The sequence below is a fragment of the Pelobates fuscus genome, chromosome 10 (genome assembly GCF_036172605.1).
Source record: "Pelobates fuscus isolate aPelFus1 chromosome 10, aPelFus1.pri, whole genome shotgun sequence".
NCBI classification, from domain to species: Eukaryota; Metazoa; Chordata; class Amphibia; order Anura; family Pelobatidae; genus Pelobates; species Pelobates fuscus.
The window spans coordinates 74,353,222-74,631,310 of record NC_086326.1 but is presented as its reverse complement, the minus strand read 5'-3'; the positions used below and the strand labels follow the sequence as shown (position 1 = coordinate 74,631,310).

At 41.9% G+C, this 278,089-nt stretch overlaps 1 protein-coding gene across 3 annotated transcripts; it reads right to left on the bottom strand.

Annotated features, from left to right (window-relative positions):
* Positions 1-72,956: 72,956 nt before the first annotated feature.
* On the bottom strand, positions 72,957-187,396 carry PIK3AP1 (phosphoinositide-3-kinase adaptor protein 1). Of its 3 annotated transcripts, none has more exons than XM_063435220.1 (18): positions 187,041-187,396; positions 160,061-160,468; positions 130,931-131,082; positions 127,771-127,915; positions 126,592-126,734; positions 126,207-126,339; positions 123,287-123,483; positions 122,217-122,409; positions 110,932-111,027; positions 109,520-109,579; positions 108,719-108,892; positions 107,565-107,639; positions 104,136-104,341; positions 102,975-103,047; positions 89,599-89,751; positions 79,891-79,955; positions 75,070-75,137; positions 72,957-73,558 (listed from the first exon to the last, which is right to left on the bottom strand). In XM_063435220.1, the coding sequence occupies exons 1-18, from the start codon at positions 187,051-187,053 to the stop codon at positions 73,501-73,503; spliced, it is 2,412 nt and encodes an 803-aa protein (XP_063291290.1). In that variant the 5' UTR covers positions 187,054-187,396; the 3' UTR covers positions 72,957-73,500. The 3 variants fall into 3 exon arrangements, with proteins under 3 accessions (XP_063291290.1, XP_063291291.1, XP_063291292.1); XM_063435221.1 differs by having other exon boundaries at positions 130,931-131,052; XM_063435222.1 differs by lacking the exon at positions 109,520-109,579.
* Positions 187,397-278,089: the final 90,693 nt, after the last annotated feature.

Here is a 278,089-nt window from a genome sequence, read left to right as displayed (position 1 = left end):
GCTTCAATAAGCAATAGACAACTTTGTATGGCAAGGGAAAAGACAACATTCGATATTGCCCTAAACTGGCAGGAGGACTCGGACTCCCCCACTTACACCACTATTTCCTCATGGGACAACTGGCGCAAATCACACTGTGGCACTCACCACCCAACGACCGTTGTTGGGTGGACTTAGAGGCTGCACTTATGGGAGCCGACCTCCCACAATTCCACATTTGGCTCTCCAGGGACCAAAGAGTGATTGTGAGAACCGACTGCCCAGCGATAATGTCCTCCCTCCGGGTCTTGGACAAATGTGCCCAGAAATACAAACTCATAACACCACAATCCCCAATGACGCCCATATGGCGTAAGAGCATTCCCACCTGGGATGAGAACTAGGGAATTTATGGGACTGGAGTATGCTGGACTCCAACGATATTACCAACTATAAACGGGAGACACCGTCCTCATGATGAACTCAAAACTAGAAAAAGCTTACAATCCTCTGACTTCTTTTGGTACCTGCAGGTCAGGTACTTTGCCCAAAAACCACACATCAAGAAAGCAGCCCAAACACAGCTAACATTCTTTGAAAAGATCTGCAATGTGGAAACATACCACAAAGGCCTCATCACCAGGCTTTACTCACACTTGTGCACCTACATACCTACTAAGGGGCCTTAAATACACAGACCAATGGGAAGCAAACCTGAGTGAGACCCTAGAGGGTACTGACTGGCAGGACATCTGGGAGGCAAATGGACGGACTTCGATATGTGTCACAATGCAAGAGCAATCATATAAAGCAATGCTCCGGTGGTATAGCACCCCAGTCAAACTCTAGCATATGCACAAAACCCGCACTGACCAGTGTTGGAGACTATGCGGACACAGAGGCACCTACAAACATGTGGTGGGACTGCCCCCAAGCGCGGCCGCTCTGGCAAAAGGTCTGTGAACTCGTAACGAACATACTCCATAGACCACTGATGCCCGACCCATGGGTACGCTTACTGTCTAGACCATTAGACGGATGGACTAGACTAGAGCAAAAACTAATTCACAAAATAGCCTTGGCGGCCAGAGGTCAATAGCTCAAACTTACCTAAGACAGGAGGTCCCATCCATAGATATGGTCATATTAAAACTAAAAGACACACACCTCATGAACAAACTGACCGCCCATGTCAGGGCTACACGTAAAACCTTTATCAAGGTCTGGGAACCATGGGAAACCTTCCTAGATGAATACCCCTAACCTAACCACCATTGCGGCACAGTGGGCCTTGGGTTAGGAGGGGGCGCCTAGGTGAAAACTCCGCGCCTATACGACCTTGGCGGGCCCCGCAACAGGTTGATCCTTACCCTTCTTTTTCTCTCTTACTCTCCTCATACCACCTATCTTCTTCATCTACTTCTACTCTTTCACATAGTCCAGATCTATTAGCCAATGACAGGGGAGTGGAATCTGGATAAACAAGTTATATTTATATGTTAACTACACGTACACCATAGCCAGCTATGGAGAGCATACATTAGTCAAACACAAATTACAGCAACTGTCACTCAAGCTAGGGCACAAATCTAAAAATCGATTGCTTCTTATGTAACTGAAAGACAGAGGTAGATTGTGCATTCTTTGAAGATAACACTATTCAGCGGATTAATTATTGATGTTCGCCTACATAAGAAGAGAGGGTTACTTTTATAAGAGGATAACAAAATCAGTTGTTCAAACCATATCAAAGCATTGACGGTGCTTAGAAGAAAGGTTTAATTTATTTTATCAATACATTTGCAACCATTCTGTATCAATAAAATAGATTGGAACAATATCATACATATCTGTATACGGAGCTCAAAGCACTGTCATTTGCTCAAGCATTAATTATCCAGTTCAACTGGTTATGTCTGACTATCTACAATGCCACCAATCAAGAACATTGAGGAAATAAAGGAAATATTACCATTCTGTGATGTGATCTAGAAAAGTACATTTGTTTGTGAATTATTTTAACACATGTAGACTAGTGGATAGATGAAGTAGAATCAGTTTATATAATGCTGCATTCCTTACAGTGGAGTTGTCAAGACCAGCCCCCTCCCCTAATATACTATAAATGTCAGGATTTAAGGATTTCGTTAACTAGCATGTAATTACTGAACTGAGGCTTAGTGCTACTCAAAACAATGTTGATCATCTGTATGTGATTAAAGAGATAAACAGATAAAAACTCTGTAATAGACAAGGGTTGGGTATTCCTTACAAGGATAAACTGACATTTATCAGATGACATTTAATGGAAATCTGTAAAAGTTTTTTTGTTTTTTTCAAAACTCCCTTTTGAGCTACACATTTCGAATTTTTTTATGAGTATGAAAAGGATTATATTAAAAATTATAATAGCACCTACCTGATGGTTGTGGTGCTCATTTAATCAAGGGACACTATAGTCACCTGAAAAAAAATAATTTGGGCGACAAAGGCAAAGATTAATTTTGCAATATTAATGTAGTTGTTCTGGTGTGTGTATAGCATACCTCTGCAGGCTTTTTAAAGTAAACCCTGACTTTGAGGGTGAGTTTTACACCTTTTTAACAGGGACAAGGGTGGGCTGGGAGCCAGGCGCATTTACAACTATAGTGTCACAAATACATGTTTACATTCCAGACACTATAGTGCTCCTTTAAGGAAATCATTACCAGCATGGGATATTATTAACATTCATCCCATTACATTATTATTATTGGGTGTATGAATATGGTGCTATTCTCCTGCCACCCATCTTAATATAAGGGTTTTGGTATTAGTGCACAGGTTATTTGCATAATTTTATTTAAAGAAAACTGTAACTGTAAACACTTTTTTTTTTATATATCAAACCAAACAATAGTTCAGCAAAGTCAAACAATGCATTTGATAGATACTGATCTTCCTAAATTGCGTACAACTGTGTTGTTAGATAATATGTGCAGTTTAAATAGCCGTGCCTTTTGCTCAATAGTGTTTGTCTTTTGCCATGGGAGATGTTTTAAACTAAACACAGGTGAATGTTAACAATGTTGTGTTTACTTAATCAAGCCTTATTCATCTTGTTAGAAGAAAAAAAAATCTCCATTGTCACACCCTGCATAAATTGAACTGGTTTATTCAAAGCTCCATACCTGTTTCACCTGACAAGGGTCAGTCCCTTGAGAAAGGTATACATCGTTTGCTGAAAACACTGGGGCAGCATAGAACACATTGATCTTTTATTTACTTGACTGCTGACACATTACTCCTTTTCCTGTTGCTTCCCAATAAGACACCACACCTTTTCTGTGGATAATCTGATGGCACTTTATAAATAATAAAATAATAATATTAAGCAGGGCATCAGCCATAGCTTTGTTAAATTTAAATCAATTTAAATAACCATAACCTGCCAGCTGTTGGTCAGTTAACCCAACAGACAGTTCTCCAACTTCTCCCCAATTCGACTCTGCGTCTTCCTCCTTTATTCTTAGTTGCGTTGTCCAGGAATCCTGCCAAGCTGTGACAAAACAAGAAACAGACAACCAAACCACCAACAACTTCCATAACCAGGGAGGGAGGGAGGGTCGGAAATTCAGTCAGGTTCCCTCTAATGCAGGGGTCTTCAAACTGTGGCCCTCCAGATGTTGCTGAACTACAACTCCCATGATTCTCTGGCTATCTTTGTAATTCAAAGAATCATGGGAGTTGTAGTTCAGCAACATCTGGAGGGCCACAGCTTGAGGACCCCTGCTCTAATGTCTCTGCTGACTGGTAAGTCTCCACCCCTCTTCTCTCCACAAAACCCCTTGCATTTGCAACAAATTATCCTTTTTTAAGACCAGCCCACCATGCATTGGCAACAGTCATGCTCCCCCTTCCCAAGTTGTCCAGGGTCAAACTTGACTGCTGACCCATTACTCCTTTTTCCGTTACCTCTTTTCACAAGAGCCTCAACAGCCAGTACTTGCCATCAGCCATTGTGCGGTCTGTCATTTCCCCAATTTGACTCTGCGTCTTCCTCCTTTATACCCAGTTGCACTGTACAGGGATCCCGCACCACACTCAAGTTGTCCGTGCGAACAATCACCTTCCGATTGGCAAACTCCTCAACCCAAAGCTCAACAGACACCACAACGCAAAAAAACTACAGGAATGTCAAATTACCCATGAGATCGCTGTCCCGCCAGCCCAGTGGCCAACGCTCTGCACACCAACGCCCCTGGACATATACGCCCCAAAGCCCACAGACCCCAAGCCATCAGTGAACAACTCCAAGTCCACGTTGGTAACCGCAGAACGCAACCAGCAGGACTGACCGTTGTATGTCCCCAGAAAGGAGATCCTCCCTGTGGCGCCCAGGGATCCGAATAAAATGAAATGGTTCGGTCACCCGACCGTTGCTAGAGACAACCTGCGACAAAACGCCCTGCCCATGGCCAGAACTCGACATGCGAAATTAAGGTGCCCCAACAAAACCCATAAGTGGCGCAGCTGCACCTTCTTAGTACCTTTCACCCGATTCACCTTTCTTGTGAATGGGTATAAGATTCGCTAATTTCCAATCTTCTGGGACTACTCCTGTTAACAATGATTGGTTAAATAAATCCATTAGTGGTTTTGCTAGTACACCACTAAGTTCTTTTAATAACTTTGGGTGTATTGCATCAGGCCCCATCAACTTATTTGTCTTTACTTTTGACAGTTGAAATAGAACCTCTTCCTCTGTAAACTCACATGTAACAAATGACTCATTTGTCCTTTTTCCTAACTTAGGCCCCTTTCCTTCATTTTCATCTGTAAATACTGAACAAAAATATTCATTGAGGCAATCAGTTAGACGTTTATCCTCTTCTACATACATTCCTTCTTTTGTTTTTTTTTTGTTGTTGTTTTTTTTGTAATTAAATTGTGTAATTTTATACTTCAAAATATACGACAACAAGAAAAGCCGAGACATTTTAAGGTCAGCTGTTAAAATTTTTTTTTTTTTTTTTTTTAAATAGTATGGCTGCTACCCACTTATTCTTCGGTTCAAGTCGTCAGACCCGATGAGTAAAACTGCCTGGAGTAAAATTAAGCTTTCTATAACCTTCAGCTGGACAGTGATTTTTAGGATAAGATCAGAACTGACACACCAGACTGAGAGGCTCCTGATGTAGCCTCTTCCTGGCGTGGGAGGGACTTACTTCTGCTGCCTTCTTGTGAATTATCAGCACTCTCTTTTTACTTATGCAGAATTTTCGTTAAATTTTTATATGCATTTGTTTTTTTTTCAATTTATATTTTATTGAGTTATCGTGAATAAAACATAACTTTTCATTTTATGTATATTTAACATGAGTAAAGCAGGCATAACTTTTGCGGCTTATATACCACGATTAACAGCGATGGTCTGCCTGTAATCGTTGGTCCCTGATGTTTCACAATTTATAATTGGATTACTGTCTATTGTGAGCTAGGTCTCGGTTCATAATGGGCTCTGGGCTCCTGGATTTGATTGGATGGGTCACTGCCTGGGGATGGGGGTATGAGGTGAAGTCTCTGACTCAGCGCCAAGAGGTAGTTCCCCCTAGTGGTCTGGCCCGTCTCGGAGCTGTGTTGGTGCCGGTCTCTTTTCTTCCGATTCGGTGCTGTTCGGAGGATGCGTCTGTCAGAGTTTGTGGGCGCATGTCCAGGTGCTTAAATAGCTCCTCGGGGTCGTCTGCTGATGTCAGCGTATGGGCTTTGTCCCCAGTTGTCACTTCCAGGGATCCCTCCACTCCCCAGCGGTATTTTATAGAGCAGTCTCTTAGTTTCTTTGCCACCGGTGCTAATTTGCGTTTTTCCATGAGCACAGGGAACGGGATGTCGCCGTATACAGCCACTGTATTGCCTTCAAAGGTTATGTTCCCCTGCGTTCTAGAGTAGGTCATGATCGCATTCTTGACAGCAACATCACGTGTTACCGCTATCACATCTCTGGCGGAGCCCTCAGGTGCTGCTGGGGACTTTCGGACCCTGAACACCGAGGTGATCAGTGGCGGGGCAGTCCCTCCCCTGATTCCTAGTGTGTCTATGAGGCTCTGTGTATATTGCAGCAGCTTCTCTGTGTCAATCATCTCTGGGATTCCCCTGAGACGTATGTTTCTACGTCTATGGCGCGTTTCCAGCATTGTTACCGTGCGGTTCAGCTTCTGCACTTGCGATGTCAGTCCCTCCATCTGCGTTCTAGCCTCCTGCATTTGGCTCTCTCTTTTTGCTTCTTTTGCCTCTATAGCTCTGACCTTGTTGTGGACTATCACCACCTCTGCCTGGACCTCTTGTAGGTCTTCCTTCCATACCTTTCTGAGGTCCAGTAGGAGCTTTTTAATGTCCCCTTTTGTTGCAGGGGCTGAGTCCTCGTCTGGTTCGGATGATTCGGATTCCCTGCCCGATTGCGGTGTAAGGGGTTCGTCCTCCTCTGGGGAGTCATCCGACATCTCCTGTTCTGTGCTGGCTTCCGGCGCCATCTTGGATATCGGCCGCGGCACGGGTCTTTCAAAGGAGAGTCGGATGTCTGGTAGGCGATGTGTCTCTGGGCGCTGAATTTTTCTTTTTTTTCGCCCCATTGTGTCCTGAAGTGGGGGTGAGGGTTTCGATCAGGTAAGTCTCGGTTTTTTTTCGGCCAAAGTCTAATTTCTGCTTGTTTTGCACGGAGCCTCGCACAGAGACGTCCGCTCAGTCTCTCAGTCGGCCACGCCCCATCCCTTCTTTTGTTTTTAATCTAACTAATCCTTGTTTTACTTTCCTTTTCTCATTTATGTATCTAAAAAATGTGTTGTCACCTTTTTTTACTGACTGTGCTTTGGAGGCTCTTATGACTTGCTTAGCCCCTTTCTGCCTAATCTTATAGATCTATACGAATAGAATAGGGGAAAATCTGCTAAATACAAATAAAATAAAGAAACATAGCGTATAACTGTGTGGGGACTGGCACTGATATGCAATTACAATTGGTCACAAACAAATTTGTAGAGTTAAAACAGCCTTGAGTGGTATCTTTTCTTTCAGTGTCCAATACGTTGTCCCTTCTCACATATTCATCAACGGATAGGTATATATGTATTCAAGTATAAAACAAACAGCATGTCACCATAAAGCGTCCTACGCGTTTCGTCCTTGGATTGGACTTCCTCAGGGACTTGGTGAAGTAAAGTGCAATAAAAATAATAACAACAAATCGTTGTTATTATTTTTATTGCACTTTACTTCACCAAGTCCAATCCAAGGACGAAACGCGTAGGACGCTTTATGGTGACATGCTGTTTGTTTTATACTTTAATACATATATACCTATCCATTGATGAAAATGTGAGAAGGGATTTTATTTGTATTTAGCAGATTTTCCCCTATTCTATTCGTATATACCTATTGAAGACAAGAGGAAGTCTTCAGGGATTTACCTGGATACTTCACCCAAATACAGGGGAAGTCCCGGTTTGCTTTGAACTATATATATATTTTTTCACTGGGGTTGTGTTCACATATATTGTTGTTTTAGTTTGCTAATCTTATAGATCTGTCTGTCTTCCTCCTTTTTTTTATAATTACTAAATGCTAACTTTTTGTTTTTTACTATTTTGCCCACATCTGCAGGGTACCACAGTGGTTTCTTACATTTTTTGCTTTTACTGACAAGCCTAATGCAATTTTCTGTTGTCTTCAGCAGTGCAACTTTTAAATAATCCCATTTCTCCTGGACTCCATTTAAACTGCTCCAATCTGACAAGGACCCCTTTACACATATTCTAATTTTATAAAAGTCTGTTTTTCTAAAGTCTAAAACTAGATAACACACGTGCTTATCACCAAGCCCGGTTCAACGTGGTGAGCGGGGGAGTCAGGAGATCGGAGGTGCAGGAGCTGCGGTGGTGGCATCCCCAGCGGTGGAAGCAGGTTGGCAAAGAAGATCTGGGCAGGTTAGTGCGGTGAGGACCCAAGATGGTGGAGGGCAAGATAGCGGAGGCATCACCGGAAGATTGCGCAGTCCGTGCGATTCTCTTCTGGCTCCAAGTAAAGTGACGTTGTTGCGCACACCATGTAGTGTGCGTGCAACGCGGGATGACATCATCACACACAGCGGGTATGTGACGTCACCACGTGGACGAGGGCTGATGTCACAGGCTGTGTGGCTGCAGGGAGAATTGGAGGTGGTGTGCACCAGAAGCAGGAGTGCAGGACCGCAGACGGGTCAGAAAGTACTGTCAAAAGTAAAGACAAAGTACTGTCAAAAGTGAAAGTACTGTCAAAAGTAAAGACAATTAAGTCGATGGGGCCTGATGCAATACACCCAAAGTTATTAAAATAACTTAGTGGTGATGTGGGATTATTTAAAAAACCTTATTGTACTTGTATTCAATAATTGCACTAACTCCATTTTAACTTCATACTGTGACAATCCTCCATTTTGTCCTCCTAACCTGACTTCTTCAATACTCCATTTTGTCCTCATAACCTAACTTGTTCATTTTAAAACTACCTTACATGACAGAATTTCCCAGCACATCTAATACAATAGAACAAAGACTGTATTTTCTATAAAGACATGATTAACACAGAAATTGCTGACTTTTCCTTAGATTTGCAACATAGTATAGTTTGAAGGCCATGAGAACACAGTAGTAATGAAATGTTCTATTCATAAGAGACCTTGCACCTGGCCACGAGGCCTGAGATCACCGACCGTGTAAAATGACGCTCAAGACCCCTTGTCCCCCACCCGTGTCCAGAACAATCCCACCTCTTGGTGGGTGGACACGGGACTAACCACTTAGTTTTTAAGCCAATTAATAATATTGATAGGTGGACATTAATCCCGACACTTAACAATTAATCCAATTAATGATGTTTATTTGCTGATATTCTAATAATCAATGATGACGTAAAATGTCTCTTAAAAGGACCTGCGCGTCCGCTTTTTAATCACTTGCCAATAAATTTTCTCGAAGTTATTTTAACCTGAACCTTGTGTGTCAGACTTAATTACTTCAGCGTATATACGCAATTTATTTTATTGATTTGGACAGGAACAGATAGACATTTAAACATTTTGGTTTACTGCTAAAAAGTACCATAACAACTTGGCGCCCAACGTGGGGCATCGGGCTATGTCCGGCCGGTGAGCCGTCCTAAGGAAGACAAGGGTGGACGGAGGAATCCAGGGGGAAGGAAAGGAGATTGATCACCTCCAGGTACACGGTAGAGACTTCTGCAGAGCCACCGGTATGTTCCGGCCCCTTTGATTGACCCGTCCACGTGTCTGTGACTGCTTCCCGGGAGGACATCAAAGACAGGTAATATCTTGCCCGGTGTCTCGTTACTCATTTGTTTACCTGCATTTTTGTCTATCTGTTGCCTGGGTGTGTTTGAATTGTTTGCCTGTTTCCCCATTTTGAGATAAAGGGGGGGTGGACCTGCAGGGGATTTGCCTGGGGTTCTGTCTTGCTTGTTTTCCCCTTTTTGGGATAAAGGGGGGTGGACCTGAGGGGACTTGCCTGGGTCTTCAGTATATCTGTCTATCTGTTTGTATTTTACCCCTTTTGGGATAAAGGGGGGTGGACCTGAGGGGATTTGCCTGGGTCTTCTGTTGCCTGTTTTACCCCTTTTAGGAACCACGGTGCTGTGGTTGTAGGGAAAAAGGGGGGTTGACCTGTGGATGTGTTCCTGGGGGTCATCTTTTCCTGTTTAACTCTTTTAGGAGCCTCGTGGCTGGGGCTGTAGGGAAAAAGAGGTGTGTTGGATCTGTGGAGATTGTGTAGACTCATAGTTTCCTGGGGATCCTTCTTGTGTCACTTTGATAGCCTAGCTAGCTTCTCTGTGCACGTTACTCTGCTTGCAGAGTGGTGGTACCCTCCAGCTTTGAGCGCTGAGCTGGAGCTATTCCAATTTTTATTTTTGTGGTGTGTGAATTCGGGCAGGCATTGCTGTCTTCATCACCACGGAGTAGTGGGACTTATAAAGTGGGTTTTTATAGGGGCACTACAGGGGTGAGGGTAGCGCAGACACTATTAGTGGGCTGCTGTGTCGAGGGAGGCATATGGATTTCGGACCGGTGTTAGCTGTTATCCTTGGCCGTTGGTAGTAAGATACTACGGGATTGAGGGAGGTGACTTTGGAGTAAGCACACGAGTAAAGGAAAGGAATTACTGTTGGTTTTATTTGAACTGTGATGCATGCACTGTATTTCAACTGTATTGTTGTCTTGTTTGTTTAATGAGGAGTCTCATGTACTCCTGTGTCTGTCTCTAAGGATTTTTCCTTGCCTTTCATCTTTCCTACACTTTCTATATTATTATACTATCCACTCCCATTCCTCTTAAAAGAGAAGTGATTGGTCACACACTTCTCACCTCGCTCCAATCCGTGTCTACCACCCCGGGTAGGCGGATTCAGTGACTAGTCTACGTTTTGGGAAGACGCACCTGGGAAAGTCCCACGGTTCTCAGGTGGCAGTCGAGCATTGTAGACGTTCCTGTTCAATTTTCCTTCTCTCTCTCTATATCTAGGACGCTGGTATAGGGGTAAAGGGACTATGGGACAGGATTTAGATAAGCCCAGTAAGGGCTGGTTAGCATGTGATTTAGTAGAGAACAGAGAGGGTGAAGAGATGGTTAAAGGTGTTGAAAAGATTGCAAAAGTATGTAAAATTGCTGTACCGACATGTGGAAGATTGCAACCAGAAAGTTGGCGCAAGTTACTAGCAGAAATGAAAGGCAAGCTTACAGATAATGATTTATTAAAGACTGCTGAAGCATGGTACAGAGTAGCGAAGGCTATTCAGTTAGAAGGTTGGGTTGAGGAAGAGATAAATCACAAAGGTGTGAAATTGTTTGTGTATCATAAAAATTGTGTTGCTGGGGTTTACCCTCAGCCAGCGCCCCAAAATGGCGCCCAGGGGATGTCCATCCCCAAGGTTCAGTCAGCCATAGGTGATAGCCAGCTGACCATGTTCCCCACTCCCAATCCTCCCGAATCCCATCCCATCACCTCCCCTGTCTGCCCGGTCCTGAATTCTGACGGATCTTTCTTTACCCCTTCTCTAACGGTCCCATCATCCTCAGCCATCCCCACGCTCCCTTCTATGCCTATTCCTAACATCTCATCTGCCACCTCCTCCCTGCAATCCCTCTCCATGGTTAATCCCCTTCCATCAGCACCCGCCCAACTAACTACCCCTCCTTCCCTTGCTGCTACTCCTCTTTCTGCATCCATCCCCACTAATCCCGTCCTGACTCCTCCCATAACCAGCTCCGCCCCAGTCCAATATCCTACCTCCTTAACCGTACCTGCCCACCCTACTCTTTTGCCCTCCCCTGCCTGGCCCTACCCCTTCCCATATCCCATGGCCCTGCCCTACCCTGGTTACCCTCCCTTTCCCCAAGCCACTCCCCAAGTTCCGGTCATGCCCAGTCCGGCTCAGTCTGCCCCGGAAGTGCCCATATCAAACATGGCCGCCGCTTCTTCCCTTAATCCTGAAGCAACTCCTTTCCCCGCCTCCAATATGGCGGCCCCCAGTTCAGCCCTGATGCCGGTAATCCCCGGTGACTACCTGTCCCCAGGTTATGACTCGCTAGCCACCCCTGCATCTGGGGCTCATTCCCAACCACCGATCCTTTCACCTCATGCGGGCCCTGCACCGCGCAGGAGAGCCAATATCATAGAATTCGATGATGACGAGATGGACAGGGTGTCCCATGTCTCATCGGAGCTTGCTGCAGGAGCCCCAACTCATCGTTCTATCGATGATCCCTTCGGCCACAAGGGTCGGGGAGAACGGGCCCCTCCTAAATATGTTGCTTTCAATCCCACTCAAGCTAGTGCTCTAATGAAATCACTCCCTGACCCAGAAAAACAGCCTATGCCCTTCTACCGAGGGATAGTTCAAATTCAAAAGACTTATTCAGCCGCATGGCGTGATCTACTGAGCATTTGTGCTATTAAAGCAGGGGATGCATATTGGCCAAGCATGGCCCGACACCTCAGTACAGATCTGCTCAGCAGCGATGTTGATTACCCCTCTGGAGTAACTTTTTGCACCCAATTGAGAGAATGGGCTAAGGACAAACTTGCAGATCAGGCTGCTGGCCTTACTGATGTTATTCAAGATAAAGGAGAACCAGTGGAAAGGTTTCATGCAAGACTGTATCAAATGTTTACAGATTTGGGGTTTGATCTTACTGACAAGATTCATTCACAAATGCTGTCAGGTGCGTTTGTCCAAGGTGTTAAAGACTCTATACGCAAGGGAATCATTGCTGCACGCCCTGAATATAAGGTTGTTCCCCTGGATACCCTACTTTTGGTTGCTAGGGGCTTAGAATCTGCCCAGACCCCCAGAAGGCCAAGCTCTGCCCCTCTTATGGTATCACGCAGTACCCCTGTCCCCAGGGGCACCAAACCAGAGGATGGTTTCTGCTTTAATTGTAAAGCCAAAGGACATTTTAAAAGTGACTGCCCAGAACCCAAGAGAGAGCCAAGAAAACCATCCAGGCCTGCCCCGGCCCCCAAAGCCGAGAAAGAGGTTCCGATAATTGAGGAACCCGATGATTAGGAAATTGGCAAGCCTGTGTCTGTAACCCCTGTAATGGCAGTGTCTACAGGGGATAAGGGGGGGCCACTTGCCACAGTGACTTTGCCCATTGAAGGCCACCCTACCACATTCCTAGTTGACACAGGTGCAGCCCGTAGTGTTCTGCGAGAGCAAGACCTGCCAGACCCATCCTTTTTGTCAAATATTGATGTCTCTTGTGTTGGAGTGGATGGCCAGCCGAGACATAGCCCTTTAACAACTCCACTCCGAGTTGGCTCCAGCCTGCTAGCTCGCTTTGTGGTATCCTCCACATGCCCAATTAACCTGTTAGGTGCTGATGTTCTCTCACGCCTGCAAGCATCTATCACCTTCACCCCGGATGGGCAAGTAGAAATGTCCACACCCCTATCTGAATCAGACACCTCAGCCTTGTGCTCCTTGCCTCTAATGCTGCATTTAGAAAAGCCCCGTGAGAAAGCAGCAGAATTAAGGTCCAATTTCCCAGAGGCATTAAAAACACAGGTGCCCGCCAAGTTATGGTCCTCAGGCCCAGAGGACATAGGTCACCTAAATGTTCCCCCTGTGGTGGTAAAGCTTATTCCAGGAGCTAAGTTACCAAGAAAACCACAATATCCATTAAAACCAGCACAGGCTGCTGCCATTTCTACCCACATCAAGGCACTCTTAGAAAAGGGTGCTCTAGTGAAATGTAAATCTGAATGCAACACCCCATTATTCCCTGTGAAAAAGAAAACTCCAAAAGGTGAGCCTGAGAAGTACAGGATGGTTCAGGATCTCCGTGCTGTTAATGAAGCTACCGTCCTGGACACCCCTCTTGTACCAAATCCCCATACTCTGCTCTCTGGAGTCCCACCATCCGCAAAATTTTTCACAGTCATTGACCTAGCAAATGCTTTTTTCAGTGTTCCACTGGACCCATCCTGCCAATACCTGTTTGCTTTCACCCATGAAATGCAACAATATACCTGGACTGTCATGCCCCAAGGGGCACAAAATTCACCAAGCCAATTTGCAAAGGCCATGGCCACCATCCTTGACCCATGGCAAGCTGAGCACCCAGAAGTTGTTCTGCTCCAGTACGTGGATGATCTGCTGCTCTGTGGAGATGATATACCCACTACTGAAAAGTGCTCAATTAGTCTGCTTTGTTATTTGGCAGAACAAGGATGCAAAGCTTCGCTCATCAAGCTACAGTTCTGCCAACCCTCAGTAATTTTCCTTGGACATTGCCTATCTCAAGGTACCAGACATCTTACCCGGGACCGGGTGAGAGCTGTACTGGATATTCCAACCCCAAGGACTTCAAAGTCTCTCCATGCCTTCCTAGGCCTCATTTCCTACTGCAGAGCATGGATCCCAGAAGCCTCCCTGCTCATGCAGCCTCTCTATGACGCACTTAAGTCTGACCCTTTCTGTTTGCCTAATGAAGCTCTGGACAATTTCAATGCTCTCAAACGTGCCATTGCTTCTGCTCCTGCCTTGGGCCTACCTGACTACTCAAAACCTTTCAAGTTATTTGTCTCTGAAAGACAAGGCCACGCAACAGGAGTTCTCACCCAAACTAATGACTTAAGAGGCCGCCAGAGGCCTATTGGATATTTCTCATGTCAACTGGACATTGTGGCCAGAGGGACTCCTTCCTGTCTCAGGGCTGTTTTTGCTGCAAGAGAGCTCATAGAAAGAACCTCAGACCTGGTCCTTGGCCACCCTCTGGTTGTTTTGGCTCCTCATGACATTTCTGCCATCATCAACCAAGTCCAGCTCAAGCACGTGTCTCCAGCCAGACACCTACGCCTCCAGTGCCATCTTCTTCTACCTGACAACATTTCCATCCAAAGATGTCAAGTTCTTAACCCATCCACTCTTCTTCCACTCCCTGAGGGGGGTACCTATTATGGATTTATCACAGATGAAACCTACATTTACCTACTTTGTGGATGTATCAAGAAAGTCATGCATCCACATTTAACATTTTATGAAGATGAGAAGCCTCTCTGTGAAGGCCCAGATTACGCCTTCTGTACCATGTGGTACAAACCAGACATTACTCCCGAACCTTGCTATGAAGATGAGCTTTACCACTGGACTGATGTGAAGCTCACTGCTCAAGATTTCTATTGTGACTCTGAAGGCAATAGCATGGTCTTGATCCAACTACCTCAACAACTTAACTACCTCTACCGCCATTGGGATACTGCTATCCCACATATTCCTGTTACCAAATTGAAGACAAGATCATGGAATGATCTTGGGCCCATGGCAAAGCTATGGGCCACCATGGATGAAGAACAGCTACAGGAGAATGGTATTGTCAAATACCCAACAACTGACCTTCTGGAAGCATGGCCACGCCACTTCCTAGAAAAGGAATTTCAAGATCTGGTCATAGTGAATGATTATGACCCCGAAACACCTCATGACTGTTTTGAACAGATGAAGATGGAGACAGTGCACCTACCAACTGTGCATGAGAATCCATTACAAGATCCAGATTTTACCCTGTTTGTGGACGGCTCAAGATATGCCGATGAAGAAGGAAGATATCATACAGGATATGCCGTAACCACAACAGACGAAGTTATCAAATCATCATCCTTACCGCCAGCAATGTCTGCGCAAGAAGCTGAATTACAGGCTCTGACCTCAGCATGCAAAATTTCCGAAGGAAAACGTGCCAACATCTATACAGATTCAAGATATGCTCTGGGTGTGGCACATGACTTCGGCCTAATTTGGAAGACAAGAGGATTTCTTACCACCGCCGGTACACCAGTCAAACATAGTACTGCAATCAAGGAGCTAATGGATGCCCTCCTACTCCCTGAAGAAGTGGCCGTTTTGAAGGTAAAGGCCCATGGGAAATTGGATACAGATGAAGCAAGGGGCAACCATTTGGCTGACCAGGCTGCTAAGCTAGCAGCCAGGGATCTGCAGGAAGTGGATGAAGAAGTGTCCGGACAAGAAGAAGAAGAAGTCCTGTAATGCTCAATTGTTGATAAGATGGAAACAACTGCAGATTTCTGAGCTTGATAATGTTTATTGCTTTTAAATAAAAAAGATAATCAATTTGAACTGTCTCTTTAATTCCTGGCAGGTTATAAACAGCAGCGGAGTTGAAGTTGTTTTAAGATAAGGTAAATTTAACACAACCAGCGAGAAGTTCCAAATTAGGATGCAGATGATTAATTAGTAGGTGTTGAAAACAAGGTTAGGAGTTTAGGTGGAGCAGATAGCGAACCACTTAGAATTAGGATGGTTATATATTAAGCTTGAGCCAATCTGGTTTACTTAACTTATGAAGGAGCGATAATCCAAATTGGTGATAGAGATTCCACAGAGAATCGAGGTTGCAGCAGGCAAGAGAATATCCAAAAACAGTCCGAGGTCGTAGGAGAGGAGAAGGAGGGTAAACGATTAAACAGTCCGGGTCCGATACACAGTAGAAGTAGTAAATATTCAGTTTGAAGTTCGCGGGAGCTTTCGAGTTGATCCAGCACTGTGGTGTTGACGCGGTCTCTCTATGAACCCTGGGAACGACCACGTCATAGGAGGGGGAGTGGCCGCGCTCCGAGAACCCGGAAGTCCACGGTTAGCGAATGCCGGAAGGTCTGACAAGTCCCTATCTTTGCTCTGCAAACTCTTCCTACTGACTTGCGAATTTTGCGAGAACAGCAAGCTGCCGTCACTCCTGAAGAAATCCAAAAATGGAAAACGAAAGGAGCCGTCCAAAAGGACGGAGTATATTACAACAACTTCAAATTTTGTCTTCCAAAAAATCTATACCCAGCAGTTGTCCAATGGGCACATGGGCCTGCACACCTGTCAAAGGAATTGATGGCCGCCCTCATACAGAAGTATTATGAAGCACCCGGAATCACAACATTGATTAGCAGCTTCTGTAAGGCCTGTGTCATTTGTGCAAAATGCAATCCAGGAAGACCAATCAAGGTGCCTGCAAAACACCTGGCAAAGCCCATGTACCCCTTCCAGCGAATTCAAATTGACCACATCCAAATGCCCAAGAGTGGGCCCCATGAATATGCACTAGTCATAGTGGACATGTTCTCAGGATGGCCAGAGGCCTACCCAGTGGCCAATATCACTGCAAAAACAACCGCAAAACGCCTACTTACAGAGATAGTATGTAGGTTTGGACTCCCAGAAGTCATTGAAAGTGATCAAGGCCCAGCCTTCACAGCAACAGTGACTAAAGAAATTTGGACTGCTCTAGGGGTGACCCTAGCCTTCCACACCCCTTACCACCCACAAAGTAGTGGTAAAGTAGAGCGCATGAATGGCACTCTAAAAGCCAGAATGTTAAAAATGTCACAAGAAACCAAGATGCCCTGGCCAGAAAGCCTGCCAATAGCTTTATTTAGTGTTAGGCACACACCTAGAGGGAAGCATTCACTGTCCCCATATGAAATTCTATTTGGGACAGCACCCAGACTAGGTTGTTATTATCCGCAACAGTTACAGCTCCAATCAGATGTTTTAGTAGATTATGTAACTGAACTTGCAAGTGCCTTAAACAAAATACATGCCCAAGTTTTCTCTTCAATTCCAGATCCCGAATTGGATACAGGTACCCATAACCTGCTTCCCGGAGATTGGGTTCTGGTCAAGAAGTTTGTGCGGAAAAATACCCTGGAACCAAGATTTGACGGTCCATTCCAAGTTCTCCTGATTACCGCAACCTCCGTCAAACTGGCCGGTAGGCCAAATTGGATCCACGCTTCCCACTGCAAGAAATCTCCAGCCCCTGAGGAAGCAGATACCGCACAAGCATGTACCTCTGGTACACCTTCTCCTTAATCAGCCTTATAAAGGCCCAACAAGTAGCCATCACCAAAGATATTCGTGGGTATACCTTCTGGTATAATTCATCATGCACCCATGTGGCTACTTACACCTTTGACTATTGTGATATTGTAGAATGCCCGTTCCCCACATCTCAAATCCAGAGTATTTACCGAGATATCCCTCATTCAAAAGATCCATATGTTTGTGTAGTTGACAAACAATGGGGGCACAATTGTAATCATTGGGGGGCGGCGGGATGGAATGCCGGGCCTGCCTGGGGTTACAAACCAAAAAGTGCCTTATCTAAAGTAGATGATCAAGGTAGATCCCTTCTCCAGAGAATGACTTTGAGAAAGCCTGGGGGGGGTACACCAATGAAATTAATCCTTAACATTGAGCATCCAAGCCCAACGGATGCAGACCAGTATGTGATGGGAATGTATTGGAAAAAGGGTTCCTACCGTAAATTAGGGCATTTCTTCTTAAAAGATATGTGCAACTCTTCTGAGTGGCAAGGGGCCACCCATATGGTCCCTAACCCATTAAAACCTCATATCCAGACCTTTCAAGACATGATGGCCATTGCAAACCCCACCTTTGAAGATACCATGGCCGCTGAAACAGGTTTTAATGATGTAAATTTATGGTTAGAATGGATGAAATATAATGCTAATAAGCATAATAAGACTGCATGCTATGTGTGTGGTGGTGCCCGGCCTCACCTGGGTACTGTACCTCTAATCCTGCCAGTAGATATAGAGGAATGTGTTTTAAGCCTTTTTGCCTATCACTATGATTTTAACAGGTCCATATGTATTGCATGGACAAAGGAGTATCCTCTCCTAACCAAGGATGTCAAACCCCCAGATGGTATTACCGTGTATAAAGGTAATTACACTTGTTATGCTAATTATGATGGAATTGGTAAATTCTTGGGTAACTTCTCTAAGGGGTATTGTGCTACCTACAGGAGTGTCTCTATGAACTTGTTGCAGTTTCACACCAGGTCATTAGGGGACATCTACTGGTTGTGTGGGGATTTACAGCTGAGATCCAGAATGGACAAGGAGTGGTGGGGGGAGTGTACTTTGGCTAAAGCTATTATGCCTATACATATCATCTCTGACACACACCTCGTCACCCATGAGTCCAGACACACTAAGGTTAAGCGTGACGCCCCAGTGAAAGGAAGTTTTGATCCTCATGTTTATATTGATGCTATTGGGGTGCCTAGGGGGGTACCCAATGAATTTAAAGCAAGAGATGAAGTTGCTGCAGGATTTGAATCACTTTTTGCCATAGTTACCACAAACAAGAATTTAAATTGGATAAATTACATTTATTATAATCAACAGCGTTTTGTTAATTATACCAGAGACGCCCTCCAGGGATTGGCCGAACAATTGCAGGCCACATCCCAAATGGCTTTCCAGAATAGAATGGCCCTAGATATGATCTTAGCCGAAAAAGGAGGGGTTTGTAAAATTTTGCCCGACACCTTGACATGTTGTACCTATATCCCAGAAAACACAGGCCCTAATGGTAAAGTTACATTAGCCATAGAGAAATTAAATGACCTGTCTATAGAGTTGAAAAGGAATTCTGGGATACAAGATCCCTGGGAAAGATGGTTTGGTTGGATGACAGGATGGCAAAAGGCTTTAATGCATATTGGTATGGCTATACTAATTTTTCTTTTTATCTTTGCTCTTCTCTTTTGTTGTATCCTCCCATGTCTGAGAAAATCCCTCATGAAGACTGTTGACCAAGCGGCACCCACTTTCACCCATCTCGAAGTTGATGACCAAGATTTCCAAGACATCAACTCACCCTGTCTGCCGTTGCAAACAATCCCTTTTGTTGATAAAGTGCAGGAATTCTAGGAAGGGACTAGCTCAGGGACAGCATCTGTCAGTGAATGGTAAAGGCCCCGTGTGGAGAAGTGGTGGGTTAGCTGCCATGGGATACCCGTGGGTGTGAAGTGTTCGAGAGCCATACTGACGGATGAGTTAGCCTATTAGGGTCAGATCTAGGGACAGTCTTGCACTTTGCATTAACACCAAGCTAGCGGCCACGGGGTTTCTGTGCCTTTGGGTTAACACGTCTTCCTGGTACTAACTTAATAAAGTTTTATCTCTTAGAATCTAACATTTCATAGGGGGGACTGATGTGGGATTATTTAAAAAACCTTATTGTACTTGTATTCAATAATTGCACTAACTCCATTTTAACTTCATACTGTGACAATCCTCCATTTTGTCCTCCTAACCTGACTTCTTCAATACTCCATTTTGTCCTCATAACCTAACTTGTTCATTTTAAAACTACCTTACATGACAGAATTTCCCAGCACATCTAATACAATAGAACAAAGACTGTATTTTCTATAAAGACATGATTAACACAGAAATTGCTGACTTTTCCTTAGATTTGCAACATAGTATAGTTTGAAGGCCATGAGAACACAGTAGTAATGAAATGTTCTATTCATAAGAGACCTTGCACCTGGCCACGAGGCCTGAGATCACCGACCGTGTAAAATGACGCTCAAGACCCCTTGTCCCCCACCCGTGTCCAGAACAATCCCACCTCTTGGTGGGTGGACACGGGACTAACCACTTAGTTTTTAAGCCAATTAATAATATTGATAGGTGGACATTAATCCCGACACTTAACAATTAATCCAATTAATGATGTTTATTTGCTGATATTCTAATAATCAATGATGACGTAAAATGTCTCTTAAAAGGACCTGCGCGTCCGCTTTTTAATCACTTGCCAATAAATTTTCTCGAAGTTATTTTAACCTGAACCTTGTGTGTCAGACTTAATTACTTCAGCGTATATACGCAATTTATTTTATTGATTTGGACAGGAACAGATAGACATTTAAACATTTTGGTTTACTGCTAAAAAGTACCATAACAGTGGTGTACTAGCAAAACCATTAACGGATTTATTTAACCAATCATTGTTAACAGGAGTAGTCCCAGAAGATTTGAAATTAGCGAATCTTGTACCCATTCACAAGAAAGGTAGTAGGGAGGAGTCGGGCAACTATAGGCCAGTAAGCCTTACTTCACTAGCTGGAAAAGTGATGGAAACCATGTTGAAGTATAGGATTGTTGAACACCTAAAATCACATGGAATTCAAGATCAGAGACAACATGGGTTTACTTCAGGGAGATCATGCCAAACTAATCTAATTGATTTTTTTGGTAGGGTAACTAAAATAATAGATCAGGGTGGTGCAGTAGACATTGCCTACCCAGATTTCAGGCTTTTGACACTATTTCACATAGAAGGCTCATCAATAAACTGCAATCTTTAAGTTTGGATTCCAATATTGTTAAATAGGTTAGGCAGTGGCTAAATGACAGGCAACAGAGGGTTGTAGTCAACGGAGTATATTCGAAGCAAGGTCTGGTTACCAGTGGGTACCTCAGGGATCTGTACTTGGACCCATTCTCTTTAATATTTTTATTAGTGATATTGCAGAAGGTCTTGATGGTAAGGTATGTCTTTTTGCTGATGATACTAAAATTTGCAACAGGGTTGATGTTCTAGGAGGGATAAGCAAAATGGAAAATTATTTAGAAAAATTAGAAAAATGGTCATAACTGTGGCAACTGGCATTTAATGTGGATAAGTGCAAGATAATGCACCTTGGACGTAAAAACCCAAGGGCAGAGTATAGGATATTTGATAGAGTCCTAACCACAACAAGAGGACATAGTCTTAAATTAGAGGGGCAAAGGTTTAAAAATAATTTCAGGAAGTATTACTTTACTGAGAGGGTAGTGGATACATAGAAAAGCCTTCCAGCTGAAGTGGTAGAGGTTAACACAGTGAGGGAGTTTAAGCATGCGTGGGATAGGCATAAGGCTATCCTAGACTTAAGATAAGGCCAGGGACTAATTATAAGTATTTTGAAATATTGGGCAGACTATATGGGCCAAATGGTTCTTATCTGCCGTCACATTCTATGTTTCTATGTTTCTATGGGGCAGTGAATAAAAAGCCATGTGTGGGCTAATAAAAATCAGTTGACTCCCAGAAGTGTGTTGTCTAGTTACTGGGGGAATGGGCTATATTCACTAACCAGTGCTTCCCTTCCAGCTGCAGAGGATTCCTGCGGAGCTTTTCATTCTCAGCATTGCAGCTCTGCTACATACAGTGATGGCTGCAGGGAATTGGCTCTATCTATAGAGGATCCCACAGTCTTGCAGGTTCCAGTATAGACCTCAATGCTGTACTCTTGTGAATTTGCAAGAGTTCAGCAGTGACATCAGCTCAGTGCCAGAAGCTGAAGAGAACCCGCAAGAAGGTTGGACCCACAAGAGACAGGTGTGCAGGTAAGTAGAACTCACCTTTACCTGCCCCCAGATCCCCAGCCGCGATGTCACTGCAAAGATTCAAGACTGTGACAGTGCCTCTTTATCGGATTTGCAACTATGAAGTATATTCCTCAGATATGCTGTTTATTGCAGTTGTTTATGTACTACACCTAATTCCTCCATGTCAGTGAGAGTGGACAAAGTATCTTTGGGTTAATGTATTAACAGCTGATTTTCATCCACTTTAAGAAAATTTAGATATTTTTTTAGTATTTGTAAAAGCTTGTATGGGAGGCTTCTATTCTCAACCTGATGAGACATTTCCTTTTTATTGTAATATATCCTGCCTTAGTTGTGTTTCCAAGGACATGACATTGCAAACACTGCTGTTCTCTCCCTGCAGGATTATACCATTGTGGTTTTCAGTCTCACAGCCATTAGTGCTGTTATGTCGAAAGTCAGTGTTTGACTTGTATATACTTTATTAATATCTTCCATTACAGAACTGGTTAAAAGTCTTTATTTGGGGGGCGGGGCCGGACCGCCAAGCTGGAGGGTCGCAAGTCAGAGCAGCTCCTGAAAAACGCTAAAGAATACCCTCTAAAAACATGTATTACCAACCAAAATCAGACCGTCAGCAATAGACCCAGACCCAGAGCCATAGGACTGCTGGACCCGGGGAGAGGCTGGCTCATTGAGCTTCAGTCCCCTGGGGGAGAAACACTCGTTGCCCCAACCCGGGCCTTCTCCGGCGGTGAGTGGGGCAACACAGAACCTGGCCAAAGGTACAGACCGGCGCAGATCTGGCTCCGTCCCCCCCCCCCCTTATGGACCTGGGGGGTGATCCTGGTCCTCACCCTGGGGCAATGATAGTGACTCCACAGTCAAGGCCTCCAAAATGGCGGGCGCCATGTGCACACAGACGGCGGGGCAAAGACCTCCTCCCTCCTCGCGCTCACAACGAATAAGATGGCTTCTGCCTTCCGATCCCGCCACACAGGGAAGAGGCAAAATCCAGATCACAAGCACCAACGGCTCCGACACCAACAATAGTCAGCTACACGCACGCACTCTCGCACCCTAACAGGCCACTTACCTTCTGAGACTCGCCACAGGACCTTAACCCCCGGCTCTGAGACTGGCCCGAAGCAGGCAGCGGAGAGAGAGGCACAGTGAGCCAGCATACGCCGAACGGCACAGACCATGGGATCATAACCTGCGATGCTCCACTCTCCAGACGCATTGAAACCCAGACCAATCGTGCCAGATGCCGCACTCTACTCCCGGTCTGCCGTACAGCACCTACCAACCGACCACACCAACGCGCAACACACGCGGTCAGCTGAACAGCAGCGGGAACACATTAAGCCCACAGAAGGCATAGGCTAACCAGTGCCACACGAGGACACTTTAACAACATGCCATACCGATGTAAATCTAGACACAAAATATAGGGCACAACTGAAATTTTCCCTGTCTCACTAAAACAGCCTTACCAACCTGTGTTATATACCTATGTGTAACCAAGCACAGTGTATTTAAAGTAAAGCTTAGAGTAAACGTGTTATATGTTTATATTACAGTGCTATAACTTGCAGCCATGTTAGCCAGAACCACTAAAATATTAATAATACCAAAAGAGCAGTCTTATTGAATCTGATTATTAAGCTCCAGTTATTATACCAAAAAATGTGCAGATTAACCCATTGCTCCTACTGTCACGCATGAAAATACGCTCGAGGAATGCTTTTGGGGCACCACGAGCCTGTATGTCTTTATCACAATGCACAATAAAAATAAAGAATTTAAAAAAAAAAAAGTCCTTATTTATTTGTAGTTATGTTGTGAATAGGGGAGGACTGGCAACACAGGACCCTGGTAAATAGTAGATCAAGGACCTCCTTCTGGTGCAAGACTTTTTGGCTACACAGACGAAGATAAATTTTGCAACTTCACACATCATACTCCCATATCTACATCCAGTTGCTATTAAAGGACCACTATAGTTCCAGGAAAAAACTTGTTTTCCTGGCACTATAGTGCCTAGAGTGTGCCCCCACCCTCATGGCCCTCTCCCACTCGGCTGAAGTTGGAGGAAGGGGTTAAACACTTACCTTTCACCAGCCCCGGGCTCCCTTGGCGCTGGGGACTCCCCTCCTCCTTTGGACGTCATCGGCTGAATGCTTACAGTTGCTTATATGTTTACAGCAGGCAGGGTTAACCCTAGAGGGACCTGGCACCCAGACCACTTCCTTGAGCTGAAGTGGTCTGGGTGCCTATAGTGGTCCTTTAATATGCACACACATTCAACATGCAAACAGCCCCATCCACACACACAACCCCACATCAGCCTTCCTCCCACATGCACAACGCATCAAGCTACCTTCTGCCCACACCTGCAACCACACACTTTAGCATGCAAGGTTTTTCTCTGTCCTCTCTGACCAGGTAGAGGAGCATTATGGAAGTGTTCCAGAACTTGTGGACAGATCGATTCAGGCAGAAATATTTTGCTTTGTGATGGGAGTATCCCTCAGTTTAGAGAGGAATTAAAGTGGAAGGATTTTTTTGGATCTCCTTTACACAATGGGTTGTTGCACATGATTGAATTTCTGCACCCAGAAAGTGATGGCTTTGTCGTATGGTGCTGCAGAAATTCAACCGCGCACATGATGGGTATGTCATCCAAGTACACGACCATACTATGTCAATATGTCATTTAGTAATGTTGGAATGATGCTGAGTCATTGCAGAGACTGTATTACTTGACCAAGTACCTGTAGTGGCCACAAGGAGAGCAGAATGTGGTCTTCCATTCGTCTCCTTTGTGGACCATATTAATTGCAGGTAACTCGAATTTGGAGTAAATAGTTGCATGTCAGAGCCGTTCAATCAGTTCTGGGATGAGGGAAAGAGGATAGTTGTTTGTTACGGTGATGTGCAGCTACACAGGGACATAGACTGCTGTCCTTCTTTCCAACGAAGAAGATCCATATTCCAGCTGGATCTGAATCTGTAATTCCATCTCTGTCATGGATATATTCTCCCATAAGAAGTAGGTGCTCCTGGTAAGAGATCTATGGGACAGTCATATTTCCTTCATAGAGGTAGTGTTTCTACTCCTTTTTTGTTGAAGACATCTCAGTAACTACTGTATGCATTGGGAAGCACAACCTACTCCCCAGTCTTCATATTTATATCCAAAATTGAGCATAAGAATCCTTTTTTTGAGAAAGGTCAGAGATGCACTGAGTGAAAAAAAATATTAGTGGAAAAGGTTATAGAACCAGTGGACCTGGTTATAGAACCAGTGGATGATAGAATCATGGGTACGTAACTAGTCTATACCCTATTACGCTGGTCATGGGTTTAGGTGTTACAGTCTTCTTCTGAGACGTCGGTCAAGTTGAATTGTTTGTTGCATGAATATGTTCAGAGATTCTGGTATTCCAAAATGAATGATATCGTATTTCAGTGGTTCAGATAACCCAGTATAAAAACAGGTTTATGAGATCTATTTTAATTGTCTGTAGCATACCTCTTGAGTTCCATGATATAATCCTCCACAGGCAAATGAGATATCATCCTCCACAGGTGGTTTGGGAGGTCTCCTGTCTGATTGGATCAACATACATAGAGGAAATGCTGACACAAATGCTTTGATTTGTTTTCCAGTCAGTGTTTTCCAGCACTAGTAGTGGAACTTTGGCTTAACCAAAACGAAATATAAGAAGTGAATAAGGTAAAGAAAGATGCTACATGTTATAGTGTGGATAGGTAGTAATAATCAATATTTGTCATTATTGCATAGAATGAGAAAAGTTACTAGATCACAAGGAAAGTTTATACATATTATTAGTGAATCTTTCATGTGTTACAAAAGTGTCCCAGGACAGAGTAGGATGTATTAAATAGATTTATCTACCGAAAGTACCTTATCCTAGGCTTTATTCAGCATTTCCTATTGGGAAAGTAGATAGCTAATATATAAATTTGGCACATACTCTGATGAACTGTTAATCCAATGTAATTCAGAGTAATTCTATTTTTTTTTTTTTAATTCAGTTCCACAAATGCAGGTATAGAGGTAGGTAAAGGAGGTGAAATTAAAGAACCCTTAAGTAGAAACACCAGAGCTGCACTACTGTCCCTATAGATCACTTATGGGCTAAATGTACAACCATTCAAACTTCTGGTAATCACCTACAGATGTTGGTATATCATGTCTTCCATTTAAGTACTTACTAGAAGGAGGAATGCAGAGATAAAGGAAGAACAGGAAAGGTAAGAACACAGTTTAGGGTAAAAAAAAAAAAAAAAAAAAAACAGGTTGCACTGCTATCCTCATGTATAATAGCTTCCTAAATCAATTCCAATGTGAATAGGGTAACTAGAGGACTAGACATACAAAGCCCACTGCCCTAACCGGTCCTATAGCACAACACTGGGTTCTCCGTGAAGTGCCAACTAGTGATCCGACATTTGTCAGTGGGCAGCTGTGGAAACACGCTGAAATAATAACTAATAGTGCAGCATCAAGCTCAAAGTGAACAAAATAAAAATTGAAACCGAGCACGCCCTTTGGTATTCAGAGAATAGCTGTATGGCTGAAGTCCATCAGATATTCATATGCATTTGAAAGCCCCGTTGCTACGTCCAAAAAAATTATAATTATTATGAATTATGTCTGGATTTTTGCCTCCAGAAATCCTAGTATTGTCCAGCATTATATTTGCTATGAGAGGTTGAGGACATTTCAAGTTTCGAGTGGAGACACTGCGACAAAAAGTAGACAAAAGCGGGGACAGCGAATTATATTAAGTGTCAAATATTATTAGATATGATATGGAGAAAAATGTGAAGTGGAATCAATACCTGGGTATCATGAAATATGTCTTGTCTATCATACACATAATAACGTACTGTAACAGGGTTATTCACTAAAATTCTAATTTTAAATTTAAGGTAAAAATGGCTGAACTGAAAACACTATCTAAGTCATTTATGCTTCCAATTCAGCAAAAAGGGCTATTTGAATTTCACCTTGAACTCCCATTTCAGCGTAAAACTCTATTAGAGACGAATGAAAAAACAGGAGTTTGATCATGGTGTTTTTGACCTTCTACGCATTTTGTTGCCGCCACAAGTAAAAAATAATTATACCTTACGGGAGCTCCGGCCAGTTTACTATATCTTAACCTGCACAAGAAGCATAGAATTTTTTTACAAATGCCATCATGATTACGAGTGTTCTTTAAAATGAAATATAATTGGTCTATAAGTATTTGCTCTATTTTAATTAATCATGTAACATATATTTAGGCTTTATATACTAACAATTATTTACTAACAAGTATATACTAACAATTATGTGTAGCGAAATGATAATCAAATAAAATCCCTCTCAACTTCTGTAAGGCTGCTAATGGCTACTGAAAGCTTAAACATCACATACTTGTGAAGAAGAATACTGAGGATTGAAGACTATGACTCCTGGAAATGGAGGACTACAACCTTGCATTTCTGACCTGGGTAGTAGATATGTTTTATCATGTGCTGAGGAAAACTGCTGTTGGTAACCAAGAGCTACAATCTTTCACTCCTACCCGAGTGCTACCATAGGTTACATTGGGCATTAAATACTATAATATAACATCCAATGGAAGACTGTACCAATTACAATACTGTTGTACAAAGTCTGTCTGGAAAGTATCCAGCTATTGTTAATATAACGAGAACGTTTTGCGTGACATCGATGTAACCTGCAGGCAATTAGACTGGACTGAAATGCCCATGCGTGAACAATGCCGACTTCACTATACTAGTCAGTGGGGGGTGCTAGACGGCTTTGAGTGAGCAAGTGTACTGTGTGGTCTTCGCATTCAAAATGACTGAGTAAGTAGAACAACGAATCTGCATTCAATTTTGCGTTAAACTTTAACATGCTAAACTTCATCTGCTAAATCTATTCGGATGATTCAGAAGGCTTTCTGGGATGATGCAGCGCAAATAAAAGTGTGGCACAAACGATTTGAAGATAATTGAATATCTGTTGAAAGATTTGTCGCCCTGCAAGTTCTGGCCTTTTCCAAAACTAAAATCACATTTGAAAGGGAAGATATTTCAGACCATCTATGAGGTCCAAATGTGCCTACTTGGAGGGGACTGAAGCATTATTGTCCTACATACAATTTTTCTTGTATCTTTAATCTTCTTCAATAAACGTCTCTATTTTTCATATTAAATGGCTGGATACTTTCTGGACCGATCTCATATGCTAGTTTTTGTCTTGGGCAATGGGGAGAAAGACGTCTGCTTAATTTCCTATCCATGAAGGACTCATGTTGAATGGCCTGACCCTGTCATTGTACTCTCTTCACCAGGCCTTTATAGACATTTTAGCAATCCTCTACCCTATAAAATCTAGATTGTCAAAACTGTCATAGGAGAGGACAAACCCCCATCCACTAAGAATTTGAGGTCTTATGTGGGATAGGTAGTGCAGGGTCTAGTAGGAGCATGGGTGGCCATGATAATTATTCTCTGGTGTCAATGCTGGTGGACTTAAAGGGATACTGTAGTGCCAGGAATAAAGAGCTGTATTCCTGGCATAACCGATCCCTCTGTCCCCCTCTCCCTTGCGCCCCCTCCTACCCGGTAAATAAAGGGTTAAAACCCCTTTATTTACTTACCTGAACCAAGCACCAATGTCCCTCGGCACTGGGTCGATGCTCCGTCCCCCCTCTGTCCACAGACGAGCGGGGTCTAATGCGTATGCACGGCAAATGCCACACGCACATGAGACCTCCCCATAGGAAAGCATTATTCAATGTTTTCCTATGGGGAAAAATCTGACACTGGAGGTCATCAGGCAGAGCATGAGGAGGTCCAGCGTTAGATAACAGACCAAAAGTCTGTTACGATTCCTGGAAGCCCTCTAGTGGCTGTCCAGGAGCAGCCACTGAGGGCAGACTTAGAGCTGCAATGTAAACCTTGCTATTCTTTTGATCTGCAATGTTTAACATTGCAGCACTAGGTGCAAAAGGAACACAGCACCCAGACTACTTCAATGAGCTGAAGTGGTCTGGGTGCCAACAGTGTCCCTTTAAGATGCACTGTAAGCATGATAAGAATAAATTAATTTCTTCTGGTGAAAGTCTCCCACCAGATCATTTCACAGATGATCAGTGGTGGTAGATGAAATATTCAAATAAATGGTGTGAGCGTGAAAGTGGCATTGTGGTTGATGGAAGATACATCAGCCCGGATTTGCTAAACTGCAACCTGAGAATTTTCAGTTAAATGCCCCAGGGAGATGTTAGTGTTTGCAATCTACATTGCTGAGGTTCTGCAAAACATGGTATGGGTCCCTGGGGCGGAGTATTTGGAGAGTAGGGTGGGCCAATGCTCCAACAGCATTAGTTGCTGTGTAACAAACCACAATTTAGATCAGACTTAAGAGTTAACTAAATTGACACTCACCTGTAGCTAGTCAATTAGTGGATAGGCCTTTAAATGAAGAGGGCAGCCTGCTGCAGAGTGAGGGAGGAAAAGACAGCTAGGAGAGTGAATGACAACTGTGTTTGTTGCAAAGACATTTCTTTTGTTTGGAAAATTGGTAAGTGGGAAAGCCACCCAATTGCAGATAGCAATTTCCTGTCTAGTAAGAGCTCTAGTAAGAGCAAGGATTTTGTTTGTTTTTGTTATTATTTGAAGCACCTGTTTTCTTATTGAATAAAAAAAGGAAAACCGAGCTGACTGTGTCCTGGACTTTATATACCCTAGAAGGCGGTGGTTACTGCAAGATCTGTGACAACCCTACCTGTAAAAGAGGTGGTTTGTTACAATGGGGAGAAGGCTCAACACCATGACACACTCCACAATTTAGAGAGTTTTAATTTCCCCAAACACACATATTCATGCCCAGACACAAACGCAGAAACACACCTCCAGACGTACACAAATACAAATTCTCAGTAACACATACGCATGTAAGTAAGCACAAACAGAAATTCCTCCAGTCTCTTCTGGAGACATAAAACAAAACTACTAGTTTCTACTTATTTTCAAAACAGGCACTGGGTGGCAGTATCGTATTGTTTAATGTGCATTCCAAAACAACGAATCAAGGATTACCTAGTAGAGATGCTGTATTTAAACTTTGAATTTCTCACTTTAGTAAATAACCCCAAACCCGCAATTCAGAAGAAAATGGTCAATGCCTATAGTGTCCCTTTATAATCCCACAATTGGGTAACAACCTTAGGGTGTTGTCTAGTAAAAAAAAGCTGAAAGACTAAGCTGGAGTTAATGCAATTTAATTTGTCTGAAATAGACAAAATTGGGTTTGAACTCTGAAAAAAGATTCTGGCAAACCAAATGTTCCTGTCGCACACAAGTCTATTATTGAATATTGCAATCCTAGGTGATAACCAGTCTATAGCATAAAAAAATACAGTTAATGGAAGCAGAGAATGTTATCCAAGTCGTCTAAATGTCCTGGATTTTGACAGTCACTTGTCCGGTAATATCATTGCACAGTTTAGCAAATAAATCATTGACGAATACAATTGCATGCAAACAACTGGTATCCCCATGACATATTCAAAGTCAAGCAATCCGTATAAAACAATTTATTGCATAAAAATGAAGCAATGGTTAGGTCACTGTGACTTTTCTCAAGCCATATTCACAACGCATTACAGGTTTCTAAAAGTATTTACTTTATTTTCACATGACTGATTATAGGTATCCATGATAAAAGTAGTAAATTAAATAACCCTTTAAATATTCTCCATATATTCTAGGGATTATTTTCCATGTGGTTATCCTAAAATCCTTGTAGGACCACTAAAGGCCCCCAAACCACTTTATCTCAATGAAGTGGTATGGGTGCAATGGCCCTGTCATTTTATCCCTGCAATATTAACAATATTGCCGTTTTGTAAACAAGGCAATGCTTCTTCCATTGCATCGTCAAACACGCCACTGAGATAGCTTGGTCATGGGCTGTCATGTGATGTTTGAAATCCACACTCATTGCATGAGGACATCAACTGTCATCAAATGCAGCTCATAAGGAAGTATTGGATTCAATGCTTTTCTATGAGAAGTACTTGGTGGGGTGCGAGAGTGGCGGCCACCACCTATGAGCATATTGTCCCTAAAGCTTCTCGTTGAGAAGCACTGGATTGGACGATCATTGAGAAAGCATCATCTCCAGGATGGTTTTGGAGGAGCAGGACGACGGAGCACCAAGTGAGTCTCAACACTGGAAAAAAAGTAAGTAAACAAATTATTTCACTATTTGTTACAGCTCAAAAGGGGGAGGGGGGGGCTGAATCTAAATTAGGACACTATAGCATTATCAATACATGGTTGTTTTCCTAATTCTGTAGTGTTTCTTTATGGACCAATGCTATGTTTTTATCCTAGAACCATAGCATTTCTATATCACGTTGTGATTATATATATTGAAGAGTCTGTTAAATTGAGATGGTGGGTCCAGGTATGATTAGGAAGCAGGCTCTACACTCTCCTCCAACAGGATTATTCACTAAAATAAGAACTGTCAGTAATTCAAAGTAACATCAAAGTGAATTTCAAATTTAAGGACAAAATATTGGAAGCATGGCCGACTTGGAAACCTATTTCATTTTGGCTATTTTAGCATTAAATTAGAAATTAATTTTGAATTCAGTTAACCAATTCTGTCTCTTTCTAACTGAGTGAGATCCCACTGAGTGAAAGGGAGGCTTGGATTGTGAAAAATTCTGAAATAGATAAGATGCTATGGAAGGGCTGATCATACTCGTGTATAAGTCGAGAAATTTTAGTCGTATACTTAATTTTAAAACTCAGAGTCGACTTATCCGCCGGTCAGTGCTAGTTTCGATAAGATTTCCACTCCTGAATGGCGTTCTCCTGCATATCTGAGCACCCCTTCTGTGGAAATAGCTCTCAACGCCATTGGGTATTGTTGAAATGCCACGGGGGTAAAGTTCTAGCCGGCCGCTAGTAAAGTTCTTGCCATATACAGTTGCAGGCGTTTGTGGCCATTTGCCAGTGATTTAGTGGAAGCTCTAGCTGCTCGAGGAAGAGAGCTCCCTCCTGCTTATAGGGAGTGATTGGCTGCCCTGAGGGGTAGGAACTTTCCTCCAAAAAGCACCTTCCTAGGCCATTGGGAAGTGGTGGAAAACCAGGAGACAAAAGGACAGGACAAGGCGCTAAACCTGGCGAAGCTGGAGTTCCACGACAAACATAGGCAGCTCCTGCTGCTTGTGTCTGGTTACGCTGGCTCTCTGTGGACGTTCTACAGGCAAGACAAAAGAGGTGCTGTGTGGCACACACACACAGAGGAGCAGAGAAAACAAGGGTAATGTAGTGAATGTAGTCTTTTGGGTCAGTTCTTTACAAATAAGATATAAGCAGCTTTACTATATTGACTAGAATAAACTCTTTAGTGAAAAAATTACTGAGTATTTTAACTGCCACAAACTCCTTAGTGAAAAAAATAGTTTCTCTTGAACTGCAATGTTTAACATTGCAGTACTAGGTGCAAAAGGAACACTGCACCAAGACCACTTAAATGAGCTGAAGTGGTCTGAGTTTACATTACAGCCAAAGACACCTCTAGTGGCCACTCCTCAGAAGGCCACTAGAGGTGCTTCCTGGGTCAGTGCTGCACATTCAGTGTCTCCACACTCTGCATTAAGACGCTGATCTTTCCCCATAGAGATGCATTGATTCAATGCTTCTCTATGAGGAGATGCTCAATGGCCAGGTTGACATTTGGCTTCGTCCACTCCCAGTCTCCTTGGCTGAGATAATCAGGATTGATAGTCTCAGCCAATCCAATGCGTTCCTATTGGATTGCTGAGATCATCAATTCTGATTATGTCAGCCAAGAAGGTGGATCAGGGGTGTGGCCAGACATGAGTAGTAAATCACCTTTCTAAATAAAGGCAAAGGGGGCCGGCCACCTAAACAGTTATTTTAGAACTATAATGTCAGGAATACACATTTGTGTTCCTGACACTGTAGGGCCCCTTTAATTTCGGGATAAAAATATAATTTTTGCCTCTTTATCACTGGTAAGAGCACACATTGAATATGCTGTTCAATATTGGGCACCTGTTCTAAAGAAATATATTATGGCACTAGAAAAAGTGCAGAGACGGGTTACAAAATTAGTAAAAGGAATAGAACCTTTTTGGTATGAAGAAAGGTTAACAAATTTAAATCTCTTTAATTTAGACGGTGCCTCAGAGGTGATATAAGAGCTTTATACAAATACATTTGGGGCCAAGCTGCTAGGCACAGCTTTTTCTTGACTTGCATACATATTCCTGGGGTCCTGAATATAGCTGCTGATCAGAGGCGGCTCTAGACTTTTTGAGGCCTTAGGCGAAAATCAAATATGAGGCCCCCCTTCCCTCCCCCCCCCCCCCGCTACGCGCGCTAAAAATTAAAAATAAGCAGCCGATATTAAAATTAACTGTATAAATTATATATTTTAAGGCAAACATTAATAAACCTCATAATCTCACTATTCAAACTTATTTTTGTTATTAAATTATTCTACAAAATACCTATACACAAACATTGGGTATAGATAAAAGGTTTGTGGCTGACTACTTAGTTATTCTTGTTGATGTCTCCTAAAACTGAAATAAAGTTGAAATAAAGTTCAACAGTGTATTAAAAGAACACTACAGTATCAGGAGCACAAATGTGTATTCCTGACCCTATCGTGTTTAACTATTTAGCCCCCCCCCCGCCCCCCCAATGTAGTAAAAATGTACCTAATTTCTAGAGCTGCACAAGTCCGCCAGCGCCGGATCCGCCCAATTGGCTAACATAATCTAAACTGATGATCTCAGTCAATCACAATGCTTTCCCATAGGAAAGCATCGGATTGGCTGAGATCTTCAATTTTGATGTCAGTCAAGTAGTCAATACTATACTATAATACTATACTGTGATTATAACATATTACATATTATCATAATATTATTGTTAATATTAACATATTAACAATTAATATATTTTTAAAGGGACACTCCAGGCACCCAGACCACTTCTGCTCATTGGAGTGGTCTGGGTGCCAACTCCCACTACTCTTAACCCTGCAAGTGTAATTATTGCAGTTTTTATAAACTGCAATAATTACCTTGCAGGGTTAGCTCCACCTCTAGTGGCTGTCTACTAGACAGCCACTAGAGGTCACTTCCTCCTTCATAGCACAGATTATCTGTGCTAGAGCGTCGCTGGACGTCCTCACGCTGTGTGAGGACCTCCAGCGTCGCTCATTTCCTCATAGGAAAGCATTGAAAATCTTTTTCAATGCTTTCCTATGGGGAGCGCTAATGCCGCGCATGCGCATTAGGTCTCCTCGGCCAGTGGGCGGGATTAGTCTAGCCCACCGGCCGACGGAGACAGTAGGAGGAGCGGCGCGGAGGAGGAGACAGCGACGAGGGACATCGTCACTGCCTCAGGTAAGTGACTGAAGGGGTTTTCACCCAGGGCCGGCCTTAGGGGTGTGCGAGCTGTGCGGCCGCACAGGGCGCCATGGAGCTTACCGTGCGGCGGGGGCGGAGCTAAAAGCGCCGGAAAACTGATGCAGGGGAAGCAGGAAAGAGTCCCTGCTTCCCCACCAAACAGTCACCAGGAGCTGCACTGCCTCCACAATGAACTCCACAGGTAACTGTGGGATTGTCAGGTGAGTGTGACTCTCTGCCTGTGTGTATTACTGTCTGTGTGTGTGTATGACTGTCTGCCTCTGTGTGTGTATTACTGTCTGTGTGTGTGTGTGTATGACTGTCTGCCTCTGTGTGTGTATTACTGTCTGTGTGTGTGTGTGTGTATGACTGTCTACCTCTTTGTGTCTGTGTGTATGACTGTCTGCCTGCATAGGCGTGTGCACGGGGTGTGCCGGGTGTGCCTGGGCACACCCTAATCCCCGCAGCACGCCTATGTATTGAGACCGGCAGGGGAGATCTCAGGATCTCCGCTGTCGGCTCATGCAGAGCCGGCGCTATCCGAGCGCCGTCTCTGCTCTCAGCCTCCCTCCCCACCGACCAACAGGCAGGGAGGGAGGCAAGAGAGGACCGGCGGAGCTCTTGCCAGCAGCTCCGCCGGGTTCCTCTCGCGAGATTTGAGCGTTGCCGCAGCAACGCTCAAATCTCGCGAGAGTGAACTCTAGCCCCGCAGGGTAGAATTCACTCTCCACTGGACCACCAGGGATGGTGGTAGCATGGTCCCCCCTCCCTACATAAGGTAACAAGGGAGGGGGGATATTAACTAAACGGCACCTCACCTCACCTCCACTGGACCACCAGGGAAGGCAGCAGGAACAAGAATCCCCCCTCCCTACATAAGGTAAGAAGGGAGGGGGGATATTGAGTCATGTACCCCCACCTCCACCCCCCACAATCACCCACACACATACAGCACACACACCCACACACACAGCACCTACACACATACAGCACCTTCACACATACAGCACCCTCACACAGCACACACACACATACAGCACCTTCACACATACAGCACCTTCACACATACAGCACACACATACAGCACCCACACACACAGCACCTACACACACACAGCACACACACATACAGCACACACACACAGGACCTACACACATGCAGCACTCACACATACAGCACCCACACACACATACAGCACCCACACACATACAGCACCCACACACATACAGCACCCTCACACAGTGCAAACACACACATACAGCACCCACACACACAGCACCTACACACATACAGCACCCTCACACAGCGCACACACACATACAGCACCTACACACATACAGCACACACACATACAGCACCCACACACACAGCACACATACAGCACACACACAGCACACACACCCACATACAGCACACACACACATACAGCACACACACAGCGCCCTCACACATACACACACACACAGCGCCCTTACACACACACACACACACACACACACAGCAGTGTGTGTGTGTGTGTAAATAAATATATATATATATATATATATATATATATATATACACACATACATATACACGCGGCGTGTGTTTGTGCTTTAGGGTGCACACCCTAATGCAATAGGCTGCGCACGCCTATGTCTGCCTGTGTGTGTGTGTCTGTGTGTATGACTGTCTGCGTGTGTGTGTGTATGACTGTCTGCCTCTGTGTGTGTCTGTGTGTATGACTGTGTGTGTGTATTACTGTCTGCCTCTGTGTGTGTCTGTGTGTATTACTGTCTGTATGACTGACTGCCTCTGTGTGTGTCTGTGTGTATTACTGTCTGTGTCTGTGTGTATGACTGACTGACTGTCTGCCTGTGTGTGTGTGTGTGTGTGAGACTGTCTGCCTTTGTGTGTCTGTGTGTGTGTGTGTGTGTGTGTATGACTGTCTGCCTGTGTGTGTGTGTGTATGGCCGTCTGACTCTGTGTGTGTGTGTGTGTGTGTGTGTGTGTCACATACAACCAATACACGCATATCACACACTGTTAATACACCCATTACAAATATCACACATAGCATACATATCACACACAGTCATCACACCTACTATCACATACACAGACAACACAAACATTACAGCATACATGGATGACGGGGGGGGGGTGGGGGCGCTGTGAAGATTTTTCGCACAGGGCGTCTAAATGCCTAAGGCCGGCCCTGTTTTCACCCCTTCAGTAACCGGGTATTGGGGGGTGGGAGGGAGAGGGTACCTCCAGTGCCAGGAAAACCGATTGTTTTCCTGGCACTGGAGTTTTCCTTTAATGATAATAATTAATATAATAATTATGATAATATATAATTATAGTAAATAATATAATTATTATATTAATATTTAATATTGTTAAGTAATATTGTCATGATATACCACCATTATTCTGTGGAAAGATGGGGGGTACAGCTCTCCTGCTTTTTTTCTCTCTTCTGCTCTGCTCTCCTTCCCTTTTCTTTATTTTCCTTTGCTCTCCTTCCCTTCCCCTTTAATTTATTTTCCATTTGTTCTCTTTCCCTTTCCCTTCAATTTATTTTCCATGTGCTCTCCTTCCCTTCCCCTTTAATTTATTTTCTTTTGCTCTCCTTCCCCTCCCCTTTAATTTATTTTCTTTTGCTCTCCTTCCCCTCCCCTTTAATTTATTTTCCTTTGCTCTCCTTCCCTTCCCCTTTAATTTATTTCCCTTTGCTCTCCTTCCCTTCCCCTTTAATTTATTTTAATTTGCTCTCCTTCCCTTCCCCTTTAATTTATTTTCTTTTGCTCTCCTTCCCCTCCCCTTTAATTTATTTTCTTTTGCTCTCCTTCCCTTCCCCTTTAATTTATTTCCCTTTGCTCTCCTTCCCTTCCCCTTTAACCCCTTAAGGACCAAACTTCTGGAATAAAAGGGAATCATGACATGTCACACATGTCATGTGTCCTTAAGGGGTTAATTTTTTTTTTTTTTTGCTCTCCTTCCCTTCCCCTTTAATTTATTTTTTTTGCTCTCCTTCCCTTCCCCTTTCATTTATTTTAATTTGCTCTCCTTCCCTTCCCCTTTAATTTATTTTCTTTTGCTCTCCTTCCCTTCCCCTTTAATTTATTTTTATTTGCTCTCCTTCCCTTCCCCTTTAATTTATTTTATTTTGCTATCCTTCCCTTCCCCTTTAATTTATTTTATTTTGCTCTCCTTCCCTTCCCCTTTAATTTATTTTCTTTGTCTCTCCTTCCCTTCCCCTTTAATTTATTTTCCTTTGCTCTCCTTCCTTTCCCCTTTAATTTATTTTAATTTGCTCTCCTTCCATTCCCCTTTAATTTGTTTTCTTTTGCTCTCCTTCCCCTCCCCTTTCATTTATTTTCTTTTGCTCTCCTTCCCTTCCCCTTTAATTTATTTTCCTTTGCTCTCCTTCCCCTTTAATTTATTTTCTTTTGCTCTCCTTCCCTTCCCCTTTCATTTATTTTAATTTGCTCTCCTTCCCTTCCCATTTATTTAATTTTGCTCTCCTTCCCTTCCCCTTTATTTTATTTTGCTCTCCTTCCCTTACCCTTTAATTTATTTTCTTTTGCTCTCCTTCCCTTCCCCTTTCATTTATTTTAATTTGCTCTCCTTCCCTTCCCATTTATTTAATTTTGCTCTCCTTCCCTTCCCCTTTATTTTATTTTGCTCTCCTTCCCTTACCCTTTAATTTATTTTATTTTGCTCTCCTTCCCTTACCCTTTAATTTATTTTATTTTGCTCTCCTTCCCTTCCCCATTATTTTATTTTGCTCTCCTTCCCTTACCCTTTATTTTATTTTGCTCTCCTTCCCTTACCCTTTAATTTATTTTCTTTGTCTCTCCTTCCCCTCCCCTTTAATGTATTTTATTTTGCTCTCCTTTAATTTATTTTCTTTGTCTCTCCTTCCCTTCCCCTTTCATTTATTTTCCTTTGCACTCCTTCCCTTCTCTTTAATGTATTTTCCTTTGCTCTCGTTACCTTTTTCTCTCTTCTCCTCTGCTCTCCTGAGTCCTTCCGTTATCTCCGTTTTCTCTCTTCTCCTCTGCTCTCTTTTCTTCATCTAAACAAAGAGAAAGAAAGGAATTTATTTCTCCCAATTATAACAACCCTTCCCCCAAAAAATCATATGCACAAGTGGCAAGCATTAGTTCAGAACAGTCAAACGAAAGAGAGAATCTTTTTTTAGAAGGGGAATCCCGTCACAAGGACGGAAGAATTACCCAATTTTTCAAACCCCGATACAATCGCCAAGAAACCCCACTAGATACGCACCTCACTCCCCCAAAGAGGAAAAGAACGGAGGAGAATCCTCGGAGAGAGGACTTCTTGAGAAAAAGATACTAGAAAAACAACACGGAGTGTATAACTTAACGAATATAGAACTTAGTGATATAGATTTGAAGGCTTTAAATAAAGGCTTAAAATTTGCCCCAAATCGAAAAATGAATTTTTTCAATACATACATTGACGTACAAAAATATATACGAAAAATGACACTCAAGAGGTTTTTTCTAAAAAGAGAGAGAGAAGATAATACATCTCTAAAAGATGTAAATGAAACAATGGATACTGAGAGGAATAAATTTAAAAGAAAGTCTCATTTTTATCCGGTGGGAGATAGAGGCCCTTTTCTGGAAACTTTCAACAACATGGTTTGTCATGATCTAGAAAAATTAGAAAAGGAAAAAAACCAACAGGGAAATAAATACAATATGAGTAAAGAGGAAGCAGCTAGCATCACCAAGCTTCAAAAAATGGATAATATAGTTTTAAAGGAAGCAGACAAAGGGGGGGCCATAGTCATTATGACAAAGGAATATTACATGCAGGAGGCCCATAGAATTCTGGGCGATATTAACACCTATATAAAACTCACAGGAGACCCCACGAAAAAATTCAACACCATATTGGGAATTTTATTAGATCAGGCATATAGGGAAGGCATAATTTCAAAGAATAACAAAGAATATCTCTATAATAGGTTTCCAATTATCCCTATTTTTTACTTCCTTCCGAAATTGCACAAAAATCCAATTACACCCCCAGGCAGGCCAATCATTAGTGGCATAAATTCTATATCTGCCCACTTATCGGAATTTGTGGACCACCACCTCCAAAAGTATGCACAGGAAGCCCCTTCCTATTTGAAAGATACAGCGCATATTTTAAGAATTATGGAACACATAACTTGGGAACCAGACTACATCTGGGTAACTATTGATGTTGCCTCATTGTATACTGTTATCAGGCATAATAAAGGCCTGATTGCAGTAGAACAAGTTATGAAGGGAGACGAAAATGTAGCACCAGATTTTCGAAACTTCATCCTGAAGAGTATTCATTATATTCTCAAACATAATTTTTTCTTTTTCGATGACTCATTTTACTTACAGACAACCGGTACGGCCATGGGGACCAGGTTCGCCCCCAGCTATGCAAACATATATATGCGGGATTGGGAATCCAACCACATATGGAGTGGGCATGGCTGGGCAGCGAACCTGGTCCGATGGAAACGTTTTATTGATGACATCATAATGATCTGGCGAGGTTCACGAGAGGAGCTATTATCCTTCTTGGACTATATTCACCACAATGAATATGGTCTAAAATTTACACACGAGATGGATGTGACCACTATTAATTTTTTGGATATATCCTTTTTCGTGGAGAACAACAAAATTGAATCAAAATGTTTTTTTAAAAAAACTGAGGGTAACAGCTATATACATAGAAAGAGTTGTCACCAGGAGAGATGGTTAGAAACAATCCCAAAAAGTCAACTAATACGAGTGAGGAGGAATTGTACAAGGAAATCAGACTATAGGGAGCAAGCCAGGCACCTAAAAAATAAATTTATAGCTAAGAAATACGAACCCACCTTGTTAGATAAAGAAATTGAGGAAATAGAAAAAAAGAATAGGAAAGATCTAATGATACCTAAACCTAAAAAAATTCCCAAAAAAGATTATAATTTCTCCTTCATCACACAATATAACACGCAACATTGGAAAATAAAAAAGATTTTCAATAAACATTGGAACATTTTATGTAGGGATCCCATATTGGGCAAAATACTACCAAAGAAAACACCAATGATCTTTAGGCGAACAAGAAATCTAAAAAACATATTGGCACCCAGTTATGCATTAAAAAGAGAACGAAAAGGTAGACCATTGAACATCAATGGCTTTAATCCTTGCAATACTTGTAAAGCATGCAAAAATCAAAAATTCATACAAAAGAGAGAATTTATTAGCTTCACAACAGGAGAAAAATTTAAAGTAAAATCTAACATAAACTGCAATACTAAAAACGTAGTGTACATGCTTCAATGCCCATGCGGGAAACAATATGTGGGAAGAACTTGCAGAAAACTCAAAGAAAGAATATTAGAACATCAAAATAATGTAAGAAAAAAATCAATTAAACATATAGTACCTCTGCATTGTAATTCTTGTAACCAATTTGGTGAGCAAAATTTTTCCTTTATGGGCATTGAGCGTGTAGATCCCTATTGGAGGGGAGGAGACCTGACCAAGAAACTCTCACAAAGAGAAACATTCTGGATAAATAAATTAAAAACACTCCAACCTTGGGGTCTTAATCTAGATATTGATTTGTGGAGTTTTTTTGAGGATTAACTGAGATTACATGCGAAATATTTTCATAGAAGTTGCACTTCTCCCTTTCTATTTCATCCTACCACTTTATATATTTTTTCATGTATATATATTTTTTATGCATTTTTTATGCTTTTTATGCATTTTTTGTCATATTTTGGATGGAGGTACCAATTGAGAGAGGCCATCAGAAAACTCTTATATAATACAACTCCCACCAAAACAGAAATAAATACCGATATTACCATCAAAAATTGGGGGCTTATATACGTACAAAAAAGTCTAAAAATAAATCAAAAGGAACTGCTTGAAAAGAGAATTCTATTGATGGAAGAAATTGAAATATTGTGGAGGGTGAGAAGAAAGGGGAGAAGTACTTGGTACATAAGGGTTTCCACCTCACCTAAATCACTTATATATTGTAAGGAAAGTAAGGCAACAACAGTTGTCAGTCGGATTTATATTTTTTCTGTACACATTCTTAGGATGGGGAACGAAACAATTGATATACATGAAGCATCATGTTCTTTAATTTAGATCTCCTTCCCCATCTGGAATGTATCTGTTTTATTGTACATATCTGTTGTATTGTATTTAATTTTACTTTGGGATCATACAAGTACGCATATGATTTATGTATGGTTCATTTATTCAGTTCATGGTTCATATAGTATATATGTACCCAATTATAATCGATTCATTCACTTTTGAGTAGTTTGGAGTAAGAGAAATAAGAGTAATACATTATAGAGCAATCCAGAGTTTTTTAATGCCTTTCCCCCTCATGTGCTCTTATTTGTTTCCATGCCTCCGAGAAAATACTGCATAATTGCCGATAGGCACCCACTTCCGGGTATGTGAAACGCACGCATGGAACGCAGAAGACGTGCGTGATGACAACATCCCGTCAAAACCGGAAGTGCCGCCTGAACAGCGAAAGAACACCGGCCGAGAATAATTGAATGATGAATGTCCGGAGGGGATATATAAGAACTCGGGGGGGGGGGGGGGGGAATGTTTTATATTTGTCTTTTTGCTGTCATTGATGCACCAAGTCCCTGAGGAAGTCCTATTTTAGGACGAAACGCGTAGGACGCCCAGTGGTGATATGCTGATTGTTTTAAACATACATGTAAGTTATTAAATCTTTTTTACTACACTCTGGAATTGCACCTTATTTTTCTATATATATTTTCTCTTTTGGAGCAAACATCTCCAAACTACTGATGGGAGTGTGAGGATGATCACAGAAAATCTGGAGGAAAAAGATTACACTCAAGGCTTTTTTACATCTGAAAATTTGTGAGTGGCCAATTGCTTATTACATGTCCTTATTTACTCCCACACAGTTAAACGCTATGTTTTTCCATTTTATCTGTGTTTAGCAGATAATCCCCTACTCTATTTTGTATGTATGCTGAAGACAAGAGGAAGTCTTTGGGGATCTTTTCCAGGAAACTTCACCTTATACAGGGAAGCCTCATTTTTTGTATATTATCACTGTTTTCACTGGGGTTGTGTTCACATATTTTGTTTGTATATAACTCTTTTCTTCAGCAGCAGCTACTCTTCTCTCTTCTTCTTGGTACCGCAGGCGGGGGAATGCAGGGAGGGGTTACGTCGTGACGTCGCCGCGTCGTGACGTCGCCGCGTCGTGACGTCATCGACATCGCGGATTGGCCGATTACCAGGAAGTGTGCAGGAGGAGGGGAGGGGACTCACTCCTGCACGGGGAAACCCATTTGAGAGGGTTTCATCTTTTAATAGCGCCGGCGCCGCGGCAATCTTGATGCGGCCGCCGACCGGCATTAAAGTATTTAATTTTTTAATTTTTTTTTTTTACTGGGAAAGAAAGCCCTGAAGCGGCTCTCTAATTACACGGTTTAGGCGGCCGCGAGGCCCCTTCTAGCGCGAGGCCTTAGGCGGCCGCCTATACTGCCTAATTAGAGAGCCGCCTCTGCTGCTGATCATTTATCCCGATCTCGATTTCAGGAGTTCCAGGCGGCACTACCAACAGCAGCCCTGATACCTACACTGGCATGTCCCTTATTCAAATTCAACAGGAATTCCCTTCACATGCGTAGATCAGAGGTGGAATGTGAATCTAGAGCAAGTAAGAGTAACCGGGATATGAAAGCCCGCCAGGTAATGGTCAATAGCTGAAAGGATGCGCTCAATCTTATCCGGGGGGAGGTTGGCTTGCATATGAACAGAGTCCAGCACCACCAGGGCTGGATTAACATAGGGGCTGATGGAGCTGCAGCTCCAGGTCCAGGCCCATTGAATAGGCCCTTTGTTTTTTACACACTACTTTTGGGTTTGCCACCTGACTGGTATTTTACCAGCACAGCCGATATTTAAGGCTGCCTGGCTGTGCCGGTATTGTAGTAATACCGGCAATATAAATGCAGATATTTTTCTCAGTATAAACAGAGATTACTCTGCAATACCAGCACTAGTCAGTAGGGGTCACTGCATGTGGTGTGGAGAGAGGCAGGGATAGGAAGTTACAGCATATCCCTCCCTGCCTCTCTCTACTCACTGATCTGCGGGGGAGCAGCTACGCAGCACAGAGAGTTCAGATAGCAGTTGCCAGTCTGCAGAGACAGAATACAGTTCAGGGAAGTGAAGGAAGGGCAGGGGGAGGGAGGGGGGAAGGCAGCAGGGGAATATGGGACACTGAGATGCTAGGGGACATATGGGGACACTGAGACACCAGGGGACACAGACACTAGGGAACACTGAGCCACTAGGGGACACTGTGAGACATGGGGATACTGAGACATGGGGATGCTGTGAGACATAGGGAAATTGGGAGACACATTGGGACATGGAGACACTAGGGACACAGTGTCTCCATGTCTAGCAGTGTCCCCATGTCTCCCAGCCAATGTCCCTAGTGTCTCAGTGTCCCCACGGCTCCCAGTGTCCCCTAGTCTCCCAGTGTCTTTGTCCCCGTGTCTCTCAGTGTCCCCAAATATCTGTCTCCCAGTGTCCACATGTCTCCCAGCCAGTGTCCCTAGTGTCTGTGTCCCCATGTCTCCCAGTGTTCCCAAATTTTTCACTGTCCCTATGTCTCCCAGCCAATGTCCCCCGTGTCTTAGTGTCCCCACAGCTCCCAGTGTCCCCTAGTCTCCCAGTGTCTGTGTCCCCATGTCTCTCAGTGTCCCTAGTGTCTGTGTTCCCATGTCTCCCAATGTCCCCAAATATCTGTCTCCCGGTGTCCACATGTCTCGCAGCCAGTGTCCCCATGTCTCCCAGTGTCCCCAAGTGTCTCAGTGTCCCCATGCCTCCCAGCCAGTGTCCCTAGTGTCTGTGTCCCCATGCCTCCCAGCCAGTGTTCCTAGTGTCTCAGTTTCCCCATGTCTCCCAGTGTCCCCATGTCTTCCAGTGTCTGTGTCCCCATGTTTCCCAGTGTCTGTATCCTCATGTCTCTGTGTCCCTAGTGCCTGTGTCCCCATGTCTCCAGGTGTCTCCATGTCTCACAGTGTCCCCATGTCTGTATCCACAAGTGCACCCATGTTTCCCAGTGTCCCCATGTCTCACTGTGTCCATATGTCTCTGTGTCCCCTAGTATCCTAGTGACACAGGAAACACTGAGACATGGGGAGAAATGAGGACACTAAGACACTAGGGGGCTGTGCGACATGGGGACACTGACACTGTGATACATAGGGACACTGATGCCAGGCTGGCCTTCCAATTTTTTGGACAGACATGCCCCCTTTTTGGGCATGTTCGCCCTTTTAGCAGTTGTGGTCACATGATTCCCGTCAGTGGCCCACACTTTTACCCTGCCCATTGACTTCACTGGACACTGCTGTTAGGGGGTATGGATTTACTTGAAAGATGAAAGCATAAATTAGAGAAAGATTAGCATAGAGTATGTGTTTTCTTATAGCTGCATCCTTTAAGTTTCCCTCCAACATCATCTCCATCAGATACATGACGCTTGGGAGGTATGACTGTTTTAGTGTTTTTGGTCGATAAGATTCTGTAATTAGGCCCCATCATAATTATCAGCACCAGGCCCACTGGGCTCTTAATCTGGCCCTGAGCACCACCCCCAGAAAATTGATGACTGTATCCGGACCTTCAGTTTTAGTGGGTGAAACAGGAACCCCCCAAGCGCCTAAACAATTGTGTTGTAGCATGGAGGCTACTGGGTAGAAACAAGTTACTCTCTACGGACAGAAAATCATCATGGTAATGGATAATGGTGGGGCATCTGCAGATGTTAAGCAGCATCCAACACAGCGTCTTGGCAAACATATCAAAGATTTCCGGGCTGCTCTTTGAAACAAACGTGAGTCGTGTGAAAAAATAATATGACCCTTGCCACTTAACACCATGTAGATGCCACAGGGACGGGTGGATAGGGAGGAGCTTGAATGCGTTTACTATGTCCGTTTTGCTAAGCCATGCACCAACCCCAGCTGACAGGATAGCATTAATGGTATTGTCCACAGTTGCGTATTGGAGTAAAAATTCCTCTGATGGAATGAGCGAGTTAAGACTAGGAGTAGTTGAAGCATGGGGAGCAGAGAGGTCAATAGTCAACCTTTGCTTATTGGAGGATTTACCCGTCACCAAACCTATGGGGTTAGTTCCAGGGATGTTTTAGCCGCGAGGCAAACAAGGCATTTGCCTTGGGCGGCATTTTCCAGGGGGCGGCAAAAAAACGCCGCCCCCAAATGCCCAGGGCAAATGCTTTGTTAGCCTTGTGGCTAACTGACATGCCGGTCGGGCGGGCGGTACTGGCGGGCGGCTGGCGAGGGAGCACTTCCTCTGAGCACTCTGCTCAGCTCCCTCGCGCGCCGTAGAGTGAAGCTGGGAGCCGGAAGAGGGGAAGTGCTCCCTCGCCAGCCGCCCGCCCAGCAACCAGCCCAACAGCCACTGGACCACCAGGGAGGAAGAGAACCCTCCCCCCCTCCCCAGCATTTCCAAAGGTAAGGAGGCTGGGGGGGTTACATTTAAAGAAATATATATGTGTTAAATATGTGAGTGAGTGTGTGTGTATGTCTGTTAGTGTGTGTGTGTGTATGTCTGTTAGTGTGTGTGTGTGTGTATGCTTGTTAGTGTGTTTGTGTGTGTGTGTATGTCTATAAGTGTGTGTGTGTGTGTCTGTTAGTGTGTGTGTATGTCTGTTAGTGTGTGTGTGTGTCTGTCTGTTAGTGTGTGTGTCTGTTAGTGTGTGTGTGTCTGTTAGTGTAAGTGTGCCTGTTAGTGTGAGTGTGTGTATCTGCTAGTGAGTGTGTGTCTGTTAGTGTGTGTCTGTTAGTGAGTGTGAGTGTGTGTGTGTTTCTGTTAGCTAGTGTATGCGTATCTGTCAGTGAATGTGTGTGTGTATTTAGAAGGCGGGGTGGGGGAAGGGTTGGATGGGGGTGGCGCGGGCGGGGGAAGGGTTGGGTGGGGGTGGTGCGGGCCGGAGGGGGGCGCCTGAGTTTTGTCCTGCGTAGGGCAGCACAAAACCAGGATACACCACTGGTTAGTTCTCAATACTGCAAAAGGCAGAGAGTCGAATTGGCCTAGTAAAAAACCCTGGTCTATTTCTTTCTGGAGCAGTATGTTAATAGTGTCAGGATCAGCCAGGGCCATCTGTAAGTTATTACATTCAACGACTCCTGCCTGCATATAAATGATTCCTGTGTGAAACCCTAACGTAAACCCTGACAACAAAAAATCTACGAGATGTTGAGAGGGGTGATTACAAAATAATTCTTTAAGCAGAGAGACATTGAGAGACGACAGGTACGGCTTAGGGTACAATTTATTCAGACACATTGTCTTAGAGTTAGCATGGAAACATTCAGAGCAGACATGAAGTAGTCTGCAGGCACTGTACCCGCAAGTGCCAGCGTTAAAGTTTTTGCAGACTTGTGATTTCCCCAAGAACACTATATTGCATCCCAACTTATCGTTAAGAACCTTGTCTGTTCTCCCTGTAGGCATCAGGTTGGTATGGGGCTAGAAAGTACTCACTGCAGGGGTGTTTGGGCATAAATTTGCTGTGTGTGAATTGGAAGAACAAATGGTACAAGCTGGTGTCTTTAGGCCCGCAAAGTTTCTAAAAGAGCTCACTATCAAGCATACTCCAGTCAGCTTGATAATTGAACTGTGTTAATGATGCAGAAGCCTTTGCGGAGAAAGCACGGTGGTAGTCGTAAAAAGACGTGCCACCGTACTTGTGCCCCAAATCCACCAGCTTGTGGAGGTAGAGATCAAATTCTTCCCTCCTATCGGGATACACTGAACATACCACATCCCTATAGATCCCAAAGGCCAGAACAAATTCAAGTATAGATAGTTTGCGATTCAGCCTGGGGTCCCTGGATTTTAACACAACAGACACGTCCCCATATGCATATGTTTTGTTTTCAAGGACATCTTGAGAGGCAATGAGAAGCGATATCAGATTTACCTTCTTCCCTTCCAAGATGTCCTTTTTAATGTTTGCTGGTACCATGTGTGCCGGGTTAATGATATGAGGGTCTATTTGACCAGTTGGGACACTACCGGGTTGGGAGCCAGGGAGAATTGCAGCGTCAGGATTAACCAGGGCCGCTGGAGAATTCAAGCTGAATTCAAGCTGCTAGAACTCCTTAGTTTGTTGGTAATACAACCTAAGGAGGCCAGAACTGAAGATAATACAGCTTGAAGATCAGAAGCCTGACCGCTACTAGACCCTTCTTCTGCCCCAGTGTAATCAGTCTCGGTATTTAGCAGTCTATATAATTTGGCTTTCCTGGCAGTAGCCGGGTATGCAATGTTCCTCTTGCGTAATTCGGCCGTGATAATTGGGATGGTCCAGGATCTGAGGGATGAAGGGCTTGCAGTGTCGCCACCCCGGGATGCAGTGACAGATCTGGCTGGTGTACTGGAAATTGACAGTTCGTCCCCGCATTCCGGTAGTTGTGACATGCTACAAATAAAATGGAAGGTTACCTGGGGTTCTTTTTGTACTGGCTGACTAGCTAATGCCAAGCGGCGAAAATATTAACTAGTCACGTGACCAGTGAAGCCCTGCTAATTGCCAAGCGGCTTGAGAGGCACTATGATTTGGCTCGAGTAGGGCCATACGTGGCCATTGACATTATGGCGGGATGATGGCCTCTCCGTGACTTGTAACAGCATAAGACAGAGTGGAAGTGACAAGTGAGGCCCTCTCTATGCAACTAACCGAGGCGACTAACTATATATTGGGCCGAGGGGTTGTCGAACCTCCGGGATGAGGAAGGCCCAGCCTTCCATATATATATCGATTATTAATATATATCTATGCAAATAGGTGGCCCGGGACTTACAGCAGGCAATTTGAATGCCCCATTTAAAGTGCCAGAGAAGACAGTGACCTTATGTCACTGCCAGTAATTAGAAGATGGCGGCTTCTGGAATGAGGATCCAGCAACATGAAGATTGCAAAATTCAAGGTACATGGGGGATGAATAGGGAGCAAATTAACACTGATTGGGGACACTGAGGAGTTAAGAAATTGGGGGGGGGGCACTTAAAAATATATTATCATGACAGAGCCACTTTTAACTCTGCCACTGCAGGACTAAACATTCAGGGTCATTCATGGTTTGGCTACATTTGCCTAAAATGTAAAATTCACTTTGAAGTCTCTTGAAATTTCCAACATTGCACACTTTAGTGAATAACCATATTTGAATTTGATGAACATGGAATATGACATGTTCTTCATTTATAGCTGTTATTTTTATTATGTGTTTATCTTTTTTTTTTTTTTTTTCTTTGCAACTGCCTGCCCTGTTCAGATCTATATGTATTTCTGTTTGCATTGTAAGGAGTGTCTGTGGTTATGGTAACAACAAAAAATGTGTTTCCTGGTTTTCTGTCTGTGTCTGAAATGTTGACTGATAACAGTAAATTCCTGAAACTCAGTATAATTTGCAGTTTGACGCAAGAACAAGTAATAAATTATGGTAATGACTGTGTCCTAAAAAAAGTTTAATTTGTAAGAAATGATCTAGAAATGTCATATCAGGCTGGTGAAATAGCTCAATGGGCTAATGCATCAGCAGAATCTGTTCTAACCCTTGGGTCTCAGGTTCAAATCCTGGCAGGGTTGACTCAGCCCTTCATCCTTCTGAGGTAGATAAAATGAGTACTATTAAATTGGGTGATAGGAACAACCCCTGGATGTTGGGCTAAGGTAACATATGTTTAACCTTTAATTTTCGGCACACATCAGTAGTTGTACAATGTGTTAGCCGGGCTAAAATAACAGTAATATAACAATATCAGAGATATTAACTAAGGTGTGAATTAGTGTGTAAAACATGTGTTTTGTTAGAATTATATGTTTATCTCATTTAAGCCAATCAGTAGCTCCCTATTCATAAAAAAAGGGCTCTAGAAAAATACATGCATTTCTCGGTTTTGTTTTTTTTTTTTTATGTAATTTCTTTTTATTTGGTTTTACAAATAAAGTATACATTTCACATTTCAATCTTGGTATGCATAGAAAGGTTTAGCAGTGTACAATCAAGATGCTTAGATGTAATAATAATACAAAAGTCTTTCAATATAAAATAATGGTGTTGTGAGACAATTCCCAACAGTTGTGGAGTAAACAAAGAAACAGAACTGTTACAGACAAAACAATGTAGTTCCTATCGACGTGTATATATATATGTATGGGCTCATGAGGGGGGGGGTGGAATTGAGCTTTTCTTGAACAATTGATACCCATCAATAAGTCTGTTGTCACTACTAGCTGCTGTCTTAGATTAAATTAAATTAAGTTAAATTAGCTAGGATTTCTTAGAAAGGAGTTCCATGGGTCCCATATTGTGTAATAGGTGAGGTATTTGTCTAGTGCTGACAATCTCAATTCCTCCATTTTATTAATGTGTTCAATTTTTTGAAACCACTCCCGTCTTGAGGGTCTAACATCAGTTTTCCATAGCCCTGCTACCACAAGTTTGGCCGCGGTTAAAAGATAGAGTATTATTGAGTTTTTGAATTGTTTCAAGGAGATTGGGATGTGGAAGAAAAGGAGTGCTTCTGGGGTTAGTAGTATTGGGACTTTGCTTATTAGCTCTGTGATTCTCTGTACTTCTTTCCAGAATCCCTTGATTCTGCTGCAATCCCACCATAGATGGCGGTAGTTGCCCAGCGCCTTCATGCATCTCCAGCAAATCGTTGGAGCATTTGAATCATATTTGTTGATGTCAATTGGAGTGGTGTACCATTGAGATAGAAATTTATAGTTTATTTCTTGGATTGTTACGCTAGAGTGGGCTTTTATCATTTTCATAAAAATCGCTCTCCAAGTTTTGTCCTCCACTGGGGAGGGGAACCAGGAATTGTTTTTGATTGTGTACCAGGGGAGTGAACCATTTGTGTTATCTTGTAGTATTTTGTAGCATATGGAAATAGTTTTAGTTTTTGGCGGGCATGTGCATAGCTCCTCAAATCTAGTGGCCTCTCTGGGTTGCCAGTGTAGCAGGCCTTCTTTGGATAGAAAGTGAGTAATTTGGTGATATTGAAACGATTGTGATAGCGTAGGCTGATTTAAACCTATAATGTCAGTCAGTGGAATGAGTCCTTCTGTTGTGACTAGATCTTGTAGCATAACTTCTCTGTTTGCAGGTCTAAGTTGAAGTTTAGATAATAGGGTATTATTCCTGCCTGGGGGGAATCTGGGATTGTGGGATATTGGGAAGTAGGGTGAAGGTGTCGGGACAAAGTCTTTGTACGTGCGTATGGTTTTCCATACTTGGAGGGTAGTTGCGATGGTCGGTAGGTCTTTAGTTAAGTTCTCATTGTCTATGGGCAGGGACCAGGGGAGTGATCTTAATGGAATTTGTATTTGTGCTTGTTCAATGTGCACCCACGCCTTCCTAGATTTCCCCTCCCGTGACCACTCTAGGATTCGTCCCAGGTGAATTGCTTTGTGGTATCTTTGTATATTGGGGCATCCCAGCCCCCCCCCCTCTTTAGGTTTGGTCAATAAATTGAAGGCAATCCTCGGACGTTTATGGGCCCATATGAATTTGGTGAGCAGCGATTGTATATTCCTGAAGAAAATCCCCGGGATATGTATAGGGATGGTGTTCAGGAGGTATAGAATGCGTGGTAGGACATTCATTGAAATGATGTTAATCCTACCCATCCATCTGAAATGTGGTTTGTCCCATCTATTTAAGTCCCTTTGGATTGCTGCTAATAGGTCCGGGAAGTTTTCTTTATATAGGGTTTTATGTGTATTGGTAACTTTGATCCCTAGGTATGTAATGGAGTGGTTGGCCCATTGGAAGGGGTATCTTTGTTTTAATTTCTTTACTTGATCTGGAGGTGTAGTGATATTGAGGATTTCGCACTTGTCTGCGTTAATTTTGAAATTTGAGTGTGTACTGTATTCGTCTATGGTTTGAATTAATTTGGGTAGGCTGAGAATGGGGTGTTCTATGGTGAAGAGTAAGTCATCTGCAAATGCAGATACTTTATATTCCGTTTGTTGGACTGTGATACCTTTAATGTCGGGGTGGTTTCTTACTGCTTGTAAAAGGGGTTCTAATGTTAGGATGAATAGTAGTGGGGATAACGGGCACCCCTGACGTGTGCCATTGCTTATCGTGAATGGTTTGGAAAGTTGGCCGTTTACTTTAAGTCTGGCTGTCGGGACGGAATAAATCGCCTTGATCCATTTTATCCATCTTTGCCCAAATCCCAGCATTTCTAGAGTATTGAACATGAAGGACCAATCGACTCTATCGAATGCTTTTTCAGCATCGATTGCTAGGAGCAGGGTTGGATTTTTGGTGTACTTCGTGTTATGTATTAAGTTTATAATTTTTGATGTATTGTCTTTTGCTTCTCTGGCTGGGACGAATCCTGTTTGGTCCGGGTGGATGAGGTTTTGTAGGAATGGTCTGAGTCTAGTTGCTAGCATTTTGGTGAAAATTTTTATATCTACGTTGATTAGGGATATTGGTCTATAGCTGGTGCATTTCTCAATGTCTTTCCCTGGTTTGGGTATGAGGGTTATTGTTGCCTCTAATGTCTGTTTTGGGATGTATTCTTTTTGTGGGATAGAGTTGATTGCCTCTAGTAGGTGTTGGGTTAGTTCTGTTTGGAATAATTTATAATATGAGGCTGAGAACCCATCGGGGCCTGGACTTTTATTATGTGGGGTCTGTTTTACAGCTGTGTTAATTTCGTCTATAGTGAATGGTTCTTCCAAGGACCTTGTAGCAGCTGCTGGGAGGATAGTGTCGAATTTGGTTTCTAGGTATGATTGAATTCCCTCTGTGTTGTTTTCCTTGTCTTTTAGGTTATATAGAGATGTATAGTAGGTATGAAAGGTGTCTGCTATTTCTTCCGTGGTGTGTGCGTAGGTCTCATCTGAGCGTTTGATTTTAGGTATGTATGTGAGCAGTTGTTTTTGTTTTAAGGCTTTTGCTAGAAATTTACCACTTCTGTCCCCGTGAGCGTAATGGAGCTGTTTTGTCCAGAGAATCGCTTTTTTCGCTTTATCTTGGAGGAGTGATTTTAAATCGGTTCTAAGGGCTAGGAGTTTGCAATAGGCCTTGTCTGTCATGTATAGTTTGTGTTCTTCCTCTAGTTTTGATATTTCTTTATGTAGGTCGTTGATTTTTTTGTTTTTCTCTCTTTTGAGTTGAGCGCCCCACTTGATCAGTTCCCCTCTAATTACTGCTTTGTGTGCTTCCCATTGTGTAAAAGCGGAGGTATCTGGGGTTTTATTTTCGTGGAAGTAATGTTTTATCGACTTTTCTATGGAGTCCTTCACTTTTGGTGTCTGTAACAAAAAGGGGTTTAATTTCCACGTTCCTTTGGGGCGTGGGAGTGAAGGGATAGATATTGTGAGATATATTGGCGAGTGGTCGGACCAGGTCATTGGGCCTATCGACGTGTCTGATATCAGACTTAAGTCTCTATGTTCTATGAGGAAAAAGTCTATTCTGGAGTATGATTTGTTCGGGATGGAGTAGTGGGTATAGTCTTTTGTCGTCGGGTGGAATACCCTCCAGCAGTCTGATAGTTGGTGGGTTTTGATGATGTGTTGCATTTGAAGTCTGGTGGTGTTAAGATGGGTACTATGTGTTGATGTGCTGTCTCTATTGGCATCGAGTGATATATTAAAGTCTCCTCCTATTATGAGGATGCCCTTAGTATTTTGCTTTATTTTTGCCATTATCTTCCTCATTGCCCCGCATTGATGTTTATTGGGTAGGTATATTGCCACAAGGGTTATAGGTTCCACCCCCACTGTGCCCTGTAGGATAATGAATCTACCTGATTCGTCCGTGATATGTGTTGAGTACGTGAATGGGACTTGTTTCCCAATTAATATTGCTACGCCTCGTGACTTACTCTGGTTGTAGTTATTGTAATACACATGGGGGAATTGATGATGCTTGAGTTTTGGGGCTTCTGCGCCTTTTAGGTGTGTTTCTTCCAAGAACACTATGTCTGCTTTGGTTTTTGCTACGTCTGTTAGGACCATCTTCCTCTTCTCTGGCGTGTTTAGCCCCCTAACATTAATGGAACATATTTTCAGTGAGCCCATTGTTGAGTGTTGTATTGGCGTTTTGTCTCTTCGATAGTTGGGATGACTGTATGGGAGTCTATTACTGTGTAAATGCGTTGGGTTTGGTCGATTGGTGGAGTAAATGTTCGGGAATGTTCGTGTGTGTGTAACACTGCTAGTATACAGGCAAACAAAATAAGTACATTAACGAATAAACAATATAACATCAACTATTTACAGGTATTTTTCAATGAGGTCGCGGGTATGAAGTACTACGAAGGGGAGTTCTGGAGGAACTTTGGACCCTTCGTGTGGTTATAGAGATCTACCTTTAGATGGGTTGTGGTAAAGTGAGAAGTTAGAATATAGGTAAACCTCTAAATAGGAGACGGTACTCTCTTCTGGGTTAGTCTAGCACTAGGTGCTAGCCCAGATGAATTTTAGAATTGTGGCTAGGTAGTGAAGTAAGTGTTGGTACCGCTCTTGGCCTTCAGGGCCGTGGGTTGTGTCCTAAGTGAACTGGAGCACTATATCACTGTGTACAGTGCTATTAATTCTTTGCCTCCGGTACTGAGTTAACTCTCCGGATGGCGGCCATTTTGACGCTTGTCGTCCTTAACTGGCTTTGAACAGGTGTAGTTTAGGCGGATGTTTTAGATAGGTATCAATGTGACAGGTACTAAAAATAATATGGTGTTTTGACCCTTTCGGTTGAAATTATATATCAAGTCAATTACTTAATAACAACATGTCAAATGCATACATTAAAATCCATATACATATGGGTCAGCAGCTAATTATTTTATCATAGTGCAGTAACAAATGTATTCTTAATTGGCTGGTTGGTATAGTTATGATTTACAGTTACGTATCACATTACTTATCGGCATTATCTGAGTATAATTACCCTTCCCTTAGTCGATGATTAGGTGGGTGGGCAAGTCCAATAATACTTTAGGCAATTATATGTCTCTTTTAACTTTAGGAGTTGTGTCCTTTTTGCTTCTAGGCCTTGTTTCAGTTTATTTTCCTAGGAGTCATTGGATTTTTCCTTGATCTTAGGAATGGTGAGGCTGGCGGGGTCTTCCATGAAGTTCTTCTCCGCGTGTCCAATACTTGTCCCGTCTGTCTTATGTTTTGCGGTTTGGTCTTTTCAGGTTCCGATATATCGTACCAGTCCGGTATCTCTATGTTAGGTATGTTTAGGCGTTGGGTGAAAGCTTCTACTTCTGCTGCTGAAGTTAGGGTGGCTTGAATTCCTTGGTGGGAGGCCGTGAGTGCAAAGGGGAATCCCCATCTATATTTTATATTAGCTTGTTGCAGAGCTAACGTTAATGGTCTCAGCGCTCGTCTGCCCCTTAGGGTTAGCCATGCCAGGTCAGGGAGAATCAGTATTTTCGCATTGTTAAACATTATGTCTGAAGATTCTCTGGCGTTTCTCATAATGTCCTCTTTTTCAGTGTAATAGTGGACTCTGCATATTATGTCCCTGGGGGAGTCTTGTGGTAAGCCTTTGGGTCTTAAGGCCCTGTGCGCTCTATCTAATAGAATTGGGGTATCTTCTGGCCTCTGTAGAATCTTGTTAAACAGAGATTGTAGTATATTATGTAGGTTTTCAGGGTTTTCCTGTGATTCTGGTAACCCTCTTATCCTAATATTGTTTCTTCTGCCTCTATTGTCGAGGTCTTCAGTGTTCCTCATAATGTATAGGGTTCTGGTGTCTCTGTTTTTTTGTTGATGTTCTAGGGTGAGGAGTCTGTCTAAAATTTGATCTCTGTCCTCTTCCAGGTCTCCCACCCTCGTGTTTACTTGCCTGATGTCTGCAGAAATGGCGGATACTTGATCTTGTACGGAGGATTCGAGCTTCGCTATCATGCTAGCCAGTTCCTCCCTGGAAGGTAGATGTGCGAGAGTTTCTCTAATGTTTGCTAGTCCATCTGCGATGCTGGTTGGTGGGGAGATCCCTTCTCCTGTCTCGCTGGGGTCAGGCGTTTTGCGCGGGCAAGATGGCGTCGCCATGTTGTCCGTTAGGCCTTCTCCTAGTACTTTTACTGTATCTCGGAAATACTTATCGAGACCGCTCGAGTTTCTTGGCGTGCCCGATTCTTGGGTGTATAAGGGCTGAGTCTGTTTCCTTTTGTTGCCCATTAAATAGATAATATCAGTTTTTTATGCCAGTATTGTTGCCGCCGGCCGGGAGCTCACAGCACTTGCGACCGTTCACATCGGATGTCAGGACACGCCCTTCTCGGTTTTGTTTTGTGAAGGGGAAACTACTGATTGGCTTAGAGCATCAGCTGACACTCTAAGCCAGTCCAAGGCTTCCTGTTTTAAGACTTGGGATGTAAAATCCACATAGGTTATGGTGGGGAAAAATTGTGAAAACCCCTTTCACCTGAAGGCTGTGAATAGTTAATACAATGTTAAACAAAAATCTGCACACCAGCCATAGGACTTGCTTTTCCCACAGACTGTCAGAGAAGTGGAAAGATTGGGGCACAGCTTTAGAGCACTTTGGAGTTAAACCATTTGTGAACAGTTTAACCCCTATAGGTAAGCCGGTGCCAAGGATCTCCTAGTTCCATAACAAATTCCTTCCAAATAAAATTGTTATGGTACCCTGAGGTTCCATTTAAAGTATATTATGAGAGGCAAAAGAGAACGACTGTATGGAGGAGTAGGGATGGAAAAAGAGAATAAGCGTGCTTAGGATTACGACTAGAGAGAGTTAGTATTGATTTCGGAATTAGTGAATACAGTAATAAAACCACATATTCTCTTAAGGATAAAGGATGAGAAACATTGGAGATAGCAAAATTTACTTTTAGACTGATATCAAATATATATTGATTGTTAAAATGCCTTTTACATTTTATTTCAATCCCCTTTTATATGTGTTATGATAATCATCTCCCCTTCACCTCATTCACATTGATACTTAGCACTGAAATCATAAGTGATGTCATGCTGTGATGTCATAAATATACATGTTGTTATAATTGCTTGAACATTCTATCTCCTGCCAGATGTGTCTGAGACTCTGACAGAGCTTCACCCTGTACCCACGGGTGCTGCACCTTGCTCAAGGCATAGATAATTGAGCTTAACTACCCTCACTTTGATCTGGAGATTCTAGCAGGAAAAATGTTTGTAATCAGGAAGGGGGGTAGTAGAATATAAAGAAACATGCCGAGTGTCTGTCTATGTCTGTCCCTCTGTTTTCCTACAAAACTGTCTGTTTTCCTTTCTGTCTGCCTAACTGCACTCTGTCTATTAGTTTGTCTGTATGTGTTAATTTAAATAACTTATACAAAGAGCAAACCCTGATTCTTTTAAACGTTATTCATGAGTCCATAGGTGTCTTGCATCATTGTCAAACAGGTGACCCAGGTGGAACAAACCACCAAAAGAGTACACTTAGTGGTGCGCTATAACAGAAATAAACTTACCCCTATACAATATGGGGAAGTATATCAGTACACTGTTCCCTGTACCTACAGATAAGGCACCTCTGGTTGGCCATTTAGTTGATGCTACATATGTAATTATCTATCATGTGGTTAACCAGGGGTTAATACATAGCTAACTATAATATTGGATATCATGCTCTGTAAATAGATTATTGCCTGACATATTATATTTGTATTTTGATTGAATACCCCCTTCTCTTCCCTTTTTCCTCTTTTTAATCTGATGCCGCGTGAGTTTGGAGTATTTCATTAACAACTCCAAATGACAGTTTGATGATTGCCAGTATCTGACATATAGAATAATCTCGTCCTTTTAAAGGAATTGCCCACATTGTTATTGGCCGCAAAAAAATTACAGACAACTCTATGCTGGAGACGGGCAGACCAGAAGTGACGTTGCGTCTGCGAGTACGACGATTGGTCATTGGAAAAGCAGGTAGACCAATCAGAAAATGACTCATATTCAAATACCGGAACTGAACAGAGAACAGACATCCCAACTGATAAAGCCGACAGGCGAAGCGCGTCTCGGAGGAGGACCACCTACATTTGTGGACTGATATCACTAAGCACTTTCTATATATATTTTTAATGTTTTGTTTTAATAAAGTGCATTTTAAGTGATCTTTGCACTCAGAGGTCCTCCATTGTTTTCTGTTCACATCACTCAAGAGGGGCAGTGCTCTTATGAGCACACATACTGGTATACAGAGAGCCTAGTATAATTGGCTCTGTAAAAGGTGAGCAACCATTTGTTATTCGTATGTTTGTTCACAGTAGTGATTTCTCAAATTCTGCACCAGAAGTTTTCGTTTCTCTCTTTTGTCTTCCCATTTTTAGGAAAACCTGACCAAGGATCCAGAGAGGGTTTGGTATTACCTAACATACCTTCGTGCAAGCGATCTGAGACTATCCATATGTGGCTCTGGACCATGTGAGCAGGGCCGTCTTTTATATGAATAGGACCCTGGGCAAATAATTTTGTTGGGCCCCCTAGGCCCTGCGACCCTCTCAATCCACCAAACCCCCAATTACGCCCAACCCCCAATCACACTGACATATTGACACATACACACACACAGACAGACATATTAAAACATTCACAGATACATACTGACACACACATACACTGACACACAAATATATACTGGCAGACATATTGACACACATTCAGACATACTGACACACACACACACACACAGACGCACATACATACACACACAGACACATACACTGACAGACGTATTGACACACACACAGACATGCTGATACACACACGCATACTGACATACACACAGACACAGTGACACACACAGGCATACTGACATACACACAGACATACTGACACACACAGACAGACATACTAACACACACACATACACAGACACATACACTGACAGAAATACTGACACACACACGCAGACATACTGACACACACAGACATACTGACACACACACACACAGACATACTGACACACACACAGACAGAAATGCTGACACACACACACACACAGACATGCTGACACACACTGACAGAAGTATTGACACACACACACACAGGCATGCTGACACACACAGGCATGCTGACACACACAGGCATACTGACACACACACAGACAGACATACTGACACACACACACACAGACATACTGACACACACACACACAGACAGACATACTGACACACACACAGACAGAAATACTGACACACACACACACACAGACATACTGACACACACACACACACAGACATACTGACACACACACACACACAGACATATTGACACACACACTGACAGAAGTATTCACACACACACACACACAGACACACACACACACACACACACACTGACAGAAGTATTGACACACACACAGACATAATGACACACACAGGCATACTGATATACACACACAGATACACTGAAACACAGACAGACATACACACACAAACATACTGACATACATTTAGCCACCCTCCAACCACCCTTACCTTTTCTGGAGGGTGGTTTCCCTGGGGAACAGTGGCAGGCTGAGGCAGTTGGGAGTTCTCCTCTTAAACTCCCCTCCTCCCTGCCTTTCTCCTCCTGTGCGGCTCTGATCTCCGGTGGGAGGAAGTGACGCGCGGCACTCACTTCCTCCCAGCCGGCTGACGAACAGGAAGGGGCCCGGTCGCGCTGTAAGCGTAACAGCGCCCGACCGGGCCCCTGCTGACACATGTCCACCGGGTGGCCCTTAGTGCATGGGCCACCCGGGGGCCCTCTTTAGCATGCGGGATGGTGCGGCTCTGTGCAGCCGCACCACCGGGTCCAAGGGGGGCTGCCCAAATCGCGGGGCCCACGGAGCAGCTGCTCTGGGCCCCCCAGGAGCAACTGGGCCCGGGGCAGCTGCCCCGTTTGCCCCGCGCTAAAGACGGCCCTGCATGTGAGTGTGGTTTATACTTTCTTTTAAGCACCTTGTGGGGCTCGATATACTTCACTATTGTATATATATATATATATATATTTTCCCTTGTAGGGAATATTGTATTGGGGTAAGTTTATTTCTGTTATAGCGCTCCATGTACGCTTTTGGTGGTTTGTTCCACCTGGGTCACCTGTTTGACAATACTATTTCTGTGTAACTGGGGTTATTTACACGTGTGTAGAGCTGCTGTTTATCCACTTACAGTTATTCTGTTAACCCACTAAGCGCCTTTTATACACAGAACACTCTTTCTATCTTACATCATGGCTGTTTTCTAGACACATTTGTAAGAATATCCAAGATATATTTTGGCCCTATCTCCTTATTAGATATTGGAAATGACAGTAATTAAAATATGAAATGTCTATGTAAAAATAGTGTAAAAACCTATACACGATAAATAAAATGTAAAACATCCATATATCATGTTGATTTTTGAACCTATATTCTGTCCCCTATGTCCCATTTCTCTCTGTTTGAGACTGTAAAGTAGCATTAGTAGCATTAATTAGTAGCATTAATTCTGTACAATATGCATAAAAAATGTAAAGATATAGTTGTGCTCAAAAGTTTGCATACCCTTGGAGAATTTGTAATATATGAGTGAGCAGGTAAAACACATTTCTTTTATTTCTTGTGGGATTCATGTTCAACTGTAGGTTATAACAGAATGGCACAATCATAAAACAAGGGTCAAGAGAGATGGTTCTTAAAAAGCAAGAACTATATTGAATATATGAACTGCAGACACTATACTCGAAAGATCTTAATGAGGAGAGATATTTTTCTCCATATTTATAATTAGGCTATTGCAATTTATGGTGACTTATCTGCCTGTGTTTAGTTTGTATTTATATTGTTTTTACTATTGTATTGTTTTAGGCTCTTTATGGTGCAGTAGGATATGTATCTGGAAGAGTGGATATGACATTCCAATCTCTAAAAGATTGATGGAGAGAGGAAGAGGAGAAACAATTAATGATATCTGCAACTCATTTTGTTTGTCTGCTGTTATTCATAAGATATATAAAAAATATTTACAGAAGTTGCTTAGCTAAAGAGACAGTTATAGATAACCTCTAGGACTGTATACCAACCTTATCTCAAAATACTTATAGTGGTGTGAGGGGCTCAGGTCAGTATCATAAATGGTCTGACCTCAACTAATTTACTTCCCCAAATGCTTGTATCTGTCATAAAATGGGTAGAGGTTAAATCCCTTCCTCTTTACAAATTCAGACAGAATCATTATTGTGGAAGGCAAAATAGAAATGATATGGATATGTGCTTTTTTATTTAAGGGGTTAGGCTAGACACCAAAACCACAAATGTGGGCCTCAGATATGAATTGAATGCTCCGAGCCAATTAATTCCATCCAAACATGGACCAAATTGATAAAACTAATTAAGAAAAGAAACGACTGCTTTTCTAAATTATTATTTATATAGTGCCAACAAATTCCACAGCACTTTACAGTGGGTGGACTAACAAACATGTCATTGTAACCAGACAAGTTGGACACACAGGAACAGAGGGCCCTGCTCAATGAGCTTACGTGCTAAAGGGAGTGGGGTATAGTGACACAAAAGGTAAGGGTAGGAGTAAAGAAGTAGGTTGATAGAATAGTATTCACTGAAGACTTAGTGTTTTGATGACAATTGCATGAGAGGAATCATCTCACATAAGTGGCCCAGGACCCAGCTAAGTGTCAACTCATTTAAAAACATTTTGACTCTTACCTGGTAGATGGTGCCAGTATGGGCCATGGTGCCTAGACTGATAATTTAATAATAAAATAATAATGCATGAAAGGCATGCAATTTAAATCAGAAATTATCAGTAAATACATCTTCGCTTACCATGATGTTCTGTCAGCCATAGGTATAGCAGCCAAGAACTTTGTTGTAGATTGCAAAGCATTATGGGATATCTTATTTAACAAAGAGCTGCATACCTCCCATGTTGATTTATAAATATATAGCTCGTTCTAGTTAGCTGTCAGTTTGTGTGGGGACGGATCTCGGAATGCAGAGCACAGTCCTTAACATGCAATGTTTACCAAGGATCAGGAAGTGTTAAACCACAAAATACCAAAGTGGGAGAAAGTACCCAAGTGAGGTACAGATAGGGGTAATCGAAAAAAAAAAAACAAGGTTAGGTAGACTTCTAATGTTCAGGGCATGCAGTACAGGTTCACAGTCCAGATAACAAGCCAAAAGGTCAACACAGGAGAAATCAACACAGTACAGAAGCTTTATAGGCTACTGGGGTTTATAGGGACAACTGACAGGGCCACAACCCCAGGTCTGTCCCAGAACCAGCCACCCACTGTATTAGCAAGTGTTGCCCTCCCATCCAGTCGTTATATCTGCATCCCAAAGACCCCACTACAACCTCATCTGCGGCAGCACTAGACTTTGTGAGGCGTTACGCAAACTCAAGCATGAGGCCCCCCACTAACACCCAAAGTGGAAAAAAAAATGGGGTTGCATAGTGTGTGTATAAGCAGCTATAGTTATTTTGAAAGGCATTCTTGCAGCACTGGATACAGAGAGCTAGTCTCTGTATTCATTATTCAGTGTCATGGCTCTCTGTGCCGCTGCATTGTGAGCTCAAAGGTAAAATGGCAAAATATATAATATACATGGGGCAACACTTGTTTTCAATAACCCCTTCACACCGGCACTTATGGATACACAACTACCAGGCTATGCAACTATACCCCGCACTCGTGTGTAAATGATTCACATAATTACATATCTTTATTGCAAATGTATTTAGTTTGCAAATTATGCCATAACTACAGCCAGAGAGCTCACAATATGTATATTATATATTTTGCCATTTTACCTTTGCATTGCCCATACCATCCCACCCTCACATTGCAGCCATAGACACAAACACACTATGCATACTCTGATATTTTCAAAATTGGTTAGTGTTCAAGTAGATGGCAATTAGTAGAGAAATGGTTTGAGGAAATAACACATTTGGTGGTACTGAAAAACAGCCAAAGGAGTCTGAGATCTGGACCAGTGGAAGTGTGTTATGGGCAGTATGCCAGTTTTGTGTATAGGTTGGAAAGTTTGATGTATGTCTCTATGTTTGGAGCCAGGTTGATAAGGCCATAATGACCAGGGTAAACAGAGTTCTGAGAAACTGGAAACAATATGAAGACAGGTGTTTCTATGTTATGTCTCCTCCAAATGGTTATGGTGGGTATTAAGACTGGGTGTGTAGTTGGGCAGATTACCATTGGGTAGTGTGGAGAGCGACCTCAATAAGGAGGCTTTTAAACTCTAATCATGGCTTGTGTATGGCCATTCTAGACCCCATGTAACAGATTTCTGCTATACGCACCAGACTATTTACTAAAGTGAGAGATACATTGCATTTCAATAAGGTTATAGTAACTGAATGGAAAGCACTGCTGATTTATTTACTTATCAGTTTGACATTTTTGACCTTTAATTTTAAATTCACTTTCAGGACTTTTCACTAAAGTGAGAATTTAAAGTGAATTCAAACTGAATTTCACATTTAAGACCAAAGTATCCAATCTGGAAGCGTAGCTGACTTGGTTTGCCATTTTTTTACCTTGACTTTGCAACTCACTTTGAATTCACTTCCAATTCTTACTTTAATAAAAAATAACCCTGACAATTTCTTTACAGCATGACTTTTGCACATTATGTTTAAAACCACAGGCAGTGAACTGTGCAATCAGTAATTTGCATATCACTGTCTTGTGACATCACATGTGAAGTCAGTGGGTGATGTCAATGACCACATGTCACAAATGTAAATGCTGCTGTGATGTCACAAATGTAAATCCTGATATAACTGCTTGAATATTCTATTTTATGCTAGATGTATCTTGGGTTGTGGCAGCATCCTGTTTTAATGCATGCCATACTATGTCCAAGGCATAGAAACTTATTCCACAATTGAATGTGTCTGGAGAAGTGGAGTTAGACTACCCTTACTTTGATCTCGAGCAATGTAGACTCTAGTCAGGGAGTATCATATTTTCCACTGCTACTAGTATAACATTATCAAATAGAGGAGATTCTTCAAAGGAAATGAACATCATTTTAGTATTTACACACAAAGCTTTAGGAATATTGCAATGAGGAATGGGGTTACGGTAGGTGAATTGTGCTGAGTGTCTATGTATGTATGTATTTGTTTGTCCAGGGCTGTCATCAGAAATTTTGGGGCCCTGACTAAGCTCAAGGTCTGGGCCCCCAGAGCCCACACATGAATCCGCCCACAGAACCTGTCCCTGAATTTGCCCACAAGGATGCAGTGTGTGTGTGTAGAGTGAATGCAGAGTCTGTCTGTGTAGTTAATGCACACTACAGCGTGTGTTTAGTGGATGCAGTGTGTGTAAAGTGACCAAAATGTAGATCCGCATCTGTTGTACAAGTCCCAAAATGCTTTGCTAGCCGGGTATCTAAATTTTGCCCATTCTTGCAGGGCTTGATTTAGCACTCAGCAGTGTATGTGTGTTTGAATGTAAGCATGTTTTTGTATGGAGTATGTGTGCATGTGAATGTTGGTGTTTGAATGCAGGCATGCGTTTGTGTGTAGTGTATACACATACAGATACACACATTTACATACATGCAAATAAACAGACACAGTTACGCACACACAGAAACACACATTGACACATACACACATGTACACTAAGGTGCACAATGACACAGATACAAACACACACACACACACACACACACACACTGACACTGATATACATATACGCACATACATATGAGATACAGACACACACTGACATAGATGCAAATATAAAGGCACAAAGTGACACCCAGATACAAACAGACACACACACACACACACACACAGAGAGAGAAACACACCCAGGTGCAAATGATACACATATACATTTAGACACACGCACACACTGACACTCTGATACAGATACGCACATAGGAGATATACAGACACACACTGACATACATGTAAATATACAGACACACAGTTACACACATACACTCACATGCACACTGACACCCAGATACAAATTGACACACAGATACACAAATTCACAGATACACTCAGGTGCACACTGACACAGATACGTACAGATACACACATAGATACACACATAGATACACAGACACACATAAAACCAAAATATAAGTAAAATATGTGTTAAAATGTAGAAAAACAATAAAATAATCAAGTATACACACCAGCTTCAGCTTCACACCAAATAAAATTAACTTTAGATGAGAATTTCTTACAACAAAGATAGTGTGAGCGCTCCAGCAATAAATAAAACATTTTTTTTTTAAACTTTCAAAAAACAAATGCAAAGGGCGGGGCCGGACCGCCAAGATGGACGGTCGCAGAAAAGAATGGCTCCTGCAACTCTCCACATATTAAACTTACAAACCAGATGGATACCAAATCTAAGACCCACAGCCGCGACCGCCAAGGACCACGAGCCACCGGACCCGAGGAGAGGCTTGCTCAGGGAGTTTTAGTCCCTCGGGGGAGAGATTACCGCTAACTCAGGACCCTATCCGGCGGTGAGTGGGGCAGACGGCCGCTGCCCCAATATCCTGCCCAACGTGACTCGAGAGGCACCTTAAACTGCGGCGGATCCGGTCCTATTCCCCCCCCTTGGACTGGGGGGGTTATCCCAGTCCCCACAGGCGACAGCCGCACAAACCGCAAGGCCCAAGCACCAGCCCAGCAGTGAAGTGCGGTATTAAGATGGCCGACAACACGCAGACACGTGCGTAATGGCGGGGCGAGACGACCACAACAGGGTGCCCGTGCCACAGACCCAGGTAACATCCCTGGATTCCCTCCAGGATAAACCAGCAGCCCCCATTCAACAGCTTCAGATGTGCTGAGCTACTTATGACACACTGAGACTTACCTGCCACCACTCAGCTCCGCATTTGGGAGAGCATGTCTGGCAACTACACAGGCGTAGCCATATCCGGCAAGAAGCAACACTGAGTAAATCTACAAACAACAGGCTTCTGGCACAACCACCCACACTGTATCATCAGAACGCAAGCCTCTGCCAGACGTGGGAACCGGCACCATGTACATCAGGCCCTGGAACCCGTGGAACACCACAGCCTCAAGACCAACACGACATAAGGCATATATGACTTTCTTGTATTATACAAAAAGCTGGCTGCCTAGCTTAGGAGAATCACTTGTAGTTGTAAAAGCTATATACTGCCTAACTTGACCCTTTGCGTGATACCCTGCACAATGTGAATTTTCTGCCACATTAGTCAGCTCAAGAAGAGCTTAATAACTAGCACACAAAACTTTAGCATCAGCAGTCAGCAAATACATGATATGAAAGGAAATGTCAAATTCAACGAGATAAACTATGCATACCCATTTAATGCAGCTACTGGTATATATCACAGCTTAAACAGTCTGTATACACGTAGGCTTCATTACAGCTTAGATATATCTCTCTGTTCAATCCAGTAATAACACTCAGTGAGTTCTCCTAGTTATAGATAGCCTGTATCTAAAGTCTTGAAACGTTTGCCTCGCATGACTCTCATATTTTAAAACTATGCTGACAGCCTGTCTTCTTTAAATCTTAGCATGTTACCTTTACTAATATAATCGGTGTAAATCTACTTAACCAAGCTTGTCTAAAATATAAAACTGTGCCTGTTACTTCTATGCCCCGCATGTTAAGCGAGGAATTGCCTGAGGATTGCTTTCGGGGCACCTCAGTACTACCTGTACCACTCTTGCACTGAAAAAATAAAAAAATAAAGAATTAAAAAAAAAAATGCAAAGGACAGAAAATGGGTCATGCACATAGTAAAATATCAGGCAGGCTGTGCAAGATAAAACGTTCACAACATGGACAGGACACTGATCATTGTTGCAGTCTGTATGTAACAATCAAAAAGCAGGGAGCACCAAATAAAAAAAAGATACACACTGCAACATAAACAATCTGATCAAAACAGTTAAATAGCCACAACTAAAACTAAAAAAATGGGGCATATCAACTAAGTAGTGAAAAGGATTGTGGACAAAAACTGTACATAAAAATCAAAAACACACTCACTAGAAAACCATAGACATAAAAGCTGCAGCACTGCTATAAAATAATCAAATTTAATAAAACAAAGGACTACAGGTCTGTATAAAAAACAAAAACATACACTCAGGTGTACACTGACACCCAGATACAAACAAACACACAGATACACGCAGTGATAGATACACAGACACAGAGATACACACATACACTCAAGTGCACACTGACACAAGATGCAAACAAACACACTGACATATACACACTTACACTCAGGTACACATAGATACATACACACTGACACACTCTTTTTTAAACCACCCTCCTGTTTCTTACCTTTTGGCTGCAGGAGGGTGGACTCTGCTGGCTGGGGCTGATGTGGGGCTGGCTCTCTCCTCCCCCCCCCCCCCGGCTTTCCCTGCCCAGTGCTTCCTTCTGCGCGGGTGTTAGCTGGGAGGAAGTCCTACGGGACATTACCACCATTGTCACTTACTTACTACTTCTCTATAAAACAGATGCACGGTTCGTGCATAGCCCATGTTTAACACCATGTCATAAATTCTGAGATTATGTTGTGAACAAGCAATTTCCAGATTATGACACAGATTTCACTAACGTGTTCAATTTAATTTTTGTTTTACTCTATTTTATACTTTGCTACACATTATCCGACAAAGCAGGTTGAGCAAATCTGTGTTTAACAATGTATTGAGTGTATATATATATATATACAGTGAGGGAAAAAAGTGTTCCCCTGCTGGTTTTGAACATTTGTCCACTGACAAAGAAATGATCAGTCTATTATTTTAATGGTATGCGTATTTTAACAGTGAGAGACAGAATAACAAAAAAGAAATCCAGTAAAAAGCATGTCAAAAAAGTTTTACATTGATTTGCATGCCAATGAGTGAAACAAGTATTTGATCCCCTATGAATCAGCAAGATTTCTGGCTCCCAGGTGTCTATTACACATGTAACAAGCTAAGATTGGGAGCACTCTCTTAAAGGGAGATCTCCTAATCTAAGTTCCTTACCTGTATAAAAGACACCTGTCAACAGAAGCAATCAATCAGTCAGATTCTAAACTCTCCACCATGGCCAAGACCAAAGAGCTGTCCAATGATGTCAGGGACAAGATTGTAGACCTACACAAGGCTGGAATGGGCTACAAGACTGTAGCGGGACCTGGGTAACCTGGCTGGTTATCCCCTTTGGTTAGAGTAGGTCAGACCCATTTCCCCAGTAGCAGGACTGGACACAGTTCCAGGATACAACGTTTGACAATGTTTATTGGGCACACAGCTTTCTATGCACAGACCCCCACAGGGGGTCTCCATCCAGCACAACACAAAACACATACAGGAGGGGGCTGGGGAACAGATAACCATCTCCCGCTCTGGGAGATACTAACAGGACACAGGGACATTCATGAGTACACGTCACATACAGGGGGATGAACTTTGGCGCTCAGCGCCCCGGGACAGGGAGGGGGTACAGGGATATATTTTATATTGGGGAATAGCCCTGGGTCCCATCTGGTTTTAAAACCTGTACACGGGGGGTACTGTTTTACTCGGAAGACTTCGCTGAACACAAATATTAGTGTTTCAAAATAGTAAAATGTATTACAACAACGTTATTGTCAGTGAAAGTGACATTTTTTGCATTTTTCAGACACAAATGGCACTTACACGGACGATATAATTGTTGTGATATGTTTTACTGTTTTGAAACACTAATATTTGTGTTCAGCAAAGTTGCCCGAGTATAACAGTACCCCTCATATACAGGTTTTAGTGTTTTTAAAAGTTACACAGTCAAATATAAGGCTTGCGTTTCAGTTTTTTCACAATTAAATTCGCCAGGTTGGTTATATTGCCTTTGAGACCGTACGGTAGCCCAGAAATGAAAATGACCCCCATGATGGCATACCATTTGCAACAGTAGATTACCCAAGGTATTGCAAATGGGGTATGCCCAGTCTTTTTTAGTAGCCACTAAGTCACAAACACTGGCCAAAATTGGTGTTCAAATTAGTTTTTTGCATTTTTCACACACAAACAAATATTAAAACTTACTTTGGCCAGTGTTTGTGACCAAGTGGCTACTAAAAAAAGACTGGACATACCCCATTTGCAATACCTTGGGCTGTCTACTTTTGCAATTGGTATGCCATCATGGGGGTAATTCTTATTCCTGGGCTACCATACGGTCTCAAAGGCAACATAACCAGTCTGGCAAATTTCAATGTGAAAAAAATGAAAAATGTAACATGCTATATTTAACCATGTAACTTCCCACAACACCATAAAACCTGTACATAGTGGGTACTGTTTTACACATGAGACATCGCTGAATACAAATATGTGTATTTTATTTCTCCATATGCCTTTTGTATTTTATTTTTTATTATTCTAAGCATTATTTTTGTGTTTTCTTATTGCATTAGACTTTATTATTCTTATTTTATTAGTTTGTTTGGGCTTTTTGCTTGCCCATCTATGCATTTTTTCATGTTGTTATTATATTTGCTCTTATCTCTGGTGTATAGATCTCGATCACTGGCTGGCTGATTTCCCTTACAGCCAGGAGACCTGGCTACAGCATTTCCTGATATGTTTTGTTTACTGTTGCCTAGCAACATGGCATGCTGGGAAATCTGGCAAGATGGCGGCCGGACCCAGGAGGACTCCTACTCAGCACTGATTACAGAGGGGGGTGGCTGTGGATCTTTGTTTATTGTATTTTCTGTAGACACATGACGGAAGTATTCCGTCATGATTCCTTTTTATTCCAGAAGTTGTGTCCTTAAGGGGTCAAAGGGTGAGTGTATCATGCAAATTTTTGTAGCACTTTGTTTGTGCACATAGCAACATTTTGCACAGCCTCTATTTGTTGGATTTGTACTGTAAACCTGTACATAGGGGGTACTGTTTTACACGTGAGACATCGCTGAATACAAATATGTGTATTTTATTGCAGTAAAAGCAAACAGTATTATGACACTCACAGTTAAATGTCACATAGAACTAAAACTATAAAATTATAGACTGATCATTTCTTCAAATACTATTTTCCCTCACTATATACATATTTATTTGAAAATCTCTACAAAGTCCTGGGAGTGCGGTCATTTCTGCTATGTCTACATAATCCTTGCCAGACCAGCACCGATCACCACAGGATTACACCAGGAGTGCAAGCCCTCACTATATATATATATACAGTCAGGGGAAAAAGAAAGTACACCCTCTTTGAATTATATGGTTTTACATACCAGGACATTACAGGACATAACAGTGATCTCTGCCTTAAAATTAGGTAAATACAACCTCATATGAACAACTTACACTGTGTCATGATTTTGTTAACAAAATTACAGCCAAAATGGAGAAGCCATGTGTGGAAAAACTAAGTACACGAAGAATGGAGATACCCTAACACGCAAACCTAGGAAACCGTAAAGGAGCACGTACCGGTCCTTAGAGTGGCCGGCTTGTGTCTGAGACAGATAAATGAAATGTCTGCAAGTAGACACAGAATAATTGAGAGACAGGCCAAGGTCCAGGATAACAGATATACAGAATCGATAGTCAGGTCAAGGTCAGGATAACAAGCAGAAAACAGGAAATCAAATACACAGTATAAACACACTCTCAGGTAACAAGAACCATAACTGGGCAAGGAAACAAAGACAACCATGAAGTAAATATAGACTATATTGGATTATATATGTTACAGAGGGCCATGAGGTCACAAGTGTGTATATGTCACCAAAAAGCGCCACATAGACTGACATTTAAAAAGGAGACCGGGGGGGCGTGGCTAACCGAGCAACAGAGTGGACGCAAATCTCTGGAGCTCCGAGGAAGAAACTTAAATATTGCGAATCCCCAGAAATATTGAAGCCCCACAAGCGACAAACTTACCCACCCTCCAACAGAGACTGCCATGGGACGAAAAAATAAAAAATACCAGCCTCCAGCGACACCGAAAATGCCAGACATCAGGCTCTCCTTTGAGAGACCTGCAGCCGCAACCGCGGCTCCCGCCAAAATGGCGCCCGCGGCCCGGGCAGAAATGGAGGCCTCAGACGCATCCCAAGAAGAGGGAGACACATCCTCTTCACCCGAACCAGGAGAAGATTACCCAGAAACGGATTCCGAGGAGGACTCATCCCCAATGACTAAGGGAGATATGAAACACCTCCTGCAAGAAATAAGGCAAGTCTGGAAATCGGACCTGAAAGAGGCCCAAGCAGACATAGGGGACCTCCGCAAGAGGATCTCCGAAATTGAAAACAAAGAGACAAAACGGGAACACCAGATGCAGGACACCCACAACCAAATGGAGGACCTAGCCTCCAAAGTGCAGAGACTTACCCGGTCGGTGACCGCACTGGAATCCCGCCACAGGCGCAAGAATGTCCGCATGCGGGGCATACCAGAAACGGTGAGCGACGATGCTCTGCTACCCTTCACACAGAGACTGGTGGCCTCGATGGGCCTAAAGAACAAAGATACCAAAGGGATGGTGGTCTCGGCGTTCCGAGTACGGAAAGCGGCAACAGCGCCCCAAGGGGCCCCGAGAGACACAATAGTTATCTCCAGAGACATAACAGTGAGAGCCGCTATCCTCAACAGGTCCAGGGAGATAAAGTCATTCCGGCTCGAGGGCTGCTGCGTGACAATCTATGGAGATCTTCCCTTCGAAGTACTAGCGGCAAGGAGACAACTGGCTCCAGTAGCCAAGAAACTGAGAGAGGCAGAGGTCCGGTACCGCTGGGGAGCAGACGGAACGCTGAATACCCAAAGAGGGAGCGAGACTCTTACACTATCGCCCGGAGAAGATCCCACGGCGTTCTGGAAGGCCATAAACCTACCGGGCGAAGAACCACAAAGCACTGGGGCCTGACCCTGAGAGTATCGACAAGGAGAGAATGAGAGCCTGCGAGCAGAGATGCCCTGAAACAAGGACTGACCCGCCACTTGACTGACCCCATATCAGGCAACACGACCTATAGACCACACAAGACTCACATAAAAAGGGAGGGAGACGGCCTCACACCGGGACGAATCGGCAAGTATCCCAGGCCACTTCGCCCCTAAGACATAACATAAGACACAATACGAGACACAGCACCACATAGACCAGACGCCTAGCACCATGACTACACGAGACTACACAACATAGATAACACAAAATAACCCACAAGAGACGAGGACACACACCAGACTATAACAAGACCCATCAGAAGGCAACCCATGTGTCATGTACGAATGTACAGCAGAACTTTAAAATGAATGACTTATAGACGAGGCACAGAATAACGCTTGCCTCCATGACATACTCTGCATTAGTTGTATTCTTTGATGCAAAACCTCAATAAAATACAAATTTAAAAAAAAAAAAAAAAAGGAGACCAATGGGAGGAATCCAAGTCATATGTGATGTCATAATGAGGCACCAGGAAGCCAGGGGTAAGTGGGTATGCTTCCGAACATAAAGAGACATTACTGTGATTGCATGGTGCCATGAGGAAAAGGTATAATGACAAAGACACACACAGACTCACTGACAAATACACACAGAACGTCACTGTCATAAACATCCTCACTAAAAAACACACATTCACTGCAACACACACTCTGACATACACACCTTAACGATGCACAAAACGATCACGGACACATGCACACATACACTAATTGTCATTCATACAAACACTCACTAACACACATATACACACTGCAGACACACAGTACAGACTCACAATTAAGCTCTTCCAACAAGCATCTTTACCCCTTATTGGACCAGTATTCAGTCTGGTCATTCCTTTTCTTATCTCAGATGGTATGTCATCATGTATCCCAGTGTTCACAACTCATATTCCTGCATATTCATAAGGGTGCGAATGACTGCCTTACCAGCCACACTGCCAGTCAGCCCCAGGTTAGAGTGGACCTCCAGGAAATTGCTAATCTACTTGGTGGGCTGGTTCAGCCTTGAAGCCCTGAGTCTTCCTGTAACTGCAGGCACCCTCTCTTAATCCAGGACCCAGATAATTTGTCAAACTATTCTTGAACGATTCGACTACTTGCTCTTGGAAAGCACCAGGGCATTCCTGCCGCAATAACCACTACAGCGGGGTGTAGTGTTTATGGTGTTTGCCAAGTTCCTTTAATTAGTATTTTTTATGTACAATATTACCACATGTGATTTTCATTATTTTCTGTTGCTGTAACCATATTATTCATTTAACAAAACGTTGCAAAATAACAAAAAGTATGCTTTATTTTTTTTACATGGTTTATCACATAGATGTCATTTTAGTTTGCCATAATTAAAATATAAAGCACAATTTAAAACATAAATTTCAATCAGTGTTAAGAATAGATTCACAAAGCAGTAAATTAATCTGTACCTTAATAACTATTAGAATCTTTTAACTTGTGTGAAGGATGTTTTAACCTATTAAAGTTTGGTTATAAAAATCCAAACCATCATCAGAATGTCCTCAATGCACAGTAACCCCTACACATTTTACAACAGACATTCTATTGTATACTCCTATTGCTAAATGAAAACATTACATAGAAAGTAAACACATTCACTGAATTTATTTTTTCATTTCGAAAGTTTGTATAAAACAATAGCTCAACTTTTAAAAACTTATTTTTTATTTTATTTTTTTTTGTGGTCATTTTTGGATGTGAGAGAATGTTAAATAATTTCAAAATTGAACCAATGTTTATTCACATAACTGTTTGGGTTAAAGTGTTTCTGTTTTATTTTTCAGGTTTTAAAATAGAAATATGTTCTTTTCTTAGTGGCAAATAATCTCATGCATGCCATATCGTAAAAGCAGCAAAGAAAATTGTAGCCCTGGTCTCGTCTTCAGCTTTCAAAATCACAACACCACCAGGTCTGCCTAGGGATGTTATCCTTGCAAACATTACTTGACATTTACGATTGCTTTTCTTAAAACATGTTGATTTCCCCATTTCCACTTTAAACTCACTTTCTTGGACTGACTGTGTAGTACAATATATGTAAACACAAACACAGTGAGAAATAAAATAAGTTATCCACAATGTTTATAGATTATTACAGAATCCGCTCTTCGACTATTTTTTCTCATGTGCAGTAAGTATCATCGGCCTCTAGGTGGCACTGGAGGTGCAATAAAGTTCTGTGTTGTTGATGGAGCTCTAAGATAAAAAAAAGAACATAGCAGAATAAATTATGCAAATGTTTTAACCAGTCAATAAAAACTACGTTTCTTTGTGCTCATTTTACTTTCGGTCCCAAACAGTTCATTTGTGCATTCGCACATATTAATCTACCATGCTGTCTTTCATTACATTATTATTATTATCATTTATATAGCAGCACTTATTCTATGGGCCGTGGTAAAAATCTCCACTATTCCTGCAGTTCTACAGAGATTGGGCTATATAGTAGTGGCTCCACATAAAAGGGACACTACTTTAGCTTCCTGAAGTGCTCTATATGTGAAAAGTGGGTCCTTTTTTTCCCATTTTTCTAAAAGTGCAGATTTAAATAGCAGTCAGCACATTTATAAATTAGTCTTGTTACACCTCTCTGGCTGTCAATCAGACAACAAGTCCTGTTACTTCCTGATTCTTTAGCTCAGTGGAGCTAAACTCAAGAGGCAGCAACTGCCCAGAGCACCTGTGTTTCACGTTGTTTTCCATTGCTTTATACTTGCTCAATGTACTCATATTTAAATCTTCAAACACTTATCATACAAGATAAAACCTTATTACATACAGTTATGTATAAATCAAAATGTGCAGGGGATTACTTTGACAAATTGAATCATTAAAGGGGTACTTCAGGCACCAATACAACTCTAATGTATATATATTTTTTAGATATCATCCACACTGATATGCTCTATGTTTGCAAGCACAAATCTTGCTAGTTTTTGCAAAAAAAAAATGTTTTTCAGAATGCTGCATAAGCCTGCCTCTCTGGTCGAACTACAGGAAAATGGTTTGTTTTCCTGGCACTGGAGAGTCCCTTTAAGCTTGCACACTCTGCAATGGGGATCACCACAGTAATGGCTAAATAAAGGGCAATATATCAAGAGTAAGTTCATTCACACTTTATTTCAGAGCTGAACCGCACCTTTCTACTCTATATCATTTACTGTTATCACATGACTCTGAAGGCAACTGTAAATCTAAGAAATCAAACTGTAGCGTCCTTGAATGTAAAATGAAATGTATAGCAACACTTTACAAAGGTTCCTGTTTCTCAGAGCTAATTAACAACTTTGTATTAGTAATTAAATACTAAAGAGCTTTAAAAACGGTAAAGGAAGTGACGGATGAAGTCCTGTGCTTAATTATTATATTTTTTTACTTATTTTTTTAATTTAATTTTCTACAAAGTAAATTTATTTTACTAAATGTAATTTAGATAAAAATTATTCTCTAAGATGTGCTTACGTTTGTATAACTTACAGACTTCTGTTCTTGGTGGCAACCAAATGCAAAATTGCAAATACAATAATATGAGAATTTAAATATAAAAAAAAAAACAAAAAAAAAAAAAACAGAATATAAAGATTGCATTCAGAGAAAAGAAAATTAGATTCAATCACAATATATTGTCTGACATATTATGACAGAAAACATGAATACTATTATTTTGTCCCACAATTATACATACAAAATATAATGGTTAAAATTACCCTCTTGAGCTTCGGTTTGGTACTCGTGGTGGTCTGGGCGGTGGTCTATCTTCTGATACTTCATTGTCCTGCAAGTAAAAAAAATATGCAACCATTCATACCAGGTAACAGAATTTAATAACATTAATGATATATTATACATAAACAATAATGTTGTCACACTTGACACTTTTACAGATTATCTACTTTATACAAATCATACAAATATTTAGAGCTATATATGAATATTAAAATACCACAATGATCAGGAGAATGGATGTAATCCCCAGGGAATAAGTAATGTCCTGATTATGTCAGTCGAAATGTTTACATTGGGGGAAAAATATTTTACATGCATTCAGTCATGGGTAAAAAAAGTACACCCTCTTTGAATTATATGGTTTTATAAATCAGGACATAATAAGAAACCATCTGTTCCTTAGCAGGTCTTAAAATTAGGTGAATACAACCTCAGATGGAAACAGCACATGACATATTGCACCGTGTCATCATTAATTTAGCAAATTAACAAAAATAAAACCAAAATGGAAAAGCCATGTGTAAAAAATCAAGTACAACTTATGATTCAATAACTTGTAGAACCACCTTTAGCAGAAATAACTTAAAGTAATCGATTTCAGTACGACTATCAGTCTCTCACAGCATTGCAGAGAAATATTGGCCCACGCTTCTTCACAACGTTGCTCCAATTGATTGAATTTTGCTGCCAGTGTTTGTGCACAGCATTTCACTACTTTTTCAGTCATTCTGTTGTAGATTTTCTGATTTCTTTGGGATCATTGTCTTGTTGCAATGACTGCAAGGTTTCCAGATCCTGTGGCTGCAAAACAAGCCCAAATCATCACCTCTCCACCACCGTGCTTGACAGTTGGTATGAGGTGTTTGTGCCGTTATGTTGTGTTTGGTTTTTTACAAACATGGTGCTGTGTATTATGGCCAAACATCTCCAGTTTGGTCTTGTCTCGTCTGTCCAAAGGACAATGTTCCAGAAGTCTTGTGGTTTGTACAGATACAACTTTGCAAACCTAAGCCATGCTGCCATGTTCTTTTCAGAGAGAAGATACTTTCTGGCAGCAATTCCAACAAGCCATACATGTTCAGTCTTCAATCATGAACTTTAACATTTAACATAATACCTGAGGCCTGTAGACTTTCAGATGTACCTCTTGGATTTTTTGCAATTTCTCTAAGCATTGCACAGTCTGACATTGGGGTGAATTTGCTGGGATGTCCACTCCTGGGAAGATTGGAAACTGTCTTGAATGTTTTCCACTTTTGAATAATCTTTCTCACTGTAGAATGATGGACTTTAAAGGAACACTATAGGGTCAAAACACAAACATGTATTCCTGACCCTGTAGTGTTAAACCCACCAATTAGGTGGCTTGACCACCCTTAAAAAAATATTTAAACTTACCTTATTTCCAGCGCCGGGCGGGTCCGCTGACATTGGCCCTGCCTCCTTGATGATGTCATCAGATCTGTCCACTTTTAGCCAATCCAATGCTTTGGATTTGCTAAAATCGGCAAGGGGGCCGGGCCAAACAATGTTTTGGCCAATCAGCACCTCCTCATAGAGATGTCTTGAGTCAATGCATCTCTATGAGGAAAATTCAGCATCCCAATGCAGAGACGCTGAACGGCACTGCTGCCTACTGTGCAGTACTGAGCCAGGAAGCACCTCCAGTGGCCATCTAAGGAGTGGTCACTTGGAAATATCCCTAGGGGCAATGTAAACACTGCCTTTTCTCTGAAAAGGCAGTGTTTGCATGAAAATGCCTGAAGGCAATGATTGTACTCATCAGAACAACTACTATAAGCTGTAGTTGTTCTGGTGACTATAGTGTCCCTTTAAATTGTTTGGAAATGGGCTCATAATCCTTCCCTGTTTGATGGATAGCAACAGTTGCTTCTCTAAGAGTGCTGATGTCTTTCTTCCTTGGCATTATGTTAACACACACACAACTGAATACTCCATAACAGCAAACTGTTAAAACTTAGTTTTTTTTTATAGAGGTGGTCACACTTACTGATTATGAATCAATCAAGGACATTTGATTAGCAGCACCTGTCTGCTACTTAGCCTCTTACATCCTATGGAAGCAGTAAAGGTGTACTTAGTTTTTCATACATGGCTTATCCATTTTGGCTTTATGTTAGTTAAATAAATCACGACACGGTGTAATATGTCATTTGTTGTAGTTCATCTGATGTTGTATTGACCTAAGTTTAAGACCTGTTAAGAACAGATGATTGTTATTATCCTGATATGTAAAACCATAGAATTCAAAGAGGTACTTTCTTTTTCTCATGACTGTAAAGGTATACATCCACTCACACAGAGGGAGAGAGATCAATGCAAAAAAAGTGCTTTGTTTGTTTTGAATTATTATTTTTTTAAAGTTCATGATAAGCCTGTTCTTTTGTTCTTTATTTACCTAAGAGCTTTATATCACATGTCAAACAGAAACAAATCCCAGAAACTGCCTCACTACAAAACAAATACTTGTAAAAAGCAAAAGAAAGAGGTTTGTAAAAGGGACCTTGCCTAGTGTATTGCCAAAAGTCTCATCAGAAATATTGGGACCTTTTTAAGAAAATGGCTGCTGCTCCTCTACCACACACTTCCAGGCAGTTGCATACACACACGGAATAGATTAGATAGATTAGATTAGACAGATTAGATCAGATAGATTGCATTAATCAGAGTAGGTTAGATAGATCAGATTAGATTAGATAGATTAATAGATAGATATAATCATACACACTTAAACATACTCACAGAGATACACACATTCTCACTCACAAACACACAGTTCTACATTTCCAGACACTCACTCATGCTGACTCATTGTGAGATACACACAGATATACAGCTACACACACACACATATACAGATGTACACTGCCTGACACCCCCCCAAACATGCACACAGATACACCTTACCACGTGCCCTCTAGTAAGAATTAAGAAAAAATCATACATTCCTAGGTATACACAAACATTGTCAGACACACTGACACTACAAGACAAAAAACACATAAACATTCCCAGACACCCCCTTCACATACACACACACACACACACAAACGCACACATCAGAAAATATACTATATATGTTTTAGCTGCCCTTCTTTTTCTTTCTTGTTTGCTGTAGGACATGGCTTGCCTAGCATCTAGTGGAGAGCAGAAAGTTGAGCTAACTGGCTCAGACCACACCACTTCCTGTGCACTAGGAAGAAGTGCTGAAGTACAAGAGTATTCTGCAATGCACTTATGTAAGAGTTTCAATCCATGAGAGATGGACAATGTGCTCTGGTTGGGGTAATATAAATTTATCCCTTGCCAGATCCCGTAGACTTAAAGTATCCTCCCAGATTCCTTTACTTGAATTGACTCATTACGGGAATACTGTCCGTAGCTTACTGAAGGCAACCATGGTAGGCTGACATACATAACCAAGTGGGTTATTCACTAAAGTGTGATCTGTCAGGGATGCAACGTGAAATTAAAGTGAATTTATAGTTTTGGACAAAAAACAAAACAAAACTGAAAACATTGCTTTCTTGAAAAATTCTTCCAATATCACTATTATGGCGTAACCATTTGAAATTCACTTTGCATTCTCAACAAATCACTCTTTAATGAATAATTGATTTTTTTTTTACTACGAATTTCGATTCAAATTATGAACGATTTGGCAAATATAGCTGACCAGAAATAAATCTCTGATTTGGCTGAACTGGTGGTTCTTTTTTGCATTGTTGACTACTCCATGAAGAGTTAAATCCTGTTGGTCAATGTTTTCTTGGATTCGTGGTGTAGGTTGGATATTATCAAGAATTTTCAGCTAAATTCATGTCTTGTTAATATCTATTTAGGGTTGCGCTAAATTACTTGAAGTATTTAAAAACAATTGCATGTTTATAGTACCAAATAACCCTACGTAGGGCTCACAATTTGCACTTGCTAACTAGCCATTAGCGAGTGAAAAACCAGTCCTGTTGAGCGTGCCATAGTCCATCCAGGCTTGCCTTGCCAAGTAACTTTATGCCTGTGTGCTACAGTAGGATTTGAAAGGGACACTATAGTCACCAGAACAACTACAGCTTAATGTAGTTGTTCTGGTGAGTATAATAGCTCCCTTCAGGCATTTTCATGTAAACACTGCCTTTTTAGAGAAAATACACCTCCAAGTGGCCACTCCTTAGATGGCCACTGGAGGAGCTTCCTGGCTCAGCGTCCCCTCTGCATGGAGATGCTGAATGTTCGTCATAGAGATGCATTGATTCAATGCATCTCTATGAGGAGGTCCTAATTGGCCACAATGGCATTTGGCCCCGCCCGTGCCGATTTTATCCAATGCTTTCCATTGGCTAAAAGTCGGTTATTTTGATTATGTGACAAAGGGGGCGGAGCCAGTGCCGGCAGACCCGCACGGCGGTGGAAATAAGGTGAGTTTGAACTTTTATAGGGAGGGATAAGGGGGAGCAAGTCGCCTAAATGGTGGGTTTAGCACTATAGGGTCAGGAATACATGTTTGTGTTCGTGACCCTATACTGATTCTTTAAGCCTTGATCCTTTAATTTAATTTTATAGCCGTGGAACTCTGTGACACACTCAAATGATCTGAGCTTCAAGAAAACAAGTGAAGAACACAGGGACAATGTTATTATGGGAACAAAGTGTATTTTTACCAAGAAAGAATGGTATATTAGATATGTAAGCATTGCAAAAATAACATTTAAAAGTTCTTGACTTCATTTTTCATTAATCCACTTGTAAAAAATAAATGCAAGTAAACTAAATATAGTGCTTACCTCATTATCTCCTTCCATTCCACTGCTCACTGTGCTTCGAGTGCTAGACCTGTTACTGGCACTGCCTGTATAAAAAAATATAATTACCACCATAAATAGAAGTCATTTTTTAACTCACAGGATAGCCTCCAGCAACTTTTTAGAAATCGTAACATAAAAACAAAAAAAAGAAAAACAAGGAAACTAGAAGGCGCTTCTATAGAAACTAATTCTAAATGGTAAAATGAAATAAACGCATAATCTCTAAACTGCTTCCCACACTACTTATGTATCCTTCTTACATAAACTTGAATCCAAAAATACTTAAATCAGGTGGAGCGCATCACACCCCTCAATTTGTAAACAAAATGTGTTGTCTAAAAATGGCAATTAAATTAAAACTAGGTGAGACAGAATTATTTGCACTTTAAAAAATTGTGTCTCACATAGTTTCAATTTAATTGGCACTTTTTAGACATCAAACGTTTTACACTGGCATTTTTGGCACTATAAAGAGGATCTTTCACTGTCTGGAGTCTTTGCATAATTTGGCCAGTGGTAAGATTTACTTACCTGCACCTGTCCCTTGGGGTCACTGCCATCCTCTTCCTGCTACTCCTCTTCAGCTCCTGGTGCTTCAGCTGCTAGGAGCCAATGTCAGAGTTGTGTACTTGCAAAAGAGTACAGCATTAACCCCTTAAAGACACATGATGGAAATATGCCGTCATGATTCCCTTCTGTTCCAGAAGTTGTGTCCTTAAGAGGTTAACGTTTATGGACTGCAGAATCCTCCATAGAAAAAGCTAATTTCCCTCTCATAGTGAAGGCTGGGAGAAATGACATGGCTTGGCAGCGGTAGCTCCGCCAGTGTCAAGTTTGGTATGATGGAGGAATAATATTGAGACAAAGTATTACTTTTTCTTAGTATATTGTTTGACTGGGTTGAAATTTCAGTGAAATCCCAACACAGTCAATCTAAGTATTTTATAGATTCTATCAATCTGAAGCACTCCACTGATTTAAGTTGTTTTGACTTTTTAAAAATAGACTATATTTATATAACAATGCACCTCATACTAAATCATTAAAGGAACACCATAGGGTCAGGAACACAAACATGTATTCCTGACTCTATAGTGTTAAAACACCATCTATCCCCCCTGGGTTCCTCCCCCCCCCCCCCCCCCCATTTGCCCCCTAAATATAGTAAAATCTTACTTTAATTCCAGCCTGCCGCTGCTGGCCCTGCCCCTTATCTAGTTGTGATCAAGCCACCTAAACACCAGTGAACTGTGCTAAAATAAAATTAAAATACTTAGCTTAGCTACACAGCCTCCCAAGGTTATTTCCCAGATAGTAACCAAACAATATCAATATCAAAATCTTAACTACATTTGAGCATTTTACACAATTTTGTATCAAATAAATATCCTTTTGTAGAAACATATCCTTGGATTGGTTTTTAGTGTGCCGGAACTTCCATCTACTGGGTTGGTGGACAGCCCCCTATTTGACATTGTGGGTGGCATCCATAAGGCGCTTTTTACATAAAAAATGTGTGAGTGCAATTGTGTAACTGCTTTATATATCTATATCAGACAATATTTGCACAATGTCATGTCTTTAATTTTAGGTACATCAGCAGGATCCCTACTTTTCTCGTTGTGTATATATCTCTGCCCCTCATCTGCCTGCCTGGCTGACATAATCAGAAATGGTGTTCTGAGCCAATCTCAATGCTTTCCCATAGAAATGCATTGGATTGGCTCGGACTGTCAAAGTGGCAGATAAGGGGCAGAGCCAGCACAAGCCAAACACAGTCCTGGCCAATCAGCATCTCATCATATAGATCCATTGAATCAATTCATCACTATGAGGAAAGTTCAGTGTCTCCATGCAGAGGGTAGAGACACTGAATGTCAATCACACTGTGCAGCACTGCCCCAGGAAGCACCTCTAGCAGCCATCTGAGGAATGACCACTGGAGTTATCCCTAGGCTGTAATGTTAACATGATTATACTCACCAGAACAAATACAATAAGTTGTAGTTGTTCTGGTGACTATAGCACTCACTACGGTGCTAATATGGAAATGTTCAAACAAAATGGCTGTTTGACTATTTAGATTACGAAACAATAATTTGTGAGCACTTTATTAATCACATGTACAGTCTGCATAACATCCATGCAGACTGAAAAACTCATGGAAAACACAAGCTGGGCTATTCACTGAGGTTTTAGAAACTCAAAGCGAATTTCAAATTATGGGCCAAAACAGCTGAAATAGAACATTTCTCACAGTCAGTTAGGCTTCCGGTTTAGATATCCTGCTCTAAATGTTTATATTAACTTAAAATTCATCTTTAATTCCCGAAAATACTCGACAACAACACTGAAGGTGTGTGCTACTATTCCGGATATAAACTGGAAACAGAAACTGAGCTGAAACGCATGCAATGGTATGCATGCATGTGCACGAGCAGGCTCTTCCAGGAAAAAGGGGAGGGCTTACAAAGACTCATAAGAACTGCAGCCTTTGAACACGCTTTTCAGAAATACCCCCAATGAATACATGCATGAAAATTAATGCACGTTTGCATTTGGGGTATATCTACTCAACAGTAATTTAAAAAAATATATATTTATTTTTTTCTAGGTTGCAGGGGAGTGCTTCTTTAAACATCCATGAGAAAATTATCATGCTTTTATAAGGGAGATTTATTGTAAGTCAGACACTATTCAAATGTGCATATATTTACATTTTATTTCCTTCCCCATGTTGCACATACTTCCTCTTTACTACTCCCCCGTTCGAGTTCCTCTCTTTTTTTAGGCCTCAATTTTCCACTTTTAGTTAAAGAGGAAATGACTACAGGCTACCAAAGTAATACAGCAGATCGTGATGAAAACTGTCATTTCAGGGAATTATGTTAAGGTCCTCAAAGTGTGATGAAGCATATACAGTATTTATAACATTGTGTCATTCAGTCTATTGCGAAATATAAGCCTGGTTAGATTTAGCAAGCTACAGGATATTGTTATGAGAGGCACCCTATTTTCTTTTGTATATAATTAGCATGCGGCTGGGGGTGCATTAAGTTATGATACATATCCAGGCAAGTAATTTTCACAGATTCAACTCCAATTGCCTGTAAAAACACACACAAAAATATATATATATATATATATATATTCAATAAGGGCACTTTAATCTAACAGGCATCTGGACATGTATGAGGTACTTTTATAAACTCCAATACTTGCTCCCCACTGGAATTTGAACATATTGCTCACTATCCCAGTTTATATTTAGATGAGTTTTTGTAAAAATGTTTATTAGGGTAATTTTGTTACCATGTTTACAAGGGCGTATACTAAATTAGAAATTCCCTTCCAATAATAGAATAACAGTGGGCTATTAATGACTTAAAATTGAACTGCAACATTTAAATAAAACATTGAAAATCACCTATAACATCTGCTAACCTTTTTACTTGAGATGTTCGGTTTTGTTTTGTTTTTTAATTTATATTAAAGATTTAGCAAAACATGTTCTCATAGACTTCCAGTGGAAGTGGTAGAGGTTAACAGTCAATTTATGTGATAGATGTTTATAGATTGTATTTAATATACACAGAATGAATATAGAATTTTTGTGATATACGCAGGAAATTAGGGAGCTATCTTCTAAACAGCTGAAAGATTAAAATTTAGAAAAGCATCACATTCTTTATTTAGATTTTTCATGCAGCTGTTTAGTAGATAGCTCCCTAATGGTACCCTTGTGGGATATTACCATTTTAAAGATACTAAACGAAGGCGCGAACAACATCTCCCTAATTTGGTAGCCTGAATTATGGCAATGCCACATTAAGGATGCCAAATTAGGAAGTCCTTACAGGCTAAAAACAAAAATAATGAAAAGCTCTTTTCTTAATTTTGTCGTTTCCGTTGCTTAATAGAGAATTCCCTATTTTGCTATCCTTATCAAAACAAATTAAAAAGTTGCGATAGATTTATTCCTAAATCATTTGTTTTCAGTTTGTTTTGTTATGTAGGAATTCGGAAGACAGATCGTTGTTACATTGTGTCCCTGAAGAGAATAAATTGTCTGAAGAGGTACCAAATCCCCTTTACCCTGTTTGACCCTTTCCCTGCTGATTGATCACTGCCAACAGTGATCAAAATACAGATCACAGTACTTTACTGTGATCTAGTTGTTTTTTTCCCCCTCAGCGGTTAAATTAGATTTTTTTTGTAACCCTAAGGGGTTAGTTAGTTGGGGTGGGTGGAATTTAGTGGGAATTGGGGAATTTAGTGATAAACTAGTTAGGGGTGAAAAGTAAAAAAAATGAAAGTTTAGTTATTTCATTAAAGTTTATTACCGTAGTACACAATGTTTAGGAAGTATAGCGCAGAGGAGGCTTATGCCCTGTTAGCGGCCGACTCAGAGGCCACAGACACTGCCTCGGAGAGTGACGCAGGGGACAGAGACTATGTGCCAGATACTGCAGGACCATCAGGATAAATCACTGATTTCCCTGATGCTGAACATGGTGCAGATGACTGGGTACCCCCTAATCATTTTTCACCAGACATTCCACAGTTCACTGCAAATCCTGGCATACAGGCTGACCTGTCTGGCTATAATGCACTAGACTAGATTGTATGCAGCTGTTCTTGGGGGGATGATATTTTTGGGAAGATAGTCACCCAGAGTAATCTGTATGCTGAGCAGTATCTGGCACACAATCAAGAGTCTCTCATCACCAGAAAAGAGAGATGGAACCCAACAAGTGTGCCAGAATTGAAACAATTCTGGGCACTGACAATGCTAATGGGTATAATGAAAAAAAAAACACCATTAGAATGTATTGGTCTAAAAACCCCATTTGCAATACCCCCATTTTTCAGTAGGCCCAGATATGAAGACATACTGCGATTTAAGCACTTTAGTGATAATACGAAGTGCCCCCCAAAAGGTCATCTGCAGTATGATTTGGAATATAAAATACGCCCTCTAATTGCCAACTTTAACAAAAAATTTGCCACTATTTATACCCCCCAAAAACATATTTCTATTGACGAATCCCTCATGAAGTTTAAGGGAAGACATGGGTTTAAACAGAACATCCCATCCAAAAGATCCCGATATGGGATCAAATTTTATAAGTTGTGTGAAAGTAGTAGTGGCTAGGTGTACACCATCCGTGTATACGAAGGAAGGGATAGCCACCTTGATCCCTCAGGTTGCCCAGATATAGTAGGGATAAGTGGTAAAATTGTCTGGGACCTAATCTTGCTGTTACTAAACAAGTGATATCACTTATATATTGATCATTTTTACAACAGTATCCCACTTCTAAAAATGCTGTACTGCTTTTAGACCGTGGCCTGTCGCACTATACGGAAGACTCGCACAGGTTTCCCAAAGGCTCTAGTAGAAAAAAGATATAAAAAAGGGGGAAAAAGCAGCTCTCTGCCAGGGACTAAAGTACCGCGATAAAAATGAGGTGTTCATCCTAACCACTATCCATGGTGAACGCACTCGCAAGGTCACAGTTCGTGGCAGAGGAGAAATTAAATGGGTACCAGTCTGCATAAAGCATATGGGGGGAGTTGACCTGTTTGATCAACTGATGCAGCATTATATGATCATGCAAAAGACCAGGGCATGGTAAAAAAAAGTGGGCATATATATAATGCAGACGGCAATCCACAATGCCTTTGTAATTTTTAAAAAGGCAAATGCTGAGCTGAAATGCACGTTTCTTTCATTTCCGTTTTAGCTAATTTCTGGGCTGCTTGAGTGCCACACACGGGGAACATCAATGGAGCCTAGCAGAAAAATGGAGGAAGGTCACTTCTGCTTCAGGGTTCCATCAAACCCCAAAAAGAAAACCCCTCAGAAAAGGTGCAGGGTGTGTTACAAGAGGGGCGAACGAGCAGAGACCAGTTATTACTGCCCTGATTGTGCCTCTCAGCCTCTCTGTGCCTCTATGTATTGGCCACTGTTTTAAAACTTTCCACACCCAGGCCTAATAAGTAGACCGGTTTTGGGGTGTGATTTTAGTCATCTGTCTGATTATTTTGTTACCGAATCTTGGCTTTGTCTCCCGTTTATCCTGTCTTCTCTGATCCTTGACCTCGGCTTGTCCTATCGTTGTTCCGTTTCTCTTTACTCCTGTGACCTCAACTTTTAACTTCACTATTCTCTGCTTGTATAGCCCGGCCATTCTAAGGACCGGTATTAAGAGTTTCTCTCTCTGTGTTCTCTCTCTTTGTGGTCTGTATGTGTGTTTTGGTTCCGGAATCTGTGACAGCATTGCCTGTGATGCAGATGACTGGGTACTACCCCTGATAAGTTTACACCAAATATTCCCCCTTTCACACCAAATAGTATGCACTTGTTCATAATTTGAATTGATGAGCTGCTTGTATTTAAAAACTAGATGTGGCCTTTGATAGGTAATTTGCATTCATGAGCTGCTAAAATGAGACTTAGGCCCAGCATCCTCTTTTGAAAAATATGAAATTGGTGTGCCTTAAATGTGCCCCTTCAACATCCAGCAAAAAAAAATGATCCTCCGCTCAATGGGACCTGATGGAATACACCCAAAGTTATTAAAAGAGCTTAGTGGTGTACTAGCAAAACCATTAACAGATTTATTTAACCAATAATTGTTAACAGGAGTAGTCCCAAAAGATTGGAAGTTAGCGAATGTTGTGCCCATTCACTAGAAAGGTAATAGGGAGGAGTTGGGCAACTATAGGCCAGTAAGCCTTACTTCAGTAGTGGGGAAAGTGATGGAAACCATGTTAAAGGATAGGATTGTTGAACATCTAAAAACACATGGATTTCAAGATCAGAGAAAACGTGGGTTTACTTCAGGGAGATCATGCCAAACTAATCTAATTGATTTTTTTTTGATTGGGTAACTAAAATTATAGATCAGGGTGGTGCAGTAGACATTGCTTACCTAGATTTCAGTAAGGCTTTTGACACTGTTGCACATAGAAGGCTTATCAATAAACTGAAATCTAAGTTTGGATTACAATATTGTTGAATGGGTAAGGCAGTGGCTGAGTGACAGGCAACAGAGGGTTGTAGTCAATGGAGTATATTCGAAGCTTTGGCTTGTCACCAGTGGGGTACCTCAGGGATCTGTACTTGGACCCATTCTCTTTAATATTTTTATTAGTGATATTGCAGAAGGTCTTGATGGTAAGGTATGTATTTTTGCTGATGATACTAAGATATGTAACAGGTTTGATGTTCCAGGAGGGATAAGTCAAATGGCAAATGATTTAGGTAAACTATAAAAATGGTCAGAGTTGTGGCAACTGACATTTAATGTGGATAAGTGCAAGATAATGCATCTTGGACGTAAAAACCCAAGGGCAGAGTACAGAATATTTGAGTTGAGAGTCCTAACCTCAACATCTGAGGAAAGGGATTTAGGGGTGATTATTTCTGATGAATTGACAGACAATGTAATAGAGCAGCAGGAAATGCTAGCAGAATGCTTGGTTGTATAGGGAGAGGTATTAGCAGTAGAAAGAGGGAAGTGCTCATGCCATTGTACAGATCACTGGTGAGACCTCACTTGGAGTATTGTACGCAGTACTGGAGACCATATCTTCAGAAGGATATTGCTTCCTTAGAGAGAGTTCAGAGAAGGGCTACTAAACTGGTTCATGGATTGCAGGATAAAACTTACCAGGAAAGGTTAAAGGATCTTAACATGTATAGCTTGGAGGAAAGACGAGACAGGGGGATATGATAGAAACATTTAACACAGGTTACTGGCTATGGGGGGGATAATGTATAATAAACACAGGTTACTGGCTATGGGGGATAATGTATAATAAACACAGGTTACTGGCTATGCAGGATAATGTATAAAAAACAAAAAAAATACAAAAAAAAAGTGCAGTTTCAGAATTAATCTAAATTGTATGCTGTCTAGGAGGTGGGAGGGTCTGGGAGGGAGGGTCTGCTGCTGATTGGCTGGAATGTGTCTGCTGACTGTGAGGTACAGGGTCAAAGTTTACTCAATGATGACGAATAGGGGGCAGACCGAACATCGCATATGTTCGCCATTCGTGGCGAACACGAACATGCGATGTTCGCCAGCGAACCGTTTGGGACATCACTAATCAGCACACTTTAAACATAAACACTCTCAAAAATCAGCCAAATCCATCCAGTAGATCAAAAGTTAGACGGAAGTCCTTTATGACCGACCGCAAGCACATTTTCCTGCCCAAAACAGTTCCATAGATTTGGGCTGTGCGGCCGGTCAATTTCGTGCAGAAAAACTACTAAGTCCCATTCGAACGTGCATTTGAATCTTCGAACGGGACTTAGTCTCTGCAGCTGAAAATTCAGTATGGAAGAAGGTAAGGGTCAGCGGTGTTCGCGGAAATGTGTAGCCGATTTTAGTTCCATGTATTTGGCTACACATACCGCTGACCTAGTTCGAATGAACAAAGATGGCCGCTGCCACGTGTTCGTTTGCACGAACATCGGCCACCCAGCGCTCGGCAATTAACCTGCAGTAACCTCACAGCCTGGAAGATAAATTGCCTGCACACTTCCACTTTTGGGTGGTCCGCCTGTGTGGTACTTGGTTCAGTAAGCCCCATTTACTGAACCAAGTGGAAGAAAGCCAGGGACAAGTTATTTTACAGGTCTGGGGACATAGTCTTAAAGGGGCATTGTTCACCAAAGTCACAATATGTCCCCAGACGGTTCTTAAAGGGCCATACACACCCAATAAAAGTCCATACGTTTTCAGGGGCACAATCTCCCAGGGGCCATAGTCATGAGGAAGGAGGCTGGCAAATAGGCTTCTCCACAACCCAGGGAAGTAGGGCAATTTGTCATTTAAAGGGCCAGTTACAAATAGCAGTTTGTAACAATTAATATATAGGGGTGTATATAAAAAATACCCCTCTGTCTCATTCGAGATATCTTTGCCAGAGGCTCAAGGAAGGAAGCTGAAGGGTCAGTGTATACATATATGTATATGTTACATCAACTTAAAGCCCTTTTGGTCCTTTAACCCCTTAAGGACACATGACATGTGTGACATGTCATGATTCCCTTTTAATCCAGAAGTTTGGTCCTTAAGGGGTTAAAAAACTTCATATAATATGTGTTAGTGCAATAAACTAGTAAAATGCAAATTGCAGTTGAACAGCAAACAGCAAAAAATGCAAATATTGCTTGTGTCATTAAGTGCAAGACAAGCTTTTGAAGCTGGTTATAGGTCAAAACATTGGTGATCCAATAAAACTGCCTTGAAGATATCACAGTGGGTGCCTGAGATTCTTTTCATTTGTATAGATTGTATGGGATTTGCTGACCCATGCTCAGTGCACCCTGTGTTAAATTATATGATCGAGTGCAACCCTCCTTTTTCTCTTAAGCTTTTAAAGCTGTGTCCTCGAAGGGTTAAACACAGACCACTAACACCTGTTTATAGGGATTGCATAGGACGCACATGGTAGCCTGTGAAATTTGTCTCAAACACCCCTAGAGGCAATTGGTAGTGATGCAGGTAACCATCTCCAAATGTACATGACACACAACAATATGACATGACAGTATACACGTTGTACTAGGAAATTACTGATCTGGGTAATCACACGTCCAAACCAATAACTGTGTGCTCCAATGTATCCAGCTACAGTTAATAAGTAATTGAAAACTGTATCACTTACTTGCAGTGCTAGATGTGCTGTCGGTTTTCCAATTTCCTCGTCTGATCTCTTTTTTTTGTGGAATACTAAAGATAGGACCTGAATCATAAACAGCGCAGTCTGGTTTAGTCTCCGTGTTTTGATTCCGACGAATAGGCTGTGTGATCTCTAAATCTAGAACAAAAGTTAACATAAGTATGCTAATAGCACATGTTTTCTCTCTTACAAATTGTACATTGTAAAACTTATATTTGTGAATACATTCTGACTGCATAAAATTCTAAATTATTGCATGTCTACCTTGGAGAAAATATCAGTGAATATACATGTGATCCTCAAACAGGAAATAAAATTAGCTTAAAAAAAAAAAAATAATAATATATATATATATATCAAATAATGTCCCAAACTATGATAACGGACATACAGTCTAAGTCTACTACTACTATTATTTCAGCAGCTACTGCTAGTACTACTGCAACTGCTCCTTCTATTATTACAACTGCTGGTACTGCAAGTATTGACGCTACTTCCAGGCAGTTTTCTGTCTCCCGGGTGTTAGGATCCGGCCTGTTGCTGACAGGGTGGATGGATTATTGTGAGTGGCTGGAAATGACCGACTGTCATGGTCCATATTGGTACCAATGACAAAGTTAAAGGAAGATAGGTGACTCTAAAGAATAAGTTCAGGTAACTGGGAAGCAAACGTAAAGGGACACTATAACAACTACAGGCTTTTTGGCAGTGTTTGCGTTGCTCCTTAGGAACACCTAATATTTGCTAAATATTTGATTTTATATTTTTATTATATTTGATTTGGTTTAATTCTAATATGATGCAACCCTTTGAAGTTATTTTATGTTATACATATGTTAATTAAGTCTGTACTACTGCAAAGTATTGCTGGATGTTTGCTCTCAAGCATACACCCTATTTATTTATCTATCTATCACCAAGTAAGTCTTTAAGGGTTATAACTCCCTCTTATCTCCCGTTACCCTCCTCTTTCCCCCCTCTTTCCCCCCCTTCTATTTTTCTTTCCACCTAAACTATAGAATCACATGAAAAATGTTTCTAATTTCTCATTTTTTTTCTTTTCAATTGAAAAAGTTAACTATTAACTACAAGAAAAAAAACTATATAAGGAAGTAATTGTACTGTTGTTACTATGCACTTTTTTTTGGGTTTTGTTTTGTTTGTACTCTTTCTGTACATTCGATGTATGTATCTCCATACACAATTTGTCTTGTATGTATTCAATATAAAAGTATTGCATATATTGATGTAAAAATATAAAACGTTTAATAAAAAATATTTGAAAAGAGTTGACAATCTCAGCCAATCCAATGTAAATAAGATGAGTTTTCCCCTATTTAAGGGGCACAATGGGGGGCAAAGGGCTGAATAATGTTTTTCATACTATAAGGTCAGGAATACAAGTTTGTATTCCTGATCCTAAAGTGTTCCTTTAACCCCTTAAGGACCAAACTTCTGGAATAAAAGGGAATCATGACATGTCACACATGTCATGTGTCCTTAAGGGGTTAAGAAGAGGACCTCCAAGGTGGTATTTTCTGAAATATTGCCTGTGCTACACGCTACAGTGGAACGGAAGCAGGAGATTAGGGAGGTCTTGGTGTAGGAAGGAAGGTTTGGGTTTTTTAGAGCACTGGGCTAATTTTCTGTTTGGCTACAATCTTTATTCATAATGTATTACACCTAAGTGGAAGAGGGTATTTTGTGCTGGAAGAGAGGATGATGATAATATTGGAGAAAGCTTTAAGCTAGGAGAGGAGGGGGTCAAATAACAATAAATGTGGTAGATACCATAGAGAGGAGATTGAATTCAGATACTGCAGGTGAAGATGGGGGGGAGTGGTAACATTAGCAGACAGAGCAAGAAGGTATTAAATACATGTTGTTCAAATAAAGTAAAAAAAACAAAACAAATGGTACCTTAAAATGTCTACTTGTGTAAGAAAATAGGGGAGCTTGAGATATTGGCACACAGGGAGCAGCATGACATATTTAGGATTACTGAGAATTGGTGGGATAAAACACTTGGTAGGGCTATTCATTTAAATAGATATACATTATTCAGGAAGGATAGAAAAAATAGAAAATGGGTGGAGTGTGTCTTTATATTAAAACTGATTTGAAGCCAAGTGTTAACTAAATTGTGTGTGAGATGATACAAGTGAGGATGTGGAAGCCTTATGGGTAGAAATATGCATGGAAGGAAACAGGGGATATCCATTAATAGTTGGAATATGTTAAATACACCCAAACATTAAAGGGATTCTATAGTGCCAGGAAAACAAAGCAGCTTTCCTGGCACTATAGAATCCTACATTGCCCCCTACATCGTGCCCACCTGTCCCGGGGCACTAAAGGGGTTTTACCTGAATCCACTTACCTGAATCCAGCACCAATGCCCCTACGCGATTGGTCAGGCTCCGTGTCAGCAGGGGAGACCTAATGCACATGCATAATTAGGAATAGAAAAATCTGATGCTGGAGTTCCTCATGCATAGCGTGAGGGCATCCAGCATCAGATACCGGACCAAAGGTCTGTTAGACAGCCACTAAAGGATGAGTTCACCCTGACACTGTGGGGTTAATGGACATGGGACATTGCACCCAGACTACTTCAATGAGCTGAAGGGGTCTAGGTGCCTACAGTGTCTGTTTAATACTGATGGGAAGGACCAACTGCTACCTCACATTAATAAGACTGCACAAATGGGTAATTTCTTAATTGTTGGAGATTTTAATTGCCAGATATTGATTGGGCCAGATGGGCTAGTAGTACAGTAAAGGGAAACAGGTTTCTGAATCTGATAATCTCAATTAGTAGAAGCGCCCACTAAAATAGATGCTCCTCTGTATCTTGTCATAATTAATAATATTAACTTATTTTCAAACAGTCAAGTTAGGGAGCAATGGGAAAACAGTGACCGTAATATGGTATAATGTGAGATTAACTAAAAATAAGCAAGATTATATGGACTGTACAAATAATTTTTTTTAAAAAGTCTGAATTCAATAGGATAATGGCCATCTTTACGACAAATTGACTGGCGGTAATTATTCACTGACGAAAGTACAGAGGATAAATAGAAGGTCTTAAACAAATCTACAAAAGTACATTTCTCAATACATGCCAATGAGAAACAAATATAAAAGAAGCAATTTAACCCCTTAAAGAATGAGACAGTTGTACACGTTGTAATCTAAACAAAAACTGGAATTTGCGTTATGTCTACTTTTGTCCTTTATGCACTTTATAGTACTGCACATTATCACTTTATGATATCTCTTGCACTTTATATTACTAGTAGCACTTTATATGATTCAAATATATATGGCACAGTTTTTATTCACTGTAGCAACACTTTCTCCTGGGGCTAACCTGTATGTCACCATGGCATTGGGTGATATGTATTAATGATTGAGTCAGTGCTATACACTAATTACAGCTGTTTTCAGCTTGATCTTTGTCTCATATGACCGTTTCCTGCACGATGCACTATTATGTTTTTTTCACCTAAATTTTAGCATGCCTCCCGTTTCGATCACTGCCCTTATTTATATGAGCGGAGTGATTGTTAAGACTGTTGCCTGGGAGACGGGTTACCCGATACGTAGGCACGTAAGCTGAGGGGGCGGGACGCATACTGATGCACGCGCATACCCGGAAGTTCACTAGGTGCCGGCGGGAACGAACGGGAGCACACCTGGGTGAGTGGCTTTATTGATTATTATGGTATATATTGTCTTTTGGTGTATAATATTTTGTTGCCTTGTTGTCCTTTTTGACCCTGAAGAAGGTCCCGAACGGGGACCGAAACGTTGGTCGTTATTTTTAACATTATCTAATACATTTTTTGTTTTAAAGTCCGGAGAGCAGCCTTTCTTGTTGGATTTTATATATATATACACTTTTTATAAAATACACTTTTATTAATGATTTATGTATGTGTATGTGCATATAAAAGTACTTGGATCATATATAAATGATCCAAGTACTTTTATTTACTTTATTAAACTTTTATTTACTTTGTTAAACTTTTTATTAACTTTAATTAAATTCTAAACTTTTTTACAGACATTAGGGGTACTGCCTGAGAGCTCAGGCAGGCCCCCTACAGGCACTGCATAAACCGGCTATTCTGGGCATGTGGAAAGAGAAAAAATCAGCGCTAGATTGCCACACAAGAAAATAATAATAGTAAGGCTGCAATCCTTAAAGGGGAGTCCCCTATAATCCCCTAATGATAAGAAATGATGCAAAATAGAACAAAAAAAGGTTGCGCCTAAAATATACAGTAAAACATATAAGAGTGTATAATAAATAATATAAAATAATACAATTTAATATTAAATATTAAATGAAATATAAATGTATAATTGGCAATAGTCCAAAGCACTTATCATAAGTCCATAATGGTAGATGCCGTGTATAAGAACAGGGATCCTGAGGCGTAAAATGGGGTGTGTCTTCACAAAGGTGTCCTTGAAATCCAGTGAAGTAATATGTGAAGAAAAAAGCAAGAGGAACTCCAATGGATCACAAAGACCTCAGGGGGAAAAGGTGGGTCACAACAAGGCCGGGGGGTGGATCGGGCAGAGGGGAAATGCCTGAGCTCCCAGGCAGAACCCAGGATCGCGACCGCCGTTGGGGGAACAGCGGGGACCCGGTAAGTCCAAAGGACATCAGAGACATTCTATGCCGCCTGCCGGCATTTAGGACCGCCCTAAAAAGGAGGGCATAAAACGCCCGCCATCCTTAAGGGGTTAATCAAGGAAGATCAGGGCAATTAAACAATGCTTTCTTATAAGGAATTCTAATGCGAGCGCAGTACTTTCTATGCTTGCGCATTAGATCACCCCCTCTGCCGGCTGACGGCAGTGGAGGAGCATGTGTGGAGTTTGACCCAGTACCGAGGGACGTCGGTGGCGGATTCAGGTAAGTGACTGCAGGGTTTTAACTGCTGCTGGTATTAGTACAAGTGCTGCATATACTCTGGACTATGCTTTGAGTTCAGCTAATCTGGATACTTCATACCCCTAAGACACTTCTGTTTTCTGAAGTACTCTATGTGTGAAGAGTTTGTCCTCTTTTCTTATGTTACAAAAAGTGCAGATTTAGACAGAAATTGGCACTTGTATAAATTACCCTCATTACACACCAGTGGCTGACAATCAGACAACCAGTCCTGTTAATGGTTTACTAAACAATGATCAATTTATTTTAAAATAAATTGAGTAGTGGAGTGTCCCTTTAAATCTAAAATTCTCTTTAAATTCCCTTTGAGTACTTTGCTTAAAATTTCAAATTCTCTAGTAAAAGCAACCATTACAGAAAAGAACAGTTTGTACAGTAATAAATAAAAATAAAAACAAAACAAAAAAAGAGTAAAACGTGGGAACAAGCTTTATTTTCATAAATTTAGCGAGAAAAGTACAAACAACTGCATTTTGGGAAATAAAAGGAAACAGTACTGTCCACATTTGCATTTAATTTTGCAACTGTGTCAAATTTTTTGTTAGTCACATGTTTTAGACGCTATTCCTCTTTTTAAAAAGTTGCATTGTTGTTTGTGGGTTTCACTTTCTGGCACGTTATATGTGCTTGGCCACTATTTCCAAAAGTTCTAATTTCTTTCATGCCACAGTTTCCATGATAGTCTAAAGAGTGGAAATGTCAGGCAGCCAATCACCATCTAATATTATCAGTTCATTAGTGATCAGAGAGTCGGCTTCTATGTCATATAATAAAAGACAACCTTACAGATGGCTGCTTGCCATAAAGCTGAAGATGACTTTATTTGTTAATTTTGTGGATATCTCTCTTCCAGAAAGCACGACTCTTTCATTTTTTTAATCTTTCTTTATTATGTGCTATAGTAGGAGAAACACATAAATGTTGAGGCTGTGCACCTTTAATTGTATTACTTTTGATGTATTTGTTGGCTATATTGTATTAGTAGCTTTTGCTTGTTTTTTAAACAATTTTATTATATATGCCCGATTTTCATGACATTATTATTAATTTTATTATTATTTTATTATTTATAAAGCGCCATCAGATTCCATAGCTCTGTACAATGGAAGGACTAACCTAATGTAATTGTAACCAGACAACTGGACTCACAGGAACAGAGGGGGTGGAGGGCCCTGTTCAATGAGCTTACATGCTAGAGGGAGTGGGGTATAGTAACAAAAAGGGTAAAAGTAGAGGTACAAAGTAGGTTGTTAGAAAAGTATTCACTGAGTGCTTAGTAGGTAATTTTTGACAGTTGCAGGAGGGGAGTCATGGGGGGTAGGGGATAAAAACCTGCTAACAGTTTAATTGATATGCTTTCTTAACCACTTAAGGACCAAACTTCTGGAATAAAAAGGGAATCATGACATGTCACACATGTCATGTGTCCTTAAGGGGTTAAAGAAGTGAGTTTTCAATGATTTTTTTGAATGAGTGGAGACTGGGTGAAAGTCTTACAGAGAAGGGAAGGGAGTTCCACAGAAGATTTGCAGCCCTGGAAAAGGCGAGCATCAGAGGTGGGAGTATGAACAGAGGATAGACCTAGGTCTTTGGCAGAGCGCTGGGGCCTCGACGGGACATGCTTGTGTATTAGAGAGGATAGGTAGATTGGAGCAGCATCATGTAGGGACTTATAAGCAAGCACCAGGATTTTAAATTGAGCCCTATATCTATCTGAAAGCCAATGCATGGACTGACAGAGCGGGGAGGTGTGGGAGGTGCGAGCAGATAGGGAAATGGACCTTGCCGCCACATTCATTCAGGGCCGCCACCAGAAATTTTGGGGCCCCTGACAAAGCACAAGGTCTGGGCCCCCCGCCCCATCCCCCTGGCCCGCCCCACCCCCCCCCGGCCCACCCACGAGTCCGCCCACAGGACTCTTACCTAGTCCGCAGACAATGATGCAGGACTGAATGTGGTGTGTATAGTGGAATTAGAATGTGTGTAATGGATGTAGTGTTTGTGTGTATTAGATACTGTTTGTGCAGTGAATGCAGAGTGTGTGTTTGTGTAGCGGGTGCAGTGTGTGTAGTGGATGTAGTGTGTTTGTCTAGTGGATGTAGTTTTTGTGTGTACTAGATGCAATGTGTTTAGTGGATGTAGTGTGTGTTTTAGACGCAGTGTCTCTGAATAGTGAATGCAGAATGTTTAAATGTGTGGTGGATGTAGTGTGTGTACTGTGAATACAGGATGTTTGTGTAGTGGATGCTGTGTGTATAGTTAATGCAGAGTGTGTGTCAGTGTAGTGAATGCAGAGTGTGTTTCAGTGTAGTGAATGCAGAGTGTGTGTTAGTGTAATAAATGCAGAGTGTGTGTGTCAGTGTAGTGAATGCAGAGTGTGTGTGTCAGTGTAGTGAATGCAGAGTGTGTGTGTTAGTGTAGTGAATGCAGAGTGTGTGTGTTAGTGTAGTGGATGCAGAGTGTGTGTGTTAGTGTAGTGGATGCAGAGTGTGTGTGTAAGTGTAGTGGATGCAGTGTGTGTGTGTTAGTGTAGTGGATGCAGAGTGTGTGTCGGTGTAGTGAATGCAGAGTGTGTGTCGGTGTAGTGAATGCAGAGTGTGTGTCGGTGTAGTGAATGCAGAGTGTGTGTCGGTGTAGTGAATGCAGAGTGTGTCAGTGTAATGAATGCAGTGTGTGTGTTAGTGTAATGAATGCAGTGTGTGTGTTGTGTAGTGAATGCAGTGTGTGTGTTAGTGTAGTGGATGCATAGTGTGTGTCAGTGTAGTGGATGCAGAGTGTGTGTGTTAGTGTTGTGGATGCAGTGTGTGTGTTAGTGTAATTAATGCAGTGGGTGTGTTAGTGTAATTAATGCAGTGTGTGTGTGTTAGTGTGTTTATTAGTGTATGTATGTAATGTAATGAAAGGTATTCCCCCCTCCCTGTTTCTTACCTTGTTCAGGGAGGGGGGAAGATCCTTTGATCCCTGGTGGTCTGGTCCGGTGGCATTCTGGGCCCCCCGGCTCCCTGTATTTGCAGAGGGGGCCCAGCGGACTGCAGGAGCACTTTCCAGGATTTCCCTGCGTCTAACTCCCGCGAGATGTGGTGTGCGCGCCGCGCGGAGCGTTGCCATGGTAACCCATGGCAACGCTCTACCGACAGCACATCTCGCGGGAGTTAGACGCAGGGAAATCCTGGAAAGTGCTCCTGCAGTCCGCTGGGCCCCCTCTGCAAATACAGGGAGCGGGGGGGGGGCCCGCGGCTGCACATATATATAGCGATGATCGCTATATATATGTGCAGAGTGTAATTGTGGGGCCCTGGACTGCCAAAGCAGTCCGGGCCCCCCAGGACCGCCGGGCCCGTGACAACCGTCACGGTTGTCACCCCCTGATGGCGGCCCTGCATTCATTATAGATTGCAGAGGTGCAAGCTGGGAACACGTAAGACCACTGAGAAAGGAATTGCAGTAGTTAAGGCGAGAGAGAACAACAGCATGGACTAGCATCTTAGCCACATCCGGCATAAATAGGAGCGGATGCGCTCTATGTTTTTGAGATGGAAGCGACAGGACTTGGCGATTGATTGGACACGAGGGGTGAAGGAGAGGTTGGAGTAAAAAGGAACACCCAGGCCGCGAGCAGCCATCCAGTTGGAAATCGCAGAGAGGCAGTCAGAGACACAAGTCAAGATGGACGGGGAGAGATCAGGAGAGGACAGGTAGATTTGCATTTCATCTGCATAGAAATGATAACGGAAGCCAAATGAGCTGATGAGTTTACCAAGGGAGGCAGTATATATAGAGAACAGTAGGGGAGCAGGGACAGAACATTGAGGGATGCTGACAGAGAGTGGTTGGAGGGAAGAGGCAGAGTCAGAGAAAGAAACACTAAAAGGACGCTTGGAGAGGTAGGAGGAGAACCAGGAGAGAGCAGTATCCCGTATACCAAAATTACAGAGGATGCAAAGAAGCTGTTGATGATCAACAGTGTCAAAGGCAGCAGAAAGATCAAAGAGAATTAGGATAGAGTAACGGCCGCGAGATTTAGCAGCAATTAAATCGTTGGGTACTTTGGTCACAGCCGTTTCGACAGAATGACCAGTGCGGAATCCAGACTGAAGTGGGTCAAGCAGAGAGTTGGATTCGAGAAAGTCAGTCAATCTGGTGTACACAACTATCTCGAGGACACTCATCTTTTTCTTTCATCACTAAGTTTGCAGCATGTGTTGCCTCTTTAGACAATTTTGGGGCAATAAAAATGCCCACAACTGTGTGGGTATATTTTATATATACTGGGCTTGGAATATGCCCTACTTTGTGGTTATAAAAAAACATTAAAAACACATTTTGAAGGTTATTATTAAAAGCATATACATTTCACACTGGGGATGATATGCAAAGGAGTGAAACATAAGAGAAGATTTATCAGTGTTCTGTTCCAAAAAATGATCTAAAAGTGGGGCAAACCAGTGAAACCAGTAAGCACATTTTTCAATATTTGTGCACCACTTTTTATAGTAGAACACATTTTTAAATATTTAGTTTGTGCTAAAACATGAAAATGGACTGTTCCCATGCTACATGCCACGCATTCCACAGAGTCACATCACTGTGTCATTCTTATGGAAGCCAGACTACTACAAATTACCGGTAATTTTGTAGGAGCAGAGTGCCAGTAGTTGCTAATATTAGTACCCATTGTACAGTGCAACAGAATCTGATGGCGCACAATAAATAATAAAATTATAATAATAATAATAATTAGTGGAAGTCATTTTAGTAACATAGTGATTTTTAAAATATATATATTTTCTTTTCAATTTTTTTTATTGAAAATTTATAATTTTATATCAATATATGCAGTGCGTTTTAATTGATGCAAAACATATTTAGTCATAAATAAATTTACATAAATCAAATATACTAACATATATATATATATATATATATATATACAATAAAAATTATACAATTACATCATTATATTATTACTTCATTTACAGTTAACATTTAACTTTTCAATGAATTTTGTTTGTGTTTATAGTTTTGGCTTAACCCCTTAACACCGCAGCCAAATGTACAAGTTGTGAACAGAACAAAACGTAAACAAAACCTGGCATTTGCGCTATATGTCTGTCCAACCGTAATTCACCTCTTTCATATGAAATGCATCCCCCCTTATTATATATCATTTTATTCAGGGGAAACAGGGCTTTCATTTAACATCAAATATTTAGGTATTAAACATAATTTAATATAAAAAATATATTAAAAAAATGGGAGAAAAAAAGATTTTTTTTAATTTTTTTTAGTTCTATGTGACATTTTAACTGTGGATGTCAAAATACTGTTTGCTTTTACTGCAATACAATACACATATTTGTATTCAGCGATGTCTCACGTGTAAAACAGTACCCCCTATGTACAGGTTTTATGGTGTTTTGGGAAGTTACAGGGTCAAATATAGCGTGTTACATTTGAAATTGAAATTCGCCAGATTGGTTACGTTGCCTTTGAGACTGTATAGTAGCCCAGGAATTAAATTTACACCCATAATGGCATACCATTTGCAATAGTAGACAACCCAAGGTATTGCAAATGGGGTATGTCCAGTCTTTTTTAGTAGCCATTTGGTCACAAACACTGGCCAAAGTTAGCGTTAGTATTTGTTTGTGTGTGAAAAATGCAAAAAACGCCAATTTTCGCCAGTGTTTGTGACTAAGTGGCTACTAAAAAAGTCTGGACAAACCCCATTTGCAATACCTTGGGTTGTCTACTATTGCAAATGGTATGCCATCATAGGGGTAATTTTCATTCTTGGGCTACCATAGGGTCACAAAGGCAACGTAAGCAATCTGGCGAATTTTAATGTGAAAAAAATGAAACACAAGCCTTATATTTGACGCTGTAACATTTGAAAACACCATAAAACCTGTACATGTGGGGTACTGTTGTACTCGGGAGACTTCGCTCAACACAAATATTTGTATTTCAAAACAGTAAAAAGTATTGCAGCAATAATATCGTCCGTGTAAGTGCTGTTTGTGCGTGAAAAATGCAGAAAACGTCACTTTTACTGGCGATATCATGGTTGTAATACATTTTACTGTTTTGAAACACTAATATTTGTGTTCAGCAAAGTCTCCCGAGTAAAACAGTACCCCCCATGTACAGGTTTTATGGTGTCTTGGAAAGTTATAGGGTTAAATATAGTGCTAGCAAATTAAATTCCCTATACTTTCGGCATGGGTTGTCAGGCAGGTCCCGCTAATTGTAATTAATTAGGATATCTAATTATGTAAAATTATTACATAAATATATGTGTAGAATTAATATATGTATACATATACATATGTGTATATATACGTATATATATATATATATATATAATTTTTTTTAAATATTTTTATTTATATATAGGTATATATACGTATATATTTATGTATATAGATATATATATTATGATATATATTATTTTGTTCTACGTGTATTTTGATATAAATATATATATATATTATTATCACAATACAGTTAGAACGAAATAACACACATCTATAATTTTTTTTATTTTTTTTAAATATTTTTTTAATTTTATTTTTTTACGTATTTACATATATATTTTTTTTATATTATATATAAATATATATATATATATAACAATAATTATATATATTTAATCAGTATCAGTCTACGTGTAATTTGATATTAATATATATATATTTATTAATATTTAAATACACGTCGTGTATGTGTAAATGTGTGTGTGTGTGTGTGTATGTGTATATATATATACTTAGATCATATATATATAATACATATGATCTAAGTATATTTTATTTGTAACTGTAATTTTTTTAATTTATTTTTTGAACTAATATTTTATTTTTTTTACAGGACAGGGGGCAGAGACAGTGTCAGCCAGTGATTTCACATCACTGGCTGACACACAGGATCAGTGATCACAGTGACTGCCTGTCACTGTGATCACCTCCTGCAGATTGGGTAATTGACCACAGGGGGGAGTGCCTGGGTGGTACAAGCACCCCCCCCCCCTTCCAATCTGCAGGGGGATCACTGTGCCAGTTACATGTGTCAGCCAGTAGGCTGACACATGTAACACTGATCGCAGTGACAGGCTGTCACTGCGATCAGAGTGCTTTGAGATCGCAGTGACAGCCTGTCACTGCGATCAGACTTAGCAGATCGCGGTCACTGACCCCAGGGGGACTGCCTGGGGGGCCAGGTAAGTCCCCCGACCGCGATCTGCACAACGGGAAAGCCGCCGGCCGCATGTGTCAGCCGATTTGAAATCGGCTGACACATGCTGAATACTGGTCGCAGTGACAGCCTGTCACTGCGATCAGAGACTGCAGATCGCGGTCACCGGCCACAGGGGGGGTTGCCCGGGGGGCCAGGCATCCCCCCCGACCGCGATCTGCAGCGGGAGAATACCGCCGGCCACGTGGGCGGCAATAAAAGTGAGGACGTACTATTACGCCCGCCGGCGTTTAGAGCCGGTTTCTGCGTGGCGTAATAGTACGTCCTCCGGACTTAAAGGGTTAAAGGAACACTATAGGGTCAGGAACACAAACATGTATTACTGACCCTATAGTACTAAAAACACTATCCAGCCCCCTGACCCCTCCTAAATATAGTAAATCTTACCTTTTTCCAGTCTACCGGTGCTGGATCTTATCCTGATCTGCCTCCTTGGCTGACATCATCAGAAGTGATGATCTCAGCCAATCATAATGATTTTCATAGGAAAAGCATTGGATTGGTTGAGATTGTCAATCCTGATGATCTCAGCCAAGGAGGTTGGCCAGGGGCAGAGCCAAACAACGCTATGGCCAATCAACATCAACTCATAGAGCTGCATTGAATCAATGCATCACTATGAGAAGAGTACAGTGTCTCCACACAGAGGGGTGGAAACACTGAATGTCAGTGCTGCGCACTGTGCAGCACTGCCCTAGGAAGCACCTCTAGTACCCATCTGAGGTGTGGCCACTGGAATTGTTCCTATGCTTTTCTCTGAAAAGACAGTGTTTACAGCAAAATGCATGCCGAGACTGACTATACTCACTAGAACAAATACATTTAGCTGCAGTTTTTTGGTGACTATAGTGTGCCTTTAAGTGAGGACCATATCACATTTTTGGTCAAAGTAATGCAGGAATAAATACATTTCTACTGGGGTTGTAAACTGTGAATATGTCTGTATTTTTTTTTATCTTAGCTATTTGCAAACTATGTATAATATAATAGTATCGCATATAGAGTAAATATTCAGGATTTCCCATGCAACAATTAGAAGGATGTGACCTACAAATATGGAAGTGGCAATAAATCTGTCATCATTAAATATCTTTGTTTGAAATATGTTTCATTAAATGTATCCATTAATTAGTACCTGACTTTCTTCCTTTCTTTTTGTTTTCATTTCGTCTTCGATTTATGCTGTCTCGTAATTTTTTTAAATTTTCCTGAAAAGTATACATTAAAAAATATAATTAATTGTAATAGTTTGAGCATGAAAAAAAAAACCTTGTGGTTAGAACATTTCAGTTTTCCAGGCTTTATAAATCGCATTAATGCTCCAAAATCACATCATTAGGATGAAGTGATTTTGGTTCTCCGATTGTACCTTTACCAGTTCTGCAGATCCTTAGCCTAGGGATTTGTTGCAATTATCACTTAAAGCACCAACATGCATTGCTACCCATAGTAGTTCCCTGACTGTAGTGGTTGGTGAATCACACATGCATGCAGTTTTTGTTGTTAGTGTCTCCAGCCCAATTTTAAACTAGTCTTTGAAGACTAGCCATATTCAATCTTGATAGAGTTTCCAGCTGGCCATCTGCCTGTCCTTCCACAGCAAGATGACAAAACGAATGTCCCATACATGACATATTGGGTCCATATTACATAGTTCCAGATAGAGGTTCTTAGATGGAACCTTAGACTTCAAGGATTTCTGAATAGCTGGAATTAACACCCAGGTTACAGTAAGGAAGAGTAACAAGGACAAATGGTTAACTGAAACTTCTGGATTCTGGTAAGCTTGTTTCATCCAACTACCCAACTCATGGCTCCGCACCTAAAATCACATCTACCCCATCAGATATGTCTTTCTTTCTCTCCCTGAAAAAATATCACCAAAGTCTGAGCATATTGCAGACAGTAATCATCTCCTCTCTTCATTCACCATATTAGATGTTCCACCTTTCGGTGATCTACATCTCTTTTCCTCCCTATATTTTTAACGCTCCCAGAAAAAAAGGCTTACAAATAATTCCACTAACCCCATCATTCATAGCCCAGCAAAATCTAACCAGCTGTTGCACACACTATCTGCACTTTATATCTCAAGTATCTTTCCTTTAGGACTGTAAATTAGCTATTTTTGGCAAACTATTGTTTGTCTTTCAAATTATGAAATATAATTATTACTTGTTGTTTTGTGCTTATTGTTGATAGACAGATCAGATAGATATGACACATAATTTAAAGACATATATAAGATAAGCAGGGATGAATGGACAGACATGTCACTTTAGGTTCCAATCCTTACCTGCTGGTATCTAAATGAATCAGATCTCTTCTTCTGATTTAATTGCCATTCTTTAAACTGAAGTAAAGCTTCATCAACACTGATCATTTGAAGTTTTACTTGCTCTTGTAACGTAATTAGCTCCCGCTGACCTGGGGTCTTCATGCCAACAAATGGATCATACACACTTGACTGAGCTCTGTCTCTCTTCAATCGGACAGTGGGATCTTTAGAAAGAAAAAGCAATTTTAAGTTTTTCACAGTTATTTTAGTAACAGTAATTTTATTGACAGAAGTAGTGGTTTTTTTAACTTGCACAATTTCATTAAAGGGACACCCCAGACTCCTAAAGCACTTTCATTTGCTAAAGTGATTTATGTGTGAAGTGTTCTCTTTTTTAAATTTTATTAAAAAAGTGAAGATTTTAATAGAAATTGACACTTGTATAAATGGACCTTGTTACACCCTCTGGATGTCAATCAGACAAACGTCCTGTTACTTCCTGGTTTAGTTAGCTCAGTTGAACTAAACGTAAGAGGCAGTCAAATGCCCAGAGCACCTGCCTGGGCAGTCTATGATTGGACAGCCAGAGAAAGCCTTGGGCTGGGTTAGAAGGGGAGGACTTGCAAAGGCTGTAGACAAGAGATTTGCAGCTTTAGCAAACTGTTTTAGATATAAACCCAATGGAAAATGCATAATTAAAGGCATGCATGTTTTCATTGGAAGTATATCTAATAATCAGTGATTTGGGGAGGGGCAGTGGAGTGTCCCGTTAAAGGCTTTAACAAACATGTTTGTGCACTTCATATATATTTCACTCCCATTACTTGAGATAAATAAGTGTTTTTTTTTTATTCTTTTATTAGACAGAGAGAGAGTTAGAGACCAAAATGCAGAAGAGGTCTGTAAAATTAATGAATGTTGTGAGTCGTTTGATATACCACAATGTTTAATTTCTTTAAAAAACAGTAATTTTATTAAAAAAAATCTAGCAAAAAAACCCCCCAAAAAACAATGCAAGCAACAACTTGCTTTTCTGAGCACTAACTATCTTTCACATATAACTATGGTTGGTTGGTTGACTTATCCACTAATTATTAATATAATAAAATATGCAACGTACAGAATGTTTTGCAACTCAGTTTTGATTCTTTTCACTAGATTAAAGGATCCAGAAGACAGGCACTAGAGGCTGGCTTAACCCCACATGTAAACATAGCGGTTTCTCTGAATCTGCTATGTTTGCATCTGAAGGGTTAAAACCTGAGGGACCTGGCACCCAGACCACTTCATTGAGCTGAAGTGGTCTGGGTGACTATAGTGTCCCTTTAATCTCTGGATAATACTGCAGTCTCACTCACTGCTTGTCTCAATCTCCTGCTGATTCCCTGAAAGGTAAATTTATTAGAACAAAAAGAAATAGCATATCTCCACAACAAGAAAATGCCAGGAAAAAAAGGAAGCTGTTAGCAATTCTACAGGTGCTCCGTAGCTGTAATGCACTATATTTGTGTTTTTTTCCCTCTCCTAGGTTTTATTATATACACAACACATTGTATTGTATTTAATTATATTCATTTATCTTTTCAGAGTTTTCCTTTTGAGATATATATATATATATATATATTAATATACATACATACTGTATATGTATATATATATCTATAAAAATATATATACCAACATAGTTGTGGTGGGGGACAAAGTGTGGATGAAAAACTCCTACCACCTGAAGTAAGTGGATAGTCAATACATTGCTAAACACAAATGTACACACCAGTCAAGCCATAAGACTTGCTTTTCTCACATAAATCTCACTTTAACAGTGCTCTCACTACTGCAAGGGATTCTGGGTGGGTGTAAGCAAATATGCTCAACAAAGAACCACATTTTTGCTTCATAATTTCACTATATATGTATATTTTTAATTTATTAACATGCTTTTTTATTTTATTTTACTGCAGCAGGGAGACTGCCTGTCAGTTTTTTGGCCTATTGCGGCCATGTGATCGCTCTTACAGAGTGATCACATGAGCTGTGGGGGCCTAATTTGCAGAGGGGGGACTGTTTGGGCTGTCAGGCAGTCCCCCCAGACTGGGAGCAACACCAGGGACAGGATAAACACCAGTGAACTCCCCTGCACCCCTGTCCCTTAGTGATCTGCCCTGCCCCACTGTCCCTTAGTGATCTCCCTTGCCCGCTGTCCCTCTGTGCTCTCCCCTCCCTTAGTACCCCCTGTCCCTTGGTGCTCTCCCCTCCTGCCCCTTAGTGCTCTCCCATCCTGTCCCTTATAGCTGCCCCCTCCTGTCCCTTAGAGCTCTTCCTTCTCCCCCTGTCCCTTAGAGCTCTCACATCCCCTCTTGTCCCTTAGTGTTCTTCTGTACACACCTGTCCCTTAGTGCTCTTTCCTCCCACCTGTCCCTTAGTGCTCTCCCCTACCCCATGTACCTTAGTGCTCTTCCCTGTCCCTTAGTGGTCTCTCCCCCACCCCCTTCTTAGTGGTGCTCTTCCCCCACCCTCCACAACCCCCTCCTTTGTGTTCTTCTCTCCCCCTACCCCCTCTTTAGTATTCTTCTCTGCCCCCTTCCCCTCAGTGTTCTTCTCTCCCCCTTCCCCCATGTGTACATGTGATAGCAGTCACAAAATCCAAATGCAAAATGAAAGGACATTCCAAATGGGGTATTTCTAGGGTTTTCTGTGTAGATGTTTTATCAAAATTATAGCATTCTTTATTTGCATTACAAAGAAACAACAAAATAACAGCACTGTGTAGTAGATACAAAAACGTGTAAACACGTTTTGTCCTCTCCCCTCCCTTTCCTAAGTGGAGCGGACCGTGGTACAGGAGCTTCAGTTTCCTGTACCCAGCCAGACTGACAGTGCTCTCTCGGTGAGCATTTCCTGTCACTCCGGCCGGGTATAGGTAACAGATGCTCCTGTACCACGATCTGCTCCACTTGGCCACTCTCTACACTGAGTGACTAGTAGGAGGGAGCGCTGTGTGCTTCCCTCCTGCTGGTCACTCTAATCTTGAGCCCCCCCCACGGGCTGGTGCATCCATAAGGCAGCAACCTGTGCCGCCTTATAGATGCACTGGCCCTCCTGAAAAGTGCAGAATCTGAGACAGTCCCGGTAGGGTAAGTTACCTGGAACAGTCTCCAACTTGCCGGGACGGTCCTGGCTAAAACGTGTCAGTTGGTAACTGCTCCCTACAGTCACCCTCCACACACAGTCACAATGTAACTCACCCTGTCACACTGCCCCCCCCACAGTTCTAATCACCATTAAGTAATGTACTATCTATGCATACTGAAATTAAAAATACAATTTAACATTACTTTCCAGTGCACCAAAAATACTTTATACATTCTGGAGGTGTACTTTTTGCAAACAACTTGGAAGTGAGTGAGGTTAGTAGCAAATGTTATAATCCATATAGTATGTACTCACCTTTCTGTAATTGCTTTAAGCATTTAGATTCCACATACAAGTTTTCTCTTCTAGCCTGTGCCTTGTCTGGGAAAACTGAAAGGAATTATTTAAATTAACATAGATATATTGTTTTTATTTCAGATAACATAAGGCAATAATAGCAATCCAGCACCGGTAATTGATCAATAACATTTTCTGAACTCGGGTTGGAATTGTATATTTGTTTTTCAATGTGATTATGATCCAAAAAATATAGCCATCTTGTTATGTTAATAACTTTAGAAAAATTGGAAATCATTATTGACTTGAAAATTAACTTCTATTAAAAAATTGGTTATGGAAATACTTTATATGATTGACCATACTAACATGTTACATACTCACCAAGACATTCTCAATTAATTTGACAATTAAAGGTATTCTACAGTGTAAGGAATACAAACCTTTATTGCATACACTATAGTTCCCTATGGCCCACCAACTCCCTTGTGCTCCCCAGCATTGAAAAGGTTAAAAAAAACTTTAGACACTTACTTGAGGGAAATCGGTACTGGGTCGGTGCTCCACCTCCTCCAACATCATCCAATGAGGGGTCCCAATGTGCATGCACCGTGAGTGCCGCTAGCGCATTAGACCCTCCCCATACAAAAGCATTGCCTATGGAGCTTTCCTATTGGGATTTTACTGGATGTCCTCAGGCAAAGCTTCAGTTAGGCAACCTAAAGTCGGTTAGCCACCAGGAAGTGACTCTAGTAGCTGTCTGATTGACAGTCACTAGAGGCAGTCTTAATCCCACACTGTAAACATTGCAGTTTCTCTGCACCCTGACCACTTCAATGAGATGAAGTGGTCTGCTGACCATAGTATCAGTTTAATAGATATTAACAAAACACCATACATATTATTTTACCCACCCTCCTGTTTTCCTACTTTTTAGCTACAGGAGGGTGGCTACTTTGAAGTCTGGCTACTTTGAAGTTCACAAACTATTACCAGCTAAACTGATCTCATACTGCAGAGAAGAAGGAATAAAGGGTCTGCCATACCAGAAGCCAGAGACCCAACATCAGAAGGTAAGATGGCCCCATAACAATTTAGATGAGCTATTGTCATAACGGTGGAAGCATTCCTTTGAGTTTTGACATAATTAAAACTCCAGCATTCAAACCTACCCTTTGCAATAAAAGGTTCTGTATCCAGAGGTTCTGTTGGTCGAGGAACGGGGACTGGAGGGCGACATACTGGTTCAATGTTTGGAGTACCTTCCTCTACAATGTGATAGACATCTTCTTCCTGACATCGATAGTAAGGATCTTCTTCATCAGAGGTATAGTCTATATTTTCTCCTAGCAAAATAAGAACGATGAATGGGGTACGTGGAAAATAGAAATGTATTCTAAAATGTTTATATCGATACAGCTGTGTCTACTGTAGAAACTTCCCTAAATGTAATATTAAAAACAATAACAGTTAGAATAACTAAAAAAAGTATAATTATATTTTATATTAAAGATTTACACAACAAACATAATTTATGTAAAGTTACACAATTCAAATATGTATTTGTTTATTTCTTTAAAGAAACATTAATGTATAAAACGTTTTAAGAAATGATATGGTATCCCATAATTTGCAATATTTCAGCAAGGGGCTTGATTGGATGCGATGAGCTTTCTCTCTTATCATTGAGTAGTACATTTTTCTGTATAAGCCAATTATAAAACTGCTGTTTTAACTATAAGTGATAAAAGTATTTTATATCTACTAGAATCTAGCCATAATAGTTTGGCAGGGAAAATAAAATGGCCAAATGCATTGCTTTGTTTATTAGTAAGAAATGTGATGACAATAAAAATGAAAACAGAATGTAAAAGGTATGTATGCATGTAGACATCATGGGCACACGTGTAATGTAGAAGCAAGTGGTATTTAAGAACTGTCAAATGACAATCTGGCCAATAATTTTAACTTACCCGTTTTCAAGTAACTGGTACCACCGGCAGTTATGGTGTGGCCCCAAGTGAAGATGTCCCCTAAAATATATCCCTAATTACAGTTGGTAATATTGTTGCAGGTATAAGCTGGAATCATCAAATTAATGTAATCATGGAGGAACATGAATTGAGGGAGATTAATGGGGTGTAAGATATGTTAAGGGACTGTATTAGAGTGGAGATTATAGAGATTGTCTAATGTATTGTATGGTGAGTATTATTGTCTCACAGAGCTCTGAAACAGTAATGTGTATTGTGTACGAATATATAACAGAGCTCCACTGCAAGAATACTCACAATAGTACATAGTGTGAATAAATATAAACGCTATTGTATTTTTTAGAATATAAAATGCACCATATATTTTAAGTAGAGATTTTGAAGAAAAAAATAAAACAACCAGTTGAATGTCTTACCCCTTATATTGTATCTTATCCTCCCTTTAATGTCTCTTAACTTCCTTGTTTCTCTTATAACCCTCCTTGTTTCTCTTACCCCCTTTTATAGCTTGTTCTTGCCCCCCTCCTTCTTTTGTGGCTCTTACCTCCTGTTGTAGCATGGCTTTGAGGATCCTCTTTACCCTCTACCTGGTCTGACAAGAAACTAATACTTCAAAAAAAATACCTATGTACTCTATGTACTCTACGCAGTTGCAGTGAGTAGATTTTATTAGTTAGAGCAACATTTTGGCTCTGCCATCGCTTTATCAAGCAATGTATCGGCTCTGTAATCGAGTCTTTATAAAGCATGCTTGATAAAGGCTCAACTGCAAAGCCAAAATGTTGCTCTAACTAATAAAGGCTGCTCACTGGAACTGTAAGAAGTGGAGTATTACTTTGATTTTCATTGGGGTTCCCTACCAAGTTGCAGCCAGTTGGGTTTTTTCTTGAACGCATGTGCGTTCCACTCTTTGGATAGGAAACTTATAGGATATATACTAAAAGGTCAATGAAAACTTGAGTAAAGTTCAATCATTTCTAAATTGGACTGCAATTATTGTGCAGTATATGGGAGATGCAATTATAAAATTCCTAATGCTTTAATGTTAGAGGAACGAGGCTTGGACTAAAGAGTCAACTAAAAACGATCTGTAATGCAAAACTCTTAAAACAAACTAGGACCATTGCCTTGCCTTTTGATTCTTAATTGAGTAATTGAGTGTTCTAGGTTACTAGATTAAATTTTAAAAAAAAATTGTACCCAAAGGGGGGTTGCATTCATAACCAGAAAATAAATGTTTTCAATATTGTCAGAGTAAGTTTTATATAGAACAATAAATGAGGCACTTGAAAGCAATTAAGGAGAACACCAGGCACCATGCAAACCCATGAGAAATGATATATTCTATGTGAGGTTCAAACAGCCTAATTCAGCAGGAAGACATATCTTACCTTCCAATATTTTCCGTATTACAGAATCATCTCCAACTATCCCTTGTGTGTCTGAAGAGGCGCTAGCATTTTTTCTTGCCTGCAGCATATCAACATCTGGTAATGTAAAGACACAAACATACATACATATTTAAACAATAAAACTCTCATTGAGATCATATTCTGTCTAATATATATAAATAATTATCTATTTTTTGCTCTTGCAAAAATTAGATTAAGGATGAAACAGTCGAACACAGCTGAGGTTTGGAACAAAGATGGAGGATCCATTATTTAGCACAAAATAATGGAATGGGGAAATTATCCATTAAGATAATTTTCCAGTTCTGCTTTTTTAGATTAAAATGTTCAATTTTCAAGGTAAATATAAAGAGTTCTTCTTAGCAGTGTAAGAACTTTACATCGTTATAAAATGTATACTTCAGTACTTCGAGCACCTGGAGCCCACTCTCACATATGAAGAATGTAAAAATCACTGTCGCAATGAGACCAACCTTCATGGTTGTCAATTAAGCAGTCCTGGTCGCACACTCTCCCCTCCCAGAATAACATGATAGTGTGAACATATGGCAGTGGCACGCACAATAAGGAGGAACCTATCTTCCTTGCTTAGCGAGGAATTACAATATAAGATCTGTCACCATTGACCAGAGTGTGGCATTACTCACTGAAGCATATATTGAACTGGGAGGGTTTAAAGAATCACTAAACAGTGGTCTGAGGAACAGTTAAAAAAACAATTTTATTACATTTGTTTTGTTTCTTTTTTTGCCAATATTGGTAATGCATTACCTATGTAATTCATTAAAGCTATTGTTCAAAATCTACCTATATAATGCCCCTTAAGGAACACTCTGACACCCTTTCAAAAGAGCTCTGGTGTCTGACATAGCTGTCTCTTGGCTTTATTCTTCTCCACTGCCACAATATAAGGAAGGTTTAGCCAGGTGGCTAGTGATAGGCGGAGAGTATCAAGCAGTGTTCTAGACTGATCACTGGCCACCCACTGAGAGGAATAGAGCGTACTTTCCCCTAGAAATGAGTAGACACGTACGCACATAATTTGTATTTTTTTTTTTTTACAAATGCATATTCCTACAAGCACATGAATTGGAATACGCCAGTGTATGCATTTGCAGTAGTATTTACACTGCATTTAAATCTTTGCTATTATATCCTACAAGTAAACAAACAGGTTTATACTCCGATTAAGAAATAATTTGTCACAGTCCTATTGTTTTTTATAGTATTAAGCTGTGCTTATATCTCCCCTACATTTTCTTTATCATAAACCCTGTGCTTTCATCTTGGAAAAACAAAAATATTGCATCAATCTTCTCTGCTAAACACTTCTTGAGTAAAAAAAATTTAGCATAACATTTATTCAACGGAAGGGGTGTATAGCTAGCATATACACATGTCATAACACAGCAATTTTGTGTATAGATTGCTTGGCAGACAAACTTAAAAATTTAAATCATGTAAATTAAAAAAAAAGAATTCTCGAATACAGTAATGGTGACAAAAATAGATAAATAAAAATGGTCAAATACCTTGCTTATAGTTTTTGTAAGTACCCTGAAGCATTACTGGTAGTACAGCTTATTAAAAATGGCAACAGAATGTAAGAACATTTTTTGCATTTACCCATAATTCCCACATCTAGAAAATAAAGGTATTCAAAACTTCTATAGCGACCTTTATTTCTCTCTGTAATGCTAATTTAATGCTAATAGTGAAATGGTAGAGTCTATTCACTCCTCCACCTCCATGACTGTTATAATGCCATGACCCATTGAAATGTCCTGTACTGTTTGGAAGTTTACATTTTCAGCCCGCTTGCAGGCATCATTTCCGTGATTGGTAGCCTCTTGTAGAGTAATGTGTTCCTCTACAGACTGATAATTCCTAGATTATAAATGAGGATACGTGAGGACTAAATTTCATTCCTCAAACTACATGGAAATAAAAACAGATATACTTGATTTTGGTAGTGAAGGAGTAAAGAAGTAAAATGAAGAACCTTTAAGTTCTGAAGTGTCAGGGTACCTGAGGTCTCTACCTCCGAAAGAGGTAGAGACTTGGCCGTTCATCCATCCGGACGGTCTGATTTCCCCCTTCCTCGCGGTCATTCCGGTCATGCAAAGCCGGCCGCGAGGGAGTGACCCCCTTTTATAGCTTGACGTCCGGAAGTCGACGTCAGGACGCCAACCCGGAACGACCTGTCACTCAATTGCTTCAGGACCTATCAGGACGCCTCGGAGGCGTGTTTACTTTTCTGAACAGGGCATTTAACAGTGCTGCTTTCAGTAGCTCATTGCCCTGTCGTGGTTCTAGCTTGCTAGTCACTCAGTGCTCGTGTTTTCTAGTTATCCCTTTTGGTTTTGACCCGGCTTGTTTGCTCTACTCTGCTTATCTCTGTCTCCCTTGATTCGGCTTGTCTCTCGCTTACCTGTCTTCTGTTACCCTCGACCTCGGCTTGTCTTTGACCATTCTCTACGGTACTACTTACGTTAGTCCTGCCATTCTAAGGTCCGGTATACGTATCTGGCTACTGTTTGTACTCTGCGTGTTGGATCCCTGTCCCGATCCTGACATGAAGAAACCTTACTTCAATTCTAGAAGCTTTTCAGAATATCTAAAAACAGGATCTGACACTTTTATCGTTTTAAAGTTCTCAAAAAACCCACATTGTTCTTACAACATGTTTCTTTTTGTGAATTGACAGTAATAGAAGAACTTCACTCACCAGATAACATTTCACATGTGACATAGATATTACTCAGCTGCAGTAACTCATATATCCTATTGCAGTTTTCGCTAACTTGTATAACCAGACTCTAACTTAGGGGCGTACTTCATTAACTGATGGGTTATGTTTTATAACTTTCAGTAGGAATCGTACAACAATTTTCAAACTGATCATAATCCAAGTTTCACAGACTATTTCACTGCTGTTTATATGCAGCCAACGTCATAAATCCTGACTGACTTAAAACTGTGATTTATTCATTAATTTTACAATGGCAAACGCAATAGGCTGCTATTGTGAGGTTAATAAAGCAAAAACCTACTTACATTACAAGTGCATTGATAATGCTAGCAAGGAGTAGGTGCTCAATTAATCTGTTGTATTCCATGTGGATGTTGCAGGTGTGGGGGGGTTTCTTTTTTAAGGTTGTTCTAGATGTACATTTCAGATATTGTGCATATGTATAATTGTTATGTGATTGCTTTCACTCTTTTAATGTATTAATACAGTGCTTATTTCTCCTTTTTTTGGTGAAGATCCTGGTTTCTCTACCTGTGGTGCGCCTACCCCAGTGGGTACACGCACCAAAAGCAGGGGTTACACCAAGAGCAGGATGGCTGTCCACCTTTGGATCCCCAGGAGGTGGCTGGTTGTGTGCTAAGGCAGAGTGGGCACCTTCTTACCAGGACAGCAGGTACCTACTCTGCCCAAATACATTGTCTATAGCCGGCCGGTGAGGGAGCTGTAAGCTCTTGTTCTTCCAGCACTGCTCCCTATCACGATCTGTGGTGATGCGGTGAGATGGATTTATATTTAATTCCAGCCCCAGCATCACTAAACAGTGCACAAGGGAGCAGAGCAAGAAGACCATGAAAATGACAGCAGCAACACTAGACCCCAGGGAAGCGATCCCTACTGGACCCCAGAGGGAGGATCCACGCCAGCTCTCCCAAAGGTAGGGAGGCTGCATGGACTTTAATAAAAATAAAAAAGTTGTGAGTGTGTGTCAGAGAATGTGTCAAATCAGTGAGAGTGTGTGACTGTGAGTGTGTCTGTCAGTGTGGGTCAAATCAGTAAGTGTGTCTGTCAGTGAGTATGTGTGTATGGCAGTGAATGTGTGTGACAGTGAGTGTGTCTGTTAGTGTGTTTCAAATCAGTGAGAGTTTGTGTCAGTGAGTGTGTTTCAGTGTCCTCTGTGTGTAAGTGTGTTTGTTTCCTATGTGTGTAAATGTGTGCATCCCAGTTTCCTCTGTCTGTAAATGTGTGTGTGTCAGTGACCTCTGTGCGTAAATGTGTGTGTCAGTGTCCTCTGTGTGTAAGGGTGTGCATGTCAGTGTCCTCCGTGTGTAAGTGTGTGTGTCTGTTTCCCATGTGTGTACATGTGTGAGTGTAAGTGTTGTCTGTGTGTAAATGTGTGTGTGTCACTGTCCTCTGTGTAAGTGTGTATGTTTCAGTGTCTTCTGTGTATATTATTGCGATGCAGCACACTTCCTAGCTATCACCGGGACACCAGTAGTGCTTCAGCCCCTAGCCATCTCATAATGGCTGGGGTCTCTCCGTAGCCTCCGCCCTGGAACACTATCCTGGGTACAGCTCCAAATGATTATGCTCTCCTGCAGAGAGTATAGCTTTATAGCTGGTCTACCCAAACACTAGTCGAGACTGAGTGAAGGGTGAAGATAAGCTGCTTTATTCAGGCAAGTCACACAGAATTTATATACAGACCCCTTGCGTGGGGTCACCATTGTATTCCACATAACCCCACCCAGGCGTCTCTGTGTCCAGGAGATAATGTAGTTGATAACTAATTACCTCCAGGACACAGGGGGTACAACACACAAAACCCCTAAAATACACTCAATACAATAAAATACCCTAACATGTCCTATATCCCAGAATTCCCCTGATCTGAACACCCGAGTTGTTCAAATAGCGCTCAGATCCATGCAGTGTAGTAAAATCGCCACTGGGAAGTTCTGACCGTCCGCAATCGTGGTCCCTGCCCAAAATAGTTTCAGAGCATTTGGTGCTTTTGCCGGTCAACTTTTAGGAGCTCCTACGGACAAAAAATGGGGTGATCCTCATGGCTCTCAGGGAGTGATTTTTCCTCACAGTCTCAGGCACCTTACCTCCAAAAAGCGCACTCCTGGCAGGTCGGCAAGGGGGTCAAAACACCGGAACAAGAACCACAAAGTCACATTGCCGAAAACGGTTCCAGAGCAGTCGCGGCTAAGTGCCGCTGAAGTCTGTTCATGGGTTACTTTGTCCGAACGACTACCCGGGAGAGAGCGTTCAGCTGAATATGGAAGAGGGAAGGTACTGAACCAGGAGAACTGAGGATAAGTCTCTGGGGAGGCCGGGCAGGTAAAGAGGGTCTTTTGATATGGCCCATAGTCCTTAAGCAGGAGGCTAGCTAGCAGGCTGCTCCAGGACCTTGTGGCATAGGCACATTTGCCACATATTATATTTTAACTTAAGTTTCAGTGTCTACCCATTTCATTTGGATTTAATTGAATAGAAATTACTCTCAGGAGGCAGTGGTATATTTTCTTGTCTTTTGTAATTTTTTTTAGACTATGTCTCCATACTGGTGTGAATTATTAAAGGAACAGTCCACTGGAAAAAAATATATATATTTCTACAACACCTGAATGATCATGGCTTTCCAATGCTTTTCAACTAAAATTACGAATTAGTTTGGTGGAACCTTTAAAAGACTAAACTGGAGAAATGATGGGGCAACATATTATTTGGATCAATAGTAGAAATAAAATTAATGTGTTTGATTAAACATTTTGTTTTGGTTTTCTCTCTCTTTTGGTATTGTTTATAACAGCCAGTATCTTTACTTTTCCAAGTGCATTATGAAAAGCAAGTTTAAAACTAACATCATTGTGCATACCTTTTTAACTCTCTGTTTCAATAGAAATTTTTTTTAACAAAATATTTTGTTAAATAGCACAAGCCTTTATTCATTAATTAAATAAGAATTTAGTTTTTTTTACAAGTTATATCACTGTATGAGTATTAACTTTGAAACATTTCCACATAGCATGGTGTTTGCTATTTAGCTGCAAAAGCCAAGCTGGGCTGCCTAAAATAGATTTCCTGACCGTAGCAAATATTCACCGACATCTAAACACTTTGTTAAAGGAACACTGCAAACATGTAAAATAATTCCGCTTGCTGATGTGTTTTATGTGTGAAGAGAATGTCCTCTTTCTTTCATTTAAAACCCCCCCACCAATTTAACTTGAAATCACTAATTTTATAAACGAACCTTATAACACCCCCTGGTTGTCAGGCAGCTGGTCCTCTTTTTTTTCCTGGTTTGGGTAGCTCAGTGGAGCTAAACACAAGAGGCTGCAATTGCCCAGATTTTGTAAAGACTACTCAATGAGTTATGATAGGTCTGTGATTGGACAGACACAGATAGTCTGTAATGGGTAGGAAGAGAAGAGCTTGCAGTAGCTGCAGATGCTAGTAAGTTTAAAAGTACTTCACTTTTATTTTTAATTGGAGCTTTCCTTTAATAAATATATATCTATACATGTATCTTTATTTACATACTATACTACTTTGCAACAGTGGACATACTAATGCTACCCGTATTGCTTTCAGATAGAATATTGGATGCATTATTGTTGCTTATGAGCACAAGTGGCTGAAGCTGATAGCAGGTACATTCCAGGCTGTTTTAAATGTTCAACTTAATGTTACGGATCTGCCCATGAGGTAAAGGGACATTCCATGGGAGTTACAAGATACATGTCTGTACTCCACCTCGTAATGATGTTCACCATGTTGACATTTTGACTAAAACTCATGTGCCACTGGCTCTTAGAGGAGCTTAGAAGCCACCTGTCCACAGACTATGGGCCCAGTCCCAAAAAGCCCTTGGGAATCAAAAAGGGTTATTATCACTTTTGGGAAGGGGGACTTCAAGAGTGGTCTGACTTTTTGGGGCTGGTTCCTTAACTAACTCAGCCACAGATTGGAGATCTGGTACTTGGTAAGAAATATATGATGGACACCTCTGTGCCCCTGACTTGTGAAGGGGCTTGGAAGCCATCCTCCTATCCACAGAAATATGGGCCCAGTACCAGGAGCTATTAAAGCGGCATGTGCGAGAGTACAGGAGTGACGTCGGCGCAGAGGAGGACCACACCGCACCATTACATTTCTGATGGTGTGGAAATACAAAGAAAACATTGAATATTATATATCTGCTGTGGTGGGCAAAGTTGTCAGCTGTATATGCTAAAGGTACTAGCAGTGGTCATTAGTGATCATAATCTATAATTTTTAACCGAAATATGCAGATGTGCTTCTGTGTATTTGGACATATGACCCTTACTGTATGCCTAGCAGATTTTGCATGCATCTAAATCACAATGCTATATTTGTATCATTACAAACAGTTACCAGAAGACTGGAAAGGGTTGTCTACCCCATATCAACAGCATTATTCCGTTTTTTTTTTCTTCTTTCTGTATTTAAAGCGGCAGTACAAGCACCATAACCACTGCACCACTAACCACTCATTTAAGTGGTTATGGTGCTGTTAGTCTATGGCTTTCAGACTGTTTTGAAGGATTCTGTGACGGTTCTGACTGCAGATGGGACAGACATAATATGTATTCAAAACCGTGATCCCAAGGTGATCTGCCTTGGGAGACATGCGTTAGGGGGTGACAAAGAGCAGTCCTTTCCACCAGACTCAGTTATTTTATTGGGCAGAGCAGGTACTAAAATAGGTGACCATGCAGGAGGTGTCTGTCCTGAAGCTATTATTGCAATGTGGAGCAGACAGTGGAAGATCATGGCTTATTGGCTGCACAGTTCCCTCACATAACAACCACCAAGTACCACAGTTCTACAGCTGGCTCCCAGACCCGGAATGCCTGGCGGTCGACGCTTTCACCCAACACTGGCCAGCACAAGGGGCTTATGCCTTTCCCCCATTCGCCATGATCACGAGGGTTCTCCACCACATCCGGAGACGAGTAATGAGACTAACCCTCCTGACACCTCTCTGGCAGAGCCAACCCTGGTTCCCATACCTTCTCGAATTGTCTTGCCAGGACCGGATTCTACTGCCGAACGACGACAACTTACTCAGGTACCCAGCAGGGAACCCACACCCGATGCTGTTGGACGGACGCCTATCCTTGGTAGCCTGGATTCTTTCAGGGGAGCATGGTGTACCAGTGACTTATCGTCAACAACTAAGGACCTCCTATGGGACTCCTGGGCCCCGGGAACATGAAAGAGTTACTTATCCGCATGGCTATCTTGGACCAGTTGGTGCATGGGACAGGACCTGGATCTCTTTACAGCCCCTGTTTCAGATATCATGAATTTCCTCTCGTCAATCTTCGAAGAAGGCAAATCATATTGCACCATCAACGTTATCAGATTGGCTATCTCGGCAGCCCATGTGCTGTCCCATGGAAGAGCGGTCGGACAGGACCCTCTGATATGTCGACTACTACAGGGCATCAAATTAAGACGACCCCCAACACCTATGGGATGTGGATGTCGTCCTCCGTTTCCCGAGTGACTGGCCCCTTAACAAACTATTATACAATCTGATTGGTTCTTTCTTTTAACATTTTTTTCTTTGCTGCTATGGAGTTAGTAAAGAAAGTTTATGCAAAATACTTGCCTCCTGTAATTATTAAAATTAAGATTATTAGAACACTGCGCTAACATAATCTTCAATTGCTGCTGTGTGATGGCTGCAGGCTCCAGCTCTTGCCTCACCCCTCCCTGGCCCAAGGTAAGCCTCAGGAAGGGGGGATACATTTTTTGTTTTGTTTTTTTAATCCAATTTTTTTTTACTTTTTTGCAGCCCCCCCTTTCTCCAGCTCCTGTCCCCCCCCTGTTCTCCAGCTCCTGTGTCCTCCCCTCTCCAGCTCTTGCCCCCCTCTCCAGCTCCTGCTGCCCTTTCCAGCTCCTGTCCCACCCCCTCTTTAGCTCATGCCCCCCCCTTTAGCTCATGCCCCCCCTCTACAGCTCGTGCCCCCGCTCTACAGCTTCTGTGCCTTCCGCTCCCTCTCTCCAGCTCCTGTACCACCCCCTCATCTCCAGCTCCTGTCCCACCATCTCCAGCTCCTGCCCCCACTTCCAGCTCCTGCCCCCCCCACTCCCTACAGCCCCTGTGTCACCCATTCTCAGGGCCTACATCCCTCACCACAGCCCCTGCCCATGAAGCCCATGTAACCTGATTTGCCCCCACCACAGCCCCTGTCTACCCCTCTCAGCCCCTTGGGGGAAGAAAAAGACACACAAAGTGGCTAAGATACACAAGGAAGGTTGTAAGAGACACACAAGAGGGTGTAAGACATACATTTCTACATACATTTCTGCTCTGGATGCCAAATAACCTTGATGCATCTCTGATCCAAAGGCAGACATTTTACCGAGGAAGTAAAATAGCTCACAAAAATATATAACTTTTATAGTTACTTTTGTCTTCTCCTATGCTTGTCACTTTCAGAAGTACAGGGAAACTAAATGAGGGAGTTTATAAGAAAAACTTCCTTTCTGGTTAACACCTTGATGTCATTTACGAGCTATCTAATGTGCACAAACTGTTGCAAAGTATTGCATTGGATTTCACAAACATATACCGTACTTGTTTTGTCACTTCTTTTATTAGATATAGGTGTTTATGCAACTAACGTAATCCTAAGAACGTAGCCAACAAAACATAAAGTTACAGAAGACAGACAGATACTACTATGTATAAAGTGTTAGAAAATTAGACATTTAAAAAAAATAGTCAAAGTAAAATATGTAGCTGACTTGGACATTTTTAGACTTTATCTATTTTGGCTTAAAAAATTAAAATCTAAATGTTACTTTGTAAGATCGTTCACTGGAATGTTAGATATTATCAGACTTACATAATATTATTGTATTTATATATAATACATCCATGTTTAAATTAAAAAAAAAATATATATATATATATATATATATATTGTGTGATGTGCAATCTCAGAGTATTAGTCTTTTATAGTTGGTTTATTTTCATTTATTCTTATTGTTAAAATATCCTGCCTGAAACAATGAATGAGTAGGTAAAGTTTTCCTATTTGATCTAGAATTTGCACTTCTAATGTCAAAACTACGTCCCTCCAAGTTTAGGTACGTATATTACCTTTACCTGCCATGAGGTTGTATTGTGTCTATTGGGTTATTTACTAACCACCAAACATTTGAGAATAGAAAACAAAACTTATATAGTCAAATAGGGTGCAATCTTAAATAAGTGTTCTATAGTGCAGCCTAAAAGACAGAACCCCCTCTTAAAGTTCTACAAATACGATATATAAAAATTGGTATACAATGCATATACAAGTAGTAATATACAATGTATGACCAAAAATAGTTTGTTATCAAATAGTGCAATCACACCTTATAGTGAAGGGTGTCTATAATAATAATAAATCTGTTTTCTGGAGCGGATATGATGGTATAACAGATATCCAAATGTTGGTACTCTGCATTTTGGTAACAGAAAAAACAGAAAAAGAGGGGGAAAAAACAAAGGGGAACTTATAGTGTAGTAAGCTCCGTACTGTGCACCAGGCAGTCGGCACAGAGAAAGCATACAGAGAAGAAGTTAAATGAAAAATCAGGGAAGATTTTTTAAAGTGGACTTAAAAAATGGTTTAATGTACAAAAAGTGGAGCAGTCACCATGGAAACCAGTGGAACCAGCAGGCACATTCCATTGGTAACTCCTCCCACTTTATATTTTTGCACTACTTTTTAGACCAGAATGCTTTGATAGGTCCCCCCCCATTATATCAAGCAGTTCAGCTGTAAGATACTGTTGCTCATAAGCTGTTGCATAAAAGGGGATTACAAGTATGCCTCTTCTGAGGCCTGTCAGAAAAAGCAATATGACCAATTTCAATAACTATGTTGATAATTTTGTATTATAATAGCACATCTTTTCACTCAACTTAAAGGGTTACTCAATTTCAGTGATTTGAAGTTGCCTGGAGTAACCTGAAACACTGCACATATCAAGTTTAACAGTCATGGCCTGTCATAAGCTGGGCTGGTTAAATGTAAATGCAAAATTGTTTGCACAGTGTGCGATTCATTGTCTGTGAACAGTCAGCTGACACTGTCTGCCAATGAATGGCAACCCGATAGGCTTCTGTAGACATAGCAACAGAGGACATTGGAGCCTGGTAGCAATCCAGGTAAGCTTACTAAACGGTTTGCTCCATTACCAGCGAACTAGACAGGATACTCCTGGCATCATAACCACTACAGTGGGCTGTAGTGGATGCAATGTTTGGAGTAACCCAGCCATCAATAAGAGGCATTGTAACATGTAAGAAAGCACTTTTTAAATGTCTGTCAAGTGAAGAAAATCAATCTTTAAAATAAATTTATTTTAAACCATTTCTCGTTTAATTAGGCACTCATATATATATATATATATATATATATATATATATATATATATATATAGGCTTTGATCAAGTTTTTGTAGCAAATATACTCACATATATCATCCATTTCAAGCTGAGGTAACAAGGTGGCCATAGATTCATACAGTTCACCAGGATTAAGGGAACATTTCATCAACAGATCAGTTGAGGAATTGGCCATGCACTCATATGTAGTATTGTTTTCATCCTCGTCGCCGCTAGGCATCAGCTGTTCTTTAATGTGAGTTCTTAACATGTCAGCTGTTTCCTATAAGAAATACAACAATATGATAGGGTCACTGTACAGTGGTTAAACTAACATAGAGATGGCCCTGGTGCAAGAATTGTTTTGTGTGTGTGTCTCCCCGCCCCCCCATACCTACCTCCCCCTCCCCCCCACTGTGCCAGCTGGGATCTACCACTTGTCTATATTTACAGAGTTGTATTTAGCACTGAACAGCGTTTGTGTCTTGGAATGTAAGCATGTTTTTGTATGGAAAATATGTGAGTGTGAATGTAGGGACATAATTCTATGCAGTGTTGGCATTTGAAAGGGGGCATGCATTTATATCTATATCTAGTGTTGATTTTTGAAAGCAGGGTGTGTTTATAAATAATGTCACACAGATACACACAATGACACACATGCAGATACACAGGTATACAGATACAAACACTGACACACATACTGATATACATATTAACAACATAGTTGTTAAACAGACACATATACACACACACTGATAAACAAGCAGACACGCATGCTGGTCAAAATTTACAACCCTTTATCCACCCTCCAGTTTCCTACCTTTTGGGTTTAAGAGGATGGCTTCCTTTTTCTTTCATAAGCTTTTCCAACAATCTTCTTTAAATCCTAAAAACCTCACTTCCTCATAGCTCCCTATCCCTCCCACGTTTAGACTCATTATTCCTCCTCCAGTTACTCACAACTAACTCTATTTTTCTTATCTATCACCTTACACCTTGCCTTCCAGCACTCTCCATTTCCATATTTTCAATTTAGTTTCCATTATGTGTATGGTATTTACACCTCTATCCCTACATTTATCAAGTGCTCAATATGATAGTGGAAATATTCGATAATAGGAAATCCGAAAAAAAGAGAATTAGCTGAAACATCTTACCACATATTCATCAATAAATTGTCGGAGGTCTTTGTAGCCATAATTTTCTGCAATCTTGTTTGGGTAGTCACCATTCTTATTTGCCACACTATAGGCCTGCAGGGCTCCAGGACATGTAAGCAGAAGTGCCGTTAAGTTTTTCAATCCATATTTTGCAGAGAAATGTAGAAGCGTTGGTAATTCTTCATCTCTTTGGTCTATGAAATAAAAAAAAATCCCTATTTTAGCAAATGAGTTAAATAACTTTCCCAGAGAAGGGTGGCACTACGGTCTGAGTCCCTCAAATGTAGGATATGGATATTCTGGAATTACACATGTATATTGATGTGCATTTTAAAGCGCCTTTACCATGTCCAGCAAGTTGAAATGTATTTTTGGCAAACACAAAAGTCCAGACTCTTTCCTAGTGGAAACAACAGGTCCACTGCTGGAACCACGATCAGTAGTGCCAAAAAATACTCTATGCATTGTCATTAATTCTTGGACAAAGCGGTAAATGTTCATTTAGGTAGATATATCATCTGGTTGAAGTAGGGGCTTATGTGTCCATCACTTGTGAATAAAGACTAAGATTGACCTTAGATGCACTAATCACAACCCCAATGGCAAACCTTGTGGCTCAATTTTGAATGATGGGATAAAAGGTATGTTTATTAATGTTATGCTTTCACTCATACAAATGTTGAGCCCAGAGAATCATATTTTGATATCAATATCCCTTTATTTATATTAGGTTACAACACAATGATACTAAAAGTTTTGAACTATATATACAGTTGCAAGAAAAAGTATGTGAACCCTTTGGAATGATATGGATTTCTGCACAAATTGGTCATAAAATGTGATCTGATCATCATCTAAGTCACAATAATAGACAATCACAGTCTGCTTAAACTAATAACACACAAAGAATGAAATGTTGCCATGTTTTTATTAAACACACTGTAAACATTCACAGTGCAGGTGGAAAAAGTATGTGAACCCTTGGATTTAATAACTGGTTGAACCTCCTTTGGCAGCAATAACTTCAACCAAACGTTTACTGTAGTTGCAGATCAGACGTGCACAACGGTCAGGAGTAATTCTTGACCATTCCTCTTTACAGAACTGTTTCAGTTCAGCAATATTCTTGGGATGTCTGGTGTGAATCGCTTTCTTGAGGTCATGCCACAGCATCTCAATCGGGTTGAGGTCAGGACTCTAACCGGGCCACTTCAGAAGGCGTATTTTTTCTGTCTAAGCCATTCTATTGTTGATTTACTTCTATGCTTTGGGTCATTGTCCTGTTGCAACACCCATCTTTTGTTGAGCTTCAGCTGGTAGACAGATGGCCATAAGTTCTCCTGCAAAATGTTTTGATAAACTTGGGAATTCATTTTTCCTTCGATGATAGCAATCCATCCAGGCCCTGAAGCAGCAAAGCAGCCCCAAACCATGATGCACCCACCACCATACTTCACAGTTGGGATGAGGTTTTGATGTTGGTGTGCTGTGCCTCTTTTTCGCCACACATAGTGTTGTGTGTTTCTTCCAAACAACTCAACTTTGGTTTCATCTGTCCACAGAATATTTTGCCAGTACTGCTGTGGAACATCCAGGAGCTCTTGTGCAAACTGTAAATTTGCAGCAATGTTTTGTTTGGACAGCAGTGGCTTCCTCTGTGGTATCCTCCCATGAAATCCATTCTTGTTTAGTGTTTTACGTATTGTAGATTCGCTAACAGGGATGTTAGCATTTGCCAGTGACTTTTGTAAGTCTTTAGCTGACACTCTAGGATTCTTCTTCACCTCATTGAGCAGTCTGCCTTGTGCTCTTGCAGTCATCTTTACAGGACGGTCACTCCTAAGTAGAGTAGCAGCAGTGCTGAACTTTCTCCATTTATAGACAATTTGTCTTACCGTGGACTGATGAACAGCAAGGAGATACTTTTATAACCGTTTCCAGCTTTATGCAAGTCAACAATTTTTAATCGTAGGTCAATGCTTCAGGCAATGCTTTTTGTGAAAAGCAAACCCAGAACTGGTGTGTGTTTTTTATAGGGCAGAGCAGCTGTAACCAACACCTCCAATCTCATCTCATTGATTGAACTCCAGTTGGCTGACATCTCACTCCAATTAGCTCTTTGAGATGTCATTAGTCTAGGGGTTCACATACTTTTTCCACCTGCACTGTGAATGTTTACATGGTGTGTTCAATAAAAACATGGCAACATTTCGTTCTTTGTGTGTTATTAGTTTAAGCAGACTGTGATATTCGATTGATGATCAGATCACATTTTATGACCAATTTGTGCAGAAATCCATATCATTCCAAAGGGTTCACATACTTTTTCTTGCAACTGTATTGTACTCATTTTTATTTTCTTTGCAATTTGCAATGACTCAAGTGTTCAATCCAGGAAACCGGTAGTAACACACAGATGATGCAACTAGTAATACCTGTATTCTTCCCATACAGCTGACTTCCTCTCTTCCAAGCAGTACTTCAAAAGATTCAGATGAGACTAAGATGTTTGGTTTTTTTTTTTGGTTGGTTGTTTTTTACAGTAAAATTGTATAATAACTTTGGGGGGGAAAATTAAGTAGGCTTTTACTAAAGATCCCTCAAGAATGGCATAATTAGGTTAAATCCTGATATTCGCAATTGACCACCAAGATATTATTTTTCATGCATCTTTCTTGTTAGTAGGCACATAGGCTGATTATGCAAAAAATTCCTTATAACGTCATGAGTCTGCAATTCACCGCTGCCTGTATAGGAACTCATGCAAGTCAGACAGACTTATAATTGGTTTTCAATTAGGAATTTAACTTTGATTAAAAACAGCCATTAACAGATCTACTTTCTTTAAAAAAAAATAATTAAAAAATGTCCCGACGTTGGCTTGTTTTACCACTTGGAGTCCCTTATAATGACTTACTTGCACTTAGATTATCTTCTTCTATTTGGTTTATTCCAAAGAGGTGTAGTCCACTGGCTGGAATATTGTTTTTTAAAGATTCAGTCAGTAGCTTGTCAAGTGTTTCTGTGTTATAAGGTACAATTTTGAAAGCCTGAAGAAATTAAGAGAATAATATCAGAATTGTTTACTAAACCAGAAAAAGAACAAAAAAATAGCACATTTTAAACCAAAATATCAAAGCTTGAATGAAATAGCATTTTCAAAAAGCATCTAGAAAATGTCTCCATTTGTTTTTAAAAATAACCTTTAAAATTATTCATGGAAAAAAATGCAATGATGGCAAATCATACAATATTTAAAAAAAAAACAAAAAAAACAAAGACTCTGTTTTATGTTGTCTTACCTGACACATGAATTCAACAGGGTTTGTTGCACTGAGTAGAAGGTTGCTAATTTCTTCCATGTCGGTGAAATAAGTGATTTTGGATTCACATACTAATAGGTCACCAGATAAAACCTTTAAATATACCTGTCCAGATGGTAAATCTGTACAAAGAAGGAACCACAAACTTTAAATTCAGCTACAAGGAAAAAAAAACATTCTTTTTGAGATAGTTAAAATGATCTTAATATTTCAAAATATTGCGCTCTTCTGGAGCTCAGTTGGCCGTTATAGAGAAATTATCATTATTACCTTGTTTCCATTTAAAATAAAACATTGGTTAAATGATTTAAAATAATTTTAGATTAATATTCTAAGGCTTGTGACTTCCATTCATCTGGAACGGTCTGTAATTTTGTATCAGTTTTGTCAGGTTGTGAGTGTTTGCTCAATCATTATACTAGTGAACATTTCATGGATGGAAGTCAAAGTAATTTCCTAAGCTGTACATTTTTGGAGTGCACCAAAAGTAAATGAATTGTAACTTATCTGTAACTCAGTATACTTTGCCCACCTTTGCTAAACTCTGCTCACTTTGTGTTGTATCTCCTTATACACGCTGTCTGACGGGGCAGACTGAGCAGTTGGGCAAATAGGTCATGGCAAGTGTTCATCAGTGATATGCTAGCTGGATAGTTCAGTGTGTGCATGGCTTACAGTAAGAGACATCTAATATTATTAAACAGTCATGGGAAAAACAAAAGTACACCCTCTTTGAAATCTATGGTTTTACATATCAGGACATAATAACAATCATCTGTTCCTTAGCAGGTCTACAACCTCAGATAAACAACAACACATGACATATTACACCGTGTCATGATTTATTTAACAAAAATAAAGCCAAAATAGAGAAGCCATGTGTGAAAAAACAAGTACACCTTATAGGCCTGTAGAACCACCTTTAGCAGGAATAAGTTATTGTTTGTTTTTTGTATGGCTTTATCAGTCTCTCACATTATTGTGGAGGAAATATACATTTTGAAATGTAAAAAAAAATTATTATTTTTTTTTATTCAAACTACCCGGTAAACCAAATATTACTAAGCTTTCTTCAGTTTACTTAAAAAAACGATGCTTTGTGAAGACAATATACAAGATATCACTCATATTAATGAAGATATATCAAATATTACATACCAGGAGCATCCACAGATAATATATATTCATTTTCCAAAGTTGCTGGAAGTCTTGCTGAAGGTCCATTTATTGGGTTAAAATACACCTCGTTTTTAATCTGAGTGTCAAGTTTGCATTTAAATATTAAATACATTTGTGTTTTCTCCTGAAAAATTATTATATACAGAAATATTAGTATACATTGGAAATCATATATATATATATGTGTTAATGTGAACGTGTATTTAACAGCAAAGTAACAAATTGCATATTTAGTTTCCATTATTTTCTCACTGTGAATATAAGTGCAAACAGGGTACACTGTCATGACACTGTTAGAGAACTGTTTATTAACATTCTAAAAACTAAACCAATATTTACAAAGGCATCTATTTCAAGAGATAGCATCATGAACGTAATGGGAGCTGACATTTTCTATAGCCTTTTTTACAGCATGCTGTTGTCAGCAGTGGGAAGAATGGGCTGATGATGGTGAGTGTAGCTATACTGAGATATGTTTCCAATTGTGTGCAGACATAATACATGCATATACATGGATATACAATACAATAAACGCATAATGAGTTCTTCTAATTTCAATGACATAAGTAAGATACCAATTAGAAGAAGCTAGATGAAGCTATCTCTTTTTTTTAAAAAAAAAATAAAAAATTATTTCACACATTATTCATGGTTTTATGTGTCTATACAGTATTCAAAATGTGTCGGGATTTTAACGGTAATGCTAAGGTAAAAAATGGACTACTTTGTCTTATTTTATGAAACTTAATAAGGTTAGGTAAAATATTAATCAGGCCATTTTTATACAGTTTTCTTCCTATAGAGCTTTCATTATTGTTTTTATTTTTACATAGCTTCCAACATTGGGAGGTATGATATCTGGAAAGGTGGGTGGACCTAAGGGGGGGGCTTCGGCAGTGACACCACTAACTCATACAACTGGTGACACCCATAATGAAGGGGCCTGTCTGTCCAGTCCCTAACCTGCAGGACCTTGCAAAGAGCTCTGCTAAACTGCTTTCTGCAAGGTCCAAGGTCCCATGTACATCGCACGCACGTCTAATGATACGCTCGTGCTATGCTGCTGAGGGCAGTTCCATGGTATCACAAGATGGGGGACACCAGAGAACTAAATCAGGATGGTGGGACAGGACCCTTGTGGACAGTGTATCCTGCAATATTCTGCCAGCCCTTCATCTGACTGAGCATTCTAAAATACATACAGAGGTTAAGTGAATTTCAAATTTAAGGCCAGAATATTTGAACTGAAAGTATAGTTGACTTTAAGCATTTTTCCATTTCTGTTATTTTCACCATAAATTTGAAATTCACTTTGAAATCACCTTGAATCACCTTGAATCTAATGGATATCTGTCAGTGTATAATAACTGGAGAGTCATTGCAACTGCAAGCTATCACTTTTATTGGGTGTAGACAACCATATGTCCATACACATAAAAACCTAACTAGGACTGGTATTGATGGAACCTTTCCCATAAAACAAAGCCTTGGCCAGAAATCATTTCTTTATCTTTATTTTTTTTTTTCATTTTTTTTTTTAGCAAAGCCCCAGAGATAGAACTCAGCTCTTACAGCCCATTAATATTTAGTGTTATGTCCACAAGATTGTTGTTGGTACATGCTTTCCTATGCGACCGGCTGAATGCGCGCGCAGCTCTTGCCGCGCGTGCGCATTCAGCCGACGGGGCGGAGAGGAGGCGGAGAGGAGGAGGAGAGCTCCCCGCCCAGCGCTGGAAAAAGGTAAGTTTTAACCCTTTTCCCCTTTCCAGAGCCGGGCGGGAGGGGGACCCTGAGGGTGGGGGCACCCTCAGGGCACTCTAGTGCCAGGAAAACGAGTATGTTTTCCTGGCACTAGAGTGGTCCTTTAACCCCTTAAGGACACATGACATGTGTGACATGTCATGATTCCCTTTTATTTCAGAAGTTTGGTCCTTAAGGGGTTAAGGGGTTAAATACCTTTTTTTTTTTATAAACATCTTAAAGGGCCACTCCACTGCCTAAATAAAAAAATAAGCATAAATCATTGTTTAGTAGATATACCCCATATGAAAACATGTATCGAATAATGAATCTTTTTTTAATCAATTGGGGGTATATCTAAAAACAGTTTACAAAAGCTGCAGATCAGCAAGCTAAAGTTTCCCTTTAATGTTATTATTTTGCTTAACATCTTCACTGAAACTCCGTGTTTCAAAGCACTACTAATCTCTTGCAGACATTGTGTTCTAAATGACAGAAAATCAATTGGAATTTAGTTAAAACAAACCTTGCTGCCTACATTCCAGTAGTAATAAGGTAAAAGGTTTCCGTAATAGGAGCACAGACTACTGGCGGGTGAGCTGTGAAACAAGTTCAATGGAGGAATTTTATAAAAATGTGTATTTACTATATTTACTCACAATGCAAAAAACAGTATGTGAAAAATCCTGATTGATATATTTATGTTTTTCTAATGCGCATTAAAATTTTGACTTTGTATGTTTATAATATACATACACACATATATAAATTAAACACAGAACAGTTAGAAAATATAGTCAACAATGATTACAGGTGCATTCTGTATTGAGGTAGGTTGCCCTAGATCTCTTAAAGAATTTTAGATTGAATGAAAATGTTACTGTGTTTTTAAGGTTATTCCATAATTGCGGTGCTTTGTAAGAAAAGAGGATCGAGCCACTTTATGTTTGTATTTTTTTTGCTAACTTGAAGGTGGGAACAGCTGGGAAGAGCATACTACTGAAGTAGGGTGGGAGCTTTCCAGAAAAGCTCTTAAACACAAGTCTGGAAAGATGAAGGGTGCATTGGGATCCCAGCGATAGCCAGTTTAGCTCTTTGATCGTGTCACAATGGTGGGTCATGCAATTATTGTAGCACAAAGCCGCAGAACAAATTGTGCTATATTAGCGACTAGTACTCAAAATCAGTTTCATATTTAATTTGAGTAGTAATTCTTTTGACCTGCTCAACAAAAAATGGTAAGAGAAAGATTTACCACTGGCGAGAAAAAGCAGGAAAACTAGACATAGAACATGTGATAGTTAATTCAATTAAATATTTCATTTTACATTTACATCTTCAAAACATAATTCTATCATGATCTTTATTAATTATAGAGATAAAAAAAAGTTGTACAAACCCCGCAACGTATCCTCTCTGGCTGAATGGCTATTAAATTCCTCTGGATTTCTTCAGATGATGGTTGATGTGAAGATTCTATATGAATATCATAGATTGAAGAATCCACTTCGTTTTCAGCGTCTGTATCAGTGACAGAATCACATCCAGAATCTAAAATAAATGTGTGCATAGCATTTACATAAATAGAAGTCAGCAATTCCAATGACTTTAACTTTTATATAAGTACCTCGTTCATGGCACAAACGTGTATTCCTGACCCTATAGTGTTCAAATTACCATTTAGGTGGCTTTCCTCCTTTAAAAGGTAAGAAAACTTACTTTGTTGCCAGTGTCGCGTGAGTCCACCGGCGCTGGCCCTGCCCCTGATCTGTCTCCTCGGCTGACATCATCACAATTGATTATTTCAGCCAATCCAATGCTTTCCTATAGGAAAAGCATTGGATTGGCTGAGATTGTCAAGGAGGCAGGGCGAGGGTGAGGCCAAAAGCCAGTTTTGGCAATCAGCATCTCCTGATAGAGATGCATTGAATCAATGCATCACTATGGGGAAAGCTCAGTGTCTCCATGCTGAGCATGGAGATGCTGAATGTCTGTGCTGCAGGAAGCACCTCTAGTGGCCATCTGAGGAGTGGCCACCAGAGGTGTCCCTATAGAGCAATGTAAACACTAGTTTTTCTCTGAAATACATTAAGCTGTTGTTGGTCTGGTGGCTATTGTATCCGTTTAATCATACATATAGATATATATTTTATGTAATGTATAGGTAAAATATTGAATATAAATTGTATACAAATAAATATGACAATGATTGCATATTAAAAATGAAAACTATGAATAATGATACAGAGTTTCTGTCCAACCAATGTGGTTTTGGTGCTTGGGGACTTTGAGCTAGGCTGAATTTTAAATTGGGTTACCCTTTCTATCAAACAAAATAAGTTATTTTAAGTAGATATAATAAAAAGAATGGGGAGCTATAAAAAATACACTTTATAAACATATCTATTTCTCTACTAAAAGTGACATTCACAATAAAAAGAATGCTTGGCTTTGTGGCGAAACCGACCTCGCCACGTGTCCTTGGAGGGGGCTGCTTGCCCGCCTCTTGCCTGCTGACTATGGCCCCTGGGAGATTTGGCCCTTCAAGTACAATATTTGGGCATAATGGATTATGTATGACCTTACTGGCCCTTTAAGAACCATCTGGTGACATACTGTGGAGTTACTGGGTGACCACCATTTCATGTATCAGAGGCACATGGTGAGAACAATGGATGAAGCACATGGTGAGAACAATGGATGGCGGCCATTTTAACTCACAGACATTGTTGTGACTTTTCTACACGGTGCCATCTCGCCGGTATTTGGCACACAAAGACATCGTGCAGTCGTTTTAAACTATACAACAGGGGACACATTATACAGTAATTATTTTTTTATCTAATCTGTATATGTTCTGCGGAATCTGCATTAAACTGTATCTTCCAAACTACTGAATGGATCTGGGTGAATTTTGGATATGTGGTTCACCCAGATCCCCTGGTTCTGAGGATATACTGATATACTTTATATGGGGTTATTGCATGTTTTGGGGTCCCTATGATATGTTTTATAAAACTGTATTTCTCTGTCTGTCATAATTAGATTACCCATTGTGTTCAGTAATCATATCACAGGCAGAGGAGAGGATTTTGTGTGGGAGTGTCTGTGTGTATTGTACGGATTGATTGGTTGTTTTGTAAAACCCTGTGGGCTGTACTATGTTTGTGGATTGGGAATAAAAGAGACTGTATGTGCCAGTACAGTTAGTTCCTGTTTAACCCTCAAAGTGAAGTGTCGTCTCATTATTGGGGGAGGATTTATTGTATGCTGTTCCAGTTTGACTGCTAGGATTGAAAACCTATTCGTATGGTTCCTATTCAACTGTCTACAGCATTCTTATGCTTGAGAGGATTTATATGCCTCTCTGTGATTGTGGTGTCTGCCAGAGTGCTTGGAGTCCTCAGGAAACGCTAGGAGCATCCTTTAACGGAGGTATCCAGTCGGGGTGCCAGGCGATCCATTACAGGCTTCAATATTTTACAGTTCTTTTAGAGCTTCCTCAAGTTTACATGAGTGTTGCAGGAGTTACAGACTTGCAGTGGTCATGCTCTTGGTGGTACCGTCCTGACTTTAAGGGTCCTGCCCCACCGTCCTGATTTCCCATGTCCCATGGGCAGCACAGCATGAGTGAATCATTAGATGCACTCACACTATGCAGAAAGCAGTAGGACCATGCAGTGAGCTCTCCATCAGCTGTATTTTGGGGGCAGGCTGGAAGACTGTCAGCCAGCATGGCATGCTTGATGCCAGCAGTGGCGGATCCAGGGGGGGGGCAACGGGGCAATTGCCCCCCCCGAGATTCTCCCCTGCCGGCTAATGCAGGGCTGACATTGCCCAAGTGCCAGCCCTGCATTGTGCCTGCAGACCGGGGAGGGAGATCAGTGATCTCCCTCCCCGGTCTGCAGGCACATTACAGACAGCCGACCGGCAGGGGAGGGAGAGAGGACCCGGGAGCTGTTACCAGCAGCTCCTCCGGGTCCTCCTCTCGCGAGATTTGGAGCGTTGCCGCGGTTACCACGGCAACGCTCCAAATCTCGCGAGAGTGAACTCTAGCCCTGGAGCGCGGGCTAGAGTTCACTCCTACCACTGGGACCACCAGGGAATCCCCACTGGGACCACCAGGGAAAGAAAGATGTCCCCCCTCCTCCCAGTAAAGGTAAGAAGGGAGGGGGGACATAAATTATATATTAATTTTAATTACATGTTAAAAAAAAAACCACACACACATTAAAAAAAAAAAGCCCCCCCCCCTATCCTTCTTCTACACACACATTGCCCCTGCCCCCCATACACACACACACACACATACACACACATTGCCCCTGCCCCCCATACACACACACACACATACACACACATTGCCCCTGCCCCCCATACACACACACACACACACACATTGCCCCTGCCCCCCATACACACACATTGCCCCTGCCCCCCATACACACACACATTGCCCCTGCCCCCGATATACACACACATTGCCCCTGCCCCCCATACACACATTGCCCCTGCCCCCATACACACACATTGCCCCTGCCCCCCATACACACACACACACACACATTGCCCCTGCCCCCCATATACACACACATTGCCCCTGCCCACCATATACACACACATTGCCCCTGCCCCCCATATACACTCACATTGCCCCTGCCCCCGATATACACACACATTGCCCCTGCCCCCCATACACACACATTGCCCCTGCCCCCATACACACACATTGCCCCTGCCCCCCATACACACACACACATTGCCCCTGCCCCCCATATACACACACATTGCCCCTGCCCCCCATATACACACACATTGCCCCTGCCCCCCATATACACACACATTGCCCCTGCCCCCCATATACACTCACATTGCCCCTGCCCCCCATACACACACACATTGCCCCTGCCCCCCATACACACACATACACACACATTGCCCCTGCCCCCCATACACACACACATTGCCCCTGCCCCCACACACACACACACACACATTGCCTCTGCCCCCCATACACACACACACACACACACATTGCCCCTGCCCCCATACACACACACACATTGCCCCTGCCCCCCATATACACACACATTGCCCCTGCCCCCCATATACACACACATTGCCCCTGCCCCCCATATACACTCACATTGCCCCTGCCCCCCATACACACACACATTGCCCCTGCCCCCCATACACACACATACACACACATTGCCCCTGCCCCCCATACACACACACACATTGCCCCTGCCCCCATACACACACACACACACACACATTGCCTCTGCCCCCCATACACACACACACACACACATTGCCCCTGCCCCCATACACACACACACATTGCCCCTGCCCCCATACACACACACACATTGCCCCTGCCCCCCATATACACACACATTGCCCCTGCCCCCCATATACACACATTGCCCCTGCCCCCCATACACACACATTGCCCCTGCCCCCCATAAACACATTGCCCCCACATACACACACTGCCCCCCATAAACACACTGCCCCCACACACATACATTGCCCCACACACACACTGTAACTGTCACATACACATACTGACCCACACACACACTGCACCCCTGACATATACTGCCAACCTCACGTACACACTGCAACCTTCACACACACACACTGCTAATACACTGTCCCCCTCACACACACACACACACACTGCACCCCTCACACATTGCACCACTCACACATACCACTGCTCCTCTGCCCTACTACAGCCCCATTCCCCAGAGGACCTCAGGTAAGTTGTCAAACAGTTCTTAAACAGTTTGACTACTTACTCTGGGAGGGGGTCTTGGCATTATTGGCACTATAACCACTAAACTGAGCTGTAGTGGTTATTGTGTCTGGATTATTTATTTAAATAATCTACAAGTGCCCCTCCCGAGATCAGGCTCTGGATCCGCCACTGGATGCCAGGCTGACACACCTCTTCAGTGGGCAAATATGCTTACTTTACTTAAATTTTTTATGTACATAAATTCTGGAAAAAAATAAAAAATGAAAACGTAGGCAGACTTTAACCCCTTCAGGACGGAGTCAATAGTACACGTTCTGATCAAAACAAAATGTAAACAGAAACTGGAATTTGCGCTATGTCTGTTCAACTGTAATTCACCTCTTTCATATTATATGCACCCAAACTTATTATATATCATTTTGTTCTTATTATGAATAAAATTTAAAAAAAACTGTGAGAAATTAAGATTTTAAAAAAAAAATTGTAGACATTTTAGCTGTAAATGTCATAATACCGTTAGCTTTCACTGCGCAAAAAAAAAAAAACATATTTGGATTCAGCAAAGTCTCACGAGTACAACAGTAATCCCCATTAACAGTTTTTACGGTGTTTTGGAAAGTTAAAGGGTCAAATATAGCACATTCCATTTTTCAGTTTTTTCACATTAAAATTTGCCAGATTAGTGATGTTACCTTTGAGACCGTGTGGTAGCCCAGGAATGAGAATTACCCCCATGATGGCATACCATTTGCAAAAGTAGACAACCCAAGATATTGCAAGTGGGGTATGTCCAGTCTTTTATAGTAGCCACTTAGTCACAAACACTGGCCAAAGTTAGCGTTCATATTTGTTTTTGTGTGAAAAAAAAAAAAAAAATTATATTTGGCCAGTGTTTGTGACTTAGTGGCTACTAAAATGACTGGGCATACCCCATTTGCAATACCTTGGGTTGTCTACTTGTTTTAAATGGTATGCCATCATGGGGGTAATTCTCATTCCTGGGCTACCATACGGTCTCAAAAGGCAACATAACCAATCTGGCAAATTTCAATGTGAAAAAAATGAAATGCAAACCTTATATTTGACTCTCTAACTTTCCAAAACACCATAAAACCTGTACATAGGGGGTACTGTTATACTTGGGAGACTTCACTGAACACAAACATAAGTGTTTCAAAACAGCAAAACATATTACAACAATAATATCGTCAGTAAAAGTGCCATTCGTGTGTGAAAAATGCAAAAAACTTAACTTTTACTAAATATATCATTGTTGTAATACAATTTATCATTTTGAAACACTAATATTTGTGTTCAGCGAATTTCCCAAGTAAAACAGTACCCCCATGTACAGGTTTTATGGTGTCTTGGAAAGTTACAGGGTTAAATATAGCGCGTGCGAATTTAATTCTCTGCACTTGCTGCCTGGGTTGTCAGGCAGGTCAATCAAATTTTAATTAATTAAATCACATAATTATGTTAAAATATTACTTAAGCATACACGTAGAATTTTTATATATATATACATATATATGTATTTAAATTCTACATGTATACTTATGTAGTTATTTATGTAATTATATATATTTATCTATATATAAATATTTGCAGTTATTTGTATTTTATATGTCATTCTAAGTGTATTTTGTTACCAAGATATATGTATTAATAACAAAATACAGTTAGAATGAGATTACATATGTATATATATATAATTTATTTAATTTTTTTTTAAAATATTTTATTTATTTTATTATTTTATTTATTTACTATTGTAATTATACGTATATATAAACATAAAATACATATATATATATGTATTATATATACAATATATATCTTATATATATGTAACGTCATTCTAAGTGTATTTTAAGATTAATATATGTACTTATATTAATATTAAAATACATTACGTATCACGTTACATATTTTTAAGATGTATATATTAAGATGTATATATCTTATATATATATTTTTAAGATGTATTTATATATAAATACTTTTATTTTATTTTAACACCTCCCACCAGCAGGGGGACTGTCTGACACTCCAGACAGTCCCCCTGCTGGCAGATCCACAGCCAGCTATAGGGGGCCATGTGATCGCTCTTTGAGAGCGATCACATGGCCCCCAGGGTCCTGATTTGGCATGGGAGGGCTGCCTGGGCTGTGAGGCAGTCCTCCCGAAGCAGAGTGCCGGGAAGGTAAGTATCCCAGCGGCTCCAGGGCTCAAAGCCATTACAGCGTTCTATGCCGCCACAACGGCTTTAAAGCCCATTTAATGCGGGACGGCATAGAACGCCGTAACGGCGTTAAGGGGTTAAACAGAGATGGGTGAGTTTGCTAATGAAGACCAGAAAAAGGCGACATTTTAAATAACATTTTTTTTCCAGTATATATTTAGAAGGAACCTATGGCTAGAGATATGCAAATTATTGCTGCAAAAAATCTTATTAGTTAATGTAAAGAAAACCCTAGGACTTACAGTATTTAACCACGACTACTTAAGGAGCTAAGTGTGGAAATTAGTGAACCTCTGTTTTAAATCTTTCAAGATTCTTCTCTTTCAGTAACTGAACTTCAAGGGTTGGAGGAAAGCAGATGTGTTCTAATATTCAAAAAGGGTACAAAATCTTTGCCTGGAAATTATAGCCCTGTGAGCGTAACTTCCGTGACTGTGAAAGTAGTTCAATAGTTATTAGGGAATAATGTTCAGGAATTAATTGGTAAGAACATTGTTATTAGGAAAAATCAGGGTGGTTTTATAAACATAGGTCATGTCAAAATAACTTAATTGCAAGTAAGTAGAAATATAGATCAGGGTGTTGGAGTGGGTGTGATCTACTTGGATTTCATGAAGGCATTTGATACAGTTCTACACAATAGGTTAGTGTCATAATTACATAGTTACATAGCTGAAAAGAGACTTGCGTCCATCAAGTTCAACCTTCCTCACATATGTTTTTGCTGTTGATCAAAAAGAAGGCAAAAACCCAGTCTGAAGCACTTCCAATTTTGCAACAAACTAGGAAAAAATTCCTTCTTGACCCCAAAATAGCAGTCAGATATCTCCTTAGATCAAGGAGCTATTACCCCACTAATTAGAAATGATATCCCTGTATGTTATGTTTTTGCAAGTATTTATCCAATTGCTGTTTAAACATCTGTATGGACATCTGTAAAACCACCTCTTCAGGCAGAGAATTCCATATCCTTATTGCTCTTACTGTAAAAAAAAAACTTTTCTTTGCCTTAGATGAAATCTCCTTTCTTCCAGCCTAAATGTGTGACCTCGTGTCCTATGTATATCACGGTTTATGAATAGATTTCCAGATAATGGTTTGTACTGGCCCCTAATATATTTGTATCCAAACTGTTCTTAGGTAGACTATTGGATTGGAGATATAGTGCAGAGACTTGTAATTAATTTGAAAATTGTCAAGCTGGACAAAAGGGGTAAGTGGTGTATAATCAATGTTATACACTTCATCTGTCTGTGGTTTAATGTGTCTGATCAGTGTACCTTGAGAATCCTCATTGTTATGATCAGATAGCAATCACTTAATTTCTCTTTCTATTGCCTCCTCCACTGATGCCTCTACTCTTTTCTCTAGCCGTCTCTTTCTTTTTCTGGGTGACTCTTGTAATGATAAGTTTTGTAACAGCAGTCTCTTCCTTCTGAAGTTCTGGAATTACCCATGTCTGCAAAATCATTATATTACTCATCTGTAAACCTTTTCCTGTTTAGCTGTGTATTCAGTTTTGTTACTATTTTGCTATTTACGATTTTCTTTAGAAAAACCTAGGAGTACTTCTGGAGCTCTGTTGGTCTCTGGAGTTTTCTTTTGTTTTTGAAGGTATTATCTCCATGTTTATATTCTTGCTTAACAAATGTCTTACTATATCTTGGATAATTTCTATGTGAGTTGTTCCTGTTTAGTTTACTTTTTTTGCCAATCTCGCAGCCCAGACCTATACCTTTCCCTATGTGCAACCCTAACTCCCTCTGATGGGAATGCTTTAGGTAGACAGGCAGGGCCGGATTAAGAGCACAGTGGGCCTGGTGCTGACAATTATGGTGGGCCTAATTACGGAATCTTATCGACCAAAAACACTAAAACAGTCATACCTCCCAAGTGTCATGTATCTGATGGAGATGTTGTTGGAGGGAAACTCAAAGGATACAGCTATACGAAAACACATACATTAGAGTGCTAATCTCTCTCTAATTTATGCTTTCATCTTTCAAGTAAATCCATACCCCCTAACAGCAGTGTCCAGTGAAGCAGGAAGTCAATGGACAGGGTAAAAGGGTGTGTCACTGGCGCGAATCACGTGACCAGACCTGCCAAAAGGGGGTGAACATGCCCAAAAACATAGACATGGAGACACTGGGACATATAGGGACACTGGGACACATGGGGACACTAGGCACACTGAGCGACATTGGACACAGACACTGGGAGACTTGCGGACACTAGGGACACTGGCTGGGGGACATGGGGACACTGGGAGACATGGGGACATAGTGTCTCCGTGTCCCAATGTCTCAGTGTCTCCCAATGTCCCTATGTCTCACAGCATCCCCATGTGTCCCAGTGTCCCCAAGTGTCTCAGTGTTCCCAGGTCTCCCAGTGTCTGTGTCCTAGTGTCTCAGTGTCCCCTAGTGTCTGTGTCCCCATGTGTCCCATAGTGTCTGTGTCCCCTAGTGTCTCCATATGTCCCCATGTGTCTGTGTCCCCATGTGTCTCAGTGTCCCCATGTGTCCCCTAGTGTCTCAGTGTCCCCATGTGTCCCTGCTGCCTCCCCTCCCCCCCCCCCCCCATCCCTCACTTATCTGAGCTGTAGAGCTGCTGTCTGGACTCTGTGCTGTGTTGCTGCTCCCCCACGGATCAGTGAGTAGTAGAGAGAGGCAGGGATATGCTGTAACTTCCTATCCCTGCATCTCTCCACACACAGTGACCCCTACTGGCTGGTGCTGGTATTGCAGAGTAATCTCCATTTATGCTGAGAAAAATACCTGCATGTATATTGCCGGTATTACTGCAATACCAGCACGGCCAGGCAGCCTAAAATACCGGCTGTGCCAGTAAAATACCAGTCAGGTGGCAAACCTAAGAGTAGTGTGTAAAAAAAAAAAAAAAAATGTAAAAAAAAAATTTTTTTTTTTTTTTTTTTTTAAATGGGCCTATTCCATGGGCCTGGGCCTGGAGCTGCAGCTCCATCAGCCCCTATGTTAATCCGGCCCTGTAGACAGGCTGTCGTCTTATCATTGCTTCCTATCACTAGTATGATTTGGAATAGCAGAAGGCAGAGTGCATCTCTTTCTTAACCACTCCATCTAAGTCTGTCAGGCTGCAAATGCTAAAGGACACAAAGTCACTGATTTAACAATGAAAAGGGGAAGCCACCTGGGGATCCAAGGTACCTTAGACACATCAATGAGTGAAAGTGATTATGTCTTAGGTATCTGGGATCTACAGCTTCTGCTGTGAGCGAACCCTAAATTGGCAGGTGGCTAAAATCTAGAGAGATAGACAACTTTGAGGTGGACTTATTGTATGGGTCTTTTTTTGTATAAGCACTTTGCTTCAACTATAGGCACAGTGCATGTGGGGAGAAAGGAACAGTGGATCTCATTGCAACATAACATAGTGTAAAGGAATGTCCTTCTGAGAGAGTTAATGCTGTTTAAGTCTGTGGTGAATAATGTGCCACCCACCAGGGTTCCTGTATCATTCTGCTGTTTTGCTACGTATTCAGCCCTGTATTCGGCATAAACTGTGAACAATGAAAGGCAAAATAGTCATGAAAAAGACAACTTTGAAAAGGTAGAACAAAGCAAAGACAGAGCGTTGCTCGGTGGTGGGAAGGCCAGGGGCTTCAGCCCATGAGTAAATTATATATATATACACTTAAGACCCTAAGAAAACCCCACCATGTACCATACCTTATGTCCAACCCTAAAATATTCTATGAATCACAACATGACACCAAATCCTTGAATTAATTGAGACTTTTGAATAAACGTATGTTTATAAACTTCACACCTGCTGTATTATCCCAACACTTGCTGTTTTAATCCTGAGTCCACAGTGTTAAGCTTAAACTTGCAGCAATAAACCTGCAGCCACTGCATTAAACCCTGCACTCTTTGCCTTAAACCTGCACCCACTGCATTAAACCCTGCACTCCCTGTACCCACAGTGATAATCTCACACTGTGCTGAATAATTAACTCCAATTATGAGGTCAATGTAGTTTCTCAATATTACAGGGCGCTTGGGGCTCACAATGAAAGTTTGCAGAAATCAAACCCGTGGCTTATCAGAAGCTAACCTAGGGACTCCAGCCCTCGTTAGCCTACACCCAACATCATCCCTGGTTTCAGATGTTTATTTCAACTCCCCACACCTCATTGACCCACCTTGCTTCCTCTTCCCCAACTGTGTCATCTAAAACACTAAGCCTTCATTTAGGGCCGGTGCAACTGTTCGGCGAACTAGGCATTTGACTAAGGTGCCGTCCTACAGGGGCGTCCACCGGAATGTTTCCTGGTGAGCTGCCCTTGTTGGGCCACAGCACTGGGTGAGCGCCACTTGAGCCGCCCCTCCATCCCCAGTGCCGGGCCGATCCTCCAGGCGCCCAAATGTGGGGGCGCCGAGAGAAGCCCTGTCACAGGGGGGCTATTAAGTGGCCATATGGCCATCTTAAGGCACCCCCAAAGCTGTGTTTTAATCTGTATGGCAGAGCAGGCACCTGCTTACCCTGATGGCAGGTGCCTGCTGTGCCAATAAATAAATGTTAGTGTGGGGGCGGCGAGGGAGGCTGTTCTTGCAGCTTACCACTCTTCCCTCGAGCGCCCTCTGTGATGCCGGGAGTCGGAATATGAAGTCATTCAGTCCCTGGCATACTAAACAGCATGCTGGAGGAATGAGAAGCTGCCCAACACTGGACCCCTGGGAGGTAAGGAGACTGAATGGTCCTCAAAAAATTAAATTGTGTGAGTGTATGTCAGTGAATGTGTGTATGTCAGTGAGTGTCTGTGTGTGTGTGTGTGTGTTTGTCAGTGAGTGAGTGTATGTCTGTCGGTGAGTGTCTCTGTGTTTGTGTGTCTGCCAGTGAGTGTGTGTCTGTGAGTGTTTGTGTCTGTCATTGACTGAGTATGTGTCTGACAGTGAGTGTGTGTGTGTGTGTTTGTCAGTGAGTGTGTGTGTCTGTCAGTGAGTGTTTCTGTCAGTGACTGAGTATGTGTCTGACAGTGAGTGTGTGTCTGTATGTCAGTGAGTGTGTGTCTGTGAGTGTTTGTGTCTGTCAGTGACTGAGTATGTGTCTGTCAGTATGTGTGTGTCTGTCAGTGAGTGTGTGTGTCTGTCAGTGAGCGTGTGTGTCTGTCAGTATGCATGTGTGTCTGTCAGTGACTGTGTGTCCGTCGGTGACTGAGTGTCTGTCAGTGTGTGTGCTCATCCGTCAGTGTGTGTGCTCGTCTGTACTATTCTTTTTATAAATTAAATTCACCAAATGCATTGAATACATCATTTATTACAGTGATAAATTATGTATTCAATGTACAATGTATGTATTAGGCAGTATGTGTGTATGGATGTAGGTATTAGCTAGTATGTGTGTATGGATGCATGTCTTTGGCAGTGTGTGTGTATGGATGTATGTATTAGGCAGTGTGTGTGTATGGATGTACGAATTAAGCAGTTAGTATATATGGATGCATGTATAAGGCAGTGTGTGTTTATGGGTGTACGCATTAAGAAGTATCTATATATGGATGCATGTATTAGTCAGTATGTGTATATGGATGCATGTATTAAGCAGTGTGTGTGTATGGATGTACGCATTAAGCAGTGTGTGTATATGGATGTACGCATTAAGCAGTATGTGTGTATGGATGTACATATTAAGCAGTATGTGTGTATGGATGCATGTATTAAGCAGTGTGTGTATGGATGTACGCATTAAGCAGTGTGTGGATGCATGTATTAGATAGTATGTGTGTAGGGACAGTGGCGTACACACAATCCATGGTGCCCCGGTGCGAAACTGATCCGTATTAAGCAGTATGTGTGTATGGATGTAGGTTTTAAGCAGTATGTGTATATGGATGCATGTCCTAGGCAGTGTGTGTGTATGGATGCATGTCTTAGGCAGTGTGTGTGTATGGATGTAGGCATTAAGCAGTGTGTGTTTATTGATGCACGTGTTAAGCAGTATGTGTGTTTTAGGTAGACCTAACTGGAAACCATATAGCAAAATTTTGGCCAAAATAGCTGGTCTAGAAGAATTCTCCAATTTGGTTTCAGTCACAGTTCTACTACTTTTGCTTAACTTTGCAATTTGGTTTTCAACTCGCTGCAATTCACAGTTTAGTGAATAAACCTCTATGAGATTGCATTTGCTTTCATGAGGGGGCGGCAAAATGGATCTTTGCCTAGGGCGGCAGAAATCCTTGCACCGGCCCTGCCTTCATTGTAATCTCTCCTAGCAAACTACTTTGCCATTCATGAAATACATCTTGCCCTTACCTTGTGTGTCATTTTACTGAACTCACCTTAGAATGTTAGCTTGTTTGAGCAGGGCATTAAGCACGCTGTCCCTGTATGGAAAGTCCCTTTGTCTTGTAGTAACGGTTTGTTAGTTGTTGTACAGCACTGCTAAATGTGTTGGCGCTTTATAAATAATAATAATAATAATAACTCTGCAATCAATAGAACTTCTTATTTGCCATTAACTGCAGAAATTAAACGTCTGTTTTATCGTAAGTTAAGCAGGTAAATAGCAAGTGATTCATTACAATTCTTCAATGATTGTGTAATCGCACCATGAATTACCCTAAAAAAAATGTGTGGTTGCGAAACTGATCCTGCCTATTATATTTTCAAAGAAGATGATCTTTCCCTGTGTCACTGGGAGATCAAACAGTTTACATTTAAAAAAAAAAAAAAAAAAAAAAGAAAGAAAAAAACAATCATTCTATGACCTTGTTAGAGAAACAACCAAATGCATGAAATATTTCTAACTAGCAAAATACATAATACAAATCTGTTTGTTTTGTTTTAATGGTATAACATTATGGTCGTACGAATATATGATAATGCCCTAAACTTGAAACAATGTATTAAAACTACTTTTACTTTCATTAGAATGACCAAACTTCATACTTAATTAAAGAGTTGGTCTGTCCACCATAACCACTTCTGCTTTTAGAAGTGGTCATGGTGGTTGGAGGCTACTAACAACCTACACTTTTGTGCTGGGTGCTAGTTTCAGCCCCGGCATACACGCCTTATACCTTGTTTTAAAATTGTTGGATAAGTATAAGATAGGTGTTGGAGGAGCGACAGGCGGCAGCATTTATTACAGATTGTAGCTGGGCAGTTCGGCTTCCGGGGAGACCATCTAGGAGAGAATTACAGTAATCCATGCGAGAGATTACCAGAGCATGAGCAAGCTCCCTGGCAGTATTTTGCTTGAGAAAGGGGCGGATGTGGGCGATGTTTTTAAGGTGGAATCGAAAGGTTTTAGCAACAGTCTGGACATGAGGCGCAAAGGTGAGGCCACGGGCAAAGATAACACTAAGACAGCGAGCTTGTAAGGACCTTCTCTTTGAATTTCTGACAATTCTCACTTTAGTAAATAATCCTGCAAATGTTTTAATGATTTCAGAGTATTGTATAATCCTACAATATTAACTTTGGTGAATCCTTTATTAACCTTGCATACGCAGCCGTAACACCACACTTGCAGCATTAAATTAATTGAATTCAAATCCTGCACCCACAGCAATACCCCAACACACATACACACACACACTGATGAATTAAAGTGACACTGTAACAAATTAACTCATTCGAGGGGAGTCTGGATGGGGGCAGGCCATCCTAGGGGGCGGAAATAAGGTAGGGCCGCCCACTGAAGTAAAGTGTAAGTCTGGCGTCAAGCAAGGGAGGCTCAAAGACACCTTCTGTACAGCCCTCTACAAAGAGGGCCATGTAGAGAGCTCTGACGAAGTGCTCTGTGCATTGTCCTGGTGCTTGCTGCACAGCGCAAACCTGTTTCATGATGCGTATGTGTTGTGCTTCCCGAGCACAGTTCCCTGGTGTCCCCGGATGCTGGACACCCAGAACAAAATTGGGACAAGACCCGTAAATTAGGACAGGACTGTCCTGCGAAAAGTAGGACAGTTAGGAGGTATGCAAGCCTAATATCTGTACTCTTGCACAGGTAATTAGAAATGTAGGCTACAATATCTAATTTGAAAAAAAAATCCTCATTTTATTTAAACTGATAATTGCCTTTAATTTGTCTATATTTATTTTTCTTTTATTGTACCTCAATTGTCAATGGATCACAACACATTCTTTAGTGCATAAACTCATTTTTTTTTAATATACATTGGGAATTTGCATTGGCTTGTAAACATATATGTAGCAGAGAGCTGATTTCTCACAGCTTAACTCCACCAATATATCCAGAGGATACAGGAACAAGTAATAAACCCAATATCCAGCACAATCAGCAATAAAGTCCCATATTATCCAATCACCTTTCCCAATCACTGGACGACACACAGTATCAGTAGTAGAACTGAAGTTTAATGGCAACATTCCTGCTTTTATGAGATTCTCCCATGCAAGGGAGGGATTCACATTAATTACACTTTGCACCAATCACACAGACGTTACCTCCCACACATCTCCTCCCCTTAGCTTAACAGATAATACAATTATACTGTACATACTTTTCCCCACTTTCCAGATGTACCCCAAATATGTGTGAGCAACATATCCAAAAATCACCCAGATCAGACCAGGGGTTTGGGAGTTATGAGAAGGTAAAGTTTTGACCGACCGCATGGGTAAAGATGCCGAAATTTGTTCCATGAAATCTGGCCCTGCGGTCAGTCTCTATTCGTGCCCCAATACTCCCGAAAGCTATGCCACACATAATGGAGTCGGTAACCGGATGAATCCCCTAGTTCGTGGGATTCATCCTACCGAATGCTGGGCCGTTCGTGAGTTGGTTTCGGTACTTTCTGCCGTCCTGGAGGTCTTAGTGGTGTTCGGCTAGTCGAGTGTCCATTTTCAGTTCCAGACACTCGACGACCAAACACCGCTGTTCGTGGGGTTAAGATGACCGCCGCCACGTGTTCGGCTGCCGAAATGGCGGCCACTCAGGGGATACAGCAGTGAGTTCGTATAAACCAAGGGAATGAGAGTAACGATCAGGGAGGTCAATTGCATGATTAATGTACATCAGGGTGGTCCGTTTGTTCGGTACTTTGTTCGTATACCGAACAAAGTATGTCCATAGCTGGTGAAATGTCACTCTGTATAATCCAGGCATGTAAAACCTCAGCAGTACCAACAAATAAAACAATAAATGGGACAGCCAAAAAGTGGTTCCGCTACAATATATTTAAAAATAATTACCAATAACTGGTGTAAATATAAAATAAACATATGCATCTGTAAGACTCATTTTATTTGCATTTTCTTATCACATTTTATTTTGGGTATGAGTCAGAAACAGTAAATCAGAAATCTCACTTCCTCAGACTCACAGAAACATCTTGTAGAGTAGAGACAAGATGAGCTATAGACAGAATTATGTTTCTTTTTCCTTTATGTCATTAGTTTAGATACCACTGTAAAAAGCAGAGATATTTAGACAGGTAAAATGTGTAATATCCAGATTAAGGTATACCATACAAAGCGAGTCAAAGTCCTACTAAATTTGGGACTGCTTGGAGATACTTGTGTAAAATGCGAAGAAATATGCAGTAGATAGGTAAAATGTGTTAAAAACACGGTTTGAGAAATGAGATAAAATTGTCCTTGGTATCATTTTGTTGGTAGAGCTGTGTGGAGTGTGGCATTGTATGCGTTACCCTATAATGATATAACAATGTCAACATATGCTACAGGAAAAATATCTAAAGCGAGACATATACAGAAATGATGTGAGATTAGGACAAAGGAAGATATACAGGCTTCTTAAAGTGACACTCTAAGCACCATGATCACCTTAGCTTATTGAAATGGTTATGTTGTAATGACCCTGTCCCTGTCATTCAAAGAACTAAAATTTAGACTTCTTGGCTCTTAGGAGAAAGTATTGTTGTCTAAATAAGAAGCTCTGCTTTTAAGCCTTAATTTTGTCGGTTAGATAGATTTGTCAAACATAAGGTTGTAAGGACAGGGTCATGGCATCTTAAACACTTTTATAAGCTTAAAGGGACACTATAGTCACCAGGACAACTACAGCTTATTTTATTTGTGCTGGTGAGCATAATTATTCCATTCCAGACTTTTTGCAGTAAACAATGTCTTTTCAGAGAAAATGCAGTGTTTACATTACAGCCTAGGGATACCTCCAATGGCCACACCTCAGATGCCTACTACAGGTGCTTCCTGGGGCAGTGCTGCACAGTGAGTGTCTCCACCTTCTGCATGGAGACACTGAACTTTTGTAATAGAGATGCATTGATTCAAATCATCTCTGTGAGGAGATGCTGATTGGCCAGGGTTGTGTTTGGTTTGTGCTGGCTCTGCCCCTGATCTGCCTCCTTGACAGTCGCAGCCAATCCTATGATTTCCTATGGGAAAACATTGTGATTGGCTTTGAATAACACTGCTGATGATGTCGGGCAAGCAGGTAGATCAGGGACAAAGCCAGCAGCAGCAGACTGGAGTAAAAGTAAGATTTTACTTTTATACAGGAATAATTGTTTGTGCTCCTGACCTTATAGTGTTCATTTAATTACTTATAGTGCATTGAGTGTCCCTCATAATCATAAACTTTATATTGTGGATGTCTTCTGTCTTGACTTATTGACCTTCTTGGACCACTGATTTCATATTAATAAAAATATTTCACCTTTCATAAGTCTAATGTCAAAATCTGGAAATTTCCACTATCCATTACAGTTTCGTTACATGGAACTGAATACCCTTTAAAAATAAAAATAAGTGTACAGATATGCAAATATTTACAAATCACGTTTTTGAGCCATTTCCCTTTCCTGTATTTGCCAGCTTAGCTGTAAGGATGTTTTGTTTGTGACTCATCTGGCATCCTTTGCAATCTGGGACAAACTGTAATGGATCCCAAACCAGACATGAATGCAGAATGTCTGTTAGGTTACTGAGAAAGTTCTATATGGTCAGAATTGTATAGAGAAAATCTGCATCAAACAAGGTTCTAACTAGGAGATGTATCTGATTGTTATGATCTGAAAAAAAAAATAGTCCAATCACCATGGAAACAGGAATGGAATCAAGAGTTACATATGCTTGGTTATTAATACCCTTTTACAAATATGCATCATTTTTCAGATCACAACAGCTAACAGACACAGCCAATAGATGCAATTCAAAGTTGTAAAAAATGATATTACAAGTGTGGAAGTGTAACTTTAGCAAAAGCAATATGCTGAGACAGGAAAGTAACTAGAAACCACCGGGCACCGGTGCCCTGGGGACCCCCTCCCATGTGTCTCAATTATTCCCCCCTGCCTTCCCTCCGCCCAGCTCCTCCATGTGTCTCATTCCCGCACCCAGGACCCCATGTGTCATATTTCCTCTCCCACCTCAGCTCCTCCATGGGTCCCATACCCTCCTCCCCCTCAGCCCCTCCATGTGTCCCATTCCCTTCTCCCCCCCAGCCTCTCCATGTGTCCCATTCCCTCTCCCCCTCAGCCCCTCCACGTGTCCCAAACACTTCTCTCCCCCCAGCCCCTCCATGTGTCCCATTCCTCCCTCTCCCCTCTTCCCCTCCATGTGCCCCATTACTCTCTCTCCCTTCCCCTTCATGTGTCCCATTCCTCCCTCTCTCCACTTCATGTGTCCCATTCTTCTCTCCCCCTGCCCTCCAGGTGTCCCATATCCTCCCTCTCTCAACCCTAGCCCCTCCATGTGCCCCAAACTTTCCCTCTTTACCCCCTCTCCATGTGTCCCATTCTTCCCTCTCTCCACCTTTCCCTTCCATGTGTCCCATTCGTCCCTCTCCCCCTTCCCCTCCATGTGTCCCATTCCTCCCTCTCTCCCCCCACCACTCCATGTGTCCCATTCTTCGATCTCACCCCCTCCAGGTGTCCCATTCCTGTACCTCTCCTGTGCCTGCTTCTCTGCCACGGTTTCCGGTCTGACAGGAAGTGCTCTCACATTGAGCTTTTTCTATCAGCCACGCTACACACAGGCAGGAGCAGCGTAGCTCTCCCCTCCTGCAAGACACCCGGACCGTGCGGCTATGCACCAGCCCATAAGGCATCCAGGCAGCCCACAGTAGCAGGGGTCGTGGCTGCGGTAGGGCACCCTGTAGTGAGGGGCCCGGTCGCAGCGGCAACCCCTGTGACCATGGTAGGTACATCACTGTGCTGAGAGAGAGGTTGGGCCACAGTTGCCTGTTGTAGCCATAGTTTGTAGTTTGTGTACAGCAGGCTGTAGTGGTTGTGGTGTGCAGGGTTCCCCCTTTAATCCCCAATGTCCTTACATAATATCCACTGTAGTAAGCAAGACCTTTCTCACACTAAAGTGTGCACTTGGTTAGCATAAAATAAAGGTTAAACTAATAGCAGTTTAAAGGAAGAGTAAAGTCACCCAGATCACTTCATCTCAATAAAGTGGTCTGTGTGTAGTGGCCCAGTTCATTTAAACCCTGCAAAGTAAAACATTGCAGTTTTGTAGAAAGTGGGTTAAAACAACCTCTAGTGGAGGTCTTCCTAAAAAGCCACTAGAGGCGCTTCCGCTGCACTGACCAAGTAAAACTCACATGACACAGAAGCCCAGAGGAAAAAATTGGATACAATACTTTCCTATAGGGAAGCTTGAATGTATGCATGACAGTAGCTGAGAATATGCATCAGATCCCCAATTCTCCTCTATAAGAAGCATTGGATGGGACCATTAAGGACCTTAATGATAATGTTGCAAAGTGAGCACCGAGGGAGGCTTGGTGCTGGAAAAAGGTAAGTAAATCCTTTATTTTTTATTAGTTTTTATTGCAAACCTATATCAAACTAGGAGCAGGCACACTAAAGCGTTAGGAATGTAGGTTTGTATTGCTAATGCTATAGTAATCTATTGTGCAGTTAGGTTAACCAAAAGAACACAGCTGGGTTAATTATTGACTGAAAAAAACTATCTGCTTTTTATTTATTCTATTTTAGAGCATTCCGAATTAAAAAAACAACAATGTTGAAAACTTAATTAAACAGTCAAAATTCACTTTATCCTAACAATAAAACGATGCAATTAGCATGAAATCTAATAAACGTTATAAGAGAGTAGACTCTATGTTATCCCTGTCACTACTGAATACTTTTTGATTTAAAAAAATATTAGCATAACATTTATTTTAATCCAGGGATGCATAGATAGCATATAAACAGATTATAACAAAGCAGTTTTGTTTATAGATTGCTTTGCAGACAAATATAAAAATGATATAAATGTAAATTTAAACAACTTTTGTTTTTTACTTATTCATTCATCCTTTATGAAAAAAATATTTGGGAAATAAAATACTTCAGACAGTATACAGTGTCCTTTATCTTGCAATATTTAACACCGGTTCTGAAATGTTAGTATAAAAGCAAGAATTCTATTTTTCTCACATATAGTAAGGGTGACAAAAATATCTAAATACAAATGGTCAAAAACTTTGCTTATACATATTTGTGGGGAGCCTGAAGGCCATACTAGCAGTACAGCTTATTATAATTGGCAACAGAATGTCTGCATTTGAGTATCATGCCTACATATAGTAAACACAGTGAAGTTGTATGTTTTCAAAAATAAAGATATTTATAAATATAAATACCTATATATATATATATATATATATATATATATATATGCTATAGTAATCATCAATCCTCTGGAATGCTAATGTAATGCTGATAGTGAAATGGTGTAGTTTATTCTCTTCTATCCCCTCTCTGACTGTAGGAATGCTATCACCCAATGACACTTCTTGTACTATTAAAAGCAGGGGTGAACTTACATTTTAGCAACTTTACATTGATTATATGAGTGACTAGTGGCTTCTGGCAGATAAATGTGTTCCTCTACAGACTGGTACTCATAACTAGAATATAAATGAGGGTGAGTGAGGCTTTATGGACTAGATTTCATACTGCAAAACACATGAAAATAAAAACATTTACACTCGGTTCTGGTATTCAATTGGTTAATAAGTGTATTATTTCTCAGGGCATATTTCTGGAACCCCATTAGATCACTGTCATCAAATGATCAGAGGATATTTGCTTTAATTCCTCTGTCCTAGTATATTTAATAATTATTCTGACCCTTCTTGCAATATATCTTATTTTTGTGTTTATGCTTCTGGGCAAGAGGGCTCAGCAATACTTTTGCTTAAAGGAACACCATAATGTTTATGTGAATTCCTTACCTGCAAAGAGTAAATAAGGTAGAGACCCTTCGAAGGGATGGACAAGCAGGGCCGCCACCAGAAATTTTGGGGCCCCTAACTCAGCTCAGGGTCTGGGCCCCCTGGGGCCCACCTCCAATCCCGCCCACAGGGTCCGCCTCCAAATCCCGCCCACAGGAATACACACAGACACAAAAACACACACTGATACAAAAGGACACAGACACACACACACACAAAAAAATACATACTAACAGACACACATACTGAAACAGAAATACACGCATATAGGCATACGTACTGACACACACATACTGAGACATACACACATATACAGACACACAGGCATACATAGTGACAGATAGACACATACTAACATACATACATACAGACACACATGCATGAGGACTTACACACACATACACCGACATCACATACGTACACACAGACATACATTAATTCATACTGGCATACATACATATAGACATACTGACATACTGACATACACACACAGACAGTCACAGACATTCTGACATACACACAGACATTCTGACATACATACAGACATACTAACATACACACAGACATACGTACAGACATTCTGACATACACACAGACATACTGACATACGTACAGACATACTGACATACAGACATTCTTACATACATACTGACATACGTACAGACATACTGACATACGTACAGACATACTGACATACGTACAGACATACTGACAGACACACAGACATTCTGACATACACACAGACTTACTGACATACACACAGACTTACTGACATACATACAGACATTCTGGCATACACATAGACATTCTGACATACGTACAGACATTCTAACATACATACAGACATTCTAACATACACACAGACATTCTAACATACATACAGACATTCTAACATACACACAGACATTCTAACATACACACAGACATACTGACATACGTACAGACATTCTAACATACACACAGACATTCTAACATACATACAGACATTCTAACATACATACAGACATCCTAACATACACACAGACATTCTAACATACATACAGACATTCTAACATACATACAGACATCCTAACATACACACAGACATCCTAACATACACACAGACATTCTAACATACACACAGACATTCTAACATACACACAGACATTCTAACATACATACAGACATTCTAACATACACACAGACATTCTAACATACATACAGACATTCTAACATACACACAGACATTCTAACATACACACAGACATTCTAACATACACACAGACATTCTGACATACACACAGACATACATACACAAATACAGCTAATTTTTCTTACCTTTTTTTGCAGGTGGAAGGCTGTGGCTGATGGGAGTCGGCGTGGCTCCTGCGGGCTGCAGGCCTGTCCTTCTTGCCTCCCGCGCGGTGCTGAGGGGAGGGGAGGGAGCTGGGAGGAAGTGACGGGCACTTCCTCCCAGCAGTACTTTGCGGTTGGGATTTTTTTTTAAGGGGCCCGGTCGCGCTATTGCACGGCCGCAGCGCTGACCGGGCCCCTGAAGATACAGGGCCCATGGGGTGGCCCTAAGTGAGTGGGCCACCCGATGGGCCCCATCAGCATGCGCTACACGTGGGGCCCGGGCGGCCGGGCCCCCCAGGGCCGCCGGGCCCGTGACAACCGTTATGGTTGTCACCCCCTGATGGCGGCCCTGTGGACAAGTCCCGAACGTGCAGCCCAGAGATCCCTATCAACAGCTTCCAGACACAAATACTTGTACATCCCCCACGAACTCTGGAGAGATTGAATCACACTTGAAAGAGGACTTTCAAAATAACAAGGGACTAACCTATGGATCAAGATTATTACCTCTCTTTTTTCTATTTGCTTTTTAGTGTATACACACTGGGACTGTATAATTATTATTTTTTTACACATTGTTATATTTTTTTTCGGATACATTTTTTTAATATATTTTTATCTCTGTTTTTTTCATCGTTTTTCTCTTTTTCTTTTTCCATAGATTTTTGGTATCAGACTATTCAGAGACCTATGACTTATACCCTCTGCAATAGTGCATTGTTTACTGAGTTATTTAACATTTTAGGAAGCTTACAAGGAAAGGGATTTTTTATTACACTGTTTTATATATTACTAGCAGTAGTATATATGTCTACTCTTATGTACATTTCTTTGATTTGTGTATCTAGTTTTGTTTATGCATTGTGCTTCTACTGAAGTATAGACTGTGAAGTAACAGGCTATCATGATACTTATATTAAATGAGAAATTTGTGAAATAAATACAAAAAAATTTTTGAATTATATTTGAGTGTGGTATCACATACTATTCTACATCTAATTTAAGTTATTTTTTCGTGGGCTACCTTGATACCAGCACCACCATAGATAAGAGAGTGCCAATACATTTGGAATGTTCTATGTTTGTTTATCTAGGATGGAAAATCCCTATGTAGAAAAATGACATAAAACAATGGCATCAATTCATGCTTCTTCCAGGATTAAAAATGACAATGCTACGATTGAGCTGATTGGAATACTATTTAAGCATAGCTGCTTCCTTTTAACAATAAATCATTGAAACCAGAATGGGAAATAGAATTGGCCACAACATGTTGTTGCCAAACATAAGCAGAACGCAACTAAAGGAGGAATGGCTTGTCAATTACTGTGTGAGCTCTGAAATGAGAACAAAAAAACAGTTTGTAAGCAATAAAGGCACAACCAAAAGTTTTTTTTAACTCCCCACATGGACACTAAGACCATGGAGGAGGTGCCGTCCCGATTATGCTGTGAGTGAATGTTAGCAGTTATGGGCCAGTGTGGCTGTTGAGGCCTACATGCCAAGCTGACATGCACTCTTTTGGGGGCGCCTTCCTTTTTTAAGATGTTCCACATCAAACTATCTCCATTGACATCTACAGTGCCTATGGCATGCCCTGTAAATGTTTGCTTTATTTCGGTGTCACGGGAATGAACCGTAAAAATCTGCTTCACCACATTGTCTTACAGAAGAAAATAATGTATTGTGCTGCTTTTCTATCTCCAGGATTGGTCCAACATTAGTTAGTCACATTTTAAAATGAATGAGTAACTGGAAGAACTGTCACAATTTTGGTCCTCACATGATTGCTTTTCGCAATTTTAACTTTCAAACTAATAGAAGAAGCTGAACGACACATTGTTACAGTTTAACACTAACAATAGATTATTCTTAAACTCTTCTCCACAGTGATATGGCAATAGAGATGTCCCGGACATATGCAATGTTCGGTCCGCCCCCTATTCGTCATCATTGAGTAAACTTTGACCCTGTACCTCACAGTCAGCAGACACATTCCAGCCAATCAGCAGCAGACCCTCCCTCCCAGACCCTCTCACCTCCATGACGAATAGGGGGCGGACCGAACATCGCATATGTTCGCTCGCCGTGGCGACCGCGAACAAGCTATGTTCGCCGGCGAACTGTTCGGGACATCTCTATATGGCAACAATGATGGCACATCGTCAGTTCCAAAAAAATGTTGGTACTTTTAATTCAGATGACTCATTACTATCTATGTTCACAGCATTCAGCCTTTTTCCTGGGCATTAATTAGCCTAAAGCCAGGTCTTACAGTCTGCTGGAAGAATTTCCATCTACTGCTTATCAGCTGCTGTTGGACAATTTGCACAATTTGTACAATTTGCTAAATATTCTGCTGGCTAGTTGAAGGGCAATCATATATTTCCCTTAGCTATAGAACATGCTTTATAAACATTGGGAAGAGAGACACTGAACTTGGTTGTTGAGCTGCCACGCAGGACTGTATCAGTAACTACGCAAGCATTAAATTCCTTTTATCTATTTTTATTTATTTATTTTAAATAGAGAACAGGGTCGAAAAGGTAGTACAGACTCACAACTCAGTGCTTTCACACTCCTTTAAAATCGCACAACAAATAGACCATCTGGAAATTCAGGTTGAGGATCTTTCAAACAGTTCCGGACGCAACAACATATGCATCAGGAGATTGCCCAAAATGTCAAAAATAGACATATATCAATGAATAAACAATGGGGTCATAGGCCCAAGGGCCGGGTTGAAGCCCCAGGATTAGAACTCCCTACGCACAAGTGAGCACCTCTCATGGTTTGCCAAGTGTACATACACCAAATGTCTTACTCAGGGGAGGCGGACAACATACGATTACACACTTCCAAAGCTGGGAATCATACCCCTCACCAGGCAACGGAGCAGATCACCCCAGGTCAGGACCCAACACTCCAAATGAGTCCCTCAACACAGTGGGGAAGGGGAGTGCAGGTTAAGGGTGGATATAATAGAATGAAAGTTTTCAAATGTACTAATTGTTATGCCTGAAAATTGTGCACCTTGTAGCAAAGTGGAATGGGGTGGTGAGACACCTACCCTGACAGGAGAACATTTATTCACCCTACAGGTGGGGTGCACACCCCCAACCTACTCTGGCAATGTGTAAGACCAGAGTCCAATGTTATGGTTTTATTTCTTGTTATTTTTCCTAATACTTATCTTTACAATTCTTCTACTGAATACTCCAATGCAAGACCTATCTCCGTAGTGCTGGGGGGCTGGGCTGTGCGCTCAGTTCCCATGATGCTGACTTCCCGGCCCCAAAGGCGTCAAAGGGGGCTACTCCAAAAGACCAAGACAGCCACTGATAGAACAATACATGAACGACACAATGGTCATATCACTTAATGTTAAGGGGCTGAATAGCCCAAACAAGCGTAGACTAATACAAAAAAGAGAAGTCCTGCGCTTAAGCAGCAAGGACTACAACACACATCAGCCCCAATATATAGTAAAAACCAAAGAAAAGAAAATGTTACTTGCGCTTTTTCCTTAATCCCTATGTATATTTAGACAAATGGAGGTCATTTAGTTGCTCCAATGGCCATTGGAGGGATGCCCGCCTGCCAACGTCAAGGCAGATCCCCCCTAAGCGGGTCCTAACACTGACCCTTCAGCCTGCTTCCTTGAGCTTCTGGCAAAGATATCTCTAATGAGACAGAAAGGGGTATTTTTTATATACACCCCTTTACTTATTAACCCTTAATAGGGAACACATGGGATGGGTAGCAACATTGTAACCAGGCTGTGTGATACAAAGTAAATACAAATACAAAAAAGAGAAGTCCTGCGCTTAAGCAGCAAGGACTACAACACACATCAGCCCCAATATATAGTAAAAACCAAAGAAAAGAAAATGTTACTTGCGCTTTTTCCTTAATCCCTGAGAGGAAGGCTGAACTTGATGGACGCAAGTCTCTTTTCAGCTATGTAACTATGTAACTATGTAACTATGTATATGGCACTCTTTCGGGACACCAGGCCAATCTAACAAACTCCTTAGCTATGCCATTCCACATGCCGGCTCTGAAGGGTGACACAGATTAGGCAGAACCATCGCTTAAAACTGTCCACCAAGGAGCTTCCTTATCTAGAAGTAAAATTAACTTCAGACCCTACTCAGCTGTTTCAGCGAAACTATACCCCATTGTTCAACACGCTAATCGGAGACCTGGAACAATGGACTGATAAGCCCATAGTGCGTTTACACTCAATCAAAATGAACATTCTTCCCTGACTCTTGTTCCTCTTCCAAGCCCTACCACTTGGGGTTACAAGGGGAGACCTGACGGGTATCCAAAAAGCCATTAACTCCTTTGTCTGGCAAAAAAAAGCGCCCGAGAATAGCTCGCAACCTCCTATATAGACCTAAGTCGAGAGGTGGACTAGGCTTACCCAACCTCTACTCCCCTCCGGACACCAGACCATGGGTTGACATAGAATCCCTAATGACAGTGTTCGACCTTCCCCAATTTTTTATGTGGGTCCCTAGGTCCCAACAATCTGTCCTGCAGACCACATGCCCGGTGGTACTTAATTCTCTAAGGGCATGGGATAGCACAGGACATAGATATTCCCTGGGGAGTACCTTATGACTCCTGTTTTGCAGAATATGACCTTTCCTGCAGGAATGAGAGCGAGGAACTATAGAAACGCAGGAGCTCCTGAAAATTGACCGGCCAAAGAACCAAATGCCCTGGAACTGTTTTGGGCATAGGACCACATGTTCGGCCGTTCAGAACTTTAACACTGTGGCGTTTTCCCTACACTGCATGGCTCTATTTGGAGATTTTGGGCACTCAGATCAGGGCTATTTGGGGATGTATTATTTGTGGGGTTATTATATATTTTTATAATGTTTTTGGATATTTTAATGTTTTATATTTTTATGTTTGCCTCTCTGTTCCTGGGAGACAATTAGCATACCGTTCTTTAATGCAATTATCTCCCAGGCACAGAGATTTATGGGAGGTGCTTGTCTTGCATTGAATGGAGACCCCATGCTGGGGGTTGTGTATAAAAGCAGGCAACTTGGCCATAATAAACCTGTTCCTTCACACCCTTCACTCAGTCTGGGCTGGTGTTTGGGAGGATCAGCTATACTCTCTGCAGGAGAGCTTAATCACTTGAAGCTGTACCCAGGACCCTGTGCTATAGCGTTGCTGGACGTCCTCACGCTATGTGAGGCAGGGGTCGTATTAGCTGCGAGGCAAACAAGGCATTTGCCTTGGGCAGCATTTTCCAGGGGGCGGCAAAAAAGCCGCCCCCAAACGTCCAGGGTAAACGTCCTCGCGGCTAACTGACAAGCCGGTTGGACGGGCGGAGCTGGCGAGGGAGCACTTTCCCCTGAGCTCTCTGCTCAGCTCCCTCACGCGCCGTAGGTAAGGAGGCTGGGGGGGGGATTCAATTTTTTAAAAAGTGAGTGTTTTAATGTAAGTGAGTGTGTGTGTGTGTCTGTTAATGTGTGTGTGTGTGTGTGTGTGTGTCTGTTAGTGTGTGTGTGTGTGTGTCTCTGTTAGTGAGTGTGTGTGTCTATTAGTGAGTGTGAGTGTGTCTGTTAGTGTGTGTGAGTGTGTGTCTGTTAGTGAGTGTGAGTGTGTGTGTGTTTGTCTGTTAGCTAGTGTATGCGTATCTGTCAGTGAATGTGTGTGTGTGTGTATTTAGAAGGTGGGTCAGGGGGAAGGGTTGGGTGAGGGTGGCGCGGGGGGGAGAGGAGGGGTGCCTGAGTTTTGTCCTGCCTAGGGCAGCACAAAACCAGGATACACCACCGATGTGAGGACCTCCAGCGTCGCTGAAATCCCCATAGGAAAGCATTGAAAGCATTTTTCAATGCTTTCCTATGGGGAGGTCTAATGCGCATTAGGTCTCCCCCGTCGGATGACGTCGGCGGGGGAGGAGCGTGGGTGGACCCTGACCCAGCGCTGAGGGACATCGGCGCTGGATACAGGTAAGTCACTAAAGGGGTTTTAACCCCTTCAGCAACTTGGGATGGGGGGGTGGAAGGGAGAGGGGACCTGCAGTGCCATGAAAACGGTTTGTTTTCCTGGCACTGGAGAGTCCCTTTAAATAGCAACTTACACTGCATTACACATTGAAAATCGCATATAACTTGTGTTAACCTTTTTCAGATCAGATGTTTTACACAGTTGAAGATTTAACAGATTGTATTATAATCCAGTTGACACAGCAAAGCCAGAGTAAACATTGCATATGAAGAGGAGCAATAGTACATTGTTTAATTCCCCTTTATTTGTGTGTGCTTTCTCTATGTTGACTGCCAAGAGTTTGCAACAAAGGTTGTCAGGGAGCATAAAGAGATGTGGATTTTCACATTTAATTTAAAGGGAACATACATTCCCCCCCCCCCAAAAAAAATTCTGGACTAAAGGCTCCCTCCTATCTCTGTGCCCACTGTCTACCCCCTTTTGGTAGAAAAAATTAACGTTAAATAAAGTTTACTCACCTTATTTGCTGCACCAAGACTTCTCCTCCACAGACATCAGCATGCCTGCTTATAGCTTCCACGATCTCATCCAAGTCAGAGGTGGTAGACCATTAGTCGTAGAGATACGCATGCATGACCAAATGAGCATCATTTGATTAGAGGAATGATTTTGACCCGGTTCTGGATTCAGAAGCGCCTCTACAGGCTGTCAGGAAAACAGCCACTAGAGTTGTTCTGAATCCTTGATTTTTTTTTTTAGAAAAAAGGGTTACAATGACAGGACATGACCTCTCCCTTGGGTGACTTTAGTGGTCATTTAATTTTACACACCACACAAATACATTTTTGCTAAATTTAGGAATAAGGAAAAAAAATCTAAAATGACAGCCCTCTTTTACTTTCTACATTCAAATATTGCAAAGGGTAAAACTAAACCGAGCATTGGATTTCTGAAGGAACAACACCAAAATATACGATGTGAAGTCACATTAAAATATAAATAAATACCACATTATATACCTTCAGCGATGGCATCTATAACAGCATTCACATAAAGTTGAGAGTCATCTTCAGAGGAAAGCTGTTTCCACTTCGACCAGTCCTCAAAGAATTCTAGAAAATCCTCATGGTCTGTTACTCCACAAAATAAGACAACTACTTTGTTTGGTGGTCTTAGTGCTGTCTGTAAGACATCCAGTATTTCGGGGTTGCAAAATGCATCTAGTAGTTCACCAGACAACAGTACAAAAATGCATCTTGAATTCTCTAAAGCGTTAACATATTCCATAGGTATTGAATCACTGCTGATTATTTCAACGTTCTCGATTACAAGACCTTCAAGTTGCTTAGTTTCTTTAAAGAGGGACAAAAGATAATCCCTCCATTCATGTGCTTCAGATCCATGAAGTATTAGTAAATCACAATCACCTGTGTTATTCAAAAAGAAAAAAATATATATATTTTATTAGAATGAAAAAACAGGCATGATTTGATGTATTGTAAATATTTAGTTAATTCATCATAGGTTTAATATAAACTGATCATTGTGTAGTATTTCAGATATGACTATTTTTGCATAAATTTTCAGTTCACCCAAATTGACAAATTGTGTACCCCCAAGGGAGACACCAAAAAAACGGATTGCCACCAAAATTAAAATGGAACATATATAAAAAATTAAAATGGAACATATATATATATATTTTTTTGAACATTTGTTTAGACTTGTTGACACAGAAAGAAAAAAATAATAATGAAGTGTATGTGCAATATAGACAGAAAATCTGACACACACCATAAACATAGGGGGAGGATTGTAGCTTAGTTACAGGGATAAACAAGATCTGCTTAATTACAATGGCTATACAGACATGTAGGACTATATATATATATATATATATATACACACACACACATTTCCTTTCTACATATTGTTATCCCACAGACTAGTAGGAGCGTGGAGGAAACAAGAATAGATTAAATACTGAAAGATACTAAAGTACTATGTCACCACTTACACAATTGTTATGGAGTTAAAGCTACAAATGTATCTAAATGGATCACAATGAAAAAGTAACCAAATCAGGATGAAGACATGAAATTAAAGGGACACTATAGTCACCAAAACAAGTTTAGCTTAATGAAACCGTTTTAGTGTATAGATCATGCCCCTGCATATAATTGAGCAATGAGACCGTAGGGGCATAATCTATATGCAAAAACATCTTAAGTTATTTTGTGACTCTAGTGTCCCTTTATATGAGGTATATGTATTATCTCTTAACGTTGCAAATAAACTAATTCTCTGGATCCAAATCCATCCTTACAATGTATCCCAACAATATTATCAAAGTAGCCAGCGTAAGAATGGTGGGAGTTACTTGCCAAAAATAAATAGTCAACTAAAAGTTAGAAGTAACTAAGTTATTTATTAATTTATTAATTGGCTGCCTCAAACTCTCACTGAAAACTACTCTAGCCTGTAGAGTTAAATCTACAAAGAGATATCCAGCAGTACAGGAGTTGTGAGTCTCACCCAGCAGCCAGCACTGTATCTATCATGAGGCTAACAAGGCATTTGCCTTCGGCAGCACTTTCCAGGGGGGACCCAAAAAATGCCACTCCCAACTCACTATTCCACCCTCATCTCATCACGTTAATTCTTTCTTATCTAATACCCACCAACATAGCAGAACACACACTTACCCCATTTGACTCGAATGGTTAAATGTTATGATGTTGAAGCTTACTTAAATGTTATTAAATGCACTAACAAATGCTTTCAGTTGATAGGCCCTGCGCGGCCACATCGTTACCTCCTGATATGGAGACCTGCAAGCAGTGGCGTACATACCAGGGTCGCAGGGGTCGCGGCTGCGACCGGGCCCGGCCCACCAGGGGGCCCGGCCGCCCCTGCGACCCGGTATGTACGCAATGGGCCAGCCTCTTCTCCTGGGGGGCCCAGTAGCCGGCCACCTCCGGGCCCCCCGAGGCTGGCCCTGCTTACACCCGGCGGGCAGTCAGGCTGGCCGGTGCGCGAGGGAGCACTCTCCCCTGAGTGGCACCTCTTGGAACGTACCACACCATTAGTCTCTCTCATCTCTTGGTGCCCTCTCCTATATACCTGACCACTGCAAGAAGCGGAACCCCGCAGCCCAAGAGATCAGCATAAGATCACAGTTCCTACCTTCTGGACTTTGCTCATACAGCAACTAAGCTAGGACTTATATATATTAATTGTCTTTTTTTGTCTTTTTTTTTCTCTTTGTGGCGTAGCCCCATTACCTTGTCTTATGCCCAGATATGTGCCATGGCAGATCTGGCATAAGGGAATTTTAAAAACTCAATAAAAGTGATATTGGGGTCGTGTTGACACTCATACGCTTGTTTATTTAATTGTTTTATTCTTTTTAATGTGGCAGCTGGTTAGAAAGCCATGGCCAGCCACATGATGAACCCTCACAGGGCCAATAGTTTTTTAAGCCCTTTGTTGGTAGTTCAAATTATGATTCTCTATGATTGGCCCAAATTCCGTTCAGAATTAGCTTTAGTAAATATGAGAATTGCTATTCCGTTCCGAATTCAGCCATTTCCATCAAACTTAATCTATTCAGACATGAATAAAACTGTTTTTTTTTTTATCAAGTTATCCCATAGGGCTTTATAAATGCCCAAAATAACATAGCAGACAGAACTTTAAATCATATCAGCAATGGGTTAGAGCTCCAAAAAAGTTTACACATATCGTATGTTTATCAGAAATTGTAGATCTATGAAAGATAACTTAGGAAGCCAGAAAAATACAAGCAAAAGCAAGCAGCAGTATAAGCAGTAAGGATAGATATATTTATGGCTTTAACCATCCGTCAGGCTCATAATTGGCTAGTTTTATGCAATGCAGAACCTATATATTAATTTCTATACCTAAAGTTAGTTTCATGGGGAAGTTTAAAATGAACTTTGAATTTAAATGTATACTCATGTTATACTTTGTTTACCTAGGAAGAGTAAATATACAAACCTGCACATAGTTAGAAGAGAAGATAACTTTATTCTGTTTAGACTGCTCTCTTCCCTCCCCACATCCACCCTGGAAGAGAGGCAGGGACCACTGGTTGATATGAACACCTGTGGGCCATCTTTAATCCACTCCTGATGTGGATGCTTAAATCAAAACTAGGAAGAATTGTAAGTCACTTGAAGCGATGAATGCACTTATAAAATGAATTATTACTAAATTACAAATTCTGAAACTAGTCTCCCGGCAGCATGGCCTGCTGTCACTACATTTGCTACTCCAGACATATGGATATGTTACCACAAACAAAGTGATTGTGCACGGTTAGCACTACATCATTGTCTTCTGTTTATTAAAATGTGGGTTTCTTGTTATTTTATAAGTATAAATTATACATACTTCTATTTTCTATGCAGAGCCAGGTTTCCCATAAGGGGGCATAGACGGCCCCCTAGGGCGCGGGCTAAATCAGAGGCCCGGTGGACCCCTTTCTTGGCCTGGGACTCTATATGTGTGGCCCATATCTGAGCTGGCAGGGAGATCAAAAGATGTCCCTGCATGGCTCTGTGCCCACCGACGGAGCCAGAGAGGGAGAACACAGAGGGCCTTTCCTGTGTTCCACAGAGGGCCTTTCCTGTGTGGCAGGATTGGGAGGAAATAATGTCAGCACATTTCCTCCCAGCATGAGACTGCAGCTTGAAGCAGTTCACTGCTCAACTGGACCAAAGGAAAGCCACATTTCTCCAGCACAAATGTAGACGAAGAGCATTTGTTTGTTTATACGTGTGCATGTGTTTGTATCTAGTGTGAATGGCAGAATCTACCTGTGAGTTTGTGTGGCAGTGTGTATCTGTTTTTGTATTTGTGTGTATCTGCTTGTATGTGCTGTGTATATGTGTGTAGCAGTGTGTATCTTTGTGTGGCATTGTATATCTGTTTGTATATACAGTATATGTGAGGAGTGTGTTTATGTCTGTGGCAGTACATATCCGTGTTTGTAATATGTGTTTGTAATGGTGGATCTGTGAGTGTTTCTGTATGAGTGAGTGAGTGTAAGAACGTGAGCATGATGAGTGTATATGTGCATGTAGGCCTCTGTGTAAGTGCTGTAGGAGGGGGCCCACAACCTAGCATCCTGCTTAGGGCCCAGGGGAATCATAATCTGGCTCTGTTTTAGTGCCATTTATTAACTATAAATCAGCTAACAAAAAGAGAATATTCTGAAAGAACGTACATGTTCACTTAATAACATATATAACATAAAGGATTATTTACTAAACAGTTAAACAGGTTTGTGTTAGTGAAAAAAATGTTAAATAGAACCCACATAATCTTCACAACATGAAATATATTTATTTGCCAGAAATGTGTTCAGTATCTGTGTAACTCTACATCAGACAGCAGCTCCGTCTCTCCTTACACTGTTTTAACAACAACTTTACAAAGAGTTGACTGATACAGAAAGAGTTAAGGGCATAAACTCACTGATAGAAAAGGTAATTCAAATAGTTAAAGTTTCACTTAAAGGATAGGGATGTGCATGGGCAAAAAATTTGGTTCGGTTCGGACTTCCGAAATCCGTGACTTCGGCAATTCGGGAGTTCGGCAATTCGGGACTTTGGCAGTTCGGTTCGGCACTTCTGAAATTTGGGACTTCGGCAATTCGGTGGTTCGGTTCGGCACTTCGGCAATTCGAGAATTCAGCATTTCGGGACTTCGGCACTTCGGGACTTTGGCAGTTCCCTAACCCTACCCCTAACCCAACCCTACCCTAACCCCATAACCCTACCCCAACCCTACCCCTAACCCTAACCCCACCCCTTACCCCACGCCTTACCCTACCTTAACCCTAAACCTACCCTAACCCAAACCCCACTCCTAAGTAGGGTTAGGGTTAGGGTTGGGGTAGGGTTACTGTAACGGCTACCCCAGTGTCACGTTTAAACATTTGTTATGAAGGAACACAACTGCAGATTTCGTATAGTTTGAATATTTATTATAAAAAGTAAAAGGTATTGACTTTAATTCCAATTTACAGGTACTGTAGCTTTAAGTAATAAACGATAACTGAAGTCCACAATTATAGGCACTGTAGCTTTAAGTAGTAAACGATAACTGAAGTCCACAATTATATGCACTGTAGCTTTAAGTAGTAAACGATGACTGAAGCAGAAAGAGTCCTTTAGAAGTAGTAATTAATTAGGTGATAAGAAGTTACGTTAGCTGTTCCATAGACTTTAACTGAAGTAAGATAGATGCAGCTAACTGAGACAAAGTATGAGTTGAAGTTAGCTGTATCGGGTTTGTTTTAACGAAGGACTTTGGAGACAGGAAATAACAGCTTTGAGATGCAACGCTTATCACAGAGGTTTTACTTAGCTTCCGGCACATAGAACACTGGTTCCCGAGATCTCCTCAGAGGCGGTTTATCCTGAATGGTGAGAGTTCAGCTTTAGTCGTGGATGAGGAAAGGTGAAGGGAACTTGAAGTCTTCCAGTCCGGTCCGGTAACAGAGGGCTTTCACAACGATGTTGCAGCCGGTTCGTGAGTACGGAACGTAGTTCAATAATCCAGCGTCGATCAGCTGGTGCGGTCAGATTAAATAGGAAGACCGTGTCATAAAGAGGTGTGGCTAAGCTCCGTGGAACCAGGAAGTAAGAGGATATCATAATTAAGGCATGACACCCAGTTGGAGAGGGGGTATCAGCCGTTGGAGACGTCCTTCTTCCCAGCAAGATGCTGTGCTGTAGTGGAGTTGCGCTATCCCATCCGCTGGATCCAAGTAGAGAGTAAAGCAGAGCGCTTAAAAGAGCTAGTGATTATGCTGAGCAGGTTCCCTTTCAATAACGAGACAAGGCTACGTTTTGAAGGGTTAAGCAGAACTGATTTAATGACCACACAAGCAGCTGCTTTTATGCAGGTTCTTACAGGAATGTTACCACCCACTGGACCTTGTGGGGCACTGATAATGGGAATACAACAGCCAATCAGTTACAATTGTACAGTAAAAGCACACCCATTAATTACAGTACATTCCTCCCCTCTGCTTAGGAGATAATTGAGTTAATCGTTATATCAGCTCAATTATCTCCAAGCTAAAAAATATACTTTCATGCATTTTTCATAACTTTAAAACTATACATAGGATATTAATAAAAGTTACATTTTAATAAACAATCCATTCAGGGGAACAACATATCCAAAAATGGCACAAATTGGCTCAGTGGTTCGGGAGTTAGTAAAAAGGTGGATGTGACCGACCGCTCGCACATTTCTCTGCCCAAAATAGTTCCACAATTTCAGTCTATGCGGTTGGTCTATCTTCCCGTTGTAATAGATGTAAAATGCATGAACTGAACTGTTCGTGCCTACCATCATTGGATGCTGATTGTTCGTATGAAGAAACCCACGAATTAGCGCTTTGTTCGTATGATTCTAGTAGAACGCACTGAAGGTAGAAGTTCAGTGGTGTTCGTGGAAAAAGTTAGCTGTATCAGTTCCCCGCGGTCAACGACCAAACACAGCTGAGTGTGTTCGACTAAACAAAATGGCCGCTGCCACGTGTTTGCACAAACGGACGCCGACCACCCTGTTAAACCATTAGAATGTTAAGGTGTTTGCGGTTTGTACAGGTCAAGAGGGTTAATTGGTGCCCCACTCCTGCTCTGGGTGGTCGGTCATTCAACAAAATATTCGGTAAACGAATGATTATGGCCAAATGCACGATTGGTCCATTTTAGTGAAGGCAAACAAATGGATAGTCTCTGTTCTCAGTTCCATGCAGCAAATATATGGCTTAAACAGGGGTTTTGTTATAGTTACCCCTACCCCTAACCCATAACCCTACCCCAACCCTACAACAAACCTAACCCCAAACCTACTCTAACCCAATAATCCTAACCCTACCCCAACCCTAACCCTACCCCAACACTAACCCTACCGCTACCCCTAATGATCAGAATGTCCAAATTGCCGAAATTCGGCCAAATGTAAATTCGGACCGAAACTAATTGCACATGTTTATTAAAGGATGATTTAGTGGCAATGGTATATTTACACAGCTCGACTACATCTAAGATTACATTATATCACCTAGAATTACTGTAGGCACGTGGCATGTGAACAGGCCCGGACTGGCCATCGGGCACACCGGGCAAATGCCCGGTGGGCCGCGATGGCCGTGGGGCTGAGGCCGGCAGGGGAGATCACAGGATCTCCCCTGCCAGCCCCAGCAGGGCCAGCGCTACCCGAGCGCCGGCCCTGCTGTGTGTCTCCATGGGCCGGTGGGGAGATCAAAGATCTCCCTCACCGGCCCAGAGACACTGTAACATGCGGCCGCCGGCTGTGGGGTGTGAGGGAGGCAGCAGAGAGGACCGGCGGAGCTCTATCCAGCAGCTCCGCCGGGTCCTCTCGCGAGGTCTGAGCTTTGCCGCGGTTACCGCGGCAATGCTCAGATCTCGCGAGAGTGAACTCTAGCCGGCAGGTTAGAGTTCACTCTCACCACTGGACCACCAGGGAAGGAAGCTGCGGAAAGGACCCCCCCCTCCCATGCTAAAGGTAAGAAGGGAGGGGGGGGATATAACTTTTTTTTTTTTTAATTATTAATAAAAAAAAATGTAATTAAAAAAAAAAAAATCACACTAACAGCCCCCTCACACACACACACATCACCCCCAGACACACACATCACCCTCAGACACACACATCACCCCCAGACACACACAGCCCCCCCAGACACACAGCCCCCCCAGACACACACAGCCCCCCAGACACACACAGCCCCCCCAGACACATACAGCCCCCCCAGACACATACAGCCCCCCCAGACACATACAGCCCCCCCAGACACACACGGCCCCCCCGACACACACGCCCCCCCTGACACACACAGCCCCCCCCGACACACACAGCCCCCCCCGACACACACAGCCCCCTCCCCCGACACACACAGCCCCCTCCCCCGACACACACAGCCCCCCCGACACACACAGCACCCCCAGACACACACAGCCCCCCCAGACACACACAGCACCCCCAGACACACACAGCACCCCCAGACACACACAGCCCCCCCAGACACACACAGCCCCCGCAGACACACATGGCCCCCCCCGACACACACGGCCCCCCCGACACACACGGCCCCCCCGACACACACGGCCCCCCCGACACACACGGCCCCCCCGACACACACGGCCCCCCCGACACACACAGCCCCCTCCCCCGACACACACAGCCCCCTCCCCCGACACACACAGCCCCCCCAGACACACACAGCCCCCCCGACACACACAGCACCCCCAGACACACACAGCCCCCCCAGACACACACAGCCCCCCCAGACACACACAGCCCCCCCAGACACACACAGCCCCCCAGACACACACAGCCCCCCCAGACACACACAGCCCCCCCAGACACACACAGCCCCCCCAGACACACACAGCACCCCCAGACACACACAGCATGCTGACACACAGCGCACGCAGACACACAGCGCACCCAGACACACAGCGCACCCAGACACACAGCGCACCCAGACACACAGCACCTTCAGACACACAGCACCTTCAGACACACAGCACCCTCAGACACACAGCACCCTCAGACACACAGCACCCTCAGACACACAGCACACATCACCTTCAGACACACACAGCACCCTCAGAGAGACAGCACCCTCAGACAGACAGCACCCTCGCTCACACACATACACATATATAAAATAACTTCTTAGGGGGCCGCTCTGATTGAAAAATGCCCGGGCCTAATTTTTTTGCCAGTCCGGCCCTGCATGTGAATATGCCTCAGAATAAGTCAAACTACAAGGCTGTGTTGTAGTTGTCATTAAGAGGGGATAGAGAGGGTTCTAAGGGAACTACAGGCCTTTTTTGCAGGATGCAATTGCAGGCAGGGCAACATCAACAGCATTATAGGCCCCTGGGCAAAGAAGTGCACTGGGCCATACCTACACAACTACTCACAGAAATAAAAATGTAAAATATCAATAAAATTAAGCTTAATGGTACCTTTAACAAAATCAGTGTTTAAACATTAAAAAGCATGCTGTACACTATAGATTAATCCACACAAACGTTTGGACAATATAACATTGAAAGGCAAGAAATTCAACATAAAACTGGTACCCAGTAATTTCGTACTGTGCCATCTCCGTCTGTATGACTTACCATGAATTATGTATTATTAATCAAGTGTTTAACATATAGCTTTATGACTTATGTGTGTTGATTTTGTCTTGCTTATGTACATGTACGTTGTTTTCCTCAATGTATTCGGAGCAGCAAGATCGCATGTACAGATAACAGCTGCGGCTGAGGTGACTACTTCACCTAAAGGTTTTAATAAAGAGGGTTTTAAGGTTCTCAATAAATCTCCTGGAATAATATACTGAGAAGTTGGCATTGGCAAGCCATTGGCAACTGCCCAGCGTGCCAATGCATTAATATATAGGCAGAGCCAGACAGTGGGAATAATCACACAGTGCCATGTGGTCTCCTGCATTTTCATCTCATCAGGTCTGTAACACTTAGCATGTTATCTATCAACATGTACATTGGGTACAGACGTGTGCCCCATGCACTAATTCTGTCGGATTAGGGAGGAATTGGATTTGGAGTTGGGGGTTTAAGGACAGAGGTTTTAAGATCAGGAGGCCTTACAAAATGCTGTGCATTGTAAATGCTATAATTCTTAGCCACTCATTAACTGTATCAGTGGTTTATTAATAAAAGTTTTGTTTTAAGATATCTGAAGTATTCTCCGTTGGCTTTAAATTTAGTTTCAAGTGGAGTGCGCTGAATTTTGTAGTTTCAAGTGGAGTGCGCTGAATTTTGTAGTTTCAAGAGGAGTGCGCTGAATTTTGTAGTTTCAAGTGGAGTGCGCTGAATTTTGTATGTTGCGTGTATTAGTCAGCAGAATCACTCAGATAAAGTATGCTTGCTTTGGTGGGTGCCGCCAAATGCATATGTGTGTCTGTATAGATATGAAGAAATGCAAAGATAAGGCTGGAAGATGATACATGTGCAGAATCATTGTTGTGGTACAAGATGCAACACCTCTGCTCTTATTGTGGAAATTAACCAATCATGGTGACAAGGTAATGTACAAAACAGGATGCTATAGGGGGCTTATGTATGAAAAACAGCATAGCTCACATTAGTATTGTTTCTCTGACATTCAAGAAAAAGAGAAAAAACAGCCCATGCGATTGCTTGCGATTACTTTAAAACAATTCTTAGAACCTTTGCTGTTGGAAGTTGTTCCACGGTTCCCAATAAACCAAAATAGCCACAAAACAGCCTCTGCTATACACAAAGACTTTAGACTAAAAAGAGTGTAACTACATGTACATTAGAACACTTTTAAAAATGAGCTATCATGTAGTTTCACGGGAATTTGTAATACATTTCAGATAATGAACGCACATGTTTAGTAACAAAAGGTGCTAGCTTTTACCAGGGTTTTGGGGGTTTATTTGGTGTAAATGCTCAATACATCCTAGTTGGAAAGAAAAACATTTATTCCACAATTAAGCATATATAAGCCTTAAAGCCTATCAATAAGCATGGTGTATATGGCTTTCAATAAATAGTTGTAAAATGTGGCAAGTCAGATGTATGAAAGCATTAAGAAGATTATTAAAAAATATATAAATTGCAGTGGATTGAAAACCTAATTGCGCAATTTAGGCTAAATAGCAAAAATATAAGATATATACTTTAGCCTAAATTTCGGTTTTCAGCACACTAAATTGTGTGTTAATGAATAAACTATTTTGGGCAACTTGGATAAACCCTGGGCAGACCTTTCATAGTGTCCTGGTAACGTTGCTATTGTAAGTAATTAATTGAAAAAATGCATCTTTTTATCCAGTTTGCAAAATGCTAAACTTTAATTAATCGTTCGTAGTTGTGGAGTAGCATGCAGGCAATAAATACAGAAGTGGAATATAGAAACCTGGGGGTCATTTTTAGAAGCAATTAAATGCTAGCGAAATATATAGAAACATAGAATGTGACGGCAGATAAGAACCGTTCGGCCCATCTAGTCTGCCCAATTTTCTAAATACTTTCATTGGTCCCTGGCCTTATCTTATAGTTAGGATAGCCTTATGCCTATCCCACGCATGCTTAAACTCTATCACTTCAACTGGAAGGCTATTCCATGTATCCACTACCTTCTCAGTAAAGCAATACTTCCTGATATTTTTAAACCTTTGCCCCTTTAATTTAAGACTATGTCCTCTTGTTGTGGTAGTTTTTCTTCTATTAAATATAGTCTCCTCCTTTACTGTGTTGATTCCCTTTATGTATTTAAATGTTTCTATCATATCCCTCCTGTCTCGCCTTTCATCCAAGCTATACATGTTAAGATCCTTTAACCTTTACTTCTAAGTTTTATCCTGTAATCCATGAACCAGTTTAGTGGCCCTTCTCTGAACTATGGCTACTTTTTAATGGTAAGAATGGAAACCAGTCTTAAATGGGGAGGACATTGGTAGGGCAACAGAGATCATGTGGCTAGGAATATGCGAAGTACTAGTGCGGCATTAACAATTAACAATTGCCATGTAAGTCTTTGGGGAAACTCCAAAAATCTGACCTGTAGACAGAAATGTGCTGAGTTTTATATAGAGTTATTTCATCTGAGCTGTGACAAGTCATCTGACACTACACTCTGGATACTAGAATTTAATGGAGGGTACTGTTTTAGTTACTATGAGGTTGGTAAATGTACTCAACCTAGCCTTGGTAATTCTGCCTAGTTTTTATGACTTATATTGTAACACCCTACAAGATGTTTTCTTTTTTATATTTCGTATGCTGTGACTTATACACTTTGGAGATTTCTAGGTGATATATACCCTTAATCCACAGTTAACACACATTGGGTGTTAAATAATATTTGGTATATTATATTCCAATTTCCAGAAATCAACAAACAAAGAGATCTTTCTGTATACAGAGACAAAGTTCATCCGTGATATTTTTTATGATATTATTTATGGTGTTTCTGTCGGGGCACACAAACCATTCTGCTACCGGCCTCCTAAAATCCAGTTTATTCCGAGGCATTTCTGAGGAACTGTAAGTATTAAATTCATACAAATGCTTGTTTCCGCCTGCAGCCTAAACCTAGACTCACTAACTAATTTATCATAAAAATCTAATTCGATATCCAATATTAAATATGCAAACGTAATCAATAACCAATATTTTAGCCAAACGTGCCTTCTGTCTCTCTTTCCATCACTCTCTCTCTATGGATATAGAAATGAGAGAATAATATGCAATGTAACAATTTTCATTAAAGGACCACTCTAGTGCCAGGAAAACATATTCGTTTTCCTGGCACTAGAGTGCCCTGAGGGTGCCCCCACCCTCAGGGTCCCCCTCCCGCCCGGCTCTGGAAAGGGGAAAGTGTTTAAAACTTACCTTTTTCCAGCGCTGGGCGGAGAGCTCTCCTCCTCCGATCCTCCTCTTCTCCTCCCCGTCGGCTGAATGCGCACGCGCGGCAAGAGCTGCGCGCGCATTCAGCCGGTCACATAGGAAAGCATTCATAACGCTTTACTATGGACGCTTGCGTGCTCTCACTGTGATTTTCACAGTGAGAATCACGCAAGCGCCTCTAGCGGCTGTCAATGAGACAGCCACTAGAGGAAATAGGGGAAGGCTTAACCCATTCACAAACATAGCAGTTTCTCTGAAACTGCTATGTTTATGAAAAAATGGGTTAACCCTAGAAGGACCTGGCACCCAGACCACTTCATTAAGCTGAAGTGGTCTGGGTGCTTAGAGTGGTCCTTTAATGTGATACTTCTAAAGTAAATAAAGAAGAGGAGGTAATGGTGGAACAATATGTAAATAAGGAGGGCTTATTTACTTATTTTGAGATTTACATTTCCTGCATATTCATCTCTATTTTCATAAATACTGCTGGGAGATACATTGTTTCTGTTGTTAATTTTATCAGTTTGTTTGTAGTTATACAGAAAATACACTGATAAGACTCAAATCTATGTAACAAGGGAACTGTCAGACATTATCATTTGCACAATATTATACAAGTGTAGTGAAATGTAATCTATTCTCTGATAATATACAAATATATGTCTGTACCATAGAGATACCATCGGAATGTTAATAAAATACAAATCTTAGATTCTAATAAGCACCGATTATATCCAAATGTACAGCTGTAGAATGTTAAATGCAAATTATTATCCCCACCATTATGCACAGGGTCATTTGATAAACTATGAGTTATCCGGAAGTTACAAGGAATTGCCAAAAATTTTAGGAAAGTAGCCAAATTGAAAATATCTAACTCAGATATGTATCTAGTTCTTGAGGTTTAATTTGCAATTTGCTGGTGAATTCCAAATATATCTTGTTTTTTAATGATGTTACCTTGAAGCATTGAAATGGTAGATAATTATATTCTTTTAATATCTAATTTTGCTCCAATTTTCTATTTAAGTTTGCTTAAGTTTCCTATCATTTATTTTATGAATCAGGTCTCAAATCCAGACCTTATGTTGCACTGATCAGCCACAACTCTAAAACCATTGATAGGTGGAGTGAATAGCATTGATTATACCGTTACAATGGCACCTGTCAAGGGGCGGGATATACTAGGCAACAAGTGAACAAACAGTCAGTTATTGAATATCATGTGTTGGAAGCAGAAGAAATGAGCAAGCGAAAAGATCTGAGTGATTTTGACAAGGGCCAAATAGTGATGGCTAGATGACTGGGTCAGAGCATCTCCAAAAGGGCAAGTCTTGTATGGTTTTCCGTTAGTGGTAAATACCTACCAAAAGTCATGCAAGGAAGGACAACTAGTGTACTGGCGTCAGGGTTATGGGTGCCCAAAGCTCATTGCTGCACATGGGGATCAAAGGTTTAGCCGTCTGCTCTGATCTCACAGAAGAGCTACTATAGCTCAAACTGCTGAAAAATGCAATGCTGTCCATAATAGAAAGAAGTCAGAAAACACAGTATATTGAAGTTTGCTGCGTGTAGGGCTGTGTAGCCGCAGAAAAGTCAGAGTACCCATGCTGACCACTGTCCATCACTGAATGCACCTTCAACGTGGACGTGAGCATCAGTACTGGACCCTGGAGCTATGGAAGAAAGTTGACTGGTCTGATGAATCATGTTTTCTTAACCTGAAGAAGAGATGACAGCAGGATGCACTATGGGAAGAAGGCAGTGTTATGCTTTGGACAATGTTCTGCTGGGAAATCTTGGGCTCTGGCATTAATGTGGATGTTACTTTGACATATGCTGTCAGGATCCTATCCTGACAACTTAAAATTGTTTCTTTTCTTCTGTTTTATTTTTCTTCAATATCAGTTTTCACCACTAGTGGTCTCCCTAGCCACTAGTCGAAGCACAGTCTCTCACACCTGCGTAAACCAGGGGTGGGGAACCTTCGGCTCTCCAGATGTTTTGGACTACACCTCCCATGATGCTTTGCCAGCATTATGTGTGTAAGAGCATTATGGGGGATGTAGTCCACAACATCTGGAGAGCCGAAGGTTGCCTATCCCTGGCCTAAACTGATCTTCTGAATGTGCTATAGAGGCCACACACAACTAAAGGAGTTACCTTTACATTGAGAGAAGTTATTGTTCTGAACCTGACAAGTCTTCTGCTCCTGGCTCTTACTGAAGAAACCCTGCTCTACTCTTACTTACTTTGAACCATCCTGATCTACTCTACAATCCTGATTTATTCCAACCAACCTGCTAAATTTCATTCTAGACTTTGATACCTTTATTGCTTTGTTACTACCTATGGTTCTCCTACCTAAAACAATACAACCTTCCCGTATATTACAGACTTTCCTATTGTTTGCAAGTATCCTGAAAGACCCTAATTATAACTATCTGAACCTGCAGTTCTGATTTCAAACCAAAGAGGGTGATCACCTCAATTGCTAACTTAACCTGTATTACTTTATCCTTTTTGTTCATGTTTAGTTCTATCTAATCGTATCCCTGTTACCTGTTACCTTAAACCTGCTTAGGGCATATTGCCTAAATCTTAACTTCTGTTCCTTCTATTAACTCTAACCTATAATACCACTTATAGGTTCTTATTCTAACTCTAACCTATAATACCACTTATAGGTTCTTATTCTAACTCTAACCTATAATTCCACTTATAGGTTCTTATTCTAACTCTAACCTATAATTCCACTTATAGGTTCTTATTCTAACTCTAACCTATAATTCCACTTATAGGTTCTTATTCTAACTCTAAGCTATAATTCTGCTTATTGGTTCATCTTCTTCCTCCATCCTATAATTTATCTTATAAGTTTTCCTGTTGCTTTATAATACTGACTGGGGCTTATTGCCTAAACTCTTGTTTTCTGTTATCCCTTTATATACTTACCTGTAAATCCGTTCATAGGTTCTACCTTTTCCATTTTGTCTTTATTAATTCCTCTTAAATCCTGTTACTCATATTGTTTTTCTTGTTTAACCATGTCTAAACACTTAAATAAAGAACCTCAAGTCAATCCCTGCACAAGTCTCTTGTCTGACCTGATCAGAACCATGACACGTACCACCTTCCTAGAGATTGTTACAGACCACATACAACCTTTAATGGCATTAGTGTTCCCTGATAGCAGTGGCCTCTTTTAGCAGGATAATGCACGTTAGTCAAATGTTTAGCATCTATGGGATGTGCTGGAACAACAAATCCAATCCATGGAGGCCCCGCCCCGCCCCGCAACTTGCAGGACTTAAGGGATCCGCCTTAGGGCACACTGGCCCTGGGGTCGTAAGATCCTACTTACCGGCACAGTGCTCCCTCCAGCCAGTCCCTCCTGGGTAGAGTGGCCGAGCTGCAGAACAGGGGAGATGAGCTTCAGTAACTTCTAGCTTGTTCTGCCAGGAAGTGCATGCAGGGAGCACAGAACTGCTTCCTGTCAGACAGGGGAGATATTCCTTGGCCACGCTACACAGGAGTGAAGTGAGGAGACACATGGAGGGAAGGGGAAAGGGGGTAGGACATGGGGGGAGGAAGTGAGACACATGGAGGGCTGGGGCAATAAGACCCTTGAGGGGGCTGGGGGAATGAAACACATGGGAAATAAGACATGGGGGCTGGGGGAATGAGGCACATGGGGGGCAGGGAGAATGAGACACATGGGGTCTTGGGGAATGAGACATATGAATGGAGGGACTGGGGGAGAAAAATTAGACACATGGAGGGGATGAGGGAGGAAATGAGACACATGGAAAGGGCTGGGGGATGGGACACATGGAAGGGGCTTGGTGACAGACAAAGAGACATAGAGAGGCTGGGGAGAAAGTGACAATGTGCTGGAGAAAAGGGACACACTGATTGGCTGGGAAGGGGAGAAAGAGACACACAAAACTTGCTGAAGGGGAGAAAGAGACACAGATGGGCTGATGAAGGTACAACAAGACATAGAGGGGCTGGTGAAAGGGCATAAGAGACTGACAGGGGATGGGAAAGAGGTAAAAGAGGCAGACATAGGCTAGGGTGGAGACATCACAGAGGAGTTTGAGGGACAAAGAGACACAGAGGGGCTGTGAGGAGAAAGAGACAAGGTGCCAAGGGAAGTAACACACAGAGGACTGGGGGATATAGACACATAGAGGGTATGGGGAAGGGAAGAAAGAGATAAACAAAAGGGGCCAAGGGGATAAAGAGATGGGGTGGTTAAGGGGAGAAAGAAACAAATGGGCTGGAGGATGGGAAGAGACACATAGAAAGGCTGGGGAAAGGGACAGAAAGACATATATAGACGCTGGGGTAGAAAGATACACACAAAGGGCCTCGGGGGAGAAACAGATACACAAAGGGGCTGGGTAGGAGAAAGAGAAACACAAAGAGGCTAGGGTGGAAAGAAACACACAAAGCGGCTGGAGCAGAGTAAGAGACACACAAAGGGTCTGGAGGGAAGTAAGAGATGCACAACAGGAGGGTTGTAAGAGACAAACAAATGGAAAAAATGGGGGGATATGATATACTAAAGGGGAGTGTAAGACAAAAGGGAGATACGATACACTAAAGACATTCAAAAGAGAGGATAAGAAACACAAAATGGGATAAGAAATTCAAGAGGGGGGTGAAGATGCATTTTTTGGTGGGTAAGGGTCAGCAAAATGCATATTTGCTTGTGTAGCCAAAAATCCTTGCACCGGCCCTAGGTGCCAGATAAAACAGGACATGTCCAGAGGTCTTGTGGAGTCCAAGCATCCATGCATCAGAGCTGTTTTGACAGCGCAAGAAGAACCTACCCGATATTAGGCAATTGGTTTTAATGTTGTGGCTGCTCAGTGCATAAGTTATGTGATTGGCTACATTGTTACTCTAGCCATGAATAACCCCTACGCAAGATGTTATTTTGTAAAATATCATTGAGATAGCTAAAGCCTTTGAATAGTTTGTTAATTATGACAACTTGCATCAAAATACAAAGTGTGTGGACCTGGTAACATGTTTAAACTTTTCCAGTCACCGTGTTGTTACCTTATGCTCCTAGATCCTTTTACATTTCCCATTTCCAAATGGGATTCACCTAACCTACCACAAGTATTCTTCAGATTAGTGTACTCACTTGCATTTGTATTCAGCTATAAGGAACTTTCAATTGTTCTACTGACCTTGAGTTTGCATTATCTGTGTGCTGCTGTGTTTGATGTTTCGTTTTATTGTGTATTTTACTGTGTTTCATATAACACCAAGTTAAAAAGCAGAATGCCAATAGAATTGAATTAGTTGGATTTCACCTTTCATTGTGTGATGTTGTCACCAATCTTATCAATATGCTAATAGTTTGTTTAGCATTTCCTCAGTAACTGCTATTTTGTTTCAGACTTTGGACACACAAGAAGTACTACTGACGAAGGCTCTAAAATAGATTGATCATTGTCTATTTCAAAGTTTTGGAAATACCCAGTGTGCGTGAAAAAATCTTATCCATCCAAAATATGCTTGCTTCCTTCGACATACCTCATGCATGGGATTTTTTGTTGTTGTCATATTTCTCTCACCATAGGCTTGTGCAGCCCTTTTAATTGGGATGTGCACTGAGAAATGAATATGTACAGTTCCTTGCAAAAGTATTCACCCCCTTGACTTTTTAACTATTTTGTTACATTGCAGCCTTAAATTCAATGTTTTATTAATCTGCATTTTATGTGATGGATCAGAACACAATAGTTTAAGTTGGTGAAGTGAAATGGGAAAAATTATATACATAAAACTATTTTTTTAGAAATAGAAAACAGAAAATTGGCATGTGCGTATGTATTCACCCCCTTTGTTATAAAGCTCTTGAAAAGCTCTGGTGCCACCAATTACCTTTACAAGTCAAATAATTAGTGAAATGATGTCCACCATGTGTGCAATCTAAGTGTCACATGATCTGTCATTACATATACACACCTTCTTTGAAAGGCCCCAAAGGCTACAACACCTAAGCAAAAGGCACCACTAACCAAACACTGCCACGAAGACCAAGGAACTCTCTAAACAAGTAAGTGACAATGTTGTTGAGAAGTAAAAGTCAGGGTTAGGTTATAAAAAAATATCCAAATCTTTGATGATCCCCAGGAGCTCCATCAAATCTATCATAACCAAATGGAAAGAACATCAAACCTACACAACAACAAACCTACCAAGAGACAGTCGCCCACCAAAACTCACGGACCGGGCAAGGAGGGCATTAATCAGAGAGGCAGCACAGAGACCTAAGGTAACCCTGGAGGATCTGCAGAGTTCCACAGCAGTGACTGGAGTATCTGTACATAGGACGACAATAAGCTGTACGCTCCATAGAGTTGGGCTTTATGCAAGAGTGGCCAGAAGAAAGCCATTACTTTCAGAAAAAAACAAAATTGCACGTTTTGAGTTTGCGAAAAGACATGTGGGAGACTCCCAAAATGTATGGAGGCAGGTGCTCTGGTCTGATGAGACTAAAATTTAACTTTTCGGCCATCAAAGAAAACCCAACACATCACATCACCCAAAGAACACCATCCCCTACAGTGAAATATGGTGGTGGCAGCATCATGCTGTGGGGATGTTTTTCAGCAGCCAGGATTGGGAAACTGGTCAGAGTTGAGGGAAAGATGGATGGTGCTAAATACAGGTATATTCTTGAGCAAAACCTGTACCACTCTGTGCGTAATTTGAGGCTAGGACGGAGGTTCACCTTCCAGCAGGACAATGACCCCAAACACACTGCTAAAGCAACACTTGAGTGGTTTAAGGTGGAACATGTAAATGTGTTGGAATGGCCTAGTCAAAGCCCAGACCTCAATCCAATAAAAAATATGTGGTCAGACTTAAAGATTGCTGTTCACAAGTGCAAACCATTCAACTTGAAGGAGCTGAAGCAGTTTTGCAAGGAGGAATGGGCAAAAACCCCAGTGGTAAGATGTGGCAAGCTCATAGAGACTTATCCAAAGCGACTTGGAGCTGTGATTGCCGTAAAAGGTGGCTCTACAAAGTATTGACTTTAGGGCGGTGAATAGTTATGCACATTGAGTTTTTCTGTTATTTTGTCCTATTTGTTGTTTGCTTTACAATAAAAAAAACATTTTAAAAAAAATCTTCAAAATTGTGGGCCTGTTCTGTAAATTAAATGATGCAACTCCTCAAACAATCCATGTTAATTCCAAGTTGTGAGGCAACAAAACACAAAAAAATGCCAAGGGGATGAATACTTTTGCAAGACATTGTACATTTAAACTGATTACACTTAAACTGGCGTATTGAGGAATGAGACCTTTGACACAGAAATAACCCCTCTGATGCTGCATTGTGGTGACACTGATACAATACCAGGACTCTATGCACCATAACAATGTTAGCTTAATGAATCAGTTTTGGTGTATAGATCATGCCCCTGCAGTGTCACTGCTGAATCCTCTGCGATTTAGGAGTTAAATCACTTTTGTTTCTGTTTATGCATCCCTAGCCAAGCAAGAAGAGAACGCAGTCTGTCCTATATTTTATGGGGATATACCCCATGTGTCAAGAGAAAACAGTTAAAAAGTTAATCTTTATTAGGTAACATAAACTGATTTATGTACACAGGGGGAGGGGGGGAGGAAAAAGGAGACGATGAGGTGCTCAGCACCTTAATCAAACAATTCAAGTAAAAATAACACTACCTAACCTTAAGGTGGTGTATAGTGAGATACTCAGTACTGTCCAGCGTTAGTGCTGGTTTACAATGGTAACCGTGGTCACCTCTCGGACCAAAAAAATCATAATAATAATAATGAAATGAAATAAATGGTAATGAATCAATGGTCTGAATAAAAACTTTCCAACAATTTAAACGTAGAATTCTCCAACATGTAACGTCAGTTAAGAATTTGATTACACCTACCCCGGTAGCACGGCATATCCAGAAATTCCATGGAGGCAATCCTGAGAATCTAACCTTCCAAGCCATCGAGAAACTATTTCGAAATCCGAGAAAGGGTGATTTTAACAAGGTGCTGTTACGCAAGGAGTCCCAATGGATTTTCTCGTTCAAGACCCTATCCCCACTGGGCTTGAACGAGGAATTCAATTATACCCCTTTCATCCATTGAGGCACCATCCGAGTTAACCATCAGACACCTGACAATCTCCCTGAGAGTACCTCCCTCACTGCCAGGACCCACGTACCTGGAATCCGGTACACACTACTGGTGTCTTTATAGTACTGAATGTCTCCTATCTTCGGAGACTCCCGGTACTATATGCACCAATCTATACTTTTCCCATTAATTCTCCCAGTAGGGTACCCTGACATGAGTCTCCTTCTAAATCCATGGACAATAAACCCCCCCCCCCTTTGTGTCAGAGTTTCACTCCAACTTAATGACTCTCCGTCACTCCAACTCCCCAACGGGTAACATTCTGACAGGTGACCATCTCGGTCACTGTCATTGTTGTCATAAGTATTATTCCTACTAATATCCTACCTTGACACTGGAATCTGTTTCTTTCCATAACTGGAATAACCTTTATACATCTGGGCAGACATTTGCACCCATTCTTAATCTCTCCCTTTTCTTTTCCTGATTTGCACAATGATATGTTTAATCCTCATTCCGGAATTTCTGAATGAGTACCGGCAATCCACTTTGAGCCTTCTCGGCCACCGTCCCCTAACCCCTCCCCCTTAGGCCTTGCGCAACCAATGAGGTCCCGGAGAGGGCTATTTAAGACTCCTCAATCTGGTGAGTCTTTTTCCCCTGACGAGCCTGTGACACTCAGGCGAAACGCGCGTCGGGCTAAGACAACCGGGAGATCATATCCACTCTGTCGACACTTAAACTGACCTAGGCTTTACCTCGGGTGAGACCTTCACCCGCCCCACTGGACCATACAGCTGGGCTTTCCATTACCTAGAACCTACACTAATGCCCTTTCGGCGACTATTTGAAAGTTATTCATTGAACTCAGTGTATTGACTACCCAGACGGGTTACTTGTGCACTCAGCACTGTACCCTCTCTGCTATTTTTTCTTACCTCTCTCTTTCCTATCACCGGTACCCATGAAGGCACCATTCCTTCTTACTCTCTATTTGGCATATCTATACTAGCCGGGACACTCAATCCTTACAGGCACAGAGTAGGGGTTACAGTACACTGCACTGTACTCCCCACATGCAGCATTTGCTATTGGCAGGCGAGTTCTGTTACATTCTCTCAACCTAAGGCTCTTATTAAGGGGATATCTCTCTCCACGAGCACCGTTAATCTGTATACTGGGTTCTAGTTGCATGTTCTAATAGTGGTCATTACTTTGATCCTATCAGCAACTTCCCCGGACATATACACTTTAGCCCTGAGATAATTATAGTACTCCCTAACTTGCCATATTGTATTGTGAGTCAGTACGTGCTAATTTGCTAATTTTTGTACTGGGATTTGTTTGCATAATTGAATAGTGTTCATTTCATCGATCCTATCAGCAACACCCCCGTACACATACACCTTAGCCCTTTAATAGTTACAGTACTCCCTAACCCCGCTCTGCTATAATCGACTGTGACCAAGCCGTGTAGTACTCTGGTCACGGTGGGCTCTAATTAGGGGCATATATCCCCCGACGAGTATCACCAACCTGTACACGAGACTTTGTTAGCACTCTTTGGGCAGTAATTGACACATACACTGATCCTACGAGCAAAACCCTTGACATTTCAGCCTTCAGCTGACAGTGGGTTGCACGAGTTTGCGGTACCCATTGCTAACTCTGACAGGTCAGGTTACCTGAGACCGGTTGGGTTTTTATTCAGACCATTGATTCATTACCATTTATTTCATTTCATTATTATTATTATGATTTTTTGGTCCGAGAGGTGACCACGGTTACCATTGTAAACCATCACTAACGCTGGACAGTACTGAGTATCTCACTATACACCACCTTAAGGTTAGGTAGTGTTATTTTTACTTGAATTGTTTGATTAAGGTGCTGAGCACCTCATCGTCTCCTTTTTCCTCCCCCCCTCCCCCTGTGTACATAAATCAGTTTATGTTACCTAATAAAGATTAACTTTTTAACTGTTTTCTCTTGACACATGGGGTATATCCCCATAAAATATAGGACAGACTCCGTTCTCTTCTTGCTTTCCTCCCAATTACGTAGGGTTACCCCCTGTTCTGTCCTTCGGGACCCACTATCCGGCCACCCCTCTTTATATGCATCCCTAGCGGTGACTCTCAAAGCTACCATAAACATTTTTTTCATTTTTAATTAGATCTTACAGCACAGTGTGTTTACTTTAGAAGTTGTTATCCTCTGATTTGTTAATTGAACTTGAATCTCACACATAAGACTCCCACAAGATCTGGCAGGCCATTATCAGAGCAGGAGACAAGAAATTAAAGTTTTTAAATCGGATCTCTTTACATGTGTGTAGAGAGGCTGTGTAAGTCTCAGGCAAGGGAGGGCTGCATAAACAAGCTCATTTTAATTTCTAAATAGCCAACAATTGAGCAGTGAGACTTTGGGAGCAATAACTAAACACCAAAACCTATAAAGTTGTTTTCGGGCTTGTAGTGTTCTTTTTAAGCTCTAGGACTTATTTGGTCATAAGATGGCATCTGGCATCATGTAAACAATGCAAAATATGCCTCAGTCCGAAAAGACATTGAAATGAATGATCAGTGTCCTGCTGCAGACCTGAAGTTATGCAGTTTTCCAATTTGAAAATGTATCTATTGACAGAGCTCTACTATGAATATTGTCCAAACCTGGTATTAGTTGGTATGATAATGCAGAAGTATGAGCTTCCTCTTTATCAGATAAACACAGACTGGAAGAACCGTGGGTGAATGACACAGACAGACAAGCATCAAGCAATTCATTAACAGTTTGGCAGATTAACATGGCCACTGCCTGTAGACTCCTGGCACCATAACCACTATAATGGTTCTTAGTAGTTTTATGGTTAGAATGTCCCTTTAAAAAGGCTTACTATTAGATGCCATATGCAGAATGTAAAGTGAAGTTTTGAGAATCTCAAGGTTTAATTTAGCAAGAATATCAAAATGCACTACAGATTATATGTTCTAACTGGTACAGTGTTCATTTTACATTGGGACAATGTGTATTTTAAATTGAGAGGGGGGTATGCATTGTTTAATGCCTCTTATTTATAATCCAAAACAAAGTAATCACCTACACTACAAAACAACCAAGTAAAGGATAGATAAAGATGTACATTTATTAAAATCATTTAAAAAGAGATGAAAACTTATTTGATTGCCTATTGCATTGCATGTGCTTAGTGTATCAGATCCAATAGCTCCTGTGTGTCCACCAGCTCCCCCATTTGTGTCACATTATGACACAAATGGTTTGCCAAAAACGGGGCACCTCCACTTCAGCTTATCATTGACGCCCAAAGTTGTATGGACTAATGTAGAAGTCCTGGGTGTGATGCTTAGCAGATCTCTCTAATAATTCAATACATAGGTATAATTTGGAAATGTACATATTGTATTCATATCTGCTAATGCCACCATAATACACATATGAAAACACATCCTTAACATATATTACGGGAAGAGGTATACATCTAAAAAATAGTTACATATAATCTGTCTATGAAAAAAAATCCCCTGTGTTGCTTTGCATCTTAAAAAGAAAGAAGAATCTTATCTTAGAGCATGAAAACTCCAATAGGTAAATTGGAATGTTGCTGGACTGCATTCTAACATGAGCAGAACCTATTACCACTCTGACATCCAAGCTCTATACAAACAGAATCTTGCTAGAAGATGAATTATGTAGACTTATACACAAATGCATTTCACCTGTTAAGAGTTAATCAAATTCCTTTTAATCTATAAAAAGAGGAAGACAACGATATCAGGAGAAACCTAATACGTGGTCATAAATATGGTCAGAGAGGTATTGTAGGCATGACCCAAGTTAATTAGAAAAAAGATACGAATAAGGGAAAGGAATCTGCAAAGGTAGAAACCATCCTTACTGAAATCTCCTCCTAAGTAGAATCATTCAAAGGTAATCACAAAACAACAAAAAATAATTATAAACTTTATTTAAACAAGATCCTAAAGTTAAAATACGATAAATAGAATAAATTGAAAAAAAGGAGAGCAGGAGAAAGTGTCTTGTAATAATCAACAAGTATAAAGGGTATTGAAAAATCCTTATAAGGGTATAACAAATCCCTATATAAAACCTAAGTGTGCTGCATGCACAAAACAACATGTTTTTTCACTTTATTCTATCTATCGTATTTTAAATTTAGGATCTTGTTTAAATAAAGTTTATAATTTTTTGTTGTTTTGCCATTACCTTTGAATGATTCTACTTAGGAAGTCATTTCAGTAAGTAGAGTTTCTACCTTTGTTAGGCAGATTCCTTTACCGTATTTGTATCTTTTTCCTTTTACTCTATGCCCGAACAAATCGATCTGTCCCGAAATTACCTGTGGAGTCTAATGCATTGAATAAGACTCCTCAGGTAGACCTCAAGCAAATCAATTCTTTCAGGTGTAGATTAAGAGGAATTTGATTTGTTCACAGCAGCTGAAACATATTTGTGAACAAGTCTAGAATCGTGTTCATATTGATTAAGAAACACACAATGCAACAGTGCAAGTAGTAAGACGAAGTACATGCTTATCAATCCTTCGTACCACTATGTTATGATAATCACTAAACCAAACCATCTTTCACTAATTTATCACTATACTTAATGCAGGGTATTATGGATACAGACTCATGAAGGTGGTAGTCTACATGACGGTAAACCCAGGAATAAGACAGATGCAAAAGTACAGAATAAGACACTACGAAATGAGTATAATAAGTATTAAAGCTGTAAGATGAATACAAAAGTGAACAAGTGAGATCAAAGACAGGCGACACAAAATTTAATTTCTATGATATCCAAAAGTAAACATTCAAGTAATTAATAATAACGATTCTTGATAATTGCATAGCATGTAAGGCAAAATGTTAACAGAGCCCTGACTGTCTAGCGATGCAGGTATGAAAAGGCTGTGGTTACAGGTATATTGTTGCAGGTATGTGCAGACTGAAAGGCAGCCAGGAAAGATTGATTATAATATATACGTAAATAAGGCACTGCACTAGAGTTCTCTTCAAGGAGACTCAAACAAAGAAGGAAGCAGACTAATTAAAAATATTTAAATAATATACCCCGTCGTCAACCATAGCCAAGGTTTTGGCTTACTTTGCCAAAATAGGTGTAACCAGGGACAGAGAGTGATTCTGCAGCTCCATGAACCTACAGAGACATTTACCCTACTTTCTGTAAAATATTTCAAATTCCTAAATACAACATAAAAGTAGGTCGCTCTGCCTTCCTGTGTGAGGTTTGTTAAAACATGGACCAGCCCACTTAAAATCATAATGGGATCGGTCTTTCTCAAATACTTAAAAACTTCTTGTTACATTATTTAGTAGGGAGCTTTAAGTTGATTATCTTTTTCTGAGATATATCAAGACAAAAACAAATGCTATCTTGGAGTAATTTGCAAAATAAAGACCAATGACTACACATTCCAGAGAATGTCTCCCAATATTTAGCAAATTGTACCCAAGATAGTAGCTTTCTATAGTGTTAAATCTCCCCTAAATGTTATACATATATAAATGCTTCTATAAGTAAACTGCCGTTTACTGTATATTGTATTTTTCATCTTTTAATTTTTAAGTAATTAAATTATTTTTGCCATAATACCATATCGGTAAACAAGAATTAATATGACTATATCTGTCTCCATTTATAACAATAAAGTAACAATGTTACATACATAAATTAGAATTTAAACTATGATATATTTGTGAATTGATTTGGGTGCGCAAAGATTATAGTATTAATTACACATCTTCACAATTTTCTCTTAATCTCCTATTGATTTGCTACTGTTGGTATAACACCACAAAAGGATCAAACGCAGTATTACAATGCATCCATGGTCTCTTGCAACAACAAAAAACAAAAATAGCAAAATTACTAATTTAAATTACGTACAAATGAAATATATATAGATAGATGCTCCATTCTTTGTACTTGCTGACACCATAACCATATTGAATCTTTACTTGTACGTTACAGTATACAATTTTATTTAGTATTTTTGATATCTGTCATTATTGCTTGCATATTCATTTCAGTAAATGTATTTATTCCATTGCTATCTGACTCTATATGCTAGTTATGCTACATAAACACACATCCATATGGGACAGCTTATAACATTATGATAAAATTCGAATACTATTAGGCAAAAAAAAAAAAGAACAACATATTGTGAACTTCATCTATGAATAGCTGCATGCTGTGTTCAGCATTTCGCGAAATTAATGAGAAAGAAAGAGGAACTTGAAATAAGGAAATCCAGGTCCCTTTCTTTCGTTTTTAAAAGTTATTAAAACATAAAATGTAAAACGTACCTCTTGATGCCATTATTTGCAATTTTTAAGGTTTTTTATTTTCCAGTCGACTCTTCTTTAAAATAGTTTTTTCATTTTTTTTTCACCATGTCTTCAGGGCTATTGTCACCTTTCCTTCTTAATTTTTTTTTTCTGTTTTGGTTGTTGTTTTATGATTTCTTTTTTCTTTTACGCTCCTGTCGAGAGTTTTATATCCAAGTTCTTTCCACCAACTGCAAGAATATTTAAAGGTTTAGGCGCCTTAAGGCTGGGAGTGAGTATGTCAAGGACCGGTGAAGGCAAGACACCTGTAGCAGTAAGACACTCAGCCTGAGAAACAGTAAGAGTATCACTGTATACACTACTTCCTGATTTCTGTTTCTCCCATACTTCCTGTATTCAGCCTCATAGTGACTGGTGACAAAAGTAACTATTAGCAAAGCTTCGTCACCACAGCAGCTGAATGGAAATCATGAGGTTAACAGAGTCAGCCATGCTTCAGCAACCAACAGGAATCGCTTCAAAGGTCCTGTGCAAAAAACAAAAAAAAACTTTATTGATTTTCAACAATACGTATTTACTTAACATTGGGGGTTTAGATCGGAAAAGGAATAGGCTAAAAGTTAAAAATAGGCCCAGATAATTATCTTTAAAATTTACCAGTCTGAAAAAAAAAACATTTTTGAGTTGCAAGGAAATGTTTCTAGCCCACCTGCACTGCTACATTTTCTTACAACAGTGGAAATTTGCACCTCTCTCTCTCTCTCACTTTGTAAACTCTCGCTCTATATATATTGATACAATGTACAATTTAAATGCATACTGGCAGCACATGCAGAGTGAGCTGATTCCCCTCATGGGCCTGCGATGGAGATCTTCAGGGGCCTTTCTGAGACTTTTTCCAGAGCTCAGGCACTATCTGTGATAGTATCAGAGTGATGCTGGGCTAATGGCAAAGAGGCAGAACCCACAACAAGAATATACAAATATGGCTGCCATCAGGACCATGACAGTTGACATGAGTCCAGCGGTCATAGGGGGCTTGAACTGCTTGGGAAGAAAAGTCTCCATCAGATTTTGCAATCTGCCCAGGACCGCCATCAGGGGGTACAGCTGTATGGGGCTCGGAAGGTTCAGGGCCCTTTCATTTGCATATATATAGTGAGTACTGATATATATATATATATGTATATATGTGTGTGTGTGTTTGTATGTGTATATATATATATATATATATATATATATATATATATGTATATATATATAGATACACACACACCTCTGCACCCTGCATGCTTCTTTAATGAAGAGGGGGCCCAGGAGAGCCCAAGTTCCAGATTAACCAGCATCCTCTTGCGAGCTGCAGGGTTTTGCCACCACAGCACTGAAAGAGTGCTAGTCTGAGTGCTAAATGATCTCATTATGGCAAGAGACAAAGGTGATTACTCCATCCTATCCTCTTGGATCTCTCAGCTGCATTTGACACCATTGACCACAGGATTTTAATAGAGCGCTTGCAGAACATCTGTGGTCTAGGAGGCACATTCCTTAACTGGTAGATCACAGAGAGTAACATCAGGATCGTGCTCATCTGCACCAACAGAACTGGCCTGCGGAGTTCCACAGAGATCCATCTTGTCTCCCATGCTATTTGCAATTTACTTGCTACCACTGGGGGACATCATTAGGTGACATAACCTAAGGTATCATTGTTATGCTGATGACACACAACTCTACTTCTCCTTTCTCCAGATACCACAGACCCAACATGCCGCATCAACAGTTGCTTAGCAGACCTTAGAGAATGGATCAATGCTAGTTGGCTTAAAGTGAAACCGGACAAAACAGAGTAACTCTTGGTGAGGGGACCCCAGGCAACAAAAATATCCCATGATCACCCAACTGACCTGGAGCTCTTAAATTGGTCTACAGTCTGACAAAGAGGCAGACTATAATGCTCCTTCGATGTAGTTAGGGCGTGAGGACCAAGCAGGGAGATCTTTTGATCTAAAGTATAAACGTTTTTGTAGCTATATACATATCACAGGTGGAATTGATTGCTATAAGGGCTCTAAGGGCTACAACGGATTCTGATCATGTAAATAAGAGAGAATACGTAATTCAGCCAAAAACCATTGTGTGACCAAAAAAAATGCAAAGTTTAAAAAAAAAAAAAAAAAAAAAAACACCATGCTAATGAAATTCATGCCCTGTGGGCACTTCATGAACTCTAATGAAGGAACAGAATTTCAATGATACCCAAGACTTAAATATACACTTCTTGAAACATTTTAACTGTCCACAAAATGAGTAATTTCCAGGATCTGCCTATAATTGATTTTACAGCAAGACAGTAGGCTTCATATTTTGCTTAAACATTCTTTACTGACACCTCCAGTGGCAAATAAACAGTCAACACAAGCATTAGAAAACAGAAAACTCAGAGACCGTCCTGTACCTGTGGGATGGTACTGTTGAGAGTTTGATATAGCCATCCTTGTGCTAATTAGTTGTTTTCTGATACTTGTGTTAACTGTTTATCCCCTGTACCCTCAAGGGGTCATGTGACCTTACGTGCCTGCAGCCTGAAGAAAATCACCCTCTCCCGTGCAGCACCACTTTGGTCTTTGCCAAGAAGTGAGGGGACCCTGAGGCCTTCCCCAGCATCTGATTCGGTAAATTGGGACTTGGCGATGAGAGGTGTTCTGGTGCAATAGACAGAGAATTGGATAGACTGGAATGGGTAGCCAACCTCTGCCAGAAATACCTACATAGTCCCACTCAGAGCATACAGGAATGTCAGCCATCTTGAAACCAACAGGTAAGTACCGTGCAGGGTAGTAAAAGAGGCAAACACACCATATCTAGACTCATGATTTGGTGAATTAGTCAGTGTAGGCTGGGATTACCTCCACTGGCCCAAATGGGGGGGGGGAGGGGGGATGGGAGGGGAGTGGAGTGGAGTCAGGCAAATGCCAGAGCACTATAAAGAGGGGAATTGTCAGGCCATCCAGCAGGCCTCAAAGAAGTCTGTCGTGGGCAACACCAAACTGTGTAGCTCTGGGCTGGCTAATATTAATTCAGGGCATATTCTTTGCACACAGAGTTATTAATTGTCTGACAGCGCAAGCTGATGTTCTCAACCAATGAATGAATGGCCAAATCGCCACCTGGTTTCCACAGATCTGCAAAAGTCGAATGCACGTTACCCAGCATCAGAGGAGGCTTAGTTCCTGGTGGGACCAAGGTAAGAGACAAACCATTGCATACCAGCTTGCCCCATTATTGGGAAACAGACTCAGTGGGCAGTAGTTGTTATTACACTTGGAGTAACCCTTTAAAAGGATAAACTCACAGTACATGTATTGCCAATTAACAGGTTGACTTACTAGATTGGTGGTAAGACTGCCATGGCAGATTGAAAGTCAGGTTAAACGACCTAAGACCTAAGACATTTACTATCACCAGTGGCGGATCCAGAAGCTAATCTCGGGAGGGGCACTGGCAGATTATTTTAAGAAACAATCCAGGCACAATAACCACTACAGCTCTCTGTAGTGGTTTTGGTGCCAGGAGTTGCTGTGGCGCCCTCCCAGAGTAAGTAGTCAAACTGTTTAAAAAAATGTTTGATAACTTACCCATGTCTGCCGGGATAGGGGTTGTAGTGTGTATGTGTGTGAGGGGTGCAGTGTGTGTGAGGGTCGCAGTATGTGTATGGAGGGGTAGTGCGTGTGTGAGAGGGGTGCAGTGTATGTATGGGGTAGCAATATGTATATTGGGAGCAGTGTGTTTGTGTGTAAATGGTGCAGTGTGTGTATTGGGAGCAGTGTGTTTGTGCGTGAGTGGCGCAGCGTGTTTTTGTGTGAGGGGTGCTTTGTGTGTGTATGGGGGCAGTGAGTGTATTGGGGGCTATGTGTAAGGTGGGGCTGTGTGTGTGTAAGAGGGGCTATGTATGTAAGGGGGGCTGTGTGTAAGAGGGGGCTGTGTATGTAAGGGAGGCTGTGTATGTTAGAGGGGGGCTGTGTGTGTAAGAGGGGGCTGTGTGTGTAAGAGGGGGCTGTGTGTGTAAGAGGGGCTGAGTATGTAAGGGGGGGTTGTGTGTGTAAAGGGGGTCTGTGTATGTAAGGGGGTGTGTGTAAGGGGGGGGCTGTGTGTGTAAGTTGGGGGCTGTGTGTGTAAGGGGGGGCTGTGTGTGTGTAAGGGTGGGGCTGTGTGTGTAAGGGGGGGCTGTGTGTGTGTGTAAGGGGGGGCTGTGTGTGTAAGGGGGGGACTGTGTATGTAAGGGGGGGCTGTGTATGCAAGGGGGCTGTGTGTTTAAGGGGGGGCTGTGTATGTAAGAGGGGGGCTGTGTATGTAAGAGGGGGGCTGTGTATGTAAGAGGGGGGCTGTGTAGGTAAGAGGGGGGATGTGTAGGTAAGAGGGGGGATGTGTAGGTAAGAGGGGGGATGTGTAGGTAAGAGGGGGGCTGTGTAGGTAAGGGGGGACTGTGTATGTAAGGGGGGGGGCTGTGTAGTTAAGGGGGGCTGTGTAGGTAAGGGGGGCTGTGTGATGCAGTGTGTGAGAGGATAGGGATTGGATAGCACCAGCCCTGCATGGGCCGGCAGGGGAGAGCCTCGGGCAGCAATATTTTCTCGGGGGGGGCAATTGCCCCGTTGCCCCCCCCCTGGATCCGCCAATGACTATCACACAAGTTGACTTTGAGTGTTCCTTCATCAATGTAGTTATTTTATATAGTGCAGATTTTGCACAATATCAGCAAAATAACTGGTGTAAGTCTATAATTAAATACAGATGATCAGCTCCATTACCCTAATAGCGTCAGTTGGTGCTCTCTGGAAAAAACTATAATTAAATAAATAATTATAGAAATAATATTTCAGCCATAGGACCCAAATAAAACCAGAGACACCTAGCATAAGGCCTCTCCTCTTGCCCATTCTAGATAGAGGGAAGCCATAATGGATGAGAAGGTAGTGTGAAAGGGGTTGTTAGGGTTTTGTATTGTAAGGGCTGGCTAGGGGCTTAAGAACTCCTTGCCACAAGGGGTTAAACTCTTTAGGGATCAGGAGATTAAACATATCCTATAATATTAACCATTTAAGGGCCAGGAGATTATTTAGGCATATAACTATTCTCAGGGCCGGATTAACATAGGGGCTGATGGAGCTGCAGCTCCAGGCCCAGGCCCAGGCCCATGGAATAGGCCCATTTTTTTTACACACTACTCTTAGGTTTGCCACCTGACTGGTATTTTACTGGCACAACCGGTATTTGAGGCTACCTGGCCGTGCTGGTATTGCAGTAATACCATCAATACAAATGCAGGTATTTTTCTCAGAATAAATGAGAAAATAAATAGATTACTCTGCAATATCAGCACCGGCCAGTAGGGGTCACTGTGTGTGGAGAGAGGCAGGGATAGGAAGTTACAGCATATCCCTGCCTCTCTCTTCTACTCACTGAACCTTGGGGGAGCAGCAACACAGCACAGAGTCCAGACAACAGCTCTGCAGCAGGGACACATGGGGACACTGAGACACTAGGGGACACTGAGAAACTAGGGAACACTGAGACACTAGGGGACATATGGGAACACTGAGACACTTGGGGACACTGGAAAACATGGGGACACTGACACTAGGGGACACTGAGACACTAGGGGACACATGGGGACACAGACACTAGAGGACACTATGACACTAGGACACAGACACTGGGAGACCTGGGAACACTGAGACACTTGGGGACACTGGAAAACATGGGGACACTGAGACACTAGGGCACACTGGGACACAGGGGGATGCCGAGACACATGGGGATGCTGTAAGACATAGGGACATTGTCCCCATGTCTCCCAGTGTCCCCCAGCCAGTGTCCCTAGTGTCTGTGTCCCCAAGTCTCCCAGTGTCTGTGTCCCATGTCTCTCAGTGTGCCTAGTGACCCCATGTGTCCCTATATGTCCCAGTGTCCTCACGTCTATGTCCACAACTGTCCCCATGTCTCCCAGTGTCCCCAAGTGTCTGTCTCCCAGCCAGTGTCCCCTAGTCTCCCAGTGTCTGTGTTCCCATGTCTCTGTGTCCCTAGTGTCTTAGTGTCCCCAAATGTTTTAGTGTCCCCATGTCTCCCAGTGTCCTTGTTCCTCGTGTCTCAGTGTGCCTAGTGTCCCCATGTCTCCAAGTGTCCCTATATGTCCCAGTGTCCCCATGTCTATGTCCCAACTGTCCCCAAGTCTCCCAGTGTCCCCAAGTGTCTGTCTCCCAGGCAGTGTCCCCTATTCTCCCAGTGTCTGTGTTCCCATGTCTCTGTGTCCCTAGTGTCTGTGTCTCTAGTGTCTCAGTATCCCCATTTCTCCCAGTTTCCCTAAATGTCTCCGTGTCCCCCTGTCTCCCAGTTTCCCCGGGTCTCTCAGTGTCCCCATGTCTCTAGTGTCCCCATGTCTCTAGTATCCTAGTGACATGGGGACACACTGAGACATTGGGACACTGGGAGAAATGGGGACACAGACACTGGGCGACATGGGGACACTGACACTGTGATACATAGGGACACTGAGAAACTGGGTGACTTTCGAGACTGAGACACTGGGAGACAGGGAGACACTGGGAGCAATCCATCTATACAGCAGAATCAAACTGTGAGTAGTTTGTTGGTGATTTTACAGAATTTTCTCTGATGTCACTCCTTGTGATTTACATCATGTGATGTCATGCTTAACTAATTAATTATACAAATGATTAAGGCTGGTATTTTTTTCCAAGAAAGGTGGCAACCTTAACTACTCTTCACATACTCTTGCTTAAAGGAGCACTATAGGGTCAGGAACACAATCATGTATTTCTGACCCTATTATGTTAAAACCACCACCCTGGCCCCTTCTTGCCTCCCTAAATATAGTAAAATATTACTTGTATTCAAGTCTGCAGCTGCTGGCTCTGCCTGTGAACAGACTGTCTGCTGACATCATTAGAAGTGGTGGTCTGAGCAAATTACAATACTTCCCCATAAGATTGGCTGAGACTGTAAACTAGGCAGATCAGGCGCAGAGCCAGCACAAGTCCAACATAGCCCTGGCCAATCAGCATCTCCTCATAAAGATAAATTGAATCAATGCATCTCTATGAGGAAAGTTCAGTGTCTGCATGTAGAGGGTGGAGACACTGAATGGCAGTGCTGCACACTAGGCAATACTGCCCCAGGAAGCACCTCTAGCAGCCATCTAAGGAGCGGCCAGTGGAGTTATTTTCTCTGAAAAGACAGTGTTTACTGCAAAAAGCTTGAATGGAATGATTCTACTTACCAGAACAAATACAATAGGCTGTAGTTGTTCTGGTGACTATAGTGTCCCTTTAAGTTTGGAAGCTTAAGAGGGATGTATGGGAATAAAACTTGTGTGGACGGGCTGACAATAAAATTAGTTTAGGTAATGCAGACGTTGGTCTCTCTAACACTGTGGCATGTCCCCTTTCTTCTACACTCACTACATACACCTTTTCTGTGTCTCAGACTATATACCAGGAACTTCTGCCTGCTAGTAAGAAGGTAAGGAGACAAGTAGGCCAGCGAGTGCTAGGGGACAGTCCTTAGAAAGCATGGAGTGAGCGCATCATTAGACGCATTTATGTCAAGCTCAGGCTGCTGCCTGCATAGTATGCCCTTAGTTGGACAGCCTGCAGGATTGGCAGGCAGCCTGACATGCATTCATGCCAGGCTGAGCTTCCAATTCTTTGGACAAACATGCTCCCTTTTTGGGCATGTTCACCCCTTTTGGCAGGTCTGGTCACGTGATTTGCAGTGGCACACCCTTTTACCGTGCCCATTGACTTCCTGCTTCACTGGACACTGCTGTTATGGGTTATGGATTTACTTGAAAAATGAAAGCATAAATTAGAGAGAGATTAGCATAGAGTATGTGTTTTCTTATAGCTGCATCCTATGAGTTTCCCTCCAGCACCATCTCCATCAGATACATGATGCTTGGGAAGTATGACTGGTTTAGTGTTTTTGGTCGATAAGATTCCATAATTAGGCCCATCATAATTGTCAGCACCAGGCCCACTGTGCTCTTAATCCAGCCCTGACTATTCTAGCCTGCTTGATGCAGGGATGGATTCAACTTGACAAAGGTCCTGTTGTGGGCTGAAATGATTGTTTTGATTTTGCTCCAATAAATCTGCTCACTGGATTGAACTTGAGTGTCTGGACCATCATTGCTTTTTTGCAAGAATGGGTAGGCACCATTTGTTGTTGTTTCAATCCCATGCACATGGGGTGGAGTAAGAGGGGAGGCCATATGCAGGTGTTCAATTAGAATCCAACCAAACCTTGTTTCTTTTAATTTCTTTAATTATTGCTATTTTGCAAGAGCTTATTGTTGACTCAACGTGAGGAAATTGATCATCACTCTATTATTACATGTTGAAGTCCCACAGACCCAGCATGTGTCACTTTCCCTTTACTTAAAGGGACACTATAGTCACCAGAAAAACTAAAGCTTATTGTATTTGTTCTAGTGAGCATAATCTTTCCCTTCAGGCTTTTTGCAGTAAACATTGTGATTTCAGAGAAAATGCAATGTTTACATTACAGCCTTGGGATACCTTCACTGGCCACTCCTCAGATGACTGCTAGAGGTGCTTCCTGGGGCAGTGCTGTACACTGTGACTGACATTCAGTGTCTCCATCATCCGTATGGAGACACTGAACTTTCCTCATAGATCTCTGTTGATTCAGTGCATCTCTATGAGTGGCTACTGATTGGCCAGGGCTGTGTTTGACTTGTGCCGGCTCTGCCCATGATCTGCCTCCTTGACAGTCTCAGCCAATTCTATGATTAAGCATTGTGATTGGCTTTTGATCAAAACTAATTATGTCAGCCAAGCAGGCAGATCCAGCAGACTAGAGTAAAGGTAAGATTTTATTATATTTAGGGGTGTGAGGGGGGGCAAGGGGGCCAAGGGTGCTAGATGGTGGTTTTAACACTATAGGATCAGGAATACATTTGTGTTCCTTACCCTGTAGTGTTCCTTTAACTCACTTTCCTTTTCTGTACCAGAGAGGATAGCAAAGTATTGACATTTTCTAAACTGTGCCTTTTCTAGGCTGATTTCACCAAGATTTCACCTGGTCTCACAACATTTATGCTAAAAAGATTGGCTTTTTTCCACTCAGTGTCAAATTGATCTTGAGTGGTTTGACAAAAAAATGGGGTCCAGCCGTTTGCAGCCCAGTCCTTGCTTTCCTTATTGCTAAAGCAGCAAGATAATAACAAACATTTTTGATTTTGATTTTGTAGGTCTATTCCCGCCTTCTAAGTATGGAGATATTAATGTGGCATTAGCTATATGGCAAGCAACTGGCCAGATTATGGGCGCCTTGGGCCCCCCTATTTGGTCACCAAACTGTGGGATAGTATCCATAGCCTATTAGTACCTTAACTAGTACAAGATTCTGTAGTGGTTCTGGTGTTCGGACTGCCTCTTTAAGATATAGAAGAATGTGAACTAAAGTGCATAACATTGAATTTGTGCACCGTTATTGTTATTATAAGATGAATAAGATTTACCATTCACTAAAACAAGTATGTTAATATTAATAAGTAAGTATTAATCTGTTCCTTCAAACCTGCAAACTGATTTTATTTTCTGTATTCGCTGGGGAAAAAATGTGGACATTACTATGATTTAAAGGAACACTATAGGGTCAGGAACACAAACATGTATTCCTGACCCTATAATGTTAAAACCACCATATACCCCCCTGGTACCTCCTTGTCTCTCTAATTATAGTACAATCTTACTTGTATTCAAGTCTGAAGCTGCTGCCTCTGCCCCTGACCTGACTCTGTCTGATTACATCATCAGAAGTGGTGGTCTGAGCCAATCACAATACTTCCCCATAGGGTTGGCTGAAACTGTCAAAGAGGCAGATCAGGGGCAGAGCCAGCACAAATCAAACACAGCCCTGGCCAATCAGCATCTCCTCATAGAGATGAATTAAATCAATGAACCTCTATGAGGAAAGTTCAGTGTCTGCATGCAGATGGAGGAGATACTGAATGTTTGGATGCATTTTAGGCAGCACTGCCCCAGAAAGTACCTCTAGCAGCCATCTGAGGAGAGGCCAGTGAAGTTATCACTAGGCTGTAATGTAAACACTGCATTGTCTCTGAAAAGACAGTGTTTACAGCAAAAAGCCTGAAGGTAATGATTCTACTTACCTGAACAAATGCAATAAGCTGTAGTTGTTCTGGTGACTATAGTGTCCCTTTAAACCAAAAGTGACAAAGGCCTCCACAATTTTTTCGCTACTCGAATTCTTTATTAAATTGTTTAATGTTGTCTAGAATTGTAATTGTGTTGTAGCTGGTTAACAAAATGCAAATATCAAACCATCTATCTTGATCACCAGTGATCACGTGTTCCTTTCCAGCAATACTGTAGTCATATTTATTAACTTTACACCAGCTTGATATCAAGAACCCTCTCTTTGAAGAGATAAATAGCAGGAGAAACCTGTGTCACCAGACAACAAGGTCCTCCATGCTTAACAATTAATGTGAAATATCTGTAAAAGTTGTAACAAACACAAGTACACTTTAAAAAAGTATTAGATTAACATGGGAAATTGTTGTCATCTGGTGGATAATCACTGGCATTACACATGGATTTGTTTAAATGAATGAAAAGTGTAATGGCATTCTACAAATTCACTTACATTTCTAAAAATGCCAAAATACATAGAAATCCTGTATATTAATACTTTTATATACTAAAAAGGGCACTGAATATAACTTGATAAAAGTATAGGTATATTTTTCGTCAGGTCGGTACACTGGAGGCCAGAATACAGCAACGGCTAAACCTAATGTCGGGGACTCATAATACAGGGGTAATTCAGAAAGCAAGATCAGGAAGTCCAGGAGTCAATATTTCTGGCAGCGCAAGTTCAAAGTCAATAAACAGGCCAAGGTTATTAACACTAAATCAATCAATATAAATAGAGAGAGAGAGAGTGAGGAACACCAAGTCCCTGGTGAGAAAGAGAATACAAAAAACAACTCCACCGGCCAAAATAGTTGGTTGCATGTCAACCGTGACATTGGCCAAAACGTCCTGTGATACCCCAGACTGGAAGGTCCCCAGTGCATCACCTTCCTGTTGCTATGAGTCACTTGAGAGTAGGATGCCCTCCGGTGGGACATGATTGCAATAGTTCAAGGTGTGACAGGGACCTATCCCACACAAAACTTGTCAATCTACGTGTGCCAAAACTACAAGAGGCAAAAGGGGTACAGCAGTGCAATTAAGCGATGCTAAAGAGGACACAATATTTCTGGACAGAGGATAAATATAATATACCCAATAAATCAGATAGTGTATCATTTTATTGATTTTTTTTTTTTTTAAATCTAGACTAAACTGTTTGAAAGACTTATCACAAATGCTACATGACCGCACATTTACAAAACATAAAGTGCAAAGTAAAAAGTACAAAAAAACCTGAAAAAAACATGATGCTCAAAGTAAAAACAGTCCTGAAGATGGGTGAAGCCTTTGATGATAGAATAATGAATTTTGGCACACTTTCAAACCACACTATAATGAACATTTTTGGCTAGGAGGCCATTCATCTCAGATGTTTCCTGTAATAACATTTTCAGACATTTTTAAAAATGCTGAGTAGTTGTCATTTAGGTTTCCTAATTTTTGTAACTATTTATTGTTCAATCATGTTTAAAAAAAAAAAAAAAAAGGCAATAAATCTGACTTTGATCCAATCCTTAGATTCTCTAACTTTGACAGTGCTGGAGGATAGACTTGGGTTTCCTGTGTAAAGAAATCATCCAGATATCTATTACGTGTCTGATGCAATGTAGAGTCTAGAAAATAGTGATCAGCCATTGCTCAGTTATGTCAGTTTTAACTGTTTACTTGACTTTTAACAAACTTGAGTAGGGCTGAAGAGGTGGAGGTTATTCCACTTAATAGAATCTTGCGATATATTTAGTTTAATTAATGAGCTTGGCACTGACATGTACATAACTCATACAGGTCATCTTCAATTCTTTTTCAATATACATTAATGTGTCTTCGACTGCTGGAGGTACTATAGTTCTGCTTTCAAGTACCATAAGATCACAGTTATTTTCACTAAATGGGTTTCCCATATTTTGTATTGCATCTTTTCCAAATGTCATCTGTGGATGATTGCAAGACTCTTGGTGATGGTCGTGTTTTTCCCATCTCCTTGCCATGGTAGAATTAAACTCTTGAACTAATTGGGACTTCTCAAGACCAAAGACTATCCCACGATGCAAAGGTGTGCTGGGTTTTCTGTAAGGCCTACAGTCCCTTACAGATGCATTATTTTGTTTAATGGCAAATTCAGTCAACTCACACTTTGACATTTTATTGTGACAAATTTTCCTTTCATGAATTCTGCACTGGTACTAAGGGGATGTATTTTAAGTGGAACAGTATCTTGTAAGTTGACAGGAATCCACTGTACTTAGTGAGTATGGTCCACAGAAAAGAACTGTCAATACAGACTTCCTACCACAATGCCCAAGTGTCTTCCTAGGAGCTTGCTAGAAAATAGGCCATAAATAGCCACAAGTATCATTAAAGTTCTCATCTGTTACATCTAACTCTGTAAACATCCACGAAAAATATAGCTTCTACATTTTTGGTTTAATTGAAATATGGCACTAATCTTTCCATATAACCAGGGAATACCCACAGGGACTGTCATGCCGTTACCAGTAATTCCTGTCTCTTCCGGGTTGACGGAGTTTAGCCACACCCCCTCTCTGACGCGTTCTCATCACGCTACATAATGCGACCGCACCAGACACAAGACGCTGGATTAATGAACGGCGTACCGCGGAACTTAACCGGCTGAAATTCCCTCTCTACAACTTACCTGTGTACCGAATCGGACTGAAACTCGTCTAACCGCCTTCTCCTCTCCTCGACCACGGCTTGTATCTGACTCCTCTCGTCCTGTCTCCCAAAGAACCTCCCTGGAAGGGAACTGTGGAACCAAACTTCAACCTCAGGAAGCTAAGTTATTCGTTCCATCTGTTATACAAACTTTTTCTCTCAAAGACTCCTGAGCACTCATCCTTAGGTCTGCTCTCAAGTCCTCCAATCAATTCTGCTGTAACCTGCCCACTAAACTTTCAGGCTCCAGCTGACGTATCCTGCTAGCTTAAAACCTTATTCAATTCACTGTTGTTTAAATCTTCATTATAGCTTCATTCAATTAACTTAGTTCTTGCAAAAGCAAATATACTTGATTGCAATAGGAAGCCGCTTACCAATTTTGAAGTATTTAAAGATACAGTACCTATATTCTCCTTCAACCGAAATAATTAAAGATACAGTAACCGTATTTCTTATATTGAATTGCCAGTTCCTATATTACTCTCTATAAATCTAATTCTACATCTAAATCCAAGAAATCTGCAGTTGAGCTCCATCTCAATCTATGTAAACGTGACAGGGACATATGTATGTCAGATGATAACATATTGCACATAGATGTGCGGATATGATACATGTGTTGTTATTATAACGGGCACAAACATTAGCATATTAGTTACTGTTGTGTCTTGATCTATGTATCATCCAAAATGATACATACAATGGGAAAGACTTAGTACTATAAAGGATGGATTAGTTTACACAGGGAATTTATAAAAAGCAATGGTATATCGGTCATGGGTTTAAGTAGTTTTGCTAAGCATCGAAAAGAAGGCTTAGGGAATTTTTTTTTATTTATTTATTTATTTTTTTCAGCACTGATGTAATAGAAACCCAGTAGTATTGGTAATTGGTAATATGCACAAGTAGTAGGGGAAGAACTATTATTATAAAAGGATTGATTGTGTTACACTGTGGGGAAACCTATACAGTTTTTGGGTTGATTGGCTGTGTTTCAGTAGACTTAAATTCATACGAATTTAGTGGGGGTATACATAAATTGATGAGGAATATATATGTAAATAAATCATGTAATTTTTTTTTTTTTTTTTTTTTCTTAAAGGGAAAAAGGGAGAAAAAGAAAGAGAAGGGAGGGGGAGGAAAAGTAGTCATCCAAGATGGTAGAGTGTTCCCAAATTAAGGAATAGGATAGGATTTTTGGTCACCTCGATACTATATCGCCCCACCAAGTGTCAATTTTTCGTTGACACAAATACCGAGATATGGTAACTAAGGATATCATATCACGTGGACATAGATGGCCCTTGGGGGGCAGGTTGAGAGACAACCCTCTAGGAGCTAGGCTGTGTTGGGTCAGACTGGGTGTATTGCCCATAAGGCTATTTTTGGTCTATGATAAATGGACTATTTGTGTTCTATGTAAATGCATTGCAACTCTCTTGGGGACAGTGGTATTTAGGGTCTATGATTTAAAATGGTTAAGATGATTTCGGTTAATGTCCAGGGTCTAAATACTTCAAATAAAAAATCTTTAATATATAACTACATGCTAAGAAATAAAGTAGAAGTGGGTTTCTTTCAAGAAACCCACTGGTCAGATACGGATAATCATGGTTGGGGGGGTAAAAAATTCCCTACTGTGATACATTCTTCATTAAGTGGGAAAAAGCAAAGAGGTGTAGCAATAGTCTTTTCCCATACACTAAAAGTAGACATATTACATCAAATTATAGATAAGAACGGTAGATATGTAATAGTTTGCTGTAAACTGAATGAGATACCCTACACACTGACGAACATATATCTTCCTAATGATTTTCCCGCCCCAACCCTAAAAAAAGTTCTGGGTTTAATGGAACCTATTAAAATAGGCATGTGTCTGGTAGCTGGGGATTTCAATAGTGTATTGGACCCGATACTAGATAAAAAGTCAACAGTAACTTTATTACATCAAAAAAGAACAGATAAGTTAGCGAAATCTATTAAGAGAAACATGATTAACTTTGACTATTTTGATCTATGGAGAACGATTAATCCTGACTCATTGGAATATACTTATTTTTCGCATGTGCATCTGTCCCACTCCCGAATCGATATGGTTTGGGGTAACATAACAACATTATCAAATATCAAATACTGTAAGATATTGGATAATACCTGGTCAGACCACAGTATCAATATGTGGGAGACGAAAGACCAATGGACCAGGATCAATCGTGAAACCTGGCGCATGAATGATAATCTGTTAAAATCTAAGATCCATATTGATATATTAGAAAAACAAATTGAAACTTTTTTTCTTGAAAATGATCCAAATGACACTTCATATACAAATAACTGGTGTGCATTTAAATCTACCATTAGAGGCAATATAATAAGTACACAAACAAGGTATAAGGCACAAAATAATAAACTTTTTCTGGAACTTCAAGAGGAATTAAAAAAGGCTTCGAATGAGAATAAGCAGTCTCCTTCTAAATTAAATGCAGATGCCCCTTAAAAAATCCAAAATAAAATTAATAACTTCCTTATAGAAAAAAACTCTAAGGTTATGAAGAAACTGAAAGCGAATTACTATTATAAAGGAAACCGAGCAAACAGGATTATGACTAAAAATAGTAAAGATAGTGGATGAGGAAGGGGTTTATCTAGATCCAAAAAAAATAGGTGAGAGATTTAATAAATATTATGAGGCCCTGTATAATTTAATTCCTTCGAAAATGAATGATGAGGATTTTTTGAGTAACAGTAATATACCTAAACTTAAGGTGGAGCAAATAAATAAGTTAAATGTTCCTATTACAGTCCAGGAAGTGGAGGCAGCAATAAACAATTTAAAACCAGATAAGACGCCAGGCCCAGACGGTTTTGTAAATTTATTTTATAAATCCTTTAAAAACCATATAGTTTGTCATTTAACCAATATGTTTAATGAAATAGTCTCAGTAGGTAAATTTCCCCCTGAGATGTTAAGAGCAAATATCCTTCCAATTTTAAAAGAAAATAAGGATCCCTTAAAGGTGGAAAATTACAGACCTAATAATCTTTAATCAACACGGACGTTAAGATTTTTTCATCAGTTTTGGCCAATAGACTAAAGGGAGTCATGGATAAGATTATAAAAAATGATCAAATTGGCTTTATACAGGGGAGAGATCCAGTTGATAACTCTAGAAGATTACTCGATCTGATAGATGCAGCTCAAAGGAATAAAACATCTCTGTTTATTTTGGCAGTAGACGCGGAGAAAGCTTTCGACAGGGTCGGTTGGGTCTTCTTAAGGAAAACTATGGAAAAGTTTGGCATACAGGGGTGGATGCTTAAAGCAATTCTGGCACTATATGAAGGTCCAGAAGCAAGAACAGTGGCTCCAAATATATGCGCTGACTGGTTCACATTAAAAAATGGAACGAGACAGGGTTGCCCCCTATCGCCCATTTTATATATTATGACAATGGAGATACTAGCTATTAATATAAGAAATAATCTTCAAATAAAAGGCTTTAGCTATAGAGAGAAAGAATTCAAATTAAATCTATATGCAGATGATCTTATTTTGACCTTAACCAACCCTGTCGAATCGCTTGGTGCCTTGATGGAAGAGGTAGATAAATATGGTTTGATTTCAAACTATAAAATAAATGTAAATAAATCCACTTATATAGCTATAAATATCTCTAGAGAATGTTGTCAATATATAAGAGACAAATATAAATTTAATTGTAACAAAAACATAATATCTTATCTGGGAATAATGATTACTGATGACTTAAAAGATACAATGCAAATAAATTTTTTAAAAACATATAGATCAACCCACGAGTCATTAAAAAGATGGAGACAAACTGAACTGTCCTGGTGGGGTAGAATTAATTTGGTCAATTCATATTTACTTCCCAAATGGTCCTACTGTCAGGATCGGGACAGGGATCCAACACGCAGAGTACAAAGAGTGGAAAGGTACGTATACCGGGCCTTAGAATGGCCGGACTAACGTACCGAGAGTAATAGAGAATAGTCAGAGACAAGCCGAGGTCGAGGGAACGAGAAGACAGATAAGCGAGAGACAAGCCGGGTCAAGGGATAACAGAGATAAGCAGGGTAGTACAACAAGCCGAGTCAAAACCAATAGAGCAAACTAGAATACCAGAGCACTGAGTGACTAGACAAGCTAGAACCACGACAGGGCAATGAGCTGAAGTGAGAAGTAAGCTTAAATACCCTGGCTCCGGATGGTAGACACGCCTCTGACAAGTACCGATTGGATATCGGACACTTGAGTGGCAGGTCGCTCGTGATAGCGTCATGACGTCACGTATTGAGCGTACCGCTAGAAAAGGACGTGGATTCCTCGCGGTCGGTGTTTAAGTGACTGGATGAACCGCGAGGAACGAAGGAAACAGCTCGTTTGGACGGATAAACTACTAAGTCTCTACCTCTTTTAGAGGTAGAGACCTCAGGTACCCTGACAGTACCCCCCCTCTCAGATACGCCCACCGGGCGGAAGGAACCGGGACGAGATGGAAAGCGGAGGTGAAATGCTCTGCGAAGGCGAGAAGCATGAACGTCCTCCTGAGGTACCCAACTCCTCTCCTCAGGACCATATCCCCTCCAGTTGACCAGATATTGCAATTTTCCCCTTGAAATTCTGGAATCAATGATGGAGCTGACCTCGTACTCCTCCCGACCCTCCACCTGAACAGGACGAGGTGAGGAAACCTTAGAGGAGAATTTGTTGCAAATAAGAGGTTTCAACAAGGAGACATGAAAAGAGTTAGGAATGCGTAAGGCAGGTGGCAGAGCAAGGCGATACGCAACCGGGTTGATACGAGTGAGAACCCTGTAAGGACCTATGTAGCGAGGAGCAAATTTCATAGATGGAACTTTTAGGCGAATATTCTTGGTGCTCAGCCACACCCTATCCCCAGGAACGAAGACCGGAGCCGCTCTTCTATGCTTGTCAGCGTGTCTCTTGAACAACGAGGAATTATGTAACAGAATTTGCCGAGTCTGATCCCATAATTTCTTCAGGTTGGCGACATGATCATCAACCGACGGTATCCCCTGAGAAGAGGAAACCGAAGGAAAAATTGAAGGATGAAAGCCATAGTTCATGAAGAAAGGGCTAGAGCGAGTTGAATCACAAACAAGGTTATTGTGTGCGAACTCCGCCCAAGGGATCAAACCGACCCAATCGTCCTGGTGTTCGGAAACAAAGCAACGTAGATACTGCTCGATCTTTTGATTGGTGCGTTCAGCAGCTCCGTTAGACTGAGGGTGATAGGCAGAGGAGAAGTTCAATTTGATTCCCATTTGAGAACAAAAGGATCTCCAGAAACGTGAGATAAATTGAGAACCTCTATCAGAAACAATCTCCGAAGGAATCCCATGTAGGCGAAAAACTTCTCTCGCAAAAATCTCTGCCAATTCAGGAGAAGTCGGAAGTTTAGGTAATGGCACGAAATGGGCCATCTTTGTAAATCTATCCACCACCGTGAGAATAACAGTCTGTCTCTTGGAAGCAGGTAAATCTACGATAAAGTCTATGGACAAACAGGACCAAGGTTTCTCAGGAATGTCCAAGGGGTGTAACAGGCCACAAGGGGATGTATGAGGTTGCTTAGTCTTGGCACAAGTCTCACAAGCTGCGACGAACTCCTCAATATCTTTTCGTAGTGAAGGCCACCAGAAATCTTTGGATATCAGAGAGTATGTCTTGCGAATACCAGGATGTCCAGCTACTTTACTTTCGTGAAAACATTGTAAGAGTTCCAGTTGGAGTTCAGGAGGGACAAAGTTTCTTCCCTCAGGAGTGTTTCCGGGTGCCAGATGTTGTGACTTCAAGATCTGGTCAAGTAGCGGAGAATGGATCTTGAGACTGGTATTAGCAATAATATTGCCTTTGGGTACAATGGAGGACAAAAGTGGTTCAACTGAAGCAGACGGCTCATATTGGCGAGATAGCGCATCGGCTTTAGAATTTTTTGACCCAGGTCTGTAAGTCAGAACGTAATTGAAATGGGTAAGAAATAACGACCAACGAGCCTGCCTGGAGGACAAACGCTTGGCCTCTCCGATATAAGACAAATTTTTGTGGTCCGTTAGAATGGTAACAGGATGTAATGTACCTTCCAATAAATGTCTCCACTCTTTCAAAGCCTTGATAACCGCTAGTAATTCTCTGTCACCAATGTCATATCTGCTCTCTGTACCAGACAATTTTTTAGAGAAAAATCCACATGGATGTAATGGTTTATCAACACCCAACCTTTGAGATAGGACAGCACCTAAACCAGTCTCTGATGCGTCTACCTCAAGTAGAAAAGGCAGGGAAGTGTCGGGGTGAACTAAAATTGGAGCGGAAGCGAAAAGCTCCTTGAGAGTTTTGAACGCAAGAAGGGCTTCAGTAGTCCAATTCTTAGTATCAGCCCCCTGTTTGGTCATATTGGTGATAGGTGCGATAATTGAAGAATAACCCTTAATAAAGCGCCTATAATAATTAGAAAAACCAATAAATCTCTGTATGGCTTTAAGACCTTTGGGTAAAGGCCACTCTAGAATGGACTGGAGCTTATCCGGATCCATCTTAAATCCCTCCCCCGAGATCACATAGCCGAGAAAGGTTACCTGGGTTTGATCAAAGCTACATTTCTCCAACTTGCAGTACAAGCCATGTTGAAGAAGCTTGTGCAAAACCCTCCTGACTTGCTTGTGATGAGTCTCAATCTCACTAGAATGTATGAGTATATCATCTAGGTATACAATGACGCAATCTTGCTGAAATTCCCTAAGAACCTCATTTATCAGATCCTGGAATACAGCTGGTGCATTGCATAACCCAAAAGGCATGACTGTATATTCATAGTGGCCATATCGAGTATTGAATGCCGTCATCCACTCATGTCCCTGCTGGATTCTCACCAAGTTATATGCCCCTCTGAGATCCAATTTGGTGAAAATTGTAGAGCCCTTCAAACGATCGAAGAGTTCGGTGATCAAGGGAATCGGGTAGGCATTTTTAATGGTTATCTTATTTAGGCCTCGATAATCAATACAAGGTCTTAAAGAACCATCCTTCTTTTTAACAAAAAAAAATCCAGCCCCGGCAGGAGAGGAGGACCTCCTAATGAATCCCTTGTCTAAATTTTCGTGAATATACTCCTCTAGAACTGAGTTCTCTTTCGTAGATAACGGGTATACATGACCTCTGGGCGGCATGGTACCAGGGAGTAGGTTAATTTTGCAATCAAAGGACCTGTGTGGGGGTAAGGTATCGGCTTTCTTTTTGTCAAACACTGCCTTTAAATCTAGATACTGAGACGGAATTTGTGTCTCTGTAGGATTGTCAGAGTTAGTCGAGGTGTTGGTTAAGCAGAGAGGTGAGACCTTCCGCAAGCATTTCTCTTGACAATTCTGTCCCCATGAAACTATCTCCCCTGACTCCCAATTAATAATAGGGTTATGTCTCCTCAACCAGGAGTACCCCAGGACTATGGGAATAGACGGAGAAGAAATGAGCAGTAAGGATATGTCCTCTCTATGTAGGATGCCAGCAGTTAAGTTAATCGGTATGGTCTCACGGAAAATGACAGGCTCAAGTAACGGTCTACCATCGATGGCCTCAACAGCCAGTGGTGCCTCTTTTAACTGGGATGGAATAGCATGCTTGGCAGCAAAACCCTGATCTATAAAGCTCTCAGCAGCTCCAGAATCGATTAGTGCCATAGTCTTGACTACTCCCTTTTCCCATTTTAAAGAAACGGGTAACAGAAGCCTGAACTCTTTGTAGTTGTGAATAGAGGACAAAGTAGAAACACCCAAGGCCTGTCCTCTAGAGAAACTTAGGTGCGAGCGTTTCCCGAACGATTAGGACAATTTAGGCGTAAATGACCTCTGACTCCACAATACATACATAAACCCTCCCTTCTTCTGTACTGTCTCTCCCTCTCTGTGAGATGAGTACTGCCTATCTGCATAGGTTCAGAAATACGTAAGTCCTCGAACTCAGAATTTTGAAAGGTAGGCGCTAGTTTAAAGGAGGGTCTACGGGTCCTATCTCGAGTGTTCTGCCTCTCTCTTAGGCGTTCATCAATACGAGATATAAAGGAAATTAAATCCTCCAAATTCTCAGGGAGTTCTCTAGTAGCAACCTCGTCAAGAATTACATCTGATAACCCATTCAGAAACACATCTATATAAGCCTGTTCGTTCCACTTAACTTCTGCCGCCAAGGACCTGAACTCTAGTGCATAATCCACTAGTGTTCGATCCTCCTGTCTAAGGCGCAACAGTAATCTAGCTGCATTGACCTTTCTACCAGGAGGGTCAAAAGTTCTTCTAAACGCAGCTACAAAGGCATTATAATTATAGACTAGTGGATTATCATTCTCCCATAAAGGATTGGCCCATCTCAGAGCTTTCTCAATGAGTAAAGTAATAACAAATCCCACCTTCGCTCTATCTGTAGGATAAGAGCGGGGTTGTAATTCGAAATGGATGCTAATCTGGTTCAGAAAGCCACGACACTTCTCCGGTGACCCGCCATAACGTACTGGTGGGGTAATACGGGAAGAAGCACCTACAGTGGCTACCTCTAGACCTGAGACTGCAGGAGAAATAGAAGGAGTACGTGTCTCCTCAGGTGGGTTACTAGCACGAGACAAAAGTGCCTGTAGTGCTAGAGCCATCTGATCCATCCTATGCTCCATGGCGTCAAACCTGGGATCAGAAGAACCAAGCTGACTGTTTGTACCTGCAGGATCCATTGGCCCTGTCGTAATGTCAGGATCGGGACAGGGATCCAACACGCAGAGTACAAAGAGTGGAAAGGTACGTATACCGGGCCTTAGAATGGCCGGACTAACGTACCGAGAGTAATAGAGAATAGTCAGAGACAAGCCGAGGTCGAGGGAACGAGAAGACAGATAAGCGAGAGACAAGCCGGGTCAAGGGATAACAGAGATAAGCAGGGTAGTACAACAAGCCGAGTCAAAACCAATAGAGCAAACTAGAATACCAGAGCACTGAGTGACTAGACAAGCTAGAACCACGACAGGGCAATGAGCTGAAGTGAGAAGTAAGCTTAAATACCCTGGCTCCGGATGGTAGACACGCCTCTGACAAGTACCGATTGGATATCGGACACTTGAGTGGCAGGTCGCTCGTGATAGCGTCATGACGTCACGTATTGAGCGTACCGCTAGAAAAGGACGTGGATTCCTCGCGGTCGGTGTTTAAGTGACTGGATGAACCGCGAGGAACGAAGGAAACAGCTCGTTTGGACGGATAAACTACTAAGTCTCTACCTCTTTTAGAGGTAGAGACCTCAGGTACCCTGACACCTACTTATTCCGCATGATTCCCTTGAGAATGCCACAACCATGGCTATATATGATACAACGAGATATAAACAACTTTATCTGGAAAGGAAAAAGGCCGAGGATGAATAAACAACTCTTGATGCAGAAAATTAGGAAAGGAGGGATAAATTTTCCGAATATTAATACAATCTATTTAGCTATTATGATGTTTCATATTTATAAAACGCAACTCTTAAGTTCTGAAGAACTGGGTTGGTACCAATTAGAAAAGGAGATGACAGAAACAGATAATTTGTACCAATTAATCTGGTTAACTAAACAAGATGAAAGAATTAAGAAGGTGTGTTCCTTAAATAGTTGTTTGCAATCAATTCTGATGGAATGGGAAAAGTTGAGGACGAAATGCGGAATAGGTAATAAAATATTGGGAAATTTTAACTTCAATATTATTCATCTAAGGATGAAGGATATAAATATAAGTGTATGGACAACGAAGGGTATTAATCTTATAAATCAAATAATATTGGGAGATAAAATCAAACCATTTGAAACTCTGGTACATGAATATTCGCTACCCAGGCAGGAGTGGTATAATTACCTAAGAATCAGAGGTTTTATCCAACAATTTTTGTTATATCGACCCATAGAGGGAATAGAAAATCTGACAGCTCTATTAAAAAATGATAATGTACCGCAAATAGTGTCGAAGGCAAGAAGCGCTCTCCTACAAATTGAGGCACCTAGTAGGAACGTTAATATGCAGAAATGGAGTAGCGAAATGAATGTACAGATTTTCAAGGTTGAATGGGATCAAGTAATATTTCAAACAGGTAAAATAATCCACTGTCTGAATCTCCTTGAGGTATTATTTAAATTAATAAATAGATGGTATTTAGTTCCCACCAGAATGTCCAAAATGTATACCTCTAACTCTTCATTGTGTTGGAGATGTAACGAAAAAGAGGGGTCTTTCGGTCATATATGGTGGGAATGTAGTAAAGTTAAAAATTTGTGGTACATGACCTTTGAATCTTTGGAGTATATTATAGAGACAAATATTCCTAGAGGTCAGCATAACGGCCTCTTTCATTTAAACCTACAATAATTTCACTTCAAAGAAAGATTTATATATGTCCACTTTGTTGCTGCAACAAAAATAATAATCGCAAGAAATTGGAAGAGTAGTGCGATTTTTACACAGGATCAATTATATTCACAAGTCCAATACCAATTGACTATGGAGGCCTTGGGGTACCAGTCTACAAAAATCAGAGAAGTCAGTAAATTCTGGAAGGAAAAAATAGAGAGATTGATCAGACAAATTCCTGGACAAAACAACTAGGATAACATCATCTTACATTTGCTTTTTTGAACATAGGCTAAGATATAAGGTTCACGGAGGGTCCCCAAGAAAGGTTTTGCAATGCATATTAGTGTTTTGTGTATGTTAAGTCTATTACAGTAATGAAGGCACATGAAATTAGATAGTTAAGAAGTGCCTCCACTGGGAGAGAGAGGAGTAAAGAGTGAAGTAAAGAGGGAGGAGAAGAGAGAATTGAAAGTGAGAGAAAGGAAAGAGAGACGAAAAGAAGAACATGAGAAATCCACATATAGAAATAACTCCACTCCAACTCTAAGAATTGATTCACGATATGTAATGACACTTTTGAGCACAAGATAATATAAGTTAGGTGGATTAACCTTGAATTAGGGATAAGGCAGTAATATCCTCTCAAAGGAGAGAAATTATTAACTATGCACTTTATATATATATTTCTGTCGATGGTAATGCATTGTGTACACGATATGTAATGACACTTTTGAGTACAAGATAATATAAGTTAGGTGGATTAACCTTGAATTAGGGATAAGGCAGTAATATCCTCTCAAAGGAGAGAAATTATTAACTATGCACTTTATATATATATTTCTGTCGATGGTAATGCATTGTGTACCGTGTATTGTCTTTTTGTATGTTTTGTATGTCTGTTAACTAAAATCAAATAAATTATAAAAAAACAAAAAAACAAAATGACTATCAAAAATGAATATATAAATACATCAAAAATTATTTACATAATAAACACAAATGTAAAAGATGAAAATGGAAATAAAATTTTAAAAATCAATTCAAATGTAATGTTAAAAAAAAAAACTTCTTGATGGCTCACATATTACAATAAAATATAATGATAATTGCACATCACGCTAAATCAGGCTAAATTAAAAAACTATTTTTATCTCAAAGATGTGGAAAAATACTAACAACACTAGCAAACTCTTATGAGAACGTGGTTTAAACCTACAGCTCCAATAGCGTCACCTATTCTGGTAGTTGACATAGAAACCGATGCAACAATTTCCCAAATGGACCGCAATTAAGAATCAAAATAAATTGTACAAGGAAGTATTTACTATGGTCAGGGGCAGGGTATTTATGCTGTTTGAACCATAGACATACTAGACAGGTCATTATCATACCTCTCAATATTGTTCAGTGTGTAAAAGGATAAGGGTGGGCTCTCCTGGCCAAATCCGAGACTTTTGGGAGGATTGTTCTTCCATAAAAAAAATATCTAAATAAGTTCTGTAATACAAAATATGGTAGGAACATCAGAAACCAACTGTTTAAGAAAGATTTTCATACTTTCATTAAATACAATATAAATACAAAAAAAATGAAAATGTATAAATTGGTGGATATTTGAAGATTGGCTAAGCACCAAGTGTTCTTCCTATAATTAACTTACAGTGATAAAAATACAATGATCAATTTACTTTATGGTTGAAAAGTTTTTCTTTCGCTCATGTGACAAATACAAGATGTGCATTTTCCAAATGAAATTAGTTAAACATTTTACAATACAGCCATGGGCAGCTCTTGACTAAGAGGGACCTACAAAGGACTGATTGCTACTTTATCTAATGTACCGGTAAACAAATGAATTAATAGTTTAGTTATTAAATAGATATGGGTATTTGCTATCTGTATTTGCACATTAGACTATGTGTATTATTGAACACAATGCATACTTGTCAATACAAATGCTATAATAATGATGTCATATAAATGCATGTTGCTACCCTTACAAGTAGACATTACAATTTTTATATTTATTTCTCTGTTTGAATCCAATTTTTGTTTCTAAATTAATTTATTACACATTTTATATTATAGATATGTATTCCTTTTGGTAAAATCCACCAGAGATGGAAGATATCTTGTTTGTGTATTTGCTATTAAATTGTTTGAAATCTGAACACATATACTAATAAAATTAGAAGAAAGCTAGAAATTAGAGCTCCAATAGGAGTTCTGGAAATTTCAACACTGCGTAACTATATACAGTTGCAAGAAAAAGTATGTGAACCCTTTGGAATGATATGGATTTCTGCACAAATTGGTCATAAAATGTGATCTGATCATCATCTAAGTCACAACAATAGACAATCACAGTCTGCTTAAACTAATAACACACAAATAATGAAATGTTGCCATGTTTTTATTGAACACACCATGTAAACATTCACAGTGCAGGTGGAAAAAGTATGTGAACCCTTGGAAAAAATTCTCCTCAGAGGGAATGCCAGCTCTGGATAAACATATGGCTGGTTGACGTAAGACTTGGGAGTAGGTACAACATCTCTTGGTACTTGCTTCTCAGCGACAGAAGAGGAATGCTGATTATCTTGCAGCTCCTTCTTATGTGGTAGTGGATAGGGTCTGTCTTTGTGTGTGCAATATCCATCTCCGAGTGCCTTCCATGAAATTTGCTCATTGTTTTATTGTTTTTTTCATAGTCTTATGTAAAGTGAATGTCAGGATCAAGACAGGGATCCAACACGCAGTGTACTAAAACTATAAAGATGTGTACCAGACCTTAGAGTGGCCGGACTAACGTCAAGCAGACAAAGAATGGTCAGGGACAAGCCGAGGTCGAGGGAACGAGAAGACAGGTAAGCGAAAGCCGAGCCGAGTACAAGGGTAGGAGAGGGAAGCAAAGTCAAGATAAAAGCCAAGTCAATAACCGAAGAACACAATAAATATAAACGCACTGAGGGAACAGACAAGCTGAAACCACGACAGGGCAATGACTCACTGTAAGTGCGTACCTTTTATACCCTGTCTCTTTAATTGATATCCACGCCCCCAAAACGTCCTGGTTTGAGATTTCCCACGGGTCGTGACGTCATTGACGTCGGCGGAATTGTGCCGCGTCATTAAAGGGGGCGGGGCTATCGCGGCCGGCGTCCAAAGTGCCGAAATTGCTGGAGGAGAAGGAGGTGTGAGTGGCAGGTACCATGACAGTGAACCCTGTTGTGTATGCCTTGGACTTACCTTGTTCTATGCTTATGCTTAACGTCTTTCATACCTCCCTGTTGAAACCTCTTGTTTCTAATAATTTTATATGGCCTTGTGCTCCTCCGCCTCCTGTTTCTGTTGAGGAGGTTGAGGAATACAAAGTTGATTCTCTCCTTGACTTCTAAGGGGCCATTTGCAGTATCTTGTCTATTGGAATGGGTAATGTCCAGAGAAATGTAGTTGGGTTCCTCACTTTGATGTCCAAGCTCCCCAGTTAGTCCGTTCCTTTCATCTGTGTCACCTAGGCAAGCCTGGTCTTTCACGTCTTGTAGGCATATCATCCCGGTGGGGTTCTGTAAAGTTACCTATTACACGCTGAGCTGATCCACTACTCAGGTCAAACGGGCCAAATGTTCCATGCAGCAGCACGTCCTGAGATGAAAAATGGTGAGTATACTTACTCATTTGGAGCCGGCAAACCGTTCCTCCTACAGGTTCAAGCGGACCAAATGCTCCACACTGCCAAGTAATCCAAATAACAAACCTGAGAATATACTCATCCATACGGCACTGATGCATCATTCCTCCTACAGGTTCACGCAGGCCGATTGCTCCATGCAGCAGTTACTTTCCTGTATTAATTAGGACACTGTCCACTCGAATGGAGTGTCCCTATGTAGTTTAAATGTGACATCACACCTGTTTTTAAAGTGACCACGTCATATAGGCAACCCCATTGTTATACTTTTTGGCATTCCAGAGATGAACCAATCAAAACATGTGTAACCCAACATAATGCTTATTGGGGCCCTTATTCAGTGCCCTATTGTTGTTTCTGCCTTGATACACATTTCTGATATTGACCTTGGATTGTATTTGACTTTGTGTATTTGTTACCCTGACCTGACTTATTTATTGATCTCATGCCTTTCTGCAATCCTGACCACGCTTGTTATTTTGTTTATTCGTATTTCTATATTCCTGATATTGTCTCTATCTTTATTAGCGTTAAACTTGGTGTCATGCCAAAGCAGTTGGCATTTGATAAAAGTAATGAGTTGTTTTTGTACATGTTGGGATAACATTTATTGTGGGCTTTGAGTTGTTTTTGTACATGTTGGGATAACATTTATTGTAGGCTTTGGTCTAACACCAGGCCTAAGCCATAAAACTACTAGATAACCATCACCAGAGCTGGACATAGGGCATTGTAAAAGGTATTGGTTCATATTCTCTGACTTTGGGTTATTCAAAGGACAACATCATTTAAGAAAATATGGATTAGGAAGTAAACTGCCAGGCCAAACCCCACTCTAGGGTCTGCCCACTTAGAAACAACTAGTTTGAGACATATAAGGAGAGTTTTCTTTTTTCAACAACTACTTGGAGACCTGTAACATCTTACGGGGTAAATATCTGTAAGGATTTATTGTGTTTTCTTCTATTTTATTTTATGGACTGCTTTGCAATTTATTATTTGTGCTTCTGTATGTCATTTATTTCTGTATTTTTGTACACAGCACTGTGAATCCTTTGTCAGATTAAATGTTTACTTAAACAGCTTGTGTCTTTGTTCTCTATGAGCTCACCCTTCTGAGGGAAGCTCAGGTAAGCATGTTACCAAAAGGGTTAATTATATAGGTCTGATCAGTAAAGTAAGGTTTTGATCCTATAATTCTACTGTGTGTGGGATAACCTAAGACGCCCGGAGATAAAGTCTTGGTGGTGGTAGTAAAGTGTGTACTAGGGTGTTAGTGTAGAAGGGGTTGCAGGGGTTAATTTTGCTGGGACTAGCAACAGGTAACCAGGGGCCTGGTGTCATGAACCCTTTCACTTCCAAATTCTCCCCACTGTCTCAGCTGGGCCAATAGCCCACGCTCGTGACACTTGGCCACCCTAAGGCCCGATAATACATCTATTTAGTAACTCTATTTGTGGGATTGGCCATTTCCTGTAAGTTAGGGTATGACCCCGTGACATTTTATTTGCTATTTATCACAGAAGCATAATTAATTCTAGTAGTTAACATAGAAACGGCTCAACAACTTCCCAAATGGACAGCAATTGAGAATCTAAATAAATTGTACATGGAAGTATGCATTTTTATCCCTGGCAGAAGACCTCACCTGTTCGTCCCTGGCAGAAGATCTCAACCATTTACATAATAGACAGGTTATTATTATACCTCTCAACACTGTTTAGTTGCAAGAGGATAGAAGGGGCTGTCCCACCAAACCCGGGACTGTTGGGAGGTTTGCATTATATAAATAGAATGACAGTTCTCAATTTCATTTTTATCCATAAAGAATATCTAAATAGGTTATGTGATAGAAAATATAGTAGGCTGATCAGAAATCAACTGTTTAAGAAAGAATTGTAAACCTTCAATAAACACAAATTAAATTTAATAAAAAAAGAAAATTAGAATATATAAATTGGTAGATACTTGAAGATGAGCTTAATCAACAAACAGTAATAAAAATACAATTATTAATATTAACTTTGTGGTTGAAAACTTTTACTTTCACTCATGTGACAAATACAAGATGTGTATTTTCCAAACGAAATTAGTAAAACATTTTACAATACAGCCATGGGCAGCTTTTGATTAAAAGGAATCTACAAATGACTGATTATTACTTTATCTAATGTACGGGTAAGCAAATGAATTAATAGTTTAGTTATTAAATAGATATGGGTTTTTGCCTATTGTACTATGTGCATATTGAACACAATGCATACTTGTCACAATATATGTTATCGTAATGCATGTTGTTACCTCTTCAAGTGGAATGACTAGTTATCATCAAACTAAGGTAGTAAAAAAGTAGTACTTATCTAATGCTTATCCCCTCAAAAATTCAAAAGTACATAGTTTGAAACGCTGCACATACTGAGATTTTGTGCTAGGCTAGTTGCACCCCCCGGCACACATGACATTGGCAGCCCAGAACAACTCGTACTGCAAGCTGGCGGGGTACCTGAAGAATATACATTAACGGCAATTAAGTAGTCAAAAAATTATTGGAGTATCCCTGTAAGGAAATTCCAAGAATGATGCATAGGGGTATCACGAGGAAAAGTAAGCAAATGTATGATGTTTCAAATAGGCAGATTATTATGTTGTTCTACAAACATATAGACAAAATAACTAGCAATGTATTTACGAGGTTGTTCATATATAATAAAGTCATCAAACAAGCCTGAAGAAAGGGCAGTTATCCTTTCTTCACCCTACAGCAGGGGCGGACTGAGAACCCTCAGGGCCCCCAGGCAAAATAAATCAAGGGCCCCCTTACAGGCCCCACCCATACTCCGCAGCAAGCGCCACCCATGTCCCGCCTCCATGCACCGCATCCAGCCACACCCTACACAATCTTTAGACACAAGGAACAAAAGTGCAATAATCCCTTCAAGGCCCCAGTAGAGACTACAATTGAGGGCTAATGGGCCATGGAGGGGGGTCTTTCTAGCAGAGGCTATCTCAGTGTCCTTTAGAGAGTGTGTTAGAAAGAATCCCCTCCAGGCCTTATTAGAGACTACAATGGAGTCTAATAGGCTTGGAAGGGGGTCTTTGTAACAGAGGCCATCTCAGTGTCCTTGCTGGAAACAGTCGCCTCCAGGCCCCAGTAGAGACTACAATTGAGGGCTAATGGGCCATGGATGGGGTGAGCATTCTAGCAGAGGCTATCTCAGTGTCCTTTAGAGAGTGTGTTAGAAAGAATTTCCTCCAGGTCCCATTAGAGACTACAATGGAGTCTAATGGGGCCTGGAGGGGGGTCTCTCCAACACTCTGGTTCCTATTCACAATATAGCAACACAACATAGCTCGCTGATACCTAGGCCAAGTTGGCTCCTCTTACCTTAATTCCTGTTGCTGGCTGGCAGTCTGTGGGCTTGCTGGAAGGCTGTGGGCTTACTGGCTGCGGCTGGCAGGCTGTAGGCTTGCTGGCAGGCTGTGGGCTTGCTGGCTACTGCCGGCAGGCTGTGGGCTTGCTGGCTGCGGCTGGCAGGCTGTTGGCTTGCTGGCTGTGGCTGGCAGGCTGTGGCTTGCTGGCTGTGGCTTGCTGGCTGTCAGGCTGTGGCTTGCTGGCTGTGGTTGGCAGGCTGTGGGCTTGCTGGCTGTAAGCCTAACTGGTGGCCTGTGGGCTGGCTGGCTGGCTACTGGCCAGCCTGTGGGCTGGCTGGCCGGCCTGTGGGCTGGCTGGCTGGCTGGCCGGCCTGTGGGCTGGCTGGCTTGCTGGCTACTGGGGCACTTGTAGATTATTTAAAGAAATAATCCATGCACAATAACCACTACTGCTCTGTGTAGTCGTTATGGTGCCAGGAGGGCCGGGCCCCCCTTTCAGAGTAAGTAGTCAAACCATTTAAGAACAGTTTGACAACTTACCTGGGGTCTGCTGGGATATGAGGCTGTAGTAGGGTATAGGAGCAGTGGTGCAATGTGTAAGGGGTGCAGTGTGTGTGAAAGGTTCAGTGTGTGTGAGGGGGTGTAGTGTGTGAATGTGTAGGGTATGTGGGGCAATGTGTGTATGAGGGGGCTGTGTATGTGTGTGGCAATGTTAGTATGGGGGTCTGTGTGTGTATGGGTGGGCAGTGTATGTGTGTGTGTGTGAGGCAATGTGTGTAAATGTGTATGGTGTGTGTGGGTGTATGGGGGTCAGTGTGTGAATGTGTATGATGTGTGGGGGCAGTGTGTTTATGGGGCTAGATTTCACTCTAACCACTGCGACCACCAGGAATCCCTGGTGGTCACAGTGTTGAGAGTGAACTCTAGCCCGTAGCTCCAGGGCTAGAGTTTACTCTCGCAAGAGCCATAACATTGCCGTGGTAACCGCGGCAACGATCTGTGCTCGCACAAGAAGGACCCAGAGGAGCTGAAGGCTGAGCTCCTGGGTCCTCTCTTCCTCCCTCCCCTGCCGGCTGCCCGCACAGTGCCTGCGGACAGGGGGGGTGGCTCTTACTCCCCCCTCCCCCTCTTCTTACCCCCCTTCCCCCTCTTCTTACCCCACTTCACTCTCTTCTTACCCCCCTTCTTACTCTCCCCCTCTTCTTACTCCCCCCTCCCCCTCTTCTTACTCCCCCTTCTTACTCTCCCCCTCTTCTTACTCCCCCCTCCCCCTCTTCTTACTCCCACCTCTTCTTACTCCTCCCTCTTCTTACTCCCCCCTTCCTCTTTTTACTCCCCCCTCCCCCTCTTCTTACTCCCCCCTCCTCCTCTTCTTACCCCCTTCTTACTCCCCCCCTCTTCTTACCCCCTCCCCCCTCTTCTTACTCTTCCCTCCCCCTCTTCTTACTCCCCCCTCTTCTTACTCCCCCTCCCCCTCTTCTTACTCCCCCCTTCCTCTTTTTACTCCCCCTCTTCTTACCCCCTTCTTACTCCCCCTCTCTTCTTACTCCCCCCTCCTCTCTTCTTAACCCCCTCTCTCTCTTCTTACTCCCCCTCCCTCTCTTCTTACCCCCCTCCTTCTGTCTTCTTACCCCCTCCCTCTCTTCTTACCCACCCCTCCCTCTCTCTTCTTACCCACCCCTCCCTCTCTCTTCTTACCCCCTCTCTCTTCTTACCCCCTCTCTCTTCTTACCCCCCTCCCTCTCTCTTCTTACCCCCTCCCTTTCTCTTCTTACCCCCCTCTCTCTTCTTACCCCCTCCCTTTCTCTTCTTACCCCCCCTCCCTTTCTCTTCTTACCCCCTCCCTCTCTCTTCTTACCCCCCTCCCTCTCTCTTCTTACTCCCCCCTCCCCCTCTTCTTACTCCCCCTTCTTACTCTCCCCCTCTTCTTACTCCCCCTCCCCCTCTTCTTACTCCCACCTCTTCTTACTCCTCCCTCTTCTTACTCCCCCTTTCCTCTTTTTACTCCCCCCTCCCCCTCTTCTTACTCCCCCCTCCTCCTCTTCTTACCCCCTTCTTACTCCCCCCCTCTTCTTACCCCCTCCCCCTCTTCTTACTCTTCCCTCCCCCTCTTCTTATTCCCCCCTCTTCTTACTCCCCCTCCCCCTCTTCTTACTCCCCCCTTCCTCTTTTTACTCCCCCTCTTCTTACCCCCTTCTTACTCCCCCTCTCTTCTTACTCCCCCCTCCTATCTTCTTAACCCCCTCTCTCTCTTCTTACTCCCCCTCCCTCTCTTCTTACCCCCCTCCCTCTGTCTTCTTACCCCCTCCCTCTCTTCTTACCCACCCCTCCCTCTCTCTTCTTACCCACCCCACCCTCTCTCTTCTTACCCCCTCTCTCTTCTTACCCCCTCTCTCTTCTTACCCCCCTCCCTCTCTCTTCTTACCCCCTCCCTTTCTCTTCTTACCCCCCTCTCTCTTCTTACCCCCTCCCTTTCTCTTCTTACCCCCCCTCCCTTTCTCTTCTTACCCCCCTCCCTCTCTCTTCTTACCCCCCTCCCTCTCTCTTCTTACCCCCCTCCCTCTCGCTTCTTACCCCCCTCCCTCTCTCTTCTTACCCCCCTCCCTTTCTCTTCTTACCCCCCTCCCTCTTTCTTCTTACCCCCTCCCTCTTTCTTCTTACCCCCCCTCTTTCTTATTACCCCCCCTCCCTCTCTGTTCTTACCCCCTCCCCTGTAGCATGGCCGAGCTGCTCTCCGGTCCGCGGTGCCCGGCCAGAGTGATAGGAAGGTGCACACTGAGTGTGCATCTTCCTGTCAGTCCGGCCGGGTACAGGAAACAGAAACTCCTGTTCTGTTTCCTTTACCCGGCCGGACTGACAGGAAGGTGCACACTCAGTGTGCACCTTCCTATCACTCCGGCCGGGCACCGCGGACCGGAGAGCAGCTCGGCCACGCTACAGGGGAGGGGAGGTGAGAAGCTGCAGCCGCCTGAGGCTCTTAAGAGAGCGCTCAGGCGGCTGCAGCATTTAAAGGGGCGGCCGGCCCCCTCAAAGTGTGCCGCCGGGCCCCCTGATGGTGGGCCCCCCTTCCGGCCGGGCCCTCGGACCATGTCCGAAGTGCCCGACCGGTCAGTCCGCCCCTGCCCTACGGTAATAAAAAAAAAGGATTATGCTTAACAAGAACAAAAAGCACTGGCAACAGACGTTGTCAGACTCTTCCCTGCAGGCAACATTAGAAGCACGCCTGCAAGGGGAAGCATGATCTCCCCTTTCCCCATGAACTCCCTCTCTGCCTGCCCAACCCTCTACATTCCGTTTTGATTTTTTTATGTAAAGCCCTCCCCTGTCTACCCTCTCCTTTGCCTTTGGGGCTTGGGGCCAGAGAGCACGGTCCAATCAAATGCTTCTCTATGAGATGCATTTGATTGAGCCATGGATGGCACAGTGTGACATAAGAGGGGGCGTGGAAACAAACTATGAGAACCTTGCACGGCAATGGATTCCAGGTAAATCGATTTTTTTCTGATAAAGAAACTGGGTTGGACAATTGTTATAGTGTCCAACAGGTCATCAATAGCTTTTAAAAAAAAAAAAAACTGTCTCTTTTAAAACCTAACTTACTACGCATGTATGTTAGACAGCCCAACTGGTATTTGTCCTCCATCTCAATCTACACTTGTATGTCACATTAGCTTTGCGAAGCAGACTTTAGGAGAAAAAAACAACAACTCTACTTATATATATTATTCTTTTAGAAACAGGACAGATATATTGCGTGAATGTATGATAGATGTGAAAAGTTTGAAAGAACACAGAGAAGAAGTGAATAGTTTAGCACTTCTATAGACCAAGCAAGTAGAAAACATGAATGCGTTACATCTGTATAGTGGGAGTTAATTATCTTTACCTTTTTCACTTCCTGTTATTTATAACTTTGCTGTTGTTGCACCTGTGATAAAATTAGAAACACTTTTTGAGGAACCAAAACTTTTTGTAAATGTTTGAATGTGTTCTGTTGCAACATCAGGGTTATCATAAAATAGATACAAGGCACTTCATTCATTCCTAATACAGTTTCATTTACATAGAATAGATAACCTAATTATTCTGCCATCGATAAGTAAGGTTCCATTTTTCATTTATACTTTATACTTTAGCTGTTTTGCATGTTTTTCTTTTTTTCACAGCTACTGTCATCATCAAATATCTTTTATGTAAATAAAGATTTGGTTGTTCGCTCATTATGGCAAAACAATTGAGTTATTTTAGTGAGGTTACTGTGAGCAGTTTCTATGCCAGTTCCAGATACATTTTGTCAGGATTACTGTAGATGCCCAACACGCAGAACTTAAGTAGAAAACAAGAAAATACCTAAGACGTATTACCGGTCCTTAGAATGGCCGGATTTAACGTATAAAGGTAAATAGCCACAAGACAGGGAAAAGACAAGACGTAGAAATAATGCAAACGATGAACAAGCCACGGGTCAAGTAACGGAGAAATCAGAAGCCAAGCCAAAGGTCAAGGAATACAGAGATCGGATAGTCAAGAGGGAAGCCAAGGTCAAATACACAAGAATCAAATACAAGGAACGCGCTCTCGGATAACCAAATGGAAACCACGACAGGGCACCAAGAAATGGACAAACTAGGTCTAAATAGCTTAAGATGTTCCCTGATAGGCTGTACTGAAACATGTGACCATGCATGTGGGTGTAACACACCCACATATTTTTTTTTAATGATCTGGCCCTTTAAGGGTTAAAGATAAAACGCTTAAGTTAAAGACAGTTGCAGCGGCCGGCGTCTTTAATGATAAAGACCCTTCCGCTGTGAGAGGAGGAGCCACCATTGGTGAGTGATTGGCGGCATTCCCTTTACCATGTGCGAATGCCGCCGGATCGAGACGTGCCCGCTGGGTATGAGCGAAACCGGTGGGCGAGGACCTAATATGTAGGAGATCGTCGGCATTCCCCTTAGTGTGTGGTAATGCTGCCGCAACGATGCGCGCCCGCCGGAAGCCATGCTGCTCGCTACGCTGTGGCGGCGTGACACATTTCTAGTAATCACTGGTTGTACCAGTGTTAATTGATGTTTCTGGTCATTCCATGGCATATCTAAAGTAGAAAGGGACTATCTTAGCATTATTTCTATTAAGTTCTAACAGCAATGTTGCAAGCAGAGTTACAACTATATTTGGGTTATCCACAGGGTGCCTCATTCCCAGAAGCCGAGCTTTACAATACCGACATGGTCACCCAATACTCATTTACTCCATTACAAACTACACATTATTGGTGGATCTGATGGCACCACCATGCTCAGTGCCCATTAGTGTAGGGCTCTGATAACAACCGTATGCAAACTGCATATTACTGAGTGTCATACTTACCAATCGGCAATTCCCGCAATGTCACGTATAGGTTTTGCCGATTGATCGTAGCTGCAATTTAGGGAAGCTAAAGGTCATTCTCTGCAGTTGAGTTCCTTCTGTTTAAAAGTATTCAGTTAAAACATATTAACTAAGCCCATATGATGGAACCAGCAGAAACCAGCTTCCAAATAACATCTCTATGCTGGCTCAAGGCATGCAGGAATTACGAACTGCAAATACAAGACTTCTTACTTATGTTCGATAAATCCATAACCAGAATTTCTCATCTCCACCCACAAGAGGAACAAATCATGATATATTTGAACCAGTTACCTGCAACCCCAAAAACTTCTCGCACAGATCAAGTACAGAGAATGTCACAACTCATAAAAGTTACTATGTGAGCTGAAACCAAGGTCTTACCCAACTGAGGTTCAAAGTATGTACAGTATTTTGCTTCCTGAGAGGTGAGCCAACGTCATAGGCACATACTTTTCTGGAAAACAATGATCCTATACCTGATTCACAAGATGGATTCTTCAAGGCTATGTCTCTGCTACATGAAGATTATAACAAACAAGACATAAATATGGTAATTGGAGGTCTTACCCAAGGTAAAAGACCTGTTGAAGATTACATTGTTGAGTTTAAGAGGCTATGGACACCCAATGGAAAGACATCAACTTAAGAAACCAGTTCCGTTTAGGAATGGCTGAATTTGCGAGTAACACTGCATTTCTTATTAACCCCTTAACGCCGTTACGGCGTGCTATGCCGTCACGGGTTAAGTGGGCTTTAATGCCGTTATGACGGCATAGCACGCCGTAACGGCTTGCAGCCCCAAGAGGTAAGATGTACTTACCTCCGCCGCGATCCGCTTCGGGAGGACTGCCTCACAGCCCAGGCAGCCCTCCCACGGCAAATGAGGCCCCCGGGGGCCATGTGATCGCTCTCAAAGAGCGATCACATGGCCCCCTATAGCTGGCTGTGGATCTGCCAGCAGGGGGACTGTTTGAAATATCAGACAGTCCCCCTGCTGGTGGGAAGTATAAAAAATAAATCAAACACAAGTGTAAAAATAAATTAAATATATTTTTATATATATATAATATGTATATATATTATATATATAATATATATATACATATTATATATATGTAACGTCATACAAAGTGTATTTTAATATTAATATAAGTATATATATTAATATTAAAATACACTTAGAATGACGTTACATATATATAATATGTATATATATTATATATATAATAGATGTACATATATATATTATATATAAATACGTATAATTAAAATAATAAATAAATAAAATAATAAAATAAATAAATAAAATATTGAAACAAAATTTAATATAAATTATATATGCATATGTAATTTCATTCTAACTGTATTTTGTTATTAATATATATATATCGGTAACAAAATACACTTAGAATGACATTCTATATATATCTATATATATATAAAATACAAATAACCGCAAATATATATATATAGATAAATACATATAATTACATAAAAGATTACATTAGTATACACGTAGAATTTAAATACCTATAAATGCATATATATTAAAATTCTACATGTATATTTAAATAATCTTTTAACGTAATTATGTGATTTGATTAATTAAAATTTGATTGACATGCCTGACAACACAGGGAGAAAGTGCAGATAATTTAATTTGCAAGCACTATATTTGACCCTGTAACTCTCCAAGACACCATAAAACCTGTACATAGGGGGTACTGTTTTACTCGGGAGACTTCGCTGAACTCAAATATTCGTGTTTCAAACTGGTAAATTGTATTACAACGATGATATTTTAAGTAAAAGTGACGTTTTTTGCATTTTTTACAAGCGAACTGCACTTTTATGGTCTATATTATTGTTGTAATATGTTTTACTGTTTTAAAACACTAATATTTGTGTTTAGTGAAGTCTCCCGAGAATAACAGTACCCCCCATGTACAGGTTTTATGGTGTTTTGGAAAGTTAGAGAGTCACATATAAGGCTTGCATTTCATTTTTTTCACATTGAAATTTGCCAGATTGGTTATGTTGCCTTTGAGAGCGTATGGTAGCCCAGGAATGAGAATTACCCCCATGATGGCATACCATTTGCAAAAGTAGACAACCCGAGGTATTGCAAGTGGGGTATGTCCAGTCTTTCTTAGTAGCCACTTAGTCACAAACACTGGCCAAATATTCGTTTTTTGCTTTTTTCACACAAAAACAAATATGAACGCTAACTTTGGCCAGTGTTTGTGACTAAGTGGCTACTAAAAAAGACTAAACATACCCCACTTTCAATACCTTGGCTTGTCTACTTTTTCAAATGGTATGCCATTATGGGCGTAATTCTCATTCCTGGGCTACCACACCGTCTCAAAGGTAACATTACCAACCTGGCAAATTTCAATTTGAAAATGTAATGTTCTATATTTGACCCTGTAACTTTCCAAAACAACATAAAACCTGTTAATGGGGGGTACTGTTGTACTCGTGAGACATCGCTGATTACAAATATGTGCATTTTTTTTGCAGTAAAACCTAACAGTATTATGACATTCACAGTTAAAATGTCAGACGGAAATGCAAATGTAAAAAAAAATCTTATTTTCTCACATTTTTTTTACTTTTATTCATAATAAATGATGTTCCATATATGAATAGTTAATGATAGATTAAAGCCCTGTTTCTCCTGAACAAAATGATATATAATAAGTGTGGGTGCATATAATTTGAAAGAGGGGAACTACGGGTGAACAGACATATAGCGCAAATTCCAGTTTTTGTTTACGTTTTGTTTTGATCAGAACGTGCACTATTGACTCCGTCCTGAAGGGGTTAATCTCAATTTGTGAAATGTTTCATGCAGATAGTTTAATATGTTTCATATGCACTTTATAGCTCACTGGCTATGGGCTTTTATACTCCAGTTACCTGGTATTGCAAGATTGTAATGCCTTCCATATCATATTTCCTATGTGAAGGAAACCTTGTATCGCATGCAATAGTTGTATGAATAAAAACCTATTTCATACAGATTTATCATCTTGAATGTATCACCCAGTTCATCCTCTCATCGTGTTGTTTCTCTCGTATTACAGTGGAATCAAAAAAGGATTCAAACTGAAGCCATAATTGACTCTGGTGCAAGAGGGATGAGGATTCCTCACCTAAAAAACAAACAAACAATAAAATACCTTGCATTCAAAAAAAGTTATTTTGGCCCTACTATTCCTTTAAAGTTAAATAATGACCATTCTGAATGTTTAGTTATTGGTGTAGTCAATTCTTCTTTGTTTCCTTTAATTTTAGGGATGAATTGGTTGATGATTCATAACCCTTCTATCCATTGGTCTCTCAGTAATGTTGAATTCAATTCTAATTTCTGTCTAGAAATGTGTTTTTTTCATCCTCCCATTCTACAAATCCCAGAAACCATGATATCTGAACATAATGATGAAATCAAAGAGGTCTTCCTCAAACTATGTCTTATGTCTTATTGGAGCCATATTGTCGCAGCAAGAAACTCCTCAAGATTCTCTTCATCCTCGCACTATTCAAGGACCTTGACGTCTGCTGAAAAAAAAAAATGCTATTGGAACAGGTGCCAGGTGAAACACAACCTGATAAGGGTAAAACTAAGGGGTAAGAAGCATTGTGGATTTTACATTTATTATTGTTAATAAAGTTGTATTTGGCTACCTCACTTTTGAGTCTTTGGGCCATATACTTTGAGTTACTTTTATCCTTATAGGGTTGTGTTTCACCTGGCATCTTTTCTGACCATTGATTGTACCTGCTTACATCTACCAAAGAATCCCAGGTGGGAAACATGCCACCTACGCTTGATAAATAGAGCTGTTCGTCTGTTCACTATAGTGTAAGTATATCTCCTTTTATACTTGCGCATTTATCTACACTGATAGCACTACTTGTTTTTCCTTGTTGTTCTGTATTGGTCTGCCTCACTACCATTCTGCTGTTGAGAGATACCAGAAAGATATCCCCAAAGTGGGGGATCAAAACCACTGCACCCTAATTATACTGGAGCTAGTCACAGCTCTATTATCTATTAAATGTGAGTTGGCAGCATATATGTTGTATGTTCTTCATTTGAGTACATATTGCGCTACTTGGTTCTCCTGTATTTTGCTCTTTTTTATATGAATCTTTTGAGTGAAGCTACCATCAGGAACATTCAAATGAAAACTTGGATTCAAAAAGAATAACAGCTTTGGGACCCATACATATTTTACCTGGCACAGAATATTTTTTTTTATGGACATTATTTCTTAATATTGTATTATTTTATATATTTCACTGTATTTATCGTGTTTATCTTGGTTATAATATATTTCCACTTTGACGCGTCCTGTATTCCTTGATTTCTTGATTAATTGAACAGGCCAGACTAAGGAACTTGTGAGATGTCCTTCATTGATGGATGTTGAATTTCTATTCCTTTATGATATGTCCAAGAAGAAAAACTGTCCTAAGTGCACCACTGGCAATGGGTATATTATGAGGGCATCCTGCCTATGCAGGTGAGGGAGCATGTGATCTAAAACAAAGAATGTGATCTATACCTCCTGTGGTCTCAGAGACAATGGTGTCAGTCGTGACAAGGTGAGCAAAACATTTTGTTTTCTATTTCTGGATACATCCTTCTTTTTTCCTAACGTTCAAGTGTTTAAGCTTTATTGTTTGACATTGATACCGGAGAAACTGACGGAAGCCAAGCACAGAGAGATGGACACAGGTTTCTTCAGGAAGGAAGAGATTCTTTATTGGATCACCGATCGGGACTCAGAGGGACTAGCGTCACCAAAATACAGCAAGTTCTGAGCCCCGGACAATAGTGCAGGCTCCTTATATAGGCACATAACTCCTCCCATATTAAGCTCCACCCGCACATTCTCTTGACCAATCAATACAATATAAGAATTAACTTCCTGCTTGACCGCATGGCCTGTCCAGCACAATGGAGGAGGGGAATACTACATCCTGTATTCTTGCACATGCTCCGTACACTACTGATCGTATCTTGCCTCGTGCAACCAACTGATCGATACGTCAGCATATGCACGTACACATGCCACGTGGTAATCTCGGCCTACTAAATTTATTTTTACCGAGATTCCACCACATTCCCCCCTTTGATGCCTCTTGATATTTTACAATTACTTGAGGCATCACATAACCTTAGTTTTGCTTACACCGCAAGTTACCTTGAACCAGACCAGACTTATCTTATGATGTGAATCTTCAACATTCATCTTCCTGCATTGGTTCTCCCTGATCTAGAGCCCTATACTTATATATCGCCATTATCTGTGCAGCAGCCTTCCTCTCTGCTATATTTGCTATCAGGCTTTGCACAGACCTAACTACTAAGGGTATAAGACACGGTAGGAGTAGACACAACAGGAAAATCAGTAGGACTCCACCTACCACTGCCTTAAGCCCTCCAAACCACTCATACCAGCTACCAAACCAACTACTTGGATTATACCCTTTCCATACCTGAGTAGGCACATGCGCTAGTTTAACCATATGGCTAGTAAGCTCAGCTATTGCTTGCCCTTCGTCATCTATTTGAAGACAGCAATTGCTTAGGTTAAACTTCCCACATACACCTCCCTCTACTGCCAAAAGGTAATCCAAGGCTAATCTATTCTGGTATACTGCTGTCCTCATCCTGGTATTATGTTTCACTAGGAGATTGAGCGCTTGTGATGTTTCATTAGTGATAATCTCAACCACCGCCTGTAATCTTATAATGCGGTTGAGCATATAAATAGGGGTTCTATAACCAAAGGTACCATCTTCTGCCCACGTGGTTGGCCCATAATAATCTATAATACGCTGGGGAGGCCATTCATTATCTTCCCAGGTGCCTATCTCTAGGGGTCCCCTTTTCTTCCTATGATTCACATCATACACTTTAACACCTAAAGTCTCACCTGTTTCAATAGGTAACAAGAAGAAGGATGGTTTGAGCATACCCAACACACATGCCCCTTCCCAGTCCTGTGGCAGCTCCGAATAGGCTTTCTTACCACAGATCCAGTACAAATTTGCTGGGGCTCTCCAGGTAGATGTGATAGATAGATCAAACCACACATCCTTTAAATTGGCGTATCTAGCAAACGGGTTAGATGGTTCTGAGACATTTGAAGCCGACCACCAAGTTGTATTTTTAGTATCATCATCATAAGCTTTTTGCCCTAGACAAGTTAATTCTCCTACAGAAGTATTATACATTATTCCTTTCCTTGCTATGCAAACATAACCTATGATGGAGGTCTTTAATCTCCACTCAGATTTACCTCTAACACTCAAATGATAATCGGCTTGTGTAGATATTAGTTGGTCAACTGCCTCAGAACCGGACATTACCTCCTTTGCTTCCCAAGGCCATTGGTCTCCCATGTTAGTACCTCCACACACATAGCAGTTGGTAACATTAAGACTACCGGCAATACTTTCAGCTAGGTCAATGAACAGGTTCTTAGCATTATGGGGGATCTTATTATCTATACTCATCTCTTCATAAAAGGAATGGTATACTTGATGAGTCTGGGAGGATACCGTATCAGTCTCTATCCCTATAAACAATAATGTCCCAGGATCTAAACCCGTCCCGTATATCTGAAACCCAAATAAATTTCCATATTTGTCTAAGAACTTGTCGGGGTTATTTATAAGTATATGGACTGGGTTGCATTCCATAGACTTACAATAAGGGCTAGTCGGCAACTTAGTCACTATCATGTCTTTATCTACTGTCTGTCCCCAAGTCGCCCACCCCACACAAGACCAATATGGGCAAAAGTTATAGTCTTTATTTGGGCATCTAGGACTCACATATTTATTTTTACTACTGGGACAAATATATTTATCGTTAGATCCATACGTCCTCTCCCATCTAAGATCCCCACATACATTCCACGGCTTTCTACCACTTGATATCGCCTTACATGCATCAAATAGCAGAACACCCGAAGAATATACGGATTCTAACACCGTCTTATTAATTAGGGTCCCCTGAGGATCTCCATTCCTGAGAGTCAACCAAATTGTACGAGGTTGATACTCTGGACTGAAGCACTTAGGTTCTCCTACTCCTAAATGGCACACACTATAGTCTATATTTAGGTATCTACATCTTGATACCTCTCCTTTACATTCGTACTGTGAATGCCAAATTAGGGTTTGGGAAATATGATTACCTGTTCTCGTAGTCTTAATGCATACCTCACAGCTAGGAGTGTCGGTACCTCTACCTTCCTGAATATAAAAACACACATAAATATACACAATCAAAAGCACATCTTTCGCCGTCATCCTCAGTCTTCGTCCGTGCGAAGGCGCCTCAGCTTCCAGGATGTGAGGGCTGCAGGGAATGGAGTTCTGCTCGTCTTCACAGGTGTCCCTTCGGGACTTTCCTGGCTTATACACTATGTGTTGGTAAGCGGACAGGCTTTATTATGGCCTTCTCACTCACACCTGTAACAATAAAATTTATAATCCACAATAATTCCTCATTACTCCGACTGAGTAGTGCGTTTCAACCGGATCTTGCAGGGATTCTCTGGGTCTGCTGTAACTTGCCAAGAATCAACTGCTGCTGGTTTAACCCTGGAGTGATGTATCCACGGAGTCACTTCGGCCACTTTAATCGCTGTAGGGGTAGACAAAAGAACAACATAAGGACCTCTCCACTTGGGCCCTAACGGTACATTATTCCACTCTTTAATCCATACTTGATCTCCTGGATGATAACTATGAACAGGGGGATAAATATTCACAGGTAATCTATCTTGTACCCATTTCTGTACCTCCTCCATAGTCTTACCCAACTCTACAACCTGCTGCCGGGTAATTCCTTCTCCCAACTGACTCAAATCCCCCCTTAAGTTACCAAGTACGGGAGGTGGTCGCCCATACATAATTTCAAAAGGAGAGAGGCCCATCCTTCTGGTAGGGGTACTGCGGATTCGCAATAGAGCTATGGGTAAGAGAACGTTCCACTTAAGTTGGGTTTCCTGACACATTTTAGCCAACTGGTTCTTAATAGTTCTATTCATTCTCTCTACCTTACCAGAACTCTGGGGTCTATATGCGGTATGAAGCCTCCACTTTATACCAAGCATATGAGTCAGTTGTTGTAGGCACTGATGAACAAAAGCTGGACCATTGTCCGATCCTATAGAACAGGGTAGTCCATATCGGGGTATTATTTCTCGTAGCAGGAATCTCACAACTTCTCCTGCTTTCTCTGTACGAGTAGGACATGCTTCTACCCAGCCTGAATAGGTGCACACAATTACCAGCAGGTAACGATGTCCACCCGATTTAGGCATCACTGTGAAGTCTATTTGTAGATCGGACATGGGGAGTCCCCCCATAAACTGGACTCCTGGTGGCTTTACTGGTCCTTGTCTTGCATTATTTTTAGCACACGTTACACATCTACGTACAATGGCCTGAGTCAAATTGGACAATCTTGGTATGTAGAAATGTTTCCTGAGAGATTCTTCTGTACTGTCTCTCCCAGAATGTGTCCCGTTATGATAGTTCTGGACAATTTCTACTGCTAGTGATGCTGGTATAACTATTCTTCCATCTTCTAGCTGATACCACTTGTTCTCCAAATACTTTCCCGGTTCAGTCTTTAACCACTCCTCTTCTTGAGTTGTATAAACTGGAGTCCATTGAGACAGTGGGGTTGGTATTAGAGCAGCTATATGCCCCACATACTCCTGTCTTCCTGATTCAGCAGCACGCTTAGCTGCACTATCTGCCATCCGATTTCCTTTGGTTACATCACCATCTCCTCTCAGATGCGCTCGACAATGTATAATACCGACTTCTTTCGGCTCCCACACTGCTTCCAATAGTTGTAGGATTTCAGCTGCGTACTTGATTTCTTTGCCTTCTGAATTCAGTAGTCCTCTTTCTTTATACAAAGCTCCGTGGGCATGAGTGGTTAAAAACGCATACTTAGAGTCTGTATAGATATTTACTCTTAAACCTTCAGCCAATTGTAATGCTCGTGTCAGTGCTATCAATTCTGCCTTTTGTGCTGATGTTCCTTTCGCCAGTGGCCGAGCTTCTATCACCTTGTCTATTGTTGTTACTGCATATCCTGCATAGCGGATCCCTTCTTTCACATAACTACTGCCGTCGGTGTAATATTGAACATCGGGGTTCTGGATGGGAAAATCACGAAGATCTGGTCTACTTGAGAATACTTCATCCATTACTTCCAAACAATCATGTTGACTTTCAGTAGGTTGCGGCAAAAGGGTAGCTGGATTTAAGGTGTTTACAGTCTCTAAATGCACTCTTGGGTTTTCACACAACATTGCTTGATACTTGGTCATACGGCTATTACTAAACCAATGATTTCCTTTGTAATCCAACAACGTCTGTACTGCATGTGGGACTCGTACATAAAGTTCTTGACCCAGAGTGAGTTTATCGGCTTCAGCTACTAGCAGGGCGGCTGCAGCTACGGCTCTTAGACAAGGTGGAAGTCCGCTGGCCACTGCATCCAGTTGCTTAGACATGTAGGCAACAGGTCTTTGCCATGATCCCAAGTATTGTGTCAATACTCCCACAGCCATTCTTCTTTGCTCATGTACGTACAGGTAGAATGGTCGTGTGTGATCAGGTAGACCTAATGCTGGGGCACTCATCAAAGCCTTCTTCACATCTTCAAATGCCGTTTGCTGTTCTTGAGTCCATAAGAAGGGGTCGTGCTCTGTACCTTTGATAGCTGCGTACAGAGGTTTTGCCAGTATCGCATAGCTGGGAATCCATATCCTACAGAAGCCTGCTGCCCCCAAGAATTCTCGCACTTGTCTTCTATTCTTGGGTATTGGTATTTGGCAGACAGCTTCTTTTCTCTCTGGCCCCATAATTCTTTGACCTTCAGAGATATGGAATCCCAGATACTTGACAGTTGGCAAACACAACTGAGCCTTCTTTCTAGACACCTTGTATCCTGCCTTCCAGAGAATGTGTAGTAGATCGTGCGTTGCTTGCTGACATTTTTCTTTTGTAACTGCTGCTATCAACAAGTCATCTACATACTGTAACAATACACACTCTCCTGGGATAGACTCGAAATCCAGTAGATCTTGACTTAGAGCTGAACCAAATAGGGTAGGTGAATTTTTAAACCCTTGGGGCAGTCTTGTCCAAGTCATCTGGCGTTTTGAGCCCGTTACAGCGTTCTCCCATTGGAAAGCGAAAATACATTGACTTTCTGTGGCAATTCGGAGGCAAAAGAAGGCATCTTTGAGATCTAAGACTGTGAAGTAAGTAGCCCCGCCCGGAATTAAAGCAAGCAGGTTATATGGATTGGGTACGACTGGATGTATACTAACAACCGCATCATTGACTGCTCTTAAGTCCTGCACAGGTCGATACTCATCTGTACCGGGCTTTTGAACAGGCAGCAATGGGGTGTTCCAGGGGGAAGTACAGAATTTTAGGATACCATACCGTATGAACTTATCCAGATAAGATTGAATGTTCTTCTTAGCCTTCTGCGGGATGTGGTATTGTCGTAGGCTTACTGGATAAACTCCAAGTTTTAGTTCAATTTTTATAGGTGGAATATTGCGTGCCAGTCCTGGTGGGTTGTTCTCTGCCCAAACTCCTGGTATGTTGAATAATGTCTCATCACTCCTAGGGTTTTGGCTAGTCAACACTGTATAAAGTCGCCACTCTTCTTCCTTTGGTACGGATAAAGTCATAATACCTGAAGGTCCATTAAACTTTAGAGATGTTGTTCCATTTGGTAGGAACGTAATCTGCGCTTGTAATTTTGATAGCATATCACGTCCCAGCAATTGGACTGGACATTCAGGCATATAAAGGAATTGGTGTTTTACTATGTGGCCTCCCAATGTACAGAGTCGACTTTTAAGAACCGGTTTTTCAGCACTTCTTCCAGTTGCTCCTATCACAGTAATAGTCCTTCCAGATGGAGGAGCAACTAGATTAGTCACCACTGAATGTTCAGCACCAGTGTCGATCATGAACGCACTCCTTTTTCCCCCTATTGATACATCGACCATAGGCTCCGCTCGACCAAGGGGGATGGAGCCCGGTCGGTATCAATAGTCCTCCATGACCGTGTCAGCCAATCCTACAAAGTCCCTACCTTCTCTATCGCGGGACCTTTGCGCTGCTGGAATATACCTATCTTCCCTAACACTTCCTCTGTTCCCATTACTCCCTCTATACCCATTACTCCCTCCGGGGCCTCCTCTACCTCTCGCTCTGCCTCTAAAGTTTCCGTAACCTGACCTAGGTCTGTCTCTCTCAGACTGTTCTCTTCGCGGACACTCATTTCTCCAATGCCCTTCTTCCCTACAGTAAGCGCACTGATTTCTACTTAGAGGTTCCTCATTCCATCTACTATCGCCTCTATCCGGGCCCCGTCTATCTACGCCTGCGATCGCTACCGCTAGCATATCAGCCTTTTTACGCATCTTGCGCTCTTCCTCTTTCTTACTTTCTGTATCCCTGTTCATATAAACCTTATTTGCTACCTCCATTAGTTGGGTGATGGACATACCTGCAAACCCTTCTAACTTTTGTAGCTTGCGCTTAATATCTCCATAAGCTTGGCTGACAAAGGCGGAGTTCACCATTCGGGAATTGTCTGCGTCTTCCGGATTAAAGGGGGTATACAAGCGGTATGCCTCCAATAATCGGTCATAAAAGACACTGGGCGCTTCATCGCTTTTCTGGATCACCTCAACTGTCTTCGACATGTTAATGGCTTTCTTTCCTCCTGCTTTCATGCCAGCAATTATAGCGTCTCTATAGGCTCTGAGTTGAACCATATCAGCACCATTTACGTTCCAATCGGGATCAGTGTTGGGATAATGTGTTGCGGCCCATGCTGCTGGATTAGCTTGGTTCAAAGCACGGGCTCTATCCTCTAGTGCTTTTATGGCTGCTTGATTTATTCTTGTCCTTTCCTCATTGTTAAATAAAGTCATTAATAACTGCTGGCAATCAGCCCATGTCGGATTATGCGTCTGTACTATTGAGGTGAACAGATCAGTCATGGCTTGTGGTTTCTCAGTATACGAGGAATTATGGGTCTTCCAGTTTAAAAGATCGGTTGTGGTAAATGGGACATATACGAAGACTGGGTCAGCGTGTGCCATTTGACCTGCGGCATCGATATAAGCTGACCCGGGATTCAGACGAAGAGGCATCTGATAGTGCTTTAATTGTTGGGCACCAGTCAACTGTCGGGTTTGGATGGGGCTACGTAGAGGGGCGTCAGTCATGGGTTCCGGTCGGGGAGAGATAGGGTATGGGGATGTGGGAGGTTGGTTTTGGGAAAAGGTTGTAAATAAAACACTTCGAGTCGAGCTAGATGAAGCTTGACCGGAAGTCTGAAGTGGCGCCAAATCAGGATATTCGTTTCTAATGGGGGTGGGTTCTGGTTCCGGAAGGGGAGATTTAGTACGAGGGGGGGTGGATCCTGTACTGGAAGAGGAAGCGGAAGTGGATGAGGGTAATGAGGGGAGGGGTGCAGGACTTCCTGCGTTTGCGTCACTTCCTCTTAACGGAAAGTAAGGGGGCGGCAAAGGGATCTCGGACTCAGGGGGCGTGTCCAAAATGGGCCTAACACCAGTCCTAGTGGACGAACAAGTCCTAGCTACCATGAGGCGACACTGCTCCTCGTGGCATGTCTGGAGCCATTTTGGCGAGTCATTTACGGCCTGTCTCCAACAGTCAATATAAGGAAACTGGCCGTAAAGTTCAGGCCTACCTGATACAGCCACGTGTAAGCGCCGTACCAGAGTTGGATCCAAACTGCCACGTGGCGGCCATGCCGCAACCAAAGTAGGCCACTCCCTAGTGCACAAAGTGACCAAACGTACAGGAGACATCTTAACCCCAAAATCACAAGTTTTGAATCCCTTTTTAAAATTCTTCACCATACAACCTAAGGGATCCGGAATCGTTGACTGCGACGCACCCATACTTAACAATGGAACGTCGTCGACAACGAATACTATACACGCGTACTATTCAACAGTCACACCCGTTTCCTCTGGCAACAGCACCACGTGGTACAGTTACCAAGTGAAACGTATACAATAACAATAAACACTCAGGGAATTCCCGTACACACACAGCTGTTACACCAGTCACTATATAATCAATATTATGCCCTTTGGCGTAACTATACAGTCACCCACGCTATAATTCTCTATATACGAATTACCCGTCTATAACACACCCCAGTAACATCGTCTTTTACAAATAGCGGTTACAGTACGGTTAGCATAGGTCAAAGCACAAGTTAAGGTCACAATACAATTATTAGTGGTTATGGTGTTAAAACATGCAATGGACGACAATGATTAGTACTTATATACAGTGTCAGTAAATATACAGGGTTATGGTACCGTGCACTATAATACAGCAACACACTATTAACACTCTCGCTAGACGGCTGAGCTCGCGCTATCTAACAAGATATACACTTTACTAACAATCTTTAACACATTTACAATTCCCAACTAAACTATTTGGCCAGTACCTTGAATGGACTACCTAAAAACAATCTACATACGTTTTGGTTAGCCACACTGCCCAATCACCACATATATAGCGAGCTAGAGGACCGAATTTACACAGACGCCTCTTAGTCGCACTATCAAAAGTCTAGTGTGTTCCAAATTTACACGCCTTCCCACTTAGCCCAGATAGGATGAGAACTAGCGAACCGAATTTACACAGACGCCGCTTAGTCTCCCGGTCCCTCCGACCTAGCGAACAAAATGTACACCCTAGAACGCTAGTCTAGACAAGACACCGGTGTCCGGCTAGGGCTATTTACACCAGAGCCCCGCCTGACTAACAGAATCAAACGGTCTGACTAAAGAGCGTTCGATCGAGCGGTGCGCCTTCGCTCCTTCCCTCCGACAGAGGGGGCAGATACACAGATTCAAAACCCCTTTGGGCCTACCGCACAATCGGTATACCCCTAGTGGGTCCTGCCGTCTAAAACAGCAGTTGTCTTACCTCCTCGTTCCTGAACCTGAGTTCACACTCATCGACGGGGACACCCCAGCACTTCTCACGTAGAGGCCGATGATCTCCTGGACAACGGCCCAGTGGCGCCGAGACGAAGGGAGGTCCACGCAGAAGTTCAGGGGTGCAGCCGTAGAGAACGTGGGCAAAGATAGACCGTCTCACGCCTCTGCCTCTCAGCTACCGTTGAACGATGAGCTTCCCGGCCAATGCACCAAATGATACCGGAGAAACTGACGGAAGCCAAGCACAGAGAGATGGACACAGGTTTCTTCAGGAAGGAAGAGATTCTTTATTGGATCACCGATCGGGACTCAGAGGGACTAGCGTCACCAAAATACAGCAAGTTCTGAGCCCCGGACAATAGTGCAGGCTCCTTATATAGGCACATAACTCCTCCCATATTAAGCTCCACCCGCACATTCTCTTGACCAATCAATACAATATAAGAATTAACTTCCTGCTTGACCGCATGGCCTGTCCAGCACAATGGAGGAGGGGAATACTACATCCTGTATTCTTGCACATGCTCCGTACACTACTGATCGTATCTTGCCTCGTGCAACCAACTGATCGATACGTCAGCATATGCACGTACACATGCCACGTGGTAATCTCGGCCTACTAAATTTATTTTTACCGAGATTCCACCACAACATAAGTTATGTTTATGACTAATTGATGCCAAAAGTACTGTTTAAAAAAGTTTTAATAATGTGATTGTGGCAACACTAACATTGTTAACAGCTTATTGGCAACTTATGTAGATAATTATGAAATGGTAGATTATGATCGAGCATATATATATTTTATAACTAAACATACATTGCTGCTTGGGAGAAACGTGTCTCGGACAAAGAAGCCCTTTAGGGTATTTTGGAACTGTACTTGATTTGATAAATTCATTATTTTTTATTTTACTTATGTGTGTTTTTACATCACAAAGTTAATAAATCATATTTTAAGATCATTCTGGCTCTACCTGCTATCTGCTGCTAAAAAAAAGAGTAGTGCCCCCTTTACAGCCACTCAAGTGGTTATACTCAGCCAGGTTTCATTGGCTCTGAATAAGGTGAGCAATATTGTTCTACGTTTTATGTATTTTATGCCAAGACATACTACACTAGAGGCCTGTCTGCTTCCTGTCATTTTTTATCTCTTTCTCCTGAGTATATGTTCCCTTGGGAGTGAAGAGGTATAGTGTCACCACATTACACTGCTGCTGATGTGATTTGAGCCTGCCCTTCTGAGGCCCCTATCCATGTGAGTTAACACACACTACTTGTTAAGATACCAACTGTATACGCAGATTTATGCTATATTATTATTTTTCCTCTTTTCCCTATATATGTCAACATTTGATATTGACTATTAGTGATGTCCCGAACAGTTCGCCGGGAACTGTTCGCCGGCGAACATAGCTTGTTCGCGGTGAACGCGGCGGGCGAACATATGCGATGTTCGGTCCGCCCCCTATTCGTCATGGAGGTGGGAGGGAGAGTCTGCTGCTGATTGGCTGGAATGTGTCTGCTGACTGTGAGGTACCGGGTCAAAGTTTACTCAATGATGACGAATAGGGGGCGGACCGAACATCGCATATGCTATGTTCGCCAGCGAACAGTTCCCGGTGAACTGTTCGGGACATCACTATTGACTATACACTTGGGGTAAGTGTATACCTCCTATCTATATTCAGCGCTCCACTTCTATAGCTAGCACAAGGATTGGGCTTGCCCCTGCTCCTTGCTATTCTATAATTTTTGTGTATATATAACTAAATTGCTTAAAATTGTTAAACCTGAACAGAGATGTTACATAAAACAATTTAAAATACATGTGCAACCTTCCTATTTAAAAAAAATATATATATAATAATAATTATTAGACTTTATTATGCCAGAATTGCACATTTATATTTATTGAGCATTTAAAAAAAAAAAAAACCTTTGTAAGTTACAATCATCTTTCCCACTGCACCACTCACAGTTGAACAGCTGGAGGTGCACCCTGACTGCATATGACTTCGTCCAATCAACACAATTGGACAAACGGAACACAATGTTCTCACATTCTGCAGTTTGTGATATGAAATTAGTAGAGTTAATTTATCCCCTATCATAGGGCTATAGGAAGAGGAATTATTGTTTCTGCTTCAATTTATATCTCCCAATACAACAGACAAATGCAAGTCATGTGATCAGGGACCATCCCTTGGAACCAGGATATTATTTTCTGTTATGGCTACTTTGCAAAATAATTGGCTCTCAAGAAAAAGCAAACATTGTATATTGGAACTTTTGTTTTAATTATGTATTTACTTACTTATTTTCCTACTCTTATAATTAAAGGAATGCTAAAGCATTAGAAATACAAATCTGAATTCCTAATGGTATAGTGTTTCAGTCAGTAGCCTGAAATAAAAGTAAAACACTAAAGATTGTATCACCCTTTTCCAACTCACCTCTACACGTTGGGCTAATCCAATGGTCCAATGCAATGATCCTTACAAAGGGACATTGAAGACCTAATGTGCACGCGCAGCCTGTGCCACATGCACATTCAAACTTTCTTAATAGGAAAGCATTGAATCAATGCTTTCCTATAGAGTGTCTGAAGTAATAGTTTTCAATGCAGGTGCACTCACATCAGAGCTGCTTCCACTGAATATAGATAATGTAAGACATCCTCATGCAAAATGTGAAGACGTAGAACATTAAATAGCCATGTTTTATTCGGTTATTAACCAGGAAGCCCCATCTAGTGGCTGTCTGAGATACAACCACTAGAGGTGGGGTTAGCACTGAAAAAAAAAAAACATTTTAGCTTTTCAAAACTACAGTGTTTTTCTTCACAGGGTATAAGCAAGGCAAATAGACCCCTTCATTGAGATGACGTGGCCTACTTGCTTATAGTGTCTCTTTAATCCCTTAAGGACGGCGGGCGTGCTATGCTGTCCTTGAGGACTTGGCTCTAAACGCCGGGGGTGGCATAGCACATCCCCTTCATCCTTTGTACTTACCCAGTCGCCGGCAATCCCACGCTGGAGATCGCGGTGTGGGGACTCACCTGCCATCCCAGGGAGTCCTCCTGCTTTGGTTCTGGCCCTCCTGGGACATGTGATCGCAAGGTCCTTGCGAGGACCTCGCGATCACATGGGCGGCATAGCCGTCCATAGCAGTGCCAGTAGGGGGAGTGCCTGGAATGACAGGTACTCCCCCTGCTGCCTAAAAAAAAGGTTTAAAAAAGTTAATAACAGTTTAAAATAAAATTATATATACTTAGATTTTATATATATATATATATATATATATATATATATATATATATTATATATATGATCTAAGTATATATATATATATATATATATATATATATACATACACATACACATACATACACATACACTGTCTAAACGGATTTTAATATTAATATATATAATTATAATATATATTAATATTAAAATACACGTAGAATGATATTGATTAAATATATATAATTATAAATATATATGTATTTATATATAATAAAAAAAATATGTAAATATGTAAAAAAGTTAATAAATAAATAAATTATATATATATATATATATATGTGTAAATTTGTTCTAACTGTATTTTGACATAAATATATATATATATATATATATTGATATCAAAATACACGTAGAACGAAATAATATATATAATATATATCTACATACATAAGTATATGTGTATATATAAGACAAGAGAACACCAGCCACTAAAAGCATATATAGAGGCAAACCTACTAAACAGTGTGCCCTCTAAAACACCAAACAAAAACCGTGAAACATATAGGTAAATAGGAATGCACAAAAATGGAATGAAATGGAATGGAATGCAAATAAGATAAAAAATATAACCTTTCAGTATAACAGCGTATTTAGCAATATCTATAAGAAATAAATGAACCGCACATAGTGTGACAAAAGCGTATATATGAAGACACGCAAGGAAAATGAGGAAAACTTACAAAATGTAAGTGGATATCAGGCACATCATCCCAATTTGGAGAAAAGCTTCAGAGCAATATGGAAGGAGATCTTCTTTGGCACTTAATAATGGAAAGAGAACCAGATAATAGTGCAGATATCACTTGGTACAAAAAAGATTTATTACAATTGCACTTACAAAAATCCTGTTAAAAAGAGCATATATCCACTAACAAGTGGAACACAGGTATACAACACTGGAAGTCCCACTTGTTAGTGGATAAATGCTGTTTTTTAACTGATATCAAACGCCACAACAGCATACTTCAAGATTTGCAAAGGTAAGACAGTGGCATGTGTATTCGCACAATTTTCTGTATTTTTACCAAGCTTAACTAAACAGCTACATCGTCATAGTAAAATTAGGTAGTCGAAGTTTAACAATACTAGATTAACTATGCTAGTGTAACTGTAGTATGACAGCATGTTATGGCAACTTAGAATAAGATATTGGTTAGCTAGCATAAGATAAGTCATAGTGAGAGTATTCATTGTGGTCTGGGGGTCTCTTGAGTGCTCTGCTGCTCAGTGTATTCCATGGCTCTGGTAAGTAGCGTGACATGGCCAAAGCTGTGATATGTCCGGTTTGCAGCGCAGTCAAGAGGCCGTGGGTAGCGTCCCTGTTTTCCGATGCCCTTTTTCAGGCGGTGGGGTGTCACCAGTGGGTTTCTGCAGTCTCCCACTGTGCGGGTGCTAGTGAGATTGTCCCTCCAGCCCCAGGCTTGTGTGCAGGCCAGCATCTCTTGGCCACCAACTCAGTCGCCCCTGGGGTTCGAGTTGTCTCCTCTTGTCGGAGGGACAGAGGGTCTAATAGTTTTCTGTCTTTTGGGGGGCTTGTGCCTCTGTCTGTGTGGGTGATGCCTCTGGGCTGTCGGCCCTGTGGTCTGCAGCCGGGTGGGCCAGGGTAGGTGTGGAGAGGTTGGTGCGGCTGTTGTATGCCCAAGAGTCTCCCCCTCACCTCCTGCCTCTTGCAGCTCTGCTCCCCTGCCGGCTGTGGTGTTTGCATGTCAGGGCGGGACATCGCTTGCCCCTTTTCTCAGCTTGTCCCAAAAGCTGTTGAAGATGGCCTCTAGGCGCTGTGGTAAGTCAGGTTGTTGCTGTGGTATAGGCCTTCTGCGCTGGTTGTTTGGGATGCCGTCCGACGCCATTTTGGTTGCGCCACATGACGGGCTGCTTTCCCGCCTCTCGGGGTCATATCGCTGATGGGGTCGTGGCTGGCCGTCCCAGATGTCCAGTGAGGACCGGGATAACCCCCGCCAGTCCATAGGGGGTCGGGGGTAGGCAGTGAGTTTTTTGAGTGGTCTGTCCTAGGCTTCACCTTTGAGGAGAGCGGCCACCTCTCCTCTACTCGTCCGTGGGTAGGCCTCATATGCTCGCACGGGTTCCCGGGCATTGTTCGTCTCGATTCGGGTGTTTCCCGGTCTGATCCCATGCCGTCTTGCTGGTATGCCTTCCGATTTTTGGGGCATGTACCCCAGTAAGTGTCGCTTATGTGCGGGAACTGTGTCTCGGCACGTCTATCCAGCTCGGTGGCTAGGCTCCGCCCCCCAAATATGTGTATTTTATTGCTGTAAAAGCAAACAGTATTATGACATTCACAGTTAAAATGTCACGTAGAACTAAAAAAAATAAAGAAAATCTTATTTTCTCCCATTTTAAAATAATTTATTCAAATTAAACTATGTTTCATACCTAAATATTTGATGTTAAATGAAAATGATATATAATAAGTGTGGGTGCACTTAATATGAAAGAGGTGAATAACGGTTGAAAAGACATAGTCAAATTCTAAGTTTTGTTTACGTTTTGTTTTGATCACATGATAACGTGTACATTTGGCTCAGTCCTTAACCCCTTAAGGACCAAACTTCTGGAATAAAAGGGAATCATGACATGTCACACATGTCATCTGTCCTTAAGGGGTTAAGGGGTTCAAGTTTATTTAGTAGTTGTTTTATTTATTTACCTACTTGTTTATTCTTTCATATTTTTGGTGTTGTTGTTTTTTTACAATGAATCACCCAAAAATTAAAACAAATATGTTTTGTTAGATTTTTTTATTTTTTTATTTTAACTAATATTTGCAAAAGTACAGCTGATGCAGAACTTGCTGGAAAAGGGTCATATTTTCAGTTTAACATTTAAAGGTTTAGCAGTCACGGTCATTAGGCTACTTACAGATAAATATAGAGTAAGCACCCATACATGTAATCTATTTTAATCCTTGACTAAAAAGCTTTCCTTGATGAGACACAGAGAGCCCTGCTACACCCATGTTTCACTTGGTTTTTTTACTAATTTTAGAGGGCTAAAGTATACCATAATCACCCAGGTCATTTTGCATTTTAGTGTAATTTATTAAACTCAAAACAGATGCAGGTTTTGGATAATCCGTAAACTGAGCAACTCCTACGTATAATAATCATATTAAATCCAAAACTACAATCATTTAAAATATGTCTTTTCAGCTTTGTTCCAACTGCATATGATACAGAATTTGACTTTATTTTAATTATTTCAAATACATAGTGATTTCAAGATGTTAGAAGAACTTCAGGCTGAATTATGCTTGCAGTGTTTTTTAATTAATTTACTTATGTCAGTTACATTAATATGGAATTCTGGAAAACGGTTTATTTTGTGCATATGATACAGAATTTGACTTTATTTTAATTATTTCAAATACATAGTGATTTCAAGATGTTAGAAGAACTTCAGGCTGAATTATGCTTGCAGTGTTTTTTAATTAATTTACTTATGTCAGTTACATTAATATGGAATTCTGGAAAACGGTTTATTTTGTGCGTATATAACTGACTTCATACTATAGTGAATCCTTAGCTCTGTAGCACAACATACTTATAAATATTTGTTGATATATTTACGGTACTTGCTTATCAATGCAATTGCAAGGAAATCGAAGGTACTGATTGCCCTGGTTTTAGAGCAGTCCGTATGAAATCCTGTGCAGGATTTCAAAGTATTGTGAGTAAATTACTCAAAAGCTATATATATATATATATATATATATATATATATATGCAATAAACAATACACAAGATCCAGCGCACTCTCCTATCTACTAAACAGCAACTTCAATGTTGACAGATTTTATTAGTTTGTAAAAGTTTTTTTAAAAACACCTAATCTAGGCAAAAATATGGGGCAAAAAAACCGTTGTGGCAGGCTTATGCAATGTATGATCATATAATGTAACTAAATCCCCATTTTTTTGCCTAGATTAGGTGTTTTTAAAAAAACTTTTACAAACGAATAAAATCTGTCAACATTGAAGTTGCTGTTTAGTAGATAGGAGAGTGCGCTGGATCTTGTGTATTTATTGTATAATATGGCCCCCAGCAGCACCCCATTTAAGCATGTTTCGGTGAGTGCAACCATCCCCCCATGTTTCCTATATATATTTGGGAGTCTAGCCAACTCCTTGGTTTTGCACCCCTCCCTGTTACAGGTGCCTCATCTCAGGTCCCTATTTAGCCTTGTACTGCAGAGAGCCTCAGATGGAATTTTTTCCCAAGTAAGTGGGTTAATCTCATAAGAGCAGACATTAGACTGTGAGAGTAGGACCTGCCAAAGATGGGGTACATTGACGTTGTGGCAGGCTTATGCAATGTATGATCATATAATGTAACTAAATCCCCATTTTTTTGCCTAGATTAGGTGTTTTTAAAAAAACTTTTACAAACTAATAAAATCTGTCAACATTGAAGTTGCTGTTTAGTAGATAGGAGAGTGCGCTGGATCTTGTGTATTGTTTATTGTATAGTATGGCCCCCAAAGGCCAGTGAGTACCTTCACATAACACTTTGATACTTCCAATGTGTGAAATAAGAGTTGGAAGGACCTACATCATGTTGTTACAACATATCTACACCCCATTCGTAAACACAGTACTACAACCCCTAACCTGAACACACACCATCGTTTGCCATGTGCAAGAAGGAGCAAAGCCAGGTGTCTATCAGAACTTGGATGGATCATGAAAAAAACATTCAAGGTGGAAAAAGTAAAACATGCAAAAATAGGAAAGTGGAATGGAAAATCACACAGGTTAGGGTATTTTGCATGAGACATGATAGTTTGAAAGAAACAGAGGATTTTGTGTTGGGGTGTTATGTAGTGGCTACATGAAAATGATGAATGACACAGAATGGGTATCATACATACTGTGCATGAAAGAAAGAATACACTCTTGTAGTATACATGTAAACTTTATGATCATAAATTCAAAGTAACAGTATAGTGTCAGGAATAGAATGTATGTATTCCTGACACTATAGGTCTAAATAGCTATTTAGCCCCCAGCTACCCCCTTAGCTCTGGTTAAAAGGTGTAAAACCTAACTTATTTCCAGCACTGTGCGGGTCTCGCGCGGCAATCCACACCTACATTCCGTTTCTTTGGTTGAGATCATCAAACTTGATGATCTGTATCATGCATAACTCTGTCAATGTTATTATTGAAGCTCAATAACAGTTATGAGAAATGATATACCAATCTAGTGCTCTGCGTAGCACTTAAGCTGACAATTATTGCTCATCCCCTCCCCTTCCTTTTCTTCTTTCTGTACCCCTTAGCTCATATTTGTTTTATATTTTGTCCGACAAAAATGTTACAAAAACTCAATAAAAATCAGACATATCAAATACAGCTTTGATTGACTGTTTTCTTGGAGTACTGTATTTTTTACTGTTTATTTTGAATTATTTAAAAAATATATATATATTTTTGCAGTGCATATTGAGTTAACATACGTGCGTGAGGTACCCCAACGGCAATCCTCACGCAATGTTGAGACATATGTAAAAATGGGGTAGTTGAGGATACATGCACTATTTTTTGTTTAAGCAGGTAGGTTAGCAATACTTGAGTAAATACGTATGCATAGTAACACAAATTAGCTGTAACTGTTGTATTAGAGTACTGAACGCATTACTGGAATCAAGATTATATAAACATGCTTGGAGTACACATCTAAGCTATGCTTCCGACATAGGTTTGCAAAGGATTAACGATCTAGACAAGGCCCTGGGGAGTCAGCACAGCTAAACGGACAAGGGCACATGTATGAGTGTGGGGATGGTGCTAGTGATTGGCTGTATGTGTTTAGGGGAGTGGTTATGTGTTGGTAGTGGGGCAGGGATCATCTTACCTCAGTGCCTGTTTGGATTCTGGCCAGCAAACAACTTCCCTGCCTCTGCGCTCCTATTTGTCCTGGGCCTGCACACTTTACCAGCTTGAGGGATGGATATTGAAGGCATCCTGTCTGCCCTCAGAGCTGCTGCTGCCCTGAATGGCGGTAGGCACTTAAGGGAGCAATATGCTCACCTCCAACCTGGCCTGGCCGCCGGTGTGGGATCACCCCCCGCGGTCAGGCCTCTCCTGGGGCCTCCCACGTGGCTACAGCCCCTGTAGGCCGCAGGAGCACAGGCCGGCGCTCCCATCCACCTGCTCGGCTGAGCCCTGATCCTTCACCTCGGGCCCGGTATAGGAGCCGGAGCCCAGGCCCAAGGCACCGCCAGGCCCGCTTGTCAGCTCCATCTGACACGTGGCCTGCATCATCTGCCGCCCCCCGCGCACCCCCCGGCCGTGGACAGCAGGCCAGGGGGGCCAGAAGACCTGCTGAGCATCCTGGGGGGTCTGGGAGGCCTTCCCAGCCCCCACGTGGTCGGCGCACCGGCGGATCCAGAGCCAGGCCGGTGGTGGTGAGTGGGCCCCTCAGGGCCACGCGGGGCACGGCTGTGCTGCCGTTGGGGGTGGAGGGGGGTCCTCCCTGGGCTCTGATGGCTCCTCTGGGGATGAGGGTCGGCGGGGGGGTCCCCCTCTCCAATTCCTCCCTCCCTCCTCCCCCCCTGTAGTGCCATCCCTTGTCCCCTCTCCCTCTGGGGTCCCCTCCAGCTCCCCTGTGTTGCCATCCCTTTCCTCTTCCTCTGGAGCCCCCTTTCAATCTCTGCTTGCCTCCTCCTCCCCTGTTTCTGCTGGGCTGGGCCCCCTTCCTCTATCTGCTCCCCCTCCTGGCTCTCTCTCTGTCTCCCTTCCTCCTCCCCCCCTCCCTCTTGTCCCTATTCCTGGTCCCTATGCCCCCCCTGGGTACTCACCTCGGCTGCCCTCCTCTGCGGGGTGTGAGCTTACCTCCTCTCCGCTGCTCTTCACACAGGATCTGGCTGCTGTGTCTGCAGTTCCTGGGACCGTCCAGCAGATGGCGCCTGGTGCTGCTGCAAGGCTGAGCAGTGCTGAAAATGAAGTTAACTCTGTCCTGCCTGGATCATCTTCATGTCCTTTGCCGCGGGAGGTTCCTCGGGCATCGGCTGGTGAGTTTACAAATTTTTCTTCCTTTCAATCTGGGGGTCCTTCACTGGGGGGGTTTCTGTCAGGGCTTAGGGGTTTTCTTGATCAGTGGGAGCAGGGTGCGCAAGCAGGTAGGGTCCCCCTATTAGATGGTCAGTGTGGTCCTCAGCGTTGCAGTCACAAGGGGTTATGGCGGTTCCTGGGGTCACGCCCTTGGCTCGCCCGTTATAGGAATCGTCGTGCTGCCGACATCCTGCTGGATGGGTTTGAGCATGGGTTTTGGATTCCTTTCACTTGTCGTCCCCCTTCCCCTCGGGTTCGGAACCTTCGGTCGGTCCAGGAATTCCCATGGGTGGTTCGGGAAAAACTGAGTAAGGAGGTGTCGTTGGGTCGTATGGCTGGTCCCTTTAGGGACCCCCCCTCCCAGAATTGCGGGTCTCCCCCTTGGGTGTGGTGCCCAAAAAGGAGCACGGGAAATACCGGCTGATTCACCATTTATCGTACCCCAGGGGGGGTTCGGTGAATGATGACATCTCTTCGGAACTCTGCCGAGTGTCTTATGCGTCCTTTGATGCGGCGGTCGCCATGGTCAGGGCCGCGGGCCCTGGGGCCTTGTTGGCCAAGGCTGACGTGGAATCGGCCTTCCGTCTGCTGCCGGTGCACCCGGCTTGTCACCATCTTCTGGGCTGTGTTTTTGAAGACCAGTATTACGTGGATATGTGCCTCCCTATGGGTTGTTCCATATCCTGCTTTTACTTTGAATGCTTCAGCACATTTTTGGACTGGGTGGTGAGGAAGGAGGCTGGGATAGGCTCCTTGCTGCACTACCTCGATGATTTCCTTTGTGTGGGTCCCGCCGATTCGCCAGCCTGTGCAATGCTGCTGCGGGTTCTGAGTGAGGTGTTCCATCGGTTTGGGGTCCCGTTGGCTCACGACAAGACGGTGGGCCCGGTCACTTGTATCAGTTTTCTGGGCATTGAGATTGATTCTCTGGCGGGGGAATGCCGCTTGCCTTTGGATAAGATTCAAGGCTTACGGCGCGAGGTGGCCGTCGGGCGGCGCAAGATTCAGCTTCGCTGCCTGCAGTCGCTCCTGGGGAAGCTGAATTTTGCCTGTAGGATCATGCCCATGGGGCGGGTCTTTAACCGGCGGCTGGCTGCGGCGACGGCGGGGGTATCCGGGCCTCGCCATTTTATTCGGCTTACTCGGCCGCTGCGGGACGATTTGGCGGTTTGGGACTCCTTCTTGGCTATGTACAATGGCCGGTCCTACTGGCAAAAGCCGGAGGTTTCTAACGCCGACCTCCACCTATTTACAGACGCAGCTGGCTCGGTGGGGTTTGGGGCCATTCTGGGCTCTAGTTGGTGTGCTGCCGTGTGGCCGGACAGTTGGCGTGTCTCTGGGCTCACGAAGAATCTGGCCTTTCTGGAGCTTTTTCCCATTTTGGTGGCGATGGAGGTCTGGGGGTCACGTTTGCAGGATCAAAGGGTAGTGTTTCACTGTGACAATTTGGGGGTTGTTCAGGCCATTAATCGGCTGATGGCCTCCTCCCCTCCGGTGGTTCGCTTGCTTAGGCGGTTGGTTCTCCGATGTTTGTGTCTCAATGTGTATTGTAGGGCTGAGCATATACCGGGAGTTCACAATGTGATGGCGGATGCTCTCTCTCGTTTACAGTGGTCCGAGTTTCGGGCTGTCGCCCCGCAGGCGGAACCAGAGCGGACGCCTTGCCCGGCGGACATCTGGTCGCTTGGTCAGGCAGAGTGATGGAATGGGTCCGTGGATCGGTTTCCAAGGCCACCTGGAATCGCTACGGTAAGGTGTGGGGTGAATGGGAGCAATGGGAGTTGGATTCAGGTGGTTTTTGTTCCCCAACCGAGCGTCTCGGGGGGGCTACTGCAGCTCTTGGACCGCTGGGAATTCGAGGGTAGGTCTGCAATCTCCGCACGTTTCTCCGGTCTTAGCTTTCTATTTAAGCTGCGCGGGTGGGAAGATTCGACTAAAGCGTTTGTTGTGTGCCAGGCACTTAAGGGACTGTGACGCCGAGCGGCGTCGGTTGACGCACGGAGGCCGGTTTCTGCGGTGCTTTTGTCAAGACTCTGTGGGGTGCTCCCGCAGATCTGTTACTCAGTGTTTGAGGCCCGGCTGTTTAAGTTGGCTTATTCGCTGGCATTCTTTGGGGCCATGCGCATTGGGGAACTGGTGAGCCCTAGTAGGCGCAGCTGTGGGGGGGTGTTGTTTGCCGACGTTCAGTGCGAGCCGGGGCGGATTGCGTTTCTGATACGACGGTCAAAAACTGATGTCCTTGGTAGGGGTAAATGGGTGCGGCTGGGGGCTGTCCCTGGTTCAGATATTTGCCCGGTTGCTTCCTTTCAGGAATTCTGCCAGTTGCGCCCGGTTTCTTCAGGCCCCCTTTTGGTTCATGAGGATGGGAGTTTTCTGTCCCATTTTCAATTTATTCGGGTTTTTCGTTCTGGATTGGAGGTATTGGGGATTGACAGTAAGGAGTTTGGGGGTCATTCATTTAGGATTGACGCTGCCACTGAAGCTTCTAGGCTGGGAATGTCGGCGCAAGCGGTTCAGATGATTGGGAGGTGGGCATCTGGGCGTTTTGTTTCATATGTTCGTCCTTCCCGCCTCCTAAATTGATGTTTTCTCCTTAGGTGGGAGTCCCTCCAGGGTCTGGGTGATCGGACACTCGTATGTCTTCTGGGCCAGACGGCGGGCGGCTGTCCGTCCGGGAGGTGAGCTGCTTGGTTTCACGCCTTCTGAAGCGGAGGTTCGCTGGTTTGGGAATAGAGGTATGAAGTGGGTCCGGCTCCTCCCTGAGCTAGTTCAGCTTTCCCGGCTTTTGGGTCCACTTAGTGTTCTTGTAATTCACCTGGGGGGTAATGATCTCGGGACGATGCCTATTTGGGGGTTGGGGAACGCAATTAAGAGGGATTTAGCGCGGGTATTGGTTTTGTTCCCGGACGTTCGACTGGTCTGGTCAGAGGTCATTTCACGAAACTACTGGCAGCGGGCCCATAATCAATGGGCGATGGACCGTTGTCGGGTTAAATTGAACCGGAGGGTCTCTAAGTTCGTGTTAGGGGTAAACGGGATTCCGGTGCGCCATAGGGTGTTTGAGCAGGAGGCAGCTAATTTGTTCAGGAGTGATGGCGTGCACCTCACGGAGGTCGGGCTCGACCTCTTTAATCTTGCAATCCAGGAGGCGGTGGAACAGGCCTTGCTTGGTTTTGGTGGGGCTCCCCGCTGATTTTAGGCTTAAAACAGCGGGGTTTGTGGCGGGGAGCGTGTCCTTGCCAACAGGGTGTGATCATGGTGGGTCTAGGTGTGTAGTGTCACCCTGGCTAGTCTAACTTGCGTGGACTGGTATAGGCTCTGGGAGTCGTCCGTGTGACGGGCAAGCTGCTTCTCCGGTATGCGCCAATTCATGGTTAGCCGATGCCCCGTTTGTCGTGATAGTGTAGCTGGGTATAATTGTCCACCAGGGTGGGGATTCGGGCAGAGTCCAGTAGTTGGTGTCCTGTGGGCCCCAAACGTGTCGGACCAAGACCGCCAGGGTCGGGCAACAGGAGGGCAGAGTCCGCCGGGGTAAGCAGTAGAGAGTCCAGGAAAGTCTGTCGCTGGGTGCCGCCTGTGTCCCCTCGCTAGAGCTGCCGCTTTGCAGGTCTTGTGTACAGCGGGTATGCATGCAGGCGCATTGTGGGAGCATGTCATTGGGAGACAGAGTCCCTGTTCTCTGTGGTAAGTAGTCGCTGTCAGCGGTTCTGTCATGTTACCTTCCCTGCTTGCCCTTGATGTTGCTCGGTGGTGGGGCAATTGAGATCCCTCATGATGGTCTGTATTGTAGGGTATGGGGGTCGCGGGCTTCTCCGCCTCCCTGAGGCTGCGTCCAGAGGTCCCGTTCGTTGCTGAGGGCTCATTGTGGTAGCAGCCTCTCTCTTTTGCCGCGGCGCACATGGCGTCTGCCATTTTGTGTGTTTAGCCCGGGTCCTCAAGCGGAGTGGTAGTGTCGCTGGGCCTGGATTGTTTAGCCGCTGGGTGATAGGGGGGGGAACAGGGCCGGTTCCGTCCGGAGTTGGGTCTCTGGCCGAGTGCTGTCTGGCAGGATAGTGGGGCAGCGGCCGTCCGCCCCTCTCACCGCCGGGCGAAGGCCTCAACCGGGCTGTCGACGACCTTCCCTCCAGGGGACTGAAACTCATGGAGCCGGCCTCTCCCTGGATCCAGCACTTAGTACCGTTGCTGTCGGTCCATAGGTAGTGTATTTTTAGCGTTTATTTGCTTTAAAGGCTGGTGAGTAGCAGGAGCTGATCTCACATGCGACCTTCCAGCTCGGCGGTCCGGACCCGCCCCTATTTTGAATTATTTTGAACATGACTAACTTGGTATCCTTATGTTGAATTTTCATGGCTAAGGAATCTAAAATAAAGTGATATCTACTAAACACAGCTCTTTCCCTAATTCAATACATTTAAATATGACAATCCCACATAAGGGTACCAAATTATGGACTTATATACTTTGTAAATATTCCAAATACATTTTTCAATGTGTGAAAGTCTAGTAGCAAATATAAAAGAAACAAATAGAAACCAATCTGGCTGTCACGGTTCTCACCGTGACATCCAGACGGACAGACGTGGTCTCCCCAGAAGTGCCCAACAGGGGATTTGAACCTGGGTACTTTGCGTTCCTGGGCCACAGCAGTTCCCACTCCTTGGAAATATTTCTAGTCCTTTTCATCCTGGCTTGTCTGCAGCACTGGGGGCTGGACTTCGTCTATTGATGTGCTTCACCTGACTCAGATCAGTCATCAGCAGGGTATATAAACACAGCCTCGCCCTGGGAACTTTATCAAGTCTTTGATCCTGTTGTGTGCATTCAACTCCTGTGTCTCTTGATCTTCTACTCCAAGCATGTCAAACTCAAAGTCTGGATCAGGCCACATAAAAAAGGTTTAAGTTTATGTGGGCAGCAAAAAACAAACAAACCCCAAAACATAAATTGTCATAGAAACGTAGGTTTATTTTAAAAAGTACAGTATAACCCCCCCCCCCCCCCCCAGCATCCTCCTCTACTAAACCACAGCACCCCCTCTACTAAATCCCAGCCTCCCCCCTCTACTAAACCACAGCACCCCCTCAACCACCTTGTGCCAAATCTGATCCTCCCACTGACACACACACATATTCACTGACAGACACACACATACTCATGGACAGACACACACACACACACACACAGGCAGACACACACACACACTGACAGACACACACACTCACTGACAGACACACACATATTTGCTGACAGACACACACTCACTGATAGACACACACACAGACACACATACTGACAGACACACACACTGACAGAAACACACACACACTGACAGACACACACATACTCACAGACAGACACACATACTCACAGACAGACACACATACTCACAGACAGACACACACACATACTCACTGACACACACACACACTGACAGGCACACACACACACTCACAGACAGACACACACATTCACTGGCACACACATACTCACTTACAGAGACACACACACTGACAGACACACATACTGACACACACACACACACTCACAGACAGACACACACACACTCACAGACAGACACATACAAAGAGACACACTGATAGACACACACGCACATACTCACTGACAGACACACACACTCACAGACAGACAGACACTCACTGACAGACACACACACTGACACGCACACACACACATTCTTTTCTTTATTCTGTATTGCTCCTTACCTCATGGAGCCGATGTGGGGCATCTCCCTGGGGTCCTTCCTACTCCTCACTGCTCCCTTGCGCGGTTTAGTGATGCTGGGTGCCGGAATAGGACGTCATATACTGGCACCTGGCTTCACTTCAGAGGGCGCGCGAGAGGGAGCCGTGAGTAGCTGGAACACTGAGCTCCTCCAGCGTACTGCTTCCTCCCCGGCCCGGTAAGTGTTAGCAGAGTAGGCACCTGCAATGTGGGGAAAGCAGGTGCCTACTCTGCTATAACACCAGCATGTACTCGCGGCTCACTGGGCTGCAAAGACGGTCCTTGTCCAATGGGCCACAGGTTTTACATGCTTGTTCTACTCCATATTGACCCCGCCTTCTGACTTCGGTAATCCTGACCTCAGGCATTCTTTGACTTCGGCTATCCCTTGACTATCCTGCTGTTTATGTCCTTATCGGCACTGCATTGAATCCTTTCCTGCACAGCTCCCGTGCACAGATTCACAGTCCAGGTAGCTTCTTTTTTGGTCACCTTGGACTGTGTCTATCTGCAAGGGTGAGCATACATACCTGCGCTAAAGACTCCCATCTCAGGTAAGACCCTGACACTGGCTTAGCAGGAAAGGGCATTTAAAGCACTTAAATTAGTTGAACCAGAGGAATCTTATATAAAATATAAGAAAGGCAATAATGCTTGTTAAAAAGCGATTTATATGGGCTAGACTAGAAAATAAGCAAGTGATAGCTGAAGAGTGCAAGACGAATCTCAAACAATTTTTAAAGTATCTAAATTGTAAAAATCCTAAGAATAAAGATAAGGTTTAATGAAAACAGAGATGGGTGTGTTAGTTAATACAGCCCAGGAAAAGGCCTAAATGTAAATTAATTATTTTTCTTCAGTATATATCAGGGAGGAACCTATGGCAAGAATCAACTAAAGTTAATGTAAACAAAGCCCCATGGCCAGGTGGCACTCGCCCACAAATACTTAAAGGACATCTGTCACCTCAAAGCTATTTTTTTTATAGTAATCCTTTCTGAAAGTTTTGAAAGGAAATAGATAGTAAATGCAATTTGATAAAGTTCCACTCAATAGGTTAGTGTTAACATTAAAATAAATTTGTCTCTGGATAAAAATGCTTGTTCTTGGGTAGAACATTGCCTTAAAGAGCACAGAGTTGTTATTAATGGTAAATTTTCAAGCTGGACAAAAGTGGTTAGTGGTGTCCCTCCCATGGTCTGTTCTAAAACCACAACTTTTCAAACTATCTATAAATTATATTGAAATAGGCATTTAAAGTCAGTATGTATGTGTGTGTCAGTGTTTGCAGATGACACAAAAAAAGGTAATAAAATGTGAGCAGGACATCTGCTCTTCTTTCTCTGCAGAGGGATTTAGATAGATTAGCGGACTGGACATTTAAATGGCAGGTGAAATTTAATGTAGATAAATGCAAAGTTATACACTTCGGGGTGAAAAATGGGCAAGGAACTTAAATCATTAATGGTAGTGAATTAGTTTAAAAAAAAAAAAAAAACACATTGGAAACACATGGAATTGTTATAGACAACAATGTCAATCAGCCAGAAAGGTATTATCATGCATAAAAAGGGACATTAATTCTAGTGACAAAAATATAATTTTGCCTCTTTAAATATTTTTTATTTTTTTTTTTTAAACAGCTCAAACATGGTGGGCGGAGCCTGGCCGTCGAACTACGCAGAAGCAGGGGACATGAGCTCCTGCTTCACGGGCAGGAAAAACTGCATAATCGAGGGCTGAATAGCCCAAGGAACCACCAGGGTGCATCACCCAAGTCTGGGGTGCACCTCTGACCACACCGAGACCCTTTTGGAGCTCGTAGGAGCTAGAAAAACGGGACGGCAAACGCGGCCTATAGAAGCCGGAGCCGGGGAGAGGCGGCCGCTCTCTCCGACACCGGATCCCCTCTGCAACAAAGCAGGTCTCCAACCCCCCCCCCCCCCCTTTGGACCAGCAGGGGATGTCCCGGTCCTCCTGGCCGGACGGACAAGGCAAGCTGACCAGTCCTCGGGCACACACAATCGGGAGAAGCAAGAGTCAGGCGGAGCGTGTCTAAGATGGCCGCCCGCCACGATTCACAGAGGGGAGCCACGAGCAAAAGTGTACAGCCCTCCTCCCTAGAGGCCCTCGACAGGCTCTGCTCGGCCTTCTATGAGCTGCAGTGTAGCAGGGGCATGCCCAATCTTCAAGCGGCACGGGCGGTGGCCAGGTGGATTCGACCGCTGACCCGCCGACGCCATTATGCCGCCCCACTGCAGACACTCCAAGCGGGCGTTCGTCCACACAAGCACCGACAAGCGACTAGGAAAGAGACAGATCGCACCAACTTGGGCACACGTACCTGCCTACACACAAGCGGTAAGGTGAAAGCCGTACAACCCAAAAGCCCCGAGCGCACCTCCGACCAGCTGACCACCATGCGGCTACCTGGGACAGGAGCTGCACACCAAGCAACGGCACAGGAGACCTCCAAGCCTTACCGAAGTGGGGATGGACTCTCGGCGCCCTGGTGCAGAGGCCTACGAAACACGCCGGTTGGAGCCGCACCCCTGCCAACCAGAGGCATCGGATGACTTTTAATACCCCATTGCTGGATGGCCTATTACCACGCCACCACGTCCCTGCAGCTGCAACGGACTTTGCCCCACATCGGTATAGTAACGCAAGATAAACTCATAATGACATTACTTTCAACAACATAAATGTGTTCACGCACACTTCTCCATATCTCACTAGTCGCAAGCTACCACACTGTAAGCGAGCAATTTATGCTCTAATTACTAGTTCATAGACTAGACAGAGTCACTCACATAATGCTTACTTAATTTAGTAAGAAATGTCGGCACTGAGATATAGCTAAGGTTACGAGTCTACTGTCTGTTAAGCAACTATGTTAGCCCAGCGACCCCTGCTTTACTTTATTTAAGATAAATTCCGTGGCTAGCATCCCGGTTAACTGTTAGTCAGCTCTAATTAGCCTGTCCATGATTACCAGCCACCTACTACAATGTTGAAAGCATGTTTATTTTTTATTCTTGTTCTTTTATCGCTTAAAGTGCATATTCTGACTAGGCATACCTCATGCATCTTATCAATATGACCCAACCAATGTACGACTTAACGTAAACTAACATACTCAACATCAGCATGTGAACCATTTAAAAATGAAAAATGCTTAGTCTAACTTGTCTATCTTAACTATAAAATGTGCAGTCTTGTTTAAAACAGCCATGAAAATCTATAATATGTATTCTTGTTCGTGCTATCGTGGCACACCATGCATGATTGTAATTCCCTGCACGCTATAAATAAAGAATTAAAAAAAAAAAATGCTCAAACATACCTCCAAACCAACGACTAGTGCTGTACAGAGGGGTGAGGTTGTGCTACCATTGGTCGTCTGTCACAAGCATGCTGTGCATGTCCAATTTGCACATATTTAACATTAACCAGCCTGGAACTCTTCATGGTTAGGGCTAATGATGCCCTACTTACACTGCTGGGTGTTTAGTTACACCTCTGGAAGTAAAGGGCTAGATCTCTGTATCGCTGCATTTAAGCATAATATCAAGTCTCTTTTATACACTTCATTTAGAGGTTACATTAGGACATCAATCTATTTTTATTATTCATTTCTATATTTGGTTGGATTTTTGCATTATTTCTGAAGCCACAAAAATGAATTATTGTGAGATAAATCTGAAAATGCAGTTTTGATTAAAAGATTATGTTTAGTAACAGATTTAGCCACCTTCTTTAAAGCCCTTGACAAATGAAATAACAAATACATTCCTATTAATGTGACAAACTATCATTTATTGATAGTGACAGATATCAAATGAAATGTACTGCAGTACATTTTCAGAATCTGCATAAATGTGTTACTTTTCTGTAATATTCTTATTAGAAACCATCTGTGTTCTTTTTTAAAGGTTTTAACTTAGCTTCTAAACATCTTATACATATTATAACAATGTAAAGGCTTTAGTGTTTGCACATCAATGTTTTTTCTTTTATATGTCTTCTTTGCAATTACAAGAAGATATTCACATGATATCTTGCTCCTGATCCCTATTAATTTATAAAAAGAGAAAGAAAAAGAGAGAGAATATATTAGACCAGGGATAGGCAACCTTCGGCACTCCCGATGTTGTAGACTACATCCCCATAATGCAAAGCATCATGGGAGGTGTAGTCCAAAATATCTGGAGTGCCGAAGGTTGCCTATTCCTGTATTAGACTATCACACAGTACGAAAATTCAGCTTGGCCAAACCTTTTTTTTGTTTTTGTTTTTTTTACGAAACAGAAAATATTTGGGGAATTTCCTCCTAATATCATTTCATCTAGGTAGAATTTCAGAACAGATTCAGATTTGGAAACTCAATCAGAAGAACAAAGAAGGTTGCAAAAATGGGCCAATCAGTGTGCTGCAAAATATATACATAACATGTTATGTATATATTTTGCAGTATGCTGATAGGGGAATTTTCCTGCCATTTGGTTCACAGATCAAGTGAGAGAACCAATAGAGGGAAAAAGAGGAAACCCTAAGCAATTGCACTGAATTATAAGCAATCAGAGCAAAAAGAATATTAGAACACTAAAATAATGTTTCCTTTAATTAATCCCACATTTTTGCTGATATGTGTCATTACACAGAGACCTACACCAGTTGCATATCAGACTGATCCCATCTACAAGGATGGTCCATATCCCAACTAGTGGTAAGTTCCATCTACATGAGAGAAGGGAGGGGCATGCTCATCCCTGGTCACTCAGTGGGTGGAGCACATCATCTGTACCCCCTCTATTGCTTTTTCCAGAGTAAAGTATCAGAGCGTTATGATGGTAACTCATTGGCAATGTCCTGAGAAATTGGAGCTCACAAGAGCAGTAGAGGTCGTCTGTACTATTGGTGGAACTGGCTAGTGTGTATTTGTTGGAGGAACAACTGTGTGCTCTATGGTCTCTGTGGTGTGGAAGAGAGTTGTGGTCTTGTCTTTTCTTATTTTTCTCTCTCACTCTTTTATTATGCAGCCATTTTGCTAGTGATATCTTTATTTTATATATATATATATATATATATATATATATATGCACTGAACAAAATTATAAAAGCATTAACGCAACACTTTTGTTTTTGTCCCTATTTTTCATGAGCTGAACTCAAAGATCTAAGACTTTTTCTATGTGCACAAAAGGCCTATTTCTCTCAAATATTGTTCACAAATCTGTCTAAATCTGTGTTAGTGAGCACTTCTCATTTGCCGAGATAATCCATCCAGCTCACAGGTGTGGCATATCAAGATGCTGATAAGACAGCATGATTATTGCACAGGTGTGCCTTAGGGTGGCCACAATAAAAGGCCACTCTAAAATGTGCAGTTTTATCACAACGGACAATACCACAGAAGTTGCAAGTTTTGAGGGAGCGTGCAATTGGCATGCTGACTGGAGGAATGTCCACCAGAGCTGTTGCCCGTAAATTGAATGTTCATTTCTCTACCATAAGCCGTCTCCAAAGGCGTTTCAGAAAACTTGGCAGTACATCCAACAGGCCAATCTGGAACCATTAAAACAAGCAGACATCCATTCTCCCAGTAACCAGACAAAACATAGTTCTGGGAGTCAACTGATTTATTTTGGGCCACACACAGCTTTTATGCACAGAACCCTACATGGGGTCTCCCACACAACAATACAGGGTTTCTCTTCCCAGGGTCCTTTGTGCCTGAGAGATAATTGTGTGAGAAAAACATATAATTCAATTATCTCTCAGGTACAAAACACCTACACAAAATATAAAGTACCCCCATCATAACTAGCAACCCCACAAAAGTTATATCCTGGATAGCTCAGATCTACGTGTATAACATATCAAAATATCACTCAAATCGGTTTGGTGAAATTGGATTGCCATCGGGATAAATTTTTGACAGGCCAGACATGAGGGGATAGCCCAAAACAGTTCCAGGGAATTAGGTGTCCCCCTAGTCGGTAGTTCCCATCGCCCAAACATCATTTGTATAGTTGGTCTGGAAGTAGAATGGGCAGTGGTATGAACTTTACCGGCGTTCGTGCGAGTGCCTAGCCGAAAAGAGTTCCAGGCACTGGATGACCAAGTGCCGCTGCCCACGTTCGGGAGACAATATGGCCATCACTCTTTTTTTGAACACAAGCATGTGGTGTGTTCCTCCATTATTGTCAGCACTTGCCCAGTTATCCTGCACTTAGTATTCAGGTTACAGCACAGTGTAACAATATCTGCTGATCCCCTCCAGTCTGCCCTCCCTTTTGGCCACAATCGTGACCCACCAGAATTTGTCCAGTTTGCGCTATAGACAGCCTGTGTCTGGTTAGGGCAAGGTTTCCATTCACCTTGTGGCATATCTGGAACATGCATGGCATTGTCTGCCCAAGACTGATGACTGTTTACTGTACAGCGTCAGTCACGCCATCTATTATGATTTTCAGTTCTTTGTGTGATGTCACCTACGTGCAGTACAGAATTTAAGAACATGATCAGCGCACTGAAATAGGTTAAAAATCAACAACATTTTGTGCATGTACACATTTTTGTATCTTATTCCTTGACTAGTTGAATGTTCTGCTCCCACATGTGGCCCACATGCCCATGTAATTGCTACTTGACATGCTATAGTTTAAAGGGGCATTGTCACTTACCGGAAATCAATTTATATTGTGTTTATCGCTATTTTATTTTATATTCTTTTATTTTTGCAGTGCAATTCTCAATACACAAGTTGACAATGACATGTATTAGTTATAAGTAGATATGGAAAGAGAACATGAAATGTTAGGATAAGCTGCACATTTTTATATACAGTATCTCACAAAATGAGTACACCCCTCACATTTGTGTAAATATTTTGTAATATCTTTTCATGTGACAACACTGAAGAAATGACACTCTGCTACAATGTAAAGTAGTAAGTGTACAGCCTGTGTAACAGTGTAAATTTGCTTTCCCTTAAAAATAACTCAACACGGGGGCGTGGCCTGAACCTGCACCGGAGCGGACGCCATTCCTGCCTGCTCCTAACAAGCCTGAAACGAATCCGCAGACATCCGCAAACAGAACCGACCAAGTGCCTGACCCATACTGAAACCGGCATAAGGGTGACAAACCGCACACATTGATGCCTTTTTTCCAACCCCAGCGATCGGGAAAGGTAAAGCGGAGGCTCAAGGCCTACACCTCGCCGACAGCCGCCGGGCTTGAGTATTTCCTCGACGGAGTATACAGCCGAGGTGAGCCCCCACCCCTTAACGACCCTCTGTCAACCTACAACAATACCCCAACGAACATGGGGAGAAGAACACAGAAGGTACTAACCGGCCACCAGGCGGAGCAGACCGACATAGGGGCTCTGCTGCAGAGGCAAGCACAATCAAAGATGGCCGCGGAGGCCCCACAAACTCCGTCAACGGCCCGGACAGAGTCCCACACACCTGCTCAAGCAGAGAACGAATGTGAGTACACCCTGACACCAACACAGGCACCACTTGACAATACACTGGCCACTAAACAAGACCTCCATAACTGGGTCCAAGACATTAAGGAGACACTGGCCGCGGATGTGGGCCTGCTTAAAGGGGAAGTACAGAAAGTAACTGAGAGAGTAAGGGTGACTGAGGAGAGCATTATGTCCTTCCACACAGAAATGACAGCAGTAAAGGAAGAAATAAAACAATTGCAGTCCAACCAACAGGGTCTCTCCCTACAACTAGCAACACACGAAGACCGAGCTCGCCGCAACCATGTCAAAATCCGCGGAGTACCCTCTGATATAACACCTGAAGAACTACCTCACTATGTGAGACGGCTCCTGGCCACTATCTTGCCGCCACCGACAGCACGGAAGATGCTCCTCGACGGGCTGTACAGACTCCCACCCTCCGCCACAATGCCTAGCACAACCCCCAGGGATGTTATTCTGCGCTGTGCCACCACACAGGACAAAGCCACCATTATGGCGGCAATACGGGACAAAACCCCCTTGGCCTTTGAGAATACACAGCTGCTTTTCTTTCAAGATCTGACCAGAGCCACACTTCAATGGCGCCGGACACTATCCCACTTTACGAGCTTACTACGCTCCGCGAAGTTGCCATACCGTTGGGGGACGCCTCGATCCCTGCTAATTACCCAAAACGGGACCACACACAGGGTCTCCGCGACCACAGAAATACCTGCAGTGCTCGCTAAATTGGGATTACAAGACAAAAATGACGCAACAGAGACCGCTGCTCAGAGATAGGGACCCAAACAACACGGTGCCATTCATCCCGAGAAACAAGGGACCGACAAATCAGGACACTTGAAAAACAAGGACTGAAACAATTCCCACACGTCATACACAGTCCCTAGAATCACGGCGGACTTAAAACTTTCTTTTAGACTGACTGCCGCCCTTCTTCGTAATTTTTCCTTTTGTTATGTTTCTTTTTAACATTACTATTGTTGATTCCTTGAATGCTGATACCCTGCTTGACACATGTCTAAATGCTACCTATACGTGACAGCACGCATAGACACACTAACTCACAGTAGACCGCACACGCTGAGAGCCTCACGCAACAGTTGGAGAGGCAGGAACTATAGGAGCTCCCTCTCCACCCCCCCCCACCCGCCACCCCCTAGGTTAGGGGTACAAAGCCTCCCTCCGGGACACCCTAGACACACGGGCGTATAACCTGATGAAACCTGAACACAAGTTAGCCTACAGCCTGACTGAGACGCCCTGACAAAGGACTCTCCCCGCACGAAGCATGCTAAGCGATATTGCCACAGACAATCATTAAAGAGAATAGGGTCACACAGCACCATAAAAAGCCACGTACCCGGAGACATACACACCTGACCACGACAAACATAAACTTATCTAGTCTACCTGAATAGTGGACACCCTGACATGACACCACGTGAACGCCTGTACTAACAAAACTGTAACCATGAAGACTACAACCACTACCAGTCGCCACTACTGTAATCACACTTGCTACCACTCACTATCATACGCCACACTTGATTTGTGCGAAAGCACAATATAGAAATGTCCTGGTTCTTAATATAAGGATACTGTTATGTTTTATCCTGTCTTATTGTTTATATATTTCCGCCTTGTGAAATACCGTGTTGTTCTCCACGATTTAAAAAAAAAAAAAATGTGCTGCATACCTGGACTATGTCCGCCCCAACATTGTCAATATACCTTATGTTAAGAAACCAAAATGTAAACTGTACTAATCACTGCACACCCAAAATAAAGAATTAAAAAAAAAAAATAACTCAACACACAGACATTAATGTCTAAACCGTTGGCAACAAAAGTGAGTGTCACTTAATCACCCATTTGGGTCACAAGAAAGGGTTAAAGAGCCACTGCACATCATGGTCTATAGACACTTTATCCTCAAGTAAGGTTGTATAAGTGGGGAGTCTTATGCACAGCAAGTCGCCTAACCAATGTCTCGTCTCGAGGCTGGTACCAGCATTGCACTAATTGGAGCAAAGAAGAATCCCCTCTAAGCTTCTTAGTTAAACAGCTGACGGGAGCCCCTTTTGAGCTTTATTGTTAGGAAACAGATGTGTCCCAGGACAGGTCCCTCCACACCCGTGGAGTCAAGTCTAAGTAAGGGGTGCCTCCATACCAGCACACCTTTCGGGTGACCCGCCTGCCTCTTCCTCCTCCAGGCATATGGGTGTCGAGCAGACCGGATTTTTCCACTCCCTGCACTACACCTCACAGAGGGACGAGAAGGGCTGCACTGTGTGGCGGACCACCTGACACCCCGACTGGGTGCCTCTGCCAATCACTGCATCCTAGTGCTTACCGAGTACCACAAGCACCGCACCAGACATCATCAGCACTGTAGTCCACACTTCCAGCATTACAGATTGGTTGGGGTCTCGCTGTCCTCCACCCACCCTGGACCTACGATCAGGATCCAGCTTCCAGTGGGTATACCTCTCCTCCAAGAGAGTGTAGCAATATGCTCTTAAAAGAGCAAGTGATTATAATCTCAGGGGAGTATAGTGATATAGCAACCCCCAGAGTGAATATAGCTGTTTCCCCCACACATGAGATGAGACTCTATGTTGAGGGTAAACAGGAACTAATTTATTGGCAGTCACAACTGGCCTTATATGCAGGTCCCCATGCAAGGGGCACTCCCCATTGGACCTGAGAGTAAACTACAGCAAAAGCATACACACGATTACATTGGCTCTCAGGTCCAGGACACTCTCACACAAAACAAGATAATCCCTCTCCTGTGACTGAGAGATAATTGAGTCATGAACTGTACTAAACTCATCTCCAGGCACAGAAAACATACAGTTTTACAAAACCCCAGAAATACCTTTAAACACACAAAACCCCTACAAAAGTTACATCCCCTGATAGCCCCAATCTGGGAGACCAACATATCCAAAAATCACCGAGAACGGTTCAGGGGTTCGTGAATTTCCTGGAAGTCATAATTTGACCGACCGCACGCATGGTCCTATGCCCAAAACAGTTCTAGATAATCAGGGCTTGCGGTCGGTCTAGTTCGGTAGTTTGAAAACTGAACAAACTACAAAACACCTTGTTCACCTTGTTCGTGTGAACGTTTCCACCGAACAGTGCCCTTCTAAGTTGTATAGAACTGGACGCAGGCAATCATGGAAGTTCAGCGGTGTTCGGGAGTTTCAGTGTCCGAAAACAGTTCCATGAACTCAACGACCAAACACTGCTGCCTGCGTTCGTGGGAACAAAATGGCCGCCAACTCATGGCTGTTCATGCGAATAGCAGCCACCCAGACCAACACTTAGTTGGTGGAAAGTGTTACAAACTGTCAATTAGGTTTAACAAGCTCCCGGGAGGTCTCTGGTTCGTGTGCCACGAACCATATCTGTTTACATCGTTTTTAAAGGGCCCATAGTCTTTTGGCAGGAGGCTGGCAAGCAGACCCCTCCAAGAACACGTGGCAGAGGCATTTCTGCCACACACTGCAACTCGGAGTTCATGCAATGTGCAACTGATCTCCTGGCCCCACCGCCCACTTGTCCCTATTTTTAACAAATATGTAGTTGGAGGTGAGAAATGTAAAATTAATTATTTCTCTTTAAATCATGGCATCCACACCTCTTTACCATTGCAATTGGGCACTGCCATCTTAGCTCTCTGTCAATCATTGTGATAAGCTCTGGTGTTTATACCTGACGGTCTGCAATAGGAAAGAACACAGAGTAGTGGAGAAATAGAAAACTGGGGAGATTTATCAAAGTGTCCCAAATACTTTTCCATTGCATTTTTGTGCCCTGACCATCATTTAAGAATACGCGCCATTGTTCACCAATGACGATAATTTTTCTGCCATTGTAAATAGGACAGCCTTCTAAAATAGACATTTCTGTGGAAAAACTGTTGGAATTTACTATGACGAAAACGGTCACTTTTTAGATTACTTTAACAAGTAGGATAAAAATAATGACGCCACTTTGCAAAACACTTTATTATATATCCCCCAATATTTTTACCTCTCCTCTTGGTTTGCAATGTTTGCACTGTATTTGCCTTGTCTTAATTGGTTTATGAAGTCATTTGCTAAATCTTAAACAGAAACAGAGCAAAAATTTTATTTAATGGTGGAATTTTAGAGAAGTTACAGTTCTTCATTATTTAACTTAGCATTACTCCCCCTAAGTGTATTAATTGCGTAACCGTGTTTCCCCCTTGTGCAACTTGCAGGATTTTTTGTTCAAATGTAGACTATAAATACAGTTGATATTTGATTAGTTATTTATTGTTTAATATTACAGTCAACTAAATGAAATATAGTTTTAATATTGAGGTGGTGCCAAGCAATTATGGCCAGCCAGCTCCATTCGCACTGCCTTAGCTTATCACTTTTTTTTTTTTGTAATTGGTTTAGCCTTTTTAAAACAGCGGTAGAGCCGTGATTGCTCAAACACAAGAACCTTTTATGGATCTCTGTCTAAATCATGCAGTGGAGAATTTTGACACCATAGACGGAGAGGTTTGTTTTCTGGGAAAGTTGGTCTAATTAAGTTGTAGTTTGAGCATTGGAATTAATCTTCAATTATTAGTCAAATATGTTCAAGGCTCTTTTGGCATTGGGATGTTTGCCAGGTGGAGTCAAGAACTATTTTAACAAAGCTTTTATTAAAATTAAACATGATTAAATATATTATTTAAAATCATAATACTGGCCCAAATAGGTTATAAACTATATAGCGTAAGCTTGAAAGGTGCAAAGTAAAGAAAAATAAATAATATACTAACACAATTTTTCTGGCGATCTGCTCTTGTTTAAGAAGACACCATTCACCTTTCCCCTATATGAAAGAGGAATTATTGGGGCCCACAATCCATGTTTTTTCTTAATATGCAAGAAAGATTTTCAGTACCGATAGCTCAAACTATCCATAATTTTTTTAAGTTTTCTTTTCCACTAATACCACACAGCTATGCATGTTTTTGTGTAAGACCACAAATGTACTTTTATAGTGCATCAGTGGGCACATTGCCATCAATAAACACACCCAAAGAGAGGAAGGAATAACACATGTTGGCAGAAATAATATTACTATCTTATATAACTGGTCATGTTATTCATGTTATACACTTCCTGTTTCTGCTTTTTTTTAACCATTGTTACATTAAGAATTCCTGCACCGTTTCATTTAGTAAACGAAACAATTTAGTAAACAAATGTTTAAGTCAAAGCGGTCAAAATGGAAAATTCTTCATCTTCAGCTCTTTTCCCATCTCTGGTATTTAGGCTTACATATTGGAAAATCCATATTTAATCACATATTACCTTCATTTAATGCTTATTTTCACCACCACCTTCTGTTTTAGCAAAACACTGGTATGGGTTACCCAAGAGTGAGTAAAGCTCTGGACCACGGGAAGGCAACCTTCACCACTCCAGATGTTGGGGATTACACTTCCCATAATGCTCTTACAGCTATAATGCTGGCAGAGCATCAGGGAAGATGTAGTCCACATCAGATGTGCCGAAGATTGCCTTCCCGTGCTCTGGACTGTTATACCTATAAGATGCATTTCACAGAACTAAACCCATTCATAATGAACTGCTGTGCATTTTACTTGTGGGTTCTCAGCCTCTGAGTTTGCAAGTTTGCGAGAGGATTTGTTAGCTGGTAGTACAATATCACTCAGCTGGAAAAGTAGACATAAACCATAGCAACTTAGTAGCCAGAGGTAAGAGAATAAACAGGGCCAGAATGGGATATCAGGATATTAACCAGAGGGCCAAAGATGACTGGTAATGGTTAGCTAGGGCTTATTTTGGGGGGATGTCCTATTTTCACAGAAAATACAGTATATAAATATCCTTAACCCTGCATGGTATGTCATGTTGGAAGAAACAAATTGCTTAGCCCGCTATTTGCTAGGGGGTCCTAAGGAACCCATATATGAGAATGGGCCAATTCAAATTCCAAACTGCTAATCTGATGGTCCTTTGGCGCCCAGTAAACATTTTTTTCAATATATTTGGAGATGGCTGCTGGTAGAACATACTGTTATCAACAATCAATTGTTTCCATATGTCGATTCCCTGCTTTGCTTTAGCAAAACTCAGAACCATCATTGCTTGAAAAAATCAATACAGTGCCGTTAATATTACTGTCCATTTGCAGCCTGGGTCAACTCTATTTCATGACTGGCCTATAACAAGCTCTCTTATCTAGTGAAATAGTTTCTCCATTAGCTCTCTGAATGTGTGAGGCAGTCCATGGCAGTCACCAGAGCATCCTTCATGTGATGTCTCCAATCCATTAAAATTCATTTATAGGCTAATTTGTTCTGCGGTTCTTTACTGTGAAGAATACCAGGACATGCTATAAAACAAATATAAATTGAAAACAATGAACTGAGCTTATTTTACAACTGATAGTGTGTCATCAAAAAAATATATGGGTAATGGTTTCTATATTTTGATTTTCCCAATGTATAAGCTTTTTTTTCCCAGAAAAAAAAAAAACCCTACAACATGATTTTGATCAAGAAGGTGCAAGACTGCAAGAAATGTCTTATTATATTAGTTACCTAAGGCTGACAAGTCTATTTTGAATACAATTCTTTTTCTTACAATGTCCTACTCCGATCAGTGTGTATATAAATAAAATTTTTCGTTCATATAAAGACATCATTCTATGGTAACATCAGCACAAACAGATGGTAACTATGGAGAAAAAAATATAAATACAGCAAAACGTATTGCAGGTGCCAGACCCAGAGGCAATAATTTCCTTATGTGTTCTTGCCCTTCGATGGAATAAAAAAAAACAAAAAACACAGCACTCAATATATCACACCAGAAAACATCAAACTGCCAGCAAGCATCTTAACTAATACAGCTAGACAATTAACGAAATTCTAAATGTATCTTTTTACATGAGCATTCACATTTTCATAGTGCTTACTGCATAAAAATACATTTTTTATTGAAGAAATTAATATAATTAAAAATGCACTCACACTGAGTAAAAACTTCTTCGTGCTATGCTGGAGTCAGGATGTATGGTGTAGGCACTATAGTTCTGCAACTAGTTCTGCAACGGAGCAATCTTCATTTAACTAAGGGTCACGTATCATGATCTGTTACTCGTGAAGGGTACAAATATTATTATTATTACTGTTGAACCTACAAGGACATCTTATTAATTGTACTACATAAACTAAGCTAATCCATCATACATATCCCAGTTTACCCATACCTGGAGGAAACGGAAATAGCTTACATGTTAAATGACTGTTGCCTTTTATTTGCTACAAGAGTTCCACTGATACAAGAGTATCCATCCAGAGACTATTACGTTTGGACTCAAACAGATAATATATTTGAACTATACGCATCAAGTTGGATATTATCATTTTATTTGGATCAGCCACATTTATTGTGATTTTTCATTTTATTTGTATGTTTTGTTGAGTATTACATAATACCAAACACAATTCCTTTTAATAGCTTTAACTATTTAATGCAAACATATTGCATGGTGTTTTCTCTACTTTACAGCTTAGACGGCTAAATATTTAAAGGTGTACACTATTGACTACTCCTGGATACTTATTAGATTTTATCTAATATTCCCCTCTCTTTTTTGCATGCTCCCAACTTGCGCCGTTACAGTCCATAATGAATGCAGCGGCGAGGCTCATCTTCCTGTCCGCCCGCACCGCCCACGCCTCACCCTTCTGTAGTCTCTACATTGGCTTCCTGTAAGATATAGGGCTCAATTTAAAATTCTGGTTCTTGCTTTCAAATCTCTACATAATGCTGCTCCCACCTATCTATCCTCCCTATTACACAAGTATGCCCTGTCTAGGCCCTTACGCTCTGCTGAAGACTTACGTCTATCTTCTGTCCGTACTCCCACCTCTGATGCTCGCCTTCAAGACTTCCCAAGGGCTGCACTGTTCCTGTGGAACTCACTTCCCTCCTCCGTTAGATGCCCATCCAGTCTCCACTCCTTCAAAAAATCATTAAAAACCCACGACTGGTGAGGCCCAGGGGCTGTCCAATGGCTCAATCACCCCCTGTTGGAGCATCTAGTCTATCTCCTTGCCCATGTTCTCGCACCGCTTCCGGGATGCGGTAGGGAGTCTGGCACATGGGTAGTTGCCCTGGGGTTTCTACTTGGTGAGTGGCCAGAGGAGTGTACCAAGGCACATTGGAGAAGGTGTCTTGCTTCTCCCTTAGCAGCTGCTGTACCTCGGTACGCTCCTGTGGGCTCAACCGGTCTCCCAGTGCAACCTCCCCTGAATCCCCGGACAGCCGACCGTCCCCCAAAAGGTCTGGGAGAGGGAGGCTGTCAAACTCGTCAGAGTTGGATGCACAGATAGCGGTCACCTTCTCTGATCTTTCATAGTAGGGTTTCATCATGTTCACATGGAGCATGCATCACCCTCCAGTCCCTGCACAGGGGCCAATTATATACGTGGTGTCACATCTCTGTTCCACCACTCTATAAGGGCCCTGCCAGGCGGCCTGCAGCTTGTCATGTAGGACAGGTTTTAGAATTAAAACTTTCTGCCCGACCTGAAAGCTACGGTCCCTGGTACCCCGATCATACCAGGTGCGCTGGTGGGTCTGCGCCGCCTGAAGGTTTTCCCTTACCGACCTCATCAAGGCTTCTAGGCAGTCTCGAAATGCCAACACATATGGTATGATGGGTGTACCATCTGCGCTTTGGTCTCCCTCCCAGTGCTCCCTAATAAGATCTAGTGGTCTTCTTACTCTCCTCCCAAATAACAATTCAAACGGGGAAAACCTGTTTGTGTCAGGATCCCGCGGGCGGCTGCGAGGGGAGGCTGCAGTCCGCTCGTGGCACTCACCCTCCAGCTGTCTGCGGTCCCCTTCCTGCCATGTGTTCGGTGGGCGGCATCCTCCCAGCCACGGATGCCGCCCGCGTCTTCCTCCAAGTCCCCCAGCGGCAGCATGGGAGACCGCCCAATTTGTTACACGCCGGGGTCAGTCACCTGACCCGGCGTTAAAGGCACAGTGCCTCAATCACAGTGGGAGGTTTAGATATCTCCCAAGTGTGATTGTTAATTCTGATTGGAAATTAGCCAATCAGAATTAACCTTCTGGTTTAAATACTTATCTTTGCTGTTCCTCCCTGCCCTGTTGTGGTCTTTGCTTTATAGTATTGATTCTGAACGTGTGCTTTCTGGTTACGTACTCTCTGGCTTGTTATACTGACTTTGTGACTTTCTCCTACCCTTTGACCTCGGCTTGTTTCTCGTTATTCTGTTTTCTGGTTTCCCTTACTCGGCTTGTCTCCTGACTATTCTGTGTGTGCTTAGCCCGGCCACTCTAAGGTCCGGTACTGCACACTTTCTGTGTGTGTGTCTGTGTGTGTGTTAGCGTGTTGGGTTCCCCGAATCGTGACAGTTTGATTCCTGCGGTACCTCCCGGTAAGCGAAAAGGAGGTGGGGCAGGAATCGCTCCTAGTCCCGATGGGTCTCAGCGAAGGTTCCGAGCATCTGTTTCAATGTACCATTGAACCGTTCACAGAGCCCATTGGTCTGGGGATGGTAGGGGGCACTGATTATAGGCTTAATGTCACAGAATTTCCCGGGGATGCTGGGTGACCTCCGCGGTAAACTGAGTACCCTGATCTGAGATAATATCCCTGGGTAACCTCATCCGGGAGAAAATCCGCATGAGGGCTTCGGCTACGGTTTCATCATGGATATTGGTCAGTGCCACCACCTCTGGGTATCTGGTGGCATATTCGACTACCGTTAAGATATATTTCTTACCAGAGAGACTAGGCTTCCGAAGGGGGCCTATTAAGTCTACTGCTATCCTACTGAATGGTTCTTCAATTATGGGAAGTGGATGCAGTTTTGCTTTCCGCCGATCCCCCTTCTTCTCTACCCTCTGGCACGTATCACAAGTATTGCAATACCTGCAAACTTTCTGGCTAATTCCTGGCCAAAAGAAACTCTGGGTCAGTCGGTACCTGGTGCGACTGACCCCCAAATGTCCGGATAGCGGGATAGCGGGATATCGTGCGCTATCCGGAGCAACTCGGCTCGGTACCGCTGCGGTACCACTAGCTGCCTCATAACAATCAGGTCTGACCCGGCTACCTGTTTGTCTGAATCCCTGTATAAGAGCTGCTTATCCCAAATAAATCTCTCGCCCTCCCCCCCGGGTTGGTCAGATGCGACCTTGTCCCTATATATTTGTAAGGTAGGGTCAGTGATCACCTCTGCTGCAAATTCATTAAGGGGGGTCCAGGGGACACAGTCTAAGTAAGGGGAATGATCTCTTACCTGAACCTCCAGTAGTGTGTTGTGATCCTGGGTGCGGGCATGTTGCCTGGTGACCGCGGGATGAGCTTCTCCAGTGGTTTGGGCCTGGGGCTCAAAAGCAGAAGTGAGCTTTCCCAGATCATTCCCCAGCAAAACCTCAGCTGGCAATTGTGGCATCAACCACACTTCCACATTTCCTGACCACGCTCCCCAATGCAAATGAACCCTTGCTGTAGGTAGCCGGTATACTGCTCCCCCGGCTACCCTGACGGCTACAGTCCTGCTGGTCTTGGCTTTGTCAGATACTAGTTGGCTTTTGACCAGGGTTATGGTGGCTCCTGAGTTGCGGAGCACTTGTACAGCTTTGCCCTCCAGGCAGACGGTTTGTCTGGCTGTTTTCTGCATTCGCCTGTAAGGGGTCTGCTTCGTGCAGCACTTCCCACTGTTCCACGGTGGTGAGTGGAACTGCAGAGCCATAGGGGGCTGTGGTCTCGTCCTGGTAATAGTGGGCTGGTGGTGGTGGTGGCCCCGGTCGGATCCAGGTGGATCGGTCTTGGAGTTAGGGACAGTCTCTCTTGTAGTGTCCCCACCTTTGGCACTGGTGACATTGCACAGAGCTGGGCTGGCGGAACCTCTATTGAGAAGTGGCTGGTGGTGGAGGTGGTAATTGTCGCGGTGGTGCTGTTGTGCTGAGGGCTGCCCGGTGCAAATGACAAGCCCATTCGGCATGCAAGTCTTTTTCGGCTTTCTTCAGTTCCCTGAAGCGCCTCCGATATGCCTCGGGTGTGATGGCATACCGGGCCAGGATAACCTCTTTTACCTGGCTATAGTCCCGGATCTCTGCGTCTGGTACAGTGCGGTAAGCCTCGGCGGCTCTCCCTGTTAACCGCCCAGCTAGGATGGGAACCCAATCCTCTGCATTGATTTTGTGCAGAGCGCATAGTCTTTCAAAATCTTGGAGGAAGGCATCTATGTCTTCCTCTGCCTCCACATAAATTTTAAAAGCTTGGTAGGGTATATTTGACTTACCCTCTTGTACCATAGTCATTGCTGGGCTTCTTTCTGGGGTTTGTGGTATCCTTTGTCGCATTACAAACTCCTGGACTTCTGTCATTGTCTTGGTGGATTCTCCTCATAAAAGGACAGCCTGAACTGTAGCTGTCTTTGAAACTCTGCTAGCTCCTCTCCGTTTGCCGAATCACTCCGTTCGGGAACCGAACCGCCCTCCGTTCGGTATTCTGCCATGACTTCTGTGATGAGAACCACTTTAGTCTTATTACTGGCTGAAATACCCCTTGCTTCTAGGAGGTCTTTTAGCGTGACCCGTTTTAGTGTAGAGTAATCAATCTCCATCTGTACTCCATTGGTACTTGTTCCTTTGTGAGTCTGGATCCCGGCGCTGCCAACCAATGAAGCGGAGTGCTGGTCTCTCACAGACTATCTCCGCTGGTTTTTCAAGTGAGGCTCAGGAACAAGTAATAAAACCCAAGAGAATAATATCCACGGTTAGTAAAGTAATCCAAAAGTATCCCATACGTTTCCCAATGACTGGACGACACAAAGCATCAGGAACAGAACTGAAGTGAGGTTTAATTTCACATCCCTGCTTCTAAGCAATTCTCCCATGCAAGAGAGACACCCACAGTAATTATTACAGTAACCAATAAAATACATGTTACCTCCCACACATCTCCTCCCCTCAGCATGACACAAAATCCACTTAATCCGTGTACATTATTTTCCCAGTTCCTGGATGTACCCCAAACACATAGGGTACACTCCTAACTATGGTATCCCCTGATAGCCTTGATCTAGGTGAGTAACATACTCAAAAATCACCCATATCGGACCGCTGTTCGGGAGTTAAGATGGCCAGCCGCCACGTGTTTGTATCCCGAACGGCGGCCACCCTTAGAACAAAGTAATGATTGCCAATTATGGGTTTGCAACATTATATCGAACGGTAATGAGAGGCACACCTATCCCTGGGGGTGGTCTGATTGTTCGGTAGTTTCACTCGTATAATAAACGAGTGATTTTACCGAACAATCAGACGGATGCTACATACAATGTAAATACATAGAATAAGCAATACACGAAAGCATATTAAAACACACAAATTTTGAGGACAACCTTAATGCAATCCGCTACATATGTTGCTTCTCTTTCTATTTAATAAATGCTAATTGATAAAAAAAAATTTATATTATATTATATAGTGTTTTGAGTTAAGATGGCTAAAAGCTTGGTTGGGGTTATAGTTGCGATATGAAGTGTCTAGGATTATTTGGTTTAGGGATATTGTGACAAACTCCCCTGTCCTCGTGAGTTTGCCACGAGCTCCTGGAGGAGCCTGCTTGCCAGCCTCCTGCCCACCGACTATGGGCCAGGTCAGCAACTGTAAAGACCCATATTTTATTCCCCCCCGGTTCGGAACTCTCCATTAGTGCACATAGAACCAAACACTAGCTTCCTGGTGGCCTTTCGCATGGACCAAACCTGCGAATAGACTTCAGAGGGACTTAGCCCTGAAATCCCAGCAACTATTTTCAGCATGAAGATTTCGGTCGGTCCCCAGCGGCACTTAGCCGCAATTCTATGGAGCTATTATCAGCTAGGGGACCATGCATGCGGTTGATCAAATTATAACTTCCAGGAAATTCCTGAACCCCTGAACCTGGGTGATTTTTGGATATTTTGGTCACCCAGATCGGGGCTATCAGGGGATATAACTTTTGTGGGGTTTTATGTATTTTGTTCCACCTGTGTTTTTTATGCTTGGAGATAATTGAGTTTAATACAGTGCTTGACTCCGTTATCTTCCAGGCAAAGGGAGGGATTATCTTGTTTTGTATGGGAGTGTCCTGGACCTGAGAGCCAATGTAATCGTCTGTATGTTTTTACTGTAGTCTACTCTCAGGTCCAGGGGGGAATGCCCCTGGCATGGGGACTTGCATGTAAGGCCAGTTCTGGCTGACATTAAACGTATTCCAGCTTGTACACCCAGAACTATGTGTCATCTGGTTACTGGTGGTGATTCTTTAATCACTGTTCTAGTGTGGAGGATTCAACAGGGAAAGTCTTTGTAAGGACTAGAGCTCCCAGGACTAAGTGTCGTCCAGTGTCTGGGGGTGTCTAGAGCGAGTTCCTCATTCGGCTACAGGAGAGAGCAGTTCCAAGACTAGAGCTCCCAGGACTGAGTATCATCCAGTGCCTAGGGGTTGCTAGAGCAAATTCCCTATCCAGCTCCAGGAGACAGCGGTTCCAGGGCCCCAGTCAAGTCACGGCGACTGAGGGCAAGAGTGCTGAGGTTTGTCCCCTGTTCTAGCTAGGAAGCGGTCCTTTGACGGAGGTACCCAGTTGGGGTACAGGGAGCTCCATTACAGATAAAGTGGGGTTAAATTTAGTATTTGGGTACAGAAGGTGTTTAGGATTGTTGAGTTTAGGGTTAAAGTTGTGTTAAAGGACTGCTCCACATACATAAGGCATCATTTTTTTTTAATATAATTAAATGAAGAAATACTTTCCTAGCTGTCAATCAAACAGCCAGGAAGGTTTCCTTACTCCTTCTATTAGCTCCACTGAGCTATCGGAAGTGGCAGGCACGCTCTACTGGAGCACGCCTGCCTTCTCCCATGAGTCACTGTGAGCCTGTGAGCACACGCACATGTCCATAGGGCTCTGTTTTACCAAGGCTGCATCCTCTATGGCTCCTGCATACCTCCCCTCCTCCCCCCCTCCCCTTTCCTGCATCCTCTCTTGCTGCGAAAGTGCTCATGTCCTATAGACTGTAAGCTCCTTTGAGCAGGGTCCTCTTCAACCTATTGCTCCTGTAAGTTTTCCTGTAATTTGTCCTATTTATAGTTACATCCCCCCTATCATAATATTGTAAAGCGCTACGGAATCTGTTGGCGCTATATAAATGGCAATAATAATAATAATAATAATAATAATAATAATAATGTCTCTGAATCAGAGTCTTCTCAATGAGAAGCCTCTGATTGGTCAAGAGCTCTTATACAGTTTATATCACCCAGTGCTGTCCTATGATATAAAGTGTGCATCACTCATTGTTGTCCCTACTCCTCCTGTAAGTAATTTCCTGTGTGACAGGCATTTAGGGGCCAGATAGGAAATTACCCCTTTGACTTCCTGCCCAGCCTCAGAGTTTTACACTATCTAAAATAGTTCTTGCTAGACTACAGAGGACACTGTTTAAATAAACACTACAGTGTACAGTGTTAGCAATACAAAACTGTATTCCTCACACTAGAATGTCCATCTCTGCTTTTTAATAGTGGCACCTTCTGTTCTATAATTAGTTGGGTTTTAAATGTTTGCTTTTTTTACATGATCTGCATTTTATGTGACTTGTTTTTCTTTAATCTTTTAGGACTGTGTTTTGTTTTTGTTTTTTGCTGCAGTATGAATATCTTCATAGTTTTTTCTTGTCTTACTTTTATATATTATTTGGTTGATCCTATTTATGATAAATTCTGCCCATTAGATGTTCCTTTACAGCAGTCTGATAAATTAGTGAAAATTTTCCATTTTCCATTGCTGAACAGTTTGCCACGGATGTCATTTTAACTTGCATCAGCTATTACATGACACCGAAAAACAGCATTTACTGTTTCCCACAATAAATGGCATTTTCAATTCTTTTTTACGGTTTATTTCAAACTGTTTCCACTTGTCCTGTAGAACTTAGAGCCTTTGATCTTCATCTAGACACTATGGGAAACAGATCTAATGTATAGTTGATGATGTCGTTTATGGCATAATTAGTCATGCATGTACTTAAATGAACGTTTGTCCCATGTAAGCAGAATTAATTTGTGACTGTTATCCAGTAGATATTAACATATAGTTTACCATACAGTAGAAATCATGGATGTGGGTACAATATAATCTATCTATATTGTTTTCAAATACAGTATATGTATATTCTGTTGAGTATAACCTGTTTATTGTTATACTCTATTGAGTGATGTCAGTGAAGCATTTAAGGACAGAATGACATCAAGTAAGGCTATCACGATGTCACATGCAGTATTATGTTAAGTTGACTTTTTGTTCACAGTTGTATGAAGTCCGGTTGCCTGTTTCCTATTTCTGTTCTTGTTATCTGAATTCCTGTTCCTAATTTATCTGACCCCTGTCTGCTGAGATTGATGAGTTTTCTATTTGGCTTTTTGCAGATATGCTATCAGTCTGGCCCTTATTTGCTGAGAGAGTATTTAGTTGTTGACTCATCCTGCTCCTAAAATGTAGTCAGTCCATGCATGCAGTTGCTGACCTGCCCTTTATCTGACTTTACTATCTGCCGGGTTCATGCATGTAACCTGTTGTTACTAGCCCAGCCTGTCTGCTTACATCTGTTCTTGTCATCCTGGCTGAGAATGTCGGCTATTTGGGTTAGCCTTGGCCTTAGAGGTCAACACTAGTCCAAGGGCTTCACCATCGGTGGGTTCAGACAAACTCTACCTGCTACTACCTGAGGTAAGTAGAGAATTTGGTTACGATCATTAAGGTTAGACATCGCTTACCTACTAATGTTCATCAATTGACCGAAGCCAAACTAAAAGTTGTTTCTGAAACAGCAGTGACACCAAGATTGCAGACTCTAAATGTAGAGGAGCCTTCAATTACTTCTGACAGTGGCACAGGTACAACATGCACTTAAAAGGACAAGGTTAGGGACGACCACCCTTTCATAATGCCATACTAATTAAGTAGCACCCTGACATGGGCGACGACAGGAATTTTTCAAGAAGGAGGGCATAATTGAATAATTTATAATAATTATTGAATAATTTATAATAATTGAAGGACCAGACTGGGGATACAAAGCAGCCCTGAAAAAAATGTACGCCAGCCCCATAAGTCATTATGTGTGTGTGTGTATATATAAATACGTAAATTATCGGTATGTTTCTTTTTCTAATTCACTGCTCCTTCTGGTACCCTGGCAGCCTAAATTCAGCAGGCCAGTCCGGCTCTGCCTGTGGGGGGGTGGAAGGGGGGGGGTGGAAAAGCTGAAAAATGCAGGGGAGGTGCACGTGCCCCCACTTGCTCCTCCCTGCAGACGCCCATGCACCCTGGTTTTAATGTCTGACTGCCATTCTGGGGTCAAGAAGGAATGTTCTTCAAAGTTTTTTTGCCCTCTTTTGGATCAACAGCAAAAACAGTTGTGAGAAAGTCTGAACTTGATGGACGTATGTCTCAGTTCAGCCTATGTAACTATATAATATGATAAACCCTTTCATAATGTATTGTGGAGATAAATAGGAATGATTTAAAAAAAGAGAGATACTATTTTCCCACTTGTGCTGTTGCAGGTGTGTATGCATGTGGCAGAGATTTCAAAGAATGAGTCTAATTAAGGTATTTCACAGAATGTATTTTAATATTTATTATTGAATTTGAAAATTGGGTCTCTAAGCTAATTTTCCAGTTACAACATTCCATTTATAAAATGTGGGTCTTTGCTAGAAAAACATCTGAGGACAAATGAGCTAGAGCATCTATACCATTTGAATCTTCTTTGTTAAATATAGTTGTATATATGGCCATGCAAGCATTGTTAACATGTTCTGAAATGATACAGATATATTGATGACTACTCTGGTGTAGACAGTGGTTTAGGGTGTTGCTTGTTTGTTTAGATTATTTAGCTATTTAGTTGTTCTATTTATGGGTTTTTTTCTTCATGAATTACCTGTGACAACAGAAATATATGTATGTATGCTAAAAAACAAATCAATAGGAGGATCAAGATTGCCTTTGATATCTCTGCCACATCCCTACACAGTGCTATTAAAGGCATTTGTGTCTCTTTCTACCAACAGAGATGCACCAAAATGGCACTGAGACACATTTTTGGGTTCTGATCCCGGGGTTAAAGGATCGCTATAGGGTCAGGAACACAAACATGTATCCCTGAACCATTTAGGTGGCTTGTCCACCCTTTTCCCCCTCCCCCCCCCTATAAAAGTATAAAGCTCACCTTATTTCCAGTGCTGCGCGGTCTGCCGGTGCTGGCCCCGCCCCCTTTGTGACATCATCAATCTGCTGTTTTGGCCAATTAGGAACTCCTTATAGAGATGCATTGAATGCACATGAGAAAAATTCAGCGTCTCCATGTAAAGCGTGGGGATGCTGAACGGCAGGGCTGCTTACTGTGCAGCACTGAGCCAGGAAGAACCTCCAGTCAGGGCCGGCCTTAGGCC

What these genes read in the sequence shown, in the direction of transcription:
- PIK3AP1 (XM_063435220.1), bottom strand. An exon ending in TATAGATGCCATCGCTGAAG is followed by an intron (nt 131,083 to 160,060) that starts GTATATAATGTG and finishes CATTTATTTTAG; the next exon opens with ATTCTGGATGTGATTCTGTC. An exon ending in AGAACCTTTTATTGCAAAGG is followed by an intron (nt 107,640 to 108,718) that starts GTAGGTTTGAAT and finishes AATTCCTTTCAG; the next exon opens with TTTTCCCAGACAAGGCACAG.